The 288,358-nt window shown below is 42.3% G+C and overlaps 2 protein-coding genes across 5 annotated transcripts; both read left to right on the top strand.

The window, feature by feature from the left end:
- The first annotated feature begins 7,659 nt into the window (after positions 1 to 7,659).
- LOC127571664 (transforming growth factor beta activator LRRC33-like) lies at positions 7,660 to 23,623 on the top strand. Its single transcript, XM_052018249.1, has 3 exons — positions 7,660 to 8,042; positions 11,990 to 12,102; positions 21,282 to 23,623. Exons 2-3 carry the CDS (start codon positions 12,004 to 12,006, stop codon positions 23,235 to 23,237), a joined length of 2,055 nt encoding a protein of 684 aa, XP_051874209.1. The 5' UTR covers positions 7,660 to 8,042; positions 11,990 to 12,003; the 3' UTR covers positions 23,238 to 23,623.
- Positions 23,624 to 76,622: 52,999 nt separating this feature from the next.
- Positions 76,623 to 243,829, top strand: farp2 (FERM, RhoGEF and pleckstrin domain protein 2). Of its 4 annotated transcripts, XR_007956466.1 has the most exons (29): positions 76,641 to 76,695; positions 81,621 to 81,851; positions 106,541 to 106,645; positions 113,097 to 113,139; positions 122,785 to 122,863; positions 125,956 to 126,053; positions 127,913 to 128,027; positions 130,737 to 130,884; positions 131,805 to 131,900; positions 133,362 to 133,525; positions 143,304 to 143,372; positions 151,569 to 151,626; positions 154,736 to 154,979; positions 173,475 to 173,659; positions 174,655 to 174,744; positions 179,467 to 179,600; positions 183,402 to 183,483; positions 184,764 to 185,001; positions 185,564 to 185,694; positions 189,557 to 189,625; positions 194,928 to 195,017; positions 198,314 to 198,334; positions 199,796 to 199,878; positions 208,462 to 208,580; positions 210,384 to 210,547; positions 218,023 to 218,162; positions 223,863 to 223,970; positions 239,413 to 239,564; positions 243,320 to 243,829. XR_007956466.1 is itself a non-coding variant. In XM_052017602.1 (28 exons), the coding sequence occupies exons 2-28, from the start codon at positions 81,648 to 81,650 to the stop codon at positions 243,390 to 243,392; spliced, it is 3,156 nt and encodes a 1,051-aa protein (XP_051873562.1). In that variant the 5' UTR covers positions 76,641 to 76,695; positions 81,621 to 81,647; the 3' UTR covers positions 243,393 to 243,829. The 4 variants fall into 4 exon arrangements, 3 of the variants coding, with proteins under 3 accessions (XP_051873563.1, XP_051873562.1, XP_051873561.1); XM_052017602.1 differs by lacking the exon at positions 218,023 to 218,162 and having other exon boundaries at positions 131,805 to 131,894; XM_052017601.1 differs by lacking the exon at positions 218,023 to 218,162.
- Positions 243,830 to 288,358: the final 44,529 nt, after the last annotated feature.

Below are 288,358 nucleotides of genomic sequence, written 5' to 3'. Positions count from 1 at the left end.
AGAATATAGTTAAAAAGACTGCATGAAAATATTAACAACATAATGCAATAGTATTGGTTTAGATATTGTGGTCAGGAAGGAAATTATTATAAAGGAGCTGAGAAACCATTCTTTAACTAATATGCTTCAACAGGTAGTTAAGACCAGGTCACATTTTCTCTGGAGAAGTAAATAAAATAAAGACCATGATCATTGGGATAGGGAAAAGAGAAACCCTTGTGTTGGTACCTATCAAGAGTCATGTAGGTATCATCAGAGTTTACGAAGCAGAAGGAGTGGTCTAAAAAGAAGGTACCAAGGATACTTGCTTGTGAGGTTATATTGTCTAATCAAGGAGGAGTTGTTTGGGACACGTGTTTGTCATTGGTTGATCAAGGGGGTGGGGTAACTAAGGGTAGTGATGGAAAGGGAACATTTGCCAACTCCTAGAGAAATGGCATTTATTTTCATGCACAGAGGGTAAAGGTCAGACAGCTGATGGATCCTTGGCTGGTCTTGGCTGGACATGACTCGCTGGGAAAGATGAAGACCAAGAGGAAGGTCACTGCGGTCCACACCTGGCGCAGAAACACCTGGCTCCATGGTGAGGAAATTATTGCATCATGCTCCTGTTTTGTATTAAATATTAATAACCATCACTTGTTTGTGAACCATAAAAATGCTCTATTCCTGATCTTTTGTGTAATCTGTTACCTTCAGAAAAAATTGAAATCTGACTGTTTAGTTGAGTTAATTTAATAAACAGAGGCATGGTGGGACACCTCAGAGCTGTGGAGAGCACATGTTTTGCCACATGGGAACTCTTGGGTGCTCTCTATCTGCTGGATAACCACGGGGCCAAAATATTTACTTTGCTGGGAGAGCTTGAGCAACAGTTGGTGTTACTGCAGTCCATTGTGAGGCTGAGAGTTTTGTGGGTTGCACTTTTTAGGAGGGGCCACCTCCCCCCCCCAGTGAGTGCAGGGGAAAAGGGACTGGGTGACTGCCATACATACACAATGAGCAGGCAGGTTGGACAGGAGACCCCTGAGGCCATCTCGCTCTTTAACCAGTATTCAGTTCTGAGTACCAATGGGGAAGAGATTACCCCTGGAGACTGCAGCCAGATCCAAGACCATACACCATGGGTAACTGGGCTGTACAGGGACAGAGCAGCGAGGTCAAGAGAGAGATAGCTACAGGGACTCTATAGTGAGGGAGCAGACAGATGTTCTGTGGTCACAGACCTGATTTCCTTGTTTTATTACCATATCTATTGTTCACTCTATGAGCTTCACGTGAGCAAGGAATTTCATTGTACCCTTGTGTATACGACAATATACTAACCTGAATCTGAAATTTGTCTCCCTGGGATCATGGCCAAGGATATGTCAGAGTGAGTACAGAACAGGCTGGAGGGGGGAGAGTGAACAGCCAGAGTCAACAGCCACTAATGTGGACCAATGTGCGACTAAGGAGTCAGGAAAGAGGATGAGAAGCAGGACCTCCAAAGGTAGTCACCTCGGGTTTACTCTCACTGCCCGGGAGAGTGAGTATAGGAATGGGAGGATGGTGCAGATGGCTGTGTGGATGGAGATTGGTGCAGGATGGAGGGCTTTAAGTTTCTGGGGCATTGGTTCAGGCAAGATGGGACCTGCACAGATTGGACTGGTGCATCCTTCACGCTGACAGCCCTGGACTGGTGGACTGGTTTACTGGTATTTTTAGGGAGGGGTTAAATTAAACAGCAGATTGAATTTAATCCAGGAAACTGTGAGGTGTTATGTACTAACAATATATGCACTCAATGGTAGGATACAACGAAGTTCTGAGAGACCTTGGTGTACAAGTCCAAGGATGCCTGAAGGTGCCAGCACAAGTGGATAAGGTGGATAAGAAGACATTTGTGATCCTTTCCTTCATTAGCTGGGCATTGAACATAAGAGCAGGAAAGTTAGGGTACAATTTTATAAAACGTTGGTCAGGCCACAGCTGTGAGCAGTTGTGGTCGCTACACTTTAGTGTGGATTTGAATTGTAGAAATATGTTTCTGTACCATTGCCAAAGACTGGAGCAGCAGAGCGAGAATGCAAAATGGTTTCCAGGCTCTATTGTGTTTGGGCTTTGTTAGATTTTCTTGAAAAGATTTATTCCAACTCAGTAACATGTGAAAATTCAATCACACCCTCCACTAGCCACCAGAAAACCAAGAAATCTGCCACAAATTACAGTAACTCTTCTATTAATTTTAAAAAGAGTAAGGTTGGCAGGCACGGTAGTGTAGCGGTTAGCGTAACGTTATTACAGTGCCTGCAACGTGGGTTCAATTCCGGCCACTGTCTGTAAGGAGTTTGTACGTTCTCCCCGTGTCTGCGTGGGTTTTCTCCGGGTGCTCCAGTTTCCTCCCGCATTCCAAAGGTGTACAGGTTAAGAAGTTGTGGACATGCTACGTTGGCACTGGAAGCGTGGCGACACTTGCGGGCTGTCCCCAGAACACTCTATGCAAAAGATACATTTCACTGTGTGTTTTGATGTACATGTGACTAATAAAGATATCTTATTTCTTACTTCTTACAGGAAGGATGTGATTACACTGGAGTGGGTGCAGAGAAGATTCACTAAGATGTTGGAATGTTTCAGTTATGAGGAGAGAATGGATAGGCTGGGTTTGTATTCCTTGGAGGACGCTGAGGGGGGACCTGATTGAAGTGTACAAGATTATGAGGGGCATGGAACGTGTAGATAATGGGAAATTTTTCTCTTAAACAGAGCTATCTATCACTAGAACACATGGGTTTAGGGTAAGGGGTAAAAGGCTTTGAGGGGTTCAGAGGAAGATTTTTTTTCACCCAGAGGGTGGTTGGAATCTGGAGTGCACTGCCTGAGGAGGTGGTGGAGAGAGAGACTCTCACAACATTAAAGAAGTATTTAGACGAGCACTTGAATCACCAAGGCATTGAAGGCTGCAGACCCAATGCTGGTAAGTGGGATGAATATGGATGGGTACTTGATGATTGGCATGGACTTGGTGGACCGAAGGGCCTGTTTCCATGCTGTTTGACTCTATGACTAACTGCTTTGGTGGGGAGATGGGAAGCTGGTAGGTTCAGAAGGGAGAGACACAGGACTGGAAATGGAAAGCAGAAAAACGGTGAAAGAACTTGGAAGGTAGAGCCAAGAAAGTTTATGAAATAAAAATATCAAAGGAGTTTGAATGTGTTGAATAGTAGAGACCCAAATGCAAGGACTGAGTGAAGAAGGTGGATAGGCTGGGGGATAGATGGAAATGTCATATTTTAGTGATTACTGAAACATGGGTCAAAGAGGGGCAGGACTGGGAGTTTAACACTCTTGGTTGCAAGGTCAGCAAGGGGGATTAAAAAGTGTCATGGAGTTATAGAGGCATAGAGTTATACAGCATATAAATAGGCCCTTCGGCCCAACCATGCCATCCAAGATGTCTGTCTGAGCTAGTCACCTCTGCCTGTGTTTGGCCCATATCCCTCTAAACCTTTCCTATCCATGCACCTGTCTAAATGTCTTTCAAACATTGTAATTGTACCTGCCTCTACAGCTTCCTCTGGCTGCTCCTTCCATACATGTACTGCCCTCTGTGTGAAAAACTTGCTCCTTGGGTCCCTTTTAAACCTTTCCCCTTTCACCTTAAATCTATGTCCTTTAGACTCCCCACCCTGGGAAAAAGACTGTGACCATATACCTTATCTTATATACCTCCAAATGGTCAACCCTCAACTTCCTACGCTCCAGGGAAAACAGTCCCAGCCTATCCAGTCTCTCCTTATAACTCAAGCCCTCCATTCCCAGTAATATCCTCATGAATCTTTTCTGCACCCTCTCCAGCTTAATAACATACATCCTATACTTGGGTGACCAGATCTGCCCACAATACTCCAAATGTGGTCTCACCAACAACTTGAACAGTTGTAACATGATGTCCCAACTCCTGTAATAATTGATAAAACAGAGAACAAAGAACAGTACAGCGCAGGAACATGTCCTTCGGCCCACTATGGCTGTGCCGAACATGATGCCGAATGAAACTAAATCTCTTATGCCTGTACGTGATCCATATCCCTCCACTCCCTGCATGTTCATTTGTCTGTCTAACAGCCTCTTGAACACCGCTATCGTATCTGCTTCCACCACCACCCCTGGCAGCCTCTTCTAGGCACCCACCACTCTCTGTGTAAAAAACTTGCCCCACACATCTCCTTTAAACTTTCCACCTCTCACCTTAAATGCATATCCTCTAAAATTGACATTTCTACCCTGGGAAAAAGATTCTGATTGTATACCCTATCTAGGGCATCTCATAATTTTATAAACCATCTATGCATCTTATAATTTTATCATGTTAGAATGATCACTAAATGTGCTCCGTTGCAGTTTTAGTGTTGGGAGTGCTCTGTAGACTGCCAAACTGTCCCAGGGACACACAAGAGCAAATTTAAGACAGGTGCGAATGTACCAGGACAGTTTCATTCATGGGAGGTTTCATTTGTCTGAGTTTTAAATGGGATATGGTTGATACAGAAGGTGTAGAGGGCACAGTACTCCTAAGTTTCACTCAGGACAATGTCTTCTATCCAGCATGCAGTGAGCCCAAGAAGTGGAGCCATTCTGGATTTAGTTTCCGTGAATGAGCTGGGTAGGAGCAAGGGTTAGAGTGATTATGATTATTGGAAGTAGTGATCAGAATTCTAAACTTTGCTCACGCTGCCTTACAATTCTCTTACACAGCACAGAGTCATCGAGTTTTACAGCATGGAAACAGGCCCTTTGGCCCATATGTGTCCATGCCGACTAAGATGCATATTCAAGCCAAACCCATTTCCCAGCACTTGGCCCATATCCCTCTAAACTCTTGTCATCCATATACTAGACAACATACTTCTTAAATGTATCTAATGTACCTGCGTCAACCACCTCCTCTGGCAGCTGGTTCCATACATCTACCACCCACTGAATAAAAAAGTTGCCCCTCAGGTTTTTTTTAAACCTTTCACCTCTAACCTTAAAACCAGGTCCTCTGGTTTTCAATTTCCCAACCCTGGGAAAAAGACCACTCACCCCATCTATGCCCCTCATGATTTTTTATACCTCTAAAAGATCACCCCTCAGTCTCCTATGCTCCAAGGAGTAAAGGCCCAGCCTGTCCAACCTCTCCCTATAATTCAGTCCCTTGAGTCCTGGCAACATTCTTGTAAATCTTTTCTGCGCTCTTTCCAGTTTAATCACATCCTTCTTATAACAGGGTGACCAAAACTGAACACAATACTCCAAGTGTGGCCTCACCAACAGCTTGTAACATCGCAACATAACCTCCCAACTTCTATATTCAATGCCCTGACTGATGAAGGCCAGCATGCCAAAAGCCTTCTTCACTGCCCTGTCTACCTGTGACTCCACTTTAAGGGAACTGTGCACCTGTGCTCCAAGGTCCCTCTGTTCTACAGCAGTACCCAGCGGCCTGCTGTTCAATGTAAAAGTCCTACCTTGGTTTGTCCTTCCAAAATGTAACACTTCACACTTAACTGAAGTAAATTCCATTTGCCATTCCTCGGTAAATAGATATGGAAACAATAAACACCTATGGAATTCACAGGAGAGCAGAAAATTAGATCTGAAATGGACTCAGTGGCTGAAAGCAAAGGTTTCTGAGTAGCAGGTGTTTCTATGACTGGAAGGTTGTCACCCATGGAGTCCACAAGGCTCAATATTTTATCCTCAGCTTTTGGTTAAATTGATTAATGAGTGAGACAAAAGAAGACATGCAATTAAAAAGGTTGGAAATGATTCTAAAATTGGCCCTGTGGTTGACAGAGTCATAGAGTTGTACAGCACGGAAACAGGCCCTTCGGCCCACCAAGTCCATGCTGGCCATCAACCACCCATGCACCCTCACAAATCCCATTATTTTTTATGATCCCCACTTTCCCAATTCCGCCACAAAATTTACAGTGGCTAAAAATAGGGAAAACTTTAGACTGCAGAAAAATATGGGGAGGGGGGTCTGATCTGTTGGCAAGAAGAATGTAATCCAGAGAGGTGTGAGGTACTGCATTTACGAAGGTGCATAAGGCATAGCAGGACAATAAATGGGAGGGTATTGAGTGATGTGGAGGGACAGAGGGAACTTGTACATCCACAGATCCTTAAAGGTGGCAGTACAGGCTGGTGAGGTGGTTAAAAAGGAACACCCAATGCTTTGTTTATTAACTGAAGCACTGTTATAAAGGAAAACATCTGATACAAGCTAACACTAGCCGGATTACTGCTTACCATTCTGGTCATCGTAGTACAGATGTCAAGACAAAGTAAACTGCAGATGCTGGAAATATGAAATAAACACAGAAATGCTGGATCAGCCACTGATTCTCTCTACACTTGCTAAGCATTCTCAACACTTTCTATTCTTATTTCATATTTCCAGCATCTGCAGCTGTTTTTTTTCCCCCTCTTTGACCACAGGAAGTACTTTGTGATTCACTGACGGGGAGCAGAGGGGAAATAAAAGGATATTGCCAGAACTGGGAAGGTTTAGTTATGATTGGATAGGATGAGGTCAGAGGCTGGAGGGAAACTTAAGTGCATAAAATTAAAAATGAGGGGTTTAAGAAGTAATTAGGAAGAAGTAGAGGTTCAAAAAGCGGGGATCCTGAACTAAAGCAAGTGATAGAAGGATTAGAGGGGAAAGTGAGGAAGATAAATTGTACCCAGAGGGGATTGAAGGTCTGACAGTCAAGTGCCTGAAAGGGCGGGAGAGGCAGAAGCTCTTCATCACATTTAAACAGTAGTTAGACACGTGATTTAAGAGCCGTGAGCTCCAGGGATATGGATCCAGTGCTTGGAAGGTGGCATTAGGCTGGGTAGATCTTTTATTCTGATTGGTGTAAACATGAGGGATCTGATGAATAGAATGCAGCGATGGGCTCCCGATCAGTGGGATCCAGTGATGGGACCTCATCTAGAGATGCAGCATGGAAACAGGCCCTTCAGCCCACCAAATCCGTGATGACCATCAACCAGCCAGTTACACCAAACCTACACTTATCCCACTCCATTCCTCCCACATTCCCATCAACTTCCCCCAGATTCTACCCTTCACCTAAACACCAGGGGCAATTTACAGCGGCCAATTAACCTACCACGTCTTTGGGATGTGGAAGGAAACCAGAGCACCCAGAGGAAACCCACACGGTCACAGGGAGAACGTGCAAACTCCACACAGACGGCACCGGAGGTCAGGATTGAACCCAGGTCACTGGAACTGTGAAGCAGCTGCTTTACCAGCTGCACCACTGTGCTGCCCTCACCACAGATCTGGCAAAGGGAATCTAGTGCTAGTCACTGGGATCCAGTGATGCATTCTTGTGAATGGAAAGCAGTGGTGGACATCTGGCCGCAGGGATTCAGTGATGGGATCTGGTGAATGGAATCCACTGGCACGCACTGGCCACTGGGGTCCAGTGATGGGATCTGAATGGAATCCAATGATGGGGTCCTGGCCACCAGGATCTGGATGGAATCCAGTGACGGGAACTGCTGAATGGAATCCAGTAGTGGTTGCTGGGGATCCAGTGATGGGATCGAGGTGAATGGAATCCGGTGCTGGTCACTGGGATGCAGCGACGGGATCTGGCAGAGTGCAGCGATGGCCAGTGCTTGTGCGCTGGATTCCCCAGCTGGCTGATAGCTCGCTGCAGGCTGTGCGCGCTCTCTCTCTCTCTCTACATGTGACCCGGTTTCCGTCTGCACCTTCCGGAGCTGGAGCTGCGGGGCAGATGGGTTGAGAGCCCCGGCTGGCGGCACTGAGGGCTGCAGCAGACAAGCGCGGATTCCCGCAGCCGCACCGCAGTGTCCGCAGCATCGCCGCTCCGCTCCGCAGGTCTCCGCTCTCACCGGCTCTGCGGCAGTTGTTGACAGGTTGCTCCAGGCAGCCATAAAAGGACCGCACAATCACTGCTGGGACCTTAAAGGGGGCAGAGCGCCGTCTGTTAATGGACACCGGGGACTGTGTATTCCCCTCGGACACCCTAAAGGTACGTTTTATTGTCAGTGTTACATAGAGAGGACGTCCCAGGGTCTCCCCGAGGTTACAGCTTTGCAGACCATCTGTGCACTGTAAGAGGGACGCAGGAATCTGCAGACGCTGCAATCTGGAGCAACAAATAATCTGCTGGAGGAACTCGGCGGGTCGGGCAGCATTTGTGTGTTTGTGGGGGGGGGGGAGTGGGCTTAAGGAATTGTCAACGTTTCGGGTCGAAACCCTGGATCAGGTGCATTGGCACAACAACGTTGCATAAACAATGAGACAAGTGACTTTTTTCTTAGGAGATCCCGGCTGAGGGAGGCGGGTTTGACCCGGGGCCCCTGCTCTGCTTTGTACTTGACGCTGAGACCTTGCAAAGCGACTGGAAGCCTTGGTTTAACGTCTCAACAGCTGGGGTATTACTCTGATGGGGAGGAGGAGGGCGATCCAGCTAGGGTTTAGGGGCAAGAGGGACATCCCCCTACCCCGCCCCCGGCAGACTGAGGTTACAGAGCAGACGGTGTTTTTTTACTGGAGCACCCTCTGTAATCTCCACTGAGGGTGCTGTGTGGTGTGCCAGTATGTAACGCTGGGTAACCTCTTTCAAAGCGAGGGGTGTTTACACACAGCTTTTGGGATCCACAGGAATGCCGGGCAGTCAAACTGGGGGAGGGGGGGGGGGTGTCACGGTCTCAAAGTGACGGGTCACCCACTGGGGTCGGACACGAGGACGGACATGGGGCTGGCACTGCTGCCTCACAGCTCCAGAGACCTGGGTTCAGTCCCGACTTTGGGTGGAGATTCTCCCTGTGGCTCCGTGGTTTTTTCCCGAGTGATTCCGTTTTTTAGCTGCCGGCTGTCGGTGGGAGGGAGGAGAATGGGGAGGGGGGTGGTGGTGAAATTGATGGGGATATGAGAGGAAAGATGGGATCGGGATACAGTGGGCTGAATGAGTCTTGAGTTCCTCCACCCGGAACCTTTGGGGTTTCCCTACCCAAGAGGGCAAGACGATTGATAGATGTTTGGATATTAAAGGATATTGATTAAGGCAGGATAGTGATGCCGAGGTGAAGGATCAGCTGTGCTCTCCACTGACATGAAGGAGAAGGCAGGAGAGGACAGCTCCATGTTCTTAGTCGATCCCTTGGGATGGGATTCTGAATGGCTCACTTTGTTGTAGAACGTTGGCAGGATTTTTAATTTTGTCTGTAGCCTCTTTCCACACATCTCATCCCACCCCACCACCCAGCCTACTGTTCCCACCCCACCGGCCCCCTACCCTTGGACTCCAAGATTAGGCAGATTGCAGAGTCCTGTCGCAATAGCCAGGTCTGGGGCTGTTGTCCGATTGAGGTTAACTTCTGATCTTAACCGCAAAAAACGAAGAGAGGTGAGGTGGTGGAGCAAAGGATGGGGAAAGTCAGCTGGTTAATTGCTTTCACCTACCTCCTGTGGCTGGAGGTAACACAAATTTGACAGAAGCCAAGCTTCCAGTGTCAAGCCTATCCTTAGATGGAGAAGATGCTTCTTACACCCTCTGCAGGGATGCGCAGTCCCTTTCTAACACCTTGGCCAAATTTGAATCAAGTTGAACCAAATGACGATCATATTGTAAAGCCTCAGGATAACTTCTGTGCAATCACACCCTGTGTTGGCCTCCCTCATGGCAGGATGATGTTAGTGCCATGCTAGGTCTATGTATTGTAGTTGTAGTGGTGCAGTCAGTATTACGGTGTGGTAAACTTCTGGGTGGCATTTAACTGTTGGCGCCATTTAGCTCACACAGCCCCAAGCAATTGGCATGATATTGGGACAACAGTTCAGTAATATAGCAGTAATGACGCTCTTGGTGACATCATATAGCCATTAATGTTGACCATCAGTTAGCATACAATGCACCCGGGCGATGTGAAGACATTTCCAGTGGTGGAAAACTTTGGGAATCTTAGATCCAAAGCTAGGCTGGATTCAATGATATCATGTGTCAAGGTATTCACATACTGCATCCTAAAATATTAGTTTTTAAGTTGCATGTAAAATAATCAATAATTGCTTCTTTTGACTCCCCAAAGTGCCAGACTGTCTCACTAAAATATTGTTCTGGTTGGTTTACGTTGAATTTACCCAAGTACCAGGCCCCGTTTCCGACTGTGAAATTTCTTTATCTATTATCATTTAGAATCCTAAAAACAGCAGTCATCGCCTGATGTTTTTCAGTGATAAAATATTCAGTTGGTGCAATCACTCCTCCTAATCTGGTTCCTCCGTCCCTTCTGTCATTCCATTGCTCTAGTCTCCATTCACAATGTCCTTTCTTAGCTTTATACAAGCAAGGAATTTGGGTGCCGTTGGAAGAATATTTGTTACCCATTCCCAGTAGCCCTTGGTAAGGCGATGGCAAGTCTCCACTTCAAGTCTCACGCACTTCTAGAGAACCTAGTTCCACAGTGCTGTTGGTCGGAAACTGCTAGACTTTGACCCAGTAAAAATGAAAGGACATTGACTTATTTCCAAGTCAGAATGGTTAGTGACATTCAAGGAAGCTTGGAGGCGGTGTTTGTTCCTATGTGTCTGCTGCCTTTGTATGTTTAGGCAGAAGAGGTCATGGCCTTGGCAAGTACTGTCACAGTAGCCTTGACCTGTTGCTGCAGGGAGCAATGATGCATCAGTAGCAGAGGAAATTAATGTTTAAAGCAGAGGTGGGGGTGCCAGTCATTGGGTTGCTTTAAGCCAGTGGTGAGTATTCCGTCATACTCTTGACGTGCTTTGTAGGTGGTGGAAAAGCTCTGGGGCGTCAGACACTATCACAGGATAACCAGCACTTGTGGTTACAGGATTCATGTGGCTGGCCCAGTTAAGTTTCTGATCAGTGGTGACCCCCACCCCCAGGCTGTTGATGGGGGGGGGCTCACTGATCGTAATGTTCAATGTCACAGGGGAGGTGGGTTAGACCCTTTTATTGTTGGAGGTGGTTGTTGCTCGATAGTTCCATACTGTGCATGTTACTTGCCATTTATCGGACCATTCCTGACCATAGTCTCGGTCTTGCTGCAAGCCGGAACAGACTGCTTCATTTTGTGAGGTGCAAAAAACAAACTGCCAGAGGAACTCAGCTGGTCGAGCAGCATCTGCGGAGGCAAAGGGATGGTGTGCTGCTCGACCCGCTGAGTTCCTTCCGCAGTTTTTTTTTTGCTCCAGGTTCCAGCATCTGCAGTCTCTTGTGTCTTCATTTTCTGAAGGGTTGTACACTCTGAAGTTTGGGACTGTACACAATATTTCAAGTGTGGTTGCATCAATGACCTGATTTATTTACAACTGACAGGTTTATTTAGCTTCTTCAGTACAAAATTGTCTTTTCAACACATCTAGAACCTCACATCTGGAACCTGACGTGGCTTAAAGAGTCCTTCCGTAAAGTCAGAACCTCCCAATATTTGATATTTAATGAGTTACGTTTTAAATTGAGTCAGCATGGGGAAACAGGACAAAATTTCACAAACTACAATAAGAAAAAGATCAGGTTACCTCTTCCAGTGATGCTGGTTGAAGGGAGTTATCACCAGGAGAACCCAGTTGCTGCACTTCAAATAGCATCATGGAATTCTTTACCTCCATCTCAGAGGGCAGACAATCTTTGGATTAACATCTCATCTCATTTGACTCGCCTCTGGGAGAGCAGTACAGGACTCCCACAGTGTGGGTGTCCCTCAGGAGTGTTCCTCTGAAGGTGTGGTACTCCCTGCCACCATGTGGTTCTCTTTCAGTAATGTCCATCTGACAGTATAGCTCTTCCTCCAACAGTGCCATGCTCCCTCTGTAATGTCCCAATGACAATATAACACTCCCAGTGCAGTCCCTATCCAAAATCCAGCTGCACTGCAGTCTGATTTGATTAGAACAGGTGTTTATTCGGCAAGTAATGTAAGTGACTGTGTACAACCTCTTGTCTCTTTCTAGGTGTAACCAAGAGAATGGACTTTACAGGCCTGTCCCTTTCCTTCATTTTCTCAGCACTGATGCTGCTTGACAGAAGAAGCAACACAGAAGCCAGTTTGGAGAACTGCAAGATGGTACGTGGAGTCCCTGTCACTGAATACCATCTTTGTCACGGAGGTTTCAGATATGGTGTCCTTAGATTAACCCTGCATTGTTGCACCTTGGGCATCCCTGTGTTGATAGTCCAATGGACAACCAGGAGTAAGTTAGATGTATGAGTGGTATATGGCCCAATTTCAACACATGCATCGGATTAGTCTTTTATTTCCTTCGGGGTTCAGTGAGCCATTTAATGGATCTCAATATCCCTGGGGCTCGAGAGGAGAGAAAGTCAGTCAGCGGCTAGCTCTAGATTGCAGTCTGCTAGCCTCTCCTAGAAATTTGTATATGTGAAATTCATTTGGGTTTGTGATTGAGTCAAGTCACAATGCCTTCCACAGTTGAATAGCTGATGGGTGTATGCAACAGTGACTATAATCCAAAATTTCTCCAGTCCTGTAAGGCAATCTTGACATCTTGACTGTTCAAATGCAAGTATCCTCTAATTTTTAATATATCATTTCCCTGGTCCTTTTGAAATCAGTGCTAAACTTTGCAGAAACGTGCAGTTGGGAAGACTAACTTCCTCCATATGTAGACAGGCAAGTTGGCCACTACCACTCCAGGGAGGAATAAGTAAAATGATCATCAAAAAGCAAAAAACACGCTGCAGATGCTGCAAATCTGAAAAAAAGCAAAAACTGCTGGCGAGGGAAACAGAGTTTGCTTTTCTGGTTCTGACAGAAGATCGTTGACCTGCAACGTTAATTCTTTCTCTCACTTTGTAACAGTCTCCTGCCCTGCTATTTCTGGTATTATCTTTTTTTACTTCAGATTTCCAGCATCTGCAGATTTTTCACTTTTCGTGCAAGTTACCTTGCTCCGGCATCCTCTGCTCTTACTGAGCACCTTGCTGTGGAAGTGACTGAGCATTGAACTATATATAAGAACATGTGAAACCAGTGCTCGAGAGAGGTGAATAGAGCTTGCCAGCTCTTGGGTTAGAGTTGTCATATGCTCAGACAGCAGTGTGCTGTGCCTGGCTTTTGATCGCCTGCATTTGCTCTTGATGACTGCTGCACTAAAACCCACAGAGCATCCTGTTTTGACACACCCAACCATCCTTCAACCTCCCTGTGGTTTTCTTTAAAATAAACTTGTACTACAGCCCCTTTGCTGTGAACATTAGAGTGAGGCACTGGTCATTGTTTGCTCTTGCTTGCAACAGTGGGCTGTCTCCTCGTTTTATCCTTGGCAGCCATTGTTATGCGGCTTTAAATTCTGGCTGTCTGCAAAGCAATTTAGAGTAATCAGAAGTTTTTGAATAGGAATGTCATTTTTTAAAGTCTAAGTTTTCTTCAGGTTCAGCTTTTTTGTGTACCTTTATCTGTCCAGTATTGGGGTGCACCCCTCCCTGGGTTATGAATGCCCAACTTATGGATACCCCATATGTATGACCAAACTCCCATAAATATTATTAAATTCAAAAGGGAACCAGTCTTGAAAAATACCGTTTCCATGTAATCTCCCCACAGTAACAGACATCACTGTCTCTTAAGAACACAGACTGCCAGTTTCACCGCAGGAGGCCACTTAAGAGAGTTGCTTTGGAAACTGACAAGTAATCACTTCTATTGATACTTGTGCAACAATACTCTATTAAACATGGTAACAGCATTGATACGTCAAGCCCCTCGAAACCAGCCATTGAACATGGGATTTCCTGATTTTCTACTGTTATAACCAGGCAGGGGAAGACAATAAGTAAATGTACATGTTAATTGGCCCTCATCAATACCACTTATTGCAATACTGTGGAGGTATGGTTACCATGTCAAGTGATTTTGTATATTTTCCAACATGGATGAAATTGACTTATGGATGTCTGTAAAAATGGAACTGTTCATTACTTGGAGACGGTGTATAAATATACTAAATCCACTTTATCTGTGCAAGATATGAGCACAGACTTCCTGCGGATAACAAAAAAAGTGGACACCCCTCCTTTGTTCAAAATATACCCCCCCCCCCAAATAAGACCATAAGACATAGGAGCAGAATTAGGCCATTCGGTCCATCGAGTCTGCTCTGCTACTCGATCGTGACTGATTTATTTTTCCCCCTCAACCCCATTCTCCTGCCTTCTCCCCGTAACCTTTGACACCTTTACTAATCAAGAACCTATCAACCTCCGCTTTAAATATACCCAATGACTTGGCCTCCACAGCCGTCTGTGGCAACGAATTCCACAGATTCACCACCCTTTGGCGCAAGAAATTCCCCCTCATCTCTATTCTAAAGGGACATATTTTATTTCGAAGCTGTGCCCTCTGGTCCTAGACTCTCCCACTACTGGAAACATCTCTCCACATCCACTCTATCCAGGCCTTTCAATATTCGGTAGGTTTAAATGAGATCTCCCCTCATCCTTTTAAACTTCGGCAAGTACAGGCCCAGAGCCATCAAAAGCTCCTCATACATTAGCCCTTTCATTCCCTGGATCATTCTCATAAACCTCCTCTGGACTCTCTCCAATTCCAGCACATCCTCCCTTAGATATGGGGCCCAAAACTGCCCAAAATACTCCAAATGTGGTCTGACCAACGCCTTATAAAGCCTCAAGTTACATCCTTGCTTTTATATTCTGGTCCTCTCGAAATGAATGCTAACATTGCATTTGCCTTTCTTACTACCGACTTAACCTGCAGGTTAACCTTTAGGGAATCCTGCACTCGGACTCCCAAGTCCCTTTACACCTCCGATTTCTGAATTTCCTCCCCATTTAGAAAATAGTCTATGCCTTTATTCCTTCTACCAAAGTGCATGACCATACACTTCCCTACGCTGTATTCTATCTGCCACTTCTTTGCCAATTTTTCCAACCTGTTCAAGTCCTTCTGCAGACTCCCTGCTTCCTCAACACTACTTGCCCCTCCACCTATCTTTGTATCATCCGCAAACTTGGCCACAAAGCCATCAATTCCGTCATCCAGATCATTAACATATAACGTGAAAAGTAGCGGACCCTGAACAAATAAACATGAACGTGCCCGATAATATTCTAAAAACCTTAACATACAGTAATAAAAACATTAAAGCATTTAAGTGACTAATGGCTAGCCAACTACATCTATTGAATGTATTGAAACTTACAAGCAATCATCAGTTTTGAAATTACAAGGTGCAGTTGTGTAAATAAAGTTGCTCTCTATTGGGACAGCATACAACAGGGATCCACTTGGCACATGTGGTCTGAGAGCTAGTTGCCATATTTATACAGACATTGATTATTGCCTCAATGTTTATATAGATATTTTTGCTGAAACTAATTTGTGATGGGGTCTGGGACTCATTTTGTGTACCCGGATCCATGGACAGCAAATTAGTGGATAACAAGGTGGATAACGAGGACTGAGTACACAGCAGCCCACGACTATTTATCAGTATACCCTATTTCCCGAGGTTATCAACATTTCCTGAAATTGACTCCAGTTCCTAGGATTTATTCCTCTTCTCAGGATTGGTTCCACTCCAAAGATTGCTTCCAGTTCCTAGAAATGTTTCCAAATCCCAGGATAAAGTCCATTTTCTGGGATTGTTCACAATTGATATCAGTACTCAGGAATGATCCACTTCCCAAAAATATGTCCCAGGGTTAAATCCATGTCTTAAGAGTAATTCTATCCACTAGGATTGATTCCAATTCCCAGAATTTGTTCTATTTCTCAGGATTGATTCTACATCCCAGGGTTAATTTAACTTCCCAAGATTAACCCCATAGATTGATTGCTGATTCTAGGTTTAATTCTACAGCCCAGGATTGAATTCACTTTCCAAAAGTAATTCAAGGATCAGGATTGAATCCACATTGTACAAACAATTCCAGTTTTTAGGACTGATTACAGTACCCAGAACTGAATCTATTTTTCAGGATTGATTTAACATTCCAGATTCATCTCTATCCTGCCATTAATACAGCAAGGTGAAAATGATTCCCAACACAAGATTAATCCCAGGATGATCCAAGACTGATAACACATTTCAGGATTCATTCCATTCCTAGAAACCTTATTCCATGTTTAGAGCTCCCCTAATTGTTCCCGGTTTCCCCAGAGTATTCCATGATTAATTGATTTACCCTCCTGGGATTGATTCTATGATCCAGCATTGATTGTGGTTCCAGGAATGAATTCCACCTCCCAGGAATAATTGCATAACCTTTTATGAATTTAACAACCCAAAGATAATTCCATGACCTGAACTTATTTCATTTCCGAGGCTTTCCAAGCATAGATTTAAGATCTCGGGGCATGTTTCCCTTCCCAGAATTTATTCCACTTCCCAAGTTTGCTGCCACTTTGCAGGAATGATTCTATCTTTCAGCACTGAATTACTCCCCAGGACTGATTCCACCTGCTGGAACATTTCCATTTCCTGAGTTTGTTTTCTCTTTCTAGGGTTAATTATCATTCCTGGTATGAATGCCCCATCCCTGGACAGACTCCACTGTGGTTTGATTCCAGTTCCAGGATTGCTTCTACCCTCTGTGGTTGATTCCATGACTTGGAATTCATTGCATTTCCCAGAATTTAGTCTATTATTCATTAATTAATTCATTGACATCATGAGCCAAGATTAATTCTTCAATGGGATTAATTCCAGAATCCAAGATTGATTTCGGGGCCTGTGACTGAATCCATTTCCCAGGATTCATCCACTTACCTGCCACTGATACCATGTCCGGAGTGTGATGCCCAACCCAGCATTAATTCCTGCTCTCAGAATTGTTTCTACTTCCCAGTTGGTTTTTATTACCTAGATTTGATTCCATTCAGGATTAGTTCCATTATCCACAGGATTTATTCCACTTTGAGTGCTTGATGGCCAAGATGTTCCAGGATGGATTCTACTTTCTAGGAGTAGTTCAGTATTCTGGGATTTCTTTCACATCCAGAAAACGACATATTTATTTGTGAGATGGATTCCATTTCTCAGTATTAATTTTGTGATCCGGGATTGAATCCACTGCCTGGGTTTGATTGCATTGATTCAGATTTCTAAGACTGGTTCTATGTTCCAGGTTTGATTCCCCTCTTGTAGCTTGATACAAACGCGCAAGCTGTTTTATTCGAAGAAAAGTTGTGATCACAATCATTGGGGGGAGTTGACAAGAATGTGGGAGAGTAAATTGGGACTGGTGTAAGATTAGTGTAAGTGGGTAGTTGATGGTCAGCGCGGACTTGGTGGGCCAAAAGGCCTGTTTCCATGCTGCATAGCTCTGTGACTCAATAACTATGACTTAATGTCATATTTTAACCAATGCAATCACTTCCATGTAATAATACAAAATAATAAGAAAGCTTTCTTATTGTCTGAACCCTCCCATCGGGCAGAAGATACCACCAGGCTCAAGGACAGCTACCATCCCTCTGTTATCAGACTCTTGACAATAAATATGAACTCTTAATCTTCCAATCTACCTCATCATGGTGGTCCTTGCACTTTATTTGTCTATCTACACTGCACTTTCTCTGTAACTGTAATATTATATTCTGCATTCTGTTTTCCTTTTTACGACTTTGTTGTACTCATATGTGGAACGATTTGTCCGGATGGCATGCAAAACAAAGCTTTTCACTGTATCTTGGTACATGTGACAATAGTAAACCAATTCCAATTCATCTTGCCTTCTCAGGGCTTTCTGCAAAGTATCACTTTATCTGACCGCCTCTAAGGGCTGCTTGTATTTCTTGCTATCCAGAACTGGCGAGTGGACAAAGGCTGCTGAGTACAATGAGTATGTTTATCATTTGCTGAACAGAACAAATAGGGTTTATTATTTGCACTCTATCCCAAAGATCTGCAGGTTGGTGGATTAATTGGCTGCTGTAAATTGCCCCTAGTGTAGGAGGCAAGGGAATTCAGAGGGGTGGGGGGGATAGTTGATAGGCACATGAGAGAACAGGTTACAGGGAAATGGGGGAAATGGGATTGCTTTGAGAGTTGGCATGGACTTGATGGGTTGAATGTCTTCTTTTGTACCGTGAGAAATATGAGACAAAATGAGGAGATAACATTAAGACCTGTGTACTTGAATCCTGTAGTCTCACACCTGCTGTCATGAGAAATTTTGCCTGACCATGCTGTGCTTTAAAAAAGATTTTAATTTTCTTATGTTTTAATGGTAGGGGAATTGTAAAAACAGAAAGCCGACCCACTATGTTTCTTCTCTGTGAACTTCAACTGTGGCTGTAGTAATGTTGTTAAAAGGAAAGGCATGGGTTAAATTCGGGAGTTTCCCCTGCTCCTCTCCACTGAAATGTAAATCCTGTCACAATTGAGGAATGGCCCAGCTCCCTTCACTCAAATGTCATGTTACTGCTTAAGTGTTTTCTTCGAAGTGACGCCAGGAAGCTCAGAGGAAATTGCAAAATAAAGGGTGAATGTTGCTAGTGTCACGCTAGTCACACATGCAACCGTGGGAGATTGTGGGTAACAGGTCTGAGGCCCACAGAACAGCACAACCTAGGCCACCCCTGGTTCCAGGTGCCACTCTCACTGTTGCTGCCAGTTAGAGCTGGCAGGGTGGGGGTTGATTGTAGGGGAAGAGGGCAGTTTGCACCTACTGCCCTTTTACCAACTGCTGATGAGACCCACCCCTCAGATCAACCTGGCCCCACCACGGGATGTTGAATCCATCTGCCTGGGTGTTACCTGGAGACAGACGGAGTTTTCTACTCCGTTGCCATTAGAACCACTGTGAGAGGGCAATTTGTTTTCCTTGGAGCAGAGGAGGCTGAGGAGAGACTTGATTGAGGTATACAAAATCATGAGCAGCTTAGACAGGGTGGATTTTTGGAAAGTTTTCCCTGAAACAGAGGAGGTTCAAAAACTGGACAACATAGGTTTAGTGTCAGGGGCAAGAGTTTAGAGGGATAATAGAACATAGAACAGTACAGCACAGGAACAGGCTCTTCGGCCCAAGATGTCTGTGCCGAACATGATGCCAAATTAAACTAAATCTCTTCTGCCTGCACATGATCCATATCCCTCCATTCCCTACATATTCAGGTGTTTATCTAAAAGCCTGTTAAATGTCACTATTGTGCCTGCTTCCACCACCACCCTGGCAGCGCATTCCAGGCACCCTAAAAAAACTTGCCCCACACATCTCCTTTAAACATTCCCCCTCTCACCTTAAATGCATGACCTCCAGTATTTTGACATTTCGACCCTGGGAAAAATATTCTGACTGATCTGAGGAAAAGATTTTTCACCCAGAGGGTGATTGAAATCTGGAACACACTGCCTAAGTGGATGGTGGAGGCAGATACTCTCACAACTGTTATAAAGTATATGGAAGATCACTTGAATCGACAAGGCATAGAAGGCTATGGATCAAGTATTAGTAAATGGGATTAATGTAGATAGATACTTGATGCTCAGTATGGACATGTGGGGCTGAAGGTCCTGTTTCTGTGCTGTATAATTCCATGACTCCAATATTGGTCATACAAGCAGCAGATGTATCACAAATATTACAAGGTCAACAGGTTTAGGATCTGGAAAAAGATTTTTTTTTAACCAAATAAGTTATTAAGATCTAAAAAGTGCTGCTGAAATTGTGACAGATATAGATTAAGTAGTAACCGTAAAAAGGGAAGTGGGTAAGGACTGGGGAAGGGAATAAGCCATTTCATCTCAATGACAGCATATCAAGGGGTACAAGGACAGAGAGGGCTGGCCGCACACATTCACAAATCTTTGAAGATAGCAGAAGGTAGTTAATGAGCAGAGATCCTTGGGTTTGTACACACGCTTTGCAATGGAAAAACAGTAATCAGCTGCAGCATTATGTACTGTTCTGGCTCCACAAAGGTTGTCAGGGTCCTGGACAGGGTACAAGAGGTTTACCAGCAGTGGCACCTGGGATGAGAGAGTTCAGCTGAGTTGCTGGGATAGAGGTGCAGGGTTTGTTCTCTTTAAGGCAAGGGAAAGTTAAAGGGATGTTAATGGAGTTATTTGAAAAGACAAAGGAGAAATGCTTCCCCTGGCAAGTCAGTCAGCATCTGGAGATGAAAGATTTAAGTAATTGTCAAATGAAGAGAAAGTTCTTCACAGGGAAGGTTGTTGAGCTCTGAAACACACTACCTGAAAGGGTGTAGAGTTATATTCCTGAGGAACTTTATGAGATTATTTATAATTTTTCCATTCATTAAGGCCAGCAAATAACCCTCATCCTTAATGGCCTTGGACTGGGGCATTAGTTTGGCCATTTCAGTCAAGAGTCAACCACACTTCTGAGACCCCTATGTCACCCTCCCATTCCTGACACACATTGGTGAATAAGATAGGTTTTAGAATAATTCAGTAGTTATGTGATTGCCATCACTGATATAGTTTTAAAAATATATTTAATGACTTGAGCTTAGACTCCTAACTTAAAACTCTAGTTTTAAGTTTCTGGACAACAATCCATAGAATCATAGAAACAAGCAGGACAGAAATGGGCCCTCAGTCCACCTATTCCACATTTTTCCGTGATGCTGATCCCATTTGTCGCATTAGGCCCGTATCCCTCTACTCCTTTCCTATTCAAGTACCTGTCCAAATGCCCTTTAAACATTGTATCTGCCTCCACTACCTTCTCTGGCAGCTTGTTCCAGATAAACACCACCCTCTGTATGGAAAACCTACCCCTCAGATCTCTTTTAAATTTTTCTCATCTCACCTTAAACCTGTACCCTCTGGTTCTAGATTCCCCTGCCCTGTGAAAAAGATTCTGACTATCTGTCCTATCTATGTCCCTTATAATTTTATGAACTTCTATAAGGTCACTCCTTAGCTTTCTACATTCCAATGAGAATAAACACAGCCTATCCAGTCTCTCATAACTACAGCCCTCCATTCCAGGCAACATCCTGGTGAATCTTTCTATTGCTACCACATCCTTCCTGTAGTGTGGTGACCAGAACTGCACACAATGCTCCAAGTGTGGCCTAATCTGGTAAATCCAGTAACATAACCAGCAGGCCACTGTACCCCATAGCTTGTATTTTAAAATGAAAATGTACAACACTGTAGAGAAGGGGCTGGAATATGGATTTATATCATTAGACCCTCTTGCCTAGGATGGGCAGAGTGGTCCTCTCTGCATTGTATCGTGGTAGGTTTCTGTGGTAACCTAAGTCTTACCTCACCATTTGTGTTGTAGGATGGAACAAAGGCATCGTGCCAAGGAGAGAGCTTGGATCGTGTGCCGGCGAATCTGCCCGTCAGAACAGAGAAACTCTTTCTAAATGAGAATGTCATCAGAGCAATTAACAACAGATCACTTTCTGTGTACAAGCACCTCCACACGCTGAACCTGAGCGGGAACCAGATTGAGGTTATAGAGTCTGGTGCCTTTGTTTACAACAGGAACCTAGAAGATTTAAATCTAAAGAAGAACCGTATTGATTTAACTTATTCAGAGACTCATCTGGCACTAAGAACTCTCTCAGCTCTAACAAGGTTGGATTTATCTGAGAATAGACTAAATGAAGATATGACAAGTTATATAGTGCAAAATTTGACCACTCTGGAATATCTATCCTTGGCTAGAAATGTCATCATGAGATTGGAGCCTAGCAACCTTGAAGGCCTTGTCAACCTTCGAGAACTGAACTTGGAGTACAATTATATCTATGAAATTGAAAGTGGGACATTTGAAGGTTTGAGAAGATTAACTAGGTTGAACCTCGCTCATAATCACATTCCCTGCATTGTGGATTTCAGTTTGTCCCAAGTAAAAACATTAAACGTCAGTCACAATGCTGTTGAACTGTTTTTAGCCAGGGAAAATGAGATTGAATTTCAGTTGGAAACTCTAGACCTATCCCATAATAAACTACTGTTTTTCCCACTCTTACCAAAACTCAATAAACTCAAGTCACTGTTGCTTGCGGACAACGAGATGAGTTTTTATGGTGATCTGACGAACGACTCATCTACTGAGGTTCAATTCATACAAATTGTTGGAAATGTGACCAATATTACCACTGTGAATCTTTGGGATGAGGTGATTTCTGTAAGCTTGCCAAGGCTGGAAGTTCTGGATATGAGCAGGAATTCATTTCGATATCTTCCTCAGGGATTCCTGCGGGGAATGACAACATTATCTTCTCTACAGCTCAGTCAGAACTGCTTGAAAACATTCTCTCTAATGGAGGACGAACATCTTCTCTTCCTTCAGTTGATGGACCTCAGTCAAAACCGATTATCAAGTCTAAATTTCAGTGTTAACAGGCTGAAGAGACTGAATTACTTTAATACCAGCTTCAACAAATTGGAATCAGTGCCTCCTGATCTCTTTACTAAGATGCCGCAGCTTACAACAGTGGATCTCAGTCACAACAATGTTTCTATTTGTGCCTACCCTCTAGAACTTGAGAAGAAGACTTTAAACAGAGGTTGTGTTGGTTTGGCAAATATTAAGTCATTGAAACGCCTCTATCTTGCCAGTTGTGCACTTGCAACTGTACCAGACAATGCATTTGTTGGCTCACCATTAACACATCTAGATTTATCATCCAACACTGGGATCAGATTGCAGGCAAGTACTTTTCAAGGTGTGTCCAAATCACTGCAATTCTTATTCCTCAGGAACAATGGATTAACTTCCAACCAGTTAGATATCAGCCTACGAGTGGCTTTCAGACACCTAAGTAGCTTGGACATATCTGATAATGTTTTAACAAGTCTTCATCCCGCATTGAAAAGCCTTCCCCTGAAATGGTTGGATTTGCGTAAGAACCAATTGCCTACTCTTCAGCAAGATGTACTGAAGAGTCTTTTACACAATCTTGAGGGCATACTCCTGAGTAATAATACCTTTGACTGTTGCCAGCTGAACTGGTGGATCACTTTGATCAATGCTAAGTCACTAATTATTCCTGATAGAAGCAAGATCACTTGCAATGGCTCTGTCAGATTGGATGACCTAGACCGAATTTCCCATTTCACCAAAGTTCACTGCCGAGTTGACAACACTGTTTTAAAATATTTTCTGCTGTTGCTGCCTACTGTTGTGTTTATTCTAACTGTCAGTGTGATGGTTTTCTTCTCTTTAAATTCCAAGATGTTGCCTAAATATGTGAAAGCCAAATGCAAAATGGGAACTGAATATTAGCCAGAATCTTCTTGGATCACACCAGCTCTGTTGAGTCCCGGTTCTTGAAACACACTGGTGGCTGGTGTGGCACCTACCTCAGAGGGTCAATGTTTACAGCGCTGGGCATATGAGCAAAATGAGTCTCAGCGAGGCACTAATAATAAAGGCAGCCAGCTGCTCTCTATCAGTATACCGGCAGAGCTCTCTGAGCACACCGGACAGGAGCTTGCCGCGAATACTGCATTCACTACCGACCGAAACTGGATATATGTCGTGAACTTGCACAAAGCTTTGCATAATATTTATAATAATTATTCAGGTATGTGTTCTACTGTACAGGATAGGTAAATGTGAAAAGTAGGCATTATAAACAATGAGTATTTTTGAAAAATAAATGTGAAATATAAAAGCAAAAGATGAATTGATCTTTGAGTGATATTTTGTAATTGGAGTTTTTAGAGAGTGGTACAGCACACAGATTGGCTCTTTGGCCCACCACCATTGCACTCACCTATACCATATTTGGTCCATAGCCTTCTATGCCTTGGCGATTCAAATACTTGTCTGGTTGCTTCTTAAATGATGTGAGAGTGCCTGTCTCCATCACCTCCTTAGGCAATGGGATCCAGATTCCAACCATTGTATGAAAACAAAATCCCCCTCAGATCCCCTCTAAATCTCACCTTAAACCTCTAGACTTAGATACCCTCACTGTCCTGGGAGTGTTTTTTATAAGTGAATGGAACACTTCTCCAGTGTGACTATTATTGAGCTGAGTTGATCTGAATTAACTGGAAGGGTTAATAAATTATGATTAGGGAACCTGACCCTTGGGTCTACATCCAGCATTCCCATCAGATACCAAACCTGGTTCCTTCGTACATCTTCTATGAAAGCCATTATAATTTGACAATAGAACAAGGGGATTCAGTGTCCATTCGTAGCTTTTTTAAAATTTATCCAAATGTCTTTTGCTCCATCCGAGTGTGAATCAGCCACCAACTTATGCTCTAGGCTCATGTCCTATCAAGAGAGGCTAAGCAGGTTGGGTCTGTATTCTTTGGAGTTTAGAACGGGTGACCTTATTGAGGGAACATAACAGGGTAGATGTTGAGATGTTTTCACTAGTGGGAGAGTCTCAAATGAGGAGACACATTTACAAGATAACAGGCTGGTCACTTAAAATTGAGATGTGTAGAAATTTCTTTTCACAGAGGGCGGTGAACCTCTGGAATTCTCTGCCCCTGAGGGTGGTGGAGGCTGGATCATTGGGGGTATTTAAAGTGAAGGTGGATACATTTTTTGAAAGATTGGGGATTGATAGCTGTGGGGAACTGGTGCAGAAGAGGAGTTAAGGCCTGGGATAGATCAGCCAAGACTATATTTAACAGTGGGGCAGACTTGAGGGGCCGAGTGGCCTTGTGTTTAGGTGTGATGGAGCAGACCACTGGCATGCTGGCAGAACCATTATTGCTCAACAGAGGTGGGGTGGTGATCATCTGCATGATACCCTCCATTGACTCTGTCTACACTTCCTGCTGCCTTGGGAAAGCAGCCAACATAATCAAGGACCCCTCCCATCCCAGTCATTCTCTCTTCTCCCCTCTCCCGTTGGTCAGAAGATACAAAAGCCGGAGAACATGAACCACCAGGCTCAAGGACAGCTTCTGTCCCTCTGTTATCAGACTCTTGAATGCTAAGTATGAACTCTTGGTCTCTCAATCTACCTCTTCATGGCTCTTGCATTTTATTTGTCTACCTGCACTGCGCTTTCCCTGTAACTGCAACACTCTATTCTGAATTCTGTTTTTCTTTTTACTACGTTGATGTATGGCATGATCTGTCTGCATGACATGAAAAACAAAAGCTTTTCACTGAATCTTGGTACATTTGTCAATAACAAACCAATACCAATCTTGCCATCATGATGGGATGAGCTTTGCTATTTGTTGGGAAAGTGAGCAGCATATCGGAAGAGGAGACAGAGGACAGTGGGGGAGGAGGTGGATCTGGAGTGGAAGGGAGGAGGAAGGGGAGGAAAACCCCTGTCAATGGCAAGGGCTGTCTATGGAGAACATATCTGGGTTCAAGGCCAGTAAATGCGGCACTAAAGGGAGGCACGTGGGTGATGAGGACCTTACTTCCCCATCTTTGCCGAGCTTTTGCTTCGCCACAAAACAAACATTCCAAGTCAAATTTATAAATGAAACCACCCAGTGCTGTGCACAAAACTTGGCTTGTCACTCTCACTCTTGTGCCTTTCCTGAGTGCCTGCCCAAGTGGTGAAAGGGAAAGTGGAGTTAGTTACTTGGACAGGTACATTGATAGGAAAGGTTTAGAACATAAACATAGAAAACCTACAGCACAATTCAGGCCCTTTGGCCCACAAAGCTGTGCAGAACATGTCCCTACCTTAGAAATTACTAGGCTTACCCATAGCCCTCTATTTTTCTCAGCTCCATGTACCTATCCAAAAGTCTCTTAAAAGAACCGATCGTATCTGCCTCTACTACCGTTGCTGGCAGCCCATTCCATGCACTCACCACTGTCTGAGTAAAAAACTTACCCTGACATCTCCTCTATACCTACTCCCCAGCACCTTAAACCTGTTTAAGTTTAGAGGGATATGGGGCAAACACAGGCAAATGGGACCAACTCAGCAAGGCACCTTGGTTGGCACGGACGAGTTGGGCCAAAGGGCCTGTTTCCATGCTATATAACTATGACTCTATGGCATTGAACTCAGGTATGTTCTTCCTGGTCACCCACGTGGTTCAATGCACTGCTACTTAGTGGCTGCAGATTGGGTATGGAGGGCTGATAACTTTCACATGTCCTTGGAGGATTCCCCTGGGCAAATCCAGGTACAGATGTCTTGCTACAATCCACACCATCTCAGCAAGTCTGGTGCACAGCAGGGAGTAGGTTGCTGGGACAGCAGGGGTGGGAGTAGCAATGCCAGGAAAGAATCAATCGATCTTTACTCCGTGAAGCCACCACTACTTCTCAAAGCAATTCCTCAACAATCCCAGTGACTTAGTGGAGGGCTGATGGCTGGGCTGCTCAGATACCCCAGCAAGTCTCTTTGGAGACATAAGAGGCTGCAAATGCTGGAATCTAGAGCAACAAACAATCTGCTGGAGGAATGCATCGGGTCAGGCAGCATCTGTGGGAGGAAAGAAATTGTTGATGTTTTGGGTCAAAACCCTGCATCAGGACCCTGCATTGGAAGTCTCTTAGGCAAGTCTATTTGGAAATTGCAATCCCGAGCTCTGATCACAGCTGTCTGAAGCTACGTGGCAGGAAGTGGAGGTTGCACTGCAGCACACAGATGTTAGAAGGCAGCTGGATGAGCGGCAATAAACGTTGCAACATCAGTCAGTTGACACTGCGCCTGCACTGCTTTTTGTCCTCGTTCTCCCTGCAAACCACTTGTGCCCACCGACTTTGCAGGTGTGGACACCCCAGCCTCTAATGGTGTCAGTATCTGACTGCCACCTTCTTGCTTTCCCTTCAGCCACTGACCTACCACACTTGATATTGATATTTATTTATTAGTCACATGTACATCGAAACACAAAGTGAAATGCATCTTTTTTGCATTACTGAGAATGTGCTGGGGGCAGACTGCAAGTGTCGCCACTCTTCCGGCGCCAACATAGCATGCCCACAGCTCCTAACCTGTATGTCTTAGGAATGTGGGAGGAAACCGGAGCACCCGGAGGAAACCGGAGCACCCGGAGGAAACCCACACAGACACGGGGAGGATGTACAAACTCCTTACAGACAATGGCGGGTATTGAACCCAGGTCGCTGGCGCTGTTAATAGCGTTACGCTAAGGGCTTCATTACTGTGCCGTTTCTGGGTACCTGAAATATGTACTGGGATTAGGTTGTACTTGGGGAGGGTTTGAAGAAAGACTTATACAGCATGGAAACAGGCCTTTAGGCCCACTGAATCCTTACTGACTATCAGCCACCCACTGACACCAATCCTATGTTAATCCCATTTCTTATTCTCCCTACATTCTCCATTAATTCTCCCCAGGTCGTACCATTCACCCACAAATTAGGAGTAGCTTAACAGTGGCAAGTTAACCTATCAACCCATGTTTTTGGGACGTGGAAGGAAACCCGATCATATCAAGGAAACCCACGCAGTCACAGGGAGAACATGCAAACTCCACACAGACAGCACCCGAGGCCAATACTGAACCCAGGTTGCTGGTGCTGTGAGGCAGCGGCTCTACTTGCTGTGTCATTGTAGTGCCCTGAAAGAGGTGTATAGTGGCACTATCTGCAGCTTGTAAGTCAAAAGAGAGGGAGAGAGTTCAATAGGAGGGTTAGGTATGTGGAAGCCATCATCTTTGATGGACTTAGTCCTGTTGTTGACCACCAATGACATCCTAATTGCGAGAACCATCATCTCCCATAAGGGAATGGGATCTGTAGGATAACATGTCTCCCTCTGGTTCTGAGCCACATCATTCTGCAACAGAAAAGGATGCATGTCCGTGAGTCTTCAGCAAGTTGTCTGAGTGCTGTAGCTCTTGTGGAATATGTTGAAACCGTGAGATTTAGTTGCCAACCTCCTGGCAGTGATGAGCGTGTGAGGGTGAATACTGGGCAATGAAATTAAAAAAACTGGAAATCTGAAACAAAACTAGAAAATGCTGGAAATGCTCAGCAAGTCAGGCAGCATCTGTGGGAAGATAAACTGTTAACTTATAAGGTCCTGTTTCTCTTTCTACATAAGCTGCCTGACACGCTGTGGACATTAGGCAATCCCAGCAAAAACACATTGAAGGTCTATTTCCTCTTCAGCTGTGTCAACAGTAATGGGGCAAGTTGTAGCAGTTGTTTACCACAGAGTGAATTGCTTCAGAATGCATTAAGAGATAATTGATGGAGACTGTTTGCTGTTGATTTTGGAGTGTGGTGCATTGAAGAATGTCAGTTGAGTTCTTTGATTGGCCAGATATGACGTTGCAAAATTTATTCAATGACTTTGACCTCTCACACTGAGTCACTGAACCTGACTGCATCCAAATCTTCAGGGTTTTCCTCCTAGCAATGACCTCCATACTTACCTGCTCCCACCCTTCAGGGGCTTGCTCATACTTTCAACCTCTGCTGCCTTATCCCTCAGGGCCTGGTCTCTCCTGAACTGTCCCATTCTTGCTTGTATCCTAGTCCTAGTCCATTCATAGAACTCTCGCCATCACATGCTCCAGCCACAAGGTTCCTCCCTTTGAAGAGGCACAGTTTAGCTTTAAGCTGTGTGAACTGGTTGTAATTGGATATGATAAAGTCCCACTGCTGATGTGGTCAGCTGGTGGCCAATGTTGGCTGGGTGATGCAATCCTGGGGCAGAGCAGGCAGCATGAAATTGGCATTCTATGGGCATGAGCTAATTGTGCATCAATGTCCTGGCCTTCAGCTTCAAGGATTATTAGATTTAGTCCTCATTATCAGTTGGTCATATCTTTTCAAATCTGCAGCAACAAACAATCTGCTGGAGAAATTCAGGGGGTCTAGCAGCATCTGTGGGAGGAAAGGAATTGTTGACACTTTGGATTGAAACCTTACAGATTTCAGCAACTGCGGTCTCTTGTGTCTCCCTCTTCTCAAAGCTACCTCTCCACCAAAGTCAATGAGTTTGACCCAGGGTTCTTTAAGTCCCTGTTGTGGTTGGGGGATGGGAGGAGTGAAACTGTGCAAAGTTTGAGTGGAACTTAGATGCTCTTACAACCAAAATTAGCAAGAAAAGGCACAGCTGAAAGGATAATCTTTAAAGTTTCTTTCTGGAACCATAATGACCTCTGTGAAATAACTAGAACATTAAAAAAAACTTAAACCTGCAACTAACCCCTTTCCACAAATGTGGCCTGTTTCGAAACCTTTTTTTAAATCTGGTTCCTCAGGGCCAATGTGATCATTAAAAGCCACATGATTCAAATCAAAAGAGGAAGTGTCATAAGACTGACATTATCAGGAAAGAGCTTATGTCAGTCCTGAAGAAGGGTCCGGCCTCTTGCTTGCATCCAACAAGACCAATCTGAAGACTAGCCTCCAGCATGAGACCACAGCAGAGCTACCAATTAAAGGGTTCTGACAGTGACAGGAGAAATTGCTGTTTCAGCAAACAGTGACAGAGAGACAAGCACCTGTGGTTTCTGTGGGTTAGGGATAGTGTGGAGGCTTTAGCCATCTTATGGGATTTACCTCAGACCCGTGTACTAACCAGAAACCCTTTCTGTACTCATGTATATACAATGATACAGCTGGTGGCTTTCTTGGACCTGGTCAGGTCTGAGGCTAACTCAACCAAGCATGGAGTAATTTTAACCTCACCCCACCCAGCAGAAAACCAGTGGATGTGGATTCACTGTCCATTGAAAAACTTACCCCCTGATTATACTCTTAGTTGGTTTTCATTCAATTCATGCTGTGTAGCAGCTCTCTACCATAACGACTTCAGTGACACAAACACTTTGACAGAACTTGATATATGCAATTCCCTCTGCGTGTTGAATTCAAAAGACATGTTGCACTGTCTCCTTCTCCAGCTGGGGACCTTTCCACCTGGGAATATAAATTAGCTCTTTCACTCTTCCCCAAACCTACTGCCACATAGTCCATGCTATTCATGCACAAAATCACACTACCTTGTGCTTTGGTGAACCTGATAATTAGTCCTCTGTTTGTTCCCCATGGTCCTAATGTGGTGGAAGTTGGTCGACATATGTGAATCTTTCTTCCTTCCAGTTTAATAAAGGAGAGTTCACACAGGCCTCTTGCTGAGTTACATAGAGAGCCTGAGGCCTCTTTTGAGCTTGAAGCCTGGATTCTCTTTTTGGTGTCTTGTGGCTGGTAGTGCATTTCCAGCCCTGGATTTGTGCAGAACACCTGCTATATTGGATGTGGGTGACTCTGGGTAGCTACAGCAACAAGCTTGGCGTGTAGCCAGAGCTGGGCATCAGGAATGTAGGTGTGCTTTGTTTCCAGGGTTGGGAATGAAGAGTGGGTGAGACACCCATGGAGCAGAACTGGTGTCCCATCATCCTGGATCACTCTGTGTAGCCACTGTGGAAGCTGGTGAGCAACGGCTGCCCCACAGTAAAAGAAACTACTCCAGGCAACTTCCATGCTACAAGATGGAGCTTGGGACCCATAATGTCAACTTCATGGACGGTCCCAGCATGACAGACTTAACCACAGATCTGCTACCAAAGCCTGTGAATCCGCATGCTTTGACATTCACATTGCTGCTCTGAGTGTGACACGAGGGCAGGAGAACAAGACGTTGGGTACACCTTCTTCTGGAGGAAGAAGTTGGAAGAGGAACACCATCATCACCAAGTGAGCTTCATCATCAACAATGAGTTACTCCGGCATTTCAGCAGTTCTCAAGGAATTAGTGAAGGTCTTGTGTCCCTTTGATTCACTCTAACTTGGGACCAACAAGCAAAGGTCATCAGTGCATACTCCTAACCCTGAAGCTTCAGTTAGGGCCAAGGAGAACTTGAGAAAACCCTGGTCTTCATCCCAAAAAGGGGACAAACTGATCCTTCTGGGTAACTTCAATGACAGTGTGGGAAGGGATGTAACCCCCTGGCTAGGTGGGTTGATGGAGAAGGGAAGACTAACAGAGTCCCCCTCTTCACAAAACGATTTCATTAAAAACAGCACCCTCTTTTATTAGAGGGATAGGCATGAGACATACCAGCTCAAGCACTGACACCTGTCAGATTATATCATTGTCTGAGCGAGGGCCTGTAGAGACACTCTCATTACCCACACCATGACCCGCACCGATCGCTGTTGGACTGACCATCATCTAATCTGCTCCATTATCTCCACAAAACATCAATGTCCACAGGCGCATTGCAGCAAGAATCACAGAGGCAACTCTTCTCAGACGGCGCCTCATGGACAACCTGTTAACTCCTGGATGACAGGAGCTGCAGATTGTCCACGGCTTGTGGGCTGTCCTGAAGTCCACCACAATTGTCACTTGTGAAGAGACCCTTGGCTTCTCTGCCAAGAAAACCAGGACTGGTTTGTCGAGGACAACTAGCGAGTTATTCAACCACAAACATGTGCTCCTGGGTTTTAAACTCCACCTTTATTAAAAGGAAAAGAAACTGTTCTACAGGCACCTGAAGGCAAAGATGCAGCAGAAAACCAGGGACCTAAAGGACAGCTGGTGGATCGAGAGAGCCCAGGAGCATGGTGTACGCGAGTTCTTCAGTGCTGTAGAAACTATCTATGACCCAAGTGCCCAAGAGCCCACCCCACTGAGATCCAAAAGTTGGAGTGAACTCGTCAGGGACAGAGAGTCAGCAATTGCTGGATGGAACACTTTGAAGATCTCCTCAATTGTGACTCTGCTCTTGACATCAGTACCCTGGGCACCACTCCACTGTAACTGATTGGGCCACTCTTGCTGTGATCTCTAGCTGACAAGAAATTGAGAAAGACATAACCCAACTCAAAAATAACAATGATTTGGGAGCAGATAGTATCTCCATCAAAATTCTAAAACTCTTCAGTCACAAATCCATAACCTCACCGTCCATATCTGCGAAGAGGAGGACATATTGGGGAACCACAGAGATCCTGTAGTAGCAACCACCTTCAAGAAAGTGGACAAGTCTGCCAGGGGTAACTACAGAGAGATCTCCCTGCTGTCTGTCACAGGGAACATTATTGCCAGGGTCCTCCTCACTCACCTCCTCCCAGCGGTCAAAGAGCTGCTCTCCAAATCACAGTGTGGATTGCATCCATCTAAGGGCACAGTAGACATGACCTTCACTGAGTGACAACCCCAGGAGAAATGCAGGGAGAAGCACCAGCATTAGACACGGCCTTCTTCTATCTCACTGAAGCCTTTGAATCCATCCCCACCAAATGTGGCTGCCCGCAGAAATTTGCCTCCATCTTACCTTTGCTCCATGATGGCATGCGAGCCATGATACTAACCGATGGGTCTACAACAGGGCCAATCTCTCTGAAGACCGGTGTCAAGCAAGACTGATTTACTGCTCCAACACTTTTCTTAATCTTTCTTGTTGCAAGGTTGCGCCTCAGCTCCGGCAAGCCTCCCATGGGACTGGAGCTAATCTTTAGAACTACTGGGAAACGGTTCAACCTACTGCAACCACACTCCAGAACCAAGGTCACCAGAACCTCAACAGTTGTGTTGCAGTATGCAGACAATGCTTGCATTTGTGCTCGTTCAGAAGCTGAGTTCCAAATCTCTGTTAACTCATTTACTGAAGCAAATGAGACGATGGGTCTTACATTCAACATTCCTTACACCCACGTCCTCTATCAAAGTTCCCCTGCTCCACACACTGCCCTCTGACAAAAAAGGTTCACAGTGAGACTTTGGAAAATATGGATCACTTCCTACATCTGGGAAGCCATCTCTTGGTGAAAGCAGGCATTGATGATAAAATTTACCACTGCCTTCAAATGCGCCAGCACAGCCTTCAGTCAACTGAGCAAAAGGGTGTTTGAAAATCATGACCTCACACTTGGCAAAACTCATGGTCTACAGGGCAGCTGTGATCCCTGCCCTCCTGTACACTTCTGAGACCTGGACTACCTACAACGGACATCTCACGGCACTGGAAAAGTACCACCAACGGTGTCTCTGCAGAATCCTCCAAGTTCATTGGAAGGATAAGTGAAGCTTCTCTCAAGCTCACATCCCCAGCACTGAGGCCTTGTTATTCTCAGTCAGCTACTTTGGGCAGGTCATGTTGTTTGCATACCCAATATCGTATTCCCAAAACAGACTGTCTATTCCAAGCGGAAATTACCACGTGGACAGAGAGAAAGATTGAAGAAATGCAACATCCCTACTGACTCCTGGGAATCTAAAACCCATGACTGTCCAAAGTAGAGAAGGAGCTTTCAGATTGTATTGAGAACTCTGAGGTCATGCATTGGATTACACAGGGGCTCCGTGTAAGCAAGGGAAGGAGAGCAACACCTCACAAAATATATACCCTCAACCACCTCCTGTTCCATCTGTGGAAGGGTCTGCAGTTCTTGTATTATCTTCATTAGCCCACAAAACTGGAATGGAAGCACATCATCCTTGACACTAAGGGAGCGCCAAAGAAGAAAGTGTGGTTGTGGTTCCTACCTCTTCTTCAATATTGTTGTTGTTCTCCTTTGTTTTTCAATATAAAATCTAAAAAAAATGTATTTAGAACTACGAATACATCTACACCCAGGCCAATATGAATGAAGGTCACATCTGCATCCATACAGCCCACACCGCTAGTGTTTAATATGAACATGGTTGATCCCTTTGCATCCTCAACTCTGCACTCCTGTCTACTCACAGTAATCATTCACTCCTCGCTTTTCAAGCATCTATCCACCTCTGCCTTAAAGATTTTAAAAAAGTCTGCTTCCACCATCCAAAATTTATTTTTTCTCTCATCTTAAACTTATGTCCTCTAGTATTAGATTCCCTTACCCTGGGAAAAAGACTATGACCATCCACCTTATCTAGGTCCCTCATGATTTTCTAAACCTCTGTAAGGTCACCCCTCAGCCTCCTTTGATCCAGGGAAAAAAGTCCCATCCTATCTAGCCTCTCCTTTTAACTCAAGCCCTCCAGTCCTGGTAACATCTTTGTGAATATTTCCTGCACCTTTTTCAGCTTAATGACATCCTTCCTATAACTGGGCAACCAAAATGCGCACAACACTCCAAGTGTGGTCTCACCAATGACTTGTACAGTTTGAACATGATGTCCCAGCTCCTATACTCAACGCCCTGACCAATGAAGGCAAGTGTGCCAAATGCCTTCTTCACCACCCTGTCTACCTGCGTCACACTTTCAGGGAACTATGTACCTGTACCCCTTGGTCTCTTTCTCCTGCAACACTCTCTAGGGCCCTACCATTTAGTGTGTAAGTCCTGCCCTGGTTTAACTTGCAACACCTCGCAGTTGTCCAAGTTAAATTTCATCTGCCATTTCTTGGCCTGCTTCCCCAGTTCTTAGTTCCCATGAGAGGAAACATCTTCTCCATATCCACTCTGTCAAGGCTCTTCAGGATCAAGTCTCCCCTCCCTCTTCTAAATCCAACAGATATGGCAGATAAAAGCCTTGCCTATCCAGCCTTTCCTTGTAAGGTAACCCACCTCTTTCAGGTTTTCATCTAATAAACCTTCTGTGAACTGCTTCCAATGCATTGAAATCCATCCTTAAATAAGGAGAACAATACAGTGCACAATTCTCCAGATGAGGTCTCACCAATGCTCTGTGTAACTGAGGCATTAATTTCCTATTATACATACAGACTGACAAAAAATGTTAAATTTTAAATTAATGTAGAAATTATTCTCAGAACTAAGGCAATACCGACAAGAGCACATTTAATGCTTATTTCCATCTCACCACCCTATCACAGACATCCCCTTTTGATGTCCCCACCTTCTTAAAGCATGTTTGGTTTCTAAATTTCCACAGTTCTGATGAAAGGCCATCAACCCAAAATGTTTCTCTCTCTACAGATGCTGCCTAACCTGCTGAGTATTTCCAGTATTTTCAGTTTTTATTTCAGACTTCCATCATCTGCAGTCTTGAAAGATTTTTGTGGGCTGTATTGGTGCAGGTATGAGCTGTATCAGTACTGAGGTCCAGGTGTGTATGTATTCATATTAGCCCAGGTGCAGATTGTATTGGTCCAGGTATCAATTCTATTTGTAATAGTCCAGGTGTGGGTGGTATTAGGGGGTGATGTAGGTGTGGACTATATTATTCAATGTACTTGTACGAGTGCATTATAGGGCTGTGTCAGTTTCGGTCCAGATACAAGCTATATAGTTTTGATCCAGATATGGTTTGTGCTGACATTGGGACAGGTGTGTACTGCATTACTATTGGACCATCTGCAGGCTGTGTTAACAATGATGGAAGTATTAGCATTGATGCTGTGTTGGTGTTTATCCAGGTGTGGTCTCCATTAGTACTATTATTGATTGAGGTATAAGTTATATTAGTAGTAGTCTAGTAGTATTGCCCTACATATAGGCTATATTAGTGCTTGTCCAGATAAAGGCTGTTTTGCACATGTAGTTGTGAGCTGTATTTGTATTGGGCAAGATGAGTGTTGTATTAGTATTGTAGTAGGTGTGGACTGCACTAGAAATGGTCTGGGAGTAGGTTTTATCAGTATTGATCCAAATATGGCCACATTCGTGTTAATCCTGATTTAGGCTACATAAGTATTGATACAGAAATGGGCTCCATTAATGGTTGTCTGAGAATGGTATTGGTATTAACTAATATATGGACTATGTTAATATCGGATAAGGTGTGAGCTGTGACAGTTGATTCAGATATGGACTAAAATGGTATTGTGTAAACGTGAGCTGCATTAGTATCAATCCTGATATTGTCTGTATTGGTGTCAGTTCAGGTGTGAGCTGGATAGTATTGGGACAGGAATGGGATGTTTCGGTATTAATGCAGGCGTGGGCTGCATTTGTATTGATCCAAGTGTGAGGTATGTTTATAGTTGACTATATTAGAGGTGCTCCAGTTATGGGGTGTATTTGTGGAGATCTGATTGGCAGCGTCATTTATATTAGTTCTTGTATGGACTATAATAGTCCAAATGTGGTTGTGTTCTTATTAGTCCAGGTCTGGGCTACATTGGTAGTGGTCTTGGTGTGGGCTGTAGTATTAGTCTAGCCATGAGTTGCATTGGCATTAATCCAGGTACAAACTGTACTAATATTGACCCACGTCTGGTCAGTATTACCGGCAGCAGTGATAGCAATAGTAGTCCAGATATGGACAGTATTAGCATTGGACCAGTGTTGGGTTTGGGTTAGTGGTTGTTCAGGAGTGGGCTGCATGGGTCCAGCCCTTTTGATAGCTGCAATAGTTGTGGTACTGGTGTGGCTATATTAGTACTCATCTATATATGAGCTGTATGTGTTAGACCATGTATGGATTGCATGGTATAAGTCGAGGAATTAGCTGGATTGATATGAGTTCAAGTGTGGGATGTAGTTGCAGTGGTCCAGATACAGGCATCATTAATAGTCATCATGGTATGAACTGTATTTTTTGTGGTCTAGGATGTATTAGAATGTACCATTAGCAGTCCAGTTAAGGGCTGTATTAATCGTGGTCCAGGAGTGGGCTGTATTAGTCTTGATCCAGGTAGTGATGGACTGTTTTAGTACTGGACCAAATGTAGGTTGTATTATTGTTAATCCAGGTTGATTAAGATACAGGCAGTGTTAATGTGCATTAGTATTGACCTAAATATGGGCTGTATTAGTGTTAGTTCAGGTATTATTTGTATTGGTATTACCCCATGATGGGCTGTATTAATATTTGCTCAGGGAGGGGCTCTTTTCTTGTTTGTCCTGATGTGAGCTGCATTAGATGTTATCGAGGTATAGTTTACTGGGATTCATCATGTGTGGTTATATTAGCATTGGACAAGATGTGGACTGCAATATTACGCTGGTCCTGGTATTGTGCAAAGTATAACCACTTTTAGTATTGGTATGAATATGGGCTGTGGTAGTATTGGTGTGGCTTTTGGGCTATATTAGTGTAATCCCAAATGTGGGCTGTATTAGCACTGCATAAATTGTGTGTCTAAAGTACATCATGCAAATGCATTTTTCTGTGTAGTGCCTGTGGTATTCCTGTACGGTGTACAGATAGAAATTATGAAAAATTAGGATAATGTATATGTGGGGCTGGTGCAGGAAGGTGTTGATGGAGGTGGTAGTTGCATTTTCAGTATATAAAAAGATCACACAAGCTGGTCACCCCAGCTTCAACTGAAATGCAGAGTAGTTCCTCTTTATAAATAACATTTAGAGTTCCAAGGAAGTGGGTGTGAGAGGTTGAGTGAGCTTTATGCTTGCCAAAAAAAGAATTCACTTCAATTTGGGAGACTGCAGAAGCTGGAAATCTGAAGAAAAACAGAAAATGCTGGAAACACTCAGCAAGTCAGGCAGCATCTGTGGAAAGAGAAGTAGATTACTGAGACCCTGTGTCAGAACTGGGAAAGACAGAAAACAAGTTAGTTGTCAGTAGCAGAGAAGGTGGGGGAGGGATGGATAGAAGAAAGGGAATATCTCTGACAGGGTGAGACCAGATGGATTCACATGGCAGTTAGGATCAGATTATGTGTCATTGTCTGTAATAAGTTGGTAACAGCAGGGCTGTGGGACAGAAAAACTGAGCAGAAATGGCCAGTTATGAAACAGACAGAAAGAAAGGGTGAGTTACTTAAAGTTGGAGAATTCGGTATTGAGTCCTGCAGATGGCAACATGCCCAGACGGAAGATGAGGTGTTGTTCCTCATGTTTGCTTTGGGCCATAGGGCAGAAAGGTCAGAGTGGGAGTGGGATGGGGAATCACAGTGGCTTTTTTAGGCAACTTGCTCTTTCTTTCTCTCTGTATCTGTGGCTTTGGCTCAGTTTTTTTTCTTTCCATTAGGACAATGTGACCTGCTGGGCATGTCCCACAGCAGAATCTGATTCTGACCGTCATGCTAACTTATCCGGTCTCACCCTATCAGGGGAGAAGAGGAGGAGCTGGAGGAGACGAGGGGAAGGAATTGAAAGAGGAAGGGGAGGTGAGGAAGGTGAAGGGAGGGTGAGAAAGGAGGGTATGAAGGGAGGGGGAAGAAGGGAAGAGAAGAGGGGGGATGAGCAGGGGATAAAGGGAAGGGGAAGAGGTGATGAGGATGGGGAGGAGGTGGGATGGTAGGAGGAGATGGGAGGGAGAGAAGGAAGGGGCGGAGGTGAGGAGCTCTCGGCTGGGGCCACCACCAAAAGAAAGTTGTTGGGGAGGTGCTGGGGAAGATGTAGGGTAGAGGCACGGAGAGATGGGTAGGTATGGTCAAGCCAAGTAATGAACCCCTGTCCTGGGCCCACTCTTCCTCATACATCCCAGCCACAACCTCCAAAACATGGTGCTCCCTGGGGCAAGAGACACAGACAAAGGGAGAATGGACAAGGAGCAACCCAACTGACATTTGCCATCCAGGTGGTCAGTGGGAGCAGAGGCAGCAGGTGTCTCCCTGATGACTGTGCACTTCACAGAACAGAACCTGAGACTCTGACTGTTCACCACACATGCGCTCCCTGCTGTACTGTAACTGTACTCCTTGGTGTATTGCACTGAATACAACTCCATATGAAACTGCAAATTATACTCATTAACTTAGAATATAATTTCCTAGACACACGACATCTCAGCAATGATACTGGACAAAGCCCCTGATATCTGTATAATCTCTGCATCGTTGGGACACTGAGTCAGCCTGCCTGGCTGGAGAGTGTGTGACTGCTGCTTTGGTGTGAGATGTGTTCTTTGTTGTTGAGTGTGCGGTGGCTTGGATGTTTTGCGTGGTGTGCTTGTGTGGGCTTGTACGACTATGACTATGGTGTTGGGCTTGTCATATGTGTGGTGTGCAGTTGTGTGTCTGTGTATCTTTGTGTTAGCTCCTTATGGTCCCAACCACCGTGCAATATCCAAAGGCAGATGTCTCAGTTTCCATTAGGGAACACCCTGAAGATGAAGCAAAGACTTTCCATTTCTTTTACAGGATGCTCATCCAAACTTTTTGAAGTACAGCCACCGAGAGACACAGCATAGAAACAAGTCCTTTGGCCTACCGAGTCCATGCCAACCATCAACCACCCACTGACACTCATTCAACATTAATTCCATTTGACTCTCCCCACATCCCCCTCAACTCCCCCCAGATTCTACCACTCACCAACACTCTAGGGGCAACTTACAGTGGCCAATAAGCCTTCCAACCTTATTGCTTTTGGAATGTAGGAAGAAACCGGAGCACCCGGGGGAAACCCATGGGGTCACAGGGAGAATGTGCAAACCCCACCCAGACAGAACCAAGGTCAGGATTGAACCCGGGGTCTATGGAGCTGTGAGGCAGAGGCTCTACTAGCTGCACCAATGTCTTGTCCTTGACTGGCTTGCTGGCTTGAAATGGAGGGCAGCTCAGAGTCTAGAGTTCTGGAGTTACGTATAGACAAGACCAGGTAAAGACAACTGATTTTTTTCCCTAAAGGAATTACAATTCCTGTCATTAGGCTCCAGAAGTCAGTGTTGAGAGGAATTTTCTGGGTGACATAGCGGCCCAGTAATCTTCTCTTCAGTAAGCTTCTAGGCTTGCTGAGACGCTGCCCTGTTAGATGGACAGTGCCTCTGAGGATCAAATCCTTTGCTCCTGCGCTGGGTGGAAACATTTGTGTTTAGCCCCTGCAACTCCACCAGTGCTCCTACTGTTGTCGATCAGCCGAGGCTGGGAGGGTGCAGTCTGGAGCCAGGTGTCCTCAGCCCACTGCCACCTGCAAGTTCCTCCACTCACAGTGGTCCAAAGGATTCAGCGATGCACAGCAACAGGGTATATTCAGGAAGAGTTCATTATGAGATGGGAAATTGGGGCTGTGCTTATTGGTAACACTCTGATGAGTTGGGTATGGATAGTCTGGCAGTAAGGGCAGGTCTCCTCTCTACCTCCTCCTCCTCTTCCTCCTCTTAGAGTCATAGAGTCACATGGCATGGAAACAGGCCTTTCAGCCCAACTCGTCCATGCTAGCCAAGATGCCTATTTAAGCCAGCCCCATTTGTCCATGTTTGACCCATATCTCTCTAAACCTTTCCGATCAATGTACTCGTCCAAATGTCTTCTAAATATTGTTATTGTACCTGCCTCCACAGCTGCACCTTGTAAAGCATGAAGTGAACTGTCGAGAATCCAAAGAAGACAGAAGAGGCTACAGATGCGAGAATCTGGAGCAACAGACATTCTGCTGGAAGAACTCAGCAGGTCAAGCAGCATATGTGAGAGGAAAGGAACTGTCGATGATTCAGGTCGAAACCATGCTGAGTTCTTCCAGCAGATTGTTTGTTGTCCTGATTCCAGGGTTGTGTAGCATTGAGCAGATCAAGGGAAGTTCCAGAACATGCTACAGTGAGTACTGCAGAGCTCATTCAGAGCCGTTGTTGCAGTCGGATCATTGCTTGAGCCTTCTCGTGATCTGCCTTATTGGATTGTGATGTTATGTGCACACCACCCTCATGTGTAAGTTACACAGCCGAGCCACAAGCATATGGATAGCAGGTGGGCCTTGTAACTGGACAGCCACTTATTTGACTGCCATAGAGGCAGAAGGCGTCTGATGTAGAACTAACACATTGTGTTTTTTGCCAGCACCCGGTGTCAGGTACTGTGTGGGTAAAGTGAAGTTGATGGGACCTTGCACCTCAGACAAGCCTGTGAAAACATGTGCTATTCTATCTGCTGTTTCCTGACAAGAGAACATGACTTATGTTCCATTCTCTGGAATAGAGAATATTTGTGATCCAAGTATGCAACTTGGAATCCAAGTTCTCCATCTGCCTCTCATTTTTTTTCCTCTCTGTTTGTCCGCCTCCATCTATCATTCACCTTCCACTGTCTCCCAACTCCACCCCCTGATCTCCCTTACCTGGTGCAACCTGCCTGTCATCTTACCCTCCTCCTCAGTCCACCAATTGCCTCAGGGCTCTGTCTCACTGCTCCCCTTCTCTTTATACAGGCCACCTCACCTTTCCACTCAGTCCTGATGCAGGGTTTCAACCCAAAACATCGACAATTCTTTTCCTCCCACAGATGCTGCTCGACCCGCTGAGTTCCTTCAGCAGATTGTTTGTGGCTCCAGACTCCAGCATCTGCAGTTTCTTGTGTCTCCAATATTTGCGATCTCCTTATGCAACAGTTCGTTGTGAACATGAACCAGTTCTCATTGAAGGATTTGTGGTGGAATGGGGGAGCAGCTTTGAGTTCCTGGCTGTCAACATCTTGGAGGATCTATCCTGGGCCCAGCACATAGATGCAATCACGAAGAAGGCATGCCAACGTCTCTACTTTCTTAGAAGTTTAAGGAGATTCGGCATATCATCGAAGACTCTGACAAACTTCTACAGATGTACAGTGGAAAGCATTCTGACTGGTTGCATCACGGCCTGGTATGGGAACTCCAATGCACAGGAGTACAAGAGGCCACTGAGAGTGGTGAACTCAGCCAGTTCCACCATGGGTACAGCTCTCCCCACCATCAAGGATGTCTACAAGAGACGATGTCTCAGGAAGGTGACATCCATCATTAAGGACCCTCACGATCTGGGCCATGCCCTCTTCTCCATGCTGCCATCAGACAGGAGATCCAGAACGCTGAAGACCCACACCTCAAGGTTTAACAATAGCTCCTTCCCCACTTCCATTAGGTTCTTGAACCAAACTGAAAAACCCTAACACTATCTCAAACTATACTTCTTTTTCTTTCTCAATCTGTACTGTGTCGCTATGTTTACTTTGTTGTTTATTTTTGCGCAAGTGTAAGTTATGTATTATTTGTTAATTTAAGTTTATGTTAACTTATGTTTTTCATGTTTGTAATGTACTCTGCTGCTGTTGCAAAAAGCTAATTTTCACAGCTTTTATACCCTATGGCAACAATAAATTTGAACTTGTAATCTCCAGCTCCAACTCAGAACACACCCAGTGCATAGAGGCAGGTGGCCACTGTGACATTAAACACTCCCTTGCCCCGCACTGTGGTCTATTTTGTGCTTGGAGCAGGTGGACGGTTTCAATGAGGACCTCCTGCTGAAACCATCCAGAATATCGTTGTTCTCTGTGTGCCCTCTGCTCATTCTCCCTGGCATCCTGCACTCTAGGGGAATGACCACTTTAACGCCATGTCTGGGAGCAACTAGTCAAGTTGCCTTGGTCAAGCAAGAGTGTGACTTGATCAAAAGCCTTGGTCAAGTCACACTCTGTCATATCTGGCAACACCACTTCTTGCAGACATCAGGAACTCTAAGGTAATCTAGAAACACTGCACGCAAGCTGAACTGAAGTAATATTCAGTGGAAATCAGTCAGAAATAATATTTGCTTTCAGCTGCACAGCTGAGAGGGGTTCTTCCTGTATGCTTGACCCTCCAAATATAGCGAATGCATTAATTTACATTAGGCTCCACTTTGGGGTTGATGGTGTTGGTATTATAAGCAGCCTATTCTGCACCATTCTAGTGGACAACAGCATTAGAAAATATTTACGCTCTTCCCAAAAGTGGACAACTCAACCCCACATGTGTACCACCGCAGGGTACTGGTGAGGCCACAGCTGGAGTACTGTGCACAGTTTTGGTCCCCTTATTTAAGAAAAGGATATAATGGCACTGAAGGCAGTCCAAAAGAGGTTCACAAGGATAATTTCTGGATGAGAGGGTTGAACTATCATCATCGGCTATAGAAATTAGATCTAGATTCTTTGGAGCTTAGAAGAATGAGGGGTGGTACTATTGAGACATATATGATAATAAGAGGGCACAGACAAGGCAAATGTGGAGATGTTTCCACTACTGGGAGAGCCATGAACAAAGAGACAAGGTGGTGAGATTATGGGACGGATATTTAAAATTGAGGTGTGTCGGAACTTCTTGCAGAGGGTGGTGAATCTCTGGAATTCTTTACCCTGGAGGTCGTGAATCACTGGGTGTGTTTGAAGAGGAAGTAGATAAACGTTTGAAAGATCAGGGAATTGAGGGTCATGATGAACTGGCACAGAAGAGATGAAGCCTGGGGGAGATCAGCCATGATCATATAGAAAGGAAGAGCAGGTTTGAGGGGCTGAATGGCCCACTCATGCTCCTATTTTCTCTGCTCTTATGTAAATACAATGCAACACAAAGATACAACACACACACTCCATGAATATAGTATATACACACCACACAGAAAAGCACAATGCACCTGAAAAGATGTGCTATGTTATTAGAACCATAGAACAATACAGCACAATACAGGCCCTTCGGCCCACCATGTTGTGCTGACCTTCAAACCACTCCTAAGACTATCTAACCCCTTCCTCCCACATATCCCTCTATCTTAAATTCCTCCATATGCTTATCTAACATTGCCGCACAATAGGCTGGTGTTAGTTTTGTACAAGGTCAGAGAGTGGTGTGTGATAAAACAGGGTTGCAGCAATGGTGTTTCGCCAACTATGTCCCACCATTGTGTAACTAGCAAAGGTGGGGAGGGTGTGGTGGGTAGAAAGGATTTGGTGATGTAGAGAAGACCTATGGTAGAGGGTGGATCTTTGGAGAAGAGGCAGAATCAAAGGCTTCGTTGGGTGTAAAGAGGGTTAGGGAGATAGGGACAACACCAAAGCAGGGCTCACTTCTCCACTTAATGCTGAATTCAGTGTTTGAGACCTATGTTCACCACAGGACTTGTATGCAAAGCAATTTTACACAAGCGTTTTCAAAATTTATGTTGCATGTCATGCACACAGATGAGCAGGAGCAAAAATCAGGCAGCGCATTGCAGTAAGTACTTAATAGCATTTAACAACTGGCCGTTTCATAAAATACCCCATGTGTTCCATACATGTTGCTTTCTATAGAATTTCTAGACCACTTTCTCAACAAGCACTATAAATAGACTTCATTCAAATATAGTACACAAACTGCTCACACTACACACATATATACATACCACACAGTAAACACGCATAGAACACACAAACATGCCATGCCCACACAATACATAAAAAATCTATATACTGTCCACACAAAGACACACCTCACATGACAGAACCAGGATAAATATCACACGCAGACTCAACACCAACACATACAAATGTACACACAAAATGGTAACAGGCACACACACCACAAAGACTTGCAAACTCACTCAACAAACTCCCCAAAAACACACAACACACACTCACCGCACAAACAAAGATACCACATAAATGCAATTCAGGAGAAACTTTTTTTATCCAGAAAGTGGTTAGAATGTGGAACTTGCTACCACAAGGAGTAGTTGAGGCAAATAGTACAGATGCATTGAAGTGGTAGCTTGACAAAACATTAAAATAAAGGACACATACACACACACAGAGGCAAGAACATCTGCTTATAAAATGAATTATTTTGCACTGTGCTTTACAGAGTTTTGCAATCTAATTTTGATGTTTTTATGCTTAAGTTGTAAATCATGCAATCTGCAAAATATGATGCGGCACTTCCAATCACAGGATAAACATACAGGCCAAATATTTGGCGGATAGCTGGTGCACGGAATAATTTTATCCGTAGTCTGACATGAGCTTGGAGTGCTGGCAGCTCACATCCAGTCCTGTTTCATTGCACTAACTCTACTGCAGCTGTGACGTTTAAGGTACTGCTCAGATGTTTAGTTTTGTAGTTTGCTTTGGTGAGCTGAGACTGGCCAGACACTCACAGCTGATTACAAGCCTACAGAGTGACTTTGGGTGAGGTGCCATCTCTCCCATTATTACCTCTTTGCCATACATGCTTGTGTGGTGATCTCCTGAAAGGGCAGGATTGACTCACGTCACAAGGTGATACAACTTTGTGATCACTTCACACACATCTGCCAGGAGGCTTATTTCAGCCCTTCCCCAATTTCAGCCCTTGTTGAAGAAGAATGCCAAGATTCTCCCAGAATTTGCACACATTGAACAAAACAAAAAATCTCTGATGAGTCTGCTTTTACATACATACAATAAAAGGCAGTGTTCCATCTTCCTTTGTTACCCTATTTGAATATTCCATTGGTTAGGCTTGAATAATGATTTGAAGAAAATATCTCAATAAACATAAATCTCATTAAGACTGTTAATAGCAGAGAAATTACCGACTATAAAATGATATGAACCAATCATTCTTGTGTGTTCTTTTAGTGAAATCCCAACAACTTTATTGCTAACCCTGCTATTTATATTTGGTGCCCAAGCTGTGTCATAGGGCAATACATCATGGATACAGGTCCTTCGGCCCAATCACTCCATGCCAACCACGGTGCCCACCCAACTAGTCCCAATTTCCTGCGTTCAGCCCATATCCTTCTAAGCCCCCACCCCTGCATGTACCTATCCAAGTGCTTCTTAAATGATACTATTGTACCTGCCTCAACCACTTCCTCTGGCAGCTCATTACTCACTACCCATATACTCGCCAACCTCTGCATGAAAAAGTTGTCCCTCATGTTCCTTTTAAATCTTTCCCCTCTCACCCTAAACCTGTGCCCCCTAGTTTTGGACTCCCCTACCCTGGAGCAAAGACTGTTACCATCCACCTTATCTATGCCTCTCATAATTTTAAACATTTCTCTAAGGTTGCCCCTCATTCTCCTACATTCCAAGGAATAAAGACCTAGCCAACCAACCCCTATAACTTAGGCCCTCTAGTCCTGGCAACATCTTCGTAAATCTTTTCTGCACTCTTTCTAGTTTAACCACATCTTTCCTATAACTGGGTGACCAAAACTGTGCATGGTACTCAAGTGTGCAGCCCCACCAATGACTTATACAACTGCAACATAATGTCCCAACTCCAATGCTCAATGCCCTGACTGATGAAGTCCAGCATGGTAAATGCCTTTTTCACCACCCTGTCTACCTGTGAGGCCACTTTCAATAAACTATGCACTTGTACTCCTAGTTCCCTCTGTCCATTACATTCCCTAGTGCCCTACATAGTACAAGCCCTATGCTGGTTTGACTTTCCAAAATACATCACCTCACACTTATCTGTATTGAAATCCATTTGGAACTCCTCAGCCCGCTTCCCTAATAGATCAAGATCCCCTGTGGTTGCACTGAGTGGTATAATGTTGCTTTTGTTTATCAGGGGTGACTGCAGATGGCCACGATGGACGACCATGCACACCTGGAAGGAAGAGCCTGGCTGAGGGGCTGCAGTCTGGGATAACTGGCTATGGGGCAAATGAGAGGGCCAGTGACGAGAGTAGAGAGGGCTACGCTTGCCGTGCCACTGCAACTTCCTCTGGACGGGACCTTCAAGGGGCTGTGCATCTGGAGTGAGCCAGATGGTGTAGCTGACGTCAATGCTTCCATATCAGCACAGACAATCAGCTCCTACAGTCTGCTACCCGATGGAAACAGTGTGCAGGTGGTTGTCATCTCTCTGTTCATGCAGAACAGCATCTGCTCTGTCAGCAATGGCCCGAGATTCCAGCAGGACCCAAAGACCTAGGCTGGCCTCTGCCCAATCTTTCACGGACACAAAAACCTGTTGCCTCACCAGCTACAATGTGGTAGCGTCAGTAAAAACAGGTCATGGGATGCATCCCACTTTCAGACTGGAAAGTAGCTGCTGCAGGTGCCAAGTGAAGTCTGCAAGAATTTGTAAATAAAACCCTTTTCGCAGCTTGAGTTGGTCAGGCAGCAGAAGGTGGCACATCTACGTGTTCTGCTCTGTCCAAGCTCCCTGTCAAGTCCTTTGGAACAGAATTGATGTGAGGTCTCTCCCTCCTAGAGCTTGAAAATCTATTTCCCTATCCCTCTGGCCAAGCTGTACCCATAGTCTCTCCATTGAAATGTACACACAGAAGAACAGGAGTAGGCCACCTGTCCCCTCAAGCTTTCCCTGCCATTCAACATGATCATGGCCAATCTATCCCGGGCCTCAACTCTTCTTCTGTGCCAGTTCCTCTTAGCCTTGAATTCCCTGATTTTTCTACCTCAACTTTAAATATTTCCAATGATCCGGCCTCCACAATCCTCTGGGGCAGAGAATTCCAGAGGTTCACCGCCATCTGCAAAAAGAAATTTCTACACACCTTTGTTTTAAATGACTGGCCTCTTATTTTGTAACTATGTCCCCTTGTTCGTGTCTCTCCCACTAGTGAAACCATTTCAACATCTACCCAGGTAACTGGTAATTGGTTTATTAATGTGACAGGTACTGTACCAAGATACAGTGAAAAGCTTTTGTTTGCATGCCATCTAGACAGGTCATTCATACTCCCTCAGGTCTTATATGTCTCAATCAGGTTACCCTTCATTCTTCTAAATTCCAAAGGACATGGACCTAACCTGGAGACACGAGAGACTGCAGATGCTGGAATCTGGAGCAACATGTAAAATGCTGGAGGAATGTTTGACGTTTCGGGTCAAGACCCGTTACATGGTCTAGCAGTCCAGAGGAAGGGTCTTGACCTGAAACGTCAACTATCCATTTCCCTCCATAGATGCTGCCTGACCTGCTGAGTTCCTCCAGCTTTTTGTGTGATGGACCTAATCTGTTTAGCCTCACTTGATAGAACATCCTCTTATCTCAGGAATTAGTCTGATGAATCTCCTTTAGGACTGCATCCAATTCTACTATATGCCTTTTTAGGTAAAGGGGACATAAACTGTGCACAGTACTGCAGGTGTGGCCTCACCAACACCCTGTACACCTCGATTATACCCCATTCAGTTCTCATAGTATTTGGGCACAGTGATGTGATATCCTCGTCCTCTTCCTCCTCCTCCTCCTCCTCCTCTTTGGAGCTGTGCTGCCTCTGAACTGGTTGTTGGTATTGGTATTGGTTTATTATTGTCACTTGTACCAAGCTACAGTGAAGAACTTGTCTTGCATACAGGTCAATTCATTACACAGTGCAGATACATTGAGTTAGTACAGAGTGCATTGAGATAATACAGAGTGCTTTGAGGTAGTACAGAGCGCATTGAGGTAGTACAGGTAAAAACAATAACAGAGTACAGAGTAAAGTGTCACAGCTACAGGGAAGTGCATTGCAGGTAGACGAAAAGGTGCAAAGTCATAACAAGGTAGATTGTGAGGTCAAGAGTCCATCTCATCGTATAAGGGAACTGTTCAATAGTCTTATCACCATGGGATAGAAGCTGTCCTTGAGCCTGGTAGTATGTGCCCTCAGGCTCCTGTGTCTTTTGTCTGATGGGAGAGGAGAGAAGAGAGAATGACTTGGGTGGGTGAGGTCTTTGATTATGCTGGCTGCTTCACCAAGGCAGCGAGAGGTATAGACAGAGTCCATGGAGGGGAGGCCGGTTTCTGTGACGTGCTGGGCTATGTCCACACTCTCTGCAGTTTCTTGCAGTCCTGGGCAGAGCAGTTGCCATACCAAGCCATGATGCATCCAGGTAGGATGCTTTCTGTGGTGCATCGATAAAAGTTGGTGAGTGTCAAAGGGGACATGCCAAATTTCTTTAACCTCGTGAGGAAGTAGAGGTGCTGGTGAGCTTTCTTGGCCATGGCATCTACATGGTTGGACCAGGACAGGCTATTGGTGATGTTCACTCCTGGGAACTTGATGGTCCTCCTGAATCTCCACAATGCTAAAGAAGAGCACGGTGATGATGAGTGATAGCCAATGGAGTGTCTTGCACACATGCAGATACACATATGTAGGCAGACCATTCATTGCAATGAGTAAAGGAGGTTTAATTGTCCTGTAGAAACATGTATACCTTCCATACTTGACATCCTCAGCTGCTGCTTCAGTTAGGGCCTGGATGACCCTAATCCTCCTCTGCTTCTAGAGGACTTCTCCTCTAGGAGGGAAAACTCCCCCTCCCGTTCAAAATAAAAGCAGAACATGCTGGAAACACTCAGCAGGTCAGGCAGCATAGAATCAGACAATCATAGAATCGTACAACATGGGAACAGACCATTCGGCCCAGCTCATCCATGCTGGCCATGGGCTCCCTTCTGTATTAAACCCATTGCCCATCAATTGGCCCATAGCCTTCTATGCCTAAGTGACTGAAGTGTTCATCTAGACACTTTTTAAATGCTGGCAGTGACCCAACATCAGCCACTCTCTCAGGCAATGCATTCCATGGACTATTCACTCTCTGGGTGAAGAAGGTCCCCCTCATATCTCTTCTGAGTCTCTTCCCCCAACCCTAAACCCATATCCTCTAGTCTTATCTACCTCTGATATGGGGAAAAGTTCCCTACACCTTAGCTATACCCTTCAATTTTATCTACCTCAATAATGCCTCACAGAACCAGGGAGACCAGAGCTAGCTTCTCCAGTCTCTCTTCATATTTGTACTGGTCTATCCCAGGCAACATCCTATTCAATCTCCTGTGTATCATCTCCAGCACTCTCCTATCTTTCCTGTACTTCGGTTACCAGAACTGCACACAGTACTCCAGCTGAGGACTGATCAAGTATAACCTCCCTAATTCTGTATTCAAAGCTCTGACTAACGAAGGCCAGTATCCCATATGCCTTCTTAACCACTTGTCTACCTGCGATGCTACCTTCAAGGCTCTATGGACTTGTACTCTGAGGTCTCTCTGTCCCTCATTAGTACTTTCAAAATCCATCACCTCACATTTTTCTGGATTAAACTTCATCTGTCATTTTTCGACCCACATCACCACAGCATTGATATCTCTCTGCAGCCTAAGACTATCTTCCACACGATCAAAAACTCCGCCAGTCTGTGTGAACTTACTGATCATGCTTCCTACGTGCACATCCAAGTCATTCACATATATTACAAATAACAAGGTCCCAGCACTGATCCTTGTGGGATACTACAAGGCACAGGCCTCCAATTGTAAAAACGACCCTCTACCATCTCCCTCTGTCTGCTATCGCCAAGCCAATTTTGGATCCAGTTTGCCAACTTGTCCCAGATCCTGTGGGTCCTAATTTTTTGGACCTATATGGGACATTATCAAAGGCTTTAATCACAACTGCCCTCATTGATAGACTGGTTTACCTCTTCAAATATTCAATCGAACTGGTCAGACAGGGTCTGCCCTTGACAAAGCCATGTCAGCTCTCTCTGATTAGTCCCTGCCTTTCTAAGTGATCATTAATCCTCTCCCCCAGGATTCTCTCAGGTATCTTCCCTGTCACTGATATTAGATTCACAAGTCTATAGTTGCTAGGGTTTTCCCCACTGCCTTTCTTGAAAAGGGGAACCACACTTGCTGTCCCCCAGTTATCTGGTACCTCATATGTCCGGCGAAGATTTAAAAATCTCAGCCAGAGCCCCAGCAATCTCTTCCCTTGCCTCCCACAGCAGCCTGGGATAAATCCCATCTAGTCCTAGTGATTTATTCACCTTGAAGTGAGTCCCAGATCAGTTGTCAGTTGTAGCAGGGCTTACATTGCTATAAGGGTCACAAACGAAGTCGGGCAGTATTGCCGACAACAGCGCATCCCTCCTCTTAACACATTCTATACGCATTTTGAACAGAAGGGGAATGGAATGTCATTATGTGCCCCGAAAGCCTCCAATGCACCTGAACCCACAGTCACCATTGGAGATGTCAGATCAGTCTTCCGGAGAGTGAACCGGTGGGAAGCATCTTGCCCAGATGGCATCCCCAGCTGTGTCCTCAGATCCTGTGCAGCGCAACTGGCGAGGGTACTTGTAGACATTTTTAACCTCTCCCTTCTTCAATCTGACATTACCAACTGCTTTAAGAAAACCACTATCATCCTTGTACCAAAGAAAAATAAGTTTGTGTGCCTTAATGACTACTGCCCAGTAGCTCTGACATCCACCATCATGAAGTGCTTCAAGAGATTGATCATGGCACACATCAGCTCCAGCCTCCATGGCACACATCAACTCCAGACAACCTCGACTTACTGTAATTCGCCTGTCACCGAAACAGGTCCCTGGTGGACACTATCTGCCTGGCCCTACACTCATCTCTGGAGCATCTGGATAATTAACGTCAGACTACTATTTATTGACGACAGCTATGCCTTCAATAGCATAATTCTAAGCAAACTCATCTTCAAACTCCTAGATCTGGGACTCAACACCTCCCTTTGAAACTGGATCCTTGACTTCCTGACCAACAGACTGCAATCAGTGAGGATAGGCAGCAACACCCCCACCACAATTATCCTCAACACAGGTGCCCCGCAAGGCTGCATCATCATTCCCCTTCTCAACTCCCTATACACGCACGACTGCATGGCCAGATTCTGCTCTAAAGCCATCTACAAGTCTGCAGATGACACCACCGTAGTGGGCCAAATCTCAAATAACAATGAGTTGGAGTACAGGAAGGAGACAGAGAGCCTAGTGGCATGGTGTCATGACAATAACCTTTCCCTCAATGTCAGCAGAACAAAAGAGCTGGTCATTGACTGCAGGAAGGGGGGGTTCAGTGCACATGCTCCTATTTACGTCAGTGGTACTCAGGATGAAAGGGTTGAGAGCTTCAAGTTCCTAGGGGTGAACATCACCAACAGTCTGTCCTGGTCCAACCACGTGGGCGCCACGGTCAAGAAAGTGCACCAGCGCCTCTACTTCCTCAGGAGGCTAAAGAAATTCAGTATGTCCCCATTGACCCTCACCAATTTTTATAGATGAACCATAGAAAGCATCCTATCTGGATGCATCAAGGCTTGGTATGGCAACTGCTCTGCCTGAGACTGCAGAAAGTTGTGGACACAGCTCAGCATATCATGAAAATCAGCCTCCCATCCGTGGACTCTCTACACTTCTCACTGCCTCAGAAAAGCAGCCAACATAATCAAAGACCCCATGCACCCTGGACATTCTCTCTTCTCCCCTCTCCTGTGGGGCAGAAGATATAAAAGCTTGAAAGCACATACCACCAGGCTCAAGGACAGCTTCCATTCCACTATTATAAGACTATTGAAAGGAGCTTTTGTATGACAAGATGGACTCTTGACCTCACAATCTCCCTCATCATGGCCTTGCACCTTATTGTCTGCCTGCACTGCACTTTCTCCGTAACTGTAACATTTTATTCTGCATTCTGCTTTGCTTTTCACTTGTACTACCTTCATGTACTGATGTGATGAAATAGTCTGTATGGATGGCATAAAAAACAAAGTTTTTCACTGTATCTTGGTACCTGTGACAATAATAAACCAAGTTACCAAATTAATTTAATTTTCTTTAAGCCTCCAAGGCATCAAGTACCACCTCCTCACTTAAGACTTGCAAGAGATTTTCACCACCCTTCACTGAATTCTCCAACGACTGTTTCTTTTGCGAATTTAGATGAAAAGTATTCCCTCAGGACCTCACCTATGCCTTCTGGCTCCATGCACAGTTTGCCCCTGCTGTCCCTAAAGTGTCCTACCTTTTCCCTGGTTATTCTTTTGCTTTTAATATACAAATAGAATGCCTTTAGATTTACCATAGTCCTATCTACCAGTGATTTCTCATGACCTCTCTTTGCCTTTCTAATTTATTTTAAGTGCCTCCCTGCATTTTTTACATGCTTGACAGGCCTCCCCTGTCATTTGTTTCTTGTACCTGTAAATGTTTCCTTCTTTTTCCTCTGTATCCATTCCTCAATATCCCTCAACATCCAAGGTTCGCTGAGCTTGTATGTCTGGTTTTTACCCTTACAGGAACATGTAAAATCAATAGAAAGGAAGGACATTGGGTCAGAGGAAGTGGAATCCTTATGGGTGGAGCTAAGAAATAGCAAGGGTAAAAGGACAATAGTAGCAGTCATATATAGGCCCCCTAACAGCAGTCAGGAAGTGGACCATAAGTTGCAGATTGAGATAGAAAAAGCGTGCCAGAGTGACATTGTGAAGATAATTATGGGGGATTTTAACATGAAGGTGGACTGGCAAATCCAGCAAGGCGGTAGAACTCAGGAGAGTGAGTTTGTGGAATGTCTAAGGGATGTTTTCCTGGAGCAACTTATTGAGGAGCCCACCAGGGGATCGGCTGTTTTGGATTGGGTGCTGTGTAGTGAACCCGAGGTGATTAGGGAACTAAAGGTAAAGGAACCACTGGGAACAAGTGATCACAATATGATTGAGTTTAGTTTCAAGTTTGAGAAGGAGAAGCTGATAACTGGTGTATCGATATTTCAGTGGAATAAGGGAAATTACAAAGGTATGAGAGAAGAGTTGGCCCAAATTGATTGGAGGAGTAAGTTAGCTGGAGGGACAGCGGAGGAGAAATGGAAGAAATTTCTACAGGAAATAAGGAAAATGCAGGATAGATATATTCCAAGAAAAAAGAAGGTTTTGAATGGAAAAAAGGCACAGATGTGGATAACGAGGGAGGTGAAGGATAAAATAAAAGCAAAAGGGGCGGCGTACAAAGTAGCAAAAATTAGTGGGAAAACAGAAGATTGGAAAGTTTTTAACAATCTGCAGAGAGAAACTAAGAAGGTCATTAGGAAAGCAAAGATGAGTTACGAAAGGAAGCTGGCGGACAACATTCGGAAGGATTCTAAGAGCTTTTTTAAATACATAAGGAATAAAAGAGAGACACGGGTTGACATAGGACCAATTGATAACGGTGCAGGAGGTATTATAATGGACGATAGTGAGATGGCAAGGGAATTGAATGAATATTTTGCATCGGTCTTCACCGTGGAGGACATAAGCAATGTGCCGGTTAGTCAGGAGTCTCACAAATTGGAACTGAGTTCAGTTGAGATTAATAGGGAGAAGGTGCTAGGAAAACTAAAGGGGCTTAAGACTGATAAGTCTCCTGGACCGGATGAGGTACATCCCCAGGTTCTGAAGGAGGTGGCTGTAGAGATAGCGGAGGCATTGGCGATTATTTTCCAGGAATCGATAGATTTTGGCATGGTTCCGGAGGACTGGAGGGTAGCGAATGTAGTTCCGTTGTATAAGAAAGGTGGGAGGCAGCACAAAGGAAATTACAGACCTATTAGTCTGACGTCAGTGGTGGGAAAATTATTGGAATCTATCCTCAAGGAGGAGGTTACCGAATACCTAGAGGCACAAGGCAAGATTGGACCAGTCAACATGGTTTTGTGAAGGGGAGGTCCTGTCTGATCAACCTATTGGAGTTTTTTGAAGAAATCACAGGTAGGGTGGATAAGGGAGAGGCGGTAGACGTTGTGTATTTAGACTTTCAAAAGGCCTTCGATAAGGTGCCTCACAAGAGACTGATTAATAAGATGAGAGGTCATGGAATTATGGGTAGGGTAGCAGAATGGGTGGAGCATTGGCTGGTTGGCAGGAAGCAAAGGGTGGAAATAAAAGGATCTCGTTCTGGTTGGTTACCGGTTACTAGTGGTGTGCCGCAGGGGTCGGTGTTGGGGCCGCTCCTTTTACCTTGTACATCAATGATTTGGATGATGGAATAAATGGTTCTGTGGCTAAGTTTGCGGATGACACCAAGATAAGTGGAGGAGTAGGGAGCATAGAGGAAATAGAAAGGATGCAGAGAGACCTAGACAGTTTAGGAGAATGGGCAAGGAAATGGCAGATGAGATTCAATGTTGAGAAATGTGCAGTTGTACACTTTGGAAGCAGAAATAAGCGGGTAGATTATTATCTAGAAGGAGAGAAGATTGAAAGTACGGTAGTACAAAGGGACTTGGGGGTACTCGTACAAGATACCTTAAAAGTTAACCACCAGGTTGGATCGGTGGTTAAGAAAGCGAATGCTATGTTGGCATTCATCTCGAGAGGCATAGTGTATAAAAGTAAGGAAGTGTTGATGAGGCTCTACGGGGCACTAGTGAGGCCTCATTTGGAATACTGTGCGCAGTTTTGGGCCCCACATCTTAGGAAGGATGTGCTGACGTTGGAGAGGGTTCAGAGGAGATTTACGAGAATGATTCCGGGAATGAAAGGGCTTACGTATGATGAGCGTTTGTCGGCTCTTGGACTGTACTCACTGGAGTACAGAAGGATGAGAGGGGACCTCGTAGCGACATTTAAAATGTTGACAGGAAAGGATAGAGTAGATGTGGCTAGGCTGTTTCCCTTGGTGGGCGAGTCCAGGACCAGAGGGCACAATCTTAGAATTAGAGGGTACAGTTTCAAGACAGAGATGAGGAGAAATTTCTTTACCCAGAGGGTGGTGAAATTGTGGAACTCCTTGCCACGCACAGCAGTGGAGGCCAGATCAGTGGGGGCGTTCAAGGAGGAGATAGACAGATATCTAAATAGTCAGGGTATCAAGGGATATGGGGATAAGGCTGGAAAATGGGATTAGAATAGTTTTTTTTTCCCACCCCATTTCTTTTTCCCTTTTCCTTGGAGCAGACTCGATGGGCCGAATGGCCTGCTTCTGCTCCCTTGTCTTGTGATCTTGTGATCTTGTTGGCCCTAAATCTCGCTATTTCTCCTTTGAATGCTTCCCACTTTGCAGATATAGACTTAACTGCAAGTAGATGCTCCCATGAAAAACACGATGATGCTTGGGGAACTCAGCAGGCCAGGCAGCATCCGTGGAGAAAAGCAAGCAGTCAATGTTTCGGGTCAGGACCCTTCTGCAGGACTGAAGATAGGAAAAGGGGAAGCCCAACATATAGGAGGGAAAAACAGAACAGTGATAGGTGGACAAAAGAGGGGAGGCGGGGTGGGCACAGGGATGTGATAGGTAGATGCAGGTCAGAGATAGTGATAGGCAGGTGAAGGGGAGGGGAGTGCAGATCCATTGGGGGATGGGTCAAAGATAAGAAGAGAGAGGAAGTAAAAGGGCTAGGAAAAGGAAGAAGAGCACTTTTTTTACACCTTAAAATTCCACCTCCTTTGAGCCTTTAAATGCTAAGGCAATTGAACTCTCTTTGATAGCTGCCTACATATCTGTTCCTCTGTCTCCTGCTGATTGTTGTGAGGTCTGTAAAACACCCCCAGCAAAGTAACAACACCCCTTTTGTTTCTAACCTCTACCCATATGGCTTAATTGAGCTGTCTTCTGGGATATCCTCCCTCATTACTGAAGTAATGCAATCTTTGACTCATAGTGCAATACCTCCTCTCCTTTCACTCCCCCCATGTCTTGCCTGAAAAGTCTATACCATGGGCTATTGAGTTGCCAGTCCTGACCATTCTTCAACCTTATCTCAGTGATGGCAAGAATATTGTAGACCCCCGTGTTAATTAAAACTTTGTGTTCATCTACTTTATTCGCTATACTTCTTACATTAAAATAGATGTAATTTAGCTTTGAATTCCCTTGATGTTCCCTTACTCACTTGTTCTGCCTACTGGACTTACTCTCCTTTTCTCATCTAGATGCTTGTACCTCTCCATCTGAACAACTAGTTTGAGCCCCATTCCCCTGTTAACTCATTTTAAGCCTTTCCCAGCAGTACTAGCAAACCTACCAGCAAGAAGTTGGTCCCACTCTGGTTAGGGTGCAACCCGCCCCACTTGTGTATGTCCCACCTTCCCTAGAAATGGTCCCAATGATCCAGGACCTAAAGTCCATCATCCTGCACTATACCTTCAGACACTCTTTCATCTGACTTACCCTTCTATTCCTATACTCACTAGCTCATGGCACTGGAAGCAATCTAGAGATTATAACAATTGTTGTCCTGCCCTTTAAAAAGCTACCTAGCTCCCTAAACTCATACTGCACCCGTGGCCTGTAGAGGGAGAAACAGAATTAATGTTTTAGGTCAGAGGACCTAAATCAGAACTCCAGTTTATAATGGGTAAGGTGGTGTCTATGAGGGTAGCTGATGAAGAGTGTGTGTGTGTTTGTGTGTGTATAGGGAGAGAGTGAGAGAGAGAGTGTGTGTGCCTATACTGCATATGAGAGTGTATGTAGGTGAAAATGTGTGAGGGAGAGTGTGTATATGAGAGTTAGAGAATGTGTGTGAGATACAGGGAGAGAGTGATGGAGGGAGGGAGAGGGTGTTGGAGGGAGGGAGAGAGTGTGTGTGTGTGTGTGTGTGTGTGTGTGAGAGAGAGAGAGAGAGAGAGAGAATGTGTGTGTATATATGTAAGAGAAAGTGATAGAGAGTGTGCATGCATGTGGTGTATCTGGTTGTGTCTGTTTCACAAGGATGAAGATTTGTCTTTGTAAAGGACAGAACATGCTCCCTCCTCTGTTCTGCCCACCAGACATTCCAACTTAGTCAGCAGATAAATAGGTTTCCATAAGTGCTGCATAAGTGCTGTAGATTAGTGGAGGGCCCTTTAAGAGCTGGAACACTGATGCAGGAATGCATCAACAGTTGTGTGGTATTAAGCCTCTAAACATTGTAAACCACAAAAGACGGTTATGTGTTCAAAATGCACTGACAGCTTTAGAGTGATCATGGTCAAAAACAGCATGCAAATTGCTCGGTGTGAGTAGGTGCAGGCTAACTGCACAGTGCAGGTTTGACACTCCTACTTAGGAGTGATTTTGTGTCTATTCTGTGAATCTATCTCCAGAGCTGTGAAAATGCAATGGGTTGGTGAAATATGAATACAATCCCAGGCACCCCAGGGCCTGTATCACAGTGAGAAATGCAGAGAGAGGGTGAGAGATCTTGAAATGGGTTTACTGTATCGGCATGTTTTGCAAAACATTTTTTTTGTACATCTGGACTATGTGAAAGAAGAAATGAATCAGCATCTCCAAGTTATCAGACGGAACTACCAGCTTCCTCATTGAGTTCTACTTTTAAAATAGCGCTAAATTTACGGAAGAAATGGGGGAGGGGGTTCACATATTAACATGTGAGTATGAGTAACTGCCAGTGACTCTTGGTCAACATAAGTCCATTGGAACTATGTACTAATCCTAAAGTATTAGTATACAATACTAGTATAACAAATACTAAAATATTCATCTCTGTTGAAATATTTCCCATTATTAATGTTAACATTTAGATTAGGAGATCCAATAAATTCTGCCTAGTATCAAGAGAGATGAATATCTTAGTATTTGCACAATGGTATAGAGAGAGAAAAATCAGGCAGGAAACCCAAATTCATTCTGAAGACAAAATGCTCCAGATGCTGGAAACCTGAAATAAAACAGAAAAGAAAGCATAAGGAACAGCATCTCATTTTAATTCAGGGTTCAACACTGAGCTTGACAATTTCAGATAATCTGCCATTCCAAGTCGTGAATGTCGTATTTCCGGCATTCGTTTATTTTTCTCTTTCCAGTTGCAACATCTCAGTTTTAATTTGTTTCCTAATTACACTTCTCTCACACGTGCCCCTTGTTATTCACCAGCCTTTATCATTTACCTTCAGTGGACACAAACACCACCACTTGTGGCATTCAATCTCACCTTATATCACATTGAACTTCTCCCAGTTCTGATGAAAGGTCAGCAACCTAAACCATGAGCTCTGTTTCTCTCTGGCTCGCTGTGTGTTTTTGACATTTTCTGTTTTTACTTTAAATGGTGACAGGCTAGAATGAGGTTACACAGACCTGCAGGTTGAAACAACCACTAGCTACCACCATCTCCCTTCAGCTGTGGCTCAGTGATAGCGCCCTCCCTAACTTAAAGGGTTATGGCTTTAAGTCCCACTCCAGAGAAATGTAGATTAATGTACACATGGCAGCTATGTTCCAATGCTACTATGATCAAGGTGCTGTGATGAGATGTTAAGCTGAGAGTCTTTTTGATAAATGTAAAAGAACCCAAACTATTTTTGGGAAGGGAGCCGAGAGTCATGGTTGGTTTAATTGCCAATATGCTGCCAAGAGATTGCATGGACATTGTGCTATTGTTGGAGGTTGGGCTGTCCATGACAACTGCTTTGTTGGGCTGGATGCTATTGTAAGCCTTTAAGAATCCAGGGGACAGTTTCAGACTCCCACCACTCAACCTAATCTCACTTCGGAACACGATTGGATTTGGGAAATGTGGCTCTTTAGGAAACATAGTTACTGGCACAAGGGGCAGATATTTGTAGACAGGCAGAATGGACTGTTTACCAACTTTGGTTAATTGCCATCACCTATAGGAAAAGTACAGATCAGAGTTTATTTCTTCACATGCTCACAACCATAGGAGTGATGTAACTTACACATGAAGTAATTGAGGGGGCAGGCAAATAGGGAACTGATTTCCTGACAGAGTTCTGCATTGGGATGCACTGCACAAGCTCCTGACCAATGGCAAGTGTCATGCTAACAGTATGCACTGTTCAGATTGATAATGACAAATCTATACGATCACCATGCAACGTTGAACAGAAAGAAGAACAAAAACAGAATATTTAGTTAAATTATAATTCATCATTTCCTGCCTCCAAGCATGCTGAAAACAGAAGGTAGATAAATACAAAAGGTTCTAGTTTGAAGTTTCTTTTGTCACCTTGGTACAATAACAAACATTAAAAAAACACACAATTAATTGAAGGTAACAAACAGACATATATTTTAAATGTCCCTTTATGAGTAACCCGTACATCAGCCAGACCCACATCTCTCTAAGGAGTATTGGAAGTGTGAATGTATTAGTCTAAAGGAGCTGTGTACACCACACCTATACAGAATGTGTTAGATGGCTGGGACGCTACACCCAGCCTGTACTCAGCACCTGAGAGTTACCTAACACCAGATCCTTACACAGCAGCTTACTTGTACATAACACCCCTCCTATACACAGCACCTGGTCTGCATGCAGTACCAGGCCTACTCACAGTATCCAGTCAACATGCAGCACCCAGCCTACATACAACAATCATCTTGTCTTATGAATACAACACAAATAATAGTACAAATCTGTCAGTACAAATCTGTACTAACTCAATGTAACTGCACTGTGTGATGAATTGACCTGTACAATCAGTATGCAAGACAAGTTTTTCACTGTACCTCGGTACAAGTGACAATAATAAACCAATACCAATACCAATACCAAATACACATCACCTAGTTTGCATGCAGCATGTGGCCCCATGAAATACTGTGACTTGATCACGCATGCAGGACCTGGCCCATTAATACAGCTGGTCTGTTGCCCTGAAATCAACAGGTACTTTCCCTTACACCTATCATAGAATCTCAGATTTATAAAATGATTACAGCACAGGAGGTGGCCATTTGGCGCATCCTGTCTGTACTGACTCTCAAGAGAGCAACTCACTAATTTCATCGCTCTTGCCCCTTCTCTGTGGCCTTGCAAATTTTTCCTCACCTGAAATTTATCCAATTCCCTCTTGAAAGCCACAATAGAACCTGCCTCCATCACATCCTCAGAGATCACTCTGAATCTGTCTTAGTGGGGAAAACTACTCAAGGTTCACACAGCAGTACAAGTCTTTTGAGAGAGTTTATTAAAAACTGACTAAACACTGCAAATAATATTACATCAGATATTACATGAAATAACTGAAGGTATTATTGGAAATACTACGAACTGTCATATACTAATATGACCTCTGCATTTTTACCTTATGGTACTTTACTCTTAATTGCAACTGCTGGCATCTCTCTACAAGTGATCTATTCTGTTTATAAGCTACCCCCTACTTGCTTTTTAATTCTAGATGACTGTAGACAGAGATCACCTGGCAAATTCTCAGAATCTGGAACAGTTTTGTCTACATTTCCTTGCAAGTTATTCCCCTATTCCATGAGTCCTCCTTACTTTATAATCAAAAATCACTCTTGTGACTATTTCATTGATGCATCTTCCCATTCCATACTTTATATTTCTTAACAAAATAGGAGGCCATTCAGCCCAGTGAATCTATGCTGGTTCTCAGAGTAATTAGAGTCATACAGCATGGAAACAGGCCGTTTGGCCCAAGATTCCCATCTAAGCTAGTCCCATTTGCCTGCGTTTGGCCCAGATTCTTCTAAACCTTTCCTATCCATGGACCTGTCCAAGTACCCTTAAATGTTGCTGATGTACCTGCCTCAACCTCTTCCTCTGGCAGCTTATTCCATATACTGACCATTCTCTGGGTGAAAAAGTTGTCCCTCAAGTTTGAATTATATCTTTCCCCTCTCAGCTTAAACCTATGTATCTTGTTCTTGATTCCCCAACCCTGGGAAAAAGACTGTGCGCAATCACCCTATCTATGCCCCTCATAATTTTACGCACCTCTATAAGATTATCCCTCATTCTCCTATGCTCCAATGAAAAAATTCCCAACCTGCTCAATTTCTCTCCATAACTCAGTCCCTTGAGTCCTGGCAACATCCTCGTAAATCTCCTCTGCATTTTTTTCAGCTTAATGGCATCTTTTCCATTGTAGGGTGACCAAAACCGAACACAATATTCCAAATATGGCCTCACCAATGTCTTGTATAACTGCAACATAACATCCCAACTTCTATACTCAATGCCCTGACTGATGAAGGCCAGTGTGCCAAAAGCCTTCTTCACCACCCTGTCTACCTGCAACGCCACTTTCAGGGAACCATGTACTTGTACTCCTAGGTCCTTCTGTTCTACAGCACTCCCCAGGGCCCTACCATTCATTGTGCAAGTCTTGTCCTGATTCCATCAATCCATTTCCCCCCTGGTTTCCCTGTAACCTATTCTCTCTCACATGCCTATCAACTTGTCCCGATTCCCCTATCACTTACCCCCCCCCCCCCCATTACGGGTAATTTACAGCAGCCAATTAACCTACCAGTCAGTACGTCTTTGACATGTGGGGAGAAACCAGATCACCTGGGAGAAACCCACATGGTCATAGGCAGAACATACAACTTCACACAGACAGCAGCTGAGGTGAGGGTCGAACCTTGGTCGCTGGAGTGGTGAGCCTGCAGCTCTACCTGCTGCACTCCTGCCACCTCTTTTTGATGGTACCATAATCCATCGCATTGGCCTGATACAAGGCCAAAAATTGTGCAATACAGGCAGGTTTGATATCCAACCATGAGTGGAACAAAGATGCATTGATGAAGGCAAAGATTTAAGCTGATCAGCTTTCTAAAAGTTGCTCATATGTTTTTCCCCTGATGTTGAGGACAGGCGCAGTTATACCAGACCCAACTTGTTAAACCTGTGATATAGGTCCAGAAGGAAAACTTGTATTTACACAACCAAATACTTCATGATTTCCTTTCCAGCTTATAGCTTGTTTGAAAAGGTCAGCAGTGATGCTGGCCTCCCACAACTTCTTGGGATAAAAATTGTTGTCAATTGTTGGTCAATTTTGGTTGCTCATGAGTTATGCAGCTGGCCTGTAGACAGCAATAAGGCTATATCCTAAATACATGACCTGTGCACAGTGCATGGTCTATAACCAATGTTTAAGCCTCCCTCAATGTGTGCAGAACAATCTTGCAGGAGTAACATCAAAACGTGTAATGCAGTCATTTTCTTTGTTACTCTTCATATCCAGTGGCCTCCACACATACGCCCATTAAATGGATGAAGGACCCTGAACAAAAATCAGGAAAAGTTTCTCTGCACATTTAGTGATGGAATTTCCCTGCCTCTGTTTTGTTACATATAATCAATCTTACCACGTGTAGTATTTTACTACCAGTTTTGTGCTTTACTCTTTCAAAATTTACATTAAACACAATTATAATGTAATTGCTGTTGGATGTTTATTAGCCTTTATACTGCTAACTATAATTAGCTTACTACTAAAACTAACATGACCAATACCAATACCAACACCTCCACCCTTGTTGGCAAAAGGTCATGTTGTTGCAGACCTTTCACATCTCACCCACAAACTAATCTGCTTATTCCAATCAATGGACATTAAAATTCTATATTAAACCCAAATCTGCTTTTACTACATGATAAAACAGCCATCAATGAACATTTGAACATGCATAAACCTGTTAATTGGGAAAAGGCTTGAACATCATCGTGGAGCCAATGCATGACTTCTGATCTGTCTTCATTGATTGACTTCTCCATCCTCATGAATCCTGGTTTCCTTCACCAACTGGAGTACAAAAAGCAAAAGAGACAGAAACAGGAGTAGGCCATTTGTCCTCTCGTGCCTGCTCCAGCATTCAATGAGATCATGGCAGCCCTTTTACCTCAGCACCGCTATCTTCCCCATTATGTTTAAAAACACATACAAAGAAGTAAGGGCTGAGAAACCAGTTGACCAGGAAGGCCACTGATGTTGGCTTGGGTATTGAAAATTTTGATGAGAATCTTTAATTAGGAGCCCCTGGGCACCTGAGAGTTTTCAAAATTAGATGTGATATTTGATAAATCCTGGGGTTTACCTTTGGGCAAGCGGAAGACAATTTAACTTCTACACTAAAATGACCAAGGTCTCCAGATAGAAAGGTTACAGGGTGAAAGAACCTTTCACCTTCCAGTTGTTTAACACACTGTAAGTGAGTTGACCTTGAGGTGGTTTTCTAAATAATGAAGCAAGTGTTTTCACTGCCACAGCTTACAACCTTTTATCTCTAACTTTTCCCAGTTCTGACAAAAGGTCATCAACCTGAAACGTTAACCCTGTTTTTCTCTCTCGATGAATGTTGCTTGGCCAGCTGAGTACTTCAAGCATTTTCTGTTTTTATTTGAAGTGATTTGCCATTGATCCATTACAGTACAGTGCCCTCTGCTGTCGAAAAATATTGATTGAAGACCCATTTGAGAAGTTTTAGGACAGAATTCAGGAAATACTCCAGTATAGTGCCATCTTTCAGACAAAATGTTAAGTCGAAGCTTGACTATATTCCATGACATTGTTTCCAGAAAAGTTATTCTGGGTTATTTGGTCAATATCTATCCTTCAATCAGCATTATTTTCCCTGGAGTGTCAGAGGCTGAGGAGTGACTTGATAGAAGTACATAAAACTATGAGAGGCATAGATAGGGTAGGTAGTCTTTTTCCAAGGGTGGAAACTCAAATACTAGAGGGCATAGATTTAAGGCGAGAGGAGGAACATTTAAAAAAGATTTGCGAGGCAAGTATTTTTGTATAACACAGTGAGTAGTAGATAGCAGGGAGGTGATACGACTGCAACATTTAAGAGGTATTTAAACAGACACATGAACAGGCAGGGAACAGAGGGAATACAGACCGTATACAGGCAGGTGGGGTTAGTTTAGATTGGCATTGTGGTCAGCACAGGCATGATGGGCTGAAGGGCCTGTTCCTGTGCTGTGTTGTTCCATGTTCTTTGTTCTATCATATGCTAAGCCTAAGTCTGTGAGTAGCGATCAACAGACTGTAGCAACTCTTTGGATTGCACAAATCCCTTCTTGAGCTTTAGTCTACCTCCACTTCACATCTCTCACAGTAATTGGTGCAGTGGAGCTCAGAGCATTGCCAAGTTTACCAGGAGTTAATTATAATAATTTAACAATCTCAGATATGCCTTCAGCTCAATTACATTAGTTGGGCAGGAGCACTGAGACATAGTCGTACAGCACAGAAACAGGCCCTTAGGTCCACCATGCCCACACTGACCATTGCACCCATCTGTACTAATCCCATTAGGTCCTTGGCATTCTGCATTAGGGGTAAAAGTGCTTGTCTATATGCTTCTTAAATCTTCTTAGAAGATCTGCTTCCATCACCTCCTCAGGAAGATTCTAGCCACACTCTACGTGAAAAACTCTCCCCTCAGATCCCCTCTAAACATCCTACCTCCCACCTTGAATCTATACCCTCTTGTCTTTGACACTCCCACCATGGGAAAAAGATTTTTACTATATACCCTATCTTTATCTTCTTTTGAAATGGGCGCTTTCCTTCAGCATCCACACAGTGACCATGTATTCTTCAGTTACCAAGAAGATTCACTTACTTCTCTTTGAATCTTTTCCAGTCAGCTCAACATTTCTTCCAGATTCTGCGGGTATTTATCTCTTGAAGCCCCTGTAACCAGGATATCATCCAAGTTTTGAGACTTTGGAAATGTCCTGCAAAGAACCCTCCACAGTTCGCTGAAAGATAGTAGATACTGATGAAACTTCAAAAGCTAGTCCATCCTTGTGGGTATTGACAGTTAAAACTTTCTTAGACTGTTCCTCTAAAACATTGTTGATTGATGTACAACATAGTGAACTGCTACACTCTGAACAAGACTTCAAATTAGCCTTCTAGTGCAAAAAAAAATACTGGAGGAATTCAATGGGCTGAGCAGCACTGTGGAGACATGGGGATAGTCAACATTTCAGGTCGAGACCCTGCATCAAAGTAAAATAGAGCTTGTTGATCTTGACCTGAAATATTGACTGTCCCTTTGCATCCACGGATGTTGCTCAACCCATCAAGTTCCTCCAGCAGTTTGTTTTTTGCTCCAGATTACAGCATCTGCAGTCTCTTGTGTCTCCAAATTAGTCTTCTACTCCAGAAATAGAATACTGTTCCAGGGCTGAGAACCTGTTAATTTGTATTTTCCACAAATTCTAATGTATTCATCAGGCTTTAACATGGGCACAATGGATGCTACATTCAGGTTCAGTTAGCTTCTCTTGGAGGAGCCTGTCAATTTCTACCTTTACTTTTGGATTTGTTGCATAAAGCACTGACTTTGGCTTGAAGAATAATGTGAAGCATCAGGACCAATATGAATTTCGGTTTTAGGCCATTCAATGTGCCCAGCTCATCTTTGATGATCTCTTCATGTCTCCATAGCAACTCCTGTAATAATCCAGCTTCACCCATTTTAACATGATGCATGCTTCTATAATCCAGGGGTATTTCTTTCAGCCAGCCTCTTCCCAACAGGTTTGGTCCAGAGTCTGCAACAACTATTGGTTGTAAGGTTTTAACTTCTCTTTGATGTTCCACTGTCATGTCAGCAACTCTTTGTACTTTAGTGCTTTCACCAGTATAGGCTTTCAGATTTAGGTGTACCCTTTTAAGTTCAGGTGTCATGTTTTCTGGCCATTTTCAGTCAGGCTCATCAGTGTAATACAGTGTCCAGTGTCATTTACCTTTAATGACAGCCATCAGTGGTTCTACTTTTGTTAAGTCACCTTTAATGTCCACCCGGGACATTCTCTCTTCTCCGACCTCCTATTGGGCAGAAGATACAAAAATCTGAGAGCACGTACCACCAGGCTCAAGGACAGCTTCTATCCTGCTGTTATAAGACTATTGAACAGTACCCTTGTACAATAAGACGGAATCTTGACCTCACAATCTATCTCGTCATGGCCTTGCACCTTATTGTCTACCTGCACTGCACTTCCTCTGTAACTGTAACACTTTTTTCTGTATTCTGTTATTGGTTTTCCCTTGCACTACCTTAACGTACTGATGTGATGAAATGATCTGTATGGATGGCATACAAAACAAAGGTTTTCACTGTACCTCAGTACATGTGACAATAATAAACCAATTACAATTAAAAAGTCAGCCCCCTTTATATTGAACATTGTGAATACTTCCTCTGTATTAGTCTTCAATTGCTTCCATTGGTGGGAATAATAGAAACTGGAAATTTTGTCATCCGATGGTTTCTTGTTTTCATTTGTCTATTCAACTTTATGCTTATTCCTACAAGCATTTTGAACCACATATGTGACATTTGGTTTTCTTTGGTACAGCTTGTCCCCCATGTACACTGCTATATGGAACAGCCAGACTCACCTGCAAGTCCTGAATGTTTTTGCTTGTCGATTCTACTGATTGGGCAATTTTTAAAATTCACCTGTTAACAACTGCCTCTGAACCATTGATTCTGCATACTAACCTGTCCCTCAGCATCTGTGAGAATGTGTTACCATATCTGCAGTCTTGTGATAACGTCCGAGTCTGACTACATACTTCACTACTGTTTCATTAGGTTTTCTTGACCATGTAGCAAACTTAAACCTTTGTACAACCTCCCTTTACTTTGTGTTAGAGTGATTTTCAACATATCCATCAATTTCTGTAATGTTTTATCACTGTGTTTCTCCCTACTCGGTAGTTTTCTCAATAAACTATATGTAGGAGCTCCCACAACACTGTTTAAGATAGACTTCTGTTTATTTTCTCAATTATGTTGTGTGCAGCAAAAAAACGCAATGATATTTTGCAATATTCCTCTCATTCTGTGAATCTTTCTCCTTCTCATCTTGAAGCTATGCCCTCTAGTATTTGATATTTCTACCCTGGGAAAGAGATTCTGACTGTCTACCCTATATATGCTTCTCATAATTTTATATACTTTCAGGTCACCCCTCAGCCTCTGACAGTCAAGAAAACAATTCAAGTTTGTTTAAACTCTCCTTATAGTTAACACGCTCCAATCCAGGCAACATCCTGCACCACTCCAAAGCCTCTACATCCTTCCTGTACTGTGGTGACCAGAATGTGGCCTAACCAAAGCTTTATACACCTGCAACATGACTTCCCAACTTATATACTCAATATCCTGACCGATTAAAGCAAGCATGTCATATGCCTTCTTTACCACCCTTCCACTTGTGTTGCAACTTTCAGGGAGCTATGGACTTGGACCTCAAGATCCTTCTGAACATCAATGCTCCTAAGGATCCTTCCATTTATTCTTATTTTCCTTTTGCATGTGACCTCCCAGAATGCATCAACTCACATTTGTTTAGATTAAACTCCATCTGCCATTGCACTGTACAAATTTCCAATTGATCTGTATCATCAGACGGTGTTGGTACAGTGTTGTACAGTGAAGATGGTTCTGATAAGCTGACAGCAGCAGCGGGAAAGCACGCTCAGTTGGAGAACAAAGGTTTAGCCGTCATGTTTGGAGTGCAACGGTTCCATTAATGGACGTCACCTCACCATCTGCACAGACCACACACCCTTATTTCCCATTTCCATGAAAGGAAAACCAATGCTTCAAATGGTTTCCCCAAGATGACCTTTTACCTTGATGACATATGGATAGATTATTGTTGTCAATGCAGTGAAATACCATGGAAATGCAATTGCCCTCAGTTTTCATCTCTTGCCAGAGATGACTGTTGATGAAGCAATACAGGGCCAAGTACTGATGATGGATCTTCTGGACAGTGGGCAAGTCAGACAATGAATAACAAGATATCCTATATTGCCTCAAGTGGAGGTCAGATGTTCTATACAGAGAGCAAACCTCCGGCATATTTGAAGGATTTTGTCAGATGGAGTGAGATCTTTGTTTTAAAAAGTTCCTGTATTGCAGTTAGTTGATGTTGAATTAGCTGTTTGGGGGGGGCGGGGGGGGGTGGTTCTTGAATTTATTATTCATTCCCCACCTCGCAAGTGGGTGTCATTGTGCATTGGGGATTATCTTGCTTTATTGCCTGATCTTTGGCAGATGCTATTTTGTTTGTTGTTCGGACTGTGGTTAATGAACTTGGTGGCTCAGCAGGCTTGAGCTATAAACATAACTACCAAAAGGATAAAACTTAGCCTCCACCTTTGCAAAGATACAACACTTACTGGGGTTACATTTACTACCAATGAAACCGTGGGAACCATTCTAGAATCAGACCTCCAATTCTCCACCATCTCTGGGAGGTTTTCTGTGTTTTCTTCTGTGAAGGTGGACACAATTCCCTGCCATTTCCTCATTCCCCCAAGTAATATTTCCTGCCTCACTCTGCAAGGACTCACATTAGCTTTGGCTAAAGTTTATCTATTGTTTATATAATGAAGCACTTGCAGTCTCTCTGTTTCTTGCAAGGTTACTTTTTTCACTGCACTCTAGAAATTGCAGTTACCAGGTATGGCTGGATTAAAGGGATGAGATTCTTGAAATCTGCATGAATGACAGTCATGTCCATAAGGAATTTTTGTATTTAAGTCTTTACACCTTTGTTATAAAGGACAGTATAAAGGACTATCAAAGAATACAGCGGGATATAGATCAGATATAAATATGGGTAGAGAAGTAGCAGATGGAGTTTAATCTGGGCAAGTGTGAGACGTTGCACTTTGGGAAGTCAAATGAAAGGAGAAAATATATAGTTAATGGTAGACCCCTTAGTAGTATTAAGGTACAGAGGGGTCTTGGGGTCCAGGTCCATAGTTCACTGAAAGTGGCTGTGCAAGTGGATAAGGTGGTAAAGAAGGCATATGGACTGCTTGCCTTCATTGTAGGGGTGTTGAGTATAAGAGTAAGGAAGTCATGCTGCAGCTATATAAAACTTCAGTCAGACCACACTTGGAGTATTGCGTGCGGTTCTGGTCACCCCATTATAGGATGGATATGGAGACTGGAGAGGGTGCAGAAGAGGTTTACCAGGAAGCTACCAGGATTAGAGGGTGTGAGCTATAAGGAAAGGTTGGACAGACTTGGGTTGTTCTCCCTAGTGTGTCAGATGCTGAGGGGAGACCTGAAGCAGTTTTTAAAATTATGAGAGGCATAGATGGGGTAGACAGTTAGAATCTTTTCTCCAGGGTAGAAATGTCAAACATCGGAGGACATGCTTTTAAGGTTAGGGGGGGACGTTTAAATGTGATGTAAACTGCAAGTTATTTTACACAGCGAGTGGTAGGTGCCTGGAATAGGTTACCAGGGTAGTAATGGAAGCAGGTGGTTTGGTGGAATTTAAGAGGCTTTTGGATAGACACATGAATATGAAGGGAATGGAGGGATATGGATGATACACAGGAGCTGGATACTTAGTGTAAATTAGCATCAAGATTGGCACAACATTGTGGGCTGAATGGCTTGTCCAGTGCTGTACTGTTCTATGTTCTATGTTCTTCCTATTAACTCAGGCCTTTTGACACTAATACCACCTCTGATCCCTCGTTGGTGTGTCAGTCAGTCCCCTGTGTCTCAGTGTCCAAAACAGGACATGCTGCACAAGGTGCAGCCTGACTTGAGCCCTGCACTTCCTCCAATCTGCTCTACTGTTTTTGCTCCACGTAGTTCATCATCCTATTAGATTGTTTGATTGCTACTCACTCTTGGTTGAAGATGTTGATTTTTGAGTTGTCTGGGACTTCTAGGTTCTCCTTCAATCTCTTGTTATGGATTTCAAGGCCATTCACGGAGTGTGCTGCGCAATCTCCCTTCGTTCATGCACTGCTTTGTATATTGATTGTTGAATCCCAGCTGCAGGAGCTTTAATCCAGTTTCCATCTGGACCATGTTGTCTAAATACACTGCTCCGAGAGAGAAATCTGCAGAGAGGGGGAAAACTGCGATATTTCCCCTCTCCCTCTTCCAAGAGGATGGTGGTTTTCTCAGTGCTGCCTTGACATGGATGTACACAGCACAGAAGCAGGTCCTTTGATCACCACATCCACATTGACTTGTCTTCCACCAACTATTTCCACATAGATTAGGGAGTTATCCTACATGACACCGCTCTATGTCAGGGAGCTTCAATTTCCCAATTTAAGTAAGTCATTAATGACTCCTAAGTGGGCATCCAACTATGCTAAACACAGACTGTATAGCTGCCCTTCCCTAGTATTGAATCTGCGGAGTTACTGTGGAGTCAAAACTTGAATATGTCTGAACTTGTTCCAACAGGCAAGCCTCCCATTGGTCTGCCAAGAAGGACAGGGGAGTTTGACTATGAGTGAGGCAGGTATGGGCATCCAGAAGATAATATTTCAGGAACCTCATCCCTTGCATTTCTCCAACAGGTTCTTGCAGTCTGCATTGATTAGAGCAAAGATCTCAGATGGATAAGCAAACTGATACAGCAATGTGGCACAGGGGGCCATTCACACTGGGCGAATAAAGAGAATTGTGGTGGTAGGAGAGACTGCATGGTTTCGGGGATTACTAATGCTCTCCACAGCCACAAGTGAAAGCCTTGAAGGCTGTATTGGTTGCCCAGTGCCAGAGTTACGTGCACTTCTTCAGGCAGGAAAGGAAGTGAAGAGGTAAAGATCCAGTTGTTTTGATCCATGTGGGAACTGATGACATGGACAGAACAAAGTAAGAATATGGATTCAAATGAAAAAGCAGAAGCTAAAGGTAATAATCTCTGGAATATTACCTGAACCACAAGCAGATTGGTATAGGATAAATGAGATCTGAGAATTAAATGTGTCGTTCAAAGATTGGTGTGGGAGTAATGGATTTCAATTCAAGGGGCACTGACATTATTGATGGGGAAAAAGGGAACTAACTGTTCAGTTGTGGCATGCTTCACTTGAATCAAGAGGGAACCAGTGGCCCAACAGGACTGTAGGTAAGACTATAAACTAAATACTCGAGGAGAGAACTAAAGGTGAGGAGAGGAAAAGTTTCTGGTGTGGGGAAGTTTAGAAAGTGAGAGAGAAAGAACGAAGCAATAGAGCAGGATGGCAAAATGGGTAATGATAACTGGAGTCTGTCAGGAAGGGAAAATGCATACAACCATAAGAGTATATCTCCAATTAGCAGAGAAACTTGAGGCTCTATCTAAATGCATGCAGTGTTCATTACAAGACAGGTGAATTAATAGCACAGATAGAAATTAATGAGTAAATCTGATAGCCACTGCAGGACATTATTGCAAAATGACCAAGGGCATGATTAGATATTCCAGAAGAGATAGGTAAAATGGAAATGGCAGAGTGGCTCTACTGCTAAAGAATGGGAGAGAGGAAGGATCTTAACTTAGAAAATCAAGAATCAGTTTGGATAGAGCAAGAAGCATCAAATGGCAAAAAAGTGTTGGAAGTTACATATAGGAATCTGAACAGTGGTGGTAATACGAACCCTAGTACAAATCCAGGAAGTTAAAAGTGGATGTAACAAAGATAATACACTAATCACGAGGAATTTTAATTTGCATATATACTGAGCAAATGAATAAACAGTAATAGTGTGGAGGATAAATTTGTGGAATGTACTGTATAAGAGATTTATTCCTTCACATATTCATCTGGAAAACAATGAGGAACTGGACTACAGTAAAATTCTGAAAGTCTGGCACCCTTGGGTGCCAGCGTGGCAAATTTTCTGAACTATTAGACATTACTCCCATTAATATCCCAACATACTTTGAATTCTCTCTTTTTTTAGATATTACACAGTAGTATAACAAATCTTCCAATGAATCTCATGAGTTTAAATGGAGCATGGGAAACGGAGCACTGGTAAGTTTAAAGAGAATGCAGAAAGAGGGTCCTGGTATGTTTAAAGGACATGTAGGAAATGGTACATGGTCAGCTTAAGGGAATGCAGGAAAGGGGGCCCCTATGAGCCAAACGCTGAAACAATTGGACAGTGGATTGTAGGAGGTTTACTTTATTTTTGATCTAGTATTGTGCAGTGAGAAAGGTTTAATTGATATTTTCTGGGGTAATTAAGGGGGCCTTTAGGGAACAATGATGACCATATGATAAGAGTTATATATAAAAATTGAAAGTGATTTTGTTCAATCTGAACCAGGGTCTTCAATCCAAATACAGCAATTTATGAGGCATGAGTTTGTTATGGTTGATTGGGAAACCACATTTTAAAGCATGGCAATAAAGAAGCAACAACTAACATTTAAATAATTTATACATAGTTTAAAAGTAATAGCTTTCTCTTTAAGGCACAAAAAATCCCAATGGGTAATGAGAAGCACAAACTTGCATTGTCTCTTGCAAAGGTAGGAGATGTTAGTAGCAGCTCTTAACAGGAAGACGAGTGAGCCTGAAGTGGAATGATGGAGTAGAGGGGATGGATGGGAGGGAGATGCGAGTACCAATCTCCAGTGAATGATCAGCCATCTTGGCACCAGAGAGTCACTCAGAGAAAATCTAAGAAAGGAAGTTGTTCTTACTTGGAACACTTTAAACATCAGGTGCATTGGTGAAGATGCCAAGGCTGCCTTCTATGGCAAGTGCCACCTCTATAGGCCAGGTAAGGACTGCCTCTTTAACATGATCAGCAGGTTTCTTTCTTCTTGTCAAGGCCCATTTTCCGTTTGAGGCCCACATGGCTGCATTAGCACAAAAACTCATTTCAATGTTGGATGCGTGTTGTCAGATGTGCAATGCATACCCAATGATCTCACTGGTGCTGACTTGACACCCCCAGTGCATTCCACGCGTAGATGTGTCACATGCACAGAAATCAGTGATTGAATTTTACATTTCCATTCATTGAACCTTCTGGGTTGAAATTATAGCAAATATTTCAACTTAATAAGTATTATTTTAAATAGACTATGACAGGGCTAAAAGTTTACAATAAATAGAGATTACAAAGGTCTAGTGCAGGACCTTTAAGATAAAATATCTTATCTTTTCTTAAAGGAGCTATGCATCACTCTGAAGTAACCAGCAGGAAGTGTTACTTGACACTGGAAGTGGGGCCTTGTTCTCGTTACACAATCCTACCTTTGGAAAGACCTATATTTAATATGGGCAATTACTCACATCGGTCAGCAAGCAGAAACTATTAATCATTTAATTAAACTTCCATATGGAAGTTAGTGTCTAAAGCCCTCCATTTATTTTGAACAGAAACAGCCATGTTCAGTGCATGTTTATCAGTTGCTGCAAATCCTCTGTTCAATAATAGATGGGGAAATATAACAGCACCAAGTCACTGAGGAAAAAGCAATACTGGATCTATTGGTTTTTGTCCATTTATATGTGAACTTTAAAAAAAAACTAGTGTAGGTTCATAGTGGCTATGCTATCAACCTCCAGTTTAACAGTTAGTGGATATTGATAGCCACTAACAACTTACACTAGTTTAAAAAAAGTTATCATTTCAGGTTCAAAATAAAAACAAAATGCACCAATAACTCTGGTTCAATCCTGACCTCAGGTGCTGTTTGTGTGGAAGTTTCATGTTCACCTTGTGACCATGAGGGTTTTCTTCAGGTGCGGCGGTTTCTTCCCACATCCCAAAGAGTTGCTGGTTGTTAGATTAATTGGTTACTGTAAATTAACTCTCATGTAGATGGGTGAAAGGAGAATCAGGGGAGGGAGGGATTTGATGGGCATGTGAGAGAGAATAGGTTACAGGGAAATAAATGGATTGCTCCAAGAAGCAGCATCAAATTGATGGGTCAAATGGCCTCCTTCTATGTCATGAGAAATCATCAAGAAAGATATCTCCTTATTTATTTATTTCCGCTGAATTGTCAATTGATTATGGTATGAAGAACTCCATCTCACAACATCTCACAACACTTCCATTCTGCAACAAGGAGCTTGCGTGACCATGATTTTAATATAAAGCAGCTACTTAAAAGATAAATTGGAGCGGAGCTTAAAGCTGGTGGGAAGGGAGGAGGTGTCCTGTCACTCAAATGGAGTCCCAGTTCAGACCCCATCCCATGTGGCCTTGTTGCTACTTCACAAATTTGTCTGTGAACTTTATAGTTATGCACAGTCTGACCATAATCTTCTACATTCATTGGTGCATAGGTTACATTGTCCCAAGAGGCTGTGATGTAAATCTTGATATTGTACCTCTTCCAAATGTTCTTAACGGTGGGTTTGTCATTGCCACACAACTCTAAAATTACACGCCACATTACACACTGCACATGGTAAGGCTTGAATGTAGCAATAGCTACATGGTTCATGAGTTGTAGCAATGAAGTCGTGTTAGGGGACAAAAACACTACCTGGATGTTATCAGGAAAATCCTTGCAGTTCATGGAATGTTCAGAAGCATTGCTGACATTGAGCAAGGCTCTTTTGCCCTGGATATTCCTCACACAACATTGTTCAATGAAGGGGGAGAGAAATTACATGGCATGGAAAAGCACTGTCAATTCCAGGCTTTTTTGTTAGAAGCTGGAATATGGGACTTTGAATTTCCTTTCAGAACGGTCACATTCTTAGAGTGGTAGATTAAGGGAGGCTTAAGCCTCCAAGGAGAAGCAAAGAGATCCTTGGCTGTCTTGAGCTTGAAGCAGTTTTCTCTTCCCTCAACACCAATGTGTATGGTGGCACCCTCTTCCAAAAGACCCCTGTCTCAACTGCATTAAACATATGTTTAGAAAAGTAGCCATCTCCCTCAATGAGTTGTTTCAGCTCCTTTGGCAAACTTTCTGGCACCATGATATTTGCACTTGCTGCCTTTCCCACAAGATACATTTTTTTTAGATTTTCATATTTCTTAAAACATTGAAACTAGCCATTAGGGACACTGAATGTATCAGCACTTTGAGGAGATCCAACACCCTCTCATGAAGACAGAAGAGATTCTGCAGATGCTGGAATCTGGAGCAACACAAAAAATGCCGGAGGAACTCGGCAGGTCAGGCAGCATCTGTGGAGGGAAATAAACAGTCGACATTTCAGTTCGAGACCCTTCATCAAGACTGGAAAGGAAGATGGCAGAATCCAGAATAAGAAGGTTGGGGGAGGAGCACAAGCTGGCAGGTGATAGGTGAGTCCAGGTGAGAGGAGGAAGTTAGGTGGATGGGGGAAGGGAGTGATGTAAGAGCTGAGACGTGATATGCAGAAGAGGCAAAGGGCTGAAGAAGAAGGATTCCCATAGGAGAGGGCAGTAGACCATGGAATAAAGGGAAGGAGGTGGGGAATAGATGGGCAGGTCATGAGGGCGGAGGAGGGGAAAGGGAAGAGGTGAGGGGGCCACAGGAATGAGGAAAGACAAAGGAGGGGGAAAAGTTGGGGGGGGGAGAAGGGAGGGGTGACTGAAAGTTAGAGAAATTGATGTTCAGGCTGTTAGGTTGGAGACTACCGAGGCAGAATATGAAGTGTTGTTCCGCTAACCTATGACTGGTCTCAGCATGGCAGTAGAGGAGGCCGTGGATAGACATGTCAGTATGGGAGAGGGATATGGAAATGAAGTGGCTGGCTGCTGGGAGATCCTTGCTTTTGCGGCGGACGGAGCGAAGGTGCCTGATGAAACAGTCACCCAATCTGCATCGGGTCTCACCGACGTAGAGGAGGCTGCACTGGGAGCACCGGATACAATAAATGACACCTCGGAATCACAGGTGAAGCGCTGCCTCACCTGGAAGGACTGTCTAGGACTCTGAATGGTGGCGAGGGAGGAGGTGTAGGGACAGGCGTAGAAGTTTGTACAGTTGCAGGGATGTGTCGGGAGGGTCATCAGTGGGGAGGGACGAGTGGACAAGGGAATCGCGGAGAACGTGATCCCTGCAGAAAGCGGAGTGAAGGAGGGAGGGGAAGACGTGCTTGGTGGTGGGATCCCATTGGAGGCGGCAGAAGTTGCAGAGAATTATATGTTGGATGCGGAGGCTCATGGGGTGGTAGGTGAGAACAAGGGGAACCCTGTCTCTGTTATGTCATGTCCTGGTAACCCCTCCCCTCTTCCCCCCTTTATCTTCCCTCATTCCTGTGGTCCCCTCACCCCTTCTCTTTCCCCTTCTGACCTGCCCATCTTTTCCCCACCTCCTTCCCTTCATTCCATGGTCCACTGTCCTCTCCTACCAGATTCTTTCTTCTTCATCTCTTTGCCTCTACCTGTCACCTCTTAGCTTCTTACATCACTCACTTTCATTCCCCCCCCCCCACCTACCTTCCCCCCCTCACCTGGACTCACCTATCACCTGCCAGCCTGTGCCACTCCCCCTCCTCCTCCTCCTCCCTCTCTCTCTCCCCCGACATTTTGGCTTCTGCTCTCTTCCTTTCCAGACCTGATGAAGGGTCTCAGGAGGTCAGGCAGCATCGATGAAGGGAAATAAACGTCGACTATTTATCTCCCTCCATAGATGCTGCCTGACCTGTTGAGACCCTCCAGCATTTTGTGTGTGTTGCCACTGAGAACTTTCTCAGCCAATCTCTCCCACTTGTACCCCAATGTGGGTCTAGTTAACCGGTGATAGATGAATTTGGCTGTAAGTAAACCAGTTGCCAAGGTACCCCTCACCCAGTCCCCCAGGCCCCTGAATTCAATCACTATTTTATTTTCATCCAATAAGCTGCGGGGACTCAACCCACCGACCAATAAGACACATCTGTGAAAATTCAGCCAATCATACAGGGAACAGCTTCTTCACCTCCGACCAATAGGGTGCGGCTGCGGTGGACCGGGTTCCTATTGGGTGCTCAGGACGCAGCGCTCCACCAATGAGCGAGCGGCGCAGCTGGAGAGGAAGATGGCGGCGGGGTGTGGGGAGACGAGTCTTGTTGAAGTGTGAGGTGAGCCGCATAGTGGTGGTGGGGGATCGGGCGGGCGGGAGGCGCTTAGACTGGATCAGACTCCGAGGTTAATGCGGTCCCGTTCAGGAGTCCAGGGATCGGGATGGTGTTGCAACGGAAGCGTGGGTGGGGAAGTATTGAGTGGGTGAAAGAAGGGAGGGCGACTGGGGCCATTCCTTCAGGGTTGAAGCTCTGCAACCACCTCTCCTAGTTCTCTCCTGTTTAAAGTGCACTGATCATAATTAAAGGCCTTTTATTTAACTGTCATTCCTGTTGGCCTGAAATGTTAACTCCACAGATGCTATCCATTGATCACCTGTGTAAATATTTATTTGCTAATACTCCACAGATGGAGTATTAGCTATTTGGACTATTCACTGTATTAAAAGTGACGACTAAAGGGCCCTTGTCGTCAATAGTCCATTGATCAGACACGATAGTGGTGTTTAAGAGGCATTGACACAGGCACATAAACGTGCAAGGAATGGAGGGACATGGATCATGTGTAAGTAGATAAGTTTAATTTTAATTTGGCATCCTGATCTGCACAGGCATTGAGGGCCGAAGACCCTTTTCCTGGGATGGGATTATTTTTCTATTAGTTAAATATATGCCATCTTTGTTAAGTATACTATATGAAGGCAAATTGTTGGTAACTTTAACAATTAATATTAGCTGTATTTGAAAGGATTACTGGCTGAAATCTCACTTTGTTTTATGTGGTATATGAAGTAATAATTTAATTTTGTTCCATGTTTTCCAATCCATATAATGGTGAGAGAAATACTCTGTACTTTGTATAATTTGGCATTTTACATGGTTTTTAATGATTCTTCTATCTGAAGCTGTTACTGTTGTTTGTAATTAAATGTGCTGTAGTAAAACTTAGAATTGCAATGGGTGAACAGGACTCAAATCAGAGCAAAAGGAAGTTTGAGGTTAAATACTGTTTGCCTTTCTTGAAGTGTGAGCTGGCCTATTATGTACTGTAATTGGAGATGTATTGCCTTCGTTGTCATGACAGTTTACTTCTGTCAGATCTTCAATGTTACCTTGGTATGAATAGGGCATAGTGTTGAATGTTTCCTGTAAAGACTGCATTTAATGAAAATAAACTGTGAAAAGCTAGCTTGAAAGGTGAATTTCCATTGCAGGTGATGGTAGTTCTAGTTTTGCATGTAGCTATAAATTACTCCAAGTCATTGTTATATTCGCAATTGAGAGGTAACGTAGGGTGGCACAACTAGTAGAGTTGCCTCATGGCTCCAGTGACTTGGATTCAATCCTGACCTCAGGAGTTTGCACATCCACCTGGTGATTGCTCTTGTGTGCTCTGGTTCCCTCCCACATCTGAAAGACGTGCAGGTTGGTAGGTTAATTGGTCACTGTAAATTGCCCCTAATGTGTAGGTGACTGGTAGAATCCAGGGGTAGATGATGGGAATGTGGGTAGAATAAAGTGGGATTATGATTTCTGATTGTGGGATTAGTGTAAATGGATGCTTTATGATTGGTGTGGATTTATTGGGCTGATGGGCCTATTTCTGTGGTGCATCTCTCTATGACTCTGCATTGTCAACAATCACATTGAACTAAAACTGAAAATCAGGTGTATATAAAAAGCTGGGGGGGGGCAGGGGGGATCAAATTATTGAGAGCTGCAGTTGAAACAGTGAATGTACTCAGGTCATGCAGCATCTTTTGGGAGAGAAACATGGAATTAACATTTCAGGTCAATGACTTTTCATTGGAATTTTAATAGGGGGGGGAACAAGCCATCAATCTGAAATTTTAATTCTGTGGTTCTCTCCATAGATGTTTCCTGACCTGAGTGTTTCTAGCATATTAAGAATACTGATGTATAGAATATGCTTCAGAGTTGGGACTATGGATTGTTGTGGAGTTAATATAGCAGGAAGAATTGAGGTTACAGCATTTTGTTGTGAATAAGGTGGGAAAGAGTGGGCACGAGGCTGCTGTCAATTGGGAGCACTGATGATGCTCAAAATTAAGTCTATTGCTTGGGCCAGAAGAAGGTCATTACAGCAGTAGCACTGGCATTGTCACAAAACTCAATCCTTGTCCTGAGCAAAATTAAGTCTCTGTGCAAAACAGCATACCTTTCTTACAGCAGATTGGCAGGATAATTTAATACTAATATTTAATTTATGTAGTCACTTTTTGTTACAATCTGAATAATGTTATACTGGCATTTGGTCTTAGATATGAACAATCTTATTTTGTATGTGAGTTTGTTCAGTGTTGTAGCTGTATACTGCTGCAGTTTGTTTTAATATTTTACAAACTTGCAGTCCCAGAAAACAAAGCCTATAATGCCATGTTATTTCCAGATTTCCAGCATCTGTGCACTTTGCTTTTGAACTGCAAGATTTTTACCATGTGCAAATGCTAGCCACCGTAAATTAACTGGATTAGTTTTTGTTTGTTATTTGTAATAACTCAGTTTCTGAAGGACAGAGTTTAAGTTCTCCTAAATTTGCCTTCAGTTCCATAAGCTTCGATCTGTTGACCAGACTTGGAAATTGGTTGAGCAACAAGAGACTGAGTTTAGGTATAATGGGTGGATATCCAACTTAGCAGAAGCTGACTAGTAGGATCCTGCGAGCATCTGTGGGGCTGCATTTATTCACCTTATGAATAAATAACAAGGGTGGGATAGAAAGCTATGTATCCAAGTTTGCCAATGACATAAAGATAGGTGACATTGCAAGCAGTGTTGATGGAAGCTCTAAATGATAGAGAAATTTAAATTATTTGAGTATGGAAATTGGGGGCAAAATCAACTGTGACATTTTACACTATAAACCTTAATAGAATAGAGTAAAGTTGAAAGTTAAAGTAGTGGTTCATGGAGAATTGTGGATGCGTGTGCTGCTTTGCTCTTATCTTTGTATAATTCTATTCTGTTAAAATGTCAAGAACAAGTACAGAATATGATCAGAAGGGGCAATGGAATGTTGACCTTTATGTGTAGCATAGAAGGACATAGAAGTTATACAAAGCCCTGACTAGACCACACATTGAGTACGATTAGCACTTTTGGCACTATACCATAGGTGGCATATTTTAACCTTTTCTTGAAAGGACTAGTATGAAATGTAGATTGGAAGAGTTGAATTGAACTTATGCAAACCAGGGTTGTATGTACTGGAATTTAAAGTGTAGGGATAATAAGTGGGCATCCAAATTAGTACATATTGAAAAGTAAAACACAAAGAATTCAAGGAACTGAATGCAAGCCACAAGGAAAAAAAATTCTCATTGCTTTGGATAAAAGAGTGTAAATTACAAACTCATTTAAAGAAGTTGGTGTCAGTTGTGCAATAATCAGCAATTAAGTGGCAAATTCAGTTGAAGTTTCTAAGATATTTAGAAGAATTGGTAGGGTAGGTGGAAGTTGTTTCTGTTGCCGGGGCATCCATGAGTAGCGTGGATAGAATAAAAATTGGATCCAGGATTATTGTGAATGAAATTAGGGAACACTTCTATGTGCAAAGGTCTGGAATGATCTATTGCCAGCAGCATTTGATGCTGAGCCAGTTGTGACTGATTTGTGATTACTAATACTTTAAGGAATGTGGGGAAAAGGGTTATAAGTTTGGAGATGCTGTGTAGAGCAGCAGGTGTGAATTTTGTGAACATTGAAATAAGTAAAGGATTCAGATTTGAATGCAGGTCACAAATATGAAATTAGACAGATTTTATAAATCAAAAAATGAGGTAGCCAGAAACCAAAATGGTGTCATTTGCACAATAATCAGCAGAATCTGAAAACCACCAGGGTTTAACCTGATGTGGTCAGAGATAACAAGAAATGCTGCCCACTTTTAAACTCAATAGCATAGGTTAATTGGTTTGTTTCAAGATGCCATATAGTTAAAATATTTTTCCAAATTTCAAAACCAATTTCATTGGAATATTTTTAGCTGTAAAAATCGTGGAAGCAGGCAAGTTTAATGATTTTATTTCAATAAGATGCAAGATAAATCAGGACATTCACAATTGCTAAGAAATTGTTTGAGAAGCCAGATAACTGACCTCTTAAATAACACAACTGTTTTACTAATGCACTTTAAAAGTAGCAGCTTATTGTGAATTTTCTGGAAACTGATACCAGGGAACTAGTACTCTTACCATGAGGAAATGCATTGCTGCAGAAAGTGTGGGGTGCACGACTTTTCCTCTTTGCACTTTTGTGGATGTATCTGTGAAGTTTTTAGTCCATTTATTCACAATGGCTAAGGTGTTTCAAAAATGCTCAGTTATCTGAAGCTGTTTTTTATTTCTCTAGTTAATGATGTTGAAAGACTCTTTTGAGGAGTAATGTTGATCTCTGTGCAAAACTCAAACTGTGTTGAATGTGGTAATTTTGTTATGTATCACTGCTCTCTGCATTTGAAAATTTTAGCTTGGTGAACATTACCTCCTAAGAAGCTAATTAATTTTTAAGTTATTGGAAATTTCTGGCTAATGGATGAACTACAAAGCCCAAGCTACATTTTCATTGTTTGTAAGATGCTATTAATTCTGTGGCCAGAGGTAGTGATTTTGTTATTTTGTGAACTGCTTTGATGCTGTTACCAATGTGGAAAAAACTTGAACAGTGGAAAAAACTTGAACAGCTGAAAATTATCGAACAGTCTTTACAAAGATCCCTGAGCATCATTATCAGTTTTAATCAAAGTATAAGTGGAGAAAATAATCTTGTGCAGTCATTAACAGTTTGTCTGCATATTTATACAACGTTTTTGTATACTTCCCTGAAATTGCCTGTACTGTAATTTCAGCAAAAAAAGTCTTTGGAATATTTTAAAGCTTTGGCAATATCAAGTCATTGTCTGCATAGTTAAAATGCAATTATAATCTGTTGGAAAATGTTTAAACTTGGTGGTTTCTCTTTCCTAGACTATATGTGTTGTCTGCTGGTGAGAGATGGAGGAGATGGAAGGAACGTATCGGGTTTTGCAGACTCCTGGAGCTCGACTTGGAGCACTGACAAATGCAGCGGTTAGTACCCTGGAGCCAGGGCAGAGTCTCTTGATGGCCACCACATCATCCTCTCTCAAACCACGTGGCAAAGGGATGCAACTCATGGTTCAACTGTTGGATGATGTACAAGAACAGTTTGAAGTAGAGGTGAGGTAATTTTTTTCCCCCACAAAGTTCAGGGATTTAGCCTTTTTTTAAAAATTGAAACTATTGCTACAATGGTAGTTGAACATAGGAACTACTGATTGATAGATGATTGAATTCGCACCTGTTTGTTTTCAATATTATTGTACCAGAAGAATGGAAGTTGGTGGCTAGTTATTGGAATCAATCTCCATCAGTTAATCTATAGGAGATTCTGTCGTGACACAAAAAAAACACTTTGGAACCAAGTCACTAGTTCCTCCCAAATGTACTTCACTTACCAAACTTGCCACAAACTATTTATTTACTGTATCCCAGGATGATATTGCTTTGAGTTGGCATGTTGTGTCGTTCTTGCTGAATCAGTGCTCAGTCTCTCAGCTGAAGATGAGGGAAAAGAATATAGGTGGTGGTGTGATTTTTTTTCTGAGCACATCACATAAGTTTAATTAAACAGAGTGTAAACTTAGTGGAACACATTTGTACCTGAAAAGTAGCAGTAGCACATCAAGAGCCCCTGGATGACATGATGACTAGAGGGCAAGAAAAGACAAAAAGGGAAAGCTTGCATTAGATAGCCAAGAGCTCAATACTGCAGAAAACTGGAAAATCAGGAAAGCAAAGCATGAGAAAATACTAGCAAGGAAAACCCAAAACTCTTTAGAAGTGTGAAAAAGATCAAGAGAATAACTGAGGACAAGTCAGGCCTGTTAAAGACCAAGTGGGTTACCTATATCTGGAGGTGATACATGCAGATAAGGTTCTAAATGAACATTATGCCTTTCTTCAAAAAAAGGGAGGCAATGCCATTGTGTACTTAAGGATGAAGAGTGTCAAATATTTTATGGAATAAAAGTTATTCCATACAATGTGAATGGAAGGATTTGGGGGTTTAGCATCAGTGAAACTGGATAAGTCACTGGGCCAAGATGAAATATATTCCTGGTTGTTTTTTTTTGACAGAGGGTAGAAATTGCTGAGACTTTGATTATCATTTAGCAATCCTTCCTAGCTTCATGAGTGGTATTAGAGGATTACTGTTGTTTTAAAAGAAGGGTATAAATTGTAGGCCAGATAATTGAATTATGATGGTGGGCAAATTATTGGACTTAAGACTGAGTAGTAGTGTAGCGCTCTCATTTAGAAAGGTGAGAATTAATTAAGGACAGTCAGGCATGGCTTTGCAAAGGGAAAATCTGACTAACCCCTCAAAAATCAATAACATTAACAAGGAATGTGTATTTGATGTATTCTGCATGGATTTTGATTGGGCTTTTTACAAGGTCTTCCATGGTAGACTAACGTTTTTAAAAAAAATATTACAGTCGTGGATACAGGGGAGAATAATAAATGGGTTTGGTGGCAGGTAGCAATACTTGATGGGCGACTTTGTGATTCGAAAGCTTTTATCGGTAGTGTTGCACTGGACTTGGTACTTGGTCCTTTGCTGTTTAAAATGTATTTTAATGGCATAGACAGATGTTGGGGGTGTTGCATTATCTTTTGCATCATGCAGAAGCTGGCCTTGTGAATTTCCGTGAGGAGACTAGCTTTAGCTTGCAAGAGGATTGCAGGTGACCTCTGCATTACAGCCATTTGGGTAACAGAAATTTGCCCTTGCAAAATTCACAAATTGCTGCCCAAAAATTTGAGATACAGAATTAAATTTGCTCTCACTGAATTTATGTGAGGGGTGAGGAAAAATAATTAAACACTTTTTCAACTCTCATTTCTTGATGCATTGTGCAGGAGATGCAGCTTCATGTTACAGAAAATCGTGATGTGGCTTGTTGTCTAGAAACTCAGCCCTCCTCCTCTCCCATAACATGGGGGTCACTTGTGTAGATAGTCTGGTTGGACAGTAAAGTAACAAATGAACTTCAATCTGCAGGAGTGTGTGATAATGCCTTTGGGGAAGTGCAACAGGATGAAGGAATTTGCAGTAATTGAGAGGATACTGAGATAAGTGGAGGGACAGAGGGACCTAGGGGTGCACATGCATATTTCCTTTAAAGGCAGCAGGACAAATTGATTAAAGTGATTTAAAAGCATCTAATATCTTTTTTTATCAGCTTGGGCATAGAAAATGAGGGAGGTTAAGCTGCAACTGTGTACAACATTAGTCTGGCCACAGCTCGAGTACTTTGTAGAATTCTGGTTACCAGATCGCAGGAAAGATGTTATTACACGGAAAGGGTGCACAGTAGATTTAAGGGAAAACTATAAAGGCTGAGGTTGCCTTCTTTGCAGTTGAGGGGCTGAGAGTAGATAGGAAGAACCTGTTTCCTTCAGTAGAGGATCAGAAAACAGGCATGGATTTAAAGTAATTGGTGGAAGGATTAGAGGGGAGAGGAAGTTTTCACGTAGGCAGTGTCAGGGTCTAGAACTCACTGACTGAAAACGTGATAGAGGCAGAAATCCTTAACACATTTAAAACTTAGTTGGATGTGTAGCTGAAGAGTTGTGACCTGCAGGACAACGATTTGAATGTTGGAAGATAAGATTTTGCTGGGTTTCAACTGGCACAGCCAAATGGCAACTTCCTATGTTATAACTTTTTTTGTACTGAAAGAGTAATGATATACTGAAGGCTTGAGATTCCACTGCAGTTAATTGAACGGACTGTATTTTGGATAAAATTGAAGGCTTCCTGGAGGTGATCTGATATTTTAATTGGTGTATTATGTACAAAATGCAAAAGACATTGGCTAAGGTTTGAGCTGCAAAATTTCCAGCAATTTCCAATTTAAAGAGCTTGTATGATTTGAGGGATCAGTGACATGGTAATTACGGATGTTCAGGGTTATTGTCATTGGCGTATATACCCAGGGTATAAATGCCATGAAAATTAGCTTTATGCATACATTACAAACATGGCAAGAAATTGGCATGTCATGACATTGGCATTTTGTGCAGCACTGTTGGCAGACTACTTCTACCCATGATGTTTTGATGTAATGTCAGAATGTTTGCTGGCACTGTTTTGTTTCTTGGTGTTAAGTATTTGTTGGGCTTGTAAGTTGACCTGTGATTTCCAATCACACAAACTTGTTGCTTATCATTTGAGTTTTGGCTCACACTTTCAAATGTGTTACTTTGAGCCTGACTCTGCTGCCAGTGCACATCACGTATTTTCAGAAAAATATTATTATTTTTAACAGCTGCAGTGTATGTGAATTATTTCTTGAGTTGAGAAAAGATGAGGTGCACCTTGTATACTCTGAAAAGTACATTTGATTGTCCCTCTGCTTGCAAGACTCTTTTTGTTGGATGGGACGCTGGGCTAAATTGTCATCAGAGACAACCTGACCGCAGTCCTTTGTTGTCTCCACATACAACCTCCCAGCCTCTGTTGCTATCTCCACCCTTCCTGTCCCCCACCTGACTCCAATCAACACCTCCTCATCTGGGTCCCCCTATTGCTTGCCAGCTCTTGCCCCACCCTTCCCCCTTACCTCTGTGTACTAGCTATTTCCCTTTTACTCTCAGTCCATATGAAAGGTCTCAGGCTGAAACATCAACTGTCCATTTCCCTCCTCAGATGCTGCCTGACCTGCTGAGTTCCTTGTTTTTTTTTGCTCCAGATTCCAGCATCTGCAGTCTCTTGTATCTCCAAACTGACTGCCCAATGTTATTTGGTGACCAAGCCAGGAATATCATGCTTTTGACTTCTGATTGACTTCATATGTGAGTTTGCTGTAGGAATAATTGTTCTGAGAGTGGGAAAGAGAAATAATACATGCACAGCTGACATTACTATTTAGTGCTAATCTTTAGTTTGTATAGTTCGATTGCTTGCACATGATGCAAACTGCTTTTCATTCAGGGTTCAGATTCAGAACTTTAATTTGGAAAATGTGCTGTATTATTATGTGTGAGTGAAAGAAAAAGTGAAGTTTGTGAAGTGGCCTGAAACTAAGAATTTATTCAGTTGTAGCGGTGAAAGGAGGTCAAAGAAAATAAGAGGAGCCTTGAATATGACATACCCCAGGGTAAGCCAAGGAAAGGTGGAAAATACTATTTGAAGTCCAGCCAGCACGACTTTAATTGGGAAGTGTTTGAATTTTGGATCTGTCAGATTAATGTGAAGCATGCCCTTTGTCCGGAGGAATATGATAACTGTTTACTGGTACAAACTACAGTGTACACTTAGGCCAGTAGAAAATAATGCAAGAAGTACCTTACTTAGTGGTATAATGTGTGTTTTTATGCTGTATTGTTAGATATTTGCCCTCTAATTTGCAGACATGTGTTGAAAAGCACACCAAGAGAGCACTTTGCTCATCGAAGCACATGGCTCTTGTTATTGTTGATTTCTCATTGTGATTTTTGGGGTAGGTTTCAATTGGTGCTTTACTAATCTCAGTCAGTAGGTAATGAATTTTGTCGCTTTGCAATATGTATACTTGCAAGAAGTGAAATTGGATATTGTCAAAGTTTTCCATTGTTGATTATAAATCATCTGCTAGTATTAGCAAATTTCCCACACTTTAACCACAGGTGTGTCTGTGGGAGGAGTGGTGGTTATCTTGTGTTTGATTATATAGTTCTGGCAAGTAGTCTATTATGCCCCAGAATACTTTATCTATACTCAAGGTTAGGTGGAGCTGCCAATCACAGCAGTTGAGTCAGCATTTTCTCCAGCACGGTTAAATGGAAATTGTGTGGGCGTAATATGTTCTTTTAGTCCAGCTATTGAACCCATTTCTTAATTGTCTGATTGTATTCTGTTGTATCATCAGGATGGCTTTTCCAAAAAAAAAGATTTTCTTGGGTAGGAATTGGAGCTTTTGAAATGCTGTAACTTCCCACATTTATGCTAATGAAAATTCTATTTGTTTTGCAGCTCCAGTTACTGCTTCACACATTCAGGTTTCCACTAGATTTTAGTGATTCTTATGCAAGCTCTCCTCTACCAAAGCTCCTCATTTTTCACTTACCTTACATTGAGATCACTCCCTGGTTAGAAAAGTAGATGTTGTTGTTACACTCAAATATTCCATGGATGCACACAGGCGGAGCGAGTTTGAAGTGCCAGATGGTTGCCCATTTTAGAACATAGAATAATTACAGCACAATTCAGGCCCTTCGGCCCACAAAGCTGTGCTGAACATGTCCCTACCCTAGAAATTACTAGGCTTACTCATAGCCCTCTATTTTACTCAGCTCCATATACCGATCCAACAGTCTCTTGAAAGACCCTATCGTATCAGCCTCCACTACCATTTCCGGCAGCCCATTCCATACACTCACCACTCTGAGTAAAAGAACTTACCCCTGACATCTCCTCTATATCTACTCCCGAGCACCTTAAACCTATGTCCTCTTGTGGCCATCAATTCAGCCCTGGGGAAAAACCTCTGACTATCTACCCTATCAATACCTCTCATCATCTTAAACACCTCTGTCAGGTCCCCTCTCATCCTCCGTCTCACCAAGGAGAAAAGGCCGAGTTCCCTCAACCTTCTTTCATAAGGCATGCTCCGCATCCCAGGCAGCATCCTTGTAAATCTCCTCTGCATTCTCTCTATGGCTTCCACATCTTTCCTGTAGTGAGGTGACCAGAACTGAGCACAGTACTCCAAGTGGGGTCTGACCAGGGACCTATATATCTGCAACAATACCTCACGGCTCCTAAATTTGATTCCCCGATTGATGAAGGACAATACACCATATGCCGCCTTAACCACAGAGTCAACCTGCGCCGCCACTTTGAGCGTCCTATGGACTTGGACCCCAAGATCCCTCTGATCCTCCACACTGCCAAGAGTCCTACCATTAAGACTATATTTCACCAACATATTTGACCTACCAAAATGAACCACTTAACCATTTTCTTGGTGATTTTCCCCATTCTTTATTCTCCTCCTCCTCCACCACCACCACCCCCCCCCCCCCCCACCAATGCTCTTTTCTAGCCCATGAAGTAGTAATATAGGTAGTAATATAACAGCTTTGCCAATGGTGTCCTCTTATCAACAGCTGGGTAGTACATGACTAATCATTGTGGTTGTTCACACTCCTGGTTGACTGGAAGTCAAGAATTTGTCATATATTCAAGTTGTGCTATGCTTTGAATCTCAGGTCTGTATTTTCCAGACGGTGAAAAGTGATGGCACAGCAGTTAAATTACCATACCAGCAAGCCAGAGGCCTGGATTAACAATCCAGGCTGGAGGTGCAAGTTCAAATCCCATCATGGCATTTTAAATTCAGTTAATAATCTGACATTTGGGGGAAAAAAACATGACCAATCCTATTAATGAGTATTAGTGAAGCAATCTGGTTTATTAATGTCCTTCAGAGAAAGACATCTGCCACCTTTGTGCCTAGTCTAGCCTATACATGACTCCACCTGCACAATGAGGTTGACTCATTGTCCTCTGAAATAGCCTATTAAGCCATTAGTTTGCATTTTCTTTCTGTCTTTATTTTATATACAAAAAAAGGGAGTGTTGACTGGGGCCCAAGTTTGGACATGTCATGTGAAAATAAAGAAAATCGCAAATGCTGGGCATCTAAAATAAAAACAGAAAATGCTGGAAATATTCAGCAGGTCAGGAAGGGTCTTTGACCTGAAACGTCAATTATTTATCTTGCCACAGATGTGGGCTGACCTGACTATTTCCAGCATTTTCTGTTTTTACATTGGACATGTCAAGGCTGTATGCAGCCCAGAACAGTCCTCCTTGCAGACCTTGGGCGGCAGGACTAAATTGAGAGAATAATCCCACAGGCTGGTCAAGCAATAGCCTGACGTAGTTCTACTTACAGAAGCATCTCACTGTCAACAACTATTACAGTGCCTGGGTATGCTTGTCCTCAGCGGTAGGTGGTACGGTGGAATGCAGGAGTGGGAGGAAGTACTGACTCCAGACCCTATGATGTCTTATGGTATCAAGTCAAATATGGGCAATGAAACCTTCTGATTATCCTCTCTCAACTAATCAGCTAATGCTCAATATGTTGAACAATACTTGGAAGAAGCACTAAATATAGCAAGAGTACATTCTGTGCTCTTGGTGGGTGGGGATGGAGCTTCAACATCCACCGTCCAGTGTGGCTTGGTAGTGCTATCGTTGACCAGTTGGGCTGAGTCCTGAAGATCATAGCTGTCAGACTGGTCAGCAGCAGGTGGTCACCCAATCAACATAAGGAATAAACCTACATGGCATCGATCTTGCTCCCTGTCTGTTGCAAATGCATCTATCTATGAAGCCTTGGTAGAAATGGCCATTGCACAGTCTCTGTGAAGATAAAGTTTCATCTTCAAAATGAAAATCTCCTCCTTTTGTGTGGCACTAATGTGCTAAATTGGGATGGACTCCAAACAGATCTGTCAGTTCACAACTGGGCATCCATGAGATACTATGAACAATCAGCAATAGCAGAAATGTACACCACCACAATTTGTAAACTCTTGACCTGGTATATACCTCATTATAATCAAGCCAGATGGTTAACCCTGATTCAATGAGGAGTGCAGAAGACATGCTATGAGCAGCAGTAGGCACACCAAGAATTGTGCCAACCTGCTGGTGCTACAACATAGGACCACCAATGTAAAGCATGTGTTACGAACCAGCAACAAAAGAAACACTCCGAGTCATGTGATAAGTGTTTAAAAACTACTTTATTAATAACTACTTATGGTAATAAGAAAAATAAAAGTAAAAATGTTAGATCTTAAACATTAACCCCAAAACTAAACTCGTAGTGTGTGTGTGGCAAAGTCCCAAACTCTAAGTCCAGGAATGGTTCTTAAAGTTCAGTTCAGCAAGCCATAAGGTGAAACATGAGCAAAGGCTTCTTCAACAACCACCGTTGTCTGAAGATAAGATGTAGATGTAGAGAGAACATAGAGAGTAATTACGAAATCCAAATGTTCCACAATGGAACCCAAATGACACCTCAATGTTTACTCGGTAGTGACTTCCTCACCCCGAAAAGCATCCGAATCGTGGCCGTCCACACAAATACCTGTTTCCCTCTACAGGTCAGCAACAAAGTGAACTCCACGGGATTACTCCCAATTTCCATACGTGGATTGCAGTGACAGACACAGTTATTGTTTCTCATCCATCGATAGAGAAACTAGCAGGCTGGTGTCTCTCTCCCTTTTCTCTCTCTCTCTCTTCTCTGACTGACTTTGACTGACTTCTTCAACAACGTCATTACGTCCTTTATCTTCTGTTGACGTAAGCATGCCCCCCCCCCCCCACACACACACACACACACACACACACACACACACACACCCCACTATGTTCTGTCTTAAAGGGACGTTCACCTAGTCCGTAACACCTCACACCTAAAAAGAATTTTTTCAAAAAAAATTCAACTGCGCATACTGTTAGTAATGTTAATAATTATCATTCTACACAATTACAGAATATCAGACTAGTAAAGATACATGTTTCCCATTTAACATTGAGAAAGACAATCAGTGATCACGTTATCTTTGCCTTTAATGTGAGTTATCATGAGATCAAATTCTTGCAAAATTAAGCTCCAGTTTAACAGCCTTCTGTTCTTGTTTTTCACTTGGCTCAGAAACAGCAATGGGTTATGATCTGTATACATAGTCAATGGTTTCTGAGCGGTGCAAACATATACACTGAAATGTTGCAAGGCTAAAACAAGCGACAGTAATTCTTTCTCTATGGTGGAATAATTCTTTTGATGCTCATTAAATTTCTTTGAAAAGTAAGCTACAGGATGGTCAATATCATCAAGGTCACCCTTCTGCAACAACACAGCTCCTGCAGCTTCATCACTGGCATCTACTGCTAACGAAAATGGCTTTTCAAAGTCAGATGATTTGAGCACAGGATGGTAGCATAAAATGGCTTTCAGCTTCTCAAATGCTTCTTGACGAGAATCTGTCCAAACAAACTTCACTCCCTTCTTCAGAAAGAGCTAAGCAATCCCAGAACCATTGAATCAGATCAAAGTTCTGTGGTCCTGAAGCATTTGATGGAGCCAGAATGCTTTTTTCATAATTTAACAACAAAAAGTTGAAACATTCAAAACAGTGTTAAGCCGGATATAGTGAGTGGATGAGTCTTGCTCTTGAGATTCCTATCATTACAGAAACCAGTCTTCAGCCAATTTAATTAACTCCATATTTTGAAGAAATGGCTGAAAATACTGGAAAACAAAGGCAATGGAACTGGGCAACATCCTGACTGGTTCCAAATTCTGAAACTGAACAGGAGTACCTTTACCAGAAATACTGCTCTGGTTCAAGTAGGTGGTTCACCATCACCACCTTGAGAGCAGTTAGGAATGGCAATAAATGCTGACCTTGCCAGTGAGGGCCACGACTCAATGAACAAATATAGAAGCAGCTAAAGCAGGGTAGAGAGATTATGGAGTCTGTATAGAAATTGCTGAAATCCCAGTGGATAAGTTACAAAAAAAATTGCGCTAGTTGGCTGTTGACCTCTATCTTGTAGGCACGAATGCAAGTGAAAGTTACATTTACTGTTATATACAACTCTCTTTTGAACTTGAGCACTGTTCAAACTACAGAATCATACTGGAGTTCAAAAAAAACAAGATGCTGGAGGAACTCAGCGGGTCAGGCAGCATCTGTGGAGGGAAATGGATAATTGAGACTCTTCATTTCAATTGAAAGATAGAGGGGAGATAGCCAGTATAAAGAGGTGAGGGAAGAAGTGTAGCAAGTGATAGGTGGATCCAGGTGAGGAGGGGTGATGGGCAGATGGAGGAGGGGAGAATGGGAATAGTGCCTTTTTGCCTCCCAGCTGATTTTGTAACTAACTGAATGCACCAGCTTGCTCAAAATTTTGTCTGTATCTTATCCTTCACTAAGCAGTATACATTAATTCTGGCCCCTTATCCTGTTTGTATCTGCATTACAAACTTCTCCAGCACTGCACACAGCTGTCATGGCTGAATTTCTTGGCTGCTTTATATATCATTTCCTCCCTCTTTTCTTTCTAACCTCCTCCCCCCCCCCAACCCCAAAAAAGAGTGATAGCACCTTAAGTCAAGTCTTCACTTCCCAACACCCTTTGCTTTGCCTCTCTTTTTCTACTGCAAACACCACAGAATTTATCTCAGTACATATTTTTGCTTCTGTTTCTGGTTATTGGACTATTTTGGTATTTAGCATAACAAAATTAGAAATACAATTTGTTGCTGGGGTGTTTTGTCCTGAGGTTACTTATTGTCTGTGGCATTTTGCTTGTGTGCATAAGTTAAATGTGCATAAGTTTGTTTATTGTCATAACCATATATACCCAGGGCATAAATGCCATGAAAGTTAGCTTTTTGCAGCACAGTAACTTACAAACATGACAAATATGAGTCGACATAAATTTAACATAACTGACACAACAAAATTAATAAAATTAGTGCAAGTTGAGAGAAGCAAGAAATAGTCTGAGGTAGTGTTAGGGTTTTCAGGTTGGTTCAAGAACCTCATGGCAATGTTGAACCTGCTATTGTTGAACCTTGAAGTGTGGGTCATTGGGTTCCTGTATCTCCTGCCTAATGGCAGTATCGAGAAGAAGGCATGGCCCAGGTGGTTGGTGTCCTTAGTGATGGATGTTGCCTTCCTGAAACATTATCTCTTGTAGATATCCTCAATGGTGGGGAGAGCTGTACCTGTGATGGAACAGGCAGAGTCCACCACTCTCTGTAGCCTCTTGTGTTCCTGTGCAATGAGCAGGCTATGATGCAATGAGTCAGCATGCTTTCCACTCCACATTTGTAGAAGTTTGTCAGAGTCTTCAATGACATGCAGAATCTCCTTAAACTGGTGCATGTTCGCCTGACCACTACTTTCTAAAGTCTGCAATCAGTTATTTGATTTTGTTGATGAGCCCAAGATTGTTGTTGCAAGATCACTTAACCAGCTGACCTATATCGTTCATATACTTCCTTGTCACCATCTGTGATTCTGCCAACAACGGTGTCGTTGTTGAATTTGTAGATGGTGTTGTGGAGCTATGCATAGCCACGCAGTCATAGGTTTATAGAGAGTATAGCAGAGGGCTAAGCAAGCAGCCCTGAGGTGCACTTGTGTAGATGGTCAGTGAGGAGGAGATGAAGTTTCCGATCCATACCTATTGTGGTCTCCCAGTGAGGATCCAGTTGTTGAGAGAGGTACAGAGGTGTAGTCTTTTTTTAAAAAGAAAGAAAGCAATCTTTGTATCAGGTATGCTTGGTGTGATTTCTGAATGTCCATAATGGTGTGCCAGAAATGCCCTCTCCACTTTCACTCTAGATTGAACCAATTTCCTCTGAGTTGGCACTGTAGTTAATTATGTATTTCTTAAAAAGTGCATTGGTTTTATTCTGGTTGTAAACTTGTTCTGTGCTGGAGGGTTAACATTAAATTGTAGAAGGCTATGCTGGAAATCGGTTAAGACTTGTGTATTGAGTTGATTTCAATTTTGTTGCACAATTAGTTTTTGTACAAGACCTGCAATTGCAGAAGACAAATGTTTCTGTTGGCCGTTTTCCTAATAGGCTGCAGCTTGTGCCATTAAGATTTTAAATGGGATTGTAGAATGTAAAATAGAAATGAATTTTGCTATTCTTAAGCATTTCTCATCATTTAATCTTGTCCTGTGGTGTGATCTATTTTCTTTAAGAAATCAATTTTTGAGAGGGGAGGTAAAGAAGATGGATTTTCTTCAGATGTATTGGTCTGAAGAGTGCTGAACAATTAAAACATCCTGTACCAGAATTTGTTTCCTGCTGTACTTCACAATTACTGAGTTCTTTTACTGTTTTTATTAACATTGTGATGTTGTACATGTCAATGGGGAAGAAATTGAACAAGAATAATAGAGGTGAGTTTTGTTGAATGTGATCATGTCAAGGGGCTCAAGACATCTGGAACATTAAGTGAAAGCTGAGAACACAGTACATTTCCTTATCAAAATTTAAAGATTGAAGAAAAAACATAGATGGCAAGAACAGGGAAAAATCTTAAACTCAGTGTTCATGTTCTTTGAGGATATCATAAATGTTACAAGTTTAAGCTATTCATGCCTGATTTAAACCTCCTCTCTGTGCATTGTGTGAAGTGCTTGTTTTTATTTCATATCTGTTCCATAACTTTAGTGGTCTTGGTCAGTTTTTTCTTTCATCTGCTTTCCTTTTACCCCTTCATTAACCCTCAATGACATTAAGGGGAATTCAATCCCATACTTAAATGTGCTGCTATTTTGAGGGAAGACCTTGGTTCTGGCTCTTGTCTGACAGTGAGTTGCAATAAAAAAAAACTTGCCATCTCTCCAAAGAGCAGGAAAGTTATTCCAGATAAAATTTCATTCAATCAACACCACCTAAATGTGGTCTTTAATCTCACTGGTGTTTTATTGGAGTTTGTTGTGCACAAATTGGATGCCTGGTAATCCCAGTAATTCACCCTCAGGAGGAAGAGAAACTCGTACATTTTCTGTGAAGCAGATTTACCATAAAGTTGAAAGCAATCCAGATCAGTTATACAGTGCTATTTTTGTTAATATCTTGATATCTTAGAGTTTTCTGGCATTCCAAAAATGCTATTTTACTGCTTTTGTTTTAATCCTTGGGTTTAAACAGATTTTTAGGTCGTTTCTTAACCCCCCTCTGTCTCCCTCCCCTCATCTCCTTTCTCAATGCCTTTGAGACTTGACAAAGGAAAAATATCTGAACCTGAAGTTCTGCATTGGCAATAGAAAATTATATCAGTTCATTAAACTGCAGGCTGTGATTGGGAGGTTGTGGTCATTTGAGGTCTTATTGACAGTAACCCAAATCTTTTGGATTAATGTTTCCATTGTATGTCCTTTTAACATCTAAGCCACTGGGATGTGTGAGAAAGCTGTGGGAGGCTGACTGGTTCTTGCAATTGTTCATTCAAGTGCCCAGATCAGAACTGAATGCTAGTTGGAATTGAAAAATTACATGATTTTTTTTCCTGAATTTTTCACATAGTTGAGATTAATTCTTGTATCTGTTTGGGGACAGAGTAACTGGAATTGGCCATTTTAGCCCTTGAATTGGTTTTGTCGTTGAGATGGTGTGTAATCTGCAATCACACTTAAACAAGACTTCAATTAGATCTTTATTTATTAGTTTCAAAATTAATAGTTGGTACAGCATCAGTTGTCATTTATGGAAGATTTTGAAATTCAGTGATTTTTATTTTCCCCATCAAATTCACACAAGTTCAGAAGTGATTTCTAACTACTTTCTAAGAAAGGCTTAACTTTTTTGGTTATGTCCTTCAGTCCTGGAATCTCCAACTACTGGAAATACTTCCTATCCAGTCAATTCTCCTTAGAAGTTGATCAACCTTTAAACCTATTAAATTCCAGTGAATACAACCTTAGTTTCTATTATCTTTGTAATTTGACTCTTTGAGTTACATGTATCATTTAGATCTAAAGAGCCATTTGTGCATTTGTAGATTTGACTTACCCCCATCCCACACCTTCCCCAATTTGTTATCCAGATTTGAAATCCAGCATTTCATTTTTCCAACATTCCACTGAACTATAGACCAGTAAGCCTAACGTCTGGGGTAGGTAAATTACTAGAGGGGATTCTGAGGGATAAGATGTACAAACATTTGGAAAGACAGGGTTGATTAGGAATAATTAGCATGGCTTTGTATGTGGGAGATCATGTCTTTCAAATTTTATTTGAGTTTTTTTTTGAAGAAGTAACCAAGAAGGTGGTTGAGGGCAAGGCAGTAGATATGGACTTTAAGGCCTTTGATAAGGTTCTGCATGGTAGGTTGCTAAGGATCGATCTCATGGGATCTAGGCAGAGCTAGTTAATTGGACACACAATTGGCTTGACGGTAGGAAGCAGAGGGTGATGGAGGGTTGTTTTTTGGACTGGAAGCCCACGTCTAATTGTGTTCCCCAAGGGTCAGTGCTAGGCTGATTACTATTTATCTAATATATCAATGATTTGGATGAGAATATACAAGGCATGGTTAGTAAGTTTGCAAATGACACTAAAGTAAGCAGTGTCGTTGACAGTGAAGATGGTTATCAGGATTTACAGAGGGATCTTGATTAGCTGAGTAAATGGACTGAGGAATGGCAAATGGAGTTCAGTTCAAATAAGTGTGAGATGTTGCATTTTGGGAAGATAGATGAAGGTCAGACTTTCACATGAATAGTAGGGCCCTGAGGAATGTTTAGAATGGAGTGATCTAGGAGTACAAGTACATGGTTCCCTGAAAGTGGTGTCGCGGGTAGATAAGGTGGCTTTTGGCATGCCTTCTACTTGAGGACAAAATTCAAAATCAAGTTTACCAAAAGGCGTTGAGTAGAGAAGTTGGGATGTTATGTTGCAGTTGTGCAAGACATTGGTGAGGCTGCACTTGGAATATTGTGTTCAGTTTTGGTCACCCTGTGACAGGAAAGATGCCGTTAGCAAGAAGGAGTACAGAGGAGATTTACAAGGATGTTGCTGGGACTCAAGGGACTGAGTTATGGAGAGAAGTTGAGCAAGTTGGGACATTTTTCATTGGAGTGTAGGAAAATGTGGTCTGATCTTAGAGATGTACAAAATTGAAGGGCATAGATAGGGTGAATGTGCAGTCTTTTTCCCAGGGTTGGGGAATCAAAAACTGGAGGGCATAGGTTTAAGGTGAGCAAGGAATGATTTAATAGGAACCTGGGGGGCAACCAGAGGGTGGTCAGTATATGGAATGAGCTGCCAGAGGAAGTGGTTGAGGCAGGTACATTAACAACATCTAAAAGGTACTTGGACAGGTACATGGATAGGAAAGGTTTGGAATGATCTATGCCAAATGCAGGCAAATGGGACTAGCTTAGATGGGAATCTTGGTTGGCATGGACCAGTTGGGTTGAAGGGCCTGTTTCTCTGACTCTGGTGTGACTCTTTCCTCTATTGCTCACCTTTTGCTATGTGGAAAATGCAGGTTCATGTTTGCATAGATTGACATTTGTCAGCAGTTCACTGCATTTGCTTAATATTTCTTTATAATTTAATATTTCCCCTGAGTGCTATCAACCTTGCATTTTGAGTAAACTTGATTTTGTTGGTAAACTTGAGTATGAAATTCAGTGAAAGACAGGGATAGACTTTACTGTAGGAAACTACCCATCGTATCCTGCCAACTTGAGTACCTGCTTGTTATCTCTACTTTTTGTTGCTCCCCAGTTATCCATTTTTCTAAACAAGTCAATAATTTGGTTTCAATTCCACAAGCTTCGACATGTTAGGTAAGAATTTTAACTGTTGAATGTAAGTCCATATAATTGCTGTCTGGATATTTCTCTGACTACTGTCTTAATCACTTAAAGGTTTATCATGTTCACCAGTGTTTGTAACTTTCCCTTTATGAATCTGTGCTGCTTCACTTTGATCACTTATTTTCATTTATAATATTGGTATTACATCATTTTGATTTATAATTATCATTTTGTTTATTGGCCAAAACCCTTTTGTCAAAATTAGTTTTTAAATAGAGGTGGAGCAATTTATGGAGATGAATGTTGAACTTGGGAGTCTAGGAATTGAAGACACAACCACTGAGAGTTTTTGACACAAATCAGGGGTAGGGAGAGGGGAAAACATGATTTTTAAAATGGAGGGAATTTTAAAATCAAACATTATTGAATTGTGTTCAGCAGAGCTTTGGATGAGGTTAAGTTTATAGAGGTTTTAAAGGCAAGTTCTGCCAGGAGAGTATTAGAAAGTTCCAGTTTAGAGGTAATGTGGGAATGGATAAGGTTTCAGTGCTAGATAGGTTAAAGGAAGAAAAGAAACTGGTGGTGTTCCCAATGGAATTAGCAGCAGTAATAATGGAGCCATTAAAGGGTCTCATGTGAAAGGTTTGGATTAGTCTCTAATGGCTGGGAAAGGGATGACATAGTTGATAGGAAACAGTTGTGGAGTTTGTAGGCAGTGGTTTTGGAAGAAGTTTCTGCTCATCTGGTATTTATGTTGGGCAAACAGTACGTGCTGAATCAGAAGTAGATGAGGGATTGTTGAGATGTGTACGTATTGTTAAAGTAGATCCAGCATTCACCCAATGTCTTGCAGGTATTTGGGGGATGGTGTTATGATATTGCATTGTTTTGGCTTTTCTTTTGTTGGCTAGAATCTGGTGGTCAATCAGAAAATGTAGCAACACAGTAATTAACATTTGATAGTGACATGCAGAGAGAAGTGCAAAGTGTTTCTTCAGTATGAGATGGCTAGTTAGAGGGTGAAGCATCCAAAACTGAACACTATACCAGTCCAAGAGAAACTTAAGGAGGGCATAAAGTGTAGAGTGCAGTATTTCAAAGCATTTGAAGATTAGTCATGTATTGAAAGTTTGAAAGTTCTTAGTTATTTAGAGACCCCTTTACAACCCTCGTTTGTGCTTTGAGGGTGCTAAGCACAAGTGTATTTTTTTAAAAAAAGGCCTAAAGGCAGTTTTTAAAAATGAGATAATCGAAGGAGTAGATGAGCAGCAGTAACACTTGAGAACACGCTATTCTTCAGTGAAGTACTGAGGGAGTGCTATGCAATCAAATGTTCTCTTTGGAAGAGATGTTAAATTGAAGTCTGGTCTGTATCCTCTGCCTTTTAATAAATCCATGGTAAAATGTGAAGAATGATGGGCATCCCTTCAGTGTCTGAAAGTGTCTTTCAGCTAATATTGCAGCTGGTTTAATTGGGCATCTTTTTCTGCATGCAATTTTGTCCCATGAACAGTAAACTCCCTTTTCCATTTTCCTCCACTACAACAAAATTTATTTTCAGGTTCTGAAATTGTTAAAGAAGCTATATAAATGCATTGTTTTTAATTATGAGATTGGTGTTGGAAATGACCTTTGTTTCAAAGTAATTGGACCTCTGCCTAATTGTTTTCATTCTTGCATACAAAATATGGTGGATTCTACTGTTTGTCTGTAAGCCTTCAGAATGCTTGATTACTGTTGCATATATTAGTAAGGCTGTTGCTTTTGGGGAGGGGGGCACTTGGCTCTCGGATTTCCCAGGTTCATAGACCCTATAGAGTTGAGTTATCTTGACTGAAGACGTTGTGTAGTAAGAATCTTGAAATGTTGGTCAGAGAGCACAAGGAACAATTGCTGGGATCAAATGTGTGTGTGTGAGCGGGGGAAGGGTAACCTAGGCGCTAGGTAACCAGGTATTGTTCCTGCAGACATGAGCCTGCAGTGCCCGAGGTAGTGGTCACGTGATGGGTCGACCTGCACAAAGGATCGACCCAGGTTGGGGTGGAGAGAAGTGACCAGGGTATAAAAGAGTGAGCACATCGGCAGTGAGGTCTCTTGAATTTGGGCTCACCACAGGTAGGGTTGCGACTGACACTGGACCGATTGGAATGGGGCACTGCAGTTAAACGGGCTCAGGCGCGCTTCCGAGATGAGTACCACTTGTTGTAACTTAACCATAGTGTATGTGCAGCATTGCATGTGCAAGGCTTATTTCAATGGGATCTGTGAAAAATCCTGCTTAACTCTGGCACAATACATAGCTACCAAATGGCACAGTTTATCATGTTCACTAGCAACATAATTATGGTCATCTCATTCGAACTAGAGCACAGATGAAATCTTCATGCAAAATTTACAACACTGAAGTGCTGATTAAAGAACTACCTATCCTAATCCCACCTTCCAGCACTTGTTCTGTAGGGTTACAGCTCTTCAAATAAATATTCAATTACTGTTTAACTGTTATGAGGGTTTCTGCCTCCACCTGCTTGGATCACTCTTGCTCACAAGACTCAACACTTTTATTAACTTAGGAGCACCTGGCTGTTCATATCTAGGATGACTATAAAAAGCAAATGGGTCTGAAGCAGTCTACTGCCATTATGTGTATGATTATAGGAGATAAGTTGCAGGTGCTGGTTATTCAGTCCAACAAGTTCACGCCAATATTTATGCTGCATTTGACTCCCGTTCATTGCACTTTTAGAAGTGTCTATTTGTGGTGTGTGGCAAAGGGACCATGCATGTTCAGACTTGCATCATAATGGATTGGACTCGGTCAGAAATTTCACACAAGGGATTGATGATCAGACCTAAAAAAACTATCTGGTTTTGGTTTTGTATGAATGAGGCAGACTTTGTTTATGAACATGAATTGTTCAACCTCTTGAGGTCTTTAGTAATGGGATAGTATTGATTTCCTGCATTAATTGGCTCATGCATACAGTGATGAATGTGTAGCTATACAGTACTGTTGTGGGAGAGGTTGGAGGTTGACCTGGAGTTTTCTACTTAACCTACATTTTACTTTCTTTAAACACTTGTTCTAAATGACTAGATCCACTTAGTATCATTGCAGAAAGTGCCGGAAGCATCTAATGAAAGAAATAGTTAACATTTTGGGTAAAAGACTCTTTTCACAGATGCTGTCTGATCCGCTGAATGTTTCCAGCATCTGCAGTGTATTTTCATTTGGTATTGTTGACCTCATCAGGCCCTGCAGTTTGAAAAGTAACAAGTTACAATAAATGAATCAACTTTAATTCATTTAATTTTACTATTAAAAGCACTTTAATTCATTAGGCTTTTAATAGTAAAATAACCTACTACAGTGTGCAGAAGATAAAGATTAAATCTATTTGAATACATCTTATAAGCATTAGTTTTAATCTGCTGACAAAATGGGACTGTACTCCAATCTGCTTGATACTCTTTCACAAGATTTTGGACTCTTCCATTTTGAACTTCAAAGTGATGGGATTGAGTGGTTGGGTGGGCAGTATTACAAAGGTGTATATTTGCTCCTAGTCACTATTGGTCTAAACCTATTAGAGATAATGGAAGTGGGCTTAGTGCTCGCTCTCTTGCTCGCTCTCTCATTTTGAAGAAATTTATTTTGAAATCTTGCCTAAATTTTTCGTTGTTTTCTTTCCCTTTCAATAGGAGAGAGCCTCTGAACATAACTATAAAAGGCTTAGTTTGATTACAGATGTGGTTTAACCACTTCATTTTGACTTTTTAAGTTCTAGTGCCTGTGGCATCCATCCTGAAATCTTTCCCACTCCAGTTCCCTCCCTCATGTTATAACTGGAAACAAAATTTAATACAGAGCATATGGCGAGTCTAATCTATAGAATGTGCCAAGTGTGAATGCTGCAGTGTGGCTGAATGCTGCAGCATGTCAGAGTGCAAGGCTCCACTTTTTCATTGGCCAACCTACTTTGCATTGTTAAAGCTTATTGCTTTAATCAAATCAGAACCTGAAGACAATGCAAATTAATTGAAGAATGCTGAGAAATCTTTAGTTTATTCTCAACAATTAAAGGAACAAAGGAGAATTGGCATCATAGTGGTATACGGGTGTCCCTTGATTTTGCATATTTTTAATGTAATGTTCTTGGGTAAGGTACAGGTCAATTCATTACACAGTGCAGTTACATTGAGTTAGTACAGAGTGCATTGATGTAGTACAGGTAAAAACAATAACAGTACAAAGTGTCACAGCTACAGAGAGAGTGCAGTGCAATGAGGTGCAAGGTCACAACAAGGTAGATCGTGGGGTCAGAGTCCACCTCATTGTATAAGGGAACCATTCAGTAGTCTTATCACAGTGGGGTAGAAGCTGTCCTTAATTGAGGTGGTGCAGGTCTGTCAGTGAAGATCGCTATCCTCTTGATTGTTATAGCTGTTCTGAAAATGCTGCTCTTTACACAGACCATTGAAAGAAAGCAAAGCCTGTTGACATAGTTGACCGTTAACATGATTACCTATTGATTTGGATCTTCTAGCCACATGTTTAATCCTCTTTTTCTGTTCTCTCCAGTATAATGTGTCTGTCCTTCGTAAAACATGACACACTTATAGAGGCAACAATCCTGCCTCAACTAATAGTGGCTGAATGTTACCTGTATAAGTGTGTCATGTTTTATGAAGGGCATGTTTAAACTGGAGAGAGTGGAAACGGATGAAACATGGGGCCAGAAGATCAGAATCAATGGCATGTGTCCCTAAGTTTGATCCAGGAGAGAGAGAGTGCGATTGTTATGGCAAGGTGTGGAAGAAACATGAAAAACTTTTAAACACCAGTAGTTGCAGCAGTAAGAAAAGAATCTCGGCAGGTATGCCTCATTAAGCTTGGCTTGGTTTGTTGATGAACACTTCTTGAACCAAAATATTTCTGCTTCAGGTAACTCTGATGCATAATAGTTGAACTATTGAAATTTCTTAGTATTTTAATCCAATTTTTTTCTGTTGCATTCCTTGTATAAGCACTCAGTTATAGGCCTTGTGTCTCACCTGAAAGGGATGGTGAGGAATGATGAACATTTCATGTTTTAAAAACATGACGGTATACATATGAATTCTTTGAAATCAAAAATTACCAGAAGGGTAAAACAAAAAGGTGGAATAGAGGATTATCTGAATCTGTTGAATTCAGCATTGACTCTGTGTCCAGTCAGAAGATGAGGATCTGTTTCTCAAGCTTGCACTTCAGCTTCACTCAATAGGTCAGAACTGGTTGAAGAATCAGTGACATATTTACAGCAATCAGACATTTCTTTTTAAATTTCTCTGGTCATTCCAGATTTTTGTCTTATTTGCATCTCCCCAAACACTTTAGCTTTCTTTCAGCTGGTGCCATGACCTCTTGTCATTCAATGTCTCTTGGTCGCCACTCTTAACAAATCCTTGCCTTTTAATTTGCTCTGCCCTTTCTGCTTTTGTGCAGTTAAAACTTCTCATTTTATCAGGACTGGGAACAATTAGAATGGCCATCAGCCTGAAGCATTAACCGTATTTCTCTCTCCACGTGAGCTGCCAAATTCTGCATTTACTTTTATAACAAAAGCAGAAAATGCTGGAAACACTCAGCAGATCAGGCCACATCTGTGGAAAGAGAAATAATTAACGTTTAAGGTATCACTTTTATCTGAGTGATTCTGATGAAGGTTCTTTGACCTGAAATGTTAACAAATTTGTGCTATGTTGGGGCACCTTCCTGCAAAGGGAATCCTGTCTAGGGTTGTCCTAATTTTGTACCTTAGTAGGCCAAATGGAGGCTTGATTTTGTTCCAAATAAAATAATGGCAGCCTAGCCATTGTGGATTTTGCAATATCAGACCTTGACTTCAATTCTTTGTTGCAGGCTGGTGCTGCTATTCACCTGCGAATCGGTTTGCCCTACCATTTGAAGAGCAGTTAGCAATCAGTGGGATCTATTCATGGTACTGGATTGGGAGGCTCCATACCCCCACCAACATTCTCCTCTTCCTTCCTGCTGTGCACCCCCACCCACCCTCCCTGACCACCTGATCAATCTTTTCTCACTCCAACCCTTCCCCTCACTGTTGCAAAAACAGGTTGGTTTCTGACCTAATTAATGGCTGGTGTTGGGTGCCTGCAGAAATTTGTTGTTGATTTATAATATTCTTTCCTACAATAATACCTCAAGTTGAGAACGTAAAATTTGAATTTTTGTTTTTGGGCTTAGGGTGTCCTTGGTCCTTGACCCTCTGTGTCCGCACCTGATGAAGAAATTTACATTTTAGTCTGGCTGCTGTCTAATGTAAAATCTTAGTAGTGCAAATGTTAAACTGATTCTTTGAAACAGCTGTGTTTGCAGGAAGCAATTCCCAATATAAATGGATCATAAAAGCCATCTGGAGAATGTTTTGTGTCTAGCAAGGGAAAAGGGCATTTCAAACTCTCTCAAATGTATATTTAAGTGTTTTTTTTACTTCCTTTCTGTTTCTATAAGTGTTATATGTTGCCCAAATGATCACAAGTCACTTGTCAAACATTTTAAAAGGCAGTTACAGCAGTCCTCTAACTTAAAACTTGGACCTCAATTACAAAGCTGAATGCCATGTTTTTTTCACTTTGTAACTGATTATCAATTTTAAGTGATTTGGGAGTTGGTCAGAACCTTAGCTGTAGGAGAAAGAATGTTTGGCCCCCATAATCAGATGATCTTTGGTGACACTTGAGCCATTAGGAATTCTCAATTAACTCATCTTCAGTGTTTGCAAACTGTAGAAATATATATTCTTGATCTGTTTGAAGTTTTCACTTTTTGTGCATTATGACATTAATTCTACATAGCTATAAAATAGTCTACACACACAAGATTAGATTTTAAGCTAAGTTATTGGGCCTGCAAATTCGTCATCTTTTTAGATCTTTAGTGGGCTTGGTAAGAGCTAGAATTGTAAAACTAAATGAGAACCGGAATCAAGTTGTTTTTACTGTAGAGCTTGGCTACCTCTGAATATGTCAAATCAGCTTTGGAAATATTTAAGTCCTTTAACAAGTCCTGTGTGACCTGATTTGGTATCAGCGCAGAACTTGCCACTGCACCGTTTCCCTCCCATCCATTGATCCTCTGGGTCAAGCAGTGGTGCTGAATGGTCAAGCCTGTGCCTGTCATAGGGTAGTCACGTGTGGCTGTGCATGTCCAGGCTAAAGGAGTTAGTGTTAAGACCTCTTGTGTGCAGCTGGAAGCTGTGCCTTTGACCTAGACAAAGTATAGGTTGTTGGTGTCTTAGATTCTGGCAGTGACACCTTGTTGTGCAATTGACACTTTGGAATCTCAAAGTGGACTGTTAGTGTATTTGTGATATTGAACTTAAGAATATTAGACTCCAGAAGTTGGCCATTTGGCCCCTCATGTCTTCTGTCATTCAATAAAATCATGACTGGTTTTATTTCAGCACTACATTCCTACACATCCCTTGATTCCTTTCGTACCTTTTATGCATTTAATTTTCTTGCACAGTAAGATAAACCCTGGAGCAGCAGTGTGTATTTCTTAGATCCTGGTGGATTGTTTGTCTGATTGCCAGCAGTTACATTCCTGTAAAGCAGCGAGCCTAGAGTACTGTTACATGAAATACACATACCAAATCTGCTGAAATTGCTTATTGTAGGGTCATCATTTTGGAAATATGTTAACTCTGAAGTTTGTGCAGCCCAATTCCTCCTAGTAAATGGGGACTGGTGGCCCAAACACAGTTTTGTTTAGTATGAAAGAATCACTTTCCTAAGTCAATGTCTTTACCATCTGCCTTTGGGCAGTATTAATTGCTGGCAATTGGCCATGAACATTCTTAAATTTGACTTTGGTGGTCTCTTGAGCTTTCTTTGAACATTATCACAGTGCAGGCCATTCAGAGACTTAAGTAACCAAATATCTTTGGTCATCTTTCCAAATATCTTTGGTGATATTGCACCCCTGCAGCTTGGCCACAAACAGTAGATACAAAAAGGGAAGAACTGTGCCTAGAGATTGAGTTTGTATTTAGTGTCCCTTCTTGGAGCATCTGATTACATACAACTACCTGTTGAAGGGAGTTATTTTCACAATGCCTCTAGTGTCTTTTTGCTGCAAAATTTGGGAGTCTTAAACTGTTTGGGTATTTGAAAGTGCGTAAAAACTTGGAAGTTTGTGGGGGTTGCAGGTTCAACACCATCAAAATACAACTTCAGAAATAATCAATTTTAAACAAAAAAAAACAAACCGATCAGACCAAAATCACAAAATGATCACATGGGTTTCCAGTGAAGAGATGCTTCAATTCAGTTTTGAGCTCCATTATTGAATGAATATGTAACTGGTAACCAAAGTGCAAAAACCAAACTGCTGGAGGAGATCAGTGGGTCAAGCAGTGTCTGTCTGTATGTATGGGTGGGGAGGAGGGGGGAAGGAATTGTCAAACCTTGCATGAGGACTGCATAGCTCCTTCCCCATAGGTGTTGCTCAACCTGCTAAGTTCTTCCAGCAGTTTGTTTTTTTGCTCCAGATTCCTGCATCTGCAGTGTCTTACGTCTCTAAGCTAAGTGGAGAAAGGTTGAATATGTAGCAATATTTCAGAGGATTTGGTGCCCCTGGAGCTGTTTCCTACACAGTAAAAGAGATGAGTATATGTTTTGTACTTTGGTTCACAGTGAAGGCAACAAATTCTAGAGAATTTTTGACAAACCGTAAAATGGGATCTGGTGCAAGGTGCAGTGATTAAATTGTTAATCCATTGTTTTTAAGTGATTATGATGGCATACAGCTGATGTGTATGGGCTCAATCTCCTTAGTGGGATTGAGTCCATTTTTCCTCAGCTGCTATTAGATGCTGCTTCACATTCACTGAAGGATTTGTAAAATTCCACAATATTGAAGGGCAACATTCCTAAATGTGGTAAAAAGGAAATGGTACTTTGATGTAAGAGTAATGAGTATTTGTGTAATATTGCTGACCACACTTTGTAGAAGCCCAGTTCTGTGGACTGATGGCAGCAGTGATCCTTGCGCTCCTGTATCCTGTGAGCTATCGACAGCGCGCAGCTCAAGGTACTAGAGAGACTGCGTGGCTTCTCTCCCTGCTGCCACGATGATAAAACACGTTGTCTTCCACATGAACACTACACCCAGAAGTGCCAACCTATTGGTTCTTTCAACCCTTTTGCTCTTTGATTTTAATTCTGTTTACCTCAACATCCAGAGGTGGCTTCCATGTGAAATTGGGAAAACCCAAGCATTCTTTGATTCCCATCTGTTGCTGCTGCAGTCATAGTTGCCGAGCTTAGACCTAATTAACCTGTTTTAAAATGCCATTTAAGTGGTTCTCCAAAATGTCAGTGGAACATTCAATGTCTGTTGCAATGTTAAAGCTGCTTTATAAATACAAGTTGCTATTTGTTGTGATCTGAATTATTTTGCTATGATTGATTCTCTTTCCATTAGCAAAAAGCTTACGGGCAGGCCCTGATGGATGAAATCTGCCAACGCCTCAACCTCGTTGAAAATGATTACTTTGGATTGGAGTTCCGCAACAGTCGGGGGAATGAGGTATGTAAGTGGACAAGACGGGTCTCCTGAAAACGGTCAAAATCTGATCTCAAAAAATCCCTTGCCATTGCATCCATACAAGTGGGTAAGCTGTGCCTCAAGTGGAATGTAATTTGCACATGGGGATGGTGGGGTTTGGTGATTGTTTGCAAGAACCTTGTGCTTAATCTTGTGATAGGTATCTGTGTGACTGTTAGTATTTGAGTATTTGTTGAGGAGGTATTGAGCATTGTTGTCAAACATGTTTTTTATTTCTTTGTTTTCAATTATCTCCCTGCTTTTTTCCCATTCCTTTTCCTCTGGTTTTGGGAAATTAAAGTATAACCCACTACACTTTTTGAAAAGGATCAATACTTATTTGGAGTAAAAAAGAATTATAGAGCACAGACGAAAGTCAGGGCAGTGGTTGTTAGTGGAATGCCATCAGGGAGACTGCAGAAGGGCAATAGGTTGACATCCATATCTGTTTTGGTAGCCAGCACAGATTTTGAGTTGAATGCCTCTTTGTCTTTTAACGTACACTCTCTCTTAGACTTGTGTATGAGATCTGGAGGTTCTTCTATAATCTGTCTGCTCTCATAGCGCAGAAGGGCGCACCAACTGCAACGAAAGAATGTAGTTAATACTGAAGATTAACATATTGGAAGCTTGTCATAGGTTGGTCACTGAAATCTGCAATATTGGTACACAAAATACAGTGCATTCTGGAAATCAGTCAAGAAATTTCAAGTTTTACTGTACAGAATGGGAGCACTTCTTGTATTATAGCAGTGCTAGCCAAAGTAGCACTATTATCAGGCCATAACCATGTAGATAAAAGGATTTAAGATGCTCATCCTTCAGATGTGATGCTTTGTTCCAGACCCCTACGTATGAGTTAGGGCAATCTTTTTCTATAACTAGAAGTTACGATGTTAGAAAGGAGTTCTGAGGTGTGGAACAACTTAAATAGGACAAAGGTTGTTAAGGGGAGGACTCAGTTTTTCACATTTTTTTCATCTGTGTGATCCAGAAGTAGGTAGGGGAAGTACTCTTATATATGTGTGACAGCAACAAAAGGTACTTAGATGTCCAGAATGGGAAGTAATTTTGGATGTCAACACTCTTAGATTGGTGTGAGATATTTTTAAAAAAAAGCATTCCTTTAAGCAGTTAAACCATTTAATTTGAATTCAGTAACAAGGCAAAAGGGTACCTTGTCAATTAACAGTCCGAGGTTTAATCAAAAATTGGATCAGTGACACAAGTGCTCTAACTGAAAAAGGATTCAAGACATCTTGCTCCAACTCTATAGAACCCTGGGGAGAACCTCTGGAATACTGGGTACAAGTCTGATCTATAACTGCATGCAAGCGCACCCAGGTCTCTCAATCCCCAACTTGTTTTGAGACAGTGAAAGTTGAGGCTTGGATTGAGTAAGCATTGCAATCATTCCTAACTAAGCTGCAAATCATAAGCATTGAACATAAAAATAAAATAGAAGCAGAAGAAGGTATTTCAGTGCCTTCTACCTGCTCTGCTATTCAGTGAGATCATGGCTAATATTTTACCTGTGCCACTTTCCTGCACAAACCCCATAATCTCTTAATTTGCATAATATCCATGACTCTATCGATCTTTTGAATATATTCCGTGATAGAAATTCACAGCCCTCGGGGAGAGAATTCCTCTGGGCTTGTTTTCTCTTGAGGAATGAGAGGTTGTCTCATTGAAAGATACAAATAACAAGGTTGTTATTCTGGCAAAGGTGTTGAGAATCAGGCGTCATTGTCTCAAAACGACATTGGGCATTGAGAGATCTGGGTGTGCTTGGTGGCAGTTATAGACCCAGTCTACTTAATATCTACTTACAACAAACCACCATGCCAGGAATCAATGGTGAACCATCACGGCACTCTATTGCAAGTACTTCCTTCCTTGGGTAGGGAGATCAGACTTGTACCCAGTATTCCAGAGGTTCTCTGCAGCGTTCTATCAAATTGGAGCATAATGTCTCAAATCCTTTCTCGGTTAGAGCTGACGTACCATTTTAACCTCCCGCTTGTGTTGTCTGAGGCTCCACCTGCTTCAAAAAGGCATCTGCTGTATGGGTGCCCAAGAAGAGCATGGTGACCTGCCTCAGTGACTACCATGCAGTTGGGCTTGCATCATCTGTAATTAAGTGCTGTATGCAGATGACTTTGTGGCTAAGCACAACTCCAACGCCATACATAAAAATTCTCCAACGACACCACTGTTGTTGGATTAGTTGTAGGTAGTGGTGAGTCAGCAGACAGGAGCGAGATAGGACACCTGGTTGAGCGGTGCCACAACAATCTCTTGCTCAATGTCAGTAAAACTAAAGAACTGATTCCCTACAGGAAGGGGAAGGAGGATGAACATGTGCCAGTCTACATTGGTGGATCAACAGTGGAGAGAGTCAGCAGCTTTAAATTTCTGGGAGTGAACATATCAGATGACCTGTCCTGGGCCCAGCACATAGGTGCAATCACAAGGAAGGCATGACAGCATCTTTAATTTCTTAAAGGTTAAGGAGGTTCAGTATGTCACTGAGCACTCTAACAAACTTCTACAGATATATTGTTGAAAGTATCCTGACTGGTTGCATTATGGTCTGGTACGAAAATCTGAATGCGCAGGAATGTAAAAAGCTGAGAGTAATGGACTTGGCCCAATACATCACTGGCACATCCCTCCCCACCATTGGTAATATCTACATGAGGTGCTACCTTAAGAAGGCAACATCTGCCATTTAAAGATTCCCCACCATCCAGGCCATGCCATTTTCTCGCAGCTGCCGTCAGGCAGGAGGTACAGAAGCCTGAAGTCCCACACCACCAGGTTCAGTAACAGCTACTTCCCTTCAACCATTCAGTTCTTGAACCACCTGCACGACCCTAATCACTATTTCAGTACAGAAATACTGTGACCACTTTGCACAACAATGGACTTTGATTTTTTATTTGTTCTAATTGTCCTTTCTTGTATAATGCTGTATAATTTGTTGTTAATGTATATTTTTCTTGTGAACGTGTATCAGATGCTATGTGCAATTAAGTTTTTCATTACACCTGCGCATACATGTAGTTGTGCATCTGACAATAAACTCTACTTTGATTTTGATTTGCCTTCCAATTGCTTGGTGTGCTTTAGTAATTAACGTATGGGTTGTCATCTTCCAATCTGTGGAAGATGACAACCAGTGCATCCGTTATCTCTGCAGCTTCAGTCCTTGAATGTAGATCATCAGGTCCTGGGATTTGCCTTTTAGACCCATTAATTTCTCAGTACTAGTAATCTTGATATCTGTAGTCCTCCACTATTTCTGGGAGGTTTACTGTGTCTTCATGAAGATGAGCACAGAATATTTGCTTAACTTCTCTGCAACTCCCTATTTCCCCAATATTTATCCTGCCTGTCTGCAAAGGGCCTACATTAATTTTAACTAACTTTTTTTCCTTTTCCATATCTATAGAAATCTTAGCCTGCTTGTTTCTTGCTAGGCTACTCTGATGTTCTTCTACTTCCATATCAATGCCTTGGACCTCCTGAATTCTAAACTTTTTTCAATTCTTCAGCATGCTGCTTTTGGTAGCATTGTAAGCCTTTTTGTTCAATTAGATACTATTTTTAAATTTCAAGTCCAGATAAGAGTTTTGACCTGAAACGTCAACTGTCTGTTTTCCTCCCAGAAATGTTGACTGACCTGCTGAGTTCATCCAGATTCCAGCATCTGCAGTCTCTTGTGTCATTTGTTTTACTTAATGGCCTTAGCTGGACCACTTTTTTTAGGATGTATATAACTTGAAAACTATTTATTCTTTAAATGTAGTTTCCCATCCTACCAAAGCCAATTAGTGTCTTGTGTCCTTGTAGTTTGCTTTGTTCAGATTTGACTGGTTTAGAATTTAAAATACTAAATTACTTTTCACTTTGTATAAAAAGTTCTCTCACCCAGATCATTGATTACTTTCTTCTCATACTTAGTGTAGCACAGATGCTCTTCAGTCTATTGAGTCCATGCTAGTTCCTAGCCAGACAGATATTTCCCCTCCTTCCCTATGATCTCAAGCCCATCAACTCCTCCTTTGGTTCTTTTTGCTACTTACCTACACCTCAAGTAATTTACAGCTAATTAATATATCTGCACATCTTTGTGGGAGGAAACTGGACCACCTGGGGGGAAACCCCTCCCACAGAGTCACAGGGAGAATGTGCAAACACACTACAGCAGCAGATAGTACCAGAGGCCAGAGTTGAATTCTGGTCCTTGGAACTTTGAGATAGCAGCACTAACTGCTACGCACCGTGCCTCCCTGTGACCATACTGTTGGCAAGTGAACCGTTGCAGTGGAAGAAGTTGCAGGTTGGTGGAGAATAGTTTTAATGGTTTGTATTGAAGTGTACAGTTGGAAAGTGTGGCAAACTCTGTAGTGGCATGAATTGTATGTTCTAAGCTTGTCAAAAATAGATTTGGGGAAAACTGCTCTGATTATTCTAGAACATTCAATGTTACATATTAAATTTTACATAATTGTGCTAGTGCCAACAAGTTGGACCTGGATATGGTAAGATTTGCATATGATATCTGATGTTTGGGCTAAGGATTTGCATTTGAATGTTTCCATGCACGAATATTTGACTTAAGTTTAGTCAACTAAAAGAGGCAACTAAAGAACAAAACCCATCTGGAGCAGGCAAGTTACACTGATTGCAGTCACCTGTTTTCTTCTTTAAAAAGCACACTATATAGGAAAATTTTATCACTGAAACCATGGAGGGAAGTAGGGCTTTTGGGGCATTGATTCTTTGTATTTCAACTATATGCTTCAAAGGAGTTGAGATGACTAACAAAAGATTTTAATATCTTCAGCCAAGTTCTAAATGAAGGGTTGGCCTTGTTCGGTTTGGAATACAAACGTGAAATACATTGAAATATGGTGTGCAGCTGCCTCTTATTTGCAAATGATCCATGATACATTGCACATTTCCTGTTTGTCATGTTTGTGTGGCACTGAACATTTGTCATGTTGCAGAGACAGGTGACTGAAGAAACATACCTGGTTTCTGTGTCCTCTTCCTTGATGTACAAACTCTTGTTTTAGCATCTGTTTTTTTTGTTTACTAATCAGTACCTATTGACCTTGAAGTTTCAGTATTGGAACAAGCCAATAAGACATGGGCAAATGGTTAAGTGATTTGAATCTTTTACTGATTCTGAATAATCCTATTGCACTTTGTAATATCTAAATGAATTAGCTAACTCATCCTTAATGAGATGGGGTGGAACCATGATAGTTAGCCAACTTCTATTTTGAGGGTCTTTGTAGAGGAGGCTGGGAGTGCACAAAATGATAGTATGAGGTATGATGCAAGTGATCATTTTCTTGGTTGGCTTTACTGTAGTAACAGCATACACTGTCAATGCACTGTTGTGCTGTAAATTTATTTTCACTGATTGTGATTATTAAAATTTGTCATTCATTAAGTAAATGATGCAGGTTGGGGTAGCAAATATGAATTTCAAGTATGTAGTTACAGATATTTATTGCTTTTTTTCCTCCTGTGAATCATCGGCTTTTTGTGTTGGCTAAGGGACACACCCCTTCGACCTCTGTGTCCACAAGATTCAAGTGAACTTTGGTATTTTGCCTATCACTGTGCTAATTTTGGCATTGGAGCATCGGGATGAGATCTCTGGTGACCAGCAACAGTAAAAATCAACCATTAACAATGAAGAATTGTCACATACAACATCCTGGAAGTAACAAGCATATTTTATCATTCTTTAATCGCTCCCAAACCAAGACAAAGATTGGGAAATACAGCTGGGATTTGGATAGAAGTTGTAATAATAAAAGGTTTTCAGGAACCGACGACACCCATTTTAAAATTTCCTCTTATCCAACAAGGCTTTACTTTTATGGTTATTTATACTGTGGAAGCAACATGTAAAAATATAATGCTCTAAGTTCAGTGATCTATAAAGTTTCTTTTGGCTAGTGCTTTAACAGTGCAGGTTGTTGAGACCTAGGGTATCATAGATGACAGCTTCTGGATTTCTGCATTTAACTCTGAATATGCATGAATCAGAGTTAAAGCCCATTTTACTCATGGTAAATGTGAAGTTTTACCATCATTTTGATAATCAAAACTAATGCATCAGTAGTTTCATTGTGTTTGAGTGTGTATATCTTTATAAATGTGTGTTGCTATTTTCAGACACAGCTTGCATCTAGGGGATATGATTTATGTTGCATGCAATTACACTTCTAATGTTTGTACACTTTCAACATTTCATGGTACATGCAATACCATAAAGCACTAATGGGAGAAAATTATATCAAATCATGCTGGCCTCTAAATGGATAGTGCAAAATTAGCATTTGATTTTCATTTTTTTTATTTTGAATTTGCTTTTTAGTTCATTCCATGTTTTCTTTTCATTTAGATTTGGCTTGAACCTGCAAAACTTATTGTGAAACAAGTGCAAAGTAAGTGCTTTCACTCGTTTGTTTTTCATTCTCCCATCTCGGCTTCCGACCTTTCATCATGTGCATTTTGTATTTGATTAGTTCATTTGATGTTCTAACTTGGATAATAGTATTGGTCACAAAATTGTCTTGCAGCAAATTGTATTGAACCTGCCAGGGCTTGAGCATAATGTTTTGTAGGTGACCATGTGATCATGCACATCCCTGCCCCATAACTGTTTTCTGATATCATTGCCAAACTGTCCATTTTTTTTTAGATCCAAGTTAAATTTGCTTGGTCATTGGTCTAAATCTTGTTTGGGGTTCCTAGGAAAGGGAAAACCTGTAGGACACATTTCCACATGCAAGTGCATTGGTGCAAGAGCTATTGGAACAAGGATAAAATGCGATATGTTTTAAATGAGTGTGATGTAACATTCCCCCCCCCCCCCCCTTGCAGAAAAATGTATTTTGCTGGCTATAAGTGTAGTGTTTTGGGATCTACTTGTGCTCTGCAATGGTATTGGAGCCTCTGTACGGTCAAATTGGAAAGTGTCCTCTGCTGGTAAAACAGTGCTCCGGGGGCACCCCCTGTTCTTCCTACACTCATCCCATCTGCCCATCACTGAACCAGTTCTCTCACTGGTCCTCCTTCCCCACTGTTCCCATCTGACCTCCGCACCTCCCTCACTTGATTCCACACTCCATCTTCCTCTCCTGTCAGATTCCATCTCAATGATCATGTGGTGGTGCTGTAGAGTGGTGACATTTTGCAGTTCCCAAGGGAACAACAAAATATTCCCATTCCTACCTTTTAAGCTGAAATCTGCAGCCACAATGACTGAAGTAACGAACAATGTTTTAAGCCATATTAAGCATTAGTGATCTTGGGAACATTAGACAGACCTGGCAAAACAGACCACCCAGAAGGTGAGTTCAGCAGCTGGAAGTATCGAGGAGGCCCCCATTGAACCAAAAAAAATGTGGATGCCAGGGAGGAATTTGGGCAAGACTGGGGTTTGAGAGCCTTGCTCCCTAGCATCCTCCTGTGTAATGTGCAGTCATTGGAAATCAAGATAGAGGACCTCTGAGCAAGACTTCTGTATCAGCAAGACATGAGAGACTGCTGTGTACTCTGTTTAACAGAGACATGGTTTGCCCCCAGCTCTCCGGACACAGCCCTTCAGCCCGAGGATTTCACCATCCACTGCGTGGACTGGACAGCAGCGTCGGCAAAGGCAGAGCTGGCGGCGTTTGCTTCTTGACTAACTCATCGTGGTGCTCGGACATGGCGGTTCTGTCTCAGTTCTGCTCCCCCAACCTGGAAATCTGGCAGTCAAGTGTTGTCTGTACCATCTGCCGAGGGAGTTCTCCGCCATTATCCTGATCGCAGTATACATCCCACCCCAGACAGACGTCAAGCTGGCACTGGAGGAATTGAGCTCCCTGATTAACAGGCATGAAATGGTGCACCCCGATGCCTTCCCCATCATTGCAGGGGATTTCAACCAGGTTAGCTTGAAGCCTCTGCCGAACTACTACCAGCATGTCACCTGCAACAGCAGAGGACCCAACACCCTTGACCACTGTTACACCACTATTAAGCCTACCGAGCCATCCCACCCCACACCTGCACTTCAGGAAATCTGACCACTTGACCGTGCTTTTGCTTCCTGTGTATAGGCGGAGACTGAAGAATGCGGCACCAGTGGCGAGGACCATGAAGATCAAGGGAGTCGAGGACTGTATACAGGATTGCTTTGAATTGGTGGACTGGACCATATTCAGCAATTCATCAACAGATACGAATGAAAGGGCCACAGTCGTCACTGACTTCATCAAGCCCTGCGTGAACGAGTGTGTGTGCCCACAAAAACACATCAGGTCTTCCCAAACCAGAAGCCCAGGATGAACCAGGAGATTCGTAGTCTGCTGAGGGCTAGATCTGTGGCGTTCAGGACTGGCGATCCAGAGACCTATAAGAAGTTGAGGTACAACCTCCAGAAAGCTACTGCAAGAGCGAAGAGGCAATTCTGGACTAAGCTATAGATACAAATGGACAGTTGACAGCTGTGGCAGGGCTTGCATTCCATCACCTCCTACAAGGTGCGAACAAATAATATAAACAGCAATGATGCATCACTCCCTGACGAGCTTAATGCCTTTTATGCACGCCTTGAGAGGGAGAACAATGACACACCTGTGAGTGTCCCCACAGCATCTGACAACCCTGTGATCTAAGTCTTGGAGGGCGATGTCACAACATCCTTTTGAGGGTGAACCCTCCCAAGGCATCAGGCCCTGACGGTGGACCTGGTTTTGTGCTAAGGACTTGTGCAGACCAACTGGCTGGAGTGTTCAGGGACACCTTCAACCTCCATCTTCTGTGTCTGAGGTTCTCACCTGCTTTAAGATGCCATCAATTGTACTGGTGACCTGCCTCAACAACTACCATTTGGTAGCACTTGCATCTATTGTAATGAAGTACTTTGAGAGGTTGATGATGGTTTGAATCAACTCCTGCCTCAGCAAGGACTTAGATCCACTTCAATTTGCCTATCACTACAATAGGTTTGCAGTAGATGCTATCTCACTAACTCTCCACTCCACACTGGATCACCTGGACAACCAGAACACTTGTGTCAGGCTGTTCATTGACTACAGCTCAGCATTCAATACTATCATCCCCTCAAAACATATCGTCAAGCTTCAAGACCTGGGCCTCTGAACCTCCCTCTGGGCTTTCTCGCTGGGAGACCATGGTCAGATCACAGATCTGAAAACTTATCTCCTCTTCACTGACCATCAACACAGGTGCACCTTGGCTGCGTGCTTAACCCCTTGCTACATTCTTTCTATACCTATGACTGTATGGCTAAGCATGGCTCCAACACCATCTACATCTTTGCTGATGACATCACTGTTATTGGCAGAATCCTGGATGGTGATCAGGTATATAGGAGTGAGATGGGTCAGCTGGTTGAGTGGTGTCATAACAACAACCTTGCGCTCAATATCGGCTAAACCAAGGAACTGATTGTGGACTTCGGGGAAAGGGAAATCAGGCAAACATGGACCAGTCCTCACTGAAGGGTTAGCAGTGGAAAGGGTGAACAGCTTCAAGATTCTGGATGCCAACATTTCGGAGGATCTATCCTGGACCCAGCACATGGATTCAACCATGAAGACATGCCAGCATCTCCAACTTTAGAAGTTGTTTAAGGAAATTCAGCATGTCATCAAAGACTGACAAACTTCTACACTTGTATAGTGGAAAGCATTCTGACTCGTGCATTGTGGCCAGGTATGGAAACTCCAAAGCATAGGAACACAGGCTGCAGAGAGTGGTGGACTTGCCCAATTTCATCATGGGTACAGCTCTCCCCACCATCAAGGACATCTATGAGAAACAATGTCTTGGGAAGGCAACATCCATCATTAAGGACCCCCACCATCTGAGCCATGCCACCTTCTCATTGCTGCCATTAGGCAGGAGGTACAGGATCCTGAAGACCCACACTTCAAGGTTTAACAACAGCTCCTCCCCCACTGCCGTCAGGTTCTTGAACAGACCTGAAAAACCCAAATTCTATCTCAATACACTTCAATCTACTTGGACTAATAACATTGTTTTTGTTTATTGTCATGTAAGTTGTGTATAATTTGTCAATTTGTTTATGTTTGTAATGTACTGTGCTGCTGCTAAAAGCTGATTTTCATGGCATTTATACTTGCATATGTATGCCTATGACAGTAAACTTGAATTCATCTTCAGCCCTTTGTCACCTCTACCTATCACCTCCCAGCTTCTGTTGCTACTTCCACTCTCCCCTCCTCCTAGTAACTATCACCCCTCCTCCATCTAGATCCACCCATCGCTTGCTAGCTCTTCACCCCTTCCCCTCACCTTTTTATACTGGTTATTTCCTCCCCTCCCCCCCCCCCCCTTTTTTTTTATCTTTCAGTCTGGATGAAGGGTCTCAACCTAAAATGTGACTGTCCATTTGCTTCCACAAATCTTGTTTTTGCTCCATATTCCAGCATCTGCAGTCCCTTGTGTCTCCTTTATATACCTGCATCTCTCCTTACTTTCATGAATAACAATGTTACCTTCTAATCTGTTGGGACTATTCCACAATCCAGAGAATTTTCTAAATTTGCTATTGCTTCTATAATCTTCGTTCTGTCTGTTCTAGTATTTAGGGCAGAAGGTTTACCACTTTGCTTGAATTACTCCACAACTTCAATGATGTTTATTTACTTTCACTTTAGATCTTCAATTCCCCACTAGGTGTACTGCATTCCGTTATCTTTTTTGATAAAGCACTAGACAGTGAGAGCAAGTTTAGTAATCAGGATAGCCAGGGGCACAGTAAAGGAATATCCAATTAAACTGCATATAACAGGTAAGGTGGATGAACTCAGAGCATGGATTGGCTCTGAGGATTGGGATGTTACAGCCATAACATAAACATGGCTGAGAGAAGGTCAGAACTGGCAGCTCAATATTCCAGGATACGGATGCTACAGGTGTGACAGAGGCGCAGGTAAGCGAGGAAAGGGTGTTGCCTTTTTGATAAGGGAGAACATAACAGCAGTACTTAAAGCTGATGTTCTTGGCGGATTGTCCAGTGAGGCCATATGGGTAGAACTTAGAAACAAGAAGAGGAGGGTCACTCTGGTGGGGCTGTATTAGAGATCCACCCCCCCCCCCCCTCCCCACAATTAGTCAGTGGGAATTTGAGGAGCAGGTGTGTAGAGAAATTGCTCATAGCTGTGGGAATAATAGGGTTGTATTAGTAGGAGATATTAATTTCCCTGGTATTGACTGGAACTGCCCAGAGTGTCAAGGACCTGAACAGGATGGAATTTGTGAAATGTGTCCAGGAAAGTTTCCTGAGTCAATATATAGAGGATCCTACACGGGAGGGTGCAATACTGGACCACCTCTTGGGGAATGAGGCAGGGCAGGTAACTGAAGTGGCAGTCGGGGAGCACTTTGGCTTTAGTGACCATAATTCTATTAGTTTTAAGATGGTGATGGGAGAGGATAAGACGTGTCCACAGGTTAGGGTCCTAAACAGGTTAGGGAGCAGGGCTAATTTTGGGGGAATGAGGCAGGATCTAGCAGAGGTCGATTGGGTGAACCTGTTTGAAGGGAAAGGAACAACTAACAAGTGGGAGGCTGTTAAGTGTGATATTAAGTGTTCAGGAGCAGCATGTTCCTGTTAGGGTGAAGGGTAAACCTGGCAAGCTTAGAGAACATTGGCTGATGAGGGTATTAAGGCTGTGGTCAAGAAAAAGAAGTAAGCATACATTGGATTTAGGAGGCTGGGGACAAGTAAGTCCCTTGATTATAAAAAGATTAAGAATACTCAAGAAGGAAATTGGGAGGGTATGAGATGGATCTGGCAGATACATTTAAGGAAAATCCCAAGAGGTTCTATAGCTCTATAAAGAGTAAAAGGATGGCTAGGGAGAGAGTAGGTCCCCTTAGATATAATCAGGTCCTCCTATGTCTTGAGCTGCAGGAGATGGGTGGGATTTTTTTTTAACGAATATTTTTCCTCTGTTTAGTGAGGAGAAAATCATGGTTGCTCAAGAGATGAGGGAAACAAGTGATGTTTTGGAGAACATTCGTATTACCAGGGAGGAGGTATTTGCAGCCTTAAGGCGCATTGTTGGATAAATCCCCAGGGCCTGCCTGAGTGCATCCTCTGAGGTCCTTGTGGAGATACTTGCGTCATCGTTAGCCACTGGTGAAATTCCCAAAGACTGGAAGGTGGCTAATGTTCCTCTGTTTAAGAGGGGTAGAAAGGACAAATCAGCAAACTGTAGGCCGGTCAGCCTGACATCAGTGGTGGGGAAGTTGCTGGAGGGAATTCTGTGGGACAGGATCCACCAGCATTTGGATAGAGAGAGTCTGATTAGGACGAGTCAGCATGGCTTTGTGCATGGGACATCATGCTTGACAAACCTTTTAGAGCTTTTTTTGAAAAGATAACTGAAAAGGTAGATGAGGGTAGGGCAGAACAAGGTTCTGCATGGTAGGCTGGTCTCGAAGGTTTGGTCCCATGGAATCCAGGGAGAACTAGTTGGATGGATCCAAAATTGGCTTGGAGGTAGGAAGCAGTGGATGGTGGTTGAAGGTTGTTTCTCAGAATGGAGGCCGGTGACTAGTGGTGTGCTTGTTGGGACCCTTGTTATTTATATATATGATTTGGATGCGAATGCACAAGGCTTGATCGGTAAATTTGCACATGACACAAAATTAGGTGATGTTGATGGTGAAGAAGGTTATCGTAGATTACAGAGGGATCGTGATCAGTTAGGGAAGTCAGCCGAGGAGTGGCAAATAGAGTTCAATACAGATAAGTGTGAGGTGATGTATTTTCGAAAGTCAAACCAGCGTAGGACTTGTACTATGAATGTTAAGGCACTAGGGAGTATAATGGAACAGTGGGACCTAGGAGTACAAGTGCATAGTTTGTTGAAAGCGGCGTCACAGGTACGGTGGTGAAAAAGGTGTTTAGCACACTGGTCTTCAGTCAGGACATTGAGTATTGGAGTTGTGACATTATGTTGCAGTTGTATAAGTTTTTGGTGAGGCTGCACTTGGAGTACTGTGTACAGTTTTGGTCACCCTGTTACAGGAAAGACTTGGTTAAATTGGAAAGAGTGCAGAAAAGATTTGAGGATGTTGCCAGGACTAGAGGGCCTGAGTTATAGGGAGAGATTGTTCAGGCTAGGTCTTCATTCCTTGGAGCGTGGGGGAATGAGGGGTGACCTTGGAAGTTTATAAAAATCATAAGGGGCGTGGATAGTAACAGTGTTTTCCCCAGGGTTGGGGAGTCCAGAACTAGGGGGCATAGATTTAGGGCGAGAAGGGAAAGATTTAAAAGGGACTTAAGGGGTAACTTTTTCATGCAGAGGGTGGTGGGTATATGGAACAAGCTGCCAGAGGAAGTGGTTGAGGCACTTGGATCGGTACACGAGGGATAGGGCTGAATGCAGGAAACTGGGACTAGATGGGTGGGCTTCATGGTTGGCATGAACTTGTTTGGCCAAAGGGTCTGTGCTGTATTGCTCTATGACTCTTCTTAAGTGAAAGGGAACATCTAGTTGAAGCTTCGACCATTTATCATTATTATTTCTCCTATCTTTGCCTCTTATGGGACCTACATTTACTTTCACAACTTTCCTTTTTCGCATAATTTTAAAAGTTCTTGATACCTTTTATTGCTAATTTACGCAATCTATCTTAAAATTTTTTTGGTAACGCTGGCTGCTGAAACTTCCAATTCTCAGGCTTTCAACTCTTAGATGTTGCAGTTCCTTTCTTGTAGATTAATGCAATACTTAACCTCTAGTTTCTTGTGGAAGGATCACTTTTCCTGTGATTTTTTTTTTAGATTTCCCAATGAAATGTACGTTTGAGAATCAGGAAACATTTGTTTACATTTACTGACAAACCCTTTAACGTTTCACTACTTTAGAACTTGGCCCTCATTATCTATTTGAATTCTTTCAAGTTCAAGACCTAGTTTCTGATGCAGTGTCCCTCTGGAATTGAATTCAAGTTGTCATGTTGGATTGCTTTTCCTTGGGGATATGTATTACTGAGAGATTGAGCACCTTAGTTTGCTGTCCTCATTACTAGTATTGGCAAGGGATCTCTAATTGCTAATTACTTGCTCTTATTTGCTACTTTATTGATTTCATAGAACATACAGCACAGTACACGTCCTTCAGCCCATGATGTTGTGCTGACATTTTATCTTGTTCTAAGATCTATCCAGCCCTTCCCTCCCACATAGCCCTCCATTTTTCTATCATTTCACATGGCTATCTAAGAGTCTCTTAAATGTTCCTAATGTACCTGTTGGATTATGTGGACTAAACTATTACCAGCTTCTTAGGCAGTCCCATGGGATCAATGACTTGTTTCCACTCCAGTTCTGAGATGGCTAATGAAGCCAATGTGGGAATCAGACTCTTCCACAGCTGCAGCACGAGGTGCCTGATGGGTGGTGTGGACAGTGACGTAGTTTGTTCCTTCTGGTGCTTATGAAGTGTTGCTCTGTGCTCCCAATGTGTGAGTGTCAACATTGATTGTCTTTTGCAATCTGTCACCAGGTGAATTGCATTGAATGTAGTTCAGTGGTCCTCATAATTAGCTTGGAGTCCACTTGTAATTATGTTTTACACAAGTAGATTTGTGTCACTGGACCTTATATGACTTAAGGTTTGAAATGTAATTCATTTTTGTTATTGAACCTGCAGTGATAATCACATTTTAAAATGATATGTAGCTCTGGTCCTGGAAGGCACAAGTGGCCCAGGGCAAGAAATTACCTCAAATTAATGCATTAAAGGTAGCTCTGGTAAACTGGGTTTAGTTTCTCGTCAGCTCAACCTTGACCGTTGAACTTTTCAAATGGAACTAGTTGGCAACATTTCAGTGCGCACAGAATGGCCAGTGTGTAAATTAAAGCTAACCACTCTCAACCAGCTCAGAGTGCTGTTCTTTATCAGAATCAGATCTTTTTTATATATCACTGACTTTGACATGAAATTTGTTGTTTTGCGGCAGTAGTACAGTGCAAAGACACAAAATTACTATAAATTACAAAAATGAATAAATAATGCAAAACAAAATAACAAGGTAGTTCATAGACCGTTCAGAAATCTGATGGCAAGAGGGAAGAAGCTGTTTCTGAATTGTAGTAATAAGAAGAGGGTTTTTGGAGCTGATGCATGTTGAGAATGGAAGGAGCTATCGAGCATATAGCCAGAGAGTGATGTTAGCAGTGGATGACTGAAATGGGAAATTTCATTTCCCAAGAGTAAAATCCCTTAACGTAAATGGGAATGTGTCTAAATGATTTAATCAAACCAATGTTCTTGTATGCAACTAAGCCTGGTCTGCAATCCATAAATGCCCTAGTGGCATAACATGACATTGTGGAAGATAGCCTGCTCCGTCATTCTGTTGTGAATCCTGTTTATAGTATTAGTAAGTGTGACCCTGGCTGTTAATGCTTAAGAATGCATTAACAAATTCGAGCTGTGTTTTGCTTGGAATGATTTGAAAAGTTCTGTCAAATGCTGACCTATTTCAAATCAAGAAACTGAGTCCATCAAAATTCTCTCCATTCATTCTGCTTGTGTTTCATTCATCTTTTGCTTTTAAAGTTGCTTGCACTGGAATAATTTGACTTTTTGAAATTTGGATAATTTGCATGGTGAATCCCAATTTGCTTTATCTTTTGATTCCCTATCCTTGAATTAAGATCCAGTAAGCAAACAGCAGAAGCTGCTCAATAATTCCCTTTGAGTGCCGGACTATCTCAGCTGCATGAAATCCTAATGACCAGAAATGACCTCTTTATTTAAAGTTCATGACCATTGCATTCCTATAGCTACAAACAAGTCATGAGTTTCTTTATACAGTATAGTTACAAGAATCATTGTGATTTATTTAGGCAAAAATTGATTTTTGCATGGGATCTTTAGGGAAGTGACTTGGACTTCGGCTGTTGGCTCTGATTTTGTTGTGTTATTAGTTTTATTCTGGTATCCTTCAATGAATTGTCCCTCTGACATCGAAGCAACCTTAGTATGTTACTGAAGACAAATATTCTTAATGTGTTTCATTCTTTACAGGACCAAAGAACACATTGTTCAAACTTTCAGTTAAGTTTTTCCCCCCTGATCCTGGTCAGCTATTGGAGGAGTATACAAGGTAATGAGTGACATTTGAATAGATTCCAGCCATTGATTTCTGTTACTGCAGTGATGCACGAGGTGCAATTATCTTTCGCTGTAAATTCAGGATGGTGTTTGCAACAATTGTTTACTCTTTCTGGTACTACTTATGGATGTACATTATGTAATTTGATTTTTTTTTTCACTTTTGCTTCATTTTTCTGGGATCTAGTTGTCACTAGAATGGCCAGTGTTTATTGTTCACCCCTAATTACACTTGAGAAAGGCAAGCTGCTGCTTTGCACTGCCCCAGTCTTTCTGGTCAAAATACTCCTACAATGTTGTTTAATTGAGAATTCTTGGATTTGGTGCCAATGGACCAGTGATATATTTCCAAGTCAGGATTTTGTGTGGCTTGGAGGCAAACCTGCAGGTGATGGTGTTGTCATGTACCTGGCTTCCTTGATTTGATGGTAAAGGTCATGGGTTTGGGAAAGACTGGATAAGTAATTGCAATGCACACTATAGATATTACACATTACTATCCTTGTGTGTGTGGGGGGGGGGGGGGCGAGCAATTGAACATTTAAGGTGGTGAATGGACTGCCAATCAAGCAGGCTTCTTTGTCCTAGATTATATAAAGTTTTAGTGATGTGGAGCTGCATTTATTCCAGGCAAGTGGATTAGATTTGTTTACACCCAAAATATTATTATTCTTTGTCTACCTTGAGTACTTAAATTAGATTTTCTAATTTTGGAACAAAAAGCACAAAATCCAAACTTGTAGCTGCCTTTAATTCACAGGCTGGTGAGAGGATCAGAACAGACAAATCCTACTTAAGCTTAACATTGCTTAGCATGTTTCCATTCGGGGTTGTTATTAATCCCAGAGTTTGCCTTCGGCACCAAGGCAAATTGATCTCGTTCTGTCATGGATGCACATTATGGATTTATTCCTTCTTGAGGGACTCTTGCTATTTGAGAGAAGACCATGGACTTGAAAGTTAAGTGGTGGATAATAAAGCGGTTCAGTGTCAGAAAGCAGAAAGTGGTAGATGAATGTTTTTTGATCTGAAAGCTAGTTTGTAATGATAGTCCCCAGGGGTCAATTCTGATGTTCTTTAATTTTTCAACAGTCTAACTCTTGTGTTGGAAGCTGCTGAATGAAGCCTGATGTGAAACTTGCTCCCATAATAGATGATGATGAGTATAGTTATAACTGTACACTTGTGAAATGGACAGGACTATGGCAGATAAATTTCATTGCACAAGTGTGAATGTTGCATTGGAGTCAAAGTTATATAGTACAGAAACTGGTTCTTTGGCCCATCTCGTCCATTCCAACCAATTTGTTTATTTGAGCTCGTCCCATTTCCTGCATTTGGTCCATAATCCCTCTAAACCTTTCTGATCCATGTACCTGTCCAAATATCTCAAACTTTAATTGTACCTGCTTCTACCAGTTCCTCTGGCAGCTTGTTCCACATACCCACCACCCTCTGTGTGGGGAAACAGTTGCCCCTCAGATCCCTTTTTAAATCTTTTAAATCAGTAGACTCCTCTACATTGCGATGCTCCAAATGTGGCCTCCTCAACATTGGTGAGACAAAACGCAGACTAGGTGACCATTTCGCGGAACACCTGCATCTTCCCGTTGCCAGTCACTTCAATTCCCCCTCCCACACTATCACTGATATAATCAGTCCTTGGCCTTCTCCACTGTCAGGAGAATTCCAAGCACAAACTGGAGGAACAGCACATCATTTTCTGTCTTGGAACCTTGCAGCCTAATGGCATGAACATTGAATTCTCCCACTTTAGGTAATCCCTACCCACCCCCCCCCCCCCCCCCCCCCCCACCATGCTGCTTCTCCTCTTCCCTTCCCTAGCCTTTTTATCCTTTCTCTTCATACCTTTCACCCTTCCCCCAGTGGATTTGCTCTCTCCTCCCCGGCACCAGCCTATCACTAACTCTTACCTGCATGTATCACCACACTGTGCCCACCTCGCCTCCCCTCTTTTGTCCACCTATCACTGCTCTGCTTTTCCCTCCTTTATATTGGGCTTCCCTTTTTCTTATCTTCAGTCCTGAAGAAGGGTCCTGACCCAAAATGTTGACTGCCTGCTTTTCTCCACGGATGCTGCCTGGCCTGCTGAGTTCCTCCACCGTCATCGTGTTTTTCATCTAGATTCCAGCATTTGCAGTCCTTTTGTTTCTCCAGATGTTCCTGTTCTTTCACTAGTTTACTCATTTTCTCCATTCCTCTCAGTCAGCCTTTTAATGTTCTGCTGGTGGTTCCTGAAATATTCCCAATCCTCTGGTCTACTACAAGCTTTTGCCACTCTGCGTAATCTGGTTTTCGATTTAATATTTTCCTCAACCTTTTTGTTGACCATGAATTGTTATGATTGGGATACATTTTGCTGAATGCTATAAGATGGCTGCTTAAGTATCTGCCACTATTCATCTACTGACCTTTCCTTTAATCTATTTTTCCCAATCCACACTAGACAATTCTTCCTCCTCAATTGCCCTTTTTTTTAAGTTGAGGACACTGAATTTTAGACCCAAGGTTTTTGTCCTTGCCTCTGCTCACTTGGGCATCCTTAACTACCAGACCTCTTATTAATCTTAGTTCACTCATTTATACATGGTTGAGAATGGGGGAGCTCAAAAGCTGAGGTAAAAAAAACTAAGCACGTGAGATCCAAGTACAACTGCTGTTTCAGTCCAAGTGATGGCTTGTGTTGTAAATTTCTGCTTCAATTCATTGAAGCTTGGGTGGTTCATATAGATCATAGCAATGGTAGTCTAGAGGAATCATATTTTCATACACACCTTCATGATCTTTGCTGAACTCCCCTTCTTATGTACTTAGTTATATTTGCTCTATGATGGGTTTTCTGGCATTTACTGAACCTAAATTTATCTTTAGAAAGTGACAGGCTATTTATTTAAATATTTATAGATCATTGTACCTAGTTACAGGATCATGAAGTTCTCTGATGCCAGGTACTAGAAAAGTGTTACAAAGAATGAAGCACCTCCTATTGCTGCATTTTTGAGTGTGTGTATTTCAAATTGAAGGAGAGATCTTCCACAAATTGTGTTCATTTTCTATTTCCAGATACTTGTTTGCACTGCAGATAAAGCGGGACCTGGCGGAGAACAAAATAATGTGTAGTGAGAACACATCTGCACTCCTCATCTCTCATATTTTGCAGTGTGAGTATTGAAGCTAAACAATATTTGGGTGGGAAGTTCAAGGGTGATGTCAGAGGGAGGTTTTTGACCTCCCTCTCTCACCTCTCTCAAGAGTGGTTGGCGCATGAAATGTGCTGCCTGGGGTGGTGGTGGAGGCTGATACATTAGACAAGTTCAAGAGATTGTTAGGTAAGCATATGGAGGAATTTAAGTTAGAGGGATATGTGGGAGGAAGGGGTTAGATAGTCATAGGTGTGGTTTGAAGGGCAGCACAACATGGTGGGTTGAAGGGCCTGTATTGTGCCGTATTGTTCTATGTTCTATGTAATATGCTGCCACCTAGAGCTCATTAATATCATGTATTAGAGCCATGATGTTGTCAAATGCTTTGGTATAAAGTAATACGTAAAGCTCTACTTTGATTGTGGTAAGAGATTTCATCAGGGGTAGGATACATAAGCAACTAGGTTTGAAGAATGAGTTGAGCCATAGAGATGAATAAGGAATTGATGGCAAAAGGGAGGTGTTTGTGATGGGGTCTGAAGATGAAGCCTTATGTCTGTTCAGTTGAAAGAAATCTCTGTTCATCCAATGCTGAATGTTGGATTAGCAGCATGACAACTTTGAGAGAGTGGAGGTGTTGGGAGAGAGGTGTCAAGGTGGACTTTGGGTGTCATTCGTATCTTTATGTGATATCACCGAGAAGTAGATGTGAAATAGAGGAAGTCCAGGGTTGTTTCTTATGGAACTACAGATTGCAACCAGGAAGGACATCACAACAAGAGATTCTCTGCTTATGATGCATATAGACTGGAACCAGAGCTGGAGAGCAGAGGAGGATGGTGTGGTCAGCTGTGCTAATAGCTGCTAATGCAAGATGGGGATGATGAGGGGTGTGCTCTGTGGTTGCTTAGTTTTGATTAGGATGGTTTTAGTGCAGTGAAAGGCACAAATGGTTTGAGTTGCACAAAGTTAGACATGGAGTTGGGAATTGAAAATCCATTGGAGGACTTTGGAGAGGATAGGATATTGGAAATGGGCAATTGTATGCAAGGAGAGGGGATTTGGAATTAATTTTTTTGAAGGAGGATAATGGATAATTTCGAAGAGTGGGGACGACATCAGAAGAAAAGGAACTCAATGCCAAGTAAAATGGGGGCCATGAAATGGAGTTGTGTGGTCAACAATTTTAATAGGGCTATTTCATTGTCTCGTTCAAGCTCATGACACAAATCAAAATATTATAACTGGAACAGCAGTTTAATAATAATTCCAATTGAGATATTGAGGTATAGGATCTTAAGGAAGCTGGATTTTAGAAAAGAGTGAGCAGGAGACTGATTTTTGTCTATGCTCCCCTGTCACCTCTGTGCTTTCTGACTTGCATTGGTTCCTGGTCTGGAAACAAGTTTGTATTGGAATCCTTCCATGGTTTCACCTTTATCTATTTGAGTTTTCCAATCTTGACAGTGGCTTGAGACCTCTGTGTTTATCATATTCTATTCTGTTTGCAGCATTGCTGCTAACTATGTATTATGGATTCTACTTTGGATAATTATAAATGCAAATTGTTCTTACAGAGGCCTTCAATTACTTTGATCCAAAACATTCTGGATATTGCATCAGTTTTGTTTCCTTTTTCTATCGTATCTGTGTCTCAATCTCCTTTAGTGTAGTTAACTTGATTGAATTTGCTTTGTCGTGTGTAACCTGCCTACCTCTCGCAAAACCTCAACCCCGTGAGAATCTGCCGCAACCTAGAAAGCATTTGCATTATTCCTGGGGTATTTGTTCAGAGTTAGAAATAACCCAGTGTTGCATGTTTGTCCGTGTAGGTTTCTGCCTCACTAAAATGCATCACCTTCCTCTATTTTTTTTAGCTGAAGTCGGGGATTGTGATGAGGCTGTGGATCTGGCTTACCTTAAGAACAACACACTCTTGCTAAACCAGCAAATGCTGCAGGAAAAGATTATAGCCTTTCATCGGCAAAACATGTGAGTTTAATTTGTCTACATGAGCTACCAGCTCTCAAGTTTTGCAAACAAAATGAATTCCTATTCGTATATCTAGTAATCTAGCACACTTCAGTGTGTTGCATAGTACTTTAATCCTTTTGAGTAGAAGATTCCTTCCATAACAAGTTGCTGCTTCTCCATTCATTGACTCAAATGCACTGCAAGCAGTCCATTGATATCATGTCAAAACTTTGTCTCATTGTTGGTTGGGAGTAGAGAAATGCAGACTATAATGACAAGAACCAAGCTGCCTTTGCTTAAACCTGATTTTGCTCCTTATTACAGGGTGATCTCTGACTTGTCTACATTGCATGGCTCAGGTGTGACACCAGTATTTCACAATTTCTGCTGTATAATCCACCAATTAGATTAGAAACAGGTGATATAAACAGTGCAGTGAGTTCTTTTGATATTTCTGTGACCTATGAGCTATTGGGTAATGTATAAATGACATCTTGTACCTCTTAATATTGAATTATTCCATAAAAATTGTTTTGTCACTTGTTGCAAATGAAAATCCTTTAATTTGGATCCATAGTGTTGGTAGTTTTGTTTCTTAATATCTGTACATCCAGGGGAAGAGACATTTAAATTGAAACCAATTTCTTACCAAGTCACTGGGGATATACTTCAGAAGCTGCAGGCTAACTTTTGTACTGAAATGGCAGTTACAAACCAAGCATTGCTGTCGTAGTTTGTTTCATGTTTGAAATGCTCTCTGTGACTCAAGCTCTGGGTATACGCTTTTCTGAAAAATAAACTAAAGTTTAAATTTTTAAATAAGCACAGCAAGGATTGCAGATGGTTCAATGAACTGGTGAAATAGTGGGCCTAGGATTCATTGTTTATATGAACTATTTGGGCACTGAAATCAAAAGTGCAGCTTCAAAACTTGCTACTGATACCAAATTGGCAAGGCATGTAATTAATACAAAGACCAAATGTGAAAAGATGATGATAGGCTTGCACACTAGTGATTAAATTGGCAAATTAACTTCACTGATAAAGATGTCTAATAGGGTGGAGGAAGAGAAGAATCTGGTTTACAGCTAAGTAGCAATGTGGGTTAATAAGGCCCAGAAAAAATAACTAAAAGCTCTGGTATTCATTTCTGGAGGGACTGAACTGATAAACAATTTATATTAGCATGATAGCATTCTGGCTAGGCCACACTTGGAATATTGTGGAAAAATTCTATTCTTCATGTTATGGAAAGGACTTAAGAAAATATTTACCAGAATGCAAGAACTGAAAGGTCGTACTTGTGAGGAAAGATGGAATAATACAGGATTCTTTCCCTAGAAGAGGGAAGACTGAGAGCCAAATTTGGTTTATGAAGTTATACATGTATAAGTATGTCTATATATAAGGTGCCATAAACAATAGTTGTAATACTGAATATAGGAGAAATTTTGTGGCGCAGTTGAGGCTGAGGCAACTAGCATAACTGCATTTAAGAAACTAGACAAACATGTAAAGGAGGAAAAAAATCTGCTGAAAAGGCAAGGTGAAGAAGGGTAGTGGGTGGAAGCTCGTGTAGGTGGATCTTTTGGACTAAACAGTCTTGGTTTCTGTGCGGTAATTTCTTCTCAGTGTGCATATAAGCAAACCCATGCAAACAGCAGCACATTTAAACTATTTTATGAAAACCTGCCCTGTATATATTGGAGAATTTTCTGAAATCTGATGTGTGGTTTTCAGTGGGCTCAAGTGCTGAAAATGTAGGATGTTGCCTAGGAACAGCAACATTATAGGCTGCTGATGCACATTTCAGTAGATTGTTTGAACTATTTCTTGCTAGGTGACACTGGTCTTTGGATAACGTCTTGTGCTATAATGATAGACAATGTGGAACTTGAAACCCCCTCTGCTGCCAAACTTTTGTGATTGTAACAGTGAAAGGTGCAGTATGTCTTTGACTGGGTGCAACATTGCATTGTAAGAGTCTTCTAATTTGACTGGTGTGCAGATAGGACATCTAGAGTAAGGTGGCGGGTAAAACAAAGCAAATTTTTTGTCACATACCAACCTGTGATTTGAAGGATGAAAACCAGTGACATGACTTGATGTTGGAGACCTGCTTTCCCCATCTCTGGTACAAGTTTCAGTGCAGCAGAATTCCAAAACCTTATGGCAAGTGGGGAGGAATGGCCAAAGGCACTATCAAAATTACTGATGGGGATATTAGCCTGTTAGTTCATATTGTAATTGAAAGCTTCTTTGAGTTCTTGAATCTCTGCAATAATTTTGAAACTTGCACTCCCAGATGCCATAAACTTAAAATTGAACAACATTGTAGCTGTTGTGTCCAAGGTGCAGAAACTCCAAGGGATAGACTTTGCTTTGAGGGACGCGTTTCTGCAATATTTTAACTTGGGAATTTGGAGGTGGGAGGGGAAAAGTTGATGGGGAATGGAAAATATTGGATGTTGAACCTATATTTACCATGCTATGAAGTCCTGGATAGTTTTAAAAAAAAAACTCAAATGAAAAGCACAATGCACAAAGCCGCTCATCTCTAAATCCATAGGCTGGTGGACGCTGGATGTTCTGACCATGGCCCTTGTATCTGCATAGTTGACACACTGAAAATTTCCACTTACAAGAGAAGAGGTGCTGAAAGACTTGCAGCACATTTGTAGCAATTGACTCAGACTATTACTGTCTCCCATGTGGTTTGTGTTTCAGAGGCCAGACTCCAGCCGAGTCAGATTTTCAGGTACTGGAGATAGCACGGAAGCTCGAGATGTATGGAATTCGGTTTCATCCAGCCACTGATAGAGAAGGGACGAAAATCAATCTGGCTGTGGCCCACATGGGAGTACTGGTGTTTCAGGTAGAGATGAGCTTGAAACTAAGAAAATCCAATATGCTTTTCCTGTAATAAGACATGTAAGATTTAGGCTTGCGTAGCTATTATTTACATGTTGCACAAATCTGTGTCAGATTACTGGATGCACCTTCGTAAAATAATCCTTTCTGCTTTCTCTAAATGGCATTCTGGTTCTCTAGACCTTCCTCATTTTTCCTGTGGCATTCCAAACTATTTTGTTTAATGCTGATCCTTGGCACTTCTCTATTGTGGTTGCATCATTTCAGAAATGCTCGCAGGGTGGCACAGCTAGTAGAGTTGCTGCCTTTCGGCACCAGCAACCTGGGTTCAATCCTGACGTCTGAGAAGTTTGCATCATCTTCCTTTGGGTTTTCCCCCGGGTGCTCCAGTTTCCACCCACATCCCAAAAATTTGCAGGTTGATTGGCTGCTGTAAATTGCCAGTAATATGTAAGTTGACTCTGGCAGGGAGCTGATAGGAATGTGAGGAGAATAAAATGGGTTAAGGTAGGATCAGTGTAAAAATGGGTGCTTGATGATTGGTGTAGATTTGATGGGCTGAAGGGTCTGTTTTCATGCTGTGTAACTTTGAGTCTATGACTTCTCTCTTTCATTGGCATAAATTAGTCTTGTAGTTCCATGAATAGATTTAATTATTGGATATGTTTGTTAATAATTTTGCCTGGTTAACTCCCATCTTGTAGGGATGGGGAATCATCACGAGTGCAGTGAGCTGCCTTCAAGGGCAGCATTAGCAGATTTAGCCACTGGTTTGATATTTAATGTGTGCTGTGAGTTTTGCTTTCTCATTGCCTATTTCTAGAAGCTATGCAGTTACGTCCAGTTGTAGATTTATAAATTTAAGTTTGTTACATTGTTAATTTTGTCTATTCGTTCCTTCCCTACACTTCCTCTCGTCTACAGGGCAATACAAAAATTAACACCTTTAATTGGGCGAAGATCCGAAAGCTTAGTTTCAAGAGGAAAAGATTCCTTGTCAAGCTCCACCCAGAGGTCCATGTATGGTTTGATTTTTATATTATAAGATGTGAAATTATTGTCAATAGTGTGCATTGGAGGAAGTTGAGAGAAGTGAATGAAAGCTTTATCAAAAAGATTAGTTTTAAAGCAATATAGCTCTAGAGAGAGGTGGAGAGGAATCTGAGAATTTGGCTGAGCATGCTGCAAGCCATGAAGGAACACCAAGCTATTTTGCACATGTCAACTCCCTGAAATCTGCAAACATTCCCAAGTTGAAGTTAAATAACAGCACTGAGAATTGATTCATTCACATGCTACAGTTCAAAAGCAGAGAGCTGGTGGAGCGGTTGTTTCGCAGCACGTAATGTTAAGCGTTTTGAAATATTTGAATGCGATCTTGCATTATCCCTACATTTCACTTTCCTTCAAAATATCCAGCTGCCGCCTCCCTCCTTGATCTTCCACTAAACTTATGCCCCTCTTGTCTTCAGTGGTAGCACTTCCACCTGAGAGTCACAATGCCATGAGTGCTGAGACTTCAGCACAGAATTAGACTGGTGATCCAGAGCAGTACTGCACTTTTCAGATGAAATGTACTGTGGCTGCTTTTCCTTTATTGGCTGGATGTAGAAGAACAGAAAGCTTTTAGATGTTTTAGCCAGACTTGCTTATAACTTGGCTAACATCAATAAAGTGGATTATACAGTCTATCGCATGCCCATTTGTATGACTTTGGGTGCAACTTAACTACAATCTAATTGGTATCGGGTTATTATTATCACATGTACAGAAGTACAGTGAAAAGCTTTTGCTTGCATGCCATCCAAACAGATCATGCCAGACACAAGTACATTGAGGTAGTACAAAACAAAGAAACAACAGAATGCAGATTATTGTGTTACAGTTACAGAGTAAGTGCAGTAAAGGTAGACAGAGAAGGTGCAAGGGCCATGACGAGGTAGATTGAAAGATCTCAAGTTCATCTTTATCATACAAGAAGTTCGTTCAAGAGTCTTTCCCTATATTACAACAGTTAAAATATAGTATTTGGTTAGCCTTGGCTCAGATGTTGCTAAAACCTTTGTCACATCCAAACTTTTCAAGTTCAGTGCTTTGCAGGATAATTTCACTTTATATGTTCTTAAATTTGCTCATCTAAAATTCAGTTATCCAAGTTTAGCACAGCCATTGCCAGTCTGAGTGTCTGACCCCTTACATATAAAATTTACCTCCTTGTATCTAAGTCTCTTTGATCTTGGCCACCATTACCAGCCTCACGTCCTAAAATTACTTTCCTAAGCTTCCAGCTCGCTCTCCTACTTTAGGATCACCTTTTTATCTAATCTTTTAGCCAATTCCCCAGTACTTTGTTCAACTTAGAGCCTCCTTTTTTTCCTTTCGAATGCCCTGTTTTTTTTTTAATTATTCAGTAGAGGATCCAAACTGTAGTTTTTGAGGAACAATTGAAACACAGATGATGCAGTTATCCTCTGATTACAGGATTCCTACCAGGATACATTGGAATTTCTTCTGGCTGACCGTGATCAGTGTAAGATTTTCTGGAAGAACTGCGTTGAGTATCACACTTTCTTCAGACTCATGGACCAACCCAAGCCAAAGGCCAAGGCAGTTTTATTTAGCCGGGGGTCCTCCTTCAGATACAGGTAGGTGGTAGCTACTGTATATTTTAAAGTAGCATTTGTATTTATTAGAGTATTTCTGTTTAATTATTGGTTTTGCAAAAATTACCAAGCTTTGTGGAATGTAGCTGACTTATCCTCAATGATCTGCTCATTTAATTCACTTGAGACTCCTGCTGATGTATAGTATTCCAAGCATTCCTGGCGTCCACATCAAGATTGTGTCTCTGCCGTGCTTAATCAGAAGCAATCATTTGCCACATGCTCTCTTGAGTAGTAAATACAGGAGTCAGTGTCTGCAACCTCTTGACTCAAGACCAAACCATTGATTGAATTTCTATTGAATACCAATTAACCTTTGAATGACCTTACTCTCAACTTTTATAACATAATTTAGAAAATCTAACAGAACCCGTAATGGGGCACATCCTACCTTAATAGAAAAATAAATTGTTCTTACAAAAGTACCTTTTCTACACCACTACATTTTGACCTGATGTGAGCAGCACTATGAAAATGTAAAATATTAATATTTCGCATTAAAATTGCATGCTCATAATCTTGGCATTTGCTGTCTCTGTATAGTTTGTTTCAGGTCATTGGCTTGTGTAAACTAGATTGCTCCCCTGCTAATGAGCATCCCTGCAGCTAGAATTTCATGTGTCCTAATGACATAAGATATATGACTTACGTTTTGAAATAACTTGAAATGCAGCTGGAGAATTGTCACTTAAGAGATCCTAATCAATATGGGGGCATGCAAACATGTTTTCAACACACTTCGCTTCATTTACAATTTGAGGCTAAAAAGTGAATGTGCATAATATCTTTCAAAACCTCGAGATATCCAGTAATTTTCAAACCCAATTGAGTTGAAATGTTGAACTATAATATGGAGAATTGCGGCAGTCAAATCCCATTAGATTGGTCACCAAGAATAATTACCTGGGAATCTAATTGTGGTGCTAGCTGAAAAATAACTATTGGTTGAGATACCATACTTAAAGAAGAGCTAGTCTGCAGTGGATCTGTGAAGTAGATGAGATGTCAATTTAATATTGTATTCGCAATAGGTCAGCTCCTGCAATGCACACTCCTCCAGTGCAGTACTGGGGAGTTGATAGAGGTTGCATTCCTAAAAGTTAGAATGAAACTTGACCCCACAATTTAAAGACAAAGGAAAGTATTACCACTGAGCCCTAGCTGACGGTAATCATTCTCTCCCCCTAGCAGAAATCTGATTTGTATTTTTCCAAATGAGATAAAACAAGCAACCTTCTTGTTTGAAGTTTCACATGAAAGCTTTTGACTTCAATAATCAAGTCCAGCTGAGATGGAGAAGCACAGACTAATGGCACACCTGTGTTTCTAATATAACTGTCTAGATTTCTAAAACCATAATTAATTCCTAAAGGATGTAAATTTATTTTCCAAGAATTTGTTCTTCAGCCAACAAAATTATTTTAAGCACATTCACTAGGTGCATGCAGCTAAACTTGGATATGGTTATGTGCACCCACAGTCAAATTTCCAGTCAGGTAAAAGTCCAGAACCTTCACAAAAGAATCATCACAGTCTTGCATTGTTGCAGCAGATGTTGCTCAGAGCACTGACTCAGGCCCAATCATCTTCATCTGATCCATCAATGACATTGTATCATCTCTGAAATAGTTGCTTGGTAGTGATTGCAAAATGTTCAGATTTGCTCATTATCTTACAAATAATGAAGCAGATCATACCTGCAAGGTGTAAGACCTAACTAACATTTAGTTTGGACAGGTAGATGAGAAGTAAGATTCTGCATGTGTCAGGAAATGACCATCTCCAATGGGATGACTAGAGCAGAGTCCTACACCATTTACTACTCCTGGAAGAGTGGACAGGGCTTTCGTTTACTAAAATCTCACTGAACCAGTCATGTGCTGTGGCTATGAGTGCAGGTCAAAATCAACTATTCTGTGGTGAGGGACGTCTGGTGAGAGATTAAGTGGGCTGGAGCTTTACCAAAATAGAAAGTCCTGGAAACACTCAGCACATCAGCCTGTGAAATATTTACCTGAAATGTTGACTCTATCTGTCTCCATGGATGCTGCCTGACCTGAGTACCTCTGCCTTTTTCAATTTTTGTTTCAGATTTGTAGCATCTACAATTTATTGTTCCAATGGGCCTGTAGTATCTTGGGCTTAGGAGAATAGAAGATTTCATTGAAACATAAAAACACAGGGTTTGACAGGATAGATGCAGGGATGATGTTTCATGAAAAGAGAAAATGCTGGAGATATTCAGGTCCAGGCAGCATCAGTGGAGATAAATAGTTAATGTTTCAGCTGATATCAAAACCCAGAGAAATTGGAAGTTAAATGTTTTAAATTGCAGGGAAGTGGGAGGATGTTCACATTTTGTACATCTGTTGGCACTGATGAGTTGGGATGTGTGGCCTGTCTCCATGCTGTATAATTCTCTGACTCTATGATAATTTGGAGGAAAGGACCAATTGTAATATATTTAAGTTTGCTGATGATGCAAAGCTTTGTCACACTGAGTTACAAGGAGGGTGCAGCGAGGTTTCAGGAGGATATGGACAGGATGACTGAATGGGTGAAGATATGGCAGAAGGAATAGAATGTAGAAAAGTGTGAGTTATGCACTTTAGTAGGGGGGAGAAAACATGGCTGTGTTGACCTCAAAATATGGTATTGACCATTCGACACTGAAATCAGAACACCTTTTTTTCACCGTGGGTGGCGAATCTTCAAAATTCTCTTCCCAAGAGGGCTGAGATGGCTTGGTTGCTGAGCACAATCAAGTTGGGGATTGATGGATTTTTTTTTGGATATTAAGTGAATTCAGGGATGAGGTTAATGCAGGAGAAGGGCAAAGGTCAGCCCTGGTGGTCTTGAATTGTGGAGTAGGCGCAAAAGGCCAGAGGGATTGTGGCTTCTATTTGAGTTTGAATGCCTCCTTGCAACCTGAAGCATTGCCTTCACATGCAAACACATCAAGATTATGATGGAATGCTCTCTGCTTGTTATAGATGCTTGCATCTGGGACTGCAAATGTGCTTGTATAGGTGATTACATCTGGGATATCATTGAGAGCAAAAATGTCTGCTTAATTTGAATCGTATCTATCACCATCCTCAACTGGTGAACAATGGCTGCATTGAGTACCTTACTATTTGCAGTATGTAGGGAAACAATTTGGCCAAGGCTGCTTCAATACCATGATCTGCATTACTGAAAAGATGAAAGGTAGAGGGTATGTGAAAACATTCAAACCAGATTGGTATTGCCATTCCTCAACACCATTGTGGGTGTATCTTTTCACAAACTACAGTATTTCTCAAAGAAACCTCACTATCAATGTGTCAAGGGAAAACAGTAGTTTGCAGATGACACCACCGTAGTGGACTGAATCTCAAATAACAATGAGTCAGAGTCCAGGAAGGAGAGAGAGCCTAGTGGCAGGGTGCCATGACAACAATGTATCCCTCAATGTCAGCAAAACAAAAGAACTGGTCATTGACTTCAGAAAGTGGTGTGGTGCACACATTCCTGTTAACACCAATGGTGCTGAGGCAGAGATGGTTGAGAGCTTCAAGTGCTGAGGAGTAAACATCACCAGTAGCCTATCCTGGTCCACTCATGTAGACACCATGACCAAGAAAGCATGCCAGCGCCTCTACTTCCTCAGGAGGCTAAAGAAATTTGGCATGTCCCTGTTAGTCCTTGCCAATTTTTATAGATGCACCATAGAAAGCATCCTATCTGGATGCATCATGGCTTGGTATGGCAACTGCTCTGCCTGAGACTGTGTAAGAAACTGCAGAGTTGTGGGCACAGCTCAACACCTCATGGAAACCAGCCTCCCCTCCATGGACTCTGTCAATGCTTCTTGGTGCCTCAGTAAAGCAGCCAACATAATCAAAGACCCCACCCACACTGGACATTCCCTCATCTCCCCCCTCCCATCGGGCAGAAGATACAAAATCCTGAAAGCATGTACCACCAAGCTGAAGGACAGATTCTATCCCGCTGTTACTGTACAAGATTTTTGAATGGACCTCCTGTACAATAAGATTGGCTCTTGACCTCACAATCTATCTTGTCGTGGCCTTGCACCTTATTGTCTGCCTGCACTGCACTTTTGTCTGTAACTGTAACACTTTATTCTGCATTCCCTTGTACTACCTCAATGTATATGTGATGAAATGATCTGTATGGATGGCATGCAAGTGTTTTCACTGTACCTTGGTACATGTGACAGTAATAAACCAATTTACCAATTTAAATGCTTCTCTAAATGGTGTTGCCCACTTCCTAAGAATTAAAGCACCTATTTTTAGGTGTAGTACTCTTTCTCAATTAAAGATAGGATTGGGAAAGCTAGTTCTTTTTCTTTTTACAATATTTTTTTATTAAATCCATGAAAAAAATACAGAGTACATGCATCAAGAAAGAGAATAAAAATACTACTGAATACATTGTGTTAAATCGTACTTAGGATTACAATACTCTAAACCAATAATCACATATAGTAGTTAGTTAATAAAGGAAGGAAAAATTGAAATTTTTTATTACAAAAACAAATCTACCCCCACTACCAAAACCCGAAGCTGTTAGATAGAAGAAACAGCAAGGAAAAACCTTAAAAAAACGTAACCGTGTCAGCCAGTATCTGCGTTTTTAGTCCCCAAATCAGAGATTTTGAAAATAATTCAATAAGGGTCCCCACAGGGTTTGAAAGTCTAGGTTAGAATCAGGAACTGAACAGCGAATCTTCTCTGGATTCAAGTATGACATAACATCCTGTAACCATTGAACATGCGTAGGTGGAGTAGCTTCCTTCCATTTAAGCAATACTGCTCTCCTGGCTATAAGAGAAATAAAAGCCAGAATATGTAAATCAGAAGCCTTCAAAGTTGTATCTTTTTCTCCAATAATCCCAAATAGTGCAATCAAAGGATTAAGTTTAAAATTTATTTTAAAAAGTACGAAAGACCTCTGCCCAATATTTCTTCAGACTCTGACACGTCCAAAACATGTGAATTAAGGAAGCCACTCCGTTATTGCATTTATCACAGTAAGGAGATATATCAGAATAAAAACGGGATAGTTTATCTTTAGACAAGTGAGCTCTATGGACCATTTTAAATTGAAGGAGAGAATGACGAGCACATAATGATGAAGCATTAACCAACTTGAAAATTTCATTCCAAGTTTCCTCGGAAATTGACATCTGCAAATCTTGTTCCCAAGTGTTTTTAATTTTATCTAGTGGCACCTTACTCATTCCTAATAATCTGTCATAAATATTAGATATTGAGCATCCTGAAAGGGTTCCAAATTAAAAATTACATCTAATAAATTCTTATCAGGACACAAAGGAAAAGAATGTAATTAAGATCGAAGAAAATCTCTAATTTGTAAATAGCTAAAAGAAGAAAATTAGTTTTTGGTAAATTATACTTGGTAGACAATTGTTCAAATGAAGAAAGGTTTCCTCCAACAAACAGATCTTGAAAACAAGTAATACCTAATTTGTCCCACTCTTTAAAAACTACATCAGTCATAGAAGGTTTAAAAAGTAGTTAGAGAAAAAGGGACTGGACGAAGAAAAACTCAATAAACCAAAATATTTTCTAAATTGTAACCAAATCCTCAAGGCATGTTTAACTACTAAATTATCTGTTAGTTTATTTAATGATATTGGAAGTGAAGAACCAAGCAAAGACATAATAGAAAATTTTTTAAGAGTTAATTTCCGAAGAGACCCATACTGGACAAGCCTCTTGATTAATGTAATGTAATCAAAACGTAAGGTTTCGTATATTGACTGCCCAGTAATAAAATCTAAAATTAGGTAAAGCTAAACCTCCGTTCTTTTTAACCTTCTGAAGGTGAACTTTATTTAGTCTAGGATGTTTATTATTCCATATGTAAGAAGATATAATTGAGTCGAGAGTCAAAGAAGAATTTAGGAATAAAAACAGGTAAAGCCTGAAATAGATATATGTTTAGGTAAAATATTCATTTTAATAACATTAATTCAGCCAATCAATGATATAGAAAGGGGAGACCAACTTGATAAAACCCTTTTCACATAGTGTAGTAAGGTGAAAAAATTTTCTTTAAATGCTTATAATTTTTAGTAATTGACGCCCCCAGATAGGTAAAATGATTTCTTACAATTTTAAAAGGAATGTTAATATCAAATGGTACCAAGTTATTCAGAGGAAAAAGTTCACCCTTGTATAAGTTCAATTTGTAGCCTGAAAAATGACTAAAGCGAGAAAGTAAAGAAAGCATAGGAGGTAGCAAAGCTTCAACATTAGATATAAAAAGTAATAAATCATCAGCATATAGTGAAACTTTATGGTTAATACCTCTTCTGGAGATATGAAAGATATCTCTAGATTCTCGGAAAGAAATAGCTAAAGGTTCTAAGGCCAAATCGAAGAGCTAAGGGCTCAAAGGACATCCCTGTCTGGTTCCACGTTGAAGTTTAAAAGGTTTAGAATTTTGAAAATTAGTAAGAACTCGAGCAGAAGGGGATAAATAAAGTAATTTAATCCATTGGATAAAATTAGGCCCAAAATTAAATTTCTCTAGGGTCTTAAATAAGTAATTCCATTCAATCCCATCAAAGGCCTTCTCAGCATCTAAAGATATCACTCATTCCGATATTTCCTTAGAGGGAGAATAAATAATATTCAATAAACAACGGATATTAAAATGAGAATATCAATTTTTAATAAAACCAGTCTGATCATCGGATATATTTTCCAATCTACGAGCTAGAACTTTAGATAAAATTTTAACATCCACATTAAGTAGCGAAATTGGTCTGTACGAAGCACATTCTGTTGGGTTCTTATTTTTCTTAAGAATAAGTGAAATAAAAGCTTCATAAAAAGATTGTGGTAGTCTACCCAACTTAAAAGAATCCGAAAAGACAGCACATAAATGAGGTATAAGCAAAGAGGAAAAGGCCTTATAGAATTCTCTGGGAAATCCATCCTGACCCGGAGTCTTTCCAGAATGTAAAGATTACACAGCCTCGGTGATTTCCTCGTATGTAATAGATTGATCCAACTGTTTTCGATTTTCAGTGGAAAGTGTAGGAACATTTAATTGGTCAAAGAAATTATCCATTACAGTATTATCTTTGGGAAAATTAGAACTGTAAAGTTTAGAATAGAATTCTCTAAAAGTATCATTTATTTCTAAAAGATCAGTTGTCCTCTCGCCATTGGCCTTCAAAATTTCTTTAATTTGCCGTCTAGCTCTGGAAATTTTAAATTGGTTAGCCAGTAATTTACCTGTTTTATCTCCATGAATGTAAAATTGACTTTTATCTTTTAAAAGTTGACTTTCAATTGGATAAGTTAAGAGGAGATCATATTTAGTTTTAATTTCAACTCTTCTTTTATGTCAAACTGGATCTGGATCCAAAGCATATTTTTGATCTAATAGTTTCAATTGATCAACTAGATCAGCTCTCTCTCTATCAGCTTTTTTCCTAATGCTTGCCGTATAAGGAATAATTTGAAAGTATCCCAAATGATAAGACTAGAAATCTCTTCCGACGAATTCTCTTTTTTTAAAAAAAAGAGTAATTTGTTTCTCCATAAATTGGAAAAAATTTTTATCAGATAACAAGGTTAGGTTAAAATGCCAAAATCTATTTGTCTGAGGGAGCCCAGGGAAATTTAAAGAGAGAAGCACAGGAGCATGATCTGAAAGAGCAATCTCTTTATAGTCACAGGATTGAACTCATGAAATCATTTGGTTATCAATAAAAAAGTAATCAATCCTGGAATATGTATGGTGAACATGAGAGAAAAAGGAATATTCCTTATCCTCTGGATGCAAAAAACGCCAAGCGTCAATAACTCCAGTTTTCATCAAAAACGATTGAAGAAATAAAGTTGATTTATTACGAACTGCTAATTTAGTAGATGACCTATCTAATTTGGGGTCTAATCTCCTCCCAAGACCAAAGAATAAAAGTTCAAGTCTGGTAGAAATGACACAAATTGTTCAAAAAATCCTGGGTCATCTGTATTTGGAGTATAAATATTAGCCAATACCATTGGTCTATTATTTATTTGCCCTGATATTATAACGAAACGACCATTAGTATTGAGAAAGCTAGTTCTTAACATCAGGAGCAGAACTTAAAACTTCTGGGTCAGATCCTATTTTATGGTTAGACTATGCGTTAGACCTTGATGTGGAGGAGTTCAGTTCAGGTTAATGGAGATGCAAGGGGGAAGAGAGAGAAGATCAAAGTACAAGACATCAACTGATGGCTGTCTTTAGCATATTTCTGGTCTAGCTTGATTCTAGAACCTTATGCATCTTTTGTTCTGGATGACTTTGGAGCAAAAATATTTTTTTATTCTGATCTTTGTATTGCCCTCATATTTCTTATCCTCGCTGTTTGGCTTGGTGACTGTTTCATAAATTAACTTGCTGGCATTACATTGGCAGGCTGGGCTCTTCTTTATATGAAGTATGCACTGAATACATACCAGAATGAAACAGCCCTGCAACTACTCTTGTTCTTCCCATTGGTTATATAGTGAAAGCTTTTCCAATGGATTGATTTTATTGACTGTAACATTGCTACAAATGCAGGAATTCTTTTTCAACATTTTAATCTTTGTATTTTTTGCAATAAGATTATACTAATTTGAGATCAAAGCAATAAAAGTTCAGTTTCTCTCGGTGAGCAATTAAAGTAGAGGTGTGGGACAATTATTTTAATGGTCAAATTTAATAGAAAATAGCTGAATATTCTTGCATTAATCCATCCATGGTATAGACAACCTTTGTCAAGAAAGATAGTGATCAGTAACATGGTGAACTTCATTTAGATAATTCTGATATCCAAACTGATGAACCCGTGATAAAAGCTGATGTCATTATTTTTGTTTCACCGGTTCATGGTGTAGCACTCCACTGCTGAGTCAGGTTGTGGGTTCAAGTCCCAGTTGAGTAACTTGTGCACAAAAATCAAGCTGTGGCATCTTGTGGCTAAGACATCAGACTGAGGCCCCATCTGCTCTCAGCTAGGTGGGAAAAATCTTAAGGCACTTTTTTTTTGAGGACTTTGGCCATTTTTATTTACATATAAGTGCATATCCTAACAATATAAGTTTACAGTTAAATTTGTCACTGCAACACTTATATTTGATACTATTGTGATGAAGGAAATATGCAGCTGTACTATTCTAATTTTTCAAAGGTGTGCTTTTAGTTCCTAATTTTGAATGCTCAAAATTAGTAAATTGCACCCCCTTCTGGTAGACTACTCTCATTTCCTTTACATTGAGAAATGGCTTCTAGTATTTTCTTGTTTGCAACACAATTACCAGTTTACTTTTTTCTGGCATACTCGCCATGTTTAAACTGATTGGTCTATGAAAATAAATCATCAAATACTTAAGTAGTAATAATCTTTTCCAATTACCAATATATTTTATTCCCTTTTAAGCACCAGTAGTAGAAGACAATGGATAATATCATGTCTGAATGAGAGATGTAGCATTTAATGCACAATTTGTTGTGTGTGTGAGAAAATGGCTTCTGCTAGACTTGGACTTCCCTGTGTTGCTTTGTCTTCTCAGTGTTGGTAAGGTCAAGAGCTTATCATCATGACACATGCAGTCAGTCTGATCCTTCTTGACAAATTACTTTGGGTCACTTGTGTGTTAAACTATGATAAGTGTTGGAGATGATTCTAATAGTGAATTGAGTGGTGTTAGTGGTTAATCTCCTGTTTTTTCTTCCACAGTGGAAGGACACAGAAACAGTTGGTTGACTACATGCGTGAGAGTGTGACAAAGACTACCCCATATCAGAGGTATTTTGTTTACAATTTGGAAGACTGGCTTGCATGGTTCCTGTTTATTCAGGGTTATTTCTGTTAAATATCAAAACTTGTAAAATTTTAATGTTTTGTAATGTATAGTTAACACATTACCTATATGGTTGTATTTGGATCAATATGTAGTACAGATTGATATCGGAACAGAAGCCTTTCTACATCATTTAATGGAAACTTGGCTCACATCTGCTATCTGTCTCTATCTTGGCATTGACTCTAAGATGATGATGTGCTGAAGTTGGACTGTTGTATTTTGATAAATATTTCAGCAGTGATTTAGTACTTCCCTTTTGATATTTTTTAAAAAAGCATTGACATGGAATACACTGTGTCTGTTTTTTTTACCAGAATTTAACCTTTGCCTTGTTTAACTTTTGTGGATATCTAATGAGTGAAACTTTTTGTTTCATTTTTTATATACCAGAACAGGTCATTGCAATCTATTATGGAAGCATTCATCACTTAATCCCGTGTCTCATTCCTTTAGTTAAGAATGATCCCAACTCCACGTCTATCTTCATAGTCTCATCAGATTGTCCGCTTCATGTATTCACCACCACCTTTATAAACTTAAATATTAAACCTGTGTATCTCTCTGTTAGAATGTAAGGCTGAATAAAGTACAATAACTTGTCTTTTACCGTCAGGGTACTTGCCCACACCATGCATCCCACTATTATCCACTGTCTTTCATAATTCAAATTTAGCATTCCTTTTAGTTTTTCCCAAGAAAAACTACTGTGAAAACAGTACCTTTTTAGAAGCATAACATTCCTTATAAATTGACACATCCTGGGAAGTATGCTTTATTTCCTCAACTCTGTGTTCTAGTAGTTCAGTTTTCTTGCACATTATTTATATTTTTGGCAAATGGTCCACCAATATCTCCAAATGACATTCTTGCTGTCTCATGTAAAGTACCTTGCATTCTCATTGCTTAGTACCATTATCATTTAACCCTTCATCTTCCTCAACATTTGTTGGTTCTCAAGCCAATTTTCCAATCTTTTTGAATTGTTTTTTTATTTTAGTCATGTGTTCTTGAATGGTGACCTCCCCTGTCCAGATTGCTGAGATCAGTGAACTTGAATAACTTTGCTTTCCTTCAGCTGCCAAATAATTTGTGCTTCTCAAACACAATATTGAGACATGGGGGTCACATGTCAATCCTGTTTTACAATAGGATGTCTGATCCATGTTCAGAGACGTGCTTATTCCATTACCTTTGACACATTCAAACTGGACAAATCTTTAAATGTTTTAACTGTAAAAGGCTTAAGTCGACTTCAAACACCCAGCCATTATTTCAATGAATAATATTCACTAGGCCTGACTTTTTTTCTTCCCTGCCCCCACCCTCCCCACCTCACTCTCCTACCCTGAGCACCTTAAGTATATGTAGATTGAAGAAAGGCTTCTCAAACTCTTTAGATCCAAATTCCATACCTGGTGATTGTGCTCACCCAATTATCATCTGTCCATCTCCTACTTTTCACACGAGTCCTGAATGCTTATTCTGAAAACTATTCAATCCATCTTTTGATCTCAACATTCAGTCCAGCTCCATTGTAAAGTATTGGATGTTCAACCAGCAATAGTCTGTCCATGTTAAGTCTTAGTGAAATTTTTACCCCAATCTATAATACAATTTGAGTATTGTTTAATACTTGTGTTTAAATATTGTTCTTCAGTTCTGTCTAACTTGCATATTTACTTGTTTTTTTACTTGATCTCTGAATTTGTGTGGCATGATCTCTGTTTCACTAAGCTCTGCTCATTTTTAGTTTTACCAAGTATTCCATGACTCTACTATCCCTAATATTTCATCCTGAGCTTTTATTTGCTGCTGTACCCTAATTAGATTTCAGTCTTTCATGTTTGGTGAAAATTCTGAATGATTTCCTTTTACACAAGTATTAGGCTAGTGGAAGAAAAGATGGAATTTTTCATTTCATAAAGGAGTGCTTAGGAATCAAGTCCGAGCACCCACATTAAAATGCACCAGTGAGCCCATTTCATGTACTTTTTCTCTAAGAATTCCTTTTTGGACTACTTTTAGATTTTCAGAAATCATTTCCCTTGCAGGTATAAAACGAAAGGTAAAAGTTGACCAATTGTTTATCTTTCTAATCTTTGTACCTGTTTTAGCCCATTTTAAATTAAAATTCTGGCTCTTTCCACACCATATCCCCTGACAGAATGTCATTCACTAGCACTATGCCATGGCTCATTCCAGCACTGAGGATAGCTTATCGGAGCATTTGTGGTGAAGTTGGATGCTCTGTGCCTAGGGTTGCAGCTCAGCAGTTTCTCCATCCTGCCCTCTTCTGGTCATTGCAAGAATCTGTCAGATTTCAGATTCTCTTGCCCATATACACTTGTCCAGACGAAGTGAGTATTAATGCTGCGTTGAAAATTAAAAAAAAAACAGCTGCTGCTGGATATCTGAAATAAATACAAAAATTGCTGAGTACACCCAGGAGATCAGGCAGCATTTGAAATTCACTTGCTCAGTGTTCAGTAATTTAACAGAGTAATTCTCTCTTGCCACCTGCCTGAATCAATTTTTGCATTAATGCAGTCATCCTTGTTTCAGAGCTAACAGTGTATCTCCAAATACATTTCAATCCCAGAACAGCACTTTTCTCTCAGCATAATTAAACCTTATTAATGCCTTAAAACTTATTTGGGTTTCCTGGGCAGATATAATGCCTCATTATTTCTTTTTCTGACAGTTCTTTTGTGGTTAACCTTGATCATGCTTGGGTTACAATTATCGTTCCTCTGGCTAACCAAACATTCTATTCTTAGTTTAGCAGATTATCAACCAAATTACCAAAACCTGGGCAAATGAATTTTTAAAGAAAACTTGAAATGTATTTCAGAACTTGCTGCTGATAAATATTGAGCCTGTTTGGTTTAGAATTAGCTGCAGCAGCTTTCAGCTTTCTATGGAAGAACTGGTATTGTGGTTATTGCCTGATTAAGCCTTCTCTAATTTGCATTTTAAGACTGCTGATTCTACACCGTCTGGGGCATTAGTAGTGCAAAGCACGTGAGGGATTTTATATTGAGATGCAACTGATCCAGGAATGTCTAGACTGGTTGTCTGCTGCAGTTGGTTTGAAAACATATTTGAACTGCAATCCTTGTGATGTTTCTATTAATGTACTAGGCAGTTCATGTAATGATCCACTGATAAATGCAGCAAGATGTCTGCTTTTGGGGTGAGAATGGAGGGTGTCCTCTTCAGCAATGTAATCAAAGCACAAAAGGTTTCTTAATTGTTTACTTGCTTTATTGGAGACTGAATGTAGTCATACAGCACAGAAACAGGCCCTTTGGCCCAACTGGTCCAGGCCAACCAAGATTCCCATCTAAGCTAGTCCTATTTGCCTGTGTTTGGCCCATATCCCTCCATACCCTTCCTATCCATGTACCTGTCCAAGTACCTTTTTTAAATGTTTACGTACCTGTCTCAATCACTTCCTCTGGCAGCTCATTCCATACACTGAGCACCCTCTGGGTGAAAAAAGTTGCCCCTTGGGTTCCTAATTAAATCTTTCCCCTCTCACCTTAAACCTATGCCCTGTAGTTCTTGATTCCCCAACCCAAGGAAAAAGACGGAGTACATTCACCCTATCTATGCCCCTCATGATATTTATACACCTCTATAAGATCACCCCTCATTCTCCTATGCTCCAGTGAAAAAAGTCTCAACCTGCCCAACCTCTCTTCATAACTCAGTTCCTCAAGTCCCACCAATATCCTTGTAAATCTCCTCTACACTCTTTCCAGATTAATGGCATCTTTCCTGTAGCATCCTGACTATGTAGAAGCTAGTTTGTCAGCAATGTGTGACACGAAGGAGGGACTGTCCACAATATGCCACTCAAATGATAAGGAAAAGAGGAGATCATAGAGCCCCTCAGGTTCTTCCTCTGTCCAATGTAATCAGTTGCAGATCAACCACTAACTTGCACTTTTGACTTTTTTTGGTGCCTTGATGTTTGGTATGGAAAACTGATGGCTGTTCAGTCATATTTTGGTGACATTAGCTGGCAAGTTCTCCAGATCCAGCTCAGTCCATCATTGCATCTGAAGAGCAAGGATGCAGTCAAAACAGAATTCTTATCCAAACTCCTGTGTCATTCTACATGGTCCTTGGATATATTTGGATAAAATGGGCCAGGATGTACAGGTTATTTTTTTAGGCTGCATCCCCAAGACATTTTCCCACCCCTGCAGAAAAGTTTCCAGCAAAAATATCCTTTACCTTCATCTTGAAAATGTTTTAATTAGTCCATTGTCTTCTAAATAACAGGGGACGTGCTTTGGTATGTACAATCCCTGAATGATTTAATTCTTGAAAAATGGATATCATTTGGAGAAAATTAGTGCAATATTCCACTCAATACGAATATATTATTTCTAAATTGTGATGTACAAAACTCCAGTACTTCTGGGGTGGTCTAACCAGTGCTTTGTACGGCTGCACCATAACCTCCTGTCATTCTTAAGATGGTCCTCTAGGTATAAAAAGTTTGCACTACATTATACTTCTTAATTATTTCCTATAGTGTACATTGTTGTCTTAATGAATTTAAATAATGGAGCCTTATTTCCTTGTGGACCAGCCCTGTGTTATAGCATTGAGAAAGTACTTTGATTTCTCCTTTTTGTGGTTGCCCGAGCAGTTCATTAAAGTAATATTTCTTTGTAAACTTTCAATGCTGACAACTCTACCTATTTACAGAGCCTTTTGATTTCACATTCCACCAGCCATGTCACTGTGAGTAGTTGAGCCCAGCATAGATCGATGTGGGAAACCATTAGTCAGATCCTGTCAATGAGTGCCTGCCAATCATCCCTATGGTTTCCAGCCAGTTTCCTGATGGGTTAATGCATTTCCTTCATTTCCATGAGATTTAACTTAACAGTTTCTGATGGTTGTATGGGCTAATGTAAGCCCATATAAATAGGCACACCTCTTCCCTCTTTTTGTTGTTACCCTTTCATAAATGTAATTGGGTTCACCTGACATGCCTTTCCCTTTAAAGAGAAATCGCATGGATTTTTTAATCAGCTGAAGATTTTCAAAGTGTACAGTCATTCTGTCACTGCAGTCACAGTCATACAGCGCAAAAACGGACCTTTCGGCTCACCAAGTTTGCGCTGACTATCATGTGCTCATTACAGTATATCGATGCTAATTCCATTTTATTCTCCCCATATCAACTACCCCCAGATTCTAACACTTCTGTACACTAGGGGTATTTTAGAATGGCCACTCGACCAACCAACTTGCACGGTTTTGGGATGTGGAAGAAGACCAGAGTACCTGAGGGAAATCCACGCAGTCAGAGGGAGACTGTGCAAATTCCACACAGGGAAATAACCTGGGCTACTGGAATTCTGAGGCACCAGCTTCACCCACTCCATTAAATTCCAATAATTTCCAGACACAAGACGTTATGCTAATTGGTGTATAATTCCTTGTGGTCCTCCACCATCCCCAGCCCTCCCAACCTAAACTGAATTGAGTGAATGTAGTAAGATGAGTGAGGGTATATCTCATGTTCTTGGCTAACCTCTTTTAAAAACTTGATGGACACTGCCTGGTCCTTGACTTTATCACTCATTAGTGTTATTATTAATTGATAATTTGCTTTCATTCTTCTCCCCGATTCCACATTGGTGTCCACCGCATATCAACCATGCTATTTCTGCACCTATATTGTAAATATTGCTATGTAAACATGTATGCTGTTTTTATATTTCATTTGTATTATTTTTCAATGATCTCACATTGTTTTTGACTGTGCTGTTTTACTGATAACTGTAAAAACGTATGTTTTGATATTCCTTGCAAATTTCTTTAAGTTATTTTGTTCTTGTATATTTTACAGCTGCCAGGATCTATCATCTGTCCAGTCAGGGTAGTGATGGGTATATAAAAATTTACAGATGGGGGAATAATACTTAGAACCATAGAACATAGAACACTACAGCACAGAAAGCAGGGCATTTGGCCCTTCTAGTCTGTGCCGAAACTTTATACCACTAGTCCCATTTACCTGCACCCAGTTCATAACACTTCAGACCTCTCCCATCCATGTATCTATCCAATTTATTCTTAAAGCTTGAGAGGGAGCAGCATTTACCACGTCAGATGGCAGCTCGTTCCACACTCCCACCACTCTGAGTGAAGAAGTTCCCCCTAAACCTTTCCCCTTTCACCCTAAAGCCATGTCCTCTTGTACTTATCTCTCCTAATCCAGGTGGAAAAAGCCTACTCGCATTTACTCTATACCATCATAATTTTGTAAACCTCTATCAAATCTCCCCTTATTCTTCTACGCTCCAAGGAATAAAGTCCTAATAAAGTGTAGAGATTGTTTTAATTAATTCCAATGGTTTGTGTATCATTTTGCATGTAATGATGCAAGGGGAGTTTCTTTAAAAAGTGTCAAAATTGAAGAGACCTTAGCTATTGACTATTTCAATGGGAGCTGCATGTCTCTACTAATGAGCGGGAACAGTGGAATACTTGCCATAAGCAGCTTTGCAGATCAGATGTTTTAGGAGCTCATTAACTATTGCTGTGCTGTACTAAACCTACAGTGGGATAATGTTTTGTTCAGCTTCATCATTGCAGTGATGAACATCAAAGAATAATTCTGCAAATTATATTATTTTACTGAATTGGTTGTAGCAGCTCCACAATATATGGCTTGCTTTGATTTCTTAAATTTTTTCTATTTCTCATCACTGGAAGGCGTATTTGAAATTGTTTTCAACTTTCATTTTTAATAGATCCTGATTTGATTGATATTGTGTAGGTAGGTTGACTGGGAAATGAATGAAGTGATGTTTTGACATCTGACCTGGGGCAGTGGTTTCTGTTCCTTGGAGGTCAGCGCTGCCTTAGGCAGGTGCCAGTTGTAGTTATCAGCTTTTCCCCCTCTTATCTCTGCAGATGTATTTGCCACCATCAAATTTCTGCAAGCATCCCTGAGGTCTTCACTGTCTTCAGACTGTCTGTGAGCCTGATGAAATGTGTCTAGTCTCCCTCCTGCCTTTGTTGTTTCAACTCTAATTAATTGCCTTTTGGATGGCGAGCTGGTTGTGGTCAGGAATGCTACCAATGTTAATTATTGTTTTTGCTCTGATGTTTTGCAGATTTGGTGAGCTGGAAGTTTGAGGATTCACTTTGATAATGATTAGACATGTGCTTTACCTTTTGGGTTTAGTGACATTAATTTCAACACTGTTTTCTTTGTCATTCATGTGCTATTATTATAATGACTCATTTTCTATAGAATAAATCAGCTAGAGTGCTCTGGTAATGTTACAGACATTGCATAATATGACAGTGTCTTTGGTGGAAATAAGTGACTGTTAACCCAAGGTGATTTGGGCGTGTAGTGGGTACAGGGGGTATAGTAGTAGGTGATTGCTGGACTAACAGCCAGCATTCTGGACCATCGATGAGTTCAAATCCCATTATGACATCAAGTAGATAAAAATTAATTTTTGAAAATTAGTCACAGTAAAAGTAACTATAAAAGCTCATCTGGTTCACTAATGTCTTTCAGTCTGGCCTGTGCATGACCAGCTTCAGGCCACCAATGTAGTTGACTCTTGACTACCTCATTTCAGGGGTAATTAGGATGGGCATTGTCAGCAGTATCTTCTGATAGAACAATAAAAGTATTGTATAATGTCTAATTCACTCAAGGTAAACTTGAAGCAATATTTGTATTCTAGTAGAAAGTAAGTAATGTACTCTGGCTCTGGTAGCCGATTAAGACTTCAAAAGTGAATTAAAAGTAAGAAAAAGTAAGATAATCTTTGGTATTTAGAAAAGGCTGAAATCCAGTCTCTGGCATTAGGCACCCATCTGAAGTAAAATTAACTTCTGTTGGTTGCCAGTTGAAGTTGGTTGGAAGTCCAACATACAATGTAGTTTGTGAGGGGAGCTGAACATGGTATTTTCTTCCCTGCTCTTCTGTACTGGTACTTCATCTGCTTCATTTGCTTTTACTTTTGCTTTCTACTTGCATTGCACAATTGTTTACATTCAAATGAGTGTTTTAATTAAAAAAAACTGAGATGTCTGGTGCAGTGTTTTTCTACTCCAGTCCTTACTGAATACTCTCTGTTCTTCAGGCGGCACAGCAGAGCACGAGTCCCAGCTCGGACTTTGACCGTAGACGTGCCAAAACAGGTCAGTCTTGTGGTGCTTTAACATTTGTGGGGAGTGGGTGGCGGCAGGTGTGTGCTGGGCATTTATGTGCATTTCGATAATGGAATGCTTACTAAATGATTTCTCATATGCTGTCACATAATCTGGGTTGGAGTCGTAGTTATACATCATTTAAGGTGGCTCTTCAGCCCACATACCATGTTGACCATTAAGTACCCATTATACTTTATCCCAATTACCCCTTCCAGCTTCTTGTTGAGTTTGCAGCCCAAATAGTAAGTAGTATTGACAATGATCCAAGTAGTTGCTGTAACATAACAGAAGTGGGGGTAGGCTATTTGGCCGTTCATTCCTGCTCTATCATCCATTAAGATTGGCTGATCTTTTACTATTTTCCAACCCTATATCTCGATTCCCATTATATATTAAAAATGAATATATCACTATGTGGTTTGAATATACTTGATGACTAGACCTCCACAGCTTAGAGCATTCCAAAGATTCACAACCCTCTGGGTGAAGGCATTTCTTTTTATCTTTATCCTGACTGACTGATCCCCAATTTTGAGTCTCTGACTCATGTTTCAACTTACCCCAGCCAGGGGAATATTATCAACCCTACATCTACCCTATTGAACTCAGCTTTTTAAAAAAAAGCTTTAACATTTCAGTGAGAGAGTTTGTTTTTTTTAAAACTCAAGCGTAGTCTCTGGGTGCTTGATCTTTCCTCAGAGGACAAACTGTCCAGTCTCAGAATCAATCTAGTGAACTTTGGCTGCATTCCCCTCTGCTGCAAATTTATAATTCCTTGGGTGGGGAAAGCAGACTTGTAAACCATATTCCAGATGCAGGTTCTCTGGGTCCAATGTAATTATCTACTTTTGTACTCAAACCCTCTTGTGTTAAAGACCAACATATCATTTGCCTTCCTAGATGGATATTGGACCACCACATTAGATGCTTCTGAACACCAACATCTTTTCTCACTTAAAAATGCTCCAGTTCTATCTTTTCTACTAAAGTGGATGACCTCACAGTCCTCCACATTGTATTCCACCTGCCATTTTCTTGCCCATTCACTTAACCTGTCTCTGCACAGCTGAAGTCTCCGTGCATACTCTTTACAGCCTGTACTGTCATCCAACTTTGTATCATCAAGCCTGCACATATTACATTTGGTTCACTTCATTCAAATCATTTCATTCAAATATACATGATGAACAGTTGGGGCCTTAACACCGAACCCTGCAGAACAGCCTCCAAATACAAATGTGACCCATTTTATTCCTGTTTTCTGTCCATTAACTAATTCACTACTGTATATTACTCCCAATCACGTGCTCCAATTTTAATGCTCTTGCGTACCACCTTATCAAAGGCTTTCTGAAAGACCAAGTACACCAACTGGTTTGTGTTATGCTGTTCCACTAGTTATAACATTAAAAAAAAACTCGGTTCTTTTCTAATTGAATCTACCCATCCCTATTATTATTTTCTAAGTGTCATCAGGTGCTGGGGATTTCTCACCTTTCAGTCCCATTCCTTTCTCCAGTACTAATTCGTTTGTGGTGCTAATTTCTTTCAGCTCATTCATAATTGATTTGAGTTTTGAGAGGTTTTTTGTTTTCCAGAAAGAAAGATACAAAATGTTTATGTAGTTTCTCAGTCTGTAAGGGACCACATTACTCTACTCTCCTTTTCATGTATATGTAGAAGCGCAATCTATTTTTCTTGCTTGTTTCTACTTTCCCCTGCTGATCAATGCCTTTGTCTTCCTTTGCTGAATTCTGAAATTTTCCCAGTTCTTGGGCTTGCTGCTTTGATTGTGGCCTTTTCCTTTGATCCAACACAGTATTTAACTTCTCCTGATAGTCATGACCAGACCACTTGTGTTTATTGTCCTTTAAAAGGAAATGACTGCTTGTAAACTATATATAAATTCTTTAACATTAGCTGTTGCTTCTCCGTCTTTTATAGCCAACACAAGCCTTTGTAATTGATTTACCTTAAAGATTCTAGTTTCAAATTAAATTAATCGCTTTAAATTTTGATGTGATATTCTATCATATTCTGACCACCCTTCCCTAAAGATCCTCAAATAACTGTTTCTCAGTGCAAAATAGCCTGATCCTTTGTTCCAGAAAACTACATTAATTCATCCTGTATGAATTTTCATCATTGGATTCATCCTCCACACTATTGTTCATTTGCCTTTCCCAGTCTAAATGTAGATAGAAATTCCCATAATTATTGTTTTACCCTTGTTCCTCTCTAATTCTCTTTATCAGCAAGCCAGTAGTGAGAAAAACTGATATTTCTTCCAAAGACATCTCCCATTTCCCAGTGATATTATCTCCTCCAGTGAGCATTCCATTTGTGTTCATGGCTTGAAAGGGTGCAGGTCTTGTACAGTTGAAGCAGTGGAGACAATTCTGCAGTTGAATCCTTTGACCCAAGGAGTGTAATTGAATAAAGCCACACAAACTTGTTTCAATACATCAGTGATATTTTGGAGTTCAGCACCCTGCTTGATTGGCCCATGTCCATCACTTTAAACATTTTCCCTCTACCAGCAGCCTATTGTTATTGCAGTGTTCACTTTCTAAGTGTACACTGCAGCAGCTTGCTAAGAATTCTTTGAAAATGCCTTTAAAACTTGCAGTCTCTACAACCTAGAAGGACAAGGGCAGCAGGGGTGTATGCGAACACCACCACCTTCCATGTTGCACACCATCCAAGCATGGAAATGTATCCCTGTTCCATCTCTGCTGCCTGGTTAACAATCTTGTAAATTTCCATCTAATACTAACTTGAGAGCACTTTTACCATTGGCACTGCAATGCTTTAAGAAGATGACTCTCCACCACCTTAAGGGCAATTAGGTACAAGTACTAAATGCTGCTGTTTTTATTAGTTGACAATGGGTGTCATTTGGTTTTGATTGATTTCCCTTGAAATTTATCTCCCAAGGTAATATATTGAAACAATGAGTTATCTGTCTGGTCTGTTTTACATAATAGTACACTGAGATGAGAAGCAGGAAGTGTTTTCTTTTGTAAATGAATAGTTTTGATTATTTTGAAAATGGGCAAATGCTGATCGCCCTGCATCGTTTTCTTCACCCCACCAGAGTTTATCATTCACTGAAGGTGTGGAGGTTCCAGGCTCTCCCTCCTCAGCTGCTGCTTCCTTTCAGTCCGTCCAGTCTGCATACAAGGCTGCTGCAGACAGCCGGCCCATCCACCAGGATGACAGCAACGTACTCCTGATCAACAAGCATTCCCCTCAGAAACCTCCATCAGACATGAAGATGGGTCCAGCGATGGAAGAGACATGGAAGACTTCCACTCAGCCCTCGCCAATCTCCTTGCAAGGTTCTGTTGCTGAAGCTGCAGGCAGCTGCAGCCGCTCCTCCTCGGGTTACGATGAGGGTAGTGGTTTAATTAGAGAAGACAATGTTAGTGATGGGAAGCTCATTCAGAGAAATGACAATGATGAGGATGACTGTGCCACAGGTATATTTATTACTGAGAACAATGTTAACCAGCTTCGGGGAAGGGCAGTGCCAATTTTCACATTGACAAACGCTCAGTTGCAATTTACTGAAGAGTTTATTGATGATGACCCAGCTGAGATTTCTTTTTTTGCTGGTGGCTCAGAAGCATTTTCACCATGTTACCATGGGCTTGGGAATGGTGCAAAGGGATCCATTAGTTACCATCAACCAGCAGGTTCACTGGTGGTGAACTCCAGCTTGGGAAATCTAAGCTGTGAATGCAGCCCAACTAAGTATGTCAATGATAATATGGAGCTGGGTTCAGAGGATGACCATGAATTTGAAGGTGAGAGTGATCTCAATGGCAATGGTCGACCAATTGACACAGTTGACCTCTTTGAGGTAAAAGCACAAGCCAATCGGTTTCATGGGCGCTATAGCAAATCGGAGACAAGTTCTCTACTGAACAATCGGTCGCAGAGCAGCTCATTGACCAACCTTGGACTCAATGGCTTACCTGACACAACGTTGTTCAGGATGGCCAATTCAGGCAATCAGTCTGAAGCCAGTTCCATGGTGAATTTTCCCACGTATTCTGTGCGCTCAGAGTCCAGTTCTGCTTTTCAGTTTGGTGATGTGATTGATCAGCTTGAACAACTGAGTTACCCTCCCACCACAACAGAAGACTCAACCAGTAGTGAGTCCGGGTCATGGGATTCGGACAGCGGAGCCCCCCTTGATGGCAATTTCTTTTATAGTAACCCCTTTGCACAGGTCGCCACCAATAATTTCACATTCAGTTTCAAGAATGAGGTTAATGGCTGTACACTTGGAGAGCAGGAGGAAAGGGGCAGTTTGAATTAAATTATTTCTCTACACTGGTGCACGTCTAGTGCATTCAGGGCAGGAAATTACTGATTTGGTACGAGACACTAAATTCACTTTAATGACTGTTGCTTTGATTCCTAGGTTTGGATGACCACAAAATCAAAAAAAAAAATCATGACTATCGAAAGGATAGTATTAAATCAAAACATTCCCAGGGTAGTTTACTCTCTTTGCCTTATGTTTGAAAGTTTTGAGCACTTGGACCAGCCTTTTGCACAACATTTTAGAAGTATTCTGTTCATGTAAGGTTTTGGCAACAGGTCCAATGGTCTCTCCAGTGCTTTAGTAACTGGAACATTGACACTATGTATATGCATTTGTACTCTGAAACAAAACTAGTTCTTTATATAATTATATAATTTTTTTATATAAAGTTGCCAACTGACATTGTTGCATAGCTTTTTGTTAAAGTGCAAAATACATCCAAAATGCTGTGAAGTTGTCTATGGCAAGTGCTGTATTGGTGGAGCTTGGGGCACACAGAACTTTATAGACAGTAGTGGGCTGTTGGATAGACTTCTGTGGAATTGATATACCCAAGCTAAACTTATCTTTTTAAAAAAAAACTTTCTTTATGTAATGATGCAGCTGATGGGGAATTGGTCAGTGGTTAAATATTGTGGAGCACGCTTACAAATCAAATGCCAAGTATGGGCTAATTTCAATACATGACACGAGTAGATAGGAATTCTAATATGTAGAAAACTTCATTTAATGGAAACTTGAATATGCCAAGGAAGTTAAATATTTTGTATGAGATGGAAGCTCACTGTGTGCGTTGGTGGCTCTTTTCCATGACTCCAACTCTGAGCCCATCAATCTAACGTCAGGTCATAGATGCAAGGCAAAATGTTGCCCCTCTGATTACCCAGGGCAGTGAAGCAGTAGGTGTTTACCTCCAACTTAACTGCACTTTTGCTACTTGTCTAGTTTCTGCTTCTTGGCCTCTGGCTTAGGTGAACCTTTTGACATCATTTTTCAAACCGGAGCTGAGTTAGAAGCCCCCAATTTGACTAAACACTACAGTGTACTTCTACCACAATATTTCATACCTTTCATGCTCATCAGAAGTTTAATCCATACTTTTCCCCACCCCTGTATTTATCCAATTTCACCCTGGGTGCTGCTGTTTTCCTCCCATTATGTACCTCTGCTAACCCCAACTTGTTTGAAATTCTTCTCTCCAATTCCCATCTTGTAGTACTGGTCCTTCTACCATTCATCCTTGATCCCTAGTAAACGCGGCATATGAACATTGATATTTTAAACTACCTCGATGTCCCTCCTCGTATCCTCCTGCTTTTCTGACTCAGGTGCTTTTATGCGTTCATCCCCCCTCCATTCCAGTAGTGGTGGCACGTATTTGGCCATCTCTGCCTGACTCTCTCCATCCCTCTGGATTGATTTCTCTCCACATTTTAAAATCGTCTCAACTTATCAGCTTTTAGTAATTTTCTCTCACTTTGGTACAGCCTGTGTTCCTTTTTTTCCCTCCATTTATATTTATCCTTTCTGTGGACCACCTTGGGATGCTGTCTATATTAAAGCTACTTGCAAGTTCTCAGTTTTACTGTTGTCATAGTTTAGAAAATGACGTAAGAGGGCACACTTGTCGAAAGATGCGATACTTCTAAGCACTAATTAATTTTGGTTGTTAACATAACTAGTTGAATGAAAAGCTAGCTTTTTGAGGAGACGGTAGCTGTAAAAGGTTGTTTACCAGTCTTGGCAACTGCACTTTTGCATCATCACCTGTTCTGTGTCAGGAACAGGTCAGAAAGTGTCATTAAATTTACTAATTGGCACCAACATTTGAACCTCTTCCTGAGGTATTGACAAGGATTGAAATCCTGACCAATGTTTGTTCAAAGTTGCTTGGAAATGTAATGATAGAGCTGTTTAAGCTGGCAGCAATCCATTTGGCCTGTTGTGGTTCTGTGGTTGAGACCCGCCCCACACACCATAAAACTATTAGATTGCCATAAAACCCCATCTGGTTCGCTGATCTTCAGAGAAGGAAATTTGCTGCCCTTGCCCAGTCTGGACTATATGCAACTCTGGAGCCAATGATATGGTTGACCCAGATTTTGGGGGCAATTGGGGATGGACAATAAATACTGACAGCAATGGCCATATTCCATGAATGAATGGGGGAAAAAAAACACACTCTTCAGAGTTGCATCATGATATTTCTGGCTGTTGATTACTAGGAAAAGAGGAACACAAAAGAACTATGGAGATATTGGGGGCTTGTAGGAAGAAAGCTTCACCTGACTCATGAACCAACCACTACATTGTCATCTTGTCCTGTAAAGCAAGAAAACAGGAACAGTATCACCACACTCAATCACAGCTCTTCCTAGAAATGAGAAAAGGCAAGTGAGCCCATTGGATACATCTGAAGATCTCTGACACAGTGCTCTGGGATAGTTAGAATATTCTTTATCTGTATTACCCTACTTGCTGAATTATTCTAAACACTTAGAATCTGTAGGTAAAATACATGTCGAATTTCTTTATTCTGGTATTACTAGCTGTTTGGAGTTCATCATTTTGTTTTGCATTTGCTTCCATGAGGTCTACTGTTAGGCACTTCTCTAAACCACAAAGCTTTGGGATGTGAAACCATTTACTCGTTTCCCTCTTTGTCCTGTTGCCTTTTATTGCATCCTCCAAGCACTTTTTAATATTTTAAATGGTACTGTAAATGATGCCTGGAAAGGTTTTATTTCCAAGGGTTTCTTGGTAAAAGCTCCATTTTGACGCACTTTAACATATTTGCAGGAACACTGTGGTTTCCCAGTATATAATGCAACTTCAAAAATGCCTTTATGTGATAGTCAATCAGTTAACTATAACCTAAATCATAAAGCAAATAACACTACACCTGGGCAAAGTACTTGTGCTGAGTTTTCTTACTAAAGATCACTACAGTGCCCCTGAATAAATGCTATCAAATAACTTTTAGTAGATGCTCACGCCAGTGCTTCAAATGTTAATGGGAGACCAACAAATCTGCACTTTTCTAATGGTGAAATCCAGCTCTGGCATAGACATAATGTGCATATTGCTGGTAAATGTGTTGAATGAGTAGATGTGACCTTTCAGTTGGATCTGTAATTTTTGGAGACCATTGAGCATTTTGATGGTGTGGTGAAGGTTAATGCTTCAATCTCCAGGAAAGTGCAAAGTAGAATAAGGAACCATTGTTAAAATTTGGAATTGGTGATGCTGAATTGGTTATGTTTTCCCTTTTTTATCTTCCAGTTATGTGCATTTGTTTTATTTGTATCTATGTCACAAAATGGAGATATTCTATTTTATATAGTCAGGAGATCAACCAGGCTGATGGAAAATGAGGGTATAACTAGGTATGTATTGGAAGAGTCTTGTTGAAAACTGATGTTAGATGCCCAACCTTTTAGCACTGATGTGTGATTGTGCCTGCATCAGTAAACAATTCCCCATTATGGTGATTGAGTATTGAGACTGTAATGGGTACTAGCAGGATTGCTGCTTGGTGATGGGCATTAAATGATCCAACACTATTTTTGTTTTGCTTTCCTCCTGCTCCCCATCTTCAATAACTAGGACATCACACCCCTTCCTGGAGTGCCAAGTCCTGTGCCTTCCCTTTCAGGCCAATTCCAGGCTCTAAGTTCCTCAAGAATATATTAACTGGTTGTGGCTTTTAGTGCATCTGTCTTTGAATCTCAACCTGTGAGCCAGAACATCCTTTGTTGTTTATGTTTCTCAAAGTGCCTTGTCCCTAGACAGATGGTCGGACCTGTACAGTATAGGTGCAGGATGTCCAGTGAGTTGTGTTCCTTGTCTAAATTTGTATCTTTTTTTTTAACTAAATGTCTACATGCAAGTGCTAACTCGGAGTTACATATCAAATACTAATTTTGCATTAAAACAATAATCACCTTTTCATGATTTTTTTATAAAGTAGATGAAATCTAAATGGCATCTCATTCTCATTATTGTCATTGGGGTGGGTACAAGAAGATAATCCTTATTAAAAATAATAATTGATCTAATTATGACTAAAATTTGTTACAGAGCTTGAATTTAACATTGCTCCCTTACCTTTCAGTTGTCAGTACATTGCTGGTACCTGTCTTTCAGCAACTGGAATTTCAATGGCTAACACTGCTTTGGATATCCAGGTTGGCTAAAACATTGCAGAAATCATAATGGGTTGACGTAGATTGTAAGAGCTTTTGGTCATTTTACAGGAGCAATGGCTGAACAGCAGTGTCTAGTGCAAAATTGAGGAGGATGACTAGCTGTGCATTGTTAGCAGAATTGAAAGTTACTTTCTGTTCAATTCTCATAGTAATGTTAAATTCAAGCCTTGTGCTCAGTAAGTCCATGTTCTTTCCATATGCTGTCTGATCTGTATAAAAGCCTTTGCAGCTTTCTATTAAGTGTTAATTGGGAGCCATGGGCTGGAGTTACTAAGCAAGTTAAATTTTAAATAAAGTCTTAAATGAGGCTTGCATTTTATTTTTTAAAAATTAATCATACATGGAATTGTAATGAATTTGGGTAGAGTGGGAAGAACTGAATGGGCTAATTATTCCTCATCATTGGAGTATAGATAAGAATGGGGCTGCAGTGTGACTTCCATAATTATCCCATGTAGGGTGATGGAGATTCCATAGGAGGGAAGTGTGTAGAATAGGGAGAAAAGGAAGCATGAATCAGTATCACAGGTTGTAGCACAAAAAGAGCCATTTGTCCCATTGAATCGATGCCTGCTGTGAGCAAGAGCATTCCAACTAATCTCATGCTCCTATCATCTACCAGAACCCCTCAGTTTCTTTTCCTTCAAGTACTTTTTGAGTGCCATGATTAAATGTGCATCCATATCTCCCTCTACAATAACCCTAACTATGCTGCATTTTTAAAAATTAGTTTTTCTTGTGTCACTTCTGCTTTTGCCAAGTACCTTCATTCAGTGACTGCTGCTTCTTGACCCAACAACCATGGGAACAGTGTCTCTCCAGTTACTGTCTAGCCCCTTCATGATTTTGAATGCCTCCATTAGATTCTCTACCAACTCCTCAGTTCCAAGGGGAACAACTCCCATCTCCCGTGTAGCCACAAGACTAAAGTCCCTCATCTCTGTAATCATTTTGGTAAATCTGTTTAGCCCCCTCTCTAAGACCTTATGATCTTTCCTGAAATAGTGTTCAGGACTGGACTAGACTCAGTACTCCACTTGTGACTGGAAAGTTTTGCCATGAATTTTGTTGTTGTACTTCTCTGTACCCCTATGATGTCAGGATCCCATATGCTCTTTAGACCATTATCTCAATGTTTGCTGTTTAATAATGGGTATATGTATTAAACTTGGCCAGCAGAAGAAACTGAATGGAATCATTGTCTGTTTTCATATTGCAATGTGACGCTTTTGTTAATAAGATTACTTGGCATCTAGCTATATTCTCTTGTGTTCCATGCAATCAGGGGTGATGGACGTGGGCGGTTTTGTCACTGTGTTAGGGACCAGAGTTGGAAGCAGTATAGCCGTGGTAAATGCTCAAATTTTTTTTGGTCCAGCTTAGTGTCATTAAAGCATAAATAGAGATGTTGTGAGCAGCAGTGTTACCTCTGGAGTTGAGTTGATTTAATCAAAAATGGGAGATAGTGTACCACCTTCACCTGTGTTTGTCAGTTGCCAATAACTTGTTCTGTGCCAAAATGATGAAAACCATTGATACAGGGCGACTTCAGAACTGTGTATGTCTGTTCTGAATCTGACTTCTGGTGCTCCTTTCTTGCATTACTAGTGAGAACATGGGTCACTGATATAAAATGAATTGCAGCAGGTTTGCAAATTGGTGTTTGCAAGATTCATTATCTATTGAAAAATAATTGGTTTTGTGAGTGCATCACAGATGCATTGGGGTTTTTTTGGTAATTTGTGTAATTTTATATATATATATATCAAAAAAAATAAACAAGATAAATGAGTTTTCTGCTTTACTGTATTTTTTTGTGTACGTAATCTAATTTGCCATTTGCATTATCCTCTTCTTCATTTGCTTTGTTCCTGCTGAATTTTATATGGAATTTATTGCGCCATTAAGAGAGAATGCAGAAATAACAGGAAGGCAGAGTCCCAAAGTATCTTTAAAGTTTCTTTAGAATTGTTGCAATTTTCCAGATGTTACTTTCTGAAGGTAATGTTTTAAGTAATCTGTTGATATATCCTTACAGTTGTTGATGTCAAATGGGTTGCATGGTTTCCATATTTTCCAGATGAACATAATTTATGATTTTTTTTTTGTCTGAACTACCATTTTTGGAAGCTTTTTGGCGGAATGTTTTGAAATTGTTTCCATGGGGCCCCAAAGCCAGTGCCCTGTTACATGACAAGGCCGTGCAAGTATAGTACAGTTGTTATTAATCAAAATCTCTTGTTTCTTGCATTCCAAGGCAGGCACATTAATAACATTTAAAAGCCATCTAAATAAATACATGGATAGGAGTGGTTTAGAGGGCTATGGGCCAACATGGGCAGGTGGGACTAGCTTGCTAGGCAACACAATCCACGTGGACGAGTTGGGCTGCAGGGCCTGTTTCCATGTTGTATGACTCTGGACTCCAAAGACAAAATAGAGTCATAGTAAAGTTATTCTTGTAGAGTGATCACTAGCTTTTTGTGTTTAAAGTGAATTGTGCTGAATGATTTGGGTTTTAAAATAAATAACCCATAGACCTGTGCCAAGTTTCTCCTTGTTTCGAGATAGGGGATACTCGAAGTTTTGAACTGTCCTGTTCTCTATTTGCTTTCCAGTTCTCTATCATCAGTGGTAGGGAAGATGCTGTAAAGAAATCTGAGGGAGAGGATTAATGATCACTTGGAACAGCTTTGTCAAGGGCAAATCCCTTGGGTCTACCCAATTTGATTGAATTCTTCGAAGAAGTAACAAAGTATATTGATCAGGGCAGTAGATGTGATTTGCATGGACTTTATTATAGTCTTTGACAAGGTACTACATGGGAGACTAATTCAAAAGGTTAGGGCCCATGGGATTCGGAAGTTGGTAAACTGAATCCAGTTTAATTTGGCTTGGCTATTAGGAGACAGGGTGATGATAGAGGATTATTTTAGCAATTGGATGCCTATGACCAATGGTGTCCCAAAGAATCAGTGCTGGGACCCTTGCTGTTTGTAATATCTGTGATGACTTGGATGTGGGAGGCAAGATCAGTAAGTTTGTGGATGATGTGAAGATTGGTGGAATTGTTGACAAGGCTGTAGAGAGATATTGTTGTGCCGGTGAAGTGGGCTAAAACTGGCAGATGGAGTTTAATCCAGACAAATGTGAGGTGATGCATTTTAGGAACATTAATGAGGCTTCAACACCATGAATGGTCGGGTTTGGAGTACTGAGGAACAGAGGGACCTCGGTGCATGTCCGTGGGTGGCAATGGAGGTAGATAACATGGTTATGAAGGCATATGGGATACTGGTCTTCATTATGGTCTTAGACCATAGGAGGTTAAGAGGGGTTCATGATTGAAGTACATAAAATTGAGGGTTATAGATAGGGTAGACTGTAGGAAACTTTTCTCCATAATCAGAGAGACAAAGCTAGAGGACATTGGTTTAGGGTAAGTGAGGAGAGATTCAGAGGAGATATGAGGGGGATCACCTTCACCCAGAGCGTGATAAACACTTGGAATACACTGCCTGAGAGAGTGGTGGAAGCTGTCATTGGCAGCATTTAAGAAGTGTCTAGATGAGCACTTGAATTGCTTATGCACAGAGGGCTATGGGCCAAGTACTGGGTGATAGGGTTAATACAGAAGGGTGCATGGACTAGTTGTGCTGAATGACCTGTTTCCATGTTGTATGATTCAATGAAATGTTTAGCAGCAAGTGGTCATGTGTGTCATACTGAGAACAGGATCTTAGGATTGAGCAATAGCACAAATCCAGGCTTGCAAACATTAAGACTCAAATATATTTGTAAATTTGATAATTTAAGTTGTGTGTGGTTATTTTCTAGTTTTGACTTTGCTATCATGTCACCCTGTTTTTCTTTTCACTGCATGCTCGGAGGAGGAAAAATCTAAACTATCTTGGTTATAAGAAGTTGGAAAACTGCATATTTCAAATCTGAATCAGAGGCCATCAGTATGACTAGTGTGTCAGTTTTATTGTATTTTCCATTGACAGCATTGAGATAGTAATGTTTAGGAATTTACTTTTTTAAAATGTTTCTATTTCCACCCTCATCACCACCAGTTTTGTCACAAGTTGTAGTAAAGTGGTTAATGGTCTAGGTTAACTATGTGCGATAGTTGGAGCTGCAATGTACCAGACATTCAAAGGTAGCCATTGAATTTTGGCTGGGCTTGGGTACGATTCATAATTTTGTCTGTTGGGAAGATTTATGCTGCAAGAAAATGTATGTATACATTTTTATGGGTTACTAATACAAAATATCTACTTTTTAAAAAAAGGAAATAGTTCATCTCTTGCCCCTGCTCAAAATATTTTGTAGAGGAAGTTGCATACACATTAAGATGGTTAAAGATCAGTGTTCCAAGGGCAGGTAATTTGATCTCTGCAGTCAGTTGCCCGCGACACAAGGAGCTACACATACAGTAGAACAAAGTGAAGAGTGGGGCAGGCTGCTGTACAGTGGTTTGAAGATGGCTTTTGTTTGCTGTTCAGCAGGCTGATGTCCAATGTTGTCATCAACTATCAAATGTCACAATAAAGTTCAAAGCCTAACTTTTTTTTTGTGAAGGCAGAGAGAAGAGGAAATCCAAGTGTTTTTCATGGAAATTGCTGACTTCATGAACGTCCTTGTGTTTCTCCACTGAGAGCTCTGAAGCAAATTTTTGCTTCTGTTCTTGGATTTTCACCAGCAAGAAATGCTCAACCTAAACTTGAGACACAATAAAGATGGTTGTATTGACTTAGTGTATAGTGGAAAGTTACTACAGCGATTCTACAGAATTACAGCAGGATTATCCTGGGAGTATTAGTGAGCCATATAGGGGCTCATCTCAGCTGAAAGAAACTGCTAATTGACCTCCCAGTCAACAAACTCCACTAGGATCTTTTTTTTGTATGGAAGAATCTGAGCAGTGCAGTCAATGTTCTCCCAAATTTTCCTTTCAGTTCAAGAAGGCACACCACCATCACCATCTCGAGGATCGTTGTGGACCTTGCCAGCAGTATCTAGATCTCATAAATGAACAATAAAATTCTCGTTGCTTTTACTCCTGCTTTGCAAGTTAATCTTGTACAAGAGTTTGTCTTGCCCTTTTATCCTTTCGACCTTCCATTTTCAGGAAAGTGTTCCATTTCTTAGTCCCAGCATTTTATTTTTCAGTCTGTTGCAAACTTTGGCTGCTGACTGGAGCTCCAAGGTTTTTGTTTTCAATACTGCTGTGAACTACCAACGTGGATGAAGATTAACTTCTGCCTAAGATGTAGTAGATTTGGCATAAGGACTATATGGTGAGGAAGTGCTTATTTATTTTCATTGTAAATTATACACTTGCATGTCACCCATCTGCATCTCATTTATATCAGAAACATAAAGTGCCTTTTTTTCCCCTTAAACACTTCCACACATTCCTTAATTAAGTGAAGAACATTTTTGTGTCAGTTTTTGTTTTGCTGGGAAGACGTGCTCTAAAGGATTACTTCTGTGATTTGGGTTAAAAATTCAACACTACCCAGGAACTTGCTAATTAGGCAATGCTGAGTGTCCATCATGTCTGAGCTCGTTCAGTGAATCTAGGGCCTGTTTTAACAATTTGAGCATGTTTACTGATGCTTTAGTACATATTGGTCACTATAGTGTTACAAAACCTCTCAAACACGCTATCATATTGTACAGGTTGGGACTGAGGGCAAGACTATCTTTTCAATAAAGTATATTGCTTTTATGCAGGGTTGTCCTTTTTCTAAAAGGTTGCATTGGGGCTGATTAATTGTACTTTGCCATTCAAGCGAACAAGTACTTAAGACCATTGCTATGTAATTGTACTTTTGCCTTTGTCAATGTGAAAATGGCAATGATGTGTTGAAGGTGGAACCATGTGTGTAACAGTTTAAAGTTTCTTGGTAGCAGGGCTTTTGTTTTCTTGTGAGATAGGAAGCAAAGGATGCTATCAAGTTCTTAAAAACTATTTCCTCAAGTTTTTGTTCTGATGGAAAATTTGTAAAGGAAGTATAGTGGAATGATGCATACTTTAAATGACCCACAAGGCTTGTTTAGATGCTTGGTCTATGTTTCTTTTCAGTATGATTTGTATAATTTCCAGTACAAACATTCCTGCCTTAGAGAATTTTTTTCTAATTTGGCTTTTTGTCACAGTTAGATGCAGCAAAGAAACAAGTTCACAGTATGTGCTGACCATCACATACCCATTTTTATACCCAATCCATTTTATTCTCCCCACACTCCCACCCTCCCCCCAAATCCTACCACTCATCTAAACACTAGTGACAACTTAGTGGCCAAAATCTATCAACCAGCACATTTTTGGGATGTGGGTATAAACTGGAGCACCAAGAGAAGACCTGCGCAGTTGCAGGGAGAACATGCAAACTGAACATAGACAGCACCGGAGATAAGGATGGAACCTGGATCACCTGAGAAGGGTAGCAGCTGCTCTACCAACTGTGCCACTGCCACCCTCGGTGTACAGTAGTTTGAGTGAATTAGTCCCAATGATTTAAGTAGTTGAATATAATGAAATTCTAAATGGCACTTAAGGCCCAATTAAAGCTTCTGAAAAGTCAGCCAGAAGCATATTTTTACTGCTGTGTATATATACCCCATTCTTTAATAGACTGACTTTTTGATAGCCTGTTGCAGTTGTTATGCTGCGTAGATACTTCCAGAAATCATGTTCATTTCCCCTTTCCAAATCTTCTCCCTTTCGAGCTCCTCCTGCATGGTTCTTACAAGGGATCAGAACTTTCCTCATTCTTTCCATGTGAACTTGGCCTGCTGACCTTTAAACAAGGTGGCATTTTACAGAGGTTGTTCCTTGTATTTCACATCAAGAACTGAAGTGCCCAGAACCACAACCAATGGAATACAGGCCACAGAGCCCATGATATCACTGTACACTTTACCAACAGGCTTTGAGGGAAGAACTGATTCATTGCCCCTGATTCCTTAGAAAAATATTCTTGGATTTGTGTTTTTTGGAATGGGAATGCATTTGATCAGTACTTATCTGCCAAAGATGCACATTGAGTCATTAATTTTTTCCTCAGTTTAAAAAGTGACATATGGTAACTGAAAACCGGTTTATTCAACTTTTGGACGTTTAGGTTTTTTCTTTTGGGTGCTTCTATTGAGCTGTTCAACAGTAAATTGAGAATTAAGCAGAGTGTGACCTGTCCAGCTGTTTTTAATACAAGTTTAGACCCCAATAGCAGATTTAGGAACATTTGGACAATAACTGCAGCACTGAAAAGAAATAAAATTGCTGGGCAGAACATTAAAAGCACATCCTGTCTTTTGAAATCTTTACTGTGCAGGTGTCTTTTCAAGGGCAGAACAGAACTGAAAGCTTTGGACTGATGCAAGTAAACCCTGCAGGGTTTCAGAATGTGCAGATAATGAAACATGAAAGGACATGTTGCTAAACTTTAAATATTCAAATATTGAATCAAAATGAATATTGTTCAGCACAGATGAGTGGGATTGAAATGCTGAATCAGGGAGCAGGTTATTGGATTTGATGTACTCTTTTGAGCCCCTCTATTTATCTCCTGACTTCACGAAGCTCAAGCTGATGACACAGGAACCAAGTGAAATTGCCAGTTCGTTCATTGGAAATTTTCTGAGCCCAATAGGAATAGATTTAGACTGGAAATTAAGCATTAAGTGATGGGTGGATTGGGAAGTGTGAGGTGTATGATCAGAGACTTGTGCTAGGGATTGAAGTGCTGTCCATTAAGTATGAAGTTAACTGTACTGCTTTTGTTAGAAAATTGCAAAACAAAGTGAGGGGGGGGGGAGGACAAACAAAGATTTCTTAAACTTAAGAGTAGGAAACGGGTAAAAAGGATGACAACATTGAATCTTTGACATTTTTTTTCATTAAGTAAGCTGTTAAATCTTAAAAAATGGACATGGAAGAATTTCTGTAGGACCAAAATACAGTGATAAGCAAAATAGAGGCTTCTGGAAGTATTTGGCAGGCCCCTCCATCTTCAGAAGCACAGTTAAGTATCACTATTGAGTGTGCATTGTTGAAAGCACCTTTTAATCTCTTTCCACTGCCCAAGGACCTAAACAGGTGAGGCAGTGATTCAGATGCACTCCTGATCTCGTGTACTACATATGGTGCTCACAGTGTGGTCTCCTCTACACTGGAGAACCAAATGTAGATTGGGAGACTGGTTTGTGGAGCACCTGTGTTCAGTCTGCAGGGGCAAAACTGATCCCCCTGTTCACTGCCCCTTTAATTCCCTTTCTTACTCCTGCACTTTTATAACAAGGCTCAACATAAACTTGATCCAAAAAAACTGCATATCCTGGAAACTGGAAATAAAAACACACAAAGCTGGAGACTCTGGATTGGAGAGAGAAACAGTTAATATTTCAGGTCCAAAGCCCACCATCAGAACCTGTTACTCATGAAGGGTCCTGGATCTGAAACAGTAATTGTTTCTCTCTCCACAGTTGCTGCCTGACCTGAGTATTTTCAGCATTTTCTGGTAGTATTTGTAAGTTTGAGGAACAGCACCTCCTCTTCCATCTGGATGCTTTAAAACCTTAAGGATTCTATTAAATTCTACAACTTTGCCCAAGTCACGGTTTATATCAAACTGACCAGTTCTGTTGTGGGCCGTCCATCTGTGATAGTGGTTCAGTTTTTCTCTCTCTGTTAGCCCTGCCTGACCTGTATTTCCTATAGCCGTGCATTTTGTAGCTTGTGTTCCTTTGTTTAGGTTTGCTCAATAGCTTCCCTCATCAGCTGTAGACAGTCATAAATTAATTTCCAGGGTGAGGTCAGGGTTGCTATATCAGAAATATTCTCTTGACCTATCCATACCTTCCCCACCCTCTGCAACTTAAAGCTAACTTATTTTTCTTTTCTGGTTCTGATGAACAATAACTCTGTTTTTCTCTCCACACATTACCAGCATTTTCTGTTGTTAAAGTGCACATCAGTAGAATTTAATAATGTAGCCTTTGATTTCCAATGGCACAATAACCAGCACACATGAAGAACTGCATATGTTGTGCTTCATCCTGACTTGCGGTGCTGTATATAGGGTGGATTTACTCCCCACGATGTTAAGCCTTTCGATGCATTACCATTTTTCACACCAGCTAGTTGCAGACAACAAATTCAAGTGGCATCTGAGTATAAGTTTCCTAGGGGAGCAGCTGCTGGAGACTGATATCACAGTGCTGATGCCCTTGAAGTTCTGCTACTATAGACTATTACCCCACAATGTTCCCAAATGCACACAAGCCATCTGTGTTTCCATTTCCTTCATTTTAATTACTAGAACAGTTCCAATGTTTGGGTGGTTCCAAGTTTCATTCATTACTTATTTAACCTCTGCTCATTTTCTTTCATAAAGTATTTATATGAAATCAAACTTTGCATCACAGTTCATCATAGGAATATTGCTCATCGGTGAAAGTATTTGACTTGTTGATTGGATAACTCAAAGCTCACTAACTGAGAGGGGTCTCAGACAGTTGGATGCTATTGAGCTTGAATGTTCCTGGTACTGCATGGGTCTTCAATCACTTCAGCACCTACAAGCCATGGTGGGACAACTCTGTGCTTATTCTGTGGTAATAAAAGAATGAAAGAAATAGAAGTTCAAGTAGGCCATTAAAGCTTCAATAAATATTTACCTTCAATTTCACCTTACAATTCTCATGTCCCTTGATTTTCACTGATGTTCAACTCATTCATATTGGTTTATCTTGCATGTACTCTGACAGTGTACACAACCCTTAGAATTTCAAAGGTTCTTAATCCCTTAAATGAAAATTAGTCTCAACCTAGATTCAAACAGCTGCCACTTCATTTTGAGACTGACTTGTTTTGAGACCCACCACACACCTTCCTATTGTTTAGAGGGAACACACCATCTATTGTCAACAAATTCTTCTCTCAATGCATATTTGCCTCATAATCTGTCGCCTTCAATCATATATTTGAGCAGATGAATACAACAGGAAAAGAATACGTATTTTGCAGAACTGGCCACATATTAAGAAAATGTGCTCTGTGAAGGAAAGAGTTAAGAAGGAACTCATGAAAAAGACTTATCGACAAGAAGCATTACTAGGAAAAGAAAGCAAACGGAAGATGAGTGCTGAGGCATTAAGGAGATGGTCTGTAGGGAGATAATTCTTTCTCTGTTTATATTGCCATAGGAAATAAATCAAGGATCATTAGATAACCTCTCCTACCCAAAAAAAAGTGTTCTCTAATGTAAAAGCAAGTTCAGTTCAATACATATTTATGTACATATCTACATATTTATAGACAAGTTTATTTCAAACCAGAATGCCTCATTTATTAAACAGCAACAAATCATAATTTACCAGTCTAAATTTTGCAAATATCTGAATTGAGCTACTATTGAAGTTGATTAAAAATAGACTGTCAACACGTCAGCAATGAAAACACTGCCAACTGTGCAGCAATGAAATCAGTAACAGAAAAAACAGCTGCATGTGAGCTAAAATTAAAACCCATGACTCATTTTTGCCCAGAACAATTACTTACAGGGCTTTAAGTTCTGTGAGTCTGAGGCTCCGTTTGGGAGAAGTAGGCTGGAATTTGAATTACTCGGGCTGTGGTGGCTTTGTTTTCAGTTGCTGCCATGGTTCCTCCTGGTTGCTCCTAAGGCATTGCCCCCATGAACACCAGAATGCAGCAGTCTGCAAGTTAATAGACTGCCCAAGATGAGGCCTTTTCTGGATTATTTTTTAAATGATCGACCTTGTGGGCAAGCATTTGTAAAACACTGGAGGTATTGCTATTCAGGGAAGAAATAGAGGGTAGTTGGTTTTAGGAAGGCTCTATGGGGTAATGGCAGTAGGGGTGAGGTGTTGATGACCTGAGTGTGATAACCCTGGGTTTGAGGGCTTGGAAATGCTATAGGGTGAAGTAGCGGGTATTTTGGGGTGTGAGCTTGGGAGGTGGCTTGAGTCTGCTGTGCCTTAGTTTGTGAATTGGCAAGTTTAGAATAAGGATCTGATGGTGTCTGTGGACAGAGTATTGATGTGGGATGGTGAGGACTGTGAGCAGAGAACCTGGCTGCATGGGGGCAGTGAAGATGTAGCTGGAGTATTGAAGAGACGGGACAACTTAAGGCGCACTTGGAGTATTGCTTGTGTGAAGACCAGGATGCGTGGCTGGCTTATGCGCATACTAAATTATGGCATGACAAATTAGGAATAGCCAACTGGCATTGGCTCAGAGATCAACGGAAGTGAAAATCCTGTGAGTAGTGGAATCGTAGACCTTGGCAAAAAGTCTGGGATCGTACAGCAAGTCCAATATGCTGCAGGGAAGGTAGAATTGGATTGACCACAAGATATCTTGGATGTTGGGAAAGGACTCTATGCAAGTCAAATCTGGTTCCACATTTTGTGGGATTGTTTAAATGATGACACCGAATTGTGTGGGGATAGGATATAACATCAAAAAATTCTTGCTTGGTTCATCCAATCAATTGAAAATTGTTCTGTTGACATTTCCTATGAAAAATTCACATGCCAAGATTCTCCTTTTGTTTTTGGTCTGTCATGCCAAAAGATTGCACTACATCAGGAGTTTTAATGTTAATGTTGTGATTTGCCTTTCACAGTCCCTGTCGTTTTATCATGGGGTGTTACATTTTCTCCCCAAGATCAGAGAAGTCCATAGACAACGGCATGCAGAAAGTAAACACATAGGTTATGTGTTTTGAAAACTGAAGGAAGCACATTAAGATGAGAGACAAGGGTGGCACATTGGCGCAGTTTGCAGAGCTGTTGCCTCAGAGTACCAGAGACCAGTGTTCAATCCCAACTTCTGTGTGGAGTTTGCATATTTGGTTTCCTCCCACATTCCAAAAACTTGCAGGGTAGTAGATTACTTGGCCTCTGTAAATTACCCCTAGTACACAGGTGAGAGGAGAATCTATGGGGATCTGAAGAGTACGTGGGAGTATATTTTTTAAAAAAATGGGGATAAATGTAGGATTAGTGTAAATGGGTTCATGATGGTTGACACAGACTCTGGGTTGAATGGCCTGTTCCATGCTATATCTCCCCTTGGTTCTGAGTCTGAAGAATAAGTACCACCTCATTTATCCAAGGAAGAAGCCATGACCTCATCAGTATAGCATCAACATTTGATTATCAATTTAGAATACATTAGAAAAGCAGGATCCAGGAATGTGAATGAAAATTAGTGACGGATAGATAAGATAAAATAAGATATCTTTATTAGTCACATGTATATCGAAACACAGTGAAATATATCTTTTGCGTAGAGCGTTCTGGGGGCAACCCACAAAGTTTATAAAGGATAGGATAAATAGGCTTTTTCCCAGGACAGAGGAGTCTAGAACTAGAGGGCACAGGTTTAAGATGAGAGGGGAGAAATTTAAAGGAGATCTGAGGGGTAAGTTTTTCCACACAAGGTGCTGGTTCTCTGGAACAAGCTGCCAGAGGAGGTGGTAGAGGCAGATACAATTATGTTTAAAAGGTATTTGGACAAGTACTCAGATAGGAAAGGCATAGAGCAATATGGGCCTAATGGGAGAAAATGTGATTAGCATAAATAGACATCACAGTTGGCATTGGTGAATTAGGCTGAAGTGGCCCATTTCTGTGCTGTGCGATTCTATGAGATAAAATATTTGTAACCAAGCTACCAGAGAAGACTATTAGAGGCAAAACTTTGGAGCTGCTTAGAATATGGAAGGGAGAGTAGACTTTAGACAAGGTGAGTTTCATTGAGGTGAGTAGCCTTTTCAATTCAATGTGCTTTGAAATGGTGTGCTTGGTTGTGACATTCCCTAAAATCTGGTAATCATTGCTGTTACAGTGCCAGCGACCTGGGTTCAATTCTGGCCACTGTCTGTAAGGAGTTTGTACGTTCTCCTCGTGTCTGCATGGGTTTCCTCTGCGTGCTCCGGTTTCCTCCCACATTCCAAAAGATGTATGGGTTAGGAGGTTGTGGGCATGCTATGTTGGTGCCGGAAGTGTGGCGACACTTACGGGCTGCCCCTAGAATACTACGCAAAAAAAGATGCATTTCACTGTGTGTTTCGATGTACATATGACTAATAAAGATATCTTGGAGTTGTACCGGCAGAGTAGATTTTAACCTGGGGGACATCCTCAATCTCTGAAACTTGTACAACTAACTCCCCATTGTATAAGTTAGCAGCTCCTTTATATTCAGTGTCTCTAAGATGTCCTATTTTATTTTTGTTTTCACTCTGTTTCAGGTGGTTTGGTTGACAGTCTTCAGCTATCCTCTCTTGCTACAAGGAGCACCCTCAATGTGTTGGTTCCTGGATCCCAGATGTCCAATCTGAATTTGCCCCTTCAGACTCCATCTCCATTGCAAAGCCCGATCCTCAGCGATGTCGGCAGTACGAGGGCAGATGATGAAGAAGAAGACCGTCGAAAGGTGAGATTGGGGACTGTTTTGCATGCTTATTATTTGGAAGATGCTTGTGCTGTGTGACTGATTCATTATTGGCCTGCAGAGCATGTTAAGCAAAAAGTTGCATCTATCATAGAGTGTTTCAGATCCCTGTAGGTTGTTCAGAGAGGAGATTTAAAGGTACCGCAAGCCCCAAAGTTTGAGACAAATCTCTTTCTCTGCATTAGAGAGAACAGGGAATATTTAGAAATGAGAAGACAAAATGAGAAGACAAAATGAGAGAGAAGATATTTCCATCTAGTAAATCAACTACATAGGAGCAATGTGAAGAACAGTGACCACATGGTGGCGCAGTTAATTGAGCTGCTGCCTCAGTTCCAGTGATCTGGTTTCGATCCCAACTTTGGGTACCGTCTATATGGACATTGTCCCTGTGACCACATGGGTTCCTCTGAATGCTCCACTTTCTTCCCATAACCCATAAATATGCAGGTTGATAGGTTAGATGACCACTGTAAATTGCCCCTCTGTGTAGGTTAATGGTAAACTGACTCAAAAGGAGAGTTGATGGGGTACAGGGAAATAGGAAGGGGAGGTATAGAAATGATAGGGTTGCTGTGCATGGACCTAGAGGCTGAATGGGCTCTTTTACTGTGGTAATAAGTAGGTATGTACCAACCAGATGCCTAGTGTGAAAAATTCATTCTAATTGTTTATGCAGGATCTTCCCTGATCAAAATCATTCTATCTTTGAATAATCTCTGCTCTCTCTAATAACTTCCATACTGCTGACTATGATGATTTGAGTGCTGACTCAAGTTTATGTTGAGATTGCCATGTTGACTTGATGATTTCCCAGCAATTCAAGCGCTTGTCTAGATACTTAAATGTTGTGAGAGTCTCTGCCTTCAGACCCACTAGACTTCCAACTGGGTGAAAAAATTCATCCTCGGATCCCCTCCACACCCCTTGTTCTGTATCCATAGCCCATCTTTAATGTCTGATTTTTTTTAATGCAGCGTTATCCAGCTGATAAGGCATTTTTTATTGCAAAGGAAATCCTGACTACAGAGAGGACCTATATGAAGGATTTGGAAGTCATCACTGTGGTGAGGGAATTCTGTAGTCTCTATCGCTAATTTCTGAAGTAATTCTGTGGTCTCTATCACTAATTTCTGAAGAGGATGATAATCCTCTTGCATCTTGATGCTTTGTTTATGGGTCTGACCTACTTATGACCCAGTTGGCCAGTTCCCCTTGGATCACACCCGTTCTTCTGGCCTGTTCCTGGGCTCAGTGTTGCCTTGGTTTTGACCCCAAGTGGCCTTGGTAGCCAGCAAGGTCCAAACCCCAGGCTTAGGAGCTGTCAACTCTGTGAATTAATGTGGGTCACTTTTGATTGTATTTTATGTCAGAAGACTGCACAGTATGGGCTGTGATCAGTTTTGGTGAGGGTAGAAGAGGTCTTCCAAAGTTAAACATTAAACTATTTGTAAATCTGCAAGGACCCAAATAATCTTGACTGCTGCATTTTAGCTTGCTGGAATTGGGTCTGGATCAGTTTTTGGGCTTTAATTTGCTGCACAACATCGGGATGCTTGTATAATGGTCTGCAGCAGTGTAACTAAGGCCTTGTAACGACAGCATTCCTATTGTGACACAAAGTCCAAATCTACCCCTTTGAGTTTTATTTTTATTATATAAAAGTCACTTATTGAACCAGAAGGTGTTTAAATGTGGAATGAAAGTATTTAAGCAAATATCTTAAAAGATTTTTTGATATTTAAATTGCTAGTTTAATGCAAATTCAGTGAAAATCAAAATTTTGCAGATGTTGGAAATCTGAAATAAAAAAAATGCTGGAAACACTCAACAGGTCAGGCAGCAGCTATGAAGAGAGAAACAGTTAATAACTGGGAAAGAGAAAAAAGCAACTTAGTTTTTAGTAAAGTATTTATGGGAGGGGTGGATTAGAAAAAAGGGAATATCTCTGACGGGGGAGACCAACTGACTTAAAGTGGCATTTAGAAGACCATTATGCTGCTTTGTCCGTGTTATGTGTAACGTTTTAGGTTGGAAACCCTTCACTAGAATTGGAAAGGAGATAAAGGTAATTTTAAGATGCAAAATCAATGGTAGTTGTATTTTCCTTTTTCTTTCACTCTCATTAAAATTCTAAATAAGCCTGGGGATTGGCAGGTAGAGCTAGAGCTTTAAATGACATGGAAGGGAAGTAAGCAGTGGAACTTGGTTTAGTTATATGCCTAAACTAGACTACTGACCTTCTGAGCAGAACAGGGGTGACACAGTGGTGCAGCTAGTGGAGCTGTTCCCTCCCGGCTCCAGAGACCCAGGTTTAATCCTGACCTCAGGCGCTGTCTGTGTGGAGTTTACGTGTTCTCCCTATGACCATGTGACTTTCCTCTGGGTGCACTGGTTACCTCCATGTCCCAAAGACGTGTGGGTTGGTATATGTTTATAACCCCTTGTATATTGGTGAGTGGTAAAATTTGGGAGGGGGAAGTTGGCCTGAAAGGGTGCAGAAAAGATGCACAGGAATGTTGCAGGGACTGGAGAGCTTGAGTTATGAGGAGACACTGGATAGGCTGGAACTGCTTTCCCTGGACTGAAGGAGGCTGAGGGGTGACCTTATAGAGATTTATAAAATTATGGGGCACAGAGATAGGGTAGATAGTCACGGTCTTTTTCCGAAGGTAAGGGAGTCCAAAACATAGGATTAAGGTGAGAGGGGAAAGATTTAAAAGAGACCTGAGGGGCAACTTTTTCACACAGAAGGTGGTGTGTATATGGTACGAGCTTCCAGAAGTAGTAGTAGAGACCGGTACAATTACAATGTTTAAAAGACATTTGGACAAGTTCGTGGATAGGAAAAGTTTAGAGGGATATAGGCCAAAAGAAAGGCAAATGGAATTAGTGTTGATAGGCATCTTGGTTGGCATAGATGAGTTGGGCCTGTTTCCATGCTGTTATAGTTATGAATCTCTGTGAATAATGGTAGTGTAGGGAGAATAAAATGCATTAGAACAGGATTAGTGCAAAAATGGGTGCTTCGTGGTCAGCATTGACTTAGTGGGCCGACTGGCCTGTTTCTGTGCTGTATCTCTCTTTAACTTTATGAGAACAGCTGTCTCTATTTCAGAACATCTGCCCCTTTAGCTCATTCTCGTCTCCAAGCAGGAGAGAATTTAAACAGGGAATCAGGACGGCTAAAAGTGGCCATGAAAGGTCCTTGGTGAGTAGGATTAAAGAGAATCCCAAGACATTTTATACATGCATTAAAAACAAGAGTAGCTAGGGAGAGGTTAGGACCTGTCATGGACAAAGGAGGGAATTTATGCCTGGAGCCAGAGGAAGTGGGTGAGGTACTAAATGAGTAATTCACATTGGTGTTCACCAAGGAGAAGGACATGAAGGATAGTGGATCGGTGGGGGGGGGCGGGGTGGTGGTATGTTGATAGTGAGGAGGAGGTGTTGGAACTCTCGACAAACATTAGGATGGATAAGTCCCCAGGGCCTGATAGGATCTTTCCCAGGTTATTAAGAGAGGAAATTGTTGGGGCTTTGACAGAGATCTTTGTATCTTCTTTAGCCACAGGTGAAGTCCCAGAGGACTGGAGAATAGCCAATGTTGTTGTTTTGTTTAAGAAGGGCCGTAGAGGCAAATCAGGAAGTGAAAGGCTGGTGAGCCTTGCATCTATGGTAGGAAAATTTTGGAGATGATTTTTAGGGGTGGGACCTACTCACATCTGGAAAAGCATAGACTTGTAGTCCGCATGGCTCGGTGCAGGAGAGGTCACGTCTTATAAACTTGTTTGGGTTTTTTGAGAAGGTGATGAAGATGATTAAGAAGGGCAGGGAAGTGGATGTTGTAAAGCTTTTGTAAAACTTTCAACAAAATCCCTCATGGTAGGCTGATCCAGGAGATTAAGGCATGAGGATCCATGGAGACTTGGTAGATTGCATTCAAAATTGGCTTGGCCATAGAAGACAGAGGATAGTGGTGGAAGGGTGCTATTCTGAGTAGGGGTCAGTATATATAGATAACTTGGATGAAAATGTAGGTGTATTGATTAGTAAGTTTCCAGGCGACATGAAAATTGGCGGAGTTGTGGATAATGGGGAATTTTGTCAAAGGATACAGCAGGATATAGGAGAAACAAAGGACCGCAGATGCTGGAATCCAGATGAAAAACATGATGATGGTGGAGGAACTCAGCAGTCCAGGCAGCATCCGTGGAGAAAAGCAGGCGGTCAATGTTTTGGGTCAGGATCCATATATAGGAGGGAAAATTAGCTCTTTTTTTCTACCTTTTTTTTCCTTTCTCAACTTGCCTTTGACCCATCCCCTCCTCCCCCACACCTGCCTATCACTATCTCTTACCTGTATCTACTTATCACCACCTTGTGCCCACCCTGCCTCCCCTCTTTTGTTCACCTATCACTGCTCTGCTTTTCCCTCATATATATTGAGCTTCCCCTTTTCCTATCTTCAGTCCTGAAAAAGGGTCCTGACCCGAAACATTGACCGCCTGCTTTTCCCCACGGATGCTGCCTGGCCTGCTGAGTTCCTCCACCATCATCATGTTTTTCATACAGGAGGATATAGACCAATTGGAGGTGGGTGGAGAAATGGCAGATGGAGTTTAATCTGGGCAAGCATGAGGTGTTTGCCCAGATTAAAGAGAAAGTATGCAGCAAATGGGAGGACCCTCAGGAGAATTGAAGTACAGAGGGACCTTGGAGTGCAAGTCGATGCCACTTTCAGGGAGCTAACGTGAGTAGATATGGTGCTAATGTCTATGTCATACTTGCCTCCATGGGTTAGGGTGTTGAGCATAAAAGTCAGGAGGTAGTGTTGCATCTGAATAAAATTTCGGTTAGGCCATATTTGGAGTATTACGTGCAGTTCTGGTTGTCGCATTACAGAAAAGACATGAAGGCTTTGGAGAGGGTGCAGAGGAGGTTCACCAGGATGTTGCCTGGATTAGAGAGTATTCGCTATAAAGAGAAGTTGGACAAACTTGGATTGTTTTCTCTGGAGCACTGAAGGCTGAGGAGCGACCTGATAAAAGTTTATAAAATTAAGAGAGACGTAGATAGTCGGTGTCTTTTCCCCAGGGTGTAAATGTCAAATACTAGAGAGCATAGCTTTATTGTGAGAGGGGGAAAGTTAAAGAGATTTATGAGGTGTTTTTTATTTTACACAGAGTGTGGCAGGTGCCTGGAACGGACTGCCAAGGGAGGTGGTGGAAGCAGATACAGTAGCAACATTTAACAGCCTTTTAGGCACGTGAATAGGCTGGGAATGGAGGGACATGGACCATGTGCAGGCAGCTGAGGTTAGTTTGGATTAGCGTCATGGTCAGCACAGATATTGTGGGCTGAGGGGCCTGTTCCTGTGCTGTACTATTCTATGTTCTATATAGTGCCTCACTTCAGGGAATTCAGCTCAAAATCCATGCATTGTGTGTGGAGTACTGCAGGACTGTGCAAGCTGTGACGTGATTCTAAAGAAGGGCAGGAAGTTCATTAACACTTAACTCTCACCCAGCAGAGTTAAAAACAAAACACTACAGATGCTGGCAATCTGAAATAAAAGCAGAATGTGCCAGAGATACTTGGTAATATCTATGAAGAGTTTCTGTCCCCAGATGTTGCTTCATCTGCTGAGTATTTCCAGCATTTTTCGTTTTCAGTTCTGTGTGAATGGCAGATTCCCTGGTTCTCATCAGAATACTTCTGTTAATTTTGGGTGTTTCTCCACTGCGAATGGCACTGCACTGATACTCATCTTTGTGTCTCATTCCCAGTGGTTTCGTAGTGCTGTTATCAAAGAGAATGCAATGCCAGAAGGGTTAATGACTCTGCTGTTTTCCAATATTGACCCTATTTATGAATTTCATCGGGGATTTCTGAAGGAAATTGAACAGAGGCTGGCTCTTTGGTGAGTTCCTTTGGTCCTTGTTGTATTCCAGTGCGACCACGTTTCTAATGCGGCCACATTCCTGACTGCACGTTGCACGATGCTGGACAGTACCCATGTCACAGAACTGTTAGGATTGTCCCACGAACAACACTTGCTTCAGATCTGTCTCTGTGCTTCACTTACTGACATCATACAGTATGTTGGTGCGCTTTGTGCATGGGACTGCTTTATAATGATTCAGATATTACTTCACACTGCCTCCTTGAACTATAGCTTTTATATTGCCACTATGGTTAGAGGATGATGTGTATATTAAAATAAGTACTGCTAGATTGGACAGATCAGAACAACAGGCCTGCCAGAAGTAGGTGCTGCTTCACTCCAGCAGCGATGAGCAATGTTGATGTGTCTTCGGCTTCCTGGAAATCCTTAAGGATCTAATCCTTTTGATTCTCTCCCTTGACTCCACAGAAGGTTCATACTCATTTCAAACAATGAGGAATAGCACATAAGATAAGTATTTTTATCTTAGGAGTATTTTGGGTATGTCTCAATGAAGAATTCAGAATGGCATGTCGGGAATAATAGCAGGCATCCCTAGAATAATAGCAGACGTCTCCAGATTTGAGATGCTAACCAGATGTATTACCAAACAGCTAAAAAAACCCCCCACAAAAAATGGGTTACATCGAAGCTATCTCCTGTCCTGTTTGTTCTTGAAGAGTGGTGGAAGATTTAAGAGAAAGGAATAAAAATGGGAACTGCTGGAAATACTCATCAGGTCAGGAAGCTTCTGTGGAGAGAGAAACACAACTAAATTTTAAGGACGATGATCTTTCATCAAAGCTAGGAAAGGTTAGAAACTAAACATATTTTATGTTGCAAAGACAAAACAAAGGAAACACCTGTGACAGGGTGGAGATCACAAGAAACTGAATGACACAATGCGGTGGTGCTGGCTGAGAGAGAGTGGGGAAGGCTGGAGGGGGTGTACGTAGAAGGAAATGAAAGAGAGAGAGAGAGAAGCTGCAAATAGTAGTTGCTAGAAATTTGAAATGAAAACATGCTGGAAATAATCAGCAGGTCAGGCAGCATCTGTGGAGAGAGGAAAAAGGTTCAAATTACAGGTTAATGACCATTCATCAGAACTGACTAGTAACGTGTCTAGTCAAAAGATGAAATGCTGTACCTGAAACTTGTGTTTATTTCCTCTCACTCATTTGTTCTTGTTCATTTCTTTCTATTTATGCTTGCAATTGAAACATCAACTGTGATTAACAAGTCCTTCACCACCCTCCCTCAGCCGCTACCATCACTACTCTACCCCTAATCCTATCGCAGACATTCCCTTTTATTCTTCCCGGCCACCATCACCGTCTCTTTAGTTTAAAACATGACTGATTTCTAACTTTTTCCAGTTCTGATGAAAGGTGGTCGACCTGAAATATAAGCCTTGCATCTGAGGTTTATATTTCAGGGTGATGACTGTCCAACCTGCTGATTATCCCCAGCGTTTCGTGCTTTTATTTCAGATTTCCAGAGTCTGCAGTTGTTGGCTTTTAAGTTAAAGAGAGGAGACAGCTCCAAGAACGTCCGCTTCTTCTCCGATGACGATGCACCGGTCAGAATTGAGGCTATTTGTTGATGATTGCACAATGTTTAATTCCATTTTTCCATCTCCTCACCAAATGAAGCAGCCCATGCCCACGTGCATCCAGACCTGGACAACATTCAGGCATGGGCTGATAAGTAAGGGGGTAAAGGGTTATGAGGAGAAGGCAGGAGTATGGGGTTGGAAAAAAAATCAGCTATGAAATCACAAAGGAAGTTGGGTAATGAGTGACTCATTTCCTAACACCCCAAGGCCTTTCCCCCATCTATAACTCACATCAGGAATGTGGAGCAACAAACAATCTGCTGGAAGAACTTAGTGAGTCAAGCTGCATCTGTGGGAGAAAAGGAATTGTTGACATTTCGGGTTGAAACCTTGCATCAGGACTGAGAGTGGAGAGGTGAGATGGCTGGTATAAAGGGAAGGAGAGTGGCGAGTGACCCTTTCTTACTACTCCCGTTCTCCTCTTTATATTGGCCATCTCTCCTCTCCACTCTTAGTCCCAATGCAGGTTTTCAACCCGAGACATCGACAATTCCTTTACCCCCACAGATGCAGCTTGATCTGCTGAGTTCTTCTCGCAGAATATTTGTTGCTCTAGATTTCAGCATCTACAGTCTCTTCATCAGAAGTGTGGTGGAACACTCTCTCCTCTAGCCTGGATGAGCAAACCTCCAACAGCACTCAAGATGTTCGACACCATCCAAGACAAAACAACTCATTTGATTGACAACCCATCCACTACAGTAAACATTCATACCCCCCATCTACAAACTGCACTGTAGTTACACTTTTGGGCTACTCCCACAGCACCTGCCATACCTGTGGCTTCTACCACCAAAAAGGACCAGGGAACACAACTCCCTGAAAATCCACCTTCATGTTAACTGCCGCCAACACAGGTTTCTAGGGAGATTTGTTCAAGTGTTGATTGTGTGAAGAAGTTCTTTTGGGGGAAATCAGTCTCAGATTTTATGTATTGGCACATTTAGCTCTTTCCACATGTGTAAGGTTTACCTTTTCAATGATGCCAATATTTTCACCTCTGCAAGCTGGCCCTTCAGTTGTGTTCATTCAAGGATGAACAGTCCCAATATCTTGCAATTTTCCTCACTGTACACCACTCTGACTTGGAGATTTGTAGCCGTTCCTTCGTCATTATAGGCTCTAGGTCTGGGAACTCCCTACCCACCAATACTTGGGTAGTACTTTCACCACAAGGAATACAGCAGAGGGAGATTAAAAAGAAATCATTCCGTGTTGCTGTCCACTTTCAAAGCAAAGTACTTCAAGGCACAAATGGCAGAGAGTAAGAGACAAAGGAACAAATGGCTCCAGTAATGGAGTGATGCCCAAATTTAGAGAAGGTTTAGTGAAGGAATCATATTTCAATATCCAGGATACGATGAGCTACAGAAAGGAGTTGGGTAGAATTTGTAAACAAAATGTGGTGTTTATTTTTAACCTTGGCATACTAAGCCACAGATGTTTAAAAACAAACAATGATGAAATAAGCTGTTAAAGCTTAAAGGGTACCCTTGAGAGACAAGCTAAAGACTGCAAGACTGATCCCTATAGGTGGACAAACGGTGAGGAAATATTGACACTCTTCAGCCTTGACCAAAGGCAATTTAAGACTCAGCTCATAGAGGTAAAGTAGGAGTGTTATGAAAAAAATAAGCCAAAGCTGATGTAGAGAGAGTCAGAGGTTCAACGTAATAATATCTAGGACTGACTGGCCAAGAAGAAATTCTTCCTACAATCAACATTTGAAGTAATCTCCCTAAAAATCCCAGTTGGATGGGCTTACCATGGGAACATTTTTAGGCTGTTTGTTAATTGGATGGATTGGCTTCTTCAGTGATAACCTTCACAATAGCAAAGATGATAAATCCAGAGATTGTGCCTGACCAATAAGGAATCTATCTCTGGTTTTTCCTGACGTCTGGTCAGGCCACAGGTGACTCTACTTTTATACTTTAAGTACAAAGGGAAGCCTCTTCATAGCAGCACTTGAGCTACAGTTAAATGCACCTTATCCAGGTCTTAAAGATAATTACAGTGTTTTGTACTGAAAGACTTAATCCAAGATTCCCATAACTCCACAGAGAATGACGATAAAGGTAAGAGGGATTGGACTGAGGAGTGCCTACTTGATGACTCAACCGCTGTAGGCAAAACTCACCATGTGTTTGTTTGCATCCCAGGGAAGGACGATCCAATGCACATGTGAAAGGAGATTATCAAAGAATTGGTGATATCATGCTTCGAAATATGTGTGTTCTTAAGGTAGGGTACAGTAACATTAATGTAATGGAAGTCTTACGAGGTTAGATAGCTGGGTTTAATGCTTCTATTAATATCTGTGTTGTTTCTCTTGTATTTCATTGTCACATGCCCAGATGCAACTATGTATGTATGGTCATATCTGATATCATCCACTGGACACAACGCCATAGTGATGAGGTTCACAATCTATCTGGATTCATCAATATGATCCCCACCCACTAGTCCATTCACATTGATTTAGAATCCATCTGAGCAAACCCAACTTCTAAGGAATTCTTTGCCTTTGCTGTCAATCTAGAGTAACAGAACAAAACAAAAAGAAAATGCTGGAAATATTCAGCAGGTCAGGCACGACCTGTAGACAAGGGAACAGAGTTTACATTTGGGTTGAATACCTTTCTTCAGTTCCAGAGAAATGAAACGTGCCTCCTATGTTCCCCAGCGCTGGTGTTGTGAGAGTCCATGTGCCCCAGTGCAGGTGATAAGTGATGGCGTCTTGTGGTGTCATCTGTGCAACGTTGCTAAATTGTACAATACTGGTTGTAAATGGGATAATTAAGTTTGCACTTTCCTGAATTTGATTGTATTGTTGAGTTAGGAAATATTTTCTTTTTCATTGCATCATTAATTTGGAAAATGTGGTCAAACTTTGCAAATATAGTTTGCTGGGAGGATCCTAACATGTTTCCTTCCTTCCTTCCTTTAGTGTTCAGCCTTGTGAGTAATTATATCCAGCTTCTTGCTTGTAGCTAAGTCTACCCAGAACTCGGGTTTGTCAGTAACTCTACCCAGTGCTGGAAACAGTCAGAGTCAAGGCTGGGCAGGGCAAAGTATACCTCCTCCTCCTCCTCCTAAATGTGTGAGGGATGACCTTCTCAGCAGCCATTTTCATGCAGCTGCCCATGATTACTGAAGAGCTTCTGCCAGGTCTGAACTTGCCAACCACCCAGATACAAGTTACCTCAGTCGTCAGTCAGGTGCAGTGACACTGGCCAGCTTCCCTGTATCAACCCTGCTTCGGGCAGTAGTCACTTATAGTAATTGATTACTCCACTTGGCACAAAAGGATTCAACTTTCTTGGTTTGTGTTTCACTGCCATAATGAACAATGAACATCCACTGAATAATTAGAAGTGCTGTGGAAATCAGTCTTCTTACTCTGTTCCTGGCCATGTATGTCAAAGATTTAAGCTCCTTCTTACCATAAGTCTCCAGTGAATACGTCTGACAGCAACTAAAAATGAAGAATACTTGGAAAATGTTCATGTTCTTAACCTCAGGAATTCACCAGCTACCTGCAGAAACATGACGAGGTTCTCACGGAACTGGAGAAAGCTACCAAACGGTCAAAGAAGCTGGAGGGTGTTTACAAGGAGTTTGAGCTGCAGAAGGTTTGTTACCTTCCCCTGAACACATTCCTGCTGAAGCCAATTCAGAGGCTGATGCACTACAAGCTCATCTTGGAGAGACTCTGCAAACACTATCACCCTGACCATCGAGACTATGGAGACTGCCGAGGTCAGTATCAGTGCATTAGATGCCATCATACACACTCTTCCCCAATCATCTATGCAGAAATTGCATGTGGTGGTTTCGGATACATTTAAAGCATCTCTTGCCCATTCTCCTGTTCAGTGGACCTTATCTGTGCCTTTGAAGCTGTCATACATGCTTCTTGCCCAGTCACCCAAATGCAGATTAGAAGGAATTTGGACTCCATTGGTACAAGGCTGACACTCTTTGGTAGCACAGAAGTTGTTTTTATAGTTTGTGAATTAAGGAGGGTTCTGACCAGTGCTTTTGGGATATAGAACCAGCCAGCTTTTTAATAATGGAATCATATTGGGTTAAACTGCTCAGAATAGCTGAAATTTGAGAGTGCTGTCAACATGATTCTTCCATAAAAGCCATTCCCAACATTTGTGCATAAACATAGTAGTGTATTGAGTCCACCCAGTGATGTCCCCTGCCCATTCACCATCTGCTGCAGTCAATTAGGGAGTATTGATTACTTGGATCTGTATCCCGCACACGTTTTAGTTGCTGTTTCACATGCACTGCTTCCAAATTTCCCCTGCAGATGCCCTGAAGGAGGTCCAAGAGATGAGTGCTCAGCTGCACAGCAGTTTAATCAGGCTGGAGAATTTTCAGAAGCTCACGGAACTGCAACGGGACCTTATCGGCATTGACGACCTGATTCTACCAGGAAGGGTAAGTTCAGGGAAGGTGGAATGCTTGTCTCTTCTTTTTCCTGATCCTAGGCATAAATTAAAACAAGTTTTCTCTTGATGAAGTTGGCATTGAAGTATTTTTTGTGTGTTATTGCTCCATACTTTGGAACGTAGAGGCAAGCAGCAGAGTATGCTCTTGTCGCTGTCAATGGTGAATGACTCTTTCATTGCCTTGCCTTTTGGCTAAGTGATTGACATCCCCTTCTCCTTTCTAGGGATGACAAAAGAAAGAAGGAACTTGCAATTTGTATAGCATTCTTCACAACTTTGCAAGAAACTATGCACCAATTTAATACCTTTGGAAGTGTAGTCACTGTTGTAAAACGAAGTGAGGCAGCTCATTTGCAAGTAGCTGGAACCCACCAACAGCAGTTTGATAATGATCATAGTCAGAGCAATACAGCACAGATACAGGCTCTTTGGCCCAATGAGTCCATGCCAACCACGGTGCCTGCCCAGGTAGTCCCAATTTCCTGCATTCGGCCCATATCCCTCTAAACCCCTCTCCTCCATGTAACCATCCAAGTGCTTTTTAAATGATACTATTGTACCTGCTTCAATCACTTCCTCTTGCAGCTCATTCCATATACTCACCACTCTGTGTGGAAAAGGTTGGCCCTCAGGTCCCTTTTAAATCTTTCCCCTCTCGCCCTAAATCTATGCCCCCTAGTTTTGGACACCCCTACCCGGTGGAAAAGACTGTTACTGTCCACCCTATCTATGCCTCTCATAATTTTAAATATTTCTGTAAGGTCGCCCCTCATTCTCCTACATTCCAAGGAATAAAGACCAAGCCTGGCCAACCCCTCCCTATAACTCAGGCCCTCTGGTCCTGGAAACATCCTCGTTAATCTTTTCTGCACTCTTTCCAGTTTAATCATGTCTTTCCTATAACAGGGTGACCAAAACTGTACTCCAGGTGTGGCCTCACCAACGACTTATACAACTGAAACATAATGTCCCAGCTCCTATACTCAGTGCCCTGACTGATGAAGGTCAGCATGCTAAACATCTTTTTCACCACCCTGTCGATCTGTGACACCACAGACACAGTAGTGTAGCGGTTAACATAACGCTTTACAGCACCAGCGACCCGGGTTCAATTCCCATCGCTGTCTGTAATGAGTTTATATGTTCTCCCCGTGTCTGCACGGGTTTCCTCCGGGTGCTCTGGTTTCCTCCCACATTCCAAAGATGTACAGGTTAGGAAGTTGTGGGTATGCTGTGTTAGCACCAGAAGTGTGGTGACACTTGCAGGCTGCCCCCAGAACACTACGCAAAAGATGCATTTCACTGTGTGTTTTGCTGTACATGTGACTAATAAAGATATCTGATCTGATCTTGTACTTCTAGGTCCCTCTGTTCCATTACACTCCCTAGTGCCATACCATTCATACCTGCGCTGGTTTGACACTCCAAAATGCATCACCTCACATTTATCTGTATTGAAATCCGTTTGTCACTCCTCAGTCCACTTCCCTAACTGATCAAGATCCTCTTGTGGTCAACCATAACCTCCTTCACTATCAACAACATCTCCTAATTTTGTGTCATCTGCAAACTTATATAAATACCTCGTGCATTTACATTCCAAATCATTTATATAAATAACGAATAACAAGGATCCCAACAAGCACACCACTAGTCACTGGTCTCCATTCTGAGAAACAACCTTCAACCACCACCCACTGCTTCCTACCTCTGAGTCAATTTTGAATCAACTTAACTAGCTCTCCTTGGATTCCATGGGACCCAACCTTCCAGACCAGCCTACCATGCAGACCTTATCGAAAGACAATATCCACTGCCCTACCCTCATCTACCTTTTTGGTATCCTCTTCAAAAAAAATCTCTAACAGGTTCATCAAGCATGACTTCCCATGCACAAAGCCATGCTGACTCCTCCTAATCAGACTCTCTCTATCCAAATGCTGGCAGATCCTGTCCCTCAGAATCCCCTCCAGTAACTTCTCCACCACTGATGTCAGGCTGACCGGCCTGTAGTACCCTGGCTTGTCCTTGCTACCCTTCTTAAACAACAGAACAACATTAGCCACCTTCCAGTCTTTTGGAACTTCACCAATGGCTAATGATGAAGCAAATATCTCTACAAGGACCTCTGCAATTTCTTCTCTGGTCTCCCACAAAGTCCAAGGATGCACTTGGTCAGACCCTGGGGATTTATCCACCTTAATGCACTGTAAGGCTGCAAATACCTCCTCCCTGGTAATATTATTTTCCTCCAAAATATCTCCACTAGTTTCCCTTCTCTCTTGAGCAACTATGATTTTTTCCTCCGTAAGCACCAAGCAGAAGTATTCATTAAAAATCCCACCTGCGGCTCGGGGCATAGGCGGCCCTGCTGATCTCTAAGGGGACCTACTCTCTCCCTAGCCACCCTTTTACTCTTTATATAGCTATAGAACCTCTTGGGATTTTCCTTAACCTTACCTGCCAGATATACCGCGTATCCTCTCTTTATCCTCCTGATTTCCCTTTTAAGAGTATTTTTAATCTTTTTATAGTCCTCAAGGGATTCACTCATCCCTGACCTCCTAAACCCAATGTATGCTTCCTTTTTCTTGACTAGAGCCTTAACATTCCTCGTCACCCAAGGTTCCCTAAACTTGCCAGGATTACCTTTCATCCTAATAGGAACATGCTGGTTCTGGTCTCAATATCACACTCTTAAAAGCTTTTCACTTGCTATTCATTCCTTTTCCTTCAAACAGGTTCACCCAATCGACCTCTGCTAGATCCTGCCTCATTCCCCAAAATTAGCCCTGCTCCAGTTTAGAACCCTAACCCATGGATCTGTCCTATCCTTTTCTGTCACATCTTAAAACTAACAGAATTATGGTCACTAGAGCCAAAGTGCTCCCTGACTGCCACTTCCACTACTTGCCATCATTAAGGACCCTCACCATCTGGGACATGCGCTCTTCCTGTTGCTACCATTGGAGAGGAGGTACAGTAGCCTGAAGACCCACACTCAATGTTTCAGGAACAGCTTCTTCTCCTCTGCCATCGGATTTCTGAACGGTCCATGAACATTAACTCGTTATTCCTCTTTTGCACTATTTATCTTTGTAACTTATAGTAATTTTCATGTCTTGCACTGTACTGCTGCCACAAAACAACAAATTTCATGGCATATGTCAGTGATAATAAACCTGATTCTGACCTTGTTCCTAAAGAGGAGTTCCAGTATTGCATCGTCCTGAGTAGGGTCCTCAATATATAGACTCGGGAAACTTCCCTGGACACATTTCACAAATTCCACCCAGTCCAGGCCTTTAACACTCTGGATAGTCCAGAAATTAAAATCTCCCACTAATACAACCCTATTATTCTTACAACTACGAGCAATTTCTATATCCACCTGCTCAGATTTATCTTTCTAATGATATTGACTGAGGGTTAAATATTGGCCAAGATCCTGGGAAGAGCTTGATTGCTGTTCTTCAAGTGGTACCATCTGCGAGGGCAAATGGCAACTCAGTTTAATGCTTCACGTGAAGAGTGTCACCTTTGATAGTGCAGCACTCCCTCAATACTGCACTGTCAGAGGTGACACCCTTCAGGTGGAGCATTAAACTGAGTTGCCACTTACTACCAATCTATTCTTCTGATCTCTGGAGTAAGAGCTGAACTTGGAACCACCTAAAGCAGGCTGACACCAGGGAAATGAGACCAGACAAACAGAGATCCTTGCGTCTTCTCAATGTTCACATGTGGATGGTGAAGAAGGCAACTATCAAGCTCCACCGTGAAGCCTATCTGCCAATAGGTCATTGAGTAATGCACAGTGGGTGATCTAGTTATAAATTGTGTTTCCTCAGGACTTCATTCGCGAAGGCTGTCTCTATAAACTTACAAGAAAAGGGCTCCAGCAAAGGATGTTTTTCCTGGTAAGTGCTGACATCGTGCTGAATATATCTCTAAACATTGAACATAGAACAGTACAGCACAGGAACAGACCCTTCAGCCCACAGTGTCTGATGGCAAATGAAATTAAACCTATCTGCCTGAACATGATCCATATCCTTCCATCCCCTTCATGCTGGTGTCTGTCTAAATGCCTCTTAAATACCATTATCGTGCCTGCTTCCACCACTACCACTGACACCTACAGGCACCTACCACTGTTTTCAAAAAAAAAATTCCCTGCACATCTCTCCTAACCTTTCTCCCGCTCACCTTAAAGCTATGCCCTCTAGTGTTTGACATTTCTATCCTGGGAAAGAGACTCTGACTACCCTAATGTGCCTCTCATAAATTTATAAGCTCCTATCAGGTCACCCCTCAGCCTCTGCTCTAGAGAAAACATTCCAAATCTGTTGAACCTCTCCTTATAGCTGATACTCTCTAATCCAAGCAGCATCCTGGTGAACCTCTTCTGCACCATCTTCAAAACCTCAACATCCTTCCTATAATGGGGAGACCGAAACAGCACACAATATTCCAAATGTGGCCCAACCAAAGTTTTATACAGCTGCAACATGACTTCCTGACTCTTATACTCAATGCCCCAACAAAAGTAGGCAAGCATGCCATACGCCTTCTTTACGATCCTATCTACTTGTGTTGCCACTTTCAGGAAACTATGGACTTGGACTCCAAGATCCCTCTGTGCATAAATGCTATTAAGGGTCCTGTCATTTACTGTGTACGTTCCCCTTGCATTTGACCTCCCAAAGTGCAACACCTCATGTCCAGATTGAACTCCATCTGCCATTTCTCCGCCATATCTGTAACTGATCTATATCCTGCTTTATCCTTTGACAACCTTCTTCACTATTCACAAATCCAACAATTTTTGTCCATCTGCAAACTTACTAACCCACCCATCTATATTTTCATCCATCATTCATATATATCACAAACAACAGAAGTCCCAACATCAGTCCCTGTGGAACACCACTGATCACAGACCTCCAATCAGAATAACACCCCTCCATCACTACTGTCTGTCTCCTATTGCCAAGCTAATTTTGAATCCAATCTGCCAAGTTGCTGTGGATCTCGTGCATCATAATCTTCTGAGTCCTGATGCAGGGTTTCCACCTGAAACATAGATAATTCCTTTCCTCCCACAGATGCTGCTTGACCTGCTGAGTTCCTCCAGCAGATTGTTGCTCCAGATTCCAGCATCTGCATTTTCTTGTGTCTCCATCTTATTCTTGTGGATCAGCCTACTATGAGGGACCTTGTCAAACATCTTACTAACTTTCATGTAGACAACATCCACAGCTCTACCCTCATTACTCACCTTCGTCACCTCCTCAAAAAACTCAACCAAGTTTGTAAGATGTGACCTGTCCCACAAAGCCATGCTGACTATCCCTAATTAGACCATGCTTTTTCAAATGTGAGCAAATCATATCCCTGAGAATTCTCTCTAATAGCTTCCCTACCACTGATGTGAGGCTCACTGGCCTATAACTCCGTGGATTATTCCTATTGTCCTTAAATAAAGAAAGGACATTGGCTACTCACCAATCCTCTGGTACCTCACCTGTGGCTAGAGGGAATACAAAGATCTCTGTCAAGACCCCTGCAATCTCCTCTCTTGCATCTCTCAGTAACCTGGGATAGATCTCTGGGGACTTACCCACCTTAATGTTCTTTAATAGACCCAATGCCACCACCTTCTTGATCTCAACATGCCCTAGATTATTAGCATGCCCTACACTGATCCCTCTATACATGTCCCTCTCCTTGGTGAATACCAATGTGAAGTACTCGTTTAGTACCTCGCCCACATCCTCTGGCTCCAGGCATAAATTCCCTCCTTTATCCTTGAGTGGTTATGCTCTCTCCCTAGCTACCCTCTTGTTTTTAATGTATGTATAAAATACCTTTGGATTTTCCTTAATCCTACTTGCCAAGGACATTTCATGGCTCCTTTTGGCCTTCCTGCATGAGTTCTTACCTACTTTCTTTATGTTCCTTAAGGGCTCTGTCTGATTTCAGCTTCCTAAATCTTACATATGCTTCCTTTGTTTTTGACTAAATTTATCACATCCACCATCATCCAAGGTTCCCAAACCTACCTTCCTTCCTTCCTTCCTTCCTCATTGGAACCTGCTACTTCTGAATTCTGACCAGCTGGCCTTTAAATGACTCTCACATGTCGGATGTGCACTTGCCCAATAACAGCTGCACCCAATTAACTCCTTCTAGCTCCTGCCTAGTAATGTTGTAATTTTCCTTCTCCCAGTTGAGCACTTTCTCCCCAAGGTCCAGACCTATCCTTATTCATAACTATCTGAAAACTTAGAGTCGTGATCACTGTTCCCTAAATGCTCTTGCACCAAAACCCCAATCACCTGTCCTGGCTCATTTCCCAATACAAGGTCCAGTATGGTCCCTCCTCTAGTTGGACTATATACATGCTGTTCCAAGAAACCACCTTGGATGCACCTAAAAAAATTCTATCCTATGTAAGCCTCTTGCACTAAGGGAATCCCAGTCAATATTGGGAAAGTTAAAGTTGCCCACTACGTAACTGCACTGTGTAATGAATTGACCTGTACGATCGGTTTGTAAGACAAGCTTTTCACTGTACCTCGGTACAAGTGACAATAATAAACCAATACCATTGAGAACTCTGTTGCTTTTACATCTTTCCATAATCTGCTTACATATCTGTTCCTCTATCTCCTACAGACTATTGGGATGCCTATAGTATAAGCACGTCAGAGTGATTGCACCTTTCTTATTTTTGAGCTCTACCCATATTAAACATGAATTCTTGTGTTCCTAATGGAGCAGGCCAGCTCACAGTCCTTATCACTCACTGTGATTCCCCTGTATTTAGGCTCCCTCAAGCAGATTACTCCAACAGAGTGAAGTGTAATCAGCTTTACATAGAGTGCAAGCACGAGGACTGGTGTGGGAAAACCAGAAACATAGAATGGTTACAGCAGGAACAGAGGCCATTGGGCTCGTCAGGTCTGTACCAGTTCTATGTAAAATCAATCTAACTTGCCCTGTTCCCAGAGTCCTGCAAATTCTCTCCTTTCAGATGCTGATCCAGCTCCCTTTTAAGTGCCATAGTTGAATCTGCACCCAAGTTCTCCCCCTGACAGTGCATTCAAACTCTAACCACTTGCTGTGTAAAAAGAAATTTAAATCGTGTCACTTTTGGTTCTCTTGCACAGAATGATTAGCTTCAGTTTTTATTTGGTATTTGTATTGGTGGCATTGGCTTATTATTGTCACATGTACTGTGATAATAGTGAAAACCTTTTGTTTTGCATACCATCCAGACGGATCATGCCTTACATAAGTATGTAAAAGAAAAACAGAATGCAGAATATAGTGTGACAGTTACAGAGAAAGTGCAGTGCAGGTAGACAAAGAAAGTGCAAGGGCCACGACGAGGTAGATTGGGAGATCAAGAGTTCATCTTTTAGCATATGAGAGGTACATTCAAGAGTCTGGTAAGAGCCTCCTAGTTTTTGACCACTCCACCAATGGGAACATTCCTCTCGATCCACATTGTCTGAACTTTCTGAGATTTTAAGTACCTCTATCAGATCTCCTCACAAACTCCTGTCTTCACACAACCCCAGCTATCGACTCTTTCCATGTAACTCAAGTCCCTCATCCCTTGAATCATTCAAGTAATTCTGCATCCTCACCAATGCTTACACCTTTTCTGGACACAGTCCACCAGTTGTGCTGAACCAGTGTTTTATAATGACTTTCTTACTCTTGTACTCTGTGCTGCTATTTATAAAACCCTGGATCCCATATACTGTATTTTATTATCCACTTTCTCAACTCGCTCTGCCACTTTCAATGAAAAAATCCCCAGACCTCTCTGTTCTTGCGTCAGAATTCTGCCCCTCAGCCTATGTCTCTTCTCATTCTTCCAACCAAAATGTAACATTTCATATTCCTTAGCGTTAAATTTAGTCTGTCACTGATCTCCCCAAGTCCATCAACCAGGCTATAACCCCTTGAAGTCTATTACCATCTTGCTCACTGTTCACCATACCTCCAGGTTTTGTGCTATCAATGGATTTAGAAATTATGTCCTGTACACCCAAATCTGAATCATTAATGTATATTAAGAAAAGCAGGATTCCTAATACAGACCCCTAGAGAACTCCATTCCAATCTGCAGAACAACCATATACTATTGCTCACCATTTCCTGTTAGTCAGTTTTCTATCTCTATTACTACAGATCCTTTTATTCCTTGAAGTTTATCTTGGTGACAAGCACCTTATCAAATGCTTTTTAGAAGTGTAGGTATACCACCTCAACTACATTTCCCACATCAACCATCTTGGATATTTCATCAAAAAACTCTATCAAGTTAGACATAATTTGCCTTTAAGAAATCCATGTTGGCTTTCTCTAAGGCACTCAGACTTATCAAAGTGACTGTTAATTCCATCCCTGATTGTTGTCTGTAGGTTTGTATATTGTTGTTTGTTTACCCACCACTAATATTAAACTGACTCATCTATTGATACTGGGTTTAAATCTATGTCCTTTTTTTTTAAAGAAAAAATTTTAACTTTTGCAGTTTCTCTTTCCTCAACCGCCCCTCCTTAATCATATAGCTGAGATTTAAATTAAATTTTAAATTTTATTTACAGCGTGGTAACAGGCCCTTCCGGCCCAATAAGTCCGCGCCGCCCATTTTAAACCCCCATATTAACCTACCTGTACGTCTTTAGATTGTGGGAGGAAACCAGAGCACCCGGAGGAAACCCACGCAGACATGGGAGAACGTACAAACTCCTTACAGACAGCGACGGGAATCGAACCCCGATCGTTGGCGCTGTAATAGCGTCGCGCTAACCGCTACACTACCGTGCCACCTTTTATGTTTGGCAGATTATGGTAGTTTCTTCTGTTACTTCCCTCAGCAACATATTATTTGTTAAGCATGTTTCTATATTTCAGATTTACAGCATCTACAGTTTTTTGATTTGTATTTTCTTGTGTTTTGAGGCTTTTTGCATATTTCAGTTGATTACATTTATTATTTGTTAAGCATGTTTCTATATTTCAGATTTACAGCATCTACAGTTTTTTGATTTGTGTTTTCTTGTGTTTTGAGGCTTTTTGCATATTTCAGTTGATTACATTTTGCAGTTTGGCACACTTAGTTTGTTCTTTTGATGCATTGTTATTTCTGTAAATGAAGAATCACATTGTAATATTCACTCAGCCTCTCATCCCTTCCAGTTTTCTGATATGTTGTTGTATACAAGCAAAGGAGTAACGAGCAGCAACCAGTTTAAAGTACACGGCCAGCTACCATTATATGGGATGATTGTAAGTATTTGTAGAGAAGGATTTGTAGTGGTTCAGTGTCATGTATGGAACTGTCCCTGGGGATCAACAATCTGAAGCCCCTGATGCTTGAATTGGTGGGGCTTTTGTTTGTCTTCCATTTATATGTCTGTGTTGTATTATTTGCCTCAAGTCAAAGTCGAGTTTATTGCCATATGCACAAGTACATGTATGCACAGGTGCAATGAAAAACTTACTTGCAGCAGCATCGCAGGCACATAGCATCAGGTAAGCAGCATTCACAAGAAAAACATAAATTAAACATGAATTATACACAATATTTACAAGAAAGGACACAATTAGAACATAAAAAAGACAAAGTCTATTTTAATGCAAAGTGGTCATATTGCTAAACTGCAGTGATTAGGGTTGTGCCAGTTGGTTCAAGAACCAAATGGTTGAAGGGAAGTAGCTGTTCTTGAACCTGGTGGTGTGGAACTTCAGGCTTCTGTACCTCCTGCCTGATGGTAGCTGTGAGAAGATGGCATGGCCCAGATACTGGGTATCTTTGATGATGGATGTTGCCTTCTTGAAGCAGCACCTCCTGTAGATACTACTGATGATGAGGAGGGATGTGCCCATGATGTATTGGGCTGAGTCCACTGCTCTCTACAGCTTCTTGCATTCCTGTGCATTTGAATTGCCATACCAAACCATGACGCAACCAGTCAGGATACTTTCAACAATACATCTGTAGAAATTTGTTAGAGTGATCGGTGACAAGCTGAACCTCAACCGCTTAAGAAAGTAAAGATGGTGGTGCGCCTTTCTTTTGAAGGTTCATGGCAAAGTTTTGCAGTGCCAGACACCAATAAGGTTGGAAAGTGTAGGATAGAAGATAAAGTAAATCAGGAAATAGGGAGTAAATATTCTGCTCCTTTCAAAGAACATGAGTGTAAGAAACCATTCATTATAATAGTGCTGGTAATATAGTCAAGGAGAGACAAGAATGGTTGCAACCAACAGAAACTTAGAATGGGGTGCGAGCAGAAGGAATGGTGGCTATCTTTTTCATGTGTCCTTTCTTGGAGTGAATGAGGATGTGTGTCAGGTATAGAGTAGTGTTCAAGTCTTGAAATCAAACAGAAAATACCAGAAGTAATCAACAGCTGAGGTAGCATCTGTGGAGAGAGGAGCAGAGGGAACTTTTCAGGTCACTGACCTTTCAGTAGAACTGGGAAAAGGTGGAGGTAAAACAAGTTTTAAGATGCAGAGGAAGTGGAAACTGGAAAGAAAGAAAGGTCTCTGATAGGTAATCCCTCCTGCTTTCTGCCCTGACAGAAGAGATGATGGTACTGGGTGAATGGAGGTGGTGAAGGCAGATGTAAGTGTGAATTGGAGGAAATGAATACATACCTGAACTTACCAGCAGAAAAGAGAAAGAGGTACTGATGAATGCGAAAATGTGAGAAACAAAGGCTCGAGTTGCTGATTATCTGAAATTGCTGAATTTGATGTCGAGCCCAGAAGGCCATAATGTGCCCAGATGGAGGATGAAGTGTTGTTCCTCAAGCTTTTATTGGACTTTGTTAGAATTGTAGGACCAATGTAGAGTGACTGGCAACTAGAAGTTCATCACTCTATGTTGGAGTGACGAGCTTCCAGTTGCAGAGTGAATGAAGGTACGCTGCAAATCAGTCATCCGATCTGCATTTGGTTCCTTGAAGAACCTTGTGAAAGAAATGTAACATCCTGACCAACTGGTGGGAATTCCTGGCCTAAAACTGCCCAAACTGGTGTAGAAGGCACTGAGCAATTTGCATCTCTCTGGTAACATCCAAGCACATCCAGTGCAAGGAGCAGAATATTCCAAACAACCCACCTACTCAGCCCATCAAGTTCCACTTGCTCCATCCATGGTAGAGTAGGGACTACCTGGAACAGGTACAAGTAAGTCAATGGTTCACATTGAAAGAGTCCTTAGGCCTTTGGAGGGCGGAAGGGAGGAGGTTAGAAGTGTGAACCGTGAGTCTTGGAGGGAACTCTCCCTTCCGAATGTTGTTGAGAAACAGGTGGGGAGGATATGCCTGTCATTGTCTCAGGAGTCCCTCCGAGTCGTGGGTGACTCACTTCCACTCCATTTCTGAGGAGTGTGTGACTTCCTCTATCCTAAGGTAGCTGTTTGATGTTGGGAGCCACACTGACTTGACATTGTGAAGTCCTGGATCAATGACAATCAGATCAAAATGATTAGAAATCAGGTCCTGCTGCACAGATTTAGTGCACACACATACATAGACACACATGTATGCATACAGTGACGCTCTGAGCACACACAGAGGCCCTCTGACCTCAGAGACACAGACACAAATGCAGCAGTGGATGATTATGGTGGGTGGGGGGTAGGAAGAGAACGTGGGCAAAATCATGTGTGAACTAAAAATGAGAATAGTCTTAGGTGTGGTAGAAATTATGGTGGCTGATTCATTGAATGTGGAGGCTGGTGGGATGGAAGGTGAGGACAAGAGGAACGCTATCTGTGCGGAGAGAGGCTGAGAGCAGAAGTGCGGGTAATGGGCCAGTTGCAATTGAAGGCCCTGTCAAGTATGGTGGAGGGGAACCCACAGTTGAGAAAACATATGTGGAAAGTGTGGTGTACTTCTGACTTTGACAGAACCCACAGTGCAGTTGTATTTTCCTCTGATTCATTTCATTGCGCACGTGCAGACAGGATGGATTTAGCAAACATGAAAAGTGGGCGTCAAGTTGGGAGCATGTCTGCTGCACCCATTGCAAACCTTAATGCTGTGAGCCGAGAGAATATTGGTGGAACTGGGAGCAGGCAGTTTGGTGGCTTCCTGAACGAGCCAGAGTGAAGAAAACATTAAAGTGGTGTAGGTGGGTGGCGTGCTGAGTTATGAATGCATCGGGAGCTGTGGACCTGAACTGTATAACATGCTGTAGTCACATCCACCTCTATCTTTGTGGGATGTACTTCTACAGGTCTGCCTCAAAAACACGATGTGGCTATGGAATTTGAGAAACCACTGCTGTTTCACTGATGATTTAGTTTGGGTATCAATTGAAAATTGCTTCCTATGAAGCAATCACTTCAGATAAATGGGATTAATATAGATGGGCGAAAAGGCTAGCATGTATGTGGTGGGCTGAAGGGCCCATTTCTGTGCTGTACAGCTTCATGACTCCATCAGTGAGATCATTTATGAACATTTGATTCACCTTTAGTGCAAGCAATCATTAACAGGGATTAATTGTGCCACAACTTTCTCGTTTGTTATACATTATATTTTCTTTCTTTCTATTTCTACCTTTGCCAGCTGATAGTGCTGGATCCACCGGTGAGTATGAATATGAAGATATTCCCTTGGCATTGGGATCCTTTGCATCCCACTGCAGCAATTAAATTGGAAAAATAACAACTCAGTGTAAATGCTGCTTTTAGTTAGGACTTTGTACAAGGTGAATGTAGGTTTAGGGGCTCTTTGCATATGTTGTAAATTAAAGACACGATTATATTTAATGTCTTTGCTTCCTCTTGTGTTCTTAATTTTGCTGTGTGCTTTTGTTATAAAATGTTTTGTGATTACCCCCCCTCATTGCTGTCTTTTGACCCTGTTTTGGCTGTAAACCTTGCCGATCGGTAGCTCTCCATACTCTCTTGTTTTTGGCCCTATTAATTAGTTTGTTTTCTCCCAGAATCATTTTCTGACTGAACTGTGATAAGCCTTCATCTACTTGTCCTTAATGCTCCTGAAATGGTCTTCTTCTTACCAGGCAGAGTGAATGATTCATGACTTTGCTATCTGACTCCCAGTCCACAGTTTTCATCCTCTTGCTTCCAACTCATGATAAAATTGATGACCTCAGTGGCTGAGTAATGCAATGGAACATGGAGGAGGCCATCAGCTCTGTGATACTGTTTCTCTATTGGCTTTGTTCATGTATCTGTATCAAAACTTTCATCTACTTGCTTCGTTCTTCCATCAGTTCCCCTCTGAAAATCAAAAAACTGCAGATGTTGGAAATCTAAAATTAAAAACAGTAATTGCTGGAAATACTCAGCAGGTCAGGCTGCAACTGGGTGGAGGAGGGGGGATCTCTCTCTCTGGCCCTCGCACTCTCTGTCTATCTCTCGCCCCCCCCCCCCCCCCCGTCTATCTCTTGCCCCCCCATCTATCTCTCGCCCCCCCTTGCCCTCTCTATCTATCTCGCGCCACCCCCCTCCCTCTCGCGCCACCCCCCTTCCCTCTCGCGCCCCCGCCCCCCCCCACTCCACACAATGTACCTCTAGACAAGTTGTGGTCCTTCGTGTCCTTAAGCAGCTCGTTGATGTCAGTTGTTTGTCTGATGGCCCTGTGATGTTTTTGCCACATAAAAAGCACAGTTTAAATGCAAGCTGCAGTATCTTTGGTTCTTTGTCCTCATCTGTTTTCCTTTGGAGTTATTTAGGGCATTTCACTTCATTTTCAGTTTCAACATCACTTGCATTTGTCTCCAAAAGGCCTACAATTGTCAGAGCTCCCTCTTTTATTGTAGTTTCGAAATCTGATGTTATCCTTGATATCGTCATTGTAATTTTCCATTTTTGCTTTTATTACTCTTTCTGTAAATTACTAGACTGCACTTCCTTTAACCTGTTTAAGCCCATTATAGTTTTAATCTATTTCTCGACCCTTTTGATGACCACATGACTTGAGAAGTTCTGCTGGATGTGTTCAAATACATCCCATGAGTTTACAATGTGATTGTTGTAGATTCAGTATGTGGCTTAATTTTATTATTGCTTGTTATTTTTGTAGATAGAGGAAAGTGAGAGCGAATGGGCTGTTCCACATTGTTTCACCATATACTCTGCACAGAAGACTGTTGTTGTAGCAGCAAGGTATGTTTCTCATTTATTAAGCTTCGATGCTTTGCAATGCCTTTTAGTTGTCTTATTTTTTTATATGATTTCACAATTATTTTGCTCAGCTTCTCATACAGATGTTAAAGAGGAAGGAACAGGACTGGTGAGGGGCATGGGGATGGTGGAGAATTCAGAGCAACATTTTACAGGCGAACAGAAGGAATGGAGTTACACAGCACAGAAACAAGCCTTCAGTCCAACTCATCCATGCCAACCATGTTGTCTACCTGAGCTAGTGCCATTTCCCTGCATTTGGCCCATATCTCTCTAAACCTTTCCTTTCTGTGTACCCGTCTAAATGTCTCCCAAACTTTGTAATTTTACCCACTTCTACAATTTCCTCTGGCAGCTCATTCCTTATACCCACCAGCCTGTGTGTGGAAAAAATTGCCCCTCAGGTCCCTTTTAAATCTTTCCCCTCTCACCTTAATCTATGGCCTCTTGTTTTAGACTGCCCTACCCTTGGAAAAAGACTATGACCTTTCACCTTATCTATGTCCCTTATGATTTTATAAACCTCTATAAGATCACCTCTTTGCCTCCTGCACTCCGGGGGGAAAAAAGTCTCAGCCTATCCAGTCTCACAGTAACATCCTTGTTCATCTTTTCTCCACCCGTTCCAGGTTAACGACATCCTTCCTATAGCAGGGCGACCAGAACGACACACCATACTCCAAGTGTAGTTCCTCCAGCGTCTTGTACAGCTGTAACATGATGTCCCAACTCTTTTGCTCAATACCATGACTAATGAAGACAAGCATGCTAAATGACATCTTCACCAACCTGTCTACCTGAACACTATCAGGGAATAGCTCAAAAGATGAATAATTCCACGGTTTTAATTGAAGGATGTTTATTTTCAAAGATTAGGATGGAAATATCTTTGTGGGTTTGGATGGAGTTGAGGGGTAAGATTGTTTAGAGCTTTCCTTTCATTGAGCAGATGGTAGAATGACTGGTGTTTTATTTTGATAGTAGCAGTAATGGGAAATATATAGAATAGATTATATTTTGCATTTTGCCAATCACCAATATAAAAATGTGCATCATATATATTTATATGTTTACGTGGGTATTGTTAGGCAGTTCCTCGGGATCCAGAATGACTCGCGTCTAATCTGGCTTTTTGCATCCTGAGTTGGCTGCTGAGGTTAATTTAGGAATCACTGACTCTTCCACAGGAGGTGGCCAATGGGACAGGAGGGTGGATAGTTTGAAAAAGGTCTGCTCCCTCTGGTGCTTACACAGAACCTCTGAGTGCTTACGAGTCTCAGTACCATCGCAAGTGGTATGCCCATCTCCATGGGCCTGTGAACAACGTGGCCTGCCTAACCGAGCCTCATTACTTGGGACATTGGCCTGGGAGGGAACACTGATGTCAGTTCGCTTATCCTTGCAATGGATTTGCAGAGATGGTATTGGCTGTAACTTTCCCGGTGCCTTGAGGTGCTGTCTGTGGGTTGTACGGTTTCAGAATCATGTGGGAGGGTAGGGACCTCTGCTGAATTTTAGAGCACGAGTTTTGTGACAGGTCTGAGATCTTCATTTCCAAAAACACTTTTTTCCTCGGTCAACCAAAGACTTTGCTGGTGCATTAAAGGTGAAGTTCATCACCAATGTCTACCTTTGTCTTTCCTGAGATATTGGAAGTGGTCCATGTTTTCCTGAGTCTCACCAATGTCCTTTTATTTATTGTCAGATGATTGCCTGATACAGCTCGGTCATGTTGGCAGTGAACCTTAGTCTTGGGGATATTGAGTGCAAAGGTGGACTCTACCTACGTAGGGTGTTTGTTGGAGATGAGGAAGATTGAGAAAGGTGTAGGAGCATTGACACCGTTCTTAACTGAGAATGGCTCGGTTGTAAACCTTTTGGTTAATATCACAGCTTGCACGCCATGGTGGAAGCAAGTGTAAGATGGAGGTGAATTTCTGTGGCAGCCATATTTGAGGTGGGTGTTCCACGGCCCCTGCTGGTTGATGTTTTCAAAGGCTTTTGGGTGAGTTGAAGAAGGCCATGTCTGGTGGCTGCTGCTACTGGTCCCTGCAATTTTCTTGGAGTTGCCACATGTTGAAGATTATGGATGGACGGAATCCACACACTGATTCAGGGAGTGGCTCTTCAGCCTCTGGGAGGGGGCAGTTGAGGACCCCGGTGCTTTCCTCATGGCAATCAGACCCCTCTGTGGTTACCACAGTTGGACTTGCTTGATTATCAGGGATATAAGCACAAAACTTCATGACAATATCCCACAGCAAGCACTAACACCTGTCCAAGTGAGGGACCACAAAGGTGTCCACATCACCTGCACCATGGCAGGCACTGATGACTAAGGTGTTGGCCCCCTCCTTATCTGTTCTCTTATCTTTATCATTCTGGCTCCAAGACATCAGCATCAATGGGAGGGTTGCCCCAAGAAGATCTATGTCAAAGGTCTCAGGGATCCCTCAGAGCCTGCTCTTCGCAGACAGCGTCATACAAGCAACTGCCAGCTCCCAGACTACAGGAGTCACATTGTTTATGGACTGCCGCTTGAAGTCCTCCCTAATTTGCACCTGTGAAGAGATCCTCGGCTTCTCTACCACGAATCAGGATTGTTTGATGTGAGTGACCAAGAAATCCAGGAGTTCATTAACCAGAAACATAATTCCTCAAAGGAAAAGAAACAGTGATAGAGGCAGAGGTCCAACAGAAAACCAGCGACCTACAGGCACAGATGGTGGATGGAGACAGTGCAGGAGGCTCAGTGGGTTCTTCAGCACTGTAAAAAGCTGTCTCTGCCACAAACACCCATGGCTTCACCCCACTAAAAGCCAGAACAGTGGTGAACTCAAGGACAGAGAGGCAGTCGAAGCCACCTAGAAGGAACAGTTTGAAGACCTCCTCAACTGCGACTCCATTCTTGAGGCCACCGGACTCCAGCCCACGGCAGCCTATCTGGACCAGCTTTGCTACCACTCCACGTACTGCCAGTCAGAAGCTTAGTGTTGTACACTTCCAGCAGGTGTGGGCCCATTCAGTCCCATGGAGCCGAGTACAACTTGGACTCTAAGTGAATGCTTCTGGGAGTTTTACTTGTGTTGAAGAATGGGGAAATGTCTGTCGCACCCTAGGTCTCAATGCATTCTTAAAGCAAAATACTGTTAATAGGCAAACCTGAGATTTAAACAGGATGCTGGAAATACTCAGCAGGTCAAGCAGCATCTGTGAAGAGAGGAGTTAATATTTTAGGTAAATGACCTTTCATCAGAACAGTTCTACTGAAAGGTCATTGTCTTGAATTAACAGTTTTCCTCTTCACAGATGTAGCTGACTCCCTCAGTATGTTTTCTTAGTGGGTGAAGTTAATTGGTAAGTTAACCCTCTCCTTTAACCAAAGTGGTGGGTGAGCAAAGTCGGAGTTCCAGGGTAGCATATGGCGAGAGGGGATGTGGAATTCTCCGTCCCAAGTTCTGATCTCAATCACATCTCTCATCAGGAGGTGATCAGCAGAAGCTAGGAAATGTTAAGTGATAGGAAAGGGAAGTCGATGGTACAGCGATCCTATCCTTTTGGCAGCTCCAAGCATCTGGCTGGCAGAGACATGGTTGCCTTCTCAACCCTATATTAATAATGTAGAGATGAAGGAAGTGTAGTGAAATAATCAAATAAAGGGATCATGTACAGGAAATTTCCAATAATTCGACATCCTTGGGACTTGGGTGCCAGATTAGCAGACTTTCTGGACTCTTGTATGTTATTCATACCCCAAATCATTTTTACTTCACTTTTTTCACATGTTCCACACTAGTATAATAAATTTTCCAGTGAACCCGGTGAGTTACCATAGAACAATACAGCACAATACAGGCCCTTCAGCCCACCATATTGTGCCGCCCTTCAAACCACACCTAAGACCATCTAACCCCTTCCTCCCACATATCCCTGTATCTTAAATTCCTCCATATGCTTATCTGACAATCTCTTGAACTTGTCCAATGTATCAGCCTCCACCACCATCCCAGGCAGCACATTCCATGCACCAGCCACTCTCTGGGTGAAAAACTTCCCTCTGACATCTCCCTTGAACTTCCCACCCATTACCTTAAAGCCATATCCTTTTGTTTTGAGCATTGGTGCCCTGGGAAAGAGGCGCTGGCTGTCCACTCTGTCTATTCCTCTCAATATCTTGTATACCTCTATCATGTCTCCCCTTATCCTCCTCCTCTCCAATGAGAACAGCCCTAGCTCCTTTAGTCTCTCCTCATAATCCATACTCTCAAATCCAGGCAGCATCCTGGTAAATCTCCCCTGCACCCTTTCCAACACCTCCACATCCTTCCTATAATGAGGCGACCAGAACTGGACACAGTATCTAAGTGTGGTCTAACCAGAGTTTTGTAAAGCTGCATCATCACTTCGCGGCTATTAAACTCGATCCCCTGACTTATGAAAGCTAACATCCCATAAGCTTTCTTAACTACCCTATCTACCTGTGAGGCGACTTTCAGGGATCTGTGGATATGGAACCTCAGATCCCTCTGCTCCTCTACACTGCCCAGAATCCTGCCATTTACCTTGTACTCCGTCTTGGAGTTTGTCCTTCCAAAGTGTATGACCTCACCCTTCTCTGGATTGAATTCCATCTGCCACTCATCAGCCCAGCTCTGCATCCTATCAATATCCCTCTGCAAGCTTCGACAGCCCTCCACACTATCCACAACACCACCGATCTTTGTGTTATCTGCAAACTTTCTAACCCACCCTTCCACCCCCTCATCTAAGTCGTTAATAAATATCACAAAAATTAGAGGCCCCAAACCGATCCCTGCTGGACACCACTAGTCACAGCCCTCCAATCCGAATGCACTCCCTCCACCACAACCCTCTGCTTTCTAAAGGCAAGTCAATTCTGAATCCACACGGCCAAGCTTCCCTGGATCCCTTGGCCTCTGACCTTCTGAAGAAGCCTACCATGCAGAACCTTGTCAAACGCCTTACTAAAATTCATGTAGACCACATCCACTGCACTACCCTCATCAATCTTCCTGGTCACCTCCTCAAAGAACCCTATCAGGCTTGTGAGGCAAGATCTTCCCTTCACAAAGCCATGCCGGCTGTCCCTAATCAGTCCATGATTCTCTAAATGCTCACAGATCCTATCTCTTAGAATCCTTTCTAACAGCTTACCCACCACAGACGTAAGGCTCACCGGCCTGTAATTCCCTGGACTATCCCTACTACCTTTCGCCACCTTCCAATCCTCCAGTACCATCTCCGTGGACAACGAGGACTCAAAGATCCTAACCAACAATTCAGTAATCTCCTCCCTCGCCTCACGAATCAGCCTGGGGAATATTCCGTCAGGCCCCGGGGACTTATCTGTCCTAATATTTTCTAACAACTCCAACACATCCTCTCTCTTAATATATACATACTCTAGAACATTACCCTCACCAACACTGTCCTCAGCATCATCAAGACCCCTCTCCTTGGTGAATACTGAAGAGAAGTATTCATTGAGAACCTCACCCACTTCCACAGCTTCCAGGCACATCCTCCCACCTTTGTCTTTAATCGGACCTACCTTTACCCTAGCCATCCTTCTGCTCTTCACTTACGAGAAAAAAGCCTTGGGATTCTCCTTAACCCTACTCACTAAAGCCTTTTCATGTCCCCTTCTCGCTTTCCTCAGCCCTTTCTTGAGTTCCTTCCTTGCTACTCTATATTCCTCACGAGCCCTGTCTGATCCTTGCTGCTTACACCTTATGTATGCTGCCTTCTTCTTCCTAACTAGTTGTTCCACCTCTCTTGTCACCCACGGTTCCTTCACCATAACACCCTTCAAGAATTCTGTATTCTTCCATCATTGCATTGTCAATTCCTTTTGCTGTTATTGGCTTTCAGCAGTCTGGGACCTATTCTCTTGGAACTCCCTCGCTAATCTGTTTGTTTCTACGTCTCTCTGCATTGCATTTTTTAAAAAAAAGCTATCAGTGCCAAGTGGTGAGGCACCATTTTTTTGGCTCAGTGTCAATTTTTCTCTCACTATGCTCCTTGGGATCAATAATGTAAAGTGTTGATGTGGCAGTCAACATTTTTCTGTTGTGTTTAGTTGAAGTACAAATATGCCCAACCCAGCATTGGCCTAGAAACTCTATGATGCCTGGAAAGGCAGGTTGAAGAGGGAGGATCATAGTGAGTGAGCAAATATTTTGTTTCACATACTTGTCATTGCAAAATTCTGCAGTGCACAAGGTCTGAAGCTGGATAGAACAGACCTCAAATAAGTTGTGCACTGAAAGACCTTTCCTACCACCACAGTGAAGGAAAACAAACAAGTTGCGTGTGGGTTCACATTGTGGCAATAGTTGGAGGGTTGAGGGAGGAAGACAGATTACAGGGAAGACAGGGCCAAAGCAGTAGAAGAGGAAGGTGGCATTATTTGGTGGTGAAGGGGGATTCAGGCTAGAGATCAGTGGAATGGGTTTGGGAAGTCGGCCCAGAGGTCAATGGGAGGGAGGGATCAGCACTGGGTTCATGGATGATGGAATGGTTCGGTCTGGCAATCAGTCTGGCTGTGGGGGTGATCTGGAGGTCATTGCAGGGAGGGAGTGGGGACCAAAAGGGAGAACTATTACAATGTTTTCCCCAAAAAATATAATTTATTTGTAATATTTGCAAATATTTCATACAGTTTATTCATTGGTTACCATTCTCAGTATAAGCCACATTATTTTATTTACTAACAGGATTTCCATTGTACCAGCATGACATCAATTTTTCCTTTGCACACATTCCTTGATTAAATTACATGCATTTTTGTTAGATAAGGTCCACCTGGGCAAACCACCAATGTGAGGCCAGATGGACTGGGACCCTTGCAGTCAGTTAGCAGCCCTCAAGCACCGAGAAGCCCTGCTTCTGCATGAGACCCTCGCAACAGCTGCAAATCATACATGCTCCAACTGCAATTGCAAAAGCATGCCTTGTACACTGTTAGTCACCATTGAACATGTCCAGTCTCCTCCATGACTTAGCGTATCAATCGCACATGGGACCCTTCATGGAAGTTTTTTCCTTTACCATTGACTTTTTTGTTGAATTTAATCATGTGACACTATGCATTCTAATTTCTCAGCTCTAACCAATCCAAATCTGGAGAGTGTCAGAAGGTGACATTTATAACCACGTAATTATAAAGTAAAATGTCAGGAGTAAATGATACACCGTTGATGGTGAACAGAACAGAGCTGATATTCCTTGACAGTCATGTACGATGCCTGACAGAAGCAACCTATGGACTTTATGCTCATCAATTATCCTGACCCAGTGTTATGCACAGTTCACCCTCACAGTGCCTGTAACTATGCTCCAGCTCCCGGAATCAGGACATTCTGTGAGACAGCACTGGTCAAATGGTCATGAAGTCCAAAAGAGTGAAAGAACGTCCTTCAAAGCACATGCTTTCCATCTGGATCATTCTGGGACCCACTACAGAACTTTCAGTCTGCACAGTTTCCAACTCAAAGCCTCACAAGAAATTTCTTATGTTATATCATCTTATGGGGCAGTACGGTAGCGTAGCGGTTAGCGTGACGCTATTACAGTGCCAGCGATCAAGGTTCAATTCCTGTCGCTGTCTGTAAGGAGTCTGCACATTCTCCCCGTGTCTGCGTGAGCCTCCTCCGGGTGCTCCAGTTTCCTCCCACATTCCAAAGACGTATAGGGAGGTTAACATGGGTTTAAATGGGCGGTGTGGACTTATTGGGCCAGAAGGGCCTATTACCATGCGGTATAAATAGTTTTATGACATAGGAGGCTATTTGGCCCATCGAGTCCATGCCAGGTCTGCGAGCAATCCCAGCAACCCCCCACTTATTTCCCTATAACCCATCCTCTCTCATGCCCAGCAAATCCTCCCTGATTTTTCTACCACTCACCTACAGTAACCAATTAACCTACCATCCAGCATGTCTTCGGGGTGTGGGAGGAAACCTGAGCACCCAAGGGAAAGATAAGATAAGATATCTTTATTGGTCACATGTACATCGAAACACGCAGTGAAATACATCTTTTTGCGTAGTGTTCTGGGGCAGCCCGCAAGTGTCGCCACGCCTCCGGCATCAACATAGCATGCCCACAACTGCCTAACCTGTACATCTTTGGAATGTGGGAGGAAACCAGAGCACCCGGAGGAAACCCATGCAGACACGGGGAGAATGCACAAGCTCCTTACAGACAGCAGCCAGACTTGAACCCGGGTCACTGGCTCTGTAAAGTGTTGCACTAACCGCTACACTACCGTGCTCAAGTGAACGTGCTAGCTCCACAGTGACAACACCAAGACTCGGGTTGCTAGAGCTGTGAGGCACCAGCACAGTTTAAAGGGAGTAGGAAATACACAAGTGCTCCGGACCCCAGCTCCAGTTGCGATCCTACTCGTGGTGTTCTGGACCCCAACCCTGGCTCCAGCCACACACCCTGGCCCCAGTGGAACTCCAATCCCCGGCTCTGGGTGCACACCCTGCTGTGACCGTCACTGTAGTCTTCAGCCTTTTCTCCCATTCCTTTTCATAGCTCCCGGATAGAGATGGGAAAATGGATTGAGGACCTGAACAAGGCTATTGAGCTGGTGAAGAAGTCAAATGAGAAGAGAGACCCAGTTCTGGAGAGCAGCATCTATGATCGATCAAACAGTAAGCAACACAGTGAAACTGAGTACCCTTGGTCTCAATTCTCGTATAAATGGAGGGGAAGAGTAGTATGTACTGTGAATGGTAGAGCACTAGGGAGTGTAATGGAACAGAGGGGCCTAGGAGTACAACTGAAAAGTTCGTTGAAAGCGGCGTCACTGGTAGACAGGGTGGCGAAAAAGATGTTTAGCAAGCTGGCCTTCATCAGTCAGGGCACTGAGTATAGGAGCTGGGACATTATGTTGCAGTTGTATAAGTCATTGGTGAGGCCGCACTTGGGAGTACTGTGTACAGTTCTGGTCACCCTGTTATAGGAAAGATGTGGTTAAACTGGAAAGAGTGCAGAAATAATTTACAAGCATGTTGCCAGGACTAGAGGGCCTGAGTTATAGGGAGAGGTTGGCCAGGCCAGGTCTTCATTTCTTGGAAAGTAGGAAAATGAGGGGCAACCTTATAGAAGTGTTTAAAATTATGAGAGGCATAGATAAGGTGGATGGTCTTTTCTTTAGGGTAGGGGAGCCCAAAACTAGGGGGCATAGGTTTAAGGTGAGAGGGAAAAGATTTAAAAGGGACCCTGGGGCAACTTTTTCACACACAGGGTGGTGAGTATGTGGGGTGAGCTTCTAGAGGAACTGGTTGAAGCAGGTACAACAGTATCATTTAAGAAGCAATTCGATAGGTACATGGAGGGATGGGGCTTGGTGGGATGTGGGCCGAATGCAGGAAATTAGGACTAGTTGGGTGGACAGCATGGTCAGTATGAACTGGTTGTGCCAAAGGGCCTGTATCCGTGCTATATTGCTCGGAAGAGCTTATCACCTGTATTTAATTCAATTTATCAATCAACTTTCCTGATACTTTTCACAAAAGAGGGATCTGATCACATCTTCCAGAAGATGAATTCTGAAGCAATGTACTTCCCATTTACTTAATGGGTATTTTTTTTAGAGTTTTGGGTCAGCTATTGGAGAGAGCATTAAGGCCTGATATATTGGCTTGAGTATGTTATACTAAAAGTTAGAAAGCTTTCAGTTAGCTCGATCTTCAAGCACGTAATTGCGGTATCTGGTTCAATGGTAGTATTTCTGCATTTCCTGTAGCACCAAAATCCCTATGTATTTTCAATGAGCATTGAAATCTAAAGCAAGTCAAGGCCCCATTGTATGACTCAAACAGTGATAAAGATCCAAACTTACATCGAGGTGAAAGACCCAACAGTTCCAGTGGATTCTCCTACAGGAATGAGAGTTCAGTGGATAATCATGTGGCCTTCACTGTCCACATAGATCATTCCACAGGACTGTTGAGCTCCTGGGTTAGGTTGCTATGAATAAGGAGGAGACACAAGAGACTGCAGATGCTGGAAACTGGAACAACATATAATCTGCTGGAGGAACTCAGTGGGTCAAGCAGCATCTGTGGGTGGGGGGAAGGAACTGTCAACATTTCAGGTCGAAACCCTGAATCAGGACTGAGAGGGGGGGATGGCAAGTATAAAGAGGAGAAGGAGAGAGAGGTGAGAAAGGAGCTCGAGGTAACTGGGGAACTGAGGAGGGGTGTAAGATGACAAGTTGTGCTCGGAAGGGGAGGGGAGCAGGGATGGAGTTGGGAGACAGTGGCAGGTGAATGAGAGATGGATGGATCTGCTCTTTCTGTTTTTAGGAAGTATTTGCAGTTTTTGATATGCCAGTGGGCACTGCTTGATTTTTAAATATGCTAATGGGTAATAATTTGTCAGTGTTTTGTTTTAAAGAACTGCCACCCCGATTGTTATTCCTCTTTATGCGTTTATCCTAATGTTCCTAGGATCTTCAGACGAAGTGTCATTGGAGCAAGAATCTGAAGACGACACTCACTCCTCCCACAGCTCATTGGACAAGCAGACCCATCACCGTGCCAATACTACAGTGCACGTGTGCTGGCATCGCAACACAAGTGTCTCCATGCTGGACCACAGTGTTGCAGTGGAGGTACCCAGCAGGGCACTCTCACCACCTCCCACGCCACAAGATAACCCAGTGCAGGGCATGAATATGGGTGGCAAGTCCCCACTTCACCAGCTAAAGTTATCATGTAGACACCAATCATTTTGTGCTGCTACTAAATTGAGCATTACAAATTAAATTAACAAAACATTCAATGTTTTGTTTTGAAAATTGGAAAGGTTTTTAAAACTTCACCCTGGAATCAGTGAGTCAAAAGTACAGGATGAGATGGGTGGTGAGGTACTCCTTCATGTAGGCAATGGGGCTCCGACTCCAAGGCCCATTGGTGTGCAATCTGCTCCATAAATTCCTCATTTCCAGGGGAACAGATAATCGACTAGCCCACTATTCAGAAATCCCAATGGTTCGGCATCTGGCTGAGTGGTTGCTGATTCCCACGATTCCTTTACATGCAATGGGGGCCCCAGTGTACGAGAGAGAGTGCAGGAACGGGGTCCCGGTTCCCAGGGTCCTGTCACAGGGAGCACGTGCAAACTCCACATTGATAGCACCCAAGGTCAGGATTGAACTTGGGTCGCTGGAACTGAGGCAGGAGTTCTACCTGCTGCACCAATTTGCTGCCCCATATGATATGGATGTGGTTTCATTTCAAATTGCAACCAAAGAAAAAAGAACTTAATGCTGTATCACTAAATCAAGAGGTTTGAAGAATTGAGCATTGTGAATAGTGTAAAACCACATGATCTGGAAATTACCACTTTGAGCCGATTTATTCTGAACACAGGGAGTGATTGAGCTTGGAGAATCCCTTTGATATTTATCGACTCAGACAGCATGACAGTTGACTGTCAGCTCATTAAGTTGTGCATGTGGGGTGGAGCAAGACTTCAGTGGGCAGAAACATTCTGATTTACTCTTTAGAACTTTTTAAAAAAAAAATTCAGACCACCAAGCAGCCTGAGGAATGTAATTTTAGTTCCTAAGGTGAATCTTCCTGCTGGCTGATGTGCCGAGAAGGGAAATGCTCCTTTTTTGGGACACTTTTTAACTTTTATGTCGGGATTGAGATCTAGGCTTTAGCAACAATCTATTATGGCACATTCCCAAATTTTCTTCTGCTCCAGATCTGGTTATTAAAATTTGTATCCATTATATATGCTTAATTATATTTATAAACTGATTGCTCTCATATGATGCTTGGGTTATCTTGTGGACTGGAAGTAAACTGCATTCTCTCCATAGTTCAATTTTCATTCCTTTTCCTTTTAAACAGGCCCTTGCAACACACTGTTCTGTTGGTCTTTCAGCTAACTCATGTTCTGTGTCCTTTTGCTGATGAAAATAATCTTGTTTTCTCACACAGCGCAGTTTCTGTTTTCTCATCTGTGTGTTATGGCTGGGTTACCTCACACTTGCTTTCCTATAGCCGGTCTGTTAAGTATTTGTTGTTAAGTGATGTCACAATATCGGTCAGTTGTACACCCAGATGTTGGTCTGAGTGTCAGAGCCCCACTAACCCTGTGGTATTTCCTTCCTTATCCAATCATGGCATAATACCAATGCAAAGTCACCTGTTGATAGTGAGAAACTGTTCTATGCATCACACCTTAGATCTTCCAAAAGCTAGTAATATCTCTGGAGACAAAATACCAAATGTACTTCTAACATGAAGGTGTCAGTACCGAAAGACTCAGCCTAAACAGCAGGTTTTCTCCAGAACATTTCAGAACTCCTCACAGTGTACCTGTGCAGGATGCGTTAAGATGTTCTAAAGCTTACACCATTCTGTGAGACTGTGGGGTTTGTGGGGAGGTGATTATTTCCTTAAAATAGAACATAGAACAGTGCAGCACAGGAAAAGGCCCTTCAGCCCACAGTATTATGCTGAACTAATTAAACTAATAATTAAATGCTTAACTAAACAAATCATTTCTGCCTACACAATGTCCATATCCCTCCATTCTTTGCACATTCATGTGCCTATCTTTTAGGCTTTTAAATGCCTACATTATACTTGCCTCCACCACCACCCCGGCAGCACATTCCAGGTGTACTCCATCTCTGAGTAAAAAAAAACTTGCTGTGCACATCTCCTTTATCACCTTAGATGCATGCCTTCTAGTATTAGACATTTCGACCCTGGGGAAAAGATACAAGCTGTCTATTTCTGCCTCTCATAATCTTAGAAACTTCTATCAGGTCTCCCCTTGGCCTCCGCCACTCCAGAGAAAACAACCCAAGTTAGTCCAACCGCTCCTTATAGCACATGCCCTCTAATCCAGGCAGCATCCTAGTAAACCTCTTCTTCACCCTCTCCAAAGTCTCCACATCCTTCCTATAATGGGGTGACCAGAATTGAATGCAATATCTCAGATGCAGCCTAACCAGAGTTTTATAAAGCTGCAACGTAACTTCCCGACTCCTGAACTCAGTGCCACGACTAAGGCAAGCACGCCAAACACCTTTACTACTCTATCAACCTGTGCAACCACCTTCAGGGAGCTATGGACTTGGACCTAAGATCCCTCTGTACATCAACACTGTTAAGGGTCCTGCCATTAACTATTTACAGTCCCTTTACATTTGATCTCCCAAAGTGCAACTCCTCATACTTGGCTGGGTTAAACTCCATTTGCCATTTCGCCACCCTTATCTGCAACTGATCTATATCCCACTGTATCCTTTGACAAGCTTCTACACCAATCTTTGTATCGTCTGCAAACTTGCTACTAGCATCCAAGTCATTTATACATATCACAAACAGCAGGGGTCCTAGTACATATCCCTGCAGAACATCACTAGTCACGGACCTCCAGCTAGAATAAGTCCCATTGACCATTACTCTCTGTCTTCTATGGGCAAGCCAATTCTGAATCCAAATGGCCAAGTCACCATGGATCCCATGCATCTTAATTTTCTGGATAAGCCTACCAAAATGACAGCTGATGTAACAAATGGATCATGATTTCAAGTGATCTAGTTATTTTAGACTGTTTGCACAAAGATATAGTGAAGGAAAAATGTAAGGATGGTGAATTCACAGAATCATACAGATTTACTGCACAGGATTTTGTGCAGTAATTGTGTCCATATTGACCAAAAATGGAGCAACTTGAAGAATTCCCATTTCAGAGCTCTTGATCCATAGCCATGTACGTCATGGGTCTTTGTGCTCATCCAGGTCCCACTCCAATGTGGTTTCTGCTTTCAGGCAGTATATTCCAGAACCTAACTTTGGGTGAAGATTTTGCTCAACTCCCCTTTAATTCTTTTGCCAGTTAAATCTGTGACCTCTTTGTCATTGACCTCCCTGCTAAGGGAAGTTGTTCCTTTTTATTCAGCCTATGTAAACTTCATGATTTTACTCACCTCGGGTAAATCTCCCTTCAGATTTCTGTTCCAAAGGAAATAACCCCTTCCTCACCAATTTCTCCTCACTACCAGGGCTGGAGAATTTTTGGTTTTGTTCTCGTAACTCTGCTCCGCTATCACACCGACTGGTTGGGAAGTCGTGTTGTAGCTGTATAAAGCTTTGGTTAGGCTGCACTTGGAGTACTGTGTGCAGTTCTGGTCACCGCATTACAGGGAGGATGTGGAGGCTTTGGAGGGGGTGCAGAACAGGTTCACTAGGATGCTTCCTGGATTGGTGAGTATTAGCTATAAGGAGAGGTTGGACAAAGGTGGATTGTTTTCTCTGGAGTGTCAGAGACTAAGGGGAGACATGATAGAAGTTTATAAAATTACGATAGGTATAGTTAGTCAGAGTCTTTTTTTTCCCCGTGATGGAAATGTAAAATACCGGAGGTCGTAGCTTTAGGGTGAGAGGGGGGAAGTTTAAAGGAGATGTATAGGCAAATTTTTCTACATAGTGAGTGGCAGGTGCCCGGATCACATTGCCAGGGAAGGTGATAGAAGCAGAAATGATAGCAGCGTTTAGGAGGCATTGAGACAGACACATGAACGTGTAGGAATGAAGGGATTATAAGGATACAGACCATATGCAGGCAAATGAAATTAGCTAGGATTGGCATTGTGGATGGCACAGACATTATGGGTTTGAAGGGCCTGTTTCTGTATCTATGTATCTGCAGTGCGTTGACCAGCAGAGTGAGTGGTACTCCAGCTTATGCCCTGTTTAGTATTTTACAGACTTTTAGTATGATCACCCTATTCTTTGCCTTGGCCAATAAAGACAGGTATCCTACCTGAAGTCTTAAATACCTGATCTCCTTGTCCAACTGCTTTCCTTTCTCAAGATATTTGGTAGGTTTATTTTCAAATAAAATTCAAATTGTGGTATGTCATAGAGTCGCACAGCATGGAAACAGGCCCTTCGGCCCAAGTGGTCCATGCTGAACAAGATGCCCCATCCAAGCTAGGCCCATTTGCCAGCATTTGGCCCATAACCTTCTAAACCTTTCTAATCCATGTACCTGTCCAACTGTAATTTAAAAGTTGTTATTGGACCTGCCTCAACCACTTCTGGCAGCTCATTCCACATGGATACCATCCTTTGTGCAAAAAAGTTGCCCCTCATGTTCCTCTTAAATCTTTCCCCTCTCACCTTAAACCTATACCCTCTAGTTCTTGATACCTCAACTCTGGGGGAAAAAGACAGTGCATTCACCCTATCTATGCCCATCATTATTTTATGCACCTCTATAAGATCACCTGTCAGTCTCCTACGCTCCAAGGAATAAAGTCCTAGCCTGTCCAACCTCTCCCTATAACTCAGTCCCTCAAGTCCTCGCAACATCCTTGTAAATCTTTTCTGCACTCTCTCCAGTTTAATAACATCTTCCCTATAGCAGGGTGACCAAAACTGAACCCATTACTCTCCAAGTGCGGCCTCACCGGTGTCCTTTACAACCACACCATGACCTTCCAACTTTTATAGTCTGTGCCCTTACTGATGAAGGCCAGCGTGCCAAAAGCCTTCTTCACCACCCTGTCTACCTGTGACTCTGCTTTCAGGGAACCATGTACTTGTACATTAAGATCTCTCTGTTTTACAACGCTCCCCAGGACCTTGCTGTTCACTGTGAAAGTCCTACCTGGATTTGACTTTCTAAAATGCAACATCTCGCACTTATCCTAATTAAACTCCATTTGTCATTCCTCGACTCACTTACCCAGCTGATTAAGATCCCCTGTACCCTTCTTCATTGTCTACTATACCACCCATTTTAGTGTCATCAGCAAAATTACTAACCATGCCCTTTACATTCTGATTCAAATCCTTGATATAGGTGACAAACAACAATGGGCCCAGCACCGACCTGAGGCACACCACTAGTCACAGGGCTCCAGTCAAAGAAACAACCTTCAACCGTCACCCTCTGCTTCCTACCATCAAATTAATTGTGTATCCAATTACCCAGCTGTCCCTGGATTCCATGTGATCTAACCTTCCAGGGAGCCTACCATGTGGAACCTTATCAAAGGCCTTACTGAAGTTCATATAAACCACATTCTACCGCCTGCCCTCATCAACTTTCTTGATCACCTCATCAAAAAAACCCAATCAATTTCGTAAGTAGTCATTGTAAATTGCCCCCAGAGTAGGTGACTGGTGGGAGAATCAGTGAGATGTTAATGGGCATGAGAGAGAGAATTGGTCACAGGGAAACAAGTTGGGAAATGGGATTAATGATTGCTCTGAATGGCCTCCTGTGTTGTAAGGAAATATACAAATATCTCCACTACTTCGCCAATTTTGGTATTACCGGCCAACTTTTAAATCATCCAAGTCCATTGTATATTACATAAAGTAAAGATTTGGTATTGAGCTCCACAGACTCCACTGCACACAGCAGCCCAGTTATTAAAACTCCCACTGAGCCAGGTTCCCACCAATTTCATGAGCTCTGACTTTGGTGATCAGTCAATCATCAGGGACTTCATCAAGTACCTTACGAAAAGCCATGTAGGTTACATTGAATTCGCTGCCTCACTGACCCTCCTCATTACCCTCTCAAAAACTTCAATCCAGTTAGATGCAATCTTCCCTTAAATTCCTGCCTGGTTCCTTTCTGAATGCTATCTCGTGCTGTCCCTCAGATAATTGGGGAAAAGTTAATTAAAAAGTCAGTTGAGTGTTTTTGGATTTGAGTGTCTTTTATGTCTGCTTCATTGCATAACCTGGTCTAGCAAGTTATAATTAATGTGGCAGGGAGATAATTACATAGCCTGTGTATTGATAATTGGCAGTTTCATTGTGTGCAGTTTTTCTCAAACTCTTGCTCTATTTTTGACATGGCAACAATAACAAGATGATTAATGGAACTGCACTCGACTTGATAAACACCCATCAGAATCTCACCTGTTGGCATGGTTGGTATATTTATTGCTTAACCCTTGGGAACAGCAAGACTCCAGGTTCTGTTCAACATTTTACTGCAGGAACTAATCTCATGCTAACTGGTGCAATTGTAAAGGAGGTCTAAGGAGAAGTGGTTACTGCAGGAAAGTGACACTGAGGTAAAAGAATGGCCTACTCCATTCCAATTGTGAAAAAAGACTTTAAAGGTGGCAGAAAATTTTAACACATTTATCAAAACATTGAGTATAAAAGAGTCATTATAAATGTGTACAAAATACAAAATGTTCAGGCATAGTTGGGAGTATTGTGCTTGTTTCTGGGCACCACACCTTGGGAAAGACATGAAGGCTTTAGAGAGATACCAGGATGGTTCCAAGGATAAGGGTTAGATTTATTGGTATAGGCCAGAGAAGCTGGGCAATTCTCCCTCGAGTAGAAGTAATGACCAAATTTAAATCTATGAAGGATTTAGATGGAGCCATTGGCTGAAGGTTCAATATTCAAAGGATTGAAAGTGATTGATTAGCAAAAAAAGTAGAGAAGAAATAGAATATCGAATGTGTACAAATGAGGAAGCACTTCTATTTTATGTAACAAGTAATTAGATTTGTGGTGATGGATACAGATTCAGCAGTAGCTTTCAAAAGGGAATCAGATAAGTGCTTGAAGGATAAAATGTTGCAGGGCTATAGGAAAAGAGTGTGGATGTGAGCCTATCTGAGTGGCTGTTTGGAAAGAATGGATTCAATGGGTCGAGTCCTATACCCCTTGCCATACTATTATAGAGTCATAGAGCTATACAACATGGAAAACAAGCCCTTTGGCCCAACTTGTCCATGCCGACCAAGTTGCCTGAGCTAGTCCCATTTACCTGCTATTCCATGATTCCACATTGGGTAATACCAACATTGTCCTTAATGGTCCTGAGTGAGGGAGAGGAAAAGCAATCTGGGTCCTTCCTTGTGGCTGTATAATGAGCAGATGCCTCACAATGATCCAATGGTGAGAGCCATTCATGTAGTGTGGTCTATACAACTGACCATTTTGTGACATCCTAGTTGCAACTAAAAATCTATAACATGCAAGCCGTGCTCTCTAACTGATGTTTCATTCACTGTTGTCCTGTTTTTGTCTGTCCTCCCTTTTGTGGTGTCTACTAACTCATGGATCGACTTAGTTCTCTGTTCCTCTACTACCACACCAGAGCTTCCTCTACACTGTCATCTGGTCCAGGGCCAGCGGCCTAACACCATCACCCATGTGTGCTGGTACCGGAACCAGAGCCTCTCACTGGCTGACTATCTTCGCATGTTTGAGGTAAACAATTGCCCTGTTAAACAAATCTGTGCTTGTAAGTGAACGGAGGAGAGTTTGCAACTCTGCAGTCAGTGTGGGACTAGGTCTGCTTGTTATTATTCACGTGGTAATTGGTAATGTGGTAATTGGTTTATTTTTGTCACATATACCGAGATACAGTGAAAAGCTTTTGTTTGCTTGCCATCCAGACTGATCATTCCATACGGTAAGTACTTTGAGGTTGTTAAAAAGGAAAAAAAAAGAATTCTGAATATTAAAGTTAAAGTGTTAAAGTTACAGAGAAAGTGCAGTGCAGGTAGACAAATAAAGTGCAAGGATCATGATGAGGTAGATTGAGAGATCAAGAGTTCATCTTTAGCGTATAAGCGGTCCATTCAGAAGTCTTATAACAAGAGATAGAAGCTGTCCTTCAGCCTGGTGGTACATGTAATGGGGTCCAGTTCAGGTTGAGATACTGACTTGAGCTGTTGCCATTTACTGTTTCGTAGTTTGAAGGGAGACAGAGCAAACATCAGCTTGGTATCTTCCCTGTTGAGCCTGGTAAGAGTTTTGTATGTTTCAATCACCTCTCATTCTTCAGTTGTGGCTATTAGGATCAAAGCAGTTTTGTTGCATTGACAAAATCTTGCATTTATATGGAACTTTTAATATTGATAAATATCCTAGAGGAGGACAAGCCAAATATTGGGATGGGAATGTAGTTGAAAGTCAAGTTGAGTTTAGTGTCATATGTAAGTACGTGTATGCACAGGTGCAATGAAAAACTTACTTGCAACAACATCACAGGCACATAGCATTAGAGGCACAACATTCAGAAGAGAAAACATTAAACATAAATTATATATAAATTATACAACAATTGTACAAGAAAGAACACAATTAGAACCAAAAAAATAAACAAAGCAGAATTGATCGAAGTTGGATAGTTGGATTTCTTTAGTGGTGATGATACAGGGCTGAATAGAAAGTGAACAGTTGAATACAGGATCTGATGGAAAAGCTGTGTGAAAACCTATAGCTTGAGGCTGGATAATGCACTGGGTCCATCACAGAAAATGTTAGCTGACTCTGGTTAGAGCTGCTTCATTGCTATGGCAGGAGAGCAGTCTAACTGGTAAGATTCATCTAGTGAATTGTTTGAGAGATAATTGAAAATTTGAAGGGGCGTCTTTGTAGAATAAAGGGCAATAATTTGAATGGACAGACGTCTTTTAATGAGTTGGGTAATGAAGATGGTTTTGAAATGGAAGTAATCAGTCTCAGGACTGGGAATCAGTTACATTGGCGGCCAGATTGGCTCAGGATGTTGAGTGCTCAGATTTAGTGGGTGAATGAGACTGAGCAAGTAGGCATTAGTCCATGGTTAGAATGAGTGATAATGGGAGGGGGTAGAGTGAGATGTTGGTGGGGGATGAGTATTTTTGTCTTACGGAGGAGAGGAAGGGGCCACAGCAGAGGCAGCTGAAGTGGTGGTTTGGTTTCTTGGCACTAAAGACCTCCAGGAATTCCACATACTCCTTGATGGAGCTGAGAGTGGGAAGGGTAGGGAAGAACTTTTAAAGGATAAAGTATTGGTATTGGTTTATTATTGTCACTTGTACCGAGGTACAGTGGAAAACTTGTCTTGCATACCGATTGTACAGGTCAATTCATTACACACTGCAGTTACATTGAGTTAGTACAGTGTGCATTGATGTAGTACAAGTAAAAACAGTAACAGTATGGAGTAAAGTGTCACAGCTACAGAGAAAGTGCAGTGCAATAAGGTGCAAGGTCACAACAAGGTAGATCATGAGGTCAGGGTCCATCTTATCCTATAAGGGAACCGTTCAATAGTCTTATCACAGTGGCGTAGAAGCTGTCCTTAAGTCTGGTGGTACGTGCCCTCAGGCTCCTGTATCTTCTACCCAATGGGAGAGGAGAGAAGAGAGAATGACCTGGGTGGGTGGGGTTTTTGATTACGCTGGCTGCTTCACCAAGACAGTGAGAGGTAAAGACAGAGTCCATGGAGGGGAGGCTGGTGTCCGTGATGCGCTGGGCTGTGTCCACAACTCTCTGAAGTTTCTTGCAGTCCTGGGCAGAGCAGTTACCGTACCAAGCCGTGATACATCCAGATAGGATGCTTTCTATCGTGCATCGATAGAAGTTGGTGAGAGTCAAAGGGGACAAATTGAATTTCTTTAGCCTCCTGAGGAAGTAGAGGCGCTGGTGAGCTTTCTTGGCCATGGCTTCTACGTGATTTAACCAGGACAGGCTGTTGGTGATGTTCACTCCAAGGAACTTGAAGCTCTCGACCTCAGCACCGTTGATGTAGACAGGTGCATGTCCACTGCCCCCTTTCCTGTAGTCACTGACCAGCTCTTTTGTTTTGTTGACATTGAGGGGAAAGGTTGTTGTCATGATGCCATTCCACTAAGCTCTCTATCTCCTTCCTGTACTCCGACTTATCGCTGTTTGAGATACGGCCTACGAAGGTGGTATCATCTGCAAACTTGTAGATGGAGTTAGAGCAGAATCTGGCCACACAGTCATGAGTGTATAGGGAATAGAGTAGAGGGCTGAGGATGCAGCCTTGTGGGGCACTAGTGTTGAGAATAATCATGCCGGAGGTATCGTTGCCTATCCTCACTGATTGCGGTCTGTTTGTTAGAAAGTCAAGGGTCCAGTTACAGAGGGAGGTGTTGAGTCCTAGGTCTCGGAGTTTGGTGACAAGTTTGCTTGGGATTATAGTATTGAAGGCAGAGCTGTAGTCAATAAACAATAGTCTAACGTAGGTATCTTTACTGTCCAGATGCTCCAGAGCTGAGTGTAGGGCCAGGGAGATGGCATCCGCTGTGGACCTCTGTTTCGGCGATAGGCGAATTGCAGTGGGTCAAGGTTGTCTGGGAGGCTGGAGTTGATGCGTGCCGTGCCATGACCAACCTCTCAAAGCACTTCATGATGGTGGATGCCTGAGCCACTGGTCGGTAGTCATTGAGGCATGTTACCTTGCTTTTCTGCGGTACCGGGATGATAGTGGTCTTCTTAAAACAGGAGGGAACCTGAGATTGAAGCAGGGAGAGGTTAAGTATGTCCGCAAATACTTCTGCCAGCTGATCAGCACAAGATCTGAACATGCGGCCAGGGACACCATCGTGGGCCATGTGCTTTCCTTGTGTTCACTCTCCGGAAGACTGATCTTACGTCCTCAACAGTGATCACAGGTTCAGTTGCATTGGAGGCTGTCAGGGTGGGTGGTGACAATCCACTCCCCTTCTGTTCAAAACGCGCATAGAATGCATTAAATTCATCAGGAAGGGATGCGCTGTTGTTAACTATGCAGCCCGTCTTCATCTTGTAGCCTGTTATGGCATGTAAGCCCTGCCATTGCTGACGGCTGGTCTAGGACTCTATTTTGAGTCGGTATTGCCTTTTGGCATCCCTGATAGCTTTCCGAAAATTGTATCTGGATTTCTTGTACTGATCAGGATCACCAGATTTGTGTGTGGCAGTCCTCGACTTCAGTAGGGAGTGGATCTCCTGGTTCATCCATGGTTTCCTGTTTGGGAACACCTGTATTGTTCTCTTTGGTACACAGTCCTCCACACACTTGCTGATAAAGTCTGTGATGGTGGTGGCATACTCATCAAGGCTGGCAGCTGAGTCTTTGAACATGGACCAGTCCGCTGACTCAAAGCAATCACGCAGGAGCTCATCTGCTTCCTCAGACCAGCACTGCACGACTCTCTGTACCGGATCCTCCTGTTTCAGTTTCTGTTTGTATGCAGGGAGAAGGAGCACAGCCTGGTGGTCTGATTTCCCAAAGAGAGGACGAGGGGTGGCTCGGAAGGCATCTTTGATGGTTGTATAGCAGTGGTCAAGGGTGTTGGTGCCCCTGGTGTAGGAGGAGATGTGCTGGTAGTATTTTGGTAACACACTCTTGAGGTTGGCCTGATTGAAGTCACCTGCGATGATGAAGAGGCCCTCAGGGTATCCTCTCTCAAGGTTGTTGACCATGGAGTATAGCTCATTGAGTGTAGGCTTCATGTCCGTCTGTGGTGGGATGTAGACTGCCATCAGGATAGCTGAAGCGAACTCCCTTGTCAGATAGAATAGTCAACATTTCACCGTTAGATATTCCGGGCTGGGTGAGCAGGAGCTTGCCAGGACCGTCATGTCCAAGCACCACAAGTTATTGATTAAGGAGCAGACCCCTCCGCCTTTAACTTTGCCTGAGGACCTGTATGGTCTATTCAATGAATTGAGAAGCCCTCAGGTTGAATTAGTTTTAATAATAGAAGATGTGATATACTTTTGCTCTCCAATGTTAAGCTATAACTGCTGGGTTAGCCTATTAGAACATGCTTCAATGAGATCTGGTGGTAGTTACCATTCCATTTATGGTACCTTCCTTTTATTTTCTTAGGACATAAGGAAGCCATTTGGCCCATTGAGTTTACACTGGCTCTTTGAGCAACCCCAGTCCTTTGCCTATATCCCTACAACCGATTCTCTCTCCTACCACCCTGAATCTCCAACCACCCATCTACATTAGGGACAAGTTACAGTGGCCAATTAACCTACCAACTTGCACAACTTTGGTACATGGAGGAAACTGGAGCACCCAGAGGAAGCCAGTATTGTCGCAGGGAGAATATGCAAGAACCACACAGGCAGCACCCAAACTCAGGACTGAGTGTGAGTTGTTGGAGCTGTGAGGCAACAGCACTACCTGCTGCATTACCAGGCCATCCAGTTGAAATCTACAATCTTTTTACTCGAGTGTGTGAAGATACGAGCCAAACTGGCCATGCCCTTTCCCCCTCAACCTCCTTTCCCCACCAATCATTAAGCCAATTGGGAATGATTGTGATAGAAGATAGTAAAGGGACAAGAGATTGAAAGGTGGATCATAGGAAATGGATCAGCAGATTGATGGTTGTTGAAGAATTGTATGGAAGAGAGGGCCACATTAAAGCATTTGGGAGCTTCAATTTATTTTTTATTTAACAGTAGCAAAGAAAGGACGGATTGGAAGTGGTTAGTATTTGTGGGTGAAAAGGGATGTAGGAAATTAGTTGCTGATGGCCCAGTCAGTGGTTGAAATGACAGGAGGAGAGATGCTTATTTTTAAAATATAGAAACCGAGAATAAGAAATTTAAGCTCTGAACTCCACTTCAACTCTATGCCAGCTAAATTGACATAAATTGGCAAGATTTCCATTGCAAAAGCATGATGTTCATGAGCCTGGAAGTGCAAAAGAAATGGGATATAGCACCATTCCATTTCTTTTAGATGGATAAATGGAATGTAAGCACCAAGGCAAATGAAAGAATTGCTGTCTGCAGCCGAACTGTTGTGCTGGTGTCCTTTCGAGAATGTGATTCTCAGAGGAGTTCAGAATCCTTCACCTGGCTAGTTCCAAACCTGTAAAAAGTATTTCATAGTCAATCTCATACCACTCCACCTTAACAGTTTTCTGCGTCTGCCTTGAATTTGTTGAAACTATCTTCTTCTTTTCCCATTCTACGCAATGGATTCTGTTTGTTGATTACTTTCAAGTGCATGAACTGATTTCTCTTTACTGGAGTTTGAGATAATTGCAACCATAGAGAACTGAGAGGAGAGAGGGAGGATCCTGGGGAGGAAAACCATTGATTTTACTAACACAACCATTTACATTCATGCACAAAATCTGACCCTATTGTTCTTTGTTGTAGAACCAGCTATCTGGCTACCTGCTGCGGAAGTTCAAAAACAGCAATGGGTGGCAAAAACTTTGGGTTGTCTTCACCAATTTCTGCCTGTTCTTCTACAAAACCCACCAGGTATGGTCCCTTGACTGATTACAATTGAACGTAGACTACAGCTGAAGATAGGATATGTGCATTTGGGTGCTGCTTTGATGAAAGGGTGGTTAATCCTGGAAAATGTTGAAGCTTTATGTTCATTTCTCTAATCAGGATAATTCAGGATAATTATTTGTCTGGAATTCTTACACAGCATGACAATACTGCAGCAGAGTAAACAGAGTGCACTTTGAGAGGAATAGGATTTTTCTGTGAATGAATTAACGTCCATATACATGGATTGATGACCATTAGTAAGATGTTCCAAATAGAAGTGCAGGAAGGCAAAGGGAGAAAATGGGATAGAGAATGAAAAGTGAAAGAAAGAGAAAAGACTGCAACTGCTTTCTTGATAGAGGCAGAATGAGATATTGTAGAGTCACAGAGAGGTATAAAACAGAAACAGGTCCTTAGACCCACTGAGTCTGCACTGACCATCAACTGTTTACACTAATCCTATGTTAATCCCATGTTTTCATCAACTTCTCCCAGATTCTACCACTCACCTACGTACTAGGGGCAATTTACAGTGGCCAGTTAACCTGCCAAGCCGCACTTTTTTGGGTGTGAGAGGGAACCAGAGCACCTGAGGGAAACCCACAGGGAAAATGTGCAAACTCCACACAGACAGTACTGGAGGCCTTCAAGAGGGTGGGGGTGAGCAACCTTCTTGAACTGCTGCCGTCCTTCTGGCGAAGGTGCTGTTGGTGAGAACGTTCCAGGTGGATCCAGGGTGATGTATCTCTGATTTTGGTGGACTGAATTGGAAGGGCACGTGGTGGTGCTCTCATCCACCCACTGCCCTTGTCCTTGGTGGAAGGGTGGCGGGTTTGGGAGGTGCTGTCGGAGCAGCCTGGGTGAGTAACCATAGTGCGTTTTGTAGATGTTGCGCACTGCAGCCACTGTGTGCTGGAGGTGGAGAGAATGATGCATAAGAAACAAGAATGGAGTAAGTAACAATCTGCCGGAGTAACTCACCAGGTCAAGCAGCATCTGTGGGAGGAAAGGAATTGTTGACGTTTCAGGTCGAAACCCTGCATTAGGGCTGAATAAACCATTCAGTCCCTCAAGCCTGCTTCTCCATTCAGTAATGGCTGATCCAATCTCGGCCTCAGTGCCACTGCTCTCTCTCTCCTTATGTCCCTCGACTCCCCTGCTAACTCTCCACATGTCCCTTGACTCCCCTGCAGTTGAGCAAAAAAAAACTGCTGGAGTAACTCAGCAGGTCAAGCAGCATTTGTAGAGGCAAATGGAAAGTTGATGTTTTGGGTTGGGACCCTTGATATGGACTGAAAGATAGAGAGGAGATGGCCAGTATATATGTATATTTAAAAAAAAAAGGTGAGGGGAAAGGTGGAGCAAGCAGGCATACGATAGGTGAGGAGGGGTGATAGGCAGATGGAGGAGGGAAGAGTGGAAATAGTGACTTAGATGCTTTCTGACCTGCTGAGTTCCTCCAGCCGTTTGCAGTTGAAGTGTCTGTCAATCTACTCCTTGAACGCCTGTAATGTCTCTGTCTCCATGGTTCTCTGGGGTGGAGAATTCCAAACTATCTCAGCTGTCTCAGAGAAGGAGTTCATCCTCATCTCTGCCTTAAATGGGTGACCTGTTATTCTAAAAAAAAAATGCCCTCAAGTTCTAGATTCCTCCCCCCCCCCCGCCTCCCCATGGAGGGGAACATCCTCTCTGCATCCATCTTGTCATTCCTCCTCAGAATCTTACATTCCAATAAGATCACCTCTTTCTTTTAAATTCCAGCTCTTTTAAGTGCTTGATTTCTCTTCAGACATCAACCCCTTCATTTCAGAAATTTACCTACTGAACCTTCTCTGCATAGTCTTCAATGCAAGTATACCACTCCTTAAATACAGAGACAAAAATCATACATAGTACTCCAGGTGTGATTTCACCAGCGCCCTGTAAAGTTGCATTTGTTTTTTAAAAAAAAAATGAGGGTTGCCCATTTAAGACAGAGACAAGGCAAAAGAAAGTTTTCTCTCAGGATAGTGAGTTTTCAGCACTCTCTTCAACAAAGGAAAATGGGCTGAGAAATGGCTGATGGAATTTAATGCAGACGAGTGTGAGGTGCTGCACTTTGGGAGGACAAACCAGGGTAGGACTTGCACAGTGAATGATAGGGCACTGAGGTGTACGGTAGAACGTAGGGACCTGGGAATACAGATCCATAGTTCCTTGAAAGTAGCGTCACTGGTAGATAGGGTCGTAAAGAGAGCTGCTGGCACATTGGCCTTTATACATCGGGGCATTGTGTACAGGAGTTGGGATGTTATGTTGAAATTGTACAAGATGTTGGTGAGGTTGAATTTACATTATTGTGTGCAATTCTGGTCACCTACCTACAGGAAAGATATCAATAAGCTTGAAAGAGGGGTATAGATAGGATGAATGCATGCAGGCCTTTTCCCCTAAGTTTGGGTGAGACTAGAACTAGAGGACATAGGTTTAGGGTGAAAGGTGAAATATAAAAGGGGAATCTGAGGGGAAACTTCTCCAGTCAGAGGGTGGTGTGAGTGTGGAATGAGCTGCCAGTGGAAATGGTAGGTGCAGGTTCAATGCTAACATTTAAGAGAGGTTTGGATAGGTACATGGATAGGAGGAGTTTTGAGGGATATAGTCTGGGTGCAGGTAGATGGGAGAAGGCAGGAGATCAGGTCGGCATGGACTAGATGGGCCAAAGGGCCTGTTTCTGTGCTGTAGGACTCTATGGCTCTACCCAACCTCTCCCTATGACTCAGACTGTTGAGTCCTGGCAACATTCTCATAAATTTCCTTTGCACTCTTTCTGGATGACTGAACAGTTGAAATGAATTTCTGGTTTGAGTATGTGCTGAAAAATTCACCTGACACTTGTAGTGGTAATGAAGACACTTTTTTTCTGGTTGGCAAGGTGTAATGTGTCATGTGCCACAGGGAATGGTTTTGGGCTGCAACGTTTTACATTTCATATTAATGACTTAGATGAAAGCACTGATGGTATGCTTGCTAAATTTGCCGATGACACAAAGATAGGTAGGAAAGTAACTTCAAGAGGACTCAGCTTCAGAGAAGTCAGCAGGCAAAGAACTGACAAATGGAACAGAAAATGGGAAGAGGTGAAAGTGTCTATTTTGATAAGAAAAATTGAAAAAGACATATTAACTAGATGGTGAGAAATTATAACAGAGAAGCTGGCAGTCTTAAGAAATATTAAATTGGATAAATCTCCGGGGCCTAATTAAATGTCTCCTAGGACATTGTAGGAAGCTATGGAAGAAATTGCAGAGGCCCTGGCAGAGATACTTGCATCATCTTTAGTCATGGGTAAGGTAGCAGAAGACTGGAGGGTGGCTAATGTTGTGCCTTTTAGAAGCAGAAGGACAAGCTAGGGAACTACAGGCTGGTGAGCCTGATATCAGTGATGGGAAAGTTACCGGAGGGGATTCTGAGGGACATGACTTCCCTGCATTTGGAAAGGCAGGGACTGATGGGGGTTTTGTGTGGGAAATCATGCCTCACAAATTTGATTGAGTTCTTTTGGAGGTAACAAAGAAGATTGATGAAGGCAAGATGGTAGATGTTATCTACATGGACGTTAGCAAGGCCATGTAGATAACATGGTAGACTATTCTGGAGGGTTAGATCACATGTGATCCAGGGTGAGCCAACAAAACGGACATATGGTTGAAGGAGTCGGTGGGTAGTAATAGAGGGTTGTTATTCATATTGGAGGCCCGTGACCAGCGATGTGTCACTGATTTTAGTGCTGGGTCCACTATTGTTTGTCATCTTTGTAGTTAATGTGGTTAGTAAGTTTGTGAGTGACACCAAAATTGGTGATGTAGTAGACGATGAAAAACGTTACCTAAGATTACGACAGGATATAAATAAATTGGGGAAGTGGGCCAAGGAATGGCAGATGGAATTTAACTTGGACAAGTGTGAGGTGTTGCAATTTGGTCAGTTAAACTAGGGCAGGACATACATAGTAAATGGTAGGGACCCGGAGAGTGTTGTAGAACACAGAAACCTCGGGGTACAGGTACACAGTTCCCCGAAAGTGGCAGCACAGTTAGTTAGGCTCGTAAAGAAAGGCATTGATCAGTCAGGGCACTAAGTATAGGAGTTGGAATGTTGCATTACAGCTGTAGAAGACATTGGTGAGGTTGTACTTGGAGTATTGTCTGCAGTTTTGGTTGGCCAGCTATAGGAAGGATGTCATTAAGTTGGAAAGGGCACAGAAAAGATTCATGAGGATGTTACCAGGACTTGGAGGGCTTGAGTTATAAGGAGAGGCTGAATAGGCCGGGACTTTTTTTTCCCTGGACCATAGGAGGCTGAGGGGTGGCCTTTTAGAGGTATATAAAAGGGGCAGAGATAAGTTGGATGGTCACAGTCTTTTTCTTAGGGTAGGGGAGTCTAAAACTAGAAGACATAGTTTTAAGGTGAGAGGGGGAAGGTGTAAAAGGGACCTGAGGGGTCACTCCTTCACATAGTCTATAGAACAAGCTGCCAAAGGAAGTGGTAGAGGCGAGTACAATTACAATTTTCAAAAGCCATTTAGACAGGTACATAGATAAGTGAGGTCTCGACGGGTATGGGTACAACGCAAGCAAATGGGACTAGCTCTGATAGCTATCTTGGTCAGCATGGATGAATCGGGCCGAATGGCCTGTTTCCATGCTGTATGACTCCATTATATATAAACAAAAATTGCAAAACTCTGAGATGCAAAGAGAGATCTGAGTGCCCTGGAACATGATTTTCAGAAGGCTAATGTGTGTGTACAACAAGTAATTGGGAAACATGATCTTTATTGCTGGGGGCATTGAATACAAAGGGAGGGAGGTTATATTTCAGTTATGTAGGGCATTGGTGAGACCACATCTGGAGTGCAGCATTGGTCATCTTATTTGTGGAAGGATGCAACTGCATTGGAAGCACTTCAGAGAACATTTACAGCCATTGAGCTACACATCAGAGAAGCAGGTCCTTTGGCCCACCATGACCTTGCTGACCCTTTTTGCCCATCTGTACTAATCCCATTTGCTTGCAATAGGACCATATCCTTCCATGCCCTGCTTATTTAAGTGTCTATCAAAATTTTAAATGACCAGCCCCTTATTTTGTAACTACGTCCCCTTGTTCGAGACTCTCCCACTAGGGAAAACATCCCAACATCTACCCTGTCAAGCCCCTTAGGATCTTATATGTTTGAATAATGTTACTCCTCATCCTTCTAAACTCCAGGGAATACAGGCCAAAACTATTTACTCTCTCCTGGTAGGACAAGCGCCTCATCCCAGGAATTAACCTGGTGACTCTTCTTTGTACTGCCTCCAATGTTACTATATCTGTTTTCTGGGTAAGGGGACCAAAACTGTACACAGTACTCTAGATGAGGCCTCAACAACACCCTGTACAATTGCAACAGAGCCTCCCTATTCTGAAACTCCAACCCCTTTGCAAGACAATATGATGTTTACCTTGTTAACTACCTGTTGGATCTGCCTGCTAGCTTTTAATGATTCATGCACTAGAACACCGAGATCCCTCTGAACTTCTCTCATTTTCGGTCTCTCTCCATTTATATAAGTGTTACTCTTACTGAAGTGCATGTCCTGACACTTCCCCACATTAAACTCCATTTGCCAGTATTTGCCCACTCACTCAATCTATCTACATCCTGTTGCAGAATCACAATGTCATCACATCATGCCCTTCCATCTATTTTCATATCGTCAGCAGGTTTGGAAACCTTACAAATTGTTTCTTTCTCCAGGTCATTAATGTAAATAGTGAACAATTGCAGGCAAAGAACTGATCCCTGTGGTACACCACCTTCCAGCCTGAAAAGGATCCATTTATTCTAACTCTGTTTTCTATGAGACATCCAGATTTCATTCCCATTAACACACTTCCTCTTCCATGGGCTTTTAATTTATGCACCAACTTCCTATGTGGCACCTTGTCAAATGCCTTTTGGAAATCTAAATACACTACATCTACAGGTTCCCCTCTATCAAACTTCCCTGTCACATCCTCAAAGAATTCATGCAAATTTGGCATCCATGATCTACCTTTCATAAAAGCATGTTGACCATGTTTAATTATATTGTTTCCTAAATGATTAGTTGATTATTGACTCCAGCAGCTTACCAATAATAGATGTTAAACCAACTGGTGTACTACCCTGTCTTCTGCCTTTCTACTTGTTTGAACAAAGGAGTCACATTGGCTGTTTTCCAATTTTCAAGAGAGAACAGAGAATCATGAGGGCTAAAAGGGGTTACGGAATGTCCTTGGCAAGTAGGAATGAGGAGAATCCCAAGGTATTTTGTAAATATATTAAAGACAAGAAGGTAGCTAGGGACAGGATAGGATCACTCAAGGACAAAGGAACGAGTTTATGTCTGGAGCAAGAGGAAGTGGTGGGATACTAAATGAGTACTTCAGATTGTTATTTGTCAAGGAGAATGATATGGCGGATAGCGAGATCAGGGAGGGGTATGCTGATATTCCAGGGTGCATTAATTTCAGAAAGAAGGTGGTGTTGGGTTTTTTTGAAGAACGTTATGGTAGATAATACCCCAGAGGCTGGTGGGATTTATTCCAGGATACTGAGGGAGGCAAGGGAGGAGATTGCTGGGGCCTTGGCAGGGATCTTTGTATCCTCTTTAGCTACAGGCAAGTACAATAACAACATATAAGAGACATTCAGAAAGGCACATGAACAGGCAGGGGATGGAGGGATATGGACCACGTTCAGGTGAGGAAGTAAAGAGTTAAGAAATTGTGACTGTACGTATAACTAATGTAAAAAAAAACCACGCAGGCCCCTGACTCAAGACCAGGTGGTAATTACTGTGTCCCAAACTTGATTGTAAACCAATTATACTAAACAATGAGTGCGACGTTTGTCTTTGTATCTTAGGCGCCTGATCGAAACTTGTGTAGCCGCATTGATTAAGTGTGCGTGACAAGGACTGTACAAATTAATGTCTGCTCCTTTGTATTGTTGAGACCTCCGATAATGACTCTGAATGAATGTTAAGGAGAGTTCTCCCTGGTAGTATACTGCTAATAAACGCAATTTAACAGAATTAATCCGTGGCACTGTGTGATTTTGCAGCAGGCAGGAGTGGGAACTTATTAGTTTAAATTGGCATCATTGTCAGTATAGACATTGTGGGCTAAAGGGTCTGTTCCTCTGCTGTACTGTTCTATGTTATATGTACGGTTCTGGATTTTAGCGAGAATGAAAAGTTTCAGTGAATGTGTCCAATATTACTGATATAGTAACATTGGACGTAGTACAGAAGAGATTCACCAGGCTTATTCCTGGGATGCAGCCACGTCCTTTAAAACTCTGTGCAGTCCAATGGCTTCAGGCGACTTGTCTGCCTTTAGACCCCTCAGTTTTGCCATTATAATTGCCCTTATTTAAATTGAAGATGCTGGTTATGATCCTGTGGTATTTATCCTCAAACTGCATTTGGAATTCTGTCTTATGGTCACTACCCCCTCAGTGATCTTTAACCACAAGATCTCTTATTGATCCACTGGATATTTTTAAGGTAGAGGTAGATTGTTTCTTGATAAGTAAGGAGAGAAGATTGGCAGGTGTAGGCAGAAATGTAGACCCTAGATTAAAATCTTACTAAATGACAGAACAGGCTAGAGGAACTGAATAGGCTTCTCCTGCTCCTGGTCTGTACATTTGTATGTTTTTTCATGATGGACAAACAGCGATAGGCTTAATAGCCACTTCCCTTGATGATTTATGCAATAACACTGAAGGGTGCAGAAAAACATCTTTGCTCTTTAGGGGAGTGAGCTTAATAGATCCTAATTTAAAACTGGAATTTTAATTGTTTTAATGCCTGCATTATACCCAAGTAATCAAAAGCAATATTTCCAGTTAATGAGGTAGAATTAATTTTTTGGTTCACTTCTGAGACCACTTCTGGACGCACAGCTCGATACTGTGTGTGTCTAACGTTACAAAGTTCTGCAAACCAATCTCCAGTGCAAAAGAGAAACCAAACTGTTCTCACAGCTCGATATTCTCTCACATATTAAGATAAAGTCTTGTTACGTAGATAAGCATTGCCATTTTGAACTAACCATTATTTTGTACATGAAGTATAGCGTAGTTTCTATTGCGTTTAGACAGACATGTGAACAGGCAGGGAACAGAGGAAAACAAACCATGTGCAGGCAGATGGGGTTAACTTAATTTGGCATTATGGTGTGCACATACATTGTGGGCTGAAGGGCCTGTTCCTGTGCTGTACATTTCTACGTTTGTGGAACAGGCTTGAGGGGTTGGATTGCTTAGTTCTGTTCTTTTGGTTTTCTGGGTTATAATAGGATTTCCACAGGATTTCTTGTACCTTTACAACATGCTTAACATCCAGGTATTAAAAACGGTACATAAATTAGGAAGTTATATTTCTATTACTCTCTGCTTCCTATCCTGAGTTTAATTGCTTTAACCATTCCCCTTTTATTTCATGAACCTCAGTCTTGCTAAGCAGCCTTCTAATGTGGCATTTTGTCACACGCAAGTACTCAAAGGCAACATCCACTGGATTCTCATCTGTTACCTCATTAGAAACCTCAAGCAACTTCAAGCACAATCCACCTTACACAAGTCTTTTCAGGGTTTCCTTTACTAACTTGAGCTTCTCCACAGCCGTGATTTTTTATTTCCCCAAGTACTGTTTCTAAAAGCTTCCCCACCTCTGAGGTTAACTGGACCGGCCTGTATTTGCTGAACAGATCTGTAAACCCTTTCTTGGACGAGACTGTTACGTTTACTGTTACTGTTCCTCTGACTCCTCCTCTGTGTGTATATTTTGGCAAGCTGTTCAAATATATCTACCCCACTTACCTTAGCAATCGAGGATACATCCTACCAGGATGTCGTGACATTTATTTTAAACATAAGCAGCCTTCTTAATACCAACTCCTTGTCAATCTTCACCTCCTCCGATATCTGTCCACCAAGAATTTGGTAACATCCTCTTCCTTGCGAAAGACTGATAGAAAGAAACACCACTCCTCTGATGACACACTTATAGGACTGCAGATATTGTATCCATGTTCAAAAATGTGGAGAGATAAAACTGATAATGGCAACCCTATCTTTTAATGTCAGTGATGTGAGAACTATACAGTAACACTTCCAATGAAAACAAAATAATTCTCATTTGAAGAATGCTGGTTAATGAGAGCCAGCCAGCATGATTAAGGGTAAATTATACCTGACTCTTCTGTCTGAGCAATTTGATGAAGTGACAAAAAGGGCTGAGAGTGTTTGACCCTCCAATTCACTGGTGGGAAGCAACCAAAGAGAACATAAAGAGGTTCATCATCCTCAAAGGTGTTCAGAAAGTAAGATGGAGTCAGAGGGAATTGCACCAACTCCAGACAGACTTGCAGCAACTTCTCCTTCTGCAATGGAGGGGAGTGGATGTGAGGGAGGAACTCCTAGAGGTGAAAAGCTGGCAAGCTGCGCTCTTTGCCTCGGAATCCTCCAAGCTCATCATCTGATCCAGGGTCCGCTTTGTGGAGCAGGATGAGACATGCTCACGCTTCTTCTTCCGAAAGGTTTACAGGGGAACTTTGTGATCCACAGCCTTAAGGAAGAGGACGGCTCAGTAACATCCTCACAGATAGACACATTGAGGATCTGCAGATCCTTCTATGACAAAGGCTATAGACAACACGGCCTCCCAGAACTTCCTCTCCTCTCTATCACAGAGGAATTAGACAATAGCAAGTCTGGACCTGTCACTGACCCTGGAGGAGTTGCTTGGTTCCATCTGTTCCCTTGGCATGAATAAAACTCCCGGAAGTGATAGCTTACCGGCAGAGTTGTACTTGGCTTTGTGGGATTGGCTGGGCCTGGACCTGCTGGAAGTGTGCAACACCGTGCTTCTGGCTGGCAGGCTCCATGAGGAAGGGCTTCATTACCCTTGTCAACAAGCAGAATGGGGAGAGGGAGGACATCAGAAATTGGAGATGCATTTCACTGTTGAATATGCCTGTCCAATGCTGTACCAGGGAGGAAAATCTCTGATAGCCTCGCGCCGCTGCTCAGGGATACCATCGCCTATGTGCAGGACAGAGGGGTGGATGCCTGCCTGATTAGCTTGGACCAGGATAAAGCCTATGACAGGATATCACACATGTACATGATGGACATGTTCTCCAAAATGGGTTTTGGGGAGGGAGTCAGAAATTGGATCCAACTGCTCTACACAGATATCTGTAGTGCAGTCCAAATCAATGGGTGGGAGACAAATAATTCCCCCACCAAGTCTGGAGTCAGGCAGGGTTGTCCATTCTCCCCTGTCATGTTTGTCTGCTGCATAGAACCTTTTGCCAAATCAATCAGGAAGGATGAGAGCATAAGAGGGGTGACATTGCCAGGCAGTGGAGGCACCCAAGTCAAAACCTCCCTGTACGTGGACAATGTTGCCATCTTCTGCCGGATCCACGGTCAGTTCGTGGATTGATCAGCATCTGTGATCAGTTCGAGTTGGCATCAGATGCCAGAGTCAACTCCAGGAAGAGCAAGGCCGTGCTGTTCAGTAACTGGCCCGACCGATCCAATGTCCTCTTCACCGTTAGGCCCGACTACCTGAAGCTGCTGGGATTTGGAGGGGCTGAGGCATGTAACAAGAATTAGCAGGAGTGGATTGGGATGGTCAAACAAAAATTGGGTCTGTGGAAATGTTCTCTGTCAATAACTGGGAAGAATTTGATTTTCAGGTATGATGTGCTCTCAGGGCTGCTGTGCTTGGTGCAGGTGTGGCCTGTTCCCTGCTCCTCTGTCTCGGTGATCACCCGGGATGTCTTCCAGTTTTTCTGGGAGTCCAAGATGGACCAAATCCGATAGGTCATGATGGACAAGTCCCTGGAGAATGGGGCAAATATGTACCCAACATTGCCCTCATCCTGATGACCATCTTTTTGTGTGGCTGTAGCAGCCAGTGTGTGGACCAAAGTATGTGGACACCAAGTGTCACTACTGAGGTTCTACTTGTCCCAGATGTTGCGGAGAATAGGCCTGGTCCCATTACCGCGCAACGTCCCAGTCAGCTGGACATTGTCACACTATCTGTCCTTTGTGGAAGAGTACTTCAAAGTAAACAACTTTTGAGCATACGTCCATCAGGCAGTGGTCAGCGTGGAATGTCCTGCAGATACTGCGGGACAGGGACTCCATGGATACTGTGGGGTGGTTCCCTGACCAAACTGTCCAAACCATATGGCAGACTGCCTCATCGCCAGATCTCACCAACAAGCACCAAGACCTCGGTTGGCGGTGAAAGTGGCCCTCCCAGTCAGATCCTTCCTGTACAGGTGACATATCATCTCCAATGCCAGCTGCACGGGGGGGGGGGGGGGGGGGGGGGGGGTGGTGGGCAGAAGAAACGGTCACCCATCTCTTTGCAGAGTGTGGATTTGCAAAGAGGGTGTGGAGACAGATGGAAGGGTCCATGTCCCGGTTCATCCCCAGCAGCTGCGTAACAGAGGACTCTCTGATCTATGGGCTGTTCCCGGGGACACACACTGAGACATACATCAAGTGCTGCTGGAAGGTCATCAACTCGGTGAAAGGTGCCCTTTGCTTTGCCTGAAACTTGTTGGTCTTCCAGCACAGCAAGATGTCCATCAAGGAATGCTGTCGACTGGCACAGTCCAGGCTGCAGGAGTACGTGCTGAGGGACCCACTGAAGCTCGGTGCAGCCAATGCTAAGGCTCTGTTGGGAAGGACATGGAGGTGCTGAGTTGGGTGGGGAAGTCCCTCAAACAATGAGAGGGTGTATCACCCCAGGGGGCCATATGAGTGGTAATGGTGCTCTGGTTTTAAAAAATAAGTTAATACTACTGAATGTAGTGACCATGAATGTAAAAGTTTTGCACTGTTTCTTCTTTTGTATATACTTTTTATTAGGAATAAATTTTATTTTTGAAATACAAAAGAAAATTTAGACCAACAAAAGAAAATTTATACAACAAAAGTAAGGTGCTTTGTTTTTAAATTCCTAACGTGAGGTCTTAGGGCTGGGAGCCTGTCTGTTTATACTTTATAGTGTCCAGTGTGGAAATCTGCATCAGTTATCACAAACAAGCAGATGGTGAGGGCATGAACTTTCATCATTAGACCTGCAGAAAACAACAGTAAGAATCAAGTCGCCTTCTGCAACGGTTTGGGCCTTTAGTGAAACCAGTTCGAGTTTATTGTCATATGCACAAGTACATGTATGCACAGGTGCAATGAAAAACTTGCAGCAGCATCACAGGCACATAGCATCATATAAGCAGCATTCACAAGAAAAACATAAATTAAACATAAGTTATACACGTTTTTTACAATTAAGAACACAATTAGAACAAAAAGAACAACTTCCATTTTAGTGTAATGTGATCAAAGTGGGGCATAGTGTTGCTAAACTGTAGTGGTTAGGTTTTTTGCTGGTTGGTTCAATGAAGGTTGAAGGTTGAAAGGAAGCAGCTGTTCTTGAACCTGGTGGTGTGGGACCATGCTTCTGTACCTCCTCCCCAATGGTAGCTGCAAGAAGATGGCATAGTCCAGATGGTGGGGATCTTTGATGATGGAACCAAGAACAGGAAGAAAAATAAAATCTAAAGATTCAAAGGAATTGATCCTAAAATGTTGCAATAATTTGTGGGTTAGGGTTAATTTGCAAATTGAGCATTTTTAATTTACAATTAGGACTATTCAGCATTCACACAGTGCATTGGATTATAATCACCACAGTCAGCTCCAATTTGATAAATTTCTTTGGCTTGAACCAGTCACTTGTAAAGATTTTAATCTCCTGAATACAAGAATTTATTCTCTGGCCTCATAAAACCATGTATTAAATCCCATTTCATGGAAAATGCTAGGGGATTGGTCAACATTAGATGCCTTAATATTAACAGCCTGCTTATGTTAGCAGAAAAGATTTATCAATTAACCTGACGTTGTGTTGAAGGATTGAGGGTCAAGTCTATGAGAAGGGTATCAATTATAAAATTCTGCTCCCAACTATTATGCAAATTTCCTGCTGTCTTGTATTACCTTTGTAATGTGGAGGGATATTTAAATATTTTTTAAAAATATCTTCATATAAGGGGTGTGGACTGCACAGGCTGAGCTAGCATTTAATTGCCCATCCCTGGTTGCCCCGGAGAAGGTGGTGGTGAGCTGCCTTTTTGAGCTGCTGCAGTCCTTGAGGTATGAGTATATCCACAATGTTGTTAGGCATTGTCCAGCACTTTGAGCCAGCGATGGTGAAGGAACAGCAATATATTTCCAGGTCAGGCCAGTGTGTGGCTTGGAGGACAACTTCCAAGTGGTGGTTTTCCCATGTATTTGCCACCCTTGCCCTTCTAGCTGGTGGAGGTCATGGGTTTGGAAGGTGGTGTCCAAGGAGTCCTGGTGAGTTGCTGAAGTACATCCTGTAGATGGTACAAACTGCTGCCACTGTGTGTTGGTGGTGGGATGAGTGAATGGTTTTGGATGGGGTACCTATCAAGCGTCCTGTATGGTATCGAGCTTCTTGAGTGTTGCTGAAGCTGCACTCACCCAGGCAAGTGGACAATATTCCGTCACACTCCTGACTGAGCCTTGTAGATGGTGGACAGGCTTTGGGGAGTTGGGAGGTGAGAAATTGGTTTTATTATTGTCACATATACTGAGATACAGTGAAAAACTTTGCATGCCATCCAAACAGATCATTCCATATATAAGTACCTCGAGGTAGTACAAAAGGAAAAACAATAACAGAATGCAGAATATAGTGTTACAGTTACAGAGAAAGTGCAGTGCAGGTAGACAAATAAAATGTAAGGGCTGTGACGAAGTAGATTGCTACAGGATTCTTAATTTTTAATCCCATTATTTATTTATTTTTTATTTACTGCGTGGTAACAGGCCCTTTCAACCCAACGAGTCCACACCTCCCATTTTAAACCCCAAATTAACCTACCCGTACATCTTCTACCTCGCCTCTCATCTGCCCTTGAAGCCACATTGTGTGTATGGCTACTCCATTTTGGCTTTTTTCAGTTTTAAGATGGAGAATGGGGCAGACTGTTGTCCAACCCTTAACTGAGAATGATACTTTAGAGTTTAATAGAATTCTATTGCTACTCCATATTGTGATGGATGCGTTTTGTGGATGATGTGGTTTTGACCTGATTCTCTTAACCGAATGGAGGAGGGATTGCTCAATTGCTTGTGTGTGTGTCAGCTGTTTGGGGCAGGCTGCAGAGAAACATTTAGCAGGCTCAATTTGCTCTGATTCACCAGCTCAAGTGAACAGCCTGTCAAGGTTAATGGAGAAATGGAAACACATGGTAATGTAGAGAGAAGTGGTAATTTAGATACATATTAGCTGAGGATTAGGAGGTAGAAAGAAGTAGTGCACAAAGGCTATTCTGACTGGAGGAGGGTATGTAAAAGAGTCTCAAGGAACATTGCTTTGCTTGTTATGTACAAGTGAGGTGGACTTTGGTAAAGGGAATATAGTTCCACTGATTGTGGATGATATGAGCTCTGACGTTGTAGTAATTATTGAGGAGGATAGTAGTGGACTTCAGGAATCCACCGATGAAATGGGCAGACACATGACAGATGCAATCTAATGACATGTTGCATGGAGATGACCAGCACTCATAGATTGAAAGTAATTTGCAAAAGATCCAGAGCGGGAAATGGTGAAGTTTCTTCACTCAATGCACTCCAGATCTTAACCTTCTATCTAAAGCAGTGCAGAATTACATTCCAAAGAGGCCTTCAGAAGGTTATTGTACAATTACTTAAAGAAGACTAATTTGTGAGGAAAGTTGGGAGGAAGAATTAGATACAAGGGGTCTTCCGTGGAGCAGTAGACAGAATGTATTCTCGGGAGTCCAAGAAGTTACAGCTGGACCTTTCTGCTGCAATGGCATGTCATTGGGAGTAGAAACTTAGAACCTTCTTCCCTCAAAAAAAAACTGCTGAGGCTCAAAATTTTGAAACAGAGATTGATTGGCTTCTGTTGGGGGCCGGTACTGAAGAATATGCTACCCAGGTGGATACAAGAAAAGATATAGATCAGCTATGGTTCTGTTTAGTGGTGGCTCAAGTTTGAGGGGTTAAATGGCCTTCTGTTGTTCCTTTGTTCCATTTTATGCTTCAGTGTTTGAATGAACAAGGTCACTTTACAGGTAGTCATTCAATAATGGCAGGTTGTTGAGGTTGGTCCATTTAACCTCATGGCTTTGAAACCGCCATTGGCAGGATTAAGACTCAGTAAAGTTGCTTTTGAAAGACTTCTGACTGTACTTCTCTGGTTCTTGCTTATTGCTGTCCTCTAAAATAATTGGTGAAGATATTTTTCTTTGGCATTTCCAGGATGACTACCCTCTGGCAAGTCTCCCATTGTTGGGTTACTCGGTGAGCATGCCTTCCGACCATGACCACATCCACAAAGATTACGTCTTTAAGCTGCAGTTCAAATCTCACGTCTATTTCTTCAGAGCAGAAAGCGAGTACACTTTTGAAAGGTAAGGTTCAGTCTTTGCATCAGAGTGTAAGAACACGGTGCAAGTTTTAGTTTGAATTCCACAGCCAATGTTACAGTATTTCAGTCAAGGTTATAGTTGTCACGTTGTGTTCTACCCAGACACTGCTTAAAGACAGATGCACCTCCTGCCAGCCCCCCCACACTCCCCAATGGTACATCATGTACCTGGATCGATGCCAGGGCGATCTGAACCAGATGCCAAACTAACCTGCAGGAATCGGTTGGCTCATTTTATGTGACTTGCTTATTCCAAGCAAATTCATGGTCATTTTTTATAGAATCATAGAGGCAGCCCTTCGGCCCAACAGGTCCATACCAGCCATTTGCACTAATCCAACATTAATCCTATTTTTTAATCTCCCCACATTCTCATCAACTCCTGCAGATCCTACCCCTCACCTACACACTGGGGACAATTCACAGCAGCCAATTAACCTTCCAACCTGCACGTCATAGATCATTCGGGCAGTACAGCACAGGAGCAGACCCCTCTGCCCACAATGTTGTGCCGAACTAATTAAGGTAATGATGCCTAATTACACCAATCCCTTCTGCATACACATGATCCATATCCCTCCATTCTCTGCATATTCATCTGCCTTTCTAAGAACTTCTAAAATGACTCTATTGTATCTGCCTCCACCGCCACCCCTTGCAGCACATTCCAGGCATCCACCACTCTCTGTGTACATGTCTTTGGGATGTTGGAGGAAACCAGAACACCCAGGGGAAATCCACACAGTCACAAAAACATACAAACTCCACACAGACAGCACCTAAGGTCAGGATTGAACCTGGGCCTCTGGTGCTATGAGGCAGCGGCTCTACTAGGTAGCATCTTGTTGTTCCTGTACTTTCACTGATAGTATGATGCATCCTTTTACTGAATTAATCAGGTTTCAATTCCTTTGCTTTCTATCTATGCAAAGTGGATATTTGTCACATTGCTGTTTTACCCAGGAGCTTCATCCAGGTGCCTGGTATGGCTGACAGAAATCAGGGGTTGCCTAGAAAATGAGCTTGCATGTATTTTGTGGGCTAGAGGCTGAAGGAGGTTGCGGGGATTGAAAGAGGTGAGGAAATATAGTCATTTGCACAGAAGGATGAGAATTTTTAAAAACAAGGCATTGGGAAATTGGAGGCCATTGTTGGTCAGGAAGCACAATGGTGATGTGAGAATGGGGCCCATGAACAGTAGGTTACAAGCACCCTGCTCACCATTCCATGAGAATGGCCAACAATGTTCAATGGCCAACAGAAGTTTCTGTATTGGCTGCAGAACAAAATACTTTGGGTGTCTTCCCGATAGTTGAGTCTTCAAGGAGTGGGAATGGTAATTTTTATTATTGTCACATCTACCAAGATACAGTGAAAAACTTTGTTTTGCATGCCATCCATACAGATCATTTCACAACATAAAGTACATTGAGGTAGTACAAAGGAAAAGCAATAACAGAACACAGAATATAATGTTACAGTTACAGAAAAAGTGTAGTGCAGGCAGACAATAAGGTGGAAGGCTATGATGAGGTAGATTGTGAGGTCAAGAGTTCATTTTTATCATATGCAAAGTCCATTTGCCTGAAAGCACGTACCACCAGGCTCAAGGACTGCTTCTACCCCAGTGTTAATGAGAACATTGAACCGTTCCCTACTATGATAAGATGGACTCTTGACCTCACAATCTACCTCAATATGACCTTGCACCTTATTGTCTACCTGCACTGCACTTTCTTTGTAGCTGTTATGCTTTATTCTGCATTCTGTTATTGTTTTACCTCGTACTACCTTCATGCACTGTATAATGAATTGATCTGTATGAATGGTGTGCAAGACACGTTTTTCACTGTACTTTGGTGTATGTGACAATAATAAACCAATTCCATTTCTAACAGTGGAATAGAAGCTGTCCTTGAGCCTGATGGTGCATGTTTTCAAGCTTTTAGATCTCCTGGCCAATGGGAGGGGGAGAGAAGAGAGAATGACTGGGGTAGGAGACATCTTTGATTATGTTGGCTGCTTTTCCAAGGCAGCGGGATGCGTAGACAAAGTCCATAGAGGGGAGGCTGGGTTTTGTGATGAACTGGGCTGTGTCCACAACTCTCTGCAGTTTGGTATTGGTTTAGTATTGTCACTTGTACTGAGGTACAGTGAAAAACTTGTCTTGAATAGCATTCATACAGATCAATTCACCACACAGTGCATTGAGATAGTACAGGGTAAAAACAATAACAGGATACAGAGTAAAGTGTCACAGCTACAGAGGAAGTGCAATGCAGGTAGACAATAAAGTGCAAGGTCAAACAAGGTAGATTGAGGTCAAGAGTCCATCTCATCGTATAAGAGAACCGTTCAATAGTCTTATCACTGTGGGATAGAAGCTGTCCTTGAGCCTGGTGGTATGTGCCCTCAGGCTCCTGTATCTTCTACTTGATGGAAGATTAGAGAAGAGAGAATGACCCAGGTGGGTGGGGCCTTTGATTATGCTGGCTGCTTCACCAAGGCAGCGAGAGGTAAAGACAGAGTCCAAGGAGGGAAGGCTGGCTTCCATGATGTGCTGGGCTGTGTCCACAACTCTCTGCAGTTTCTTGCGGTCCTGGGCAGAGCAGTTGCCATACCAAGTCATGATGCATCCAGATAGGATGCTTTCTATGGTACATCAATAAAAGTTGGCGAGTGTCAAAGGGGACATGCTAAATTTCTTTAGCCTCCTGAGGAAGTAAAGGCACTGGTGAGCTTTCTTGGCCGTGGCATCTACGTGGTTGGACCAGGACAGGCTATTGGTGATGTTTACTCCAAGGAACTTGAAGCTCTCAACCCTCTCGACCTCAGCGCCATTGACGTAGACAGGTGCACGTACACCACCCCCTTTCCTGAGGTCAATGACCAGCTCTTTTGTTTTGCTGACATTGAGGGAAAGGTTGTTGTCATGACACCATGTCACTAAGCTCTCTATCTCCTTCCTGTACTCCGACTCATCATTATTTGAGATACAGCTTACTACAGTGGTATAATTTGCAAACTTGTAGATGGAGTTAGAGCAGAATTTGGCCACGCAGTCGTGAGTGTATAGGGAGTAGAGTAGAGGGTTGAGGACGCAGCCTTGTGGGACACCAGTGTTGAGAATAATTGTGCTGGAGGTGTTGCTGCCTATCCTCACTGATTACCGTCTGTTGGTCAGAAAGTCAAGGATCCAGTTGCAGAGGGAGGTGTTGAGTCCCAGTTCTCGGAGTTTGGTGATGCGTTTGCTTGGGATTATAGTATTGAAGGCGGAGCTGTAGTCAATAATCAATAATCTAATGTAGGTGTCTTTTTCTTGAAGTCTTGGGCAGAGCAGTTGTCAAATCAAGCCATGATGCATTCAGAGAGGACGCTTTAGAATTTAGGAATTGAGAATTTCTTTAGACTTTGAGAACAACTTTAGAATCGAGGAATGGAGGTGTGTAGATGTAAACCACAGAAACTGCTCCATCTACTTTGCAGATACATGTTTTGGACATTATTCACTGACAAGGCAACAACTCCTTCCAAGCCTTCAGACCCAAAAAATTCAAGGAATTAGTCACTGAATATGAACAATAAATGCATGCTGGACTGAGCTTCCTGGGTTTTGAGGTCTGGGTTATGGGGATAAAGAGTTCTGATGAACCACTTGTTCTCACTGATGTTCTATCAGTTCTGACGTGTGTGTATTGTGCTACCTACTAACTACTGAACTTTGTTTCCTTTCACTAGATGGATGGAAGTTATCAAAAGTGCAACCAGTTCACCGGGACGGATGATTCATCGTGGCCAGAAGGACACTTGAATTGGGATGAAAGATTCTGAGTGCTGCCCTCTAAAACCTGCAGATTTCTGTAGGATAATTTAATACCAGGAGAGCTTCAAATTGAGAAAGTGAGAGCTGGATTCAAGATCCACAGAGAAACAATCTACCCTGATTACAATGCACCTCAAGTTGAACTGACACAACACGGACATGCTGCTGTCAAGAATGAGCCTGGTCACTCTTCAGAAAACAACTCCAATGTCTTAGTGTATCAATGGATGAGTCATTGTGAGGTGGGATGGGTTTAGACCTAGAGTTTAAAGATTGCTTTTCAGATGAAAACAATTACATTCCTGCTGTTTAAAGGTTAACTGTTGTTTTCTCCAGGGAGTCCTGACACATCATTTATCAAACACCAAAGGAATTGCTTCCCATACAATAAAAAAAACCATAAGAGCACATCTGGTGTGGTACACAGTGACTTTATTATACAACTGGCCCATGACAGAAGAAACTCCAGAACTCATCTAGGAATGGGCATGTTATCTCTTTGTTCTATCTTGTCTGTTATGTGGTGACTTGATCTTACTATACAATATTTGCAACACAACTAATTTGTTATATGGTGTTGTGATGTAGATCAGACTGACGGTCAACAATGACATTGTGATCTGAATAACTTACTGATTATAGTCATGGTGCCTTTAGATCCAACTGGTCTGGGACACACTGACATCTGGACTGGACCAGTCTGGGACTCACTGACACTTGGATTGGTCTGGGACACCGTGACACTTGGACAGGACCGGTCTGGGACACACTGACACTTGGACCGGACAGGTCTGTTCTTCACTGTCAATTATGTCATCTGCCAACTTACTAACTGTGCCTTGTACATGTAGATCCAAGTTGTTAATAACAACGACAGGGAATTCAAATTGTTGATATAGATGACAGAGAGGCCCGATGTCTGCACGGTCAGTGGTGTTGGCTGAGAGAGGACAGAGAAGGATTGCTAATTGTGGCTCAGCTGTAAAAATGTAAGGATTGAATGGAAGCAAAGAAGGAGAGGGGGAGAAAAGAAAATTCAATAATGAAGCTGTTATACAAAACACTGCAGCAACAAAACACTGCAGATGATGGAAATCTAATGTAAAATTAGAGGTTGCAGGAAGTACTGGGCTGATCAGGAGGCATCTGTGGAGGGAGAAACACACAGTGAACGTTTCATGTGGAAATAGAAACAGGATGAGGCTACTCGGTCCCTTGTTCCTGCTCTACCATTCAATGAGATTGTGGCTGATCTTTTACCTCAGATCCACTTTCCTGCATTCTCCATTTTCCTTAATTTTCTTAATTGCTGAACATCTATCAATCCTTTTCTTGAAGCTGCTCGGTGCCTGAGGCTCCACGGCCCTGTCGGGTTGGGAATTCCAAAGATTCATCCTCTGGCTGAAGGAATTTCTCCTCATTCCTATCCTGTTATTTTGAGATGATGACCCCTGGTTCTCAACACCCAAGTCGAGGGAAACATCTTCCCCACATCTACCCTCTCAAGTTCCATAGTAATTTTGTACATTTTAATGAGATTACTTCTCACTTTTCTGAACACTGGAGAGTAAGGCTCAGTCTGCTTCATCTCTCTTCTTACCACAAACCCATCCACCCCAGGAGTTGATCTGATGAACCTTTGCCTCATTCCCTCCATTGTATAAGTATATTCTTCCTTGGCTAACGAGACAGCATTCCTGATGCAGCAACATATAATTGGAGCAAGGCATCTCTTGACTGCAAACTGTCTTGTAATAAAGGCCAACATATCATCTGCCTTTCCAATTGCTTGCTGCACCTTCAAATTAACTTTCAGTGATAACTTCCATCAGAACTGGGAAGGTTATTTGGAGTTGGAGATACAAGAGACTGCAGATGCTGGAATCTGAACGACACACAATCTGCTGGAGGAACACAGCAGCTTGAGCAGCATCTGTGGGGGGTGAAAGGAATTGTCTATGTTTCAGATCAAAATCCTGCAGCAGGACTAAGAATGGAGAGGGGAGAAGGCAAGTATAAAAAAACAAAGGTTGGGGGAATGGTGAGGATAGAGGCCAGAGGTGATTGGTGGACCGAAGAGGGGTGAAGGATGACAGGCAGGTCGATCATGGTAGGGGAGAGGAGGGGAGGTGGAATTGGGAGACAGAGGCAGGTGGATGATAGATGGAGGCAGACAAAAAACAGAGAGGCAGATAGAGTTGGGTGGTGGAGGGGAGGGTGAGGGTTGGAGACAGCTGCTGGAGGGAGATAAGCAGGAACACAAAGGGCTGCCAGAGCTGGAATCTGATAAGTAAAGGAACTGAGAATGGGAACCATTAGGAGAGAGGTGAAGGGCAGCTGGAACCAGCACGCGTTGGGGGGGGGGGGGGGGGGGGGGAGAGAGCTGGTGGATGAAGTGTGTGGGTAGTAGGTAGATGGAACCAGCAGGGGGAGGAAGAATGATGATGGGAGGCATGAAGTTGTTGAATTCAGTGTTGAAGCTTCAGGGCTCTAATACGTCTAGGCAGAAGATGAAATGCTATTCCTTAATCTTACACTGGGCTTTGCTGAAATGGCGTGAGGTCATGGGCAGCAAGGTCAAAGTGGGAGTGGGGTGGAGAATTAAATTGACAGGGAGCTCTGTCTCGTCCCTGTGGACTGAGTGCAGATGTCCTGCAAATCAGACGTCTGAACCACATTTGGGTTTTCCATTGTAGAGGTTACCACACTGTGAAGATCGAATGCAATGTACTGGATTGGAAGAAGTGCTAGTGAATCACTGCTTCGCCCGGAGGGAGTGTTTGGGTTGCTGGGTGTTGGAACAGGAGGAGGTGGAAGGGCAGGTGAGAAGGGGGGTGGAAAATGGAACCAGAGGGTTACTGAGGGAGTGCTCTCTTTGGAATGGTGAAAGGGAGGGGAAGAGAAGGCAAGTCTGGTGCTGGTGAAAATTACGAAGGATGACCAGTTTAATGTGGAGGCTGGCTGTCTACTGTATGGAGCCCTTTAGTATGTTACTGGTCTGGCACACAGTTCCTTGAGAAAGAGACCAGTCTTGTACATGGTACCTTTATAATGTGACCAGTCTGGTAGACGATACCTTAAGCACATGGCGCTCAAGAGTTTTATAATATGACTACTCTGGTAAATGGTGCCTTCAGAGTGTGACTAGTCTGGTAAGTGATGCATTTAAAAAGTGGTTTTGTCTGGTAAGTTTTAAGATTTTAACTATTTCTAATGATCACACAATAATGACTGCCCTCATCCTGTCTCCTCCCCCAGTCCACTGCTGCCGTTGGTGGCCAGCCTAGGTCCAGGTGAGCAGGCACACTGGTGCGGACTTGGTCACTCTGCTGTTCCTACGTAGGGATTCTCTGTCAGGGTGTCCCAGGAAGGCTGGGGCTCCCCTGCTCCAGTTCCAGAGAGGCAGCAGTTTGCTGTTGACCTGCTTTGAAACTGGTTTGGAAGTTGTTGGATTTGTGCCAGGTATAGGATGTGATCTGTGGAAGGCCAGATCTCTCCCAATGCCATTGTGTGCCTTCCATCTCCTGGCACAGCCTGGAACTAAGTGGTTGTATCTCACAGCTCTGCTTATCTCTGTACTTGCTCGTTCAGCAGGTGAGAGGGAGGGAGGGAGAGAGGTGTCCACTGGCTGAATAACCCATCTACGTGCTCCTGCCTTTACACGCACTTTCTGTAGCACCTCTGCACAGGTCTGAAGCTTGCCAGTACTGCCAGCTTCTCCCTGCAGGCTGTTTACCAACATTTCCTGGTGAGATATCATCGCTGCTGTCTCCTGTCTCACTTTTCATTTTGCACATAAACAACTCCCCTCTCAGGATAGTTCAATGGAACACCCTCTTCTCAGAAGGTCTACTTAATGTGTGACTCCCTCTCTGTCTGTCACTCCCTCCCTCCCTCTCTTCCCTCTTTCCTCCATCACTCTGTCTTTCCCTATCTCTCTCTTCCCCCGCCCAATGTACGACACCAAACATCTGTCAGCCTTTATAAACTGACAAGACCGCACAGGCTTTTATTCTGTGAATTCCTTCACTGCTGCCGCTGGGAGATTTTAATACTTTCCAAAGATCACAGTTTCCCCAAGGGGTCAATGAATAGAGCACTGTTACTGATTCCACTATGAACTGACCGTTACCATAATTATCAAAGAGTAATAGTCGTAGACTGACGAATAATGAGCCTCAAACCAATGTGACGATTCCCTCACCACGGATTGGTCAGTTGAACAGTAAACAGCCAGATGTCTCCACACCAGCTGTGGTCTGCAGTGGCTTTCCTCTTGATTTTCTACCTTTTGGTCTTCATCTTTCCCAGGGAATCATGTCCAGCTGAGGATCCATCAGCTGTCTGATCTTTACCCTTTCTGCATGAAATTAAATGCCCTATATCTAGGAGTTGGTAAATTCTCCCTGTCCATCACTATCCTAGTTACCTCAGCCCCTTAATCAACCAATGACAAACAGGGACCCCCAAACAACTCCTCCTTGATTGGCCAATGATGATGTGACCCTTACTCATCCCTAGCGTCAATCAAGTGTTCTTGGTTTGTCCTGTTTAGTCTCCGCCCATTCTGATGACTTGGCTGAGTTGTCAGTCATTAGTTTTGACACCAGGGTCGTCTTAATTCCTGTTATTGATGCAGAGGCACTTGAGCAGGCCTGGTTTGGATATCAGTTGCAGAAACTCTTCCTGTTAAAGCTCTGCTGAAGAAGCATTTGTTGAAGCTGTTAAGTTAAAGAATGCTGTCTCAACATCCTCTATTCCTTCCTTCCATTATATAATTACCTCCCTGAACACAATATCTTGTTTGAAAATATTAACTCCATAGTGTTACAATTATATTATGTAGTTAACATTTTCACGCAGTGACTACCTCAACCCTTCTCATGATTGCCAACTAATCGATAATCTAACTTTTGGCATATTACTGTTGCCATCCCAAAAACCAGACAGATTCCCCACCTTGAGAACAAGGCATCCTTCAGATTTTTACAATGAGCCCTTGACCAACCCAGCCATTTCCAGGTTACCTGTTGTTTCCCTAATTTCCCCATTAAATGCTGGAAATACACATACAGACACAGAAAATCATAACGCCTCATTCCGAAAATGGAAATGGAAGATTTTTCAGTGCTGCTTTTTAAATGTGTAGCCCTCCTGTGGACAATTATGGCAAAGTATTACCTGTCCATTGCTTTCATTTGCCCTCATCTAAAAGCCCTCACAGTCTACATTGATCAAAGGATTGATCATACATCAAAGGAACTCAAAGGTTCCTTTCTATTAATTCTATTTAATTCTCTCTCTCGTTCAATATCAGTTTTTATATGGAGTATGTGTCAGTGCCTTTGTCATTAAGTTAGATATATTCACTCTTCATCCTACGTCAAGTCGACCATTTCACATTATGCCTTTGTCAAGTAACCATGCACGTTTGAGTCCTGTTCTTAAGCGTAAATCCATCATGCATTTCTATATGGTCATTGCCTCCCTGATAACCAATCACCCTTGCATATCAGCAGTGGTATTCCAGTATCATGCCGCACACACCATCCAATACCCATGGCTTTCAGGTGGTCCTTATGATTTATGCGTGCTGCTCCTTGTCTCATTGTGGTCAGGTTATCCTAAAACATCCATGGACAAGGAAAACAAAGTTCATAAAGAGAAAGTGATTAGATAACTATTCTTTGTTACACCTCATGTTACAAACCAAGAACTGGATTATTATCAATTAGTGCATTATACAAATTAATTTAATCCCAATTAAAAGCAATTTTTGGTGCAGCAACTTCCCCTTTCCTGATTAAGGGCACAAAATCAAAACTATTTCACTGTGTTTAGAAACTTTGGAAAATCCTTACTATCTAATATAATATTTCCACACTTTTGGAACATTAATCAAACACTCCTAGTGTCCAAGTTATGAGCACATTCCTGTTTGATTAGTTGAAGTCTTGGAAATGTTGCAGAACTATCACAACATGATCGAGCCATTGATAAGATATTTTTATTAGTCACATGTACATTGAAACAGTGAAATGCATCTTTTGTGTAGAGTGTTCTGGGGGCAGCCTGCAAGTGTCGCCATGCTCCTGGCGCCAACATAGCATGCCCACAAATTTCTAACCTGTGTGTCTTTGGAATGTGGGAGGAAACCAGAGCACCTGGAGGAAACCCACGCAGACATGGGAAGAAGGTACAAACTCCTTGCAGACAGTGGCTGGAATTGAACCTGAGTTGCTGGAGCTGCAATAGCATTATGCTAACTGCTACACATTGTCCTATTTTATTTCAAAGTCTAAAATCTCTATATTGTTGGACTGACAAATTTTGTCAACGTTCAGTGCTTTTCTCCAATTAAAGCTTTATTTCTACACACAAAATCACAGAATGCAGTTTTTTTCTCAGTTGAGGTTTGATCATTTCAATTTTTTTCTGGAAAAACAGCCCTGAATGTGTTGAGTATAAGCCTCTCAAAGATAAAGACTTAAGTTTCAAGTTGCCATTGTGCTGTATCATTTGATGTTTGCAGATAAATCTTTAGCTTCTCCAAACTTGATCTTCTTGTGGTTTCAAAGCATTAATGCTACTTGTTTTAAAGAATAATACTGAATTAATTTTGATTGTGCCTAGGAGCACAAGAGGATAATTTGTCACTATAGGAAAGCATTCAATCTTTCTTATTTTCCCTTTCATTTTTTTTTTGCTTAAATTAAAACTTAGAACAACAAAATCAGATGTCCCAAAATGCCAAATTAAGTTATTCAACAATTGCCAATTTACAATATTTGGGTACCTTGTATCTGGAATTGGAGATTCCTGCATATGAGCAGTGTGGAGTTTAGGTGCTTATTTCTACCAATGTTAATTCAGATAACTATTAACTACTATGGCAAGACATGAAAGAACATATGTACTTATAAATAAACCCGATACATTCCAACATATTGCAAAACTCTCAACAGTTTAGATGTTGCTGGATCTTTTGACTGTGTTTCTGTTTTTACTTCAGATTTACTGTCAAAAGATCCAGCCACACCTGAACCGATTTTACTTCAGATTTCCAGCACTTGAAGATCTTTTGATAATCAAATGGCAAAGTGTTGCTATTCTTTTGGGTATCACAGGGAAAAACTGAACAAAACAGGAGAAAATTAATAATTGCTCAGCAGATTCCAGCTGTCATCCAATTATTTTAAAAAAAATGCACAGTGTAACATACGATGTCACTCTAAAGTCTACTAGCTGCCTCTAAAATCTAAATTCCTCATAACTATCAGGAAATCTCATTTAAAAAAAATAGAATGAATGTAATTAAAGCTTTAACCTTCAGTTTGTTTTATCCAAGGTTGGAGCATACAAACTTAAACACTTGTTTATTAAAAACAATCATACATTCTGCAAATAAGTGAGAGAAGTCATCTGTGAAATAAGTCAGCAACTAATTTGTTTAAACTGATTTGGTAGGGGGAAGTAAACCAGGATAGAGGAAGAGGTGTATAGAAACAAGTCCAAGACAGTGCGCAGTGAAGGTGGTAAGAAGAACAGGCAAACAGGCAGGTGAAAAGACAGGATAATTGGCTGAACAATAGAAATACAGCAAAATCGATAGCGGATACTGGTCTAAATGTACTGTATTTAAATGCACGTAGCATTAGAAATAAAGTGGATGACCTAGTGGCACAGCTACAGATTAAACAATATGACATTGTGGCAATCACTGAGTCATGGCTTAATGATGGATGTGATTGGGAACTGAATGTTCAAGGGTACACAGTGTATAGGAAAGATAGGCGGATAGGCAGAGGGGGTGGTGTGGCCCTGATGGTTAGCAATGATATAAAATCAATAGAAAAAGGGAACAGAGGGTCAGAAGAAGTAGAATCCTTATGGGCGGACTTAAGAAATAGCAAGGGTAAAAGGACAATAATAGCAGTTATATATAGGCCCCCCTAACAGCAGCTGGGATGTGGACTATAAGTTACAGTTGGAAATAGAAAAAGTGTGTCAGAGAGACAATGTCAAGATAATTATCGGGGATTTTAACATGAAGGTGGATTGGGAAAGCCAGGAAGGTAGTGGATTTCAGGAGAGCGAGTTTGTGGAAGGTCTATGGGATGGCTTTTTGGAGCAACTTGTTGATGAGCCCACCAGGCTGTTTTGGATTGAGTGCTGTGTAACGAACCGGAGGTGATTAGGGAACTAAAGGTAAAGGAACCATTAGGAAGTAGTGATTACAATATGATTGAGTTCAGTTTCAAATTTGAAAAGGAGAAGCTGATATCAGATGTGTCAATATTTCAGTGGAACAAAGGAAATTACAGCGGCATGAGAGAGTAACTGGCCCAAATTGTTTGGAAATGTAAGCTAGTTGGAGGGACGGCAGAGCAGAAATGGATGGAATTTCTACAAGAAATAAGGAAAATGCAGGATAGATATATTCCAAGAAAAAAGGTTATGAATGGAAAAATGGCACAAATGTGGATAACGAGAGAGGTGAAGGCTAAAATAAAAGCAAAAGGGAGGCCATACAAGGAAGCAAAAATTAGTGGGAAAACAGAAGACTGGGAAACTTTTAAAAACTCACAGAAAGAAACTAAAAAGGTCATTAGGAAAGAAAAGATGAATTATGAAAGGAAGTTGGCAGATAATATTCAAAAGGATACTAAGTTTTTTTTAAATATATGAAGAATAAAAGAGAGACAAGGGTTGATATAGGACCAATTGAAAACGGTGCGGGAGAGATTATAATGGATAACAAAGAGATGGCAGAGGAACTAAATGAGTATTTTGCATCAGTCTTCACTGCGGAGGACATCAGCAATATACCGGATAGTGAGGGGTCTCAGGGGATAGAACTGAGTTCAGTCAAGATTACTAGAGAGAAGGTGCTCGGGAAGCTAAATGGACTAAAGACAAATAAGTCTCCTGGACTGGATGAAGTGCACCCTCAGGTTCTGAAGAAGGTGACTTCAGAGATTGTGGAGGCATTGGTGATAATTTTCCAGGGATCAATAGACTCTGGCATGGTTCCGGACGACTGGAGGGTCGCAGATGTAGTTCCGCTGTATAAGAAAGGTGGGAGGCAGCATAAAGGAAATTAAAGACCTATTAGTCTGACATTGGGGGTTGGAAAGTTATTGGAATCGATCCTCAAGGATGAGGTTATGGAATACCTAGAGGTGCAAGGCAAGGTAGGTCCAAGCCAGCATGGTTTCGTGAAGGGAAGATCCTACTTGACCAACCTATTGGAGTCTTTTGAGGAAATCTCAGGTAGGGTGGATAAGGGAGAGGCTGTGGATGTTGTGTATTTAGACTTTCAAAAGGCCTTCGGCAAGGTGCCGCACAAGAGGCTGATTAATAAGATGAGAGCTCATGGAATTACAGGTAGGATGTTGGAATGGGTGGAGCATTGGCTGGTAGGCAGAAAGCAAAGGGTGGGAATAAAGGGATCCTGTTCTGGTTGGCTACCGGTTACCAGTGGTGTTCGGCAGGGGTCGGTCTTGGGGTTGCTTCTTTTTACTCTGTACATCGATGATTTAGATTATGGAGTCAATGGATTTGTGGCTAAGTTTGCAGATGACACCAAGATAGGTGGAGGAGTAGGGAGTATTGAAGAACCATAGAACCATAGAACCATACAGCACAAAACAGGCCCTTTGGCCCACCATGTTGTGCCGTCCATCAGACCACCCTCACACTACCTAACCCCTTCCTCCCGCATATCCCTCTATCTCACATTCCTCCATATGCCTATCCAACAAGCTCTTGAACCTGTTCAATGTATCTGCCTCCACCACCACCCCAGGCAGTGCATTCCATGCACCAACCACTCTCTGGGTGAAAAACCTCCCTCTGACATCTCCCCTGAACCTCCCACCCATAACCTTAAAGCCATGACCTCTCGTCTTGAGCATTGGTGCCCTGGGAAGGAGGTGCTGACTGTCTACTCTATCTATTCCTCTCAGTATTTTATATACCTCTATCATGTCTCCTCTCATCCTCCTCCTTTCCTTAAGCCTCTCCTCATATTCAATACTCTCTAATCCAGGCAGCATCCTGGTAAATCTCCTCTGCACCCTCTCCGACGCCTCCACATCCTTCCTATAATGAGGCGACCAGAACTGAACACAGTACTCTAAGTGTGGCCTAACTAGAGTTTTGTAAAGCTGCATCATCACCTTGCGGCTCTTAAACTCAATCCCGCGACTTATGAAAGCTAACATCCCATAGGCCTTCTTAACTGCTCTTTCCATCTGTGAGGCAACTTTCAATGAACTGTGAATATGAACCCCCAGATCTCTCTGCTCCTCCACACTGCCAAGTACCTTGCCATTCACCCAGTACTCTGCCCTGGAGTTTGTCCTTCCAAAGTGTACCACCTCACACTTCTCCGGATTGAACTCCATCTGCCACTTGTCAGCCCAGCTCTGCATCCTATCAATATCCCTCTGTAAGCTCCGACAGCCCTCCACACTATCCACAACACCGCCTATCTTAGTGTCGTCTGCAAACTTACTAACCCAGCCCTCCACCCCCTCATCTAAGTCATCTATAAATATCACAAAAAGTAGAGGTCCCAGAACCAATCCCTGCAGGACACCACTAGTCACTGCCTTCCAATCCGAGGGCACTCCTTCCACCACAACCCTCTGCTTTCTACATGCAAGCCAATTCCTAATCCACACAGCCAAGCTTCCTTGGATCCCTTGGCCTCTGACCTTCTGAAGAAGCCTACCATGAGGATGCCTTACTAAAATCCATGTAAACCACATCCACCGCACTGCCCTCATCAATCTTCCTGGTCACCTCCTCAAAGAACTCTATCAGGCTTGTGAGGCAAGATCTTCCCTTCACAAAGCCATGCTGGCTGTCCCTAATCAGTCCATGATTCTCAAGGTGTTGAGAAGTCCATGATTCTCATAAATCCTATCCCTTAGAATCCTTTCTAACAGCTTACCCACCACAGACGTGAGACTCACCGGTCTATAATTCCCTGGCCTATCCCTATTACCTTTTTTGAACAAGGGGACAACATTCGCAACCCTCCAATCCTCTGGTACCACCCCCGTAGACAACGAGGACTCAAAGATCCTTACCAGCGGTTCAGCAATCTCCTCCCTAGCCTCTCGAAGCAGCCTGGGAAAAATCCCGTCAGGCCCCGGAGATTTATCTGTCTTAATATTATTTAGCAACTTCAACACATCCTCCCTCTTGATATCAACAACCTCGAGAACATTACCCCTACCAGCACTCCCTTCCGCATCATCAAGACCCCTCTCCCTGGTGAATAGCGAAGATTTTTTCTTCTCCCACTTCCGCCGCCTCCAGGCACATTCGCCCACCTTTGTCCTTAATCGGACCTACCTTCACCCTAGTCATCCTCCTATCCTTCACGTACTTGAAAAAGGCCTTGGGATTTTCCTTAACCCTACTAGCCAAAGCCTTTTCATGTCCCCTTCTAGCTCTCCTCAGCCCTTTCTTAAGTTCCTTCCTTGCCACCCTATATTCCTCACGGGCCCTGTCTGAACCTTGCTGCTTATACCTCACGTATGCTACCTTCTTCTCCCTAACAAGTCGTTCCACCTCTCTCGTCACCCACGGTTCCTTCACCCTGCCATTCCTTCTCTGCCTCATTGGGACATACTTATCCCTAACATCCTGCATAAGATCCCTGAACATTGACCACATCTCCATGGTACATTTTCCTTCAAAAAGGACATCCCAATTTACACTCCCAAGTTCTCTCCTTATAGCCTCGTAGTTCGCCCTTCCCCAATCGAAAAACCTCTTGTCCTCTCTGCACCTGTCCCTGTCCATGACAATTTTAAAGGTTATGGAGCAATGGTCACTGTCCCCCAAATGCTCACCCACCAATAGATCCTTCACCTGTCCTGGTTCATTTCCTAAAACTAGATCTAACATGGCATTCCCTCTAGTCGGCCTGTCGACATACTGCGTCAGGAATCCCTCCTGGACACATTTAACAAATTCCGTCCCATCTAAACCTTTGGCACTAAGAAACAGGAAGGTTGCAGAGAGACTTAGATAGTTTAGAAATACAGGCAAAAAAATGGCAGATGAGATTCAATGTTGAGAAATGTGCCGTTGTACACTTTGGAAGAAGAAATAAACGGGCAGATTATTATCTAGATGGGGAGAAAATTCAAAGTACAGAAGTGCAAAGGGACTTGGGGGTACTCATGCAGGATACCCTAAAGGTTAACCACCAGCTCAGATTGGTGGTAAAAAGAAGTGAATGCTATGTTAGCATTCATTTCAAGAGGTATAATGCATAAAAGTAGGGAAGTGTTGATGAGGCTCTATGGGGCACTGGTGAGACCTCATTTGGAATACTGTGTGCAGTTTTGGGCCCCTTATCTTAGGAAGGATGTACTGATGTTGGAGAGGGTTCAGAAAAGATTTACAAGGATGATTCCCGGAATGAAAGGGCTTTCATACAATGAGCGTTTGTCAGCTCTTGGACTGTACTCACTGGAGTACGGAAGAATGAGAGGGGACCTCATAGAAACATTTCGAACGTTGAAAGGACTGGACAGAGTAGATGTGGTTAAGCTGTTTCCCTTGGTGGGTGAGTCCAGGACTAGAGGGCACAGTCTTAGAATTAGAGGGTACCTGTTTAAAACAGAAATAAGGAGATATTTCTTTAGCCAGAGGGTAGTGAATTTATGGAATTCTTTGCCACATACAGCTGTGGAGGCCCGATCATTGGGGGTGTTTAAGGAGGAGATTGATAGGTATCCAATTAGTCAAGGCATCAAGAGATATTGGAAAAAGGCCGGAAATTGGGGCTAGATGGGAACAGTTTAGCTCATGGAGCTGACTCAATGGGCCGAAAGGCCTACTTCTGCTCCTTTGTCTTGTGATCTTGTAACTCAAAGATAACACCAACTGTCACGACATGCTGAGTTTCTGAACCCACTCTTGCAAACAATGGTTCTGGCCACATTGCCTCAAAATGTTCCTTTTAGTTAGATCGTTCCACACAACCTGTCTATCATAGAACACTCTGTCCTGAAGGACTCTTTTGACCATAAGCCAATAAGGCAAAGGTCAATGTAGAATGGCTTCCTATCCCTGTAGGGAATTGAGGTGGTGGTTCCCTGAGCAGAATGTCAAGGTCATTTGGCAGAATGCCTCATCTCTAGAACACAAGAAAACAAGATCAAGAGTAGGCCACCGGGCTCCTCAAGCCTGTCCCTCCATCCGACATGATCTGTCCCAGGCCTCAGCTCCTCTTCTGTGCCAGTTCCACATAACCATCAAATATTTGCTCTTCTAAAATTTTTCCAATACTTCTGATGATCCAGCCTCCACAACGCCCCAGGGTAGATAATTCCAGAGATTCACCACCCTCTGTGAGAAGACATTCCCCGTTTTAAATGACAGACCCCTAATCTTGTAACTACGTCCCCTTGTTTTGTTATTCCAATTTTAAGTTCCCACCCCTGCCTGCTGCAAAGTCACACAGTGCCATAGATTAGTTCAGTAAAAACGCGTCTATTAGCAGCATACCGCCAGGGAGAAGTCTCGTCAACACTCGTTGAGAGTCATTATCCAAGGTCTCCGCAATACTAAGGAGCAGACAGTAATTTATACAGATATTGTCACGCACACTTAATGAATGCGGCTCCGAGAGTTTCGACCAGGGTCCTGAGATTCAAAGACAGACATCGCACTTATTGTTCAGTATAATTAATTTAAATCAAGAGATTCAAAGACAGGTATCACACTCATTGTTTAGGACAAACCTCCCACCTTCTGTTTGATACAACCATCACCATTATTGTTTAGTATAACTGGCTTGCAATCAAGTTCTGGACACAGTAATTACCACCTAGTCCTGAGTCAGGGGTTTGCTTGCGTGGTATTTTTTCATTAGTTATCTGTACAGTCACAATTTCTTAACCCTTTACTCCCTCAGTTTGAGACTCTCCTACTAGTGGAAACATCTCGACATCTATCCTGTAAAGCTCCTGTAGGTTTCGATGTGTTTGAATATCACCCCTTCATTCTAAACTCCAAAGAATCTGGTTCTAATTTCTTTAGCTGCTCATGATCAGACAGCCCTCTCGTCCTGAGAATTAGCCTTAGTGAGTCCCTTTTGGACTGCCTCCAGGACCTTGGTTGGTGGTGAGAATGGATCTTCTCTAACCTCTGGATGGCTGCTGCAGTGGTCCAAGTAATAACAATAGAAACTGCTCGCAAGACCACCCCATCCCAATGAGGACAGTCAGCCATCAACAGTGATCACCTCTGCATGAGTGGGTAAGTCGTGGGAGGTCAGAACAAACTTGTTCCCAAGTGGTTATACCCTGTGCCAGTCAGTATCATTCATGCCCAGTGGAATGGGAATGAGCAATTGTGGGCCAATCAGAATGAGGAGAAAATTTGGCAGATGATAATAAGGCCCAGGATTGGTGTCCCCTTCCCCACTTGCCCAAACCTATCAGGAAGGCAGTCTGTGAAAGCACAGGGGATTTTGCTGGGGCCTTCTTTAGTGGTGCCCCCCCCCCCAGTCACTGTTCCCCAACCCCAGCACTTCACAGAACACAAATTCCACACCCTGTGCTTTCCCAACAGATGAAACATCTTGCATTTCCTTCGTTGAATCTCCAGAGCATGTTCCTGGCAGGACTGGGTCAAGCTCACTGTCCCCTTTGTCTGGGTTGTGAGCTTAAAGGACAGAGGGGTTGGGTGGGCATTTAGAAGTTTGTTGTGCCAAAGTTAGGCAGGATTGTTCGCAGATCCGATAGAAATAAGCCTTGCACACAGCAATAGTGTGTGTGCAGCATTGCAAGTACAACTTATCTCGGAAGCGCGCCCCGTTGCAATCGGTCCACAGTGTCAGTCACAACCTAACCTGTGGTGAGCCCAAATCCAAGAGACCTCACCACCGGTGTGCTCACTCTTTTATACCCTGGTCACTTCTCTCCGCCCCAACCTGGGTCGATCCTTTGTGCAGGTCGACCCATCACGTGACCACTGCCTCGGGCACTGCAGGCTCATGTCTGCGGGGACAATACCTGGTTACTGAGCACCCAGGTTACCCTTCCCCTGCGCGCGCACACATTTGATCCCAGCAGTTGTTCCTTGTGCTCTCTGGCCGACATTTCAGGATTCTTACTGCAGAGTTTGAGGCCACCTTAAAGCATTTGGACTGCTGATAAGGGGAAGGGTGTGTGAGTGACTGGGGCTCTGCCTCTCCTTTGCTTGCTGGATCCAGATATGATTAGCCCCCCCCTCTTCTTCCTAAAGCTGTGGTTCTGACAGGCTGGCTGTGACTTGTCCACCCCTTTACCTGCTTTATCCAGGTGCTGAATCAACTCTCTGGAGCTTTATCACAAAACACATACCGTCCCTCTCAGAACTAACTCCTTAGAACAGTTACATCACTGCCCCACAATGTGTCAAAAGAAGACCCCCCCCCACTTCTCTCACCCAAAAATTGAATGAGCAAAACCCATCAGTCTTTATAAACCAAGAACCAAAAGCAAAACCCTGCAGAGGCTGTAAACCTGAACTGAAAACAGAAAATGCTAGAAAATCTCTGCAGGTCAGGCAGCATCTGTGGAAAGAGAAACAGAGTTAATGTTTCAGGTCAATGACAGCTGCGCTCCATAGAAAGGGACGTGACAAGCAGTCTGCGACCAGTCAGGACAGCTGGGTTAATGTTTAGCAAGATCTGAAAGGAGAAGAAACTAAACCAAATCACATTTCAAACCAAAACAGGGCTGAGGTCAGCATGAGGAACTACACATGGTTCTGTTCTGCCAGTTGCAATTGTCGTGGATTACCGAGATTTGGTAATAATCAGGAGATGCAGAAGATTCTTCAAGAAGTTAAACCTTTATTTGCAAACAAAGGTTGTGACGTTCAGAGAGCTGGTCACTGAACGCCCCTGAACAAAGGCTTACAGCTCTTTTTATGGCCCCTTCCTAGTCCAGTTGCTATTATCAATCATGTCAGTTTCAGCTACACAGCGACATCTGATTTACCCTCGTTCCTCAACTCCCTGCAGCCTGCCACAATTGTCTTCCTAAGTCTTTCTCTAATCTAATCACAACATGCTTGTACCTTGCTACAGTTGTTCTCTAAGCTAATCACAATATACTCTAGTCATTTCTGCAGTACAGACATTCATTACTAGGCATCGGGTCACACTTAAGTCATTGTGCTCAGTCTCCGTGAATTACCTTACTCTTCCCGAGTGTGGGCTTTCCCTTCCCTTGGTAAAGAAGAAGTAGCCAGCGCCATCTTAGGCACAAAACAAATTATAAGTAAACATGTGTGTACAGCCTCTATTTTCTGTATATTCTATACAATGAGCTCAGAACCATAAATATCACAACGAATATGCAGCTCAGTGTGGGCCATGCCTCCACATTGTGCAGGGTTGCGCTCTCAAGTATAGGGCTGAGCTGGAGATAGGACCTGGTGATCACAACCTACTCTAATTTCAATTTCTTCCCGTAACATGTGACTCAGCCCTTTCTTGGATCCTACCATTCATTGCGTATATCCTAGCCTTATTAATCCTCCCAAAATGTAACACCTCACAATTTTCAGAATTGAATTCCATTTGCCATTTCTCTGTTCATTTTACCAACTCATTAATATCATTCTGTAGTTGAAGACTATGCTCCTACCAATATTTGGGCCATCTCTGAACCTACTAATCATACCTTCTAAATTCCTATCCAGATCATTATTGGTATTGGTTTATTATTGTCACATATACCATGATACAGTTAAAAATGTAATTTTGCAAGCCATCCGTACAGATCATTTCAAAACCTAAGTACTTTGAGGCAGTACAAGGGAAAAACAATAACAGAATGCAGAATATAGTGTTACTGTTACAATGACAGAGAAAGTGCAGTGCAAGTAAACAATAAGGTGCAAGGGCCATGATGAGGTAAATTGTGAGGTCAAGAGTTCATCTTTAGTGCACAAGAGGTCCATTCAAGGATCTTATAACAGCAGGATAGAATCTGTCCTTTAGCCTGTTTTCAAACTTTTGCATCTTCTGCCCGATGGAAGGGGGGAGAAAAGAGAATGCCTGGCGTTGGAAGAGTCTTTGATTATGCTGGCTGCTTTTCCAAGGCAGCGACAAGTGTAGATAAAGAGTCCATGGAGGGGAGGCTGGTTTCCATGATTGTCTGAGCTGTGTCCACAACTCTCTGCACAATCTCTTGTGGTCTCGGGCAGAGCTGTTGCCATACCAAGCCGTGATGCAGCAGGATAGGATGCTTTCTGTGGTGCATCTATAAAAATTGGTGAGGGTCAATGGGGACATGCCAAATTTCCTTAGCCTTCTGAGGAAGCAGAACCGCTGGTGTGCTTTCTTGACCATAGTGCTTACATGGTTGGACCAGGACAAGCTATTGGTGATGTTTACACCTGGGAACTTGAAGCATTCAGCCATCTCCACCTCAGCACTGTTAATACATACAGGGGTATGTACTCCACCCTGCTTTCTGAAGTCAATGACCAGCTCTAATGACCAGTCAATAATGCACATAACCAACAGTAAGGGCCCCAGCACTAATCCCTGCTGTATGCCACCGGTCACAGGCTTCCAATTGTAAAAGCAGCTCTCAACCATTGCCCTCCGTCACTGATCACTAAGCCAGGATCCATGTGGGACCCTGTCAAAGGCCATGTAGACTACATTAACTACACTACCCTCATTGACACACTGAGTCACCTCCTCAAAAAATTCAGTCAAATTCCTCAGACAGAACCTCCCTTCAACTGTATTGACTATTCCTGATCAATCACTACCTGTGGAAGTGTAGATTATCTTGTCCCTCAGAACTTTTTTCTAATAAATTCCCTACACTGAGGTTTGACTCACAGACCTGTATTTAATCCCTGCTGCCCTTCCTGAATAAAGTTATGACGTTTCCTGTCCTTCAGTTATCTGTCAGGGCCCCAGCAATCTTCTCCCCCACACCTCCCATAGCAGCCTTGGATACATCTCAACAAGCTCTGGGGACTTATCCATCTGTAAGCTTGCCGACATCTAATACCTCCTTTTTAATGAAACCATGTTCGAGAACAGCACTATCCCCCTCCCTGAATTCTTGAACTACAATGTCCTCCTTCAAAGTGAATATAGATGATAAGTCTTCATTAAGACCTCACCTACATCCTCTGGCTCCCCTTACATATTGCCACTTTGGTTCCTACTTTTCCCTGGTTACCCTCTTGCTCTTAATCTAAAGATATATAATAAAATAGACTGTCTGTGTGTCCCGTGCATAGCTCCATAACGAAGCAACCTAGAAACCTGAACTTTTGCATGTAGGTTCAGTTTAGCATGTGTGTTCCACTCTTAATTTTTCTAAAACCCCCATAGCAGGCCGTCCCTAGCCCAAAGGAAGACACATGTTAATTTTCCCCATGGAAAATTGATGAAATGTTTTTCACATATATATTTGGGTGGACATGACCTAAGTACTTTTGATCAAGCAGAACCACAAAGAGAAACTGAAAATTTGGATGACGAGTTTCTGAGGGAGACCAGCTACGATTTAACCTGTTAGACAATTACATCCTCGGTGACATACCAAAGAAATGCCTCAGGTACCATCACAGAGGCTGTTTACCAATGAACTATATTTTTTTGTATGCTTCTGATGGAATGGGGACATTTTCCTTATTAATCCACTTTTGGCTAATGTTCAAAGACAAAACATAATGACTGGGGAAATGGAGAAATTTAAACACAGACTCAATGGGAATGATTTCAATGAAAAACTTGGGCTAAATTATTACATTACTACATGGTCTGATGCAAGCTGTTTTCCCAAATGTCATCTGACATTATTTGATTGTGTGAGAGAGTGATTTTAGTCCAAAAAAAATGCAGACCATGAATAAAGACCTTTTGAAGCTTCCCAAACAACCTGTACAATATAAATTCAGTGACAATATGACAGACATTGATGAGGCTGTACATTTTTCTGTTGAATTTATAAACTCTCTGCCACCACCTGGGGTGTTATCACATAATCTTGAACTAAAAGGAACTCCAATCATGTCACTCAGGAATTTGGATCCACCAATACAATGTGATTGCGCAAGAATATCAGTTCAACTGCATCTACCATATATAATTGTGTTTATGATAATGACTGATGATGTTATTTGGGAAAATATCTTCACTCCTCGGATACCAGCTATCCTATCTGATTACCTTTTAAATTCAAGTGACTTGAATAGTTCCCTATTCAAATTAGTTTTACTATGAACATAACAAGGTGCCAGAGCAATCGCTGAAAGTTGTTGGACTTAAGCTCAAAACCCAGTGCTTTGCCCATGGTCAGCTATATGTGGCTGCTCCAGAGTTGGAGATGAAAATGGTCTATATATTTTTACAGCAGATTCAAAAGAAAGAAATATAATGTATCCTGAGGCACTTCCACATGGAAATCAAGTAAGTGTATAGATACATACCTACTTAAGAGAACTATATTAAATGTATTTTTGTATACATGCGGGCAACCCCTGCATTATGAAGGGTTGCATTCCTAGAAAACAGTCCGTGTTGCGATTTTGTATATAATTAATTACTTTTCTCACATAAATTCTGTGAAAACGAATTGTATTCTGTATCTCAAATTTTTGGGTAGTGATTTGTGAATTCTGTATCGGTGAATTTCTGTAACCCAAATGGCTGTAACACAGGGTCACTTGCATTTATTTTCAGTGTGTAAGTTTTTATAGGTAACTTTAGTTAAATGACATAATTTTAACCACCTAATTATATTAGTCATGGAATAATTATATACATAAGTTAGATTTCATTTAAGATATCTTTATTAGTCACATGTACATCGAAACACACAGTGAAATGCATTTTTTGCGTAGACTGTTCTGGGGGCAGCCTGCAAGTGTCGCCATGCTTCCAGTGCCAACATAGCATGCCCACAACTTCCTAACCTGTACGTCTTTGGAATGTGGGAGGAAACCGGAGGAAACCTACGCAGACACGGGGAGAACGTACAAACTCCTTAGAGACAGCAGCCAGAATTGAACCCGGGTTGCTGGCGCTGTAATAGCGTTACGCTAACCGCTACACTACCACCTCATTCAGAAGGAGTGTTACAGAACTCAATTGCATGGAACTAAATGCACATATCATGATTATCTATATAATAACTCCAGGAGTGCTGGATAGAGCAGCTGGTACTATTACAAAAGCTTTGGGACTTTCCTTAATCTTATCTGCCAATGCCATTTTGTGCATCAACTTTGCCCTCCCATCACATTTTAAGTGCCCCCTTACTACACTTTCTATACTCCTGAGGAAGCTTATGTTTTCATTTCTCTACACACGCCATAATGTCCTCTTGTTTTCTTTATCCAAACCCCCCAATGTCTCTTGTCATCCGGGGTTGTTGACACTTCCTTCATACTGTTGGCTCCGAACCCACGGTGTTTCATTTTTGAATGCCACCCACTGATCGCTTACAGACTTCCCTGCAAGTAGCTGCTCCTAGACGAGTATTATCTTGTTGGGACAGGTTTCGGTCTAGCTGGTCTAGTTGCCTTATCATAATGAAATCAGCTTTCCCTCAATTCAGGACCTTAATTTCTGGCAACTTTAAACATGATACCCTTGTAACTTGACTAGATGGGATATGATGCCCTTATATTGTGATGGGTCTGGTACGTGATGCCTTTGCAACATGGCTAGGCTTGTGAGCTAATGGCGTATTTGCAGCATTATGCATCGATTCTGAGCTGCAGGAGTTAGAACTGCAGACACTTTCTGAGAAATGGTTTCCTGGAATTTCACTTTGTTTTCACAGCCTCCCATGACTAACACATCAGCGGACCCACTCCCTCTATCTTATTTTGCCTTCATCTATTATTAATCATTTCTTTTGAGTGATTTTAGTGGTTTTCCAATGTTTATAAATGATTAATTCTAAGTTTTGCTACGCCTCTTTATCGTAAGTTAGCCTGCAGCTCTAACTCAACAGTGAGAATAAACAAGCAATATTTACCATCTGATGTCATGTTTGGACACGTTCCCCATTTATAGTCACATAGCCTTTCAATCTCCTTCTCCTTTTCACTTTGTTTCATTGCACTGTTTTCCTGCTTTCTTTTTTTCCTCAGGCGCTGGAGAGGAACTTGAAGTAAGTAGGTGAGAGGACCCAATTGCTCTGGTCCACATGGAAACCAATATTTTGGAGGATTTTTTTTCTACTGGTGGGTTATGAGACACTAGAGTCCATAAAGTGATGACATCTCGATGCAAACCAACATAGGGTCAATAATAGCAGAATTGAATAGGTGTCTCAGAGCCAGGAGTGGAAGAAAGGGTTTCAGTGTGTGGGGCACTGGTGCCAATATAGGGGAAAGGGGGACCTATTCTTGTGGGACAGGCTTCAGTCTAGATGGTCTGGAACCAGTGTAGGTTCAATAGTAAAAAGTCAATATTGAAAGCTCTTTTTCTGAATGCATGAAGCAAGAAGTATGCAACAAAGGAATCAATAGAGGTAATGGATCAGATGTAATAGTGATTGTGGAGACAGTGATAGTGGTTGTATTGTGGCTAAATCTAGAAACTAATTATTCCAGGCTACTTTTTTTATTCATTTGGGGCTGCAGGCTGAGCCAGCATTTCATTCCCGTCCCTAATTGCCCCTGAGAAGGTGGTGGTGAGCTGCCTGCTTGAACCACTGCAGTCCTTGAGCTGTGGGTTACCCACAATGCTTAGGGAATTCCACAATTTTAACCCAGTGATAGTGAAGAAACGGTGATATATTTCCAAGTTAGGATGGTGTGTGGTTTGGAGGGCAACTTCCAAGTGGTGGTGTTGGTGTTCCCATACTTTTGCTGCCCTTGTCTCTCTAGCTGGTAGAGGTGGTGGGTTTGGAAGGTGCCATCTGAGGAGTCTTGGTGAGTTGCTGCAGAGCATCCTGTAGGTGGTACAAACTGCATCTACTGTGTGTCAGTGGTGGAGTGGTTGTGGATGGGGTGCCTATCAAGCGGTCTGCTGTGTCCTGTACGGTGTTGAGCTTCTTGAATGGTGTTGTTTATCCAGGCTAGTGGATTTATTCCATCACACTCCTATCTTGAGCCCTGTGTATGGTGGACAGGCTTTGGGGAGTTAGGAGGTGAGTTACTCACCATAGGTTTCCTAGCCTCTGACCTGCTCTTAGAGAACTAGAAGAAGGGGCTGGGATAATTCCGACAATAAAGGATAACCTAAGGGCACTGGTAAAAATGACAGAGGTAGAGCTGAAATATAGGATCAGAGCTGTAAACTGAGACACTTGTGCACAAGTAACTAATATGTGTTTCTGAGCACAGAGGCAATGGATGTGTAGGACTGTGGCAGCAGAGTTTAGGATGAGAGGTTTGAAAATGGTTGGAGATTGGAAGGCAGTTATGGGAGAACTGGAATCTCTGAGTGAAAAAAAAAGCAAGAAAAAGATAGCAAAGGATACCAGCAGCAGGCAAAACAGGAACAGGCAGAAGGGAATTTAAGATGAAGTGGATATATTCTCTGATGATTGCACAACATTCAGTTCCAAGCCTATGCTGGAGTAAATTCACCGCAATGATTGAGACACAACTGACTGCAGATGCTGGTGAGTCCTAATGACTGCTCTTGACCCAAAACGTTGACCGATCATTTTCCTCCATAGATGCTGCCTGACCCGCTGAGATCCTCCAGCTCCTTTGTTTGTTGCTACAGTGATTGCAGTGGTTCTAAAAAGCAGCCTACCACTACCTTCTGAAGGTAGTAAATGTTGACTTTTAATCACAGCCCACCAGCCAAAAAATACTCCAAAGTATTAGTAACTAATTACCTTTGGCTCCTCATTCCCTTGGTTGTCTAGAATTTTGGAAAGTTTCTTTTGTGAAAACAGACTTACAGGATTTGTTCAATTCCTCTGTCACTTCTTTAATCACTGTTATAATTTCTGCTACCTCTGTCTGTAAGGGACCCACATTTGCCCTTGCTGCCCTTTTCCTTTTTACATGCCTACACAGGCTCTCACAGTCTCTCACAGTTGTGCCGGTTGGTTCAAGAACCGAATGGTTGAAGGGAAGTAGCTGTTCTTGAACCTGGTGGTGTGGGACTTCAGGCTTCTGTACCTCCTGCCCAATGGTAGCTGCGAGAAGATGGCATGGCCCAGTTGGTTTATTGTCGAGTTTATCAAAGTTGTGTTTATTGCCATATGCACAAGTACATGTATGCATAGGTACAATAAAAAAACTTATTTGCAGCAGCATCACAGGCACATAACATCTTATAAGCCGCATTCACAAGAAAAACATAAATGAAACAAATTAAGCATGAATTATACACAATTTTTACAAGAAAGGACATAATTAGAAATAAAAAAAGTTTTTTATGCAAAGTGATCATAGCGTTGCTAAACTCTAGTGATTAGGGTTGTGTCAGTTGGTTCAAGAACTGAATGGTTGAAGGGAATTAGCTGTTCTTGAACCTGGTGGTGTGGGACTTAAGGCTTCTGGAAAGGTGGAATGGCCTGGATGGTGGGGATCTTCAATGATGGATGTTGCCTTCTTGAGGCAGCGCCTCCTGTAGATGCTACTGATGGTGGGAAGGGATGTACCTGTGATGTATTGGGCTGAGTCCACTACTCCCTGCAGCTTCTTATGTTCCTGCGCATTCAAGTTGCCATGCCAGACCACGATGCAACCAGTCAGGATACTTTCAACAGTACATCTGTAAAATTTGTTAGAGTGTTTGGTGACAAACTGAACATCCTTAACCTTCTGAGAAAGACGTTGGTGTGTCTTCCTTCTGATTGCATCCATCATAATTCATCAATCATCATTAATCCAGAGAAGTGTGAGGTTATGCATTTGGAGAGGAGCAACAAGGTGAGAGAGAGCAGAATACATGAGAGGTTACTGAAAGTGACAGAGGATGAGAGGGTTCGTGGACTGTATATGTACAAATGCTTAAAGGGCAAACTGATTGTTAAAAGGGCCTAAAACTAATTGCTAGAGGAACTCAGTGGGTCAGGCAGCATCTGTGAATATCTCAGTCCTGATGAAGGGTCTCAGCCTGAAATATTAACTGTCCCTTCGCCTCCACAGATGCTGCCTGATCTTCTGAGTTCCTCCAGCAGTTTGTTTTTAGCTCCAGATTCCAGCCTCTGCAGTCTCCTGTGGCTCCTGTTTGAAACGGCATAAGGGTTGCTTTCTCTAATCCGCTGAGGTACTTTTTTTTCCAAAAATACATTTTATGCACAAACTATACAGTAATCCATTCAGGACCTGTCTTTATCTTTATTCACTGTATCAAACTGTTGAATATATTCACTTACAAAGAGTCGATGTCACTCTTGTTCCCTCTTTGAACAATGCAACATTTAAACATTTGAGAGTCTGTTACACAAGACCCAACAGCTCAGTGCCCAGAGGCACCTGAACCCTTGACTGTGGTCCTTCCCCACAGAGCCTTTACGGCGGCTACACCGAACTTCAGTGCGTCCCTCGGCATGTACTCCTGCAGCCTGGAACGTGCCAGTCGGCAGCATTCACTTGCTGACATCTCCTTACACTTAAAAACCAACAAGTTTTGGGCAGACCAAATTGCGTCTTTCACTGAGTTGATGATTGCCCAGTAGCAGTGGAAGTTTGCTCAGTATGCGTCCCTGGGATCAGAGTCCCCTGTTATGCAGCTGGTCAGGATGAACCAAAACAAGGATCACTACATCTTTTTCTACACCCTGGCAAACACACATTCCACAAGAAGATGTACAAATGTCTCATCTGCACTGCAGCCACCTCGAGGGCAGCTTGCAGTACGATTGAGACTCACGTCAAGTCAAGTTTATTGTCATGTGCACAAGGACAATGAGGTACAGGTACAGTGAAAAACTTGCCTGCAGCAGCATCACAGGCATGTAGGTTCAGACAACACACAGAACATAAATTATACATTAATTATACATAAATTATTTAAGACGGTGAAGAAAAAAAGACATTAGTGCAAAAAAACCCGACAATCAGAGGCAAGTCCATGGTAGTGCAAGAGGTAGTGCCATAGTGTTTTGACGCTAAGGTAGGATTAGGGTTGTGCAGGCTGGTTGAAGAATCTGACAGCTGTAGGAAAGTAGCTGTTCCTCAACCTGGTGGTGTTGGACTTCAGGCTTCTGTAGCTCCTGTCTGACGGTAGCAGCGATTCCGGCTGAGCAGAAAGGATCTGATAAGGAGTGTCCTCACCATCAGCCAGGCAAGGCCTTGGTGTTTGAGAGTTCTGGCGATGAGGTGTTCTGCCAAATGACTTTGACAGACAAACCATCCCACAAGATCCACTATCTTCTTCTCCTGCAGGCCTCCATGACATTCTGTGCAGACTGCTGACTGGCTAACTTATGCTCAAAGGTATTTTTCTGCAAAAACTTTTCTATGAGGGACAGCATGCACAAAAAGTGTCAGCATCTATGGAGGGAAATAAACAGTCGACGTTTTGGATTGAGACCCTTCATCGGGACTGGAAAGGAAGAGGGAAGAAGCCAGAATAAGAATAAAGGGAAGAGCACAAGCTGGCAGGTGATAGGTGAGTCCAGGTGAGAAGGGGAAGGTAGGTGGGTGGGGGAGAGGGTAGATGTAAGAAGCTGAGAGGTGATAGATAGAAGAGGCAAAGGGCTGAAGAAGAAGGAATCTGGTAGGACAGGGCAGTGGACCATGGAATAAAGGGAAGGAGGTGGGGAATAGATAGGCAGGTCATAAGGGTGGGGAAGGGGAAAGGGAAGGGGGAAGGTGGCCACAGGAATGAGGGAAGATAAAGGGGGGGAAAATGGAAGGGCAAGAGGGGAGGGGGTTACCAGAAGTTAGAGAAATCGATGTTGAGTCTGTCAGGTTGGAGACTCCCAAGGCAGAATATGAGGTGTTTTTCCTCCATCGTCTGGCCTCAATGTGGCAGTAGGGGAGGCCATGGCTAGACATGTCGGTATGGGAGTGGAATGTGGAATTGAAGTGGGTGGCCACCGGGATTCCACCGCGTCAGTGGTGGAATTTTTAACGAATATTTCCCCTCAGTGTTTACTGAGGAGAAAATCATGGTTGCTCAAGAGATCAGGGAAACAAGTGGAGATGTTCTGGAGGAAATTCATATTACCAAGGAGGAAGTATTTGCAGCCTTACGGCACATTAAGGTGGATAAATCTCCAGGGCCTGACCAAGGGCATCCTTGGACTTTGTGGGAGGCGAGAGAAGAAATTGCAGAGATGCTTACAGAGATATTTGCATTATATCTCTGTGACATTCAGTCACTGGTAAAGTTCCCAAAGACTGGAAGGTGGCTAATGTTGTTCCGTTGTTTAAGAAGGGTAGCAAGGACAAGCCGGGGAACTACAGGCCGGTCAGCCTGACATCAGTGGTGGGGAAGGTACTGGAGGGAATTCTGTGGGACAGGATCTACCAGCATTTGGATAGACAGAGTCTGATTAGGAGGAGTCAGCATGGTTTTGTGCATGGGAAGTCGTGCTTGACGAACCTTTTAGAGTTTTTTGAAGAGGTAACTAAAAGGGTAGATGAGGGTAGGGCAGTGGATGTTGTCTACTTGGACTTTAGCAAGGCCTTCGACAAGGTCCCACATGGTAGGCTGGTCTGGAAGGTTGGGTCCCATGGATTCCAGGGAGAGCTAGCCAGGTGGATTCAAAATTGGCTCGGAGGTAAGAAGCAGAAGATGGTAGTTGAAAGCTGTTTCTTGGAATGGAGGACGGTGACTAGTGGCGTGCCGCAGGGGTCGGTGTTGGGACCCTTGTTACTTATTATTTATATAAATGAATACATAAGGCTTGTTCAATAAGTTTGCAGATGACACGAAATTAGGAGGTGTTGTTGATAGTGAAGAAGGTTATTGTAGATTACAGGGGGATCTTGATCAGTTAGGAAAGTGGGCTGAGGAGTGGCAAATGGATTTCAATACAGATAAGTGTGAGGTGATGCATTTTGGAAAGTCAAACCAGCACAGGACTTATACGATGAATGGTAGGGCACTGGGGAGTGTAATGGAACAGAGGGACCTAGGAGTACAAGTCCACAGTTCATTGCAAGTGGTGTCACGGGCAGATAGGGTGGTGAAAAAGGCATTGAGCACACTGGCCTTCACCAGTCAGGCCATTAGACTATAGGAGTTGGGACATTATTTTGCAGTTGTATAAGTCATTGGTGATGCTGCACTTGGGAGTACTGTGTACAGTTTTTGTCACCCTGTTATAGGAAAGATGTGGTTAAATGGAAAGAGTGCAGAAAAGATTTATGAGGATGTTGCCAGGACCAGAGGGCCTGAGTTATTGGGAGAGGTTGGCCAGGCTTGGTCTTTATTTCTTAGAACATAGGAGAATGAGGGACAACATTATAGAAATGTTTAAAATTATGAGGGGCATAGATACAGTGGATGGTAATAGTCTCTTCCCCAGGGTAGGGGAGTCCAAAACTAGGGGACATAGGCTTAGGGTGAGAGGGGAAAGATTTAAAAGGGACCTGAGGGGCAACTTTTTCACACAGAGGATGGTGAGTATATGGAATGAGCTGCCAGAGGAAGTGGTTGAGGCAGGTACAATAGTATCATTTAAGAAGCACTTGGACAGGAACATGCAGGGGTGGAACTTAGAGGGATAAGGGCTGAATGCAGGAAATTGGGACTAGCTGAGTAGGCACCGTGGTCGGCACGGACACGTTGGGCCAAAGGGCCTGTATCTGTGCTGTATTGCTCTATGACTCTAAGTCCATAGCTCCCTGAAAGTGGCAATGCAAGCGTTTAATGTGGTAAACGCAGGAAATGGCATGCTTGCCTACATTGGTCAGGGCATAAGGCATATGGGATTGTGTGCAGTTCTGTCTGCTCCATTACAGGAAGGATGAGGAGGTTTTGGAGAGAGTGCAGAAGAGGTCCACCAGTATTAGCTATTAGAGAGTTAGAGGTTGGACAAACTTGGGATTGTTTTTTATGGAGCCTCAGAGGCTGAGGGGTGACCTGATAGAAGCGTATAAAATTATGAGAGGCATTGATAGGGTAGATATTCAGAGTTTTCTCCCCCACGGTGGAAATGTCAAATACTGGAGGATATAGGTTTAAGGTGAGAGGGGGAAAGTTTAGAGGAGGCTTATGAGGCAAGTTTTTTTGATACAGAGAGAGGTGGGTGCCGAGGATGCGCTGCTAAGGGAAGTGGTGGAAGCAGATAAAATAGCAACATTTAAGAGGCATTTAAGACAGGCACGTTGCTGGTAAGTTTCATTTTACAGGAGCGAGAGTGGGAAGAAGTTTGGAGAGCAAGTCTCATTGCTTAGCTAATTGGGCAGCAGTAGCCAATAAAGAGAAGGTAAACTCAAGTGGAGCGGCCATTGTGGAGCAGCCATTGTAGGAGTGGCTCAGTGTAAAGTGCAACCTTGAGGCTTTGGCTCAAGAGGCATCAGCGAGGAGAGACGGAGGAAGTGAGTGGAAGCTAAGGTGGGGCTCTGGTAAGGTCTCTTTCTTTCTTTGTTATTGCACAGTTAGAGCAGTGGGAATGGTAGTCAGGGAATTAGTTTGCTCCTCTTGCAGGATGTTGGAAATCAGGGAGACCTCCAGCGTGTCCAATGACTACACCTGTGAGAAGTGCATCTGGCTGCAGCTCCTTACAGACCGTGTTAGGGAACTGGAGCTGGAGCTGAATGAACTCCGGATCATTCGGTAAATGAGGAGATGATAGACAGGAGTTACCAGGAGGCAGTTACACCTAGGTTGCTGGATGCAGGTAGCTGGGTGACCATCAGGAGAGGTAAAGGGAATAGGCAGTCATTGCAGGGTACCCCTGTAGCTGTTCCCCTCAATAACAAGTATACCATTTTGGATACTGTTCGGGGGGATGACCTAGCAGGGGAAAGCCACAGCGGCCAGGTCTCTGGCATTGAGTCTGACTCTGTGGCTCAGGAGGGAATGGGGGCGAAGATGAGTGCGGTAGTGATAGGGGATTCACTGGTTAGGGGAATAGATGGGAGATTCCATGGATGAGAACGAGACTCCCAGATGGTATGTTGTCTCCAAGGTGCCAGAGTCAGAGATGTCTTGGATCGAGTCCATGGCATTCTTAAGGAGGAGGGTGAGCAGCCAGAAGTCGTGGTACACATTGACATAGACAGGAAAAGGGATGAGGTCCTGAAATGGGAATGTAGGAAGGAAGCTGAAAAGCAAGACCTCAAGGGTGGTAATCTCTGGATTGCTGCCTGTGCCACGCACTAGTGAGGGTAAGAATAGGAAGATATGGCAGACGAATGCATGGCTGAAGAGTTGGTGCAGGGGGCAGGGTTTCAGATTTGTGGACCACTGGGATCTCTTCTGGGGAAGGTACGACCTGTACAAAAGGGATGGGTTATACCTGAACTCAAGAGAGACCAATGTCCTTGTGGGCAGGTTTGTTGGAGCTGTTGGGGAGGGTTTAAACTAGGTTGGCAGGGGGATGGGAACCAGAGTGACAGGTCAGATGATGGAGCAGTTGGTGTAAAGGTAGATACATTGTGCAGAGAGACTGTGAGGAAGGATAAGCAGTGGATAGGGTATAAACACAGTCAGTTGGATGGGTTGAAATGTGTTTAATGCTCAAAGAATTAAGAATAAGGATGATAAACTTAGAGAATGGATCAGTACATGGAATTACAATGTTGTGGCCGTTATGGAGACTTGGCTGTTGCAAGGGCAGGATTAGCTGCTTGAAGTTCCAGAGTTCAGATGTTTCAAAAGGGATAGGGAGGGAAGTAAAACAGATGGTGGGGGAGGAACTGACATTGCTAATCAGGGATAGTATCACAGCTGCAGAAAGGGAGGGCATCGTGGAGGGATCATCTACTGAGTCAGTGTGGGTGGAAGTTAGAAATAGGAAAGGACCAATCACTCTATTGGAAGTAATCTATAGGCCTCCCAATAGCATATGGCACACTGAGGAGCAGATAAGTAGGCAGATTTTGGAGAGGTGCAAGAATAACAGCGTTGTTGTCATGGGTGACTTCAACTTCCCTAATATTGATTGGCACCTCCTTAATGCAAAAGGTTTTATATGAGGCAGAATTTGTTAGGTGTGTCCAGGAAGGATTCCTGATACAGTATTTGGACAGGCCGACTAGAGGAAAGGCCATACTGGATCTAGTACTAGGCAATGAACCTGGTCAGGTGACAGACCTCTCAGTGGGTGAGCATTTCAGAGATAGAGACCACAACTCTCTGACCTTTAGCATTGCCATGGACAAGGATAGGAGCAAGTGATATGGAAAGTTTTTAACTGGGGGAGGGCTAATTACGACTGTATTAGGCAGGAGCTTCGGAGCATAAATTGGGAACAGATATTCTCGGGGAAATGCACAGAAGAAATGTGGAGGCTGTTTAGGGAATGCATGGGTTTCTGGGTCGGTTTGTCCCACTGAGGCAGGGAAAGGAATGGTAGGGTGAAGGAACCATGGTTGACAAGGGAGGTGAAACATTTAGTCAAGAGGAAGAAGGAAGCAAAAATCAGGCAGGGCTCTTGAGAATTATAAGGTAGCCAGGAAGGAGCTTAAGAAGGGACTTAAGAGAGCTAGAAGGGGGCATGAGAAGACCTTGGTGAGTATAATTAAGGAAAACTCCAAGTTGTTCTACACGTATGTAAAGAACAGGAGGATGACTAGAGTAGGGGTAGGACCGCTCAGGGATAAAGGTGGAAATATGTGCCTGGAGGTGGAGGAGGTAGTGTGAAAGATTGCTGGGAACACAAGGGTTAACGACTGGCAGTGTAAGAGTTAATAGTATGCTTCTTAGTATGCTTCTCATTGTAAATGGGTTCCCAAGGTAAAGAATGATCTCAGGCATGGTGTAATTTGGTTTTGTCTAGTTTTAATGCCAGGTGCAAGTGGGAAAGAAGTAGTTGTTTAGACATATCTTGTTATGCTAGAAACCTTACATAAACAATTGCCTGTGTAAGTATAACTTCCCACCTAGCTTTCCCACGAAAATGAGTATAAAGATATGCTGTAGCGGAGTCTTCTTTGAGTGGGTTTCAGTATAGAGTTAGGGTTACATGGTTTATTCTCTCTCTGTATTCCCCCACTCCCACTAGCGAAAGCTAATAAAGCTTTTATCATACGTTCTTTGGTTCTGCTGTTGTCTGATTCTTTACAGAAGTGCGGGTCGACTTTGACATTGGCGTTAGTCCACAGGATTTCACAGGGACCTGGACACCTCTGGACTGAGTAAGTGGCCGAGGGCGTTCGGAAGGTCAACGGGAGAAACAAGGCGCCTTCAGACCCCTTGTGTCTGACTCCTATATTGACCTCCGGGAACACTGTGGTCCCTCATCCAAGGTTGATCTGATTCCCCTGTTGAAGTCCCAAAGAGCCAGCAGAGATTTACGGTAGGAGTGTGTTATTTTTAAGACTGTTGTACGGTACGAAAAGAAATAAATTAGTGTGGTGAAATAAGTACTTAAAGTTCGTATGGAATAAATAAGTTCGTTTGGTATAAATAAGGTCGTATGGAATAAGTAACTTTGTTCGGTAAATAAAATAAGTTCGTTTGGAAAAATAAAGTAGTACTACAGAGTTCGTTTGGGAAACTGAGTTCGTTTTGAAATACTGTTCGTTTGGAAACATAGTCTGGGATAAATTATAATTCGATCCGAGGCAGTGAGGCCAGGGTAAATTGTGATTCGGACATCAGACATAAATCAGAATGGGACAGTCTCTTGATAAAAGTGAAGGAGGTACCCCGGTGCAGCAGGTGTGTTACCTGAACCCAGAACATCAAAAACAGCTTTGACAATTGTCTGCAGCTTTAAACGAGAAATTAGGTGATGAAGAGTGGCTGACTGGTGGCACTAGGTGCGCATTAAGTCATCTGTTTAAAAGACGTCAAGGGAGATATTTAATTTAATTGCTTTCTTTGAGGCTTTAATTTCACTCTTATCTTATTTCATATTATCTTATAATTTCTAAAGTGCTTTTCGGTTTGTGGTAAAAATTTGTTTTTTAATTTGATACTTTAATATATAAGTGTTGTTTTTGGGTTATTTTTGTCTTTCATATTATGTACTAAAGAGGGGAAAGGAATGTAGGAAAAGAGTGGCAGAAGATAAAAGAGAGTAGCTGGAGGGATAATGCATGTCGAAGAGGGATTGAGTTATGTATGAGGAAGGGTGCACCCAAAGAATGGGATGTTTTAAAGGCTGAGTGTGAGCTAGAAAGGGAGTGTAAAGATAACAAAGTACAGCGTCAATTGATTAATAAAATGGCCAAAAGTAGTAAAACTGATAATGACCCTGGGGACCCACTGTCAGGCATGGCGACCCTATTCTTGCAGAATGATGAGGATGAGGGATTGGAAGATTCCTTGTGGGTGGGACCACCCCCGTATGCCCCTCAGGGACCCCTAGATTACCAAGCTCCAGCAATGCCAGCACAGGCGGAGCCATTACCTCAAGCCCAGGCTCCTGTCAGGGATGAGCAAGCAATACAAACGATAGCTGACGGTGTGAAAGTAGTCCCCAGACAAACGAGAAAGAAAGTCCCTGAGGTAACAATGCACCCTGTTCGAGTAGTCCCCAATCCCCGAGCAGGTACTCACGGCCAGGAAGACACTATGGAGATTTATACACCATGGAAACCTCAAGAGATGTTATTAATTGCTCATCATGCCCCAGATAGAAACAAAGATCCTGTTGGATTCGTAAATTATATACGATCTACCCAGACCGTGTATGGGGCACAACCATAAGATCTCTTCTCCTTCTGTCATGCTATTCTGAATCCTGAAGAGAATATTAAGTGGAAGGCAGCAATGCTGCTTCCGGCAGGAGGGGGAGATCCTATTGATACATACAAAGATTTAAATCAGAAAAATGGTAATCTGAATCAACAAGTTACTACTATGCTAACAGCTCTCTCAGAGAGTTTAAAACAACCAACTGATATGAGTAAGGTTCTGGAAAGTAAACCTACTTTTAAAGAGATAGCCCAGGAATTTTGGCAATGCTTCACTACAGCATATCAGACATATGCTGGAGATCAGGCATACAATAATGGACAGCCACCCACCCAGTTTAATGTGATTTTAATGCAGTGTCTCCCAGAGAAAACAGCATCATTAGACTAACTTGGACTGGTGTGATAATACAAGAGAACAATCCTGCAGGGCAGTGCTGGCTTTTTGGACCAACAATAAAGAGGAAACTGGGCCCTCAACCAAACCCCCTGTGAAGTATGAGTTCCCCCTATGCGGCAGGTAATTGGGATGATTGTTCATACCCCAGTATTGGTGGTCCCCCGGAAGGACCAGCACAGATTCTCCTCCAAAGGTCCTATCAGCAAGGAAGGAGGAGGCCGTGGGCATGACAGAGGGAGAAGAGATCTTGTGGTTTTGCCCCATACACAGTCTGGGTAGATCGTATATAATATACAAATCCAACAGGATCTTTGTTTCTATCTGGGGCATGATGAGCAATTAATAACATGTCTTGAGGTTTCCATGGTGTATAAATCTCCATAGTGTCTTCCTGGCCATGAGCACCTGCTTGGAGATTGGGGACCTCAGAGTCACCCTAATGTTTTTAATGGACCGCCACTACCACACAGGGATGTCTGCTTTATTTGTTGTAGAGAAGGACACCAGTGATGGGAATGTCCCTTTAATTACCAGGAGAAAACAGACAGCAGGTATGAGAGAAGGAGGGCAGCCTTCACCACTAACAATCCTTTCAGACAACGACATGAAGTCGAAGGAAGGGGTCTGCCACTCATAGCAAAAGGGAGGAGTGAAGAGCCCATTGTGATGATGAACGTGCAGGGAGTCTCTCTTCCATTTTTGATTGATACAGGGACAACCTTATCCACCCTGGATCAGGAACTCATGGAAGAATATGGATCCCCTGTAACTAATCATATTGTTCGAATGTCTGGACTGGAAGGTAATCTCAGAGACTATCCAACTACAGCACCTTTACAAGTAACTTATGGTCTTTTGGTGGCACTGTATGGAGTAAGTCGTATCTTGGCTTTGCTCCGCTTACCTTTTAACTACTTATGCACCACCCTTTACTAAGACTTTTATAATACTTTTACAAGATTGATTTTGACTTCTAAGTGTCGGAATGAATACCAGAACTAAGGCTGGAGCTGATAGCAAGGGTAACGGAGACCCTCAACTCACTTCGGAAGCTATCTCTAAACTGGATAAAAAGCTTGACCAGAGATTTGCCACTTTGGAAACGCTATTAAAAGATATGGAAGACAGGCAGACCACACTTATACAGGAGAGTGTTAAACAACAGCATTTAATTGCTGAACTGGATCAAGCTGGCAAAGAGAGAGATCACAGGCTGGACTTACTGGAAAAAGATTTAATGGTGACCAAACAAAGACTGGAACAGCAAAGACAGAGGATTATTGATTTAGAAAGCCGCAGTTGGAGGAATAACGTGAGAATTATCGGCCTCTCCGAGAACACCAAATCCGGTAATCCCCTTGAATTCTTTTCTAAACTTCTGAAGGATGTGTTTGGTCCTTAAGTTTTTTCTACAAGCCCTATACTTGATCGTGCCCACCGAGTGTTAAGACCAAAACCTCTGGCAGAGCAAAAACCACGTACAGTAATATTGAGATTTCACTGTGTGTGTACCAAAGAGCATTTGATTCGAATTGCTTGTCGTTGAGGAATGATCCAATACAAAGGTTGGAAGTTTCGTCTGGTTGAAAATTACTCCCCAGAAGTTATGAAAAAGAGACTGCTTTACAAACCGATTATGTTGTGGCTTTATCAAAAGAATTATCAACCTGCATTACTGTTCCCAGCCCACCTGAGAATTTCACTTCCTGACAAATCATGCCGGTGGTTTAATTCTGTTAAAGAAGCCGAAGATTTCCTCCAAGGTTAACTTTTCGTCTCCAGATGGTCAAGAAATGTGCTTTTCTTTGACTTTATACTTAATTACTCTACTAATCAATGATTAACTTACAGAGATATTTTCCTGCCCTTTGTTAATTTTTTTCGATCTTGGTTCTGGAACATGGATACTTACCATGTCTTAATTTAACTTTTTTTCTTATTATTTTACTTTAACATTTTTAATGTTCTGTTTGGGTAATAATTAAGAATTTAACTGAGTGACTGATTGCCTTTTTTCTCTTTGGAATTAAAATAAGACTGTATTTTTTGCAAGTCTGTTCACAATTTGAAAAATTGTTTTGGCTACTTTTACTTTCTTGTTTAGACTATTGATGGAGCCTTGCATTCTTTTCAACTTGGATATCTGCCACCAAAAGGTTGGGGTTAAACAATAGAGGGTAGCATTCTTGCTGTCCATTGGCCAGTTTTTGGGCTTTGTTGGGTGGGGGGTGGGGCTGTTTTTAGGTTAGTTGTTTTTTCCTCTGGACTGATAAACTACAAATATGTCTGAACTGTCGTCATATCCGGCTCCTCTTTGAACTTTTTTTCCTCTTCCTGTTAACGTATCTCCTTAGCAACAAGGTTAACCCTTTACATACCACATGTTTTTTTTAGTCTATTAAAATGGATAAGATGATTAATTTCGTTACATGGAATACAAACGGCTTGAATAATCCAATTAACCGTAAGAAGATCTTTAAAGTTTTTCATAGACTGAATGCCCAGATTATTTTTGTGCAGGAGACTCATATTAGGAAACAGGATAATCAGTGCTTTTTTAGATTTTGGAGGGGTCAACAGTTTCATTCTAACTCTCAAGCAAAGGTGAAAGGAGTCTCTATTTTTATAGACTCCTCAATTTCATTTGTTCACCTTGAGACAATTTCAGACCCGAATGGTAGATTTTTATTAGTTACTGGCTTACTTGATAACAAAAAAGTTGTTACGGTTAATGTTTATGCACCTAATGTGGATCATCCTGAGTTTTTTAAACATTTATTTGCATCTTTTCCTACTTTAAACGAACATATGTTGATTATGGGTGGACATTTTAATTGCTGTCTAAACCCCTCGATAGACAGATGTGTCGAATCTTGCACTTTCTAACAAATCTGCTGTTTTTATTAACTCCTTTTTAGTTGATTCCGGAATCTTAGAAGTTTGGAGGTTTCTACACCCAAATGATAAAGAGATTTCATTCTTTTCTCATGTCTATCACAATTACTCAAGGATTGATTACATTTTTCTTGACGCACGATTAATTCCACTTGTTACTGACTGTAAGTACGATGCAATTGCCATTTCCAATCATGCGCCATTGAAACTATCAATTAAATTAGTGGACGTATGCTCTGGTGCTGGACAATGGCGACTCAATCCTTCTTTATTGCAAGATTTAGACTTTGTCCATTTTATTAAAGAACAGATTTCCTTTTTTTTCTCAACTAATTTTACTGAAGAAATTTCCAGTGGGATATTATGGGATACCTTTAAAGCTTATATCCATGGTCAAATTATTTCATACTCTGCTGGACTGAAAAAACAAACTAATAATGAATTATGTATATTGGCTGATAAGATTAAAGAAATTGATAAAAAATACTCTGATGCTCCTAGTTTGGAGCTCTATAAAATGAGAACAGAACTTCAATTACAACACAGTTTATTATTAACATCTCCAATTGAAAATCAATTACTCAAAACCAAAAGTCAGTTTTATATACATGGTGACAAATCTGGTAAATTGTTGGCCAACCAACTGAAAGCTGTTTCAACTAAACATCAGATTAGTAATGTTCGTAAACGAGATGGTAACTACACGGTAGGCCATGATCAAATTAACAAATCTTTTCAAGAATTTTATACTTCTTTATATCAGTCAGAATCTCCTGAGGATTCTACATCAATGTATGAATTTTTAAGGAATTTGAAGACTCCGAAATTATCACTTAATGAACGTTTAATACTAGATGCACCCATTTTGGAGGAAGAAATAAAGAAAGTAATTTCTTCAATGAATTCGGGTAAAACACCCAAGTCCTGATGGGTATACAGTTTAATTTTTTAAATCCTTTTCTGACCTTCTCTCTCCCTGGTTAGGTAAAATTTTTGAAGATGCCTTATCAGTGGGTAAATTACCACAATCCTTTTATGAAGCAACTATTTCTTTAATTCTTAAAAAGGATAAAGATCCCACTGAATGTGCATCTTATAGACCTATTTCTTTATTGAATGTAGATTCTAAAATTTTTTCCAAAATATTGGCTTCTAGACTGGAAAAGGTACTACCACATATTATTCCTGATGACCAGACAGGATTCATTAAGAATCGTTATTTGCATTTTAATATTAGGAGGTTAATGAATATTATATATACCCCTTTATCTGTAATTCCAGAATGTGTTATTTCGCTAGATGCCGAGACGACGTTTGATAGAGTCGAATGGGAATATTTATTTAACATGCTTGAGAAATTTAATTTTAGTTAAAATTTCATATCCGCAATCAAATTGATTTACCACACACCTATGGCTTCAATACTTACTAATAATCAGAGATCCCACTTGTTCAGTCTTTTTTGAGGCACTAGACAGGGTTGCCTTTTGAGTCCTTTATTATTTAATATTGCTTCAGAACCTTTGGCAATTGCAGTTCGGGATTCTTCTAACATATTTGGTATCACTCTTGGAAAGGGGACTCATAAGATATCTCTTTATGCAGATGATCTGTTACTTTATATCTCTAACCCAGAGAAATCTATCCCTGCAGTATTATCACTACTTGCTCAATTTAGTGTTTTCTCTGGTTATAGACTAAATCTTAACAAGAGTGATTTTTTCCCATTAAACATGCAAGTCCCAATTTATGTGCAATTACCATTTAGATTAGTGACTGATTACTTTACATACCTGGGTGTTAAAATTACCAAGAAACACAAGGACTTATTTAAAGTTAACTTTTTACCTTTAATTAATTACGTTAAACAATTATTTACTAAATGGTCCCCACTCTCTTTATCATTGATTGGCTGAATTAATGCAGTTAAGATGAATATTTTACCAAAATTTTTGTATCTATTTCAGGCGAAAAAAAATCCTTTTTCGACACTATTGATTCCAAATTTCGTTCATATACATGGCAGAATAAAAACCCAAGGTTAAGTAAGAAATATTTACAAAAATTAAAAAAGCATGGTGGTATGGCTTTGCCTAATTTTAGATTTTACTATTGGGCGATTAATATTAGATATTTAATTTTCTGGGCTCAAGGTTTAGCTGCAATTCGTTGTCCCTGTTGGGTACACCTTGAGTGTGAATCAGTGTAAGGATTTTCATTAGTTTCTATTTTAGGAGCTTCATTCCCTTTTGCACTTACTAAATTGAGTAAACAAGTGACTAACCCAATAGTTAAACTTACAATACGGATGTGGTTTCAATTTCGTAAATTTTTTGGATTGAATAAATTTAATTTATCAAGTCCTATTTAATCTAATTTTTTCTTTCAACCATCTAGAATTGACTCAGCTTTTTCCTTATGGAGAATGAAGGGAATAACATGTTTTCGAGATTTATTCATTGATAACTGTTTTTTATCTTTTGAACAGTTGTCTAATAACTGTCTGCCTAGATCACATTTTTTTTGATATTTACAGATTAGAAATTTTTTACAAGTTACTTTACCTTCTTTTCTGACACCATATAAAATTGAAATTACCGAAAAAATTTTAGCTTTTAATCCTTATCAGAAGGGCCTGATAGCAATAATTTATGATCGTATTATGAAAATATGTTCAGAGGAACTTGATAAAATTAAGAATGAATGGGAAAGAGAACTCCAGATACTTTTATCTATCGAGACATGGAAGGAAATTCTTCAATTAGTTAATATATCTTCAATGTGTGCCAGACACTCTTTGATACAGTTTAAGGTGGTTCACAGGACCCATATGTCCAAGGACAAGTTAGCCTGTTTTTATCATCATATAAATCCTATATGTGACAGATGTAATTCGAAGGTGGCTTCCCTGACACATATGTTTTGGTCCTGTCCCCTTTTGGAAAAATACTGGAAAGACATTTTTAACATTATTTCCTCTGTATTGAACATTGATCTGCAACCTCATCCTATTACTGCAATTTTTGTGTTACCAATGATGGAATCTTGCCACTTTTCTTCTTCTGCTCGTCATATGATCGCCTTTGTCACATTAACGGCCAAGCGATCCATTTTGTTCAAATGGAAGGATCCAATGCCTCCCACCACTTTTCAGTGGTTTTCTCAAATTATAGCAAGTTGAAACTTAGAAAAAATTAGGAGTGGTACCGTTGATCCTTTGCTTAAATTTGAGGAAGTTTGGAGTCCATTTATTCAATACTTCCATATGATATAAGCTGACCTTTTTCAGATCCCTTTCAATAACCCTTGAATACAGAGGAGCGGAGTTGACGACAATAATTTTTTTTTAATTGAAGAAATATCAGTCCAGTTTTTTTTTTGAAGTTTTTGGTTTGTTTTTGGTTTATTATCAACATTTTTTTTTGATTTGGGTGTCCTTTTTTCATATAATTAAATTTCTTTTCAATCTTTCCTTTTGTATTTGTTCACAATAAGAGAATGGGAGGTCTAGATTACTTTTTTTTACTCCTTGTGATTATATATATTAACTGTTATGATTGTTATCCTGATCTCTTTGCACCATATGTAGAATTACTAATGTTATATATATTATTTTGTACTAATTTGAAAATTAATAAAAAGATTGAAAAAGACAAGTAACTTATGATTATACTACCTATACGCTACCTTTCACCATTACAGCAAATCTGGGTTTTAATTTGGCTGGAAGGGACTTGCTCAAAGGACTTGGAGTGGAAATATTGTGCACCGATAGGGGGCTGTATGTGAGTTCACCCTCTGTACAGCCACGAGTCCTCATTGCAGTCAGCCCTCCCCAATGGTGGTCAGTAGACCTTTCCCCAGAGCTGCTCTTTTCTGACCTGCCTAATCCTCGTGTCACCCTGTGCTATGATCCCACTGGTCACGATTGGGAGAAGGAGCATTTCTACGAGGCGTATAAAGGACACACGGTTAATTTACGCTTGACAGGGAAAGTTGAAAGACGGCAGGGAACAGCCCTGATTGCAGAAGTGCCGGATATGATGTCGAAGCAAACAGGATTAATCCATCCACATGTTACACTTACTGTTAATGAGGGACATATGGCTAAGGAACTCGGTGTTTTGACACAATGCTTGGTGAACCTTGCTGATCCTAATTTTACTGCTAAGTAGGAGTTTCCTCAAGGTGTATTGACGTATTGGACGACAGCTCAGGAAGTTTTTGGCATATTGAAACACCATCGATCACAAGAAAAGACGGAAATTCCTGATGAGGTCTGGTCTGGTCTGCGTCTCTGTATGAGGTAGGAAAAACCACCTGTGCGCTGGTACACATATTAGTAAAACCTGACATCCAGCTACCGTCAATACCACAGTACCCTACACCAGCTGGTTCAGGTTTACATGTAGCATTTGGTCGCTGCCCTGATGACGTCAGAACAATCTCGCCACTTGACTCAAGCACGACTAGGGAGATACGAGGTCTCCCTGTAGACCAATCTATACCTGACCTTCTACAACTGTACAACTGTTAATCCAGCTTCTTTTCTGACACAGCCACCTTCAGAGATCTCGGAGCCTGATCATGATTGTCTACAGAGAAATCATCTTCTTACTTCAGCTCGTGAGGACTTAAAGGACTGTCCACTTAATGGAGCCTGGATTGTGGATGGCTCAGCCTTTATAGATGACCAAGGCCAGCAACGATCTGGTTATTCAATTGTATGGGGAACTGATACAGTAATAGAAGCTGCAGCCTTTCAGCATCCTCTCTCCGCACAACAAGCTGAGCTTTTTGCTTTAACACGTGCCTGCATCTAAGGAAATGGTATTTCCCTTAATATTTACACAGACTCATGATGTGCCTTTGGGGTTGCCCATGACTTTGGTGCATTAATCGTGGATTTTTGACCTCTTCAGGCACTCCTATTAAGAATTCTTTGTTTATTTCAAACCTCCTCGCATCCCAGTCCCAACTGTCCCACCTAGAAATAATTAAGTGTGATGCACACACTAAAGACCAAGATCCCATTTCCCTGGGAAATGCCTACGTGGATACAATCGTGAAGGCTGCTGCTATCCAGGGACCGTTTATTCAGACGGAAACAAACAACTCTTGAATAGAACGGCCCTGCCTGACATGGGGAGTGTAGTGAAACTCCAGGGGGATGCCCCTGCAAATCAAATTGAACTATGGAAACAGCAGGAGTGCACTAGAGATCCTGACACAGTTATGGACCACCCTGCTGGACAAGTTTGTGTGCCAGATATATTTTTACTAATGTTACTTAATTATATATGCTCTTAGTGCAAGAATGATTAGTTATGTACAAAAGCTAACCGAAGTTCTCAAGACTCTACATTTGCAGGTTCATAATGCTCAGAGGAAAGAGGAGGACAACACCCATGGCGGTAAAAGTTAAAGGACAACCATGGTGGATACATCACTTCGACTGTAAGAGGATTGGCCCTGGGAAAGGACAGCATGACGTGGCGGAGGACAAGCAAGACATCTGATGAGACTTATAAGTGGTGAGAATGTACAATTATAGCATCTATGCCCTGAGTGCAACTCACACCTGATGACCAAGTTCCTCCCAGTTTTTGATAGGGAGCGCCATTCCCACAGTCCCAGTTTCTGCTTTACCTTCCCAATCCGCTCCCGCCAATTTTTGTTGCACGCCCCAGCCCCTCCGAACCAGATCCCCAGCACCTTCAGGTAGTCAGGCTTGATGGTGAAGGGGACGTTAGATCGGTCGGACCAGTTGCCGAAGAGCATGGCCTTGCTCTTCACGCGGTTGACTCTGGCCCCTGATGGAACTCAAACTGGTCGCAGATGCTGATCAATCTGCGAACTGACCTTGGGTCTGAGCAGAAGACGGTGACGTCATCCACGTACAGGGAGGTTTTCACCTGGGTGACCTCACTGCCTGGCAACGTCACCCCTCTGATGCTCTTGTCCTTCCTGATGGATTCCGCAAAGGGTTCTATACAGCACACAAACAAGACAGGGGAGAGAGGGCAGCCCTGCCTGACTCCAGACTTAATGGGGAAGCTGTCTGTTTCCCACCCATTGATTTGGACTGCGCTACAGATGTCTGTGTAGAGCAGTTGGATCCAATTCCTGATTCCTTCCCCAAAGCCCATTTTGGAGACCACATCCAATATGTACGTGTGTGATATCCTGTCGAAGGCCTTCTCCTGGTCCAAGCTGACCAGGCAGGTGTTCACCCCTGTCCTGCACATAGGCGATGGTATCCCTGAGCAGCACGAGGCTGTCAAAGATCTTCCTGCCAGGTATAGCACAGGTTTGGTCCGGGTGGATCACCTGTCCCAAAGCAGACCTGACCCTGTTGTTGATGGCCTTGGACAGGATCTTATAATCCACATTCAATAGTGAGATGGGTCTCCAATTTCTGATGTCTACCCTCTCCCCCTTCTGCTTGTAGATGAGGGTAATGATGCCCTTCCTCATGGATTCTGACGGCGCAGGTGTGGCCTGTTCCTCGCTCTTCCGGCTTGGAAATCACCTGTGCCATCTTCTAGTTCATCTAGGGATCCAAGATGGAGTGGGTCCGATGGGTCACCATACACAAGTCCCTGGACAATGGGGGTAAAGGTGTCCCCAATGTCGCCCTCATCCTGATGACCACCTTCGTCTGTGGCTGCATCAGGCTGTGCGTGAAACCCAAGTACGTGGGCACCAAGTGTCACTACGTACCGAGGTTCTACTTGTCCCTGCTGTTGCGAAGGATGGGCCTGGCCCTGTGGCCACACAACGTCCCAGTCAGCTGGACGCTGCTGCACTACCTGTCCTTTGTGGAAAAGTTCTTCCAGACCAACACCTTTGACCACAAGTCCATCAGGCAGTGGTCAGCACGGAACATCCTGCAGACACTGCAGGAGAAAGACTCAATGGATACTGTGGGGTGATTCCCTGAGCAGACTGTCCAGACCACCTGGCAGAATGCTTCATCGCCAGAACTCACCAACAAGCACCAAGACCTCGCTTGGCTAGCGGTGAGAGGGGCCCTCCCAGTCAGATCCTTCCTGTGTGGTCAGAACCTCACTCCCAGCACGTGCTGCCCCCGGGAGGACTGTGCTGGGGATGAGACGGTCGCCCACCTCTTTGCGGGCTGTGGGTTTGCGAGGAGGGTGTGGCGAAAGATGCAAGGGTCCTTGTCATAGTTCATCCACAACAGCTGCGTAACGGAGGATTCTCTGATCTACGGGCTGTTCCCAGGGACACACACACAGACGGACATCAACTGCTGCTGGAAGGTCATCAACTCGGTGAAAATCGCCCTTTGGACTGCCTGAAACTTGTTGGTCTTCCAGCACTGCGAGATGTCCATAGGGGAATACTGCTGACTGGCACATTCCAGGCTACAAGAGTACGTGCTGAGGGACGCACTGAAGCTGGGTGCAGCCAACGCAAAGGCTCGGTGGGGGAGGACGACAGTTTAGGGTTCTTCTGCCACTGGAGAGGGAGGGGCAGGGTCAAGAGAGAAAGCCCCTTGAATATTGTAAATACAGGACAGGGTAGCCCCCAGGGAGCCACACGTGCGGCATCGGTGCTGTTTTTAACACTAATGAATGATCTGTACAAGAATGTAAAGGCTTGCACTGTTTTATAATTGTATATAGTTTGTCTTTTATTATGAATAAAGTTTATTTTGGAATACAAAAATTATAGCATCTATAAGTACTTTGGGATGTGTAGCTAGATGGGAATGGCATGATATGTATCTACTTCGATCCTTAATAAACAGTAGGTGCAACATTTCTGTCTTATGTTAACTTTGTTATAAGTGGTTATCATGAAATGATAAGAGGAGGTAGTGTGAAAGATTGCTGGGAATGCAAGGGTTAACAACTGGCAGTGTAAGAGTTAATAGTATGCTTCTTAGTATGCTTCTCATTGTAAATGGGTTCCCAAGGTAAAGAATGATCTTAGGCATGGTGTGATTTAGTTTTGTCTAGTTTTAATGCCAGGTGTAAGTGGGAAAGAAGTAGTTTTTTAGACATATCTTGTTATGCTAGAAACCTTACATAAACAATTGCCTGTGTAAGTATAACTTCCCACCTAGCTTTCCCACGAAAATGAGTATAAAGATACGCTGTAGCAGAGTCTTCTTTGAGTGGGTTTCAGTATAGAGTTAGGGTTACATGGTTTACTCTCTCTCTGTATTCCCCCACTCCCGCTAGCGAAAGCTAATAAAGCATTTATCATAAGTTCTTTGGTTCTGCTGTTGTCTGATTCTTTACAGAAGCGCGGGTCGACTTTGACAGTAGGGGAGGTCCTTAATGAATACTTTGCTTCAGTGTTCACTAGGGAGGACTTTGACGAATGTGAAGTCAGCGTAGAACAGGCGAATGTCCTGGAGCATATTGAGGTTGAGAAAGAGGTAGTGTTGGAGCTTCCGAAAAACATTAGGATATATAAGTACTTGGGGCTGGACAGGATATACCCCAGGTTGCTATGGGAGGCAAAGGAAGAGATTGCTGGGGTGTTGACGATGATATTTGCGTCCTCCCCGGCCACAGGAGTGGTACCAGAGGATTGGAGGATGGCAAATGTTGTTCAAGAAAGGAAATAGGGATAATCCTGGGAATTATAGACCAGTTAATCTTATGTTGGTGGTGGGAAAGCTATTGGAGAGGATTCTTTACAAGCATTTGGAGAAGAATAGTCTTATTAGGGATAGTCAGCATGGCTTTGTGAGAGGCAGGTTGTGCCTCACAACCCTAACTGAATTTTTTGAGGAGGTGACAAAACAAATTGATGAAGGTAGAGCAGGGGATATGGTGCATATGGACTTTAGTAAGGTGTTTGACAAGGTTCCCCATGGCAGGCTCATCCAGAAAGTCATGAGGCATGGGATGCATTGAGACTTGGCTGCCTGGATTTGGAA

Source organism: Pristis pectinata, chromosome 6 (assembly GCF_009764475.1).
Source record: "Pristis pectinata isolate sPriPec2 chromosome 6, sPriPec2.1.pri, whole genome shotgun sequence".
Taxonomy (NCBI): Eukaryota; Metazoa; Chordata; class Chondrichthyes; order Rhinopristiformes; family Pristidae; genus Pristis; species Pristis pectinata.
This window is presented reverse-complemented; position numbering and strand designations above follow the sequence as displayed.

What these genes read in the sequence shown, in the direction of transcription:
- farp2 (XM_052017601.1), top strand. Translation starts at nt 81,648, where the DNA reads ATGGAGGAGATGGAAGGAACGTATCGGGTTTTGCAGACTCCTGGAGCT. An exon ending in CATCTCTCATATTTTGCAGT is followed by an intron (nt 126,054 to 127,912) that starts GTGAGTATTGAA and finishes TATTTTTTTTAG; the next exon opens with CTGAAGTCGGGGATTGTGAT. An exon ending in TCTTCTACAAAACCCACCAG is followed by an intron (nt 223,971 to 239,412) that starts GTATGGTCCCTT and finishes TGGCATTTCCAG; the next exon opens with GATGACTACCCTCTGGCAAG.
- LOC127571664 (XM_052018249.1), top strand. Translation starts at nt 12,004, where the DNA reads ATGGACTTTACAGGCCTGTCCCTTTCCTTCATTTTCTCAGCACTGATG. An exon ending in GTTTGGAGAACTGCAAGATG is followed by an intron (nt 12,103 to 21,281) that starts GTACGTGGAGTC and finishes TTTGTGTTGTAG; the next exon opens with GATGGAACAAAGGCATCGTG.